The sequence below is a fragment of the Solanum lycopersicum genome, chromosome 3, assembly GCF_036512215.1.
Source record: "Solanum lycopersicum chromosome 3, SLM_r2.1".
In the NCBI taxonomy this organism is placed as follows: Eukaryota; Viridiplantae; Streptophyta; class Magnoliopsida; order Solanales; family Solanaceae; genus Solanum; species Solanum lycopersicum.
Genome location: NC_090802.1, coordinates 61,819,767 through 62,103,294, shown reverse-complemented (window position 1 = coordinate 62,103,294; position 283,528 = coordinate 61,819,767). Strand labels below are relative to the sequence as shown.

Genomic DNA, 283,528 nt, shown 5'->3' with positions numbered 1-283,528 from the left:
TTCTTCTGAGTTTATGCATCAGTATAATCGTGCATCTTAGTTTGTGAATATTTGCGGATTTGAATGTTGGGGTTTTTTTTTTGTTCTTCTTTCATCTCTTCTTCTTCTGAGTTTATGCATCAGTATAATCGTGCATCTTAGTTGGTGAATATTTGCGGATTTTTGAATGTTGGGGTGTTTTTGTTCTTCTTTCATCTCTTCTTCTTCTGAGTTTATGCATCAGTATAATCTTAACTGATGATTGCATCTCTGTCTGTGCATATGTGCGGATTTGAATGTTGGGGTCTTTTTTTTTCCTTCTTTCATCTCTTTTTCTTAGCCCATTCTGAGTTTATGCATCAGTATAATCTTAACTGATGATTGCATCTCTGATTGTGCATATCTGCGGATTTGAATGTTGGGTTTTTCTTTGTTCTTCTTTCATCTCTCTTTTTCTTAGCCCATTCTGAGTTTATGCATCAGTATAATCCAACTGATGATTGTATCGATTGGATCTATGATTTTTGACCCTTTCTTCCTCATGACTTTGTCCAAATTTTGGGTTGGATTTTGCAGTACTGACATTTTCTGTTTTTTTTTCCTCTCTCTCAATGTTTTCGAAGTCAAAAGGAAGATGGGTTTCTTTCTTCTTTCTTTTTGTCTCCTTTTTGGTGTGTTCATAAGTGTTTCTTGTTCTAATTGTGTGTTTTTCTGGATGTTGGATTTATTTTCATTCTAATTGTATGTATGATTTTCTAAGTCTGGATTCAACTTTAGACAAATGATTCCACCAGAGCATAATTGTTGCTAAATTTGAATCTGTAGTTGTGTTGTTGCCTCTTTATCAGATAATCTATTTTATGCTTGATTCCAAAATTTTTTATAATGTTCACAACTTGTTTATCATTCGGACTTTGAACTTCACAGTGTGTAATAGATTAACACGATACGAAGAATTGAGTTTTGTTTGATTAGAGAGTGCATGACATGTTCATAGAGAATAATGCATCCCTCTCGATACATCGAAGTACAATAAGCAACCTGTGTTTGAGTTTAAGAGGAAATAAAAGAAAATTAAGCATCATGGAATAGTTCTCTCTCCTTTTGTGACCTACTTTTCAGTGTCTTTCTCTATATTCCTTTCTCTGTTGTAACATAATGGTGTATTATTAGTGTTTTGGTATTAACTATCTCGTTTCGTATGCATATCATTCTGAACTCTGAATTTTTTCTTGTGTCCTAGGGTGGGGCAAAAAATGCAGTGTACAAGCTATCTCCCAGGATACCATCCAAAAGTTCTTAATGGTGGGAGCCTTGGTGGGAATTCATGGTCTATACAACACAATGATATCGCCTGGAACGGTGCCAGAGGGTTCTATGTTTCCTTGCCTCCATTTATGGCGGACCAGAACCTGGAATTAGTTCATCAAAAGGAAATATTGAAGCAGACAATGCTCAAGCATGAAGCAATATTTAGATATCAGGTATAGACACGAGCCTTTGATTTTACTCTTTGAAAGAGATCATGTCATCATCCAATCTACGTCTTTTGACTAAACACTTCAATTTGGTTTGCATGTAAAATAATTATGCCTATGAGTCCTCTCATGTTTGTTGAAGTGTCAGGTGATCTAGAATTAAACTGTGGGTACTAGGATCAAAATTCTTTTAGATTTTCTCCTTTTCTCTGTCTGATATTTTTTTCTTTATTGTTTAAGGTGGGGTTGGAAAGATATTGCAAACAATTGCAATGAGCTGTGGATCTTTTTAAATTATTGTGGTCTTGGGCGATAATAGTCTTTGGAATGCTTTAATCAGTTGGTGATTCTCTGAATGGATCAGAACCATATACAAGTCTAAAACATGTTTTCTTTCTCAGGTCAATGAACTACATCGGGTACATAGAAGACAAAGGGAGGTAATGGAGGAGATTAGGAGGAGAAAACTAGTGGAGGATCATTTACACTTGCAAGCATTAGAGTCGAAGTCTTTTGTGTCACAATTAAGGTCTGAAATTTCTCAGAAATCCAACTGCCAGATGGTTTTAGACCTCACAAGCATTGAGCCATCTACACTATGTGGAGAAACTTTTCAAGGTTCTTCAAATTCTATTGCTGGTCAGAGAGTGCCATCAAGTTCTGACTTATTGGCTGAACAAAATGTTACAAAAGAAAGGAAAATATCTTCTTCGAAGAGCGGTGCATCCAGGAAGAGAATGTTGGATCTTGAACTTCCAGCAGAAGAATACATGGATATTGAAGATGGAGAACAATTTGTAAGGGAAAGTTTTGTTCAAGGGCCCAATATTGTGATTTCAGAGCTTCAACCTCAGGATAGTTCAAAAGTCAACTTTGCCAATCCAGGAGATTCTTCAATTTCTAACTCAAGTCCTAGGGGTAGCTTTCTTTTGTTTGACCTGAATGAACCAATACAGCTTGATGAAACAGAGTATCCAAATTATGCACTTGAGTCTGTTAACATTCATGAGGGAATCAGCAACATGGATCAGGATCTATCTGGAACAGTGCATGCTGAATGCTCAACTCTGAAGAAAGAAGGTATTCTGAATATTCTCTAAATACAATATGTAAGCTGATAGGATGCTCTTAACATTTGTTTGCACACAATGACTGCTTTTGTATTTCTTCCATAAGATCCTTTATATGTTCTTTGTTTTGAGTCGCATGCTGATCCAATTAAATGTATCACTAAAATGTAGGTAGATTGAAATTCTCACTCATTTCATTTTTATTACCTGCAGCTACAGGGGGAGATATAAGCAACATGAATTCTTCTGATGAAGTTTCTTCTGTTGAGATGACACTTCCTCAATGTAATCAAACAGCAAGTTCATCTCCAGGATTTGTAGATAAGAGTAATAATGGAACCAGAACTGACAAATCATTGCTAGTTTCTTCTCGGAAAAAAATGGAGATACCCTTTGCAGTTCAAGCTCTTCCATGCTTTATTACTAGTTCATCACTCAGTAAGAGTCCTAACTCTTCTGTTGGGAATTCTAGTCTCACTGGAAAGAAGAGTGACCTGTACAACAGTAGTGCTTCTAGTCCAACTTCTGGCACATCAGGCTCATGCTTGATGAAATATGGTGATAATGAATCTACATCTGGAAAACCTGATGCTGTTAAGCTATCCAACATTTCAGATAGCATGAGTTTAATGAAGGGAATGGACTTGAATTGCGCACCTTCTGCCGATTTGTCTGACAACCAGTTTACCACTCCTACCTCCAATATTTCACATCTAAATCTCCCTGAAGGTGTAGAAAGAAAGATTTGTGGAACCGTTCTTCTTGATTGTATCCTGAGTCCTGATTCTGCAGTTGAATCTGGTAAATCTAGCAGGGATAGTCACTTTGTAGGTCCTGGAAGTGATATCAAGTTTCTGACAACTAATTCTTGCATTAACATGTCCTGCATCAAGGATGAAACTTTTTCATCTGGTCACAGTGAAGCAACAATGACTCCTGTTGACGGAAACTTGGAAGCTCCTATAGGCCCAGAAAACAAGGAAAGTTCTCCACCTAGAGGAGATTCTCTGGACAAAACAATTGGTAAATCTGTCCAGTGGTCTAAAATAGACCACATGAATGATCACGCTGGAAAAACCGATAGGGCTGCAGCAGAGATCCTGCTTTTTATTTCATCATCTCGGGGAAATTCAAAGATTGCCAAGGGTGGACCATCTGAAGCCTCTCATGACACTCTGGGCTTGCTTGCTGATATTGCAACTTCTTTGGCAAGTAATCATGAGAAAGCCATTGGAGAATTCACGAACCTCCATTGTCATCGCAGTACACTTATATCTGACAGGAGCAACTGCAATGAGATTTTGAAGCTCACACGCAAAGGGGGAAAAGAGAAGGAAGCAGTATGCAATACTATGCATAGTCGGACAAGGAGGAGCCAACCTAGGAGAGCAAACTATCGGAGGGTCCTTCAAACAGAAATACATCCTGCTGGTGCCTCTGTTTATCTGCATCAGTTTAATGGAGGTCTAGAGTCACCTGCAACTGCTGCATCAGAATCAGGTCCATCGAGGAAAACTCCACGCAGGGCTTGTTCGAGGAGTAGGAGATGGTCCCCCATTGCAATAAGAACAACATGCTCACTGTTGCAACCACATCCCAGCAATGACAAGCAGGGCATTTCAGAGGGAGACTGGAAAGGCTGGGGGTTAACAAAAGAGCGTCAAAACAGTCGAAGACCTCGTTCTATCTCCTCATTTAGCTGATTAGTTATTTTGAGAGTCAGTATTTTGGACTCATGAAAATATTATATGGTGCACAAAGTCGAATCATAGGAGTAGTTTTATTTTTGAGGCATTTCTGTTCTTGGAATTGTATGTACAGGTAGTAACCCGAATTCGTATAGCATACTTATTTTTTTTGGTAATGACAAAGATGACAACAATTTGTTGTTAGTTTGATAAACCTTTTCCATTTTTCATGAATTTACAGTAAATGTTCTTATAGATGCATACATATATCATTTACAGAATCATTTGTTTGTTTTTTCATAATATTCATGTCAAGATTGCTGCTAGTAAAAAGGAAAGAAAAACTAATGACTTAATCCAATTCAAATTTAAAAATGCCAATTTTCATTATGGTGGTATATTACAAAATAACTGAGTTAGGTTTTAGAGAATTAATAATCCAGATTTTAATATGCTTTTATTAATATATTATTTATTTTTGGTTGTTGGTCAATCTAAAAGGATTTCACTGAATATATTATTATTGTTATTTACTTTAATAAAAATATATTTTTGGGCATAAATCCGTTTGATATGAATGAAAGTATTTTTCAAAAAAAATAAATATCCAATTTAACTCTTGCTGAAACTATTCAATTTTTAAGAAATAAGATAATCTACTCGGGTCGGGCCGGGTCGGTGATAGTATTTGGTGGGAGAAAATCAGAAAAAATGGCGGCGAAACAGAAAAGAAAGCAGAAGGAGAAAAATACAGTAACGAAATGGGAGACGCAGAGCGGGAAGGAGGAGAGAAGAAGAAGAGCTTCGTGATACAGATTCCTTCCTATGAAGAAGTTATGGAGTGTTCTTCTCAGCCCAAAACGGCGTCGTCTTCATCTTCTCTCTTCAACCCTACGCCTTCTTTTTCTCAAGCATTCAAATTCGTCAAAAACTCCGAATTCTACTCCCCTCCGCCTCCTTCCTCCTCTCAATCCGCTACTCCCAGGTCTTGTTTGAATTTGTGAGTTTGACTTCGTAGCATTTGAAATTCTGATTGACTTATGAGTTTCTTTTTGATTATATAGACAGGTTAATAGTTCACATGTTACTGCTTCATCATCATCGTCGACGCCTACGCCCTCATCTTCAGCTAATCGAAATGCTATACTTGTTAGCAATAGACAGGTAAGATTCTTTTTCTTTGCTTTTATTTAATCAACATTACATTTGCGGAATAGCTCAAAATTGTCCATCTATTATGATACTCCTATTATTTTGATGTGTAATTAGCCTTCACCTTCACGGGAGCATGTAAATTTGCTTCGTGAATTTGGTTCATGTTGTTTTGCTAAGCTCGGTCTGCACCTATTGTATTCTCTGTCTTAATTTGAAGTTAAGAAATCCACAGTTAAAGAGATTGTACTAGCATCAGTATTGTGTCCTAGTCATATGCCTCTATAAACTGGTTGTAGGCCTTTTAGCACCTGAACAAAAAGACTAGTTGCACATATTGGGAAATAGTCGGATATATCAAACTGACATTCTTAGTTATCTGACCAAGCTATATGACAATGGACTACAACAACATACCATCACACAAATGAGTATCTGGGGAGAGTGGGGTGTACACAAACCTTATACCTATCTTTGTGGGAGTAGAGAAGTTGTTTCTGAAAGACTCTCGATTTACACAAATAAAAAGCTATGATGAAAATGTTGAAGAAAGAGAAGTACTAATTGTAAAGATATTGAAGATAACCGAAGTAAAGGAAATAATAGTAGTACATATGAGAACAGATTGATGCTCCAGACTAGAACACTGTTCTACCACTGTAAAGAGAAAAAACCATCTTCTGCGTACTAACTGTATACAATGGACTATGGATAGCAAATATATTTAGCTAGAAACTGAACAAACAAGAGATTCTTTGAACTTTTAACTTTTCCTATAATGAGTGAACCCAAGTTTCCAAAGTTAGCGGTGCAACTCTGAAATGAAGATTTTGCATATGCATATTCGCAGCAAGCTATTTTTAAGTTTTGTCTATTTATTCTGTTCTTTATATTCGGATGCAGAAGGGAAATCCGTTGCTAAAACATATCAGAAATGTGAGGTGGACTTTTGCAGATATTGTTTGTGACTACTTATTGGGCCCGAACACTTGTGCTCTTTATTTGAGGTTTGAAGGGCTTCCAATTTCAGTTCATCTTGCACACAATCTATTGGAAGAATCATATAGTTTCTGGCAATAGGTGCCTGTATTTGAATTCTTATAATGATTGCTGTCTTTTATGAATATTGGTTACTAAGCTTGACTTGGTAGATGATTTTGTAAAAATATAAATTTGAGATCTTTTTCCAGTAGTGCATTTGTACTACTGCTTGACATTCTACCCTTCTTTATTTTTCCTTCCATTTTCTGGTGTAGCCTCCGGTATCACCTGCTTCATCCAGACTACTTGTATTTTCGGATAAGGGAGTTGCAGAAGAACTTTAGACTCCGCATAATTTTGTGCCATGTTGATGTTGTAAGCCCTTTAATACTTTTTGACTTCTTCATATTTTCGTTTTGATGCTTTTACAATAACTTGACTCATGCTCATGGTTGTCTTTGGGTCCAGGAAGATGTTATGAAGCCTTTACTTGAAGTTACCAGAACTTCTCTCCTTCATGATTGCACTCTGTTGTGTGGATGGAGGTACCTCTTATGTTCGGTTATATTAATTTCATAATGTGGTATGCTTGCTTAGAAACATCTTGAAATTCCTCTGAGATGTTTCTGTTTTCTTCTATCATGACTCATCACTGTACATCATTATGCCCTGCCTTGTGTGGCTGTGCCGCAAAAAGATCAGTTAAAAAAAGACGCCTCTTGTTATTGTTGTTTCAGTTGAACATCTGTATAAGGCACTTTTAGGCAAACAACTAAATTGCTTAAATTTTTTAGTTTGGAAGAATGCGGACGGTACTTGGAGACGGTAAAGGTTTATGAAAATAAGCCCGCCGACCTCATTCAGGGCCAAATGGATGGGGACTACCTATCGCGGGTATGTGTATCAGTTGATTAAAATTTACAGTAAATTACTTTCTGATGCAGGATGACTCAATTATGTTGAGGAACTTGTCTGAAAAGAAAATAGTTGAAGAAGATTTTTTTCCCTCTAAGCTCTCTAATATGAGCACACTGAATTGTGGCTTATTGTTTCATTGTAGCTGAATCATGCTCTGACGGCAATACGACATGTTAACAAAACAGATGTTGTGACTCTTGGCTCAACATTTGGGGTAAGAGTAAAATTGCATTGAATTTTTGGGAACTAATTCTTTTTTTCAAGTCTTGCTAAGATATTGAGATATTGTGCAGTCTCTTTCTCATGTGATGGATGCATCTATGGAAGACCTTGCTCGTTGCCCTGGCATAGGAGAGCGCAAGGTATCCTTCTGTGTGATCCATGTTCTCTAATTTGTTGTTTCTTTCTCTTTCTTTTTGTTCTTTTCTGTATGTTGGTTGTATGATTTTTATGGTTTTGTTGGATTAGTTTTTCATTTGGGGCTATGAGAAGGTTGTTTGTTTTGTTGCTGGTTGTTGTATCAAATTATATTCAGGAAGCTCATGTTTTTCTAGCCATAGGCATCACTATGTTGTAAAAGCTACCAGCATCTGTGACGGCAAATAAGGCAATTTTGTCTCATCTCACTGCCTCTCTTGTTGTGTGCTTTATGACTGGAAGCAGTCTTATAGAGGATGTGGAGAAGCAAAAAGTCGATAACAACTATGCCTAAATCCCAAGTTTGTCGGGTTGGCTATAACAATCCTCACTATCCATTTTGCTCCATTTGAACCTATTTGTTCCTTATTAGAATCTGGAGTCGCTGCCACTAGAAGTTCTTAATATTTTCCATTGACATACCAATCTCTTACAAGAGCAAAGAAAATCAATTAGCTAGTTATTAAGATCCTACAGAGTGCTTCAATGTTATTGCCAGTTACTTCTTTGTTCAGTTTGATTTACTCATCGAACTTGTGATGGATCAGGTAAAACGCTTGTATGATGCTTTTCATGAACCTTTCAAGCGAGAAGTGCCAAAACGCCAATGCATTCCAGAAACTTCAGTCGCTAATGAATCTCATCCTGGCTCCAGCAACACAAAGGAAGATGAGAAAGAAATCGTGGATACAAGCAACAGTGCGAAGAAAGAACCCGAAGTGACTGTCAAGTCAGCACTTTCGGCTGCTTTTGCTAAGTACTCGCACAAAATTACAAGAAAGAAGAATAATAAATCACGAGAAGAGGAAGAAGGGAAATGCAGTACTAACGAAGAAGCTAAAACAGGAGACGTGAACGGCAGCAACAACTGCTGAATCTTGGTCTCTTCCTTTCAGGCTAACATTCCTAATTTTATATTCTCCCCATTTGTTTGATTTCATAGAAATTAATGGAAAACTCACAGAAGATAATTAGTGAGCAAATATTCAGAATTTTTTTAAAAAAAGTAGTATTTGAAAGTTGAAATTGTGCTTTGAACATGAAAATATAATTGGAGTTTTGCTAGTGAAAAATTAATAAATTATTATAGTTTAAATTTAGATATTTCAAAACTATATATAAAGTAGTGATGTAGCAAAAAGCTTGCAGTTTGCTTAACAATGAAAGCATCACTGAAGACTTCTACACAGTTTTCATCCATCTATGGTTTCCGCCGGGCTTATACAATCTCAGCTTCAGTCGATTTGCCAATGTGTGAAGTCCCTGACCAAAGGCACATGAATCGACAGAGAGCCTCCGGTAAACCAATCGACCAATTCTCGCTTATGAAATTGATTGATTCTTCCATTTCTTCAAATGGGTTTGCTCCTACTTCTCTTCTATTCCACGAGTTCTCTCGTTCCATTGATGTTAATTTATGTAATACACTTATCAGACGCTATACGGATTCAAAAAATCACTCGCGTGCAGTTTCCGTTTACGCCCAAATGCGTAAACTGAATATCCTTCCAGATTCCTCTACATTCCCGAGCGTTCTCAAGTCTGTTGCTCTGTTATGGTGTGGAGAAGTTGGGAAATCCATCCACTGTAATGCAATTCAGTTGGGTTTCACTTCTGATGTATATACAAACACTGCTCTGGTCCACATGTATGGCATATGTGGACAACCAGATGATGCTCATCAACTGTTTGATGAAATTCCTGACCGGAATGTAGTTACGTGGAATTCGTTGATCACGAGTTATACGCATAATAGGATGTTCAGAGAAGCAATTGATGTGTTCAGGGAGATGCTAGCTTCTGGGGTTACACCAGTTGAGGTCACTATGGTTGGAGTTTTATCAGCTTGTTCTCATTTAGGAGCTCTGGGTCAAGGGAAGTGGATCCATGATTATATTGTCAAGAATCGGTTGAGAGTGAATGTATATGTCGGTACTGCGTTAATTGATATGTATGCTAAATGTGGAGACATTGATGAGGCAAAAAAGGTTTTTGAAACTATGGGGTTAAAAAATATTTATACATGGAATGTATTGATTTCGGCATATGCCATGAATGGACAAGGTGAGGCTGCATTGCGGACTTTTGATAGGATGATTGAAAAAGACTTAAAGCCTGATCATGTTACTCTCCTTGGTGTTTTATGCGCTTGCTGTCACCAAGGTTTTGTGGAGGAAGGTAGAAGGCTGTTCTCAAGCATGATAAATCAGTTTGGATTGCAGCCAAAGATTGTGCATTATGGGTGTATGATTGATTTACTTGGACGTGGTGGGTTCTTGGATGAAGCTATGGAAATTATTCATTCTATGAAACTAAAGCCAGATGCAATAATATGGAGGACACTACTTGGTGCATGCAGATTTCATGGAAGAGAAGAACTTGGTGAATTTGCTTTCCATAAGCTTCTGGAGCTGGAACCAACGAATGGGGAAAACTACGTGTTAATATCAAATGTTCATACTCAAAAAAAGAAATGGACTGAAGTTGGAGAAGTCAGGGAGCTGATGGACAGCAGTGGTATTAAAAAGATTCCTGGATGCAGTTCAATTGAACTAGAAAATGCAGTTTATGAGTTTAAGGCATCTGATCCACTTAAAACAGGGAATGAAGAAATACATAAGATGTTGCAAGACATGAAAAATCAGTTGAAGTTAGCTGGTTATGTGCCTGAAACAGAGATAGCTCTGTATGATATTAATGAAGAGGAAAAGGAGCATAATCTGATATTCCACAGTGAAAAGCTTGCTCTGGCATTTGGGCTGCTACACTCATCTGAGCCTACATTAAGGATAATGAAGAATTTAAGGATTTGTCAGGACTGCCACCAATTCTTTAAGCTTGCTTCAGCAGTTTATAAAAGAAATATTGTTGTTAGAGATATAAAGCGCTTCCATCATTTCACTGGAGGTCTTTGTTCATGCAAAGATTATTGGTGATACCTAGTATATATATAGGTGATGATATAGGTGATGTTACGTCGTCTGACACAATAATGACACTTACAGCACTGAGACCGGCAAATTTTCACGGAGGATGTCATATCTCATTTGTATAATTAAAAGTATCAGCTTCTGTTTTTGACCTTCAGGAAAAAGTGATCTGAGAGGCCTCAGAATCTGCCATCGGACTTGGGTAGCTATTTCTTATTTTGATGGAAGGATTACTTGGAATATTTTCGTGTTCCCTGGTATACCAGACATAACCTAGCACGACATGGACAAAATCCAGATACAGTTTATGGTTTTTGATACTGCCGTGCAAAACCTTTTGAGGCGATTGTGAACTTCTATTCTGTTTGGGTAGTCATGCTGCCAATATCTTTACAGTTTCTGGAGTTGGCTTGTTACTAGAAACCTATCTTGTGAAAGTTTTAAGTCCGTGATATTTGAGAAATATTCTAGGTTCAACGGAGCTTTTTTCATTTTAGCTGTATGACTCTTCCAAAGGCCCTAAAGATTTCAGGAACTGCAGAATGTGTGCTTTGAAGGCTCTCAAGTGTTAATGCCCATTTTTCTTGGCAAATCTGATGTGCTGACAGTTTGTGTTATCCATGATCATAGATAGTTATGGCATATCTCAGTTAGACGACTAATTTTCAAGTTTGTAGTACAGTCTCTTGAGCATATAGGTGAGAAACATTTTGGCATGTCTCACATGTGGATTGTGCACTCTCAGAACAATTCTTCAGAAGTTCACCTTCTAGACAATAATGATGTTGATGTAGAGTATCTAAATCTCTGCTGGAAAATGTGTACTCCAAAGGTACATCGCGATACCCTAGTTTTTATTTTCACATATTTATTGCTTCTTTTGATAAAATCTTCAGCTAGAATTCTTGTATGACTGTTGAGGCAGAATATGTTATTGCCATCACAAATACATTGCTTCTTGACCTCTTCTTGGGCTAGCTTTGGCAACCTGGTTTGTTAGCCCATAAATCTGTCTGTGCCTATTATCCCTGGAATTATTAGCATCTCAGAGGAAGTCTTTCACTTGAGGAGCTATTTAACTGCAGGAACATCCTTTAGTTTCATGAAACCGTAGTATCGTGCCTCATTTTCATTTAATTTGGTGACAATGTACTGAGGATTGAAATTACAATGATGGTAATCAGAACATAAATGTGAGGTCTTATAAATGGATTTCACTTCATATATCATACAATAATTATTTGAGAATAGCCTTCAGCTATAATATTTAAATAAAGAAAACAAAATTTCTTTCCTGAATAGAAAGAAGAAAAAAAATCCACTCTGATAGAAGCTAGTAAATACTACATGGCTGGACAAATCTACTTCAGAAATAAATGAATTAAAATTGGTTGCACTCCATCTGTGTTTATGCTTTCAGATTCAAAAAGTCTCGGGACCAAGGTGAGCGAAGTGTGGACTTTGATAAGCTTCTTGTAGCATCTCACTGTCATCATATGAATCTCGATATGTATCCAAGTTCTTATCTGCATTTCTTAGTACTGACAGGCAGAGTTCTTTCCTCCATTCTTCTAAATGTGGGAATCCTATGTAGTCTGCATACTTGTCACAGTACTGCCAAAGAAAATCAGACAAACACAACATTTATTAGGTTTTCCTAGTGCTGTGGCTTAAATGCTCAAGTCAACTTGTGACAATTGGTTTTTGAGCAACTTCGATAACTTTACCTCAAAATTAGCTAGATCATGGGTATTATGCTTTGGAATGCCATCAATTTCTCTTGAACGATAAAATTCCTTGATGGATTGCATCATCTCATCCCATGAGGGGAGTGTTCTTTTCCCAGACAGCAGCTGGGCAATCCATTTTGCTTGTGACTCAAAGAAAGGAAATCCTATGAGCTACATTATGAAAATGAGAAGATCTATTAACTGACACTGCATCTTTCAAACATGGATACTGATCTATTCATGGTCAGTAATCCAAAACAATGATAGAAGCTGTTTTTCCAAGAATATAATTAGGACTAAATCTATTTCTTAAATTTAAAATTTAAGGCACAATGAATTATTGGTTGATTAATTGTTGTACAAATGTGTAGGGGTTAACAGTTGGGAAGTGGTTGTGGTTGGGTGGTAACTGGGAAATATCCATTACCGTTCATATTTAATTAGAGGTCTAAAGTTTGGGTAGGAGAATGACATTGCCTTTGGTAGGGGGCGTTTTACCCCAAAGTGGAAGTTCCTAGCATGAAACCCGATTAATCAGGTTCCGTAGTGGGACCATACACCGGGGAAACTAAAAAGAAAAAAAAGTCAGGAAGTGGTTACCTTTCTGGGTATGCCAACGAAGGAGAGAGATGGAGCAAGAGAAGGGGGGAAGGTGTGCTCATAAAGTGGGCCCACTCTATCATCATCAACTATTACCATTCCTTTGGTGTCAAGAAATGGAAAGGAGTAGGAGTACCTGTACAATGCCCAAAAAAAAAAAATTGGATTTGTCATTATTTGTTGCTGTAGCAAGATTGTTTTCACTTTAAGACAACACCATGTCTAAGAACTTCATAGTTCTGTCTCACTACTTCTGGTGAATTCAAAGTATATAAGTCAAATTATTTTTTAAACTTTTTACTACACTTCAAAAATTCTTTATATATATGTGTGTGTGTTTAAGTTACATAAGACAAAATGAGTATTGCAAAGGCAAGTGCATAGAGAGAGCATTTTACCCTGTACAGTATATGATAGTGTCTGCATCGATTGAAGTACCATCTACGAACAATACCCTCCCATCTTCATGTAATGAATCTATCTGCATTTTTCATTCTAGATTAGTTATACCATCAAATATGAAAAATGTCTTGGGGTTTTCATGTTTCAGTTAACCGCATGGTCAGTTTTTTGATTTAACAAACCTGTGGACAAAGATGTAAATTTTGGTGCTTGGATATAACTTTTGACAATCCTTCAGAAACATCAAGAGATTTGGCACTGAGATGGATCTCCTTTGCCACATCTACAAGCTCCATTCCTATATCTTGACCACTTAGTGAGTTTCCAACCACCACAACTACCTGCTAAGATAAAAATATTTAGCAAGTTGTACGGATAAAAGTTGAAGTTTGATTCAAAACAAAGTTAACACTTCTTTATGTGAAAACATAGATGATATAGTCATGTGGTCCACTGTTTATTTTTTTATTGGAACACATGAGATGCACTGGAGTTCCAATTATGACAGCTTGATATGTTATAGCTTATTAATTAACTATGTTTCTGGAGCTTGCAACACAATTATTTTTTTAAAATAGAAAAAGTAAAAAAGACATCTTGTTGATCATCATTCATGTCTATGATTGTTGAGTAAAAAAGATCCTGCCCGCCAAGGTCGGGTTAAGGTCTGGGTACACTCTACCCGTTGTTGTCTGTGATTGTAGAGATTTTTGCATTACCTCATTCCGAAAGGGTTCTGGAACCCTGTAAATGTGGCTATGCATCTGTTTTCTTCTCCATGCATCCATTCCTTATCAAACAGAACAGGTAAAAAAGCTTTTAGTGTCTTTATTATACTATTGGATAAAAAGAACAAAAGTAAATTACAGAGTCTGCATTATGTGTCTATGCAATTATATAATACATGTTGTAATTAACTTTGATAAGAAGGTCTTATGATTTTCTAATTCAACTTTACCTTGACATGACCTGACTATGAAGGTATTGATTTGATTGATAATGTTAGTTATGACTCTGGGATCTTTTTATTACACTACCAATGTAATTTAATCAACTCAGTAGAGCTTGCCATATTAAGCTTGTTATGATGATTGATGATCAGTTACCTGTTGTTTTAGATCAACTTAAACTTAATCTGATGATATTCATTATAATTCTATCAATGTACAAAACTCAAAACATATGGAGATTTTGACAGACCTTTAATGTTGGGCAACCTTGGTTGAGAGTAATGACCAGTTGCAACAACCACAGCATCAAAGACTTCCTCCACCCCTTCCTCAGCTTCCTTCTCTTTGCTCTTCACAATCCATCTCAAGTCCTTACCGAATTCGGGATAATTCAGCATCCCCACATACTCAACTCTAGTATTGAATCTTATCATCTCCCTTAGCCCAAAATATTCACAAAAATCTTGTAAATACAAGAGAAGCTCCTTATGGCCAGGAAATCTCCTTGGATCCCTCCCTTTCTTCACCACAAAAGGAAAATCAGTAAACCCCATGATCTCTCTTGGTGATGTGAGCCTTAATGATGCATAAATACTGCTATGTACTATTAGGATATTATTCCTTCCTAAAGGATCTTCATGTTCAACTTTAGGTTGATATAGCCATTGCCCTCCCACATCATGGTTTTGTTCAAAAACCACCACATTGTGCCCTTCATTTCTCAGCTCCCTAGCTGCCACCAACCCCGATGGTCCCGTACCGATTATGCACACATTCTTGGACAAATTTCTCTCAGAAACCATGGTTGATATGAGGAAAATCTCCTGGAAAGCAATGCAGTTCTTGGAAGTTAAAAATGATGGGATTGGGTGAGTTGGGGGGTTATGCTGAGAATGAGAAAAAATGAGACTGATTAGCTACTATATATACTATACTACTGCTATCTAAAATCATGGAGAGTTTGCAGGGAAGGAGACACATGTGACTAAGAGCGTGTTTGGTATTGCTACTAAGAACTGCTTATTTTTAGAAATACTTTTTTTAAAAGAAGTGCTTTTGAAAAAAAACAATGTGTTTGTTTAATTCATTTGAAAAATGTTTTTGATAAGCAAATTGTGTTTGAGTAATTTTAAAAAAAAAGTAATTTTGAGAATTAAATTATGAAAAAGGACAAAAATTAATGCACTTTTAATATTAAGATTATTTATAAAGAGAAATTTTTTAAAATATATTAATTTCTATTTTTATTGAAGTAAAGTATACATGTTCAAAATTTCATTCAATGTTACACATAGATAAAAAACTTAAGATTCTTTCACAAATTAATTCACCACAATAATGAACAAATATAATGGATATATCATCATATATTACTAAAAGCATGAACAAAAAAATTGAAAGTTGAATTACGGTTTTATTCTTTCTACAAATTAAATTATTATAAAATATTTAAATATTTAATTGTATAAATTTAATTAAATGTTAATGACTTTTAGACTTCCTAAAATTAATTCCTAATTAAATATCCAATTTATTAATATTTATCATCTATAATATGTATGTATATATATAATAGTTATAATTTTTTTTAAAAAAAATCTTTACCTAAATTTTTTTTCTTTCCCTCTTCTTATAACTTTTTCCTTAACCCCTCTCATGAATAATATAATTGATGTGGATAAAGTATTATCCTTTATGATAAATAACGAAATTTATGATTTAAAGGGTGCAAATCTACAAAATGGAGACGCACATTGATAATGTCCTCTTGATTATTATTAAAGAATGACTCTAGCTTCACAAATTTAATTCATTAATGCTTAATTACATGATAAAAACTTTAGTTAGCTCTTTTTACATGGTTTGCTAACTTTAATTTTTTTTTTCATATTCTTCATTTATTTATTGTTATTTTCTAATTACTTATTTAACTTTTATACTCTTAATATTCATAACTCTCATCTTTTCATATTCATAACCTCCAAATATTTAAACTAAAACTTTAAGATATCTTTTGATATTCCTTCTATTCTATTTATATAAATTCAACTTCTTTATCTCATTAAACCCCTATGAAGATTATTAGGCTATTATTTTTATTCTATAGTAAAAACAGATGATGAAGACTCTTGAATTTTGATAGGATATGAAAGGAGTCGATAAAAACTCAGAGAGTTATGTACTAATTTTGTACTTATATTTTCATCTATATACATCAATCTTATAAGAATAATGTCTATATTGTATTTTTACTTAAATATTCTATTTCTTTGTCTTTTTTTCACTCTTTTAGACTTCTTAATTTAGTTTTCTATAAATGTTTTATTGCTGTAAGTCTTTGAATTTTGTAATTGATACATTTTATTATTCATTATAATTATATATATATTTCCATGAGATTTTAGTCATTCTAACGTATCTATAAAAATTTAATGAAACACACGTGCGAAGCACGTCCTCAGAAACTAGTTAATAAATATGTATATATGATAGGGTTATTTTGGTCATTAAAAAATAATTTTATGCTTATGTTTCTTAAAAAGTAAAAATTGTTAGCGTCTTCCGAACGACGAAAAAATTGCTTCTGCTTCCATTCAAAAGTAGTTTTATTGATTTGTCTCAAAAAAAATTAAACTGTTTTTCTCTAAATAAGTATTCCTGATCTTCCAACAACAATGTTAAACATACTCTGAATAATATGTCTCCATGAATTCCCATTTTGGGAAGAAAACTCTTGTTCTCGAAATAGTCAACTCGTTTTGTTTGACTTTTTAGACGGTAAATATTTACTCTATCGAGTTTTTGTACCAAATCGAACTAAAACAACATTAATCACATGTTATAGCTTTGAATCGATAGCACTCAACTATGATTTGAGTGTGCGATAATTATGTACACGAGAAATACATATCTTTGATCTGAAGTTGTAAACACAACGTGTTCTTTTTAAGTTTTGCCTTTGCTTTTTAGTCATTAATTAAATTAAACAAGATTTCCACATAATGTATGTCAGGGGAACTTGACTTTAAGTAGAAGGCTCTCCATTTGGATAACTTTCATCCAAAGATGTATAAAGCTACCAACATAATTGGTCATTTGTATAGCTCTTAGCTGTGTTTTATGATATATAAAAAACTATTACTCCCTCCGTTTCAGATATTTTTATGTGACTATAAGTCATTTTATTAAGAATAGAATAAATATTTTATATAAAAATATGTTTTTTTTTGAAACGGACTAAAATGAAATAAATTATATGAATTGAGATTGAGAGTACTATATAATATATTATATTACGTGTATGGTTGCGTACCAATTTTTTTTTTAATTTATAATATATATATAATAATGAATTAATGCTATATAATATATGATGTGTGTGACTTGCGTCCCATTTTTTATTTTACAATAATAATGATGAATTATTGATACGTAATTATGAAAAGATTGAAACATCTCGTCAAAGAAGGTGATAGCCCTGTAGATGATGTGGGTGGGTTGCGCCCCACTTTTTTCTATATTAATGAATAATGATATTTTAATGGGTCATTTGGTAGATAATCGGATATGAGTTAGGCATGCAATAAGTGATAGATTATTTATTTATAAAATAAATATTGTGCTTGATTTGCTATTTAAAAAAGTTATGCATGCAATAAGTGATAAATTATTTCTTTATAAATAAGTGATAAATTATTTATTTATAAAATAAATATTGTGCTTGATTTGCTATTTAAAAAATTGCATAATTAAAATTTTGGTAGAATTTATATATTATTTTATGCATGACTGAAAATGAAATGAATATATACATACACAAATAATATGTAAATTCTCTGTAACTAATCTTTATACTTCTTAACACTGGTAAATTCTTTATCAGCTACCAAAGTATTCCTAAAGACTCGTTTAGTAGGTGACTTTGATTTGGTAGGACGGTTCAAACATTCCTTTTAGAGTCTTTCCCATTTATACTATAAAAAAATAATTAAGTAGTTGTCAACTAACACATTTCACTTATTATTATTATTATTATTATTATTATTAATAATAATAATAATATATAAAGTAAGAAAACTGTATTTGGGTCGTTTTCGACGAGAGTTCGGAGTTTAAAGGGTATAAAATATTAACAAAAAATATATAAAAGTTTATATTAACCAAAATGGAAAAATACACTGGAGCAACAGCGATTTCCTCCGCCTGAAAAAGCAAAATCGCTGCCTAGGCAGTTTGAATTTTTCATTTTTTTTAAAAAAATGAATCGTAAAAAAAATTATTTTTTTTTAAAAAAGCAGCGATTTCCTTGAAAAAGAAACACTGCAAATCGTTGTTGTTTCAGCGATTTTACCATTTTAGTTAACATAAAATCTTAAATATCGTTTTGAAATTTTTGTTAATATTTTATATCCTTTAGGCTCCAGACTCTTTTCAATGACGTAGATATATAGTGACTAGTGAGTTTGATTTGAAAGATATAGTAGACCAAAATAATATGTTATAATTTCCTAAAACCCCTCGAGCCATGGGATTTCATAATTCTAATGTGCCACTACCGCTATGCTGTCATTAACTATTCGCGTATTAGTAAATGTATGATTAGTTATTTATTTTTTATTTTGTATAAATCTAATACTTAAATTAACTCATTATTTCAGAAGTTTTTATGTTTAATTGTAAATTAGTATTAAATATTACATTCGATATGTTGAATTTTATACGTGTCAATTAAAATGCTACTTACGTTGATTTTAAATCATGAACAATTTACTTCTGTAACTAGTAATCAAAACAGTCCTCGAAGTGTCTATGAAAAGTTTGCAGTAACATAGAAAGTTAGTTTAATCAATGGTGGAGTTTTGGAGCTTCACTTGGAGATTCAAAATATGGAAAAAAGATAATTAAAGTACATGAATAAATTTTTGGATAATAAAATTAATCTTATTTATATAATGATTGTTTTTTCTGATGTAAAGATTCAAATGAAATCGTTGTAATTCAAATTTTTTTTCCAGTATTTGACTATAAGATTAATGAACAATCTTTTGATCTATGTGTCGCTCCATATTCAGTCATGTCTAATTAGAAGTTTCAAAATGTATTTTGACTAGTAGGGTTAATGAATGATCCTTTGATCTACGTGTCGCTCCAAATTCAGTCATGTCTGATTAGAAGTTTCGAAATGAACGGAGTTAGGGGGGAAAAGGGTAGTGAGGCTTAGATTGTGCTTTAGTTAAGCCTACAAAAGAAGAAAACCAAAAATAGATTGTTTCTCTTGTCATCATATCAACTTAATTATTACTTTCATGTTCACACCTCTTAATTATCATAATAAAGATATTAATAAAGTTTATAATTCCCTGTATTTAGACCAACAAGAGATAGAGATGCTTGACTTGGAGACTTGGAAAAATGGATTGAAGTATACATTTAAAAGGAATAATTTATGCTTAACTTGGTTAAAGTAATAAACTTCTTATGTATAATTACCTACATGTAGGCCAGACTATATTTTTAAGGCACTCATTGTCAGCTGTATTTGACTTGCTCACTAATTTTTTGACTTCCATTCTCCAACAATTTTCTCACACACACCCCACCCCCACCCCCACCCACACCCACGTACACATACATATATAATCATGGAAAGATTTTAAAATTAACTTTGCATAATTGACATGCATGGTACATGGTGGTTAATTTTAGAGATAATACAATACTTAAGCAAATAAATATGATAGTTAGATGCTAAACATAATTAGGCTATCATTGTGACTATATATAGCATTTGATTTCTCCTTTCTTGAAGCCAAGGGAACATCAATAATCATGACATAGTGTTACCAATTCACCATGCAAGTTCATCATTGAATATCAACCTTTTTTGTTTTTGTCCTCTTTAAACTAAAGTAAGATTAATGGAAAAAAAGGGGTACATTTTCATAACACTCATGACTTTCTAACTTTTTTTTTTCCATAGTTAATTTATGTTTTTATTTATTGAGAGATTCAATTATTTCAAATTTATTCGCATGTGATCTAATAAAGTGGAAGTGCTCTTAATTATCAAGATTTTTTTACTATTAGATTCAAATCGAGATCGATCTCTAATTAAAAATGAAATGAGTATATTCACCCTCACTACAATTAATGATAATCTTGAACTAGCATATAATTTTTGTGTAGTTTATAGTTGGTGATATAATTTTTTCTTATTCGGTGTCCGATCTCTAAATTGGAATCATATTAAATCAGGATTTGTGCTGGAAAGATAAAAACAATTCGATACATATGAAAACTTGAGTTCAAAATCTTTGATTAAGGATGAAGGGATACTTACAACTCCATTACCATTGTAATTGGTAGTGATAATTCTTGTTGGGGTGCAATTCAAGTATAATAGGACAAGCATGACTCATATTTTACAACTTAAATAAGTAGTACTACACAACTAGTAAATTATGAGTCACTTGCTTGAAAACTTTGGAGACAAACGCCATTGGTCAAAATGATGTGGAAAAGGCATTTACAGAGAACCATTTTTTTATATACTTTCAACACCAACTTTATATCATAAGGACCATCTTGTTGTTGAAACTTTAAAAGCAAGGTTTCAAAAAAAGAAAAAAAGTTGAAACGTCAAAAAATGTTTAAGTTTTATCATGCAAATATGCAATTATTAAAGTCACGAGCCTTGGAATTTAGTTTATTTTATACTGTACATTGTACAATAATGCTTGGCCTACTAGTTAGAAATTTTTCTTCAAGGAAATAATATAAGTAGTTTGCACAAATTTTGTAAATCTTTTCTTTCTTGTTTATAACGTGGGATGTTAGAATTGATTTTCTTTTAATTATTAACTTTTTTCTTTTTTAAAAACTCCTCTTAGGAGCTTGTTATTTTGCTTTCACTCGAATTCACAATCTCAAAATTGGAAGTAGAGGGTGTCTATCTGTTGAGCAACCCTTTCTTGTCGATCAAGCAATTGATTATTCTTTTAAAAATCTTCCTAGGTGCATTTCCTTTCTCTCTTCGTGACTCAAATTTAAAATTGGAGGATGGGGTGTGCTTATCACTTGAGCAACCCTCTCTTTTTCGTTATTGACTGAGCAAATTAATTACTCAATTTTCAAATATATCTACTTTTAAGGACTGCTATTTAAAATATAGCCAGCATTTGCAAAACTCCAATTCAAAGAGTGGAACCCTCTCTTTGTTGTTGACTGAGCAAATTAATTACTCAATTTTCAAAAATATCTACTTTTAAGGACTGCTATTTAAAATATAGCCAGCATTTGCAAAACTCCAATTTGAAGAGTGGAACTAAGATACATTTGCAAATTAAGCCAATTTTTTTTCCACCTAAACTCTAGCCTTACTGTCCATATAAATTTGCAAAATGATGATGAATTGTTTTTAACAAAATAGCTGATTCAAACACTTCGAAATATACATTTATCTGCAATTAATGACTAATGTCATCTCTCAAGCACCACTTTATTGAATCCACCCACTTTAGAATTATGAATTCTTCAAAATTAAAATAATTTGTATAAAATAATTTGCATTAATATTTTAACGGTTTTGCATATCTGTCTAGTGATGAATTATTTTATGCGCAAAAAATACGTTTGGAGACTCTTTAGGACCAATCGCAACCTATAATCTTGATAATTGTGATTTTTTTTATTATTATTGTTAGTATCAAAGTTTATCTATATGACTATATCTCATGCATTAATCACGCTTATTCTTATAAAAAAAAATTGTCTATGAATTTTAAAATCCCCCTCTATCTATCTATCTATCTTATTGTTTTTTCTCTCTTTTCTTTTTTCCTATCATTTTGTTTTCTTTCTTTGCAATTTTAGAAATTTTGTTCCCTCAAAAAATTACCAACTAATTGTTAAGAGTCCCTCTTTGGTTTTTCATTCCCAATTTATCAAGAAATAGGTATAATTTTCCACCAGAATTTTCTTTTTTGTTGGTGTTAAATGATTCTTGATTGTGTTCCTCAAAGATTGATCTCAAATTGAAGATGAAAATAATCCATGTTAATGAAATGTTCAATTCCTTTTGTCTGAATTTAGGTTTTGTTTTTGCTTCTTGACGTAATTTTTGAATTAATAACACAATCTAATTTTACAGCTCCAGGACGAACTCAATGTACCTTTTAAATTTAAATAACGATTTTCACTTTCCTTTATGCTGAATTTGTTGCAGAATAATGGAGATGATAATTGGAAATGTATGATTTAGGAAGTAAACATATTTATTAATTTTTTATCAAAGGATATTATGGATTGTTTTATCTATTGAAACGAAATGACATTTTCCTTTTTTTGGTGCTTCATACGTTTATATGCCACAACTTATTCATGTTACTAAAAATTTTTTGTCAAATATATATATATGTTCCATATCTTTACGTCTTTATAATCATATACAATTTGTTAGTTATATCTTAATAAAAGTTCATTAATTTGGATGCATTAATTTTTTAGGTAATAAGAATAACAGTGCATTTTGAGGAATATTCAGATGGAGGCAGAAGTGCAAACTGCATAATAGGTACTTTCTTTTCATCCTTGTTACATTGTTCTTTAAAATTGTTGTCCTACAAATGCACAATAGCATATATCCTTCGAATCATTTTTATAACGGTAGGGGTTTATATTTAACCTATGTTTCTCAGGCTCTCCCTAAAATGTCGTTGAACCCATGTCGGATCTTTCAAAACTGTCCTACCTTTGGAAGATTCGACAGGCACATGTCTAACATTTTTAAAGAGTCCGACCAACATAGATATCAATTATCGGGAACAAAATGGTTTATGTTTAATCATGATGGAAAACCATGAATGCCACCACATGCTTTTTAATTAGTATCAATTTTCTCACAGGTCCTTGTTTGTTTGTTTTTTTACACTAGGGTGCTGCATTTGTGAGGTCAAGGTTTCAAAGGGTCTCTTCTTCTGATAAGTTTTTCTAGGTAAGTGTTGAAATTTAACAGTTGTGAAAAACATAAAAGGAAACAAGCAATGTGAGATTCTTTACTAAACCTCTCTGTATCTCATGATATATCTGCAGTGATACTCTAGCTCAAAATGGGTGAGATGGTTGTTGGCATACCTGCACATCTGGAGAGAATTGAGCGTGATGCTCGCTTTTTGAGAAGGAACTCAACTGGCAGCTTTGGCTTTCAAATTGATAAATCCAAGGTCTTGTCACGTTACCTGAGTGATCCAAAAGGTTCTTGCCATGACGCTTGCAAAGGTGCTGAACGTGATGATCAAACAACAATAGCAAGGACTTCCCTGCTGAGTAGAATGGTAGTAGCATCAGAAAAAATACCAGAACCGGCTACAACTGTACAGGTGCAGATACGGAAGAAACCACTACGCTCGAGTAAGCTGCCTGTGAATTTCAAGAGGCGTACAACTGGTAAATCACAGAGACAGGAGATCCCGGCATACACCAAGAGATTAGCTGTTTCTGTAAAACAACGAAATGATTTGAAGATGAAGTCTTTGCAGGAAAATGCTAGTTCAATGTCCGGAATCTATAAGCTGAGGATAAGAGGATACAGCAACACTAGCATACCAGGGGGGTCATCAATTGCTCAAGATTCTCCGTTGGATGGTGCAACTGGCACACCAAACAAAGGAAGCAGGATGGACAAGAACACCGCGTCTTCAAAGTTGGGCAACAAGAGGGCTGTCGGGAAACCTGCAAACTTGGAGAAAATTGAGCATGAACTCAGTTATTTGAGAAGGAACTCAACTGGCAATTTAGGTATTGAAATGGGTGACTCCAAGGTCTTGCCACGTTATATGAGTGTTCCAACAGGTTCTTCTGACGATGGTAAAGATGGTGCGGAACTCAACTGTAAAACAAAGGTGAGGACTCACATGTCCAAAACATCTGTAACTTCATCAGGAGAAAATTCAAAATTGGCTACAACTGTGAATTGGCAGATACGGAAGAAACCACTACACATACACTCAACTAAACTACCTGCAAATTTCAGAAGGCTGAAAACTTCCCATGGAAAGGAAATGCAAGCATGCACCAAAACCTTAGCCTTTTCTGCAAGGCATCGAAGTGATTTGAAGCTGAAGCCTCTTGAAGAAAATGATTATTCTGTGTCAAGAAGCAACAAATTAAGCAGAAGAAGATACAGTGACAGTCTTATGACAGGGGTTTCACTAACACTTAAGGGGTCTATATTGGATGACGCAACCACCAAAACAAACACAGGAAGCAGGATGGATAACGACACTGCATCTTATGAGTTGAGCAAGAAAAAGGATGTTGGCATGCCAGTGAACCTGGACAAAATTGAGTCCGGAGTCCGCTATTTGAGAAGGAACTCAACTGGAAGCTCAGGTATTGAAATGGGTAAATCCAAGGTCTTGTCATGTTCTACGAGTGTTCCAACAGGTTCTCGCCAAGAAGTTTGCAAATACACAGTTGCAAGTGATCTTAAAAAGAAGGCGAGGACTCTCCAGCGCACAAGACCTGTAGCTGCATCAGGAGAAATCCCAGAAATGGCTAGAACTGTGAAGTTGCAGATGGGGAAGAAACCATTAAGCTCAAGCCAGCTACCAAATTTCAAGAGCCCGACAACCTTTCAAACCCAGGGAAAGAAAATCCCAGCATCCACCAAAATAGCTGTCGAAAAAGGATCCTCCGGGTTGAGCAAGAAGAAGGATGCCATAACTATTTCCCACTCTACAAGAATTTCCTTGAAGAGGGTATCAGGCAAAAAGTTAAATAACAGTTCCCCCGGAATGGTATCTCTTCCCAATAAAACAGGCAAAGTGATTAGTAAAGATGATCCAAACAAGGTGTCTCATATGAATAATTTGACTAGCCTTGCACGAATAAAGAAAATGCAACCTAGTCATGAAAGCTTTGCAAACAAGGCATCTCAACTTAGAAAATCAGCTAGTCTTAAACAAGGCAAGATGGAGCTAGGAAGTAACAGGAGTGTTCCAAGGGGGACATCAAAGACAAAAATCCTGACCATACAGATCTCTCTGGAAAACCGGAAGGCCAGAGTCTCGCCTTTAGATAGGCATGGCCCAATTAGAGGAAAAAAACCGTCGCCCCATCTCTCCCCATCATCTTCTCTACATTCTGATGGCACTAGCTCCAGAAACCTTGGCAACAGGAAATCCTCCCTATCATCAACTTCTGCATGTGAGTCTGTTAATGGTGATGCAATATTCAGCAGTTCCAAGAAAAGTGGAACCACAAGCCCAAACCAAGATATAAAAGCTGGAAGGGCTGCAATTTGCAGTCCTAAAAATCTCAAGTTCAGGAGAGGACAAATAATTGATTATCAGTCAGAGAAACTCAGTCCAAGAAGACTAAAATTCAGGCCACCTAAAATACTAGAGAACGGCGGAAATGGAAGTGCTCTTGTTAGAGGAAGAAGCTCTAGGAGATTTATTGCTTATGGAAAGTCAAATGCTGCTAAAGATGAAACTATGAGAGTTAATCTTCGACACCAATCTAAACGAGGCAAAAAAGAGGCTCCAATCTTGTTGAACAATGTGATCGAAGAGACTGCAACCAAGCTTGAGGAGACCAGGAGAAGCAAGGTCCAGGCTTTGGTGGGTGCTTTTGAAACTGTAATCTCCCTTCAGGATCCAACATCCTCACCGCCAATTACTTCCAGATGATAACTGTGTTCTATGACAGAAAGAAATATATATATATATATATATATCTATATTAATAGATAACTTGAGTTACGTAACTGAAGCAGTAGGTGCAGGATTTCAAGCACTACTCTTTCTAAATACATGTATACTACCTAACTGATTCTACATACTCCGTAAATGTCATTGTACAAGTGTAGTAGTGTAGTTGTAAGTTATTTTTGTAATGTGACATAACATATTACACTTCTGCACATTAATCATACTTGTGTATTCTGTGTCTATGACAATAGATCATAATTAAAACATCAATTGTTTGTCCTCTGTTGTTGCGGTTTAAAAGATAACACTCATCTAACAACAGAATTTTATAGATATCAATGAATACTAATATCGCGGTAGATAGTATCAATAATGTTTTCCTACTCTTTAAACATCCTCCTAGAGTTGAACAATCAAGGAATATGAACTAGATTTTTCACTACGATGTCTCTAATGTATAATCTTCAAAAAAGGGAATAGGCATTGAATTGTATCCAGATGAGCAATAACTACATAACACAACGAGGCGCATTATATAACCAAAACAAACGAGAACTAAAATAAGATGACAGAGAAACATGTTTTCCACCAGAGACTAATAAGAAGAAATTGCTAAACTTAATTATTCTGATTGATTTTGATGCAAAATATCAGTTCGACTAAATTTTCCAAAAAAAAATAAAATCAGCTCGAGTATAGCAAAAGAGAAAGATTTAAAACTTAATTATTCCAATCGAAGATTATTCTTTTGGTTTTTTTTTTTAATCCGATGCTCGGTAACCGCATTTGAGCTGGCTTCTCGAGTATTTTTCAGGATTTGAGCCCGAAAGCTCAGGTGAAGGAAGGACTAGTCTCATCTACTACAACACATGATGGTCTAATAGAGATTTGATTTCCTCTACCATTTGAGGTACTGTTGTATAGTAAAAAATAGAACAGGATATCACAATTCACATTGTTGAGTTCAAATTCTCCAAATTTCAGCAACAACTACCATACTTTTACTATCAAACTTGATCAACAAAAATAAAAATACTCGAAAAATTATCAAATTTCAGATCTAGACTTGCTCCAGTTTCACTACGCCCTCTTTCTACCATTCCAAAACTTACTTTGATTTCAAAAGAGATTAAGGTTTTCAGAGAGGAAGAAGACGAAAATTTTTACCAGTTATGACGAGAGGATTCCCGCGTCTGCAATGGAAGAGCAATTCCCTCAAACTTAGCGTGAGGAAGGAGAAATGGGAGAGATGATTACAACTTGGTAAATTTAATTTTCCTCAAAAATTTAAATAAATAACTAATTGAGCTATCATAATTTTTAAATAGTCCTCCATTTAAAAAAATGATAGAACTTTAATTTTCACGCGATATAAAATTTTTCTTTATTTCATATCAAATCAAATTATGTTATTTTTTATAAAACGAAAGAATACATAATTTCCAAATATATTTGGAAAAAATAATCAAAATAATCTTATATACGTTCTTACATAAGTGAAATAATTCTAATATATAAAAAATATATTTTGCATTATGATTACACGGAAATATTTATAACTTAAATTCAATATGCATTAGATCAGATATTTAGGTGACAGAAATCCATAAGATCACCTTACTAAAAATAATTATTTAATAAAATCATGTTGTTATTGTTTTGCATTGTTTTAATATATAAGATCAAACTTTGCATATATCTTTTAAAAGTAAGCTTATTATTATTTTGACAATACAATATATGACATAACATTTTATATACTTCCCAAAATTAATTACAAAATTATATTAACCCTATTCATTTGAACCTGGCCCAGCCCCATTGATCCTCCAATATATAGAGATAGTTTGGGTCACTAAATTTATAAAATGTTTTTAATGAAAAATAGTTTTTAAAAATTAGTTTTTTGATCTTTAGTGAGTAAATAAAAAAAAAAACTACAACAAAAAAAATTTATATTAATATGTAGAAAAATGCCAAAGTGGTGAGGCATAAGCTTAAAATGTCACTTAAAGTAATTTTTCCTCCCTACTCACATTTGGAAAGTTATTTTTCTTTAAGAAAAAACTTTTTTCAAAACTATTGAGTAACCAAGCATAGAAAAAAAAAGAGAGAGTAATCAAGCATGAAAAAATCAAAAAATAGTTTTCTCTATGCATAATGTACACATTTTCACCTTGAGTAAAGATTGTTTTAATTTTAAGATTTAGACGCATAAGTTTTTTATTGCATAATAATAACTTTTATTATCAACTAATCATAAAAAGAAATTGGAAGGACAATGATGTAGGGTGAGTCTAAGTGAATAGGATTATAGATTTGGATTAGTCAGGTCAAATTGTGGTTTACTTTCACGTAGACTAAGAAAAAGAAGATCTATTTAAACTAAATAAATCATGATTTTTATATTTTTTAAATTTTTTTAGAGAAATCCACAATATAATCTATGTGATGTCTTTTTTCTTCGGATGAGCACTCTCTAGTGAGCATTTTAGGATAACTTGCTCACTTTACAATAACTCGTTAATTACATTTTAAAAAATGTGAATATTGTCATATTTTGTTGACAAAATATAAATAAGATGACTTTTGAAGAGATTAGATAAAAACTGAATAACTGTCTTATTAAAATAAAATAAATGACTTATTTGTAATAACCATAGAAGGAAAAAAAATATGACATGAAGCCTTTTAGAAAAAAAAAATCTAAAATTTGAAAGAGATAAATCGTGCAATTATTCGTGGCATGGAATGTTAATTAAAACATTACAGAGATGAGTCGCTCTCAATAAGGATAGAATTTTCCTTTCAAAAATACAATTCAATCATTTGTATTAATTAATAATATAATTAGGTCCAGACTGTTGACAAAGATGCAAATGGTCCAAATTTAACAATGGCCTCAACTTCAACTTCATGATCATTTATTTTTTTAATTTTTTTTTTATGATCGTGATGTTGATGTCAGCTTTTATGCGCTTTAATTAATTCACTATTGACTAATGTCAACATATATCCTGCTTATGACAAGGCCCACAGGGGGTTGGATGGTCCGGGTTGGAGTTATGATCGAACATGACCCTTGTTTGATAGACTTAGTTAAGAAATAAAATTGTATCTTTGCTATCAGCTATGACTTTTGTTATGATGATAAGCGTTTGATCCTAACAAGTGGTATCAGAGTCAATGTTGTGGGTCCGATTTATGTTGGGAGGCAGATTCGTGAGTTTGATTCCCAAGAGCAATATTCTACATGAGGCAGGTGTTGGGAGTGGGATTCGTGGATTCGATTTCCAAGAGCAACATTTTGCATGAGATAGGTTTTGTGAGGGAAATTCGTGGGTTCGATTCTCAAGAGCAATATTTCGCATGAGACAGGTGTTTGAAGGGAAATTGTTAAATAATATCAACATTCTATCTATGACAAGGCTCACGAGGGACTACGTAGCTGAGGTCGGAGTCATGATCCCCTCCTTCATTTCTTGAATTTAATTTATCACCATTTCTTATTTCGAGATAGTCATATCAAGTCATCATGACAAGGTTGCTTCCTTTACGTAGAACCCACAAAAAATCTTTGTAATTAAAATTAGGATCAACACCTCTGGTCCTCCTTTTTATTATTACTTTTTTTTTTTGGGTCTTTTTACATAATACTATTACAGTTGAAACAAATACTCGACCGATAATATATTTTATATATAGGTTAAGGTTAGGGTTTACAGAAAATATGGCATTTTCTTTAGGATATCTAAATCGTGAACAAAGCAAATTTATCATTTCGTTTCAACGTAAATGACATGGATCATGTTTATTTATAAATCTTTTTCTCCTACGAAAAAAATTATAAATTTTTTATACTAGTATTTTACGATTCAATACTGAAGTGGAAAATAAAAAAAAATCTTCATATAGTTTTGATTTTGACTTATTGTAATTACCCTGACATGATTCAAAAGTCTCAAATCTCGTTCTCAAAATTAAATAGTATGCTCATTTCGTCCTAGTCATATCAAGTTGAAGATGCTAATGCAAAATTACGTACTCTCTCCATTCATTTGTACTTGTTCATTTTGAATTTTGCACGTCTCTTAAAAAAATAATTGATATGAATATCTTATATTATAATACTATTAAGCATTAAAAATGATTTGAAAAATAAATAGTTATATAAACAGTGGAAGTATTATGTTTAGAGTGGCGAAATCATAATTTTAATCTTATAAATTTTGAATTTTATAACGACGAATTCAAGTGTTAATAACAAAATATTAAACTTAATACATACACATTTTTTTAAAACTTCTTAATGTAAACACATTATGTGAGCAAATATTACTATTTGATAGAACATATATCCCAATATAGATAGTGGAACACATATATCATTATATTGGTATAGGAAAAGTACAAGTCTTTTAAAATATCTTTAAAAAGATGTATAGTTGACAACTCGAGTTACATGGGTAATTGTCAATAAACTAGTCAATCAAAAGTAAATGTTTTCATTATTTAAATTTGCAAAAAGAAAAAAAGGTCGAGGAGTCGTGGAGAAACTCTTCTGGTTATTAAAAATTGTGAAGACTCATTTCGTACATGTAATTTAGAGATCATTTCAAACGCAAAATGAGATAGATAAAAATATCATATTGATTGAGATAATTAGTCGCAACATTTTGATATAAATCATTTCAAAACTAATAAATATATATACATCCATAACCAAACACAAATTATTACTTGATAGGAAGAACTTCCATTCAGACCTGTCCTAGCTATGCAATTTTAAAATAATCAAGTGTAAAAAAAGCCAAAAGAAAAATAAATAAAATAATTTTATATTTTATCTCAATTATTATTCTTAAATCACCAACTAAACTAAACGTGAAATAAAATAATGCATAAGGAAGGGAGGAATGTGTTGATGTCTTGGTTGAAAGTGATCTTCACCAAACTCATTGAAGAATAGCTTCTTTTCTCACTTAACAAATTAATTTCAACTATAAACTTTGTGTCGGCATAGTATTAATTTCCGAAACATTTATTTGTTTTTTATCTATAATTCACTTACTAGTATTAGAATTCTCATTTACCTATTTGTTCGAGTATATCAAGTCTAATTGTCTCAACAAATTTCAACTATCATTTCATAAAAGCATTCCATAATTATATGGTGTTTCGTTTTTTGAAAGTCAAATAATTTAAGTTTAATCGAGAAATTATTTATGAAATTTTTAAATTTTTAAAAATGAAATATATATTTTTAAACTACGTAAAAAGTATTATAAGTCACAATGATTGTCAATTCAAAATTCTTACAAAGATATATAAAAAACTTACGATAAAAAATAGACTTGTGTGAATCTCAAAATTTGAAAAGTATCACATAAATTGAGACGGAATGAGTAATAATTTCTTCTTTATAAAATACAGGTTCTAGTATATATATTTTTGAGGAGCAATATACGTATTTTCATCTTATATCTAAAACCTTGCAATTCTTGGATATCTATAGAAAAAACAATATATAAGTACAAATTATAGAATTATTTTTAAAAAATAAAATAAAATAAAAATCGGTTTCTATTCTGTCTGGTTTTCCTGGTTCAACTTGCTGCCTGTGATCTGTGTAGATTGATTAGCTAATTGCTGCCGATACAAAGCTGCCATGTTGTTGAAGAACTCCATGTCCATCGACTGTTCGTCGTTGTAACAAAAAAGAAAAAGTAAAACAAAAGTATAGTACTAGTAAATTAACATGTAAAGATTTTTTTACACTAAACGTGTTATAACAGATTGTCTGTCTTATTTTTTACTCTATACGTTTTAATTGACGTACTAGTGTATAGAAGTTAAACTCAAATTTGAAACAAACATAAATTGCTTACTTGAGGTAGAAAAGCACTATAGGGGTTCGTAAAAGGAATGGAATTGGTGGTAGTACTAGTGGTGGCACTGGCAGGGCTAACAGAATTAGCCGGGGCTGCAGGCAGCGCGAAGGCTCCTGATGGGGTGAATGGAATATTGATGGGAGCTGTAGTCATTTGATTTGGATGAGTTGTGGCAGAGGCAGCAGCAGCGCGAGCTAAAGCAGTCATGTCAAACATTCCCATACCCATGCCAAGACCAACGCCAACGCCCATTCTTGCTAGTAACGACATTTGAATATGTTGATGCATTCCAAGAGGCATCATCATTTGTGGTGCCATGTTTCTTGGAGTACTACTCATCAATTGAACTTGTGCTTGTAGCTGCTTTAAGTAATCTATCACTTCATCAAGCATTGATGCTTTATCTGTCTGCAAAATTTCAGCATTAATCGTAGGCTCGTAACTGTTGTATCTGATCTTGTGCATGATGAATGAATGTTCATCATTTAGGGGAAAGTTGATTATTTTTGTTATGTTTCAACGTTGATAAAAAAACACACCTTACTTGCATTTGGTACCAATCTCTGTAGAGCTTTCATCCTTTGGTTAATTCTATCTCGACGTCTCTGTACCAAATAATAAAACAGTACAACACATGATATTAGTAACTACTCCACTAGCTAGCTAGTAATGTCAGAGCCAGGACTTTTACTAAAGGGATTACCGTATATATAAAGAAAATAAAAAAAAACTTGATACTCTATAATATATGTCAATATCTTCTTATCTGTTGAAAATGATATTCTTTGGCAGAGCTAAAATGCAAATTGTACCCGCTCTGACTGGTTATGAACAGCTGCTGCTCGGCTACGTCTTGATGAGTTGGACCTTTTTGTTTCATGTTCTTCCTCCTTGTTTTCCTGCTAAAATCAATTCAACATGACATATTTTCTAGACATATAGCTAGTCTAGTCTTATTTTCTATATGAAAGACAAAATCTTTAACTGATGTACCATGTGTTCTTTCGTATATGGGGGCATATACGTAGTTATAACACTATTTTAAAGCTGTTTGAAGAAAGAATACACTTACCGAGCCACCACCATGACAAGCAGAATCCTCATCACAAGCGGTTTTAGACTTGATGCTACGCGAAGACTCGTCAAAGGAAGGCCATGTAACCATGGTGGTATCATTCTCCCTATAGAAGGTAGCGCTGGCACTTGCACACGCGCTACCTTCTGCATACTCATGATCTTCAGCTCCACCATATTGAGGGTCAGATTCTGATGGTCTCATCCTCTTTTTTGCCAACACTGTTGCTCGAGGAGGCGCCATTTGTTGTGAACTCTCGCCCCATTTTCCTCCGCTATACAGCACCCCAGTTTTCAGATCCTGATCTTCATTTTGGGCATAATTTTGATGTATTGAAGTCTGATTCTTCGCGTGATATGTGGCTTGATGCACGATGGACTCTAATGTATCGCCGGTTCTTCCCAGTGTCTGTTTTGCTTGTGAAATGGAAAGGATCCCCCCTAGTCCATGCATTCCTAACTGCCCTTTTTCCCATGTCAGCTCTGCAACTTCTTCACACTTACTAGACCTGAAATTTTTCGATAAAATTAAGCATACAAAATCACCATCATCAGGTATTGCTCGTAATATTTTAAGAAGAGAATAAGTTCAAATTAAATAAAGTGATAAAAATTGAAATGGACTATATAACACACGTATCAAACCAGTAAAAGCGCAGCTCGCTCTTATATTGATCACGATAAGAAAAGCAGAACAAACATGATTCAAGAAAAGAGTCATACATGGGCAAAAGATGATTAATTTGAATCTGCTGGTTATGTAGGTGAGGATATTTGTTAGCTTCTTCGGCTTCTACGACATGTTCTTGTCTTTGATAACTTGGATTCCAAGTTGGTACCGTACAATGACTCATGATGATTAATATTATTATTGAGTAATCTATTCTTTTTCTCTGTTCCCGAATGTTGAACTCTCTGCTTCTTCTCAGTTTTATATACTAAAAACTTAATTATTCTTATTGCTTTCTGGTCCCCTTTTTGAATTGTCGCATTCAAATGACCAATTATATACTGAAACACACAACATGTGACACAGCAAGAAAGCCTGGATTTCAAATGGATATCTCTTCATATATGTGATTTCTTCTTACCTTCATTCCAATTAAGATTTTGTTGATGTTAGGTGGGGTTACAAGCACTCAATGCATTTACATTTCTAGTGTTTTACTGTTTTTGGACCTACATAAATAGTACTAGTACTATTCCTCCACCACAAGCTTTTAGAGGGCGGGAGCCATCGAATTTAATGTTGAACAACAACCTGCTAGGATGGGGCCTTAAAATTTGAGAGATGCCCTCAATCAGAGATAACATCGCATATTGTCACTCAATTATGAATTTTTCTGACAGAAAGTCGCTCAACTTTGTTTTTTTATACGTATGACTTTTGGGTTAAAAATCAAGTTGGTGCATAATGCAATCAAATCTGATCGCGTTATGCACCAACGTAAATAGATTTCATAAGTGCTATTGCATTTGTTGAATTCTTACTGCAGCAAGTAGATAATGAAAGTACTTTGATATGTTAAAGTTAAATCGCCTTAAACTTCCACGAGAGAAACATGTATATAGATGGAAAACTATTTTTGTTGAAGAGCTATGGTGGTTTGGGGGGACCCAAGTTTTTTTTTAAAGTTCGTTTTTGTTGGAACAAGAATGACAAAAATACGAAGTAATCCAAAATAAAACTTGTTTGGTTTAGAGGCACGCTAATATATTTTTTGAGATTGTTAATCTCTTCCACGAGTAAACTTAAACAATTAAAATAAAAATAAATATTGCCATTCACTTTTGTATTTTTCAAAACTTTTAACATGTGAATTTAATTTCTTTTAAAATTAATTGAAACACCAACTCCTACACATTTGATGTCAACTTTTCACCTGATATGCTTAATACCATAAAATTAAAAGACATTTTGATACATTATAATATCAAAAATAAGATAAGTAAATTGAAACGAATACATTGCGTGGATTTTGGCTGATTTGACCAGTGACCAAAAAATATATATCCAAATAAGTTGACTGTGGTATATTTTACTGAAGCTTCAATCATTTATATGTCATGTCCATTCCATACTTAGGTCCAATACATGGCCAGCTACAAGGGGGTGAAGCAACTAAAGCATGGGTTTTAGGTCCCAAAATATTGGAGACCCCATTTTTCAATTAATTTTTTTAGAATTTTGTGCACGATATTTATATTAGGATCTTTGACAAATTTAAATTCACGTCAAATAGTTGTTTTTTTCAAATACATATACGGAAAAACACTCCAAAGTGTAATTATTTTTATTTTAGGGACTTCATTGCAAAAAAAAAAGGATTTTGCGACGATTATATATCTAATATTTATTTCGTTTAAAAAAGAATTTTACTATTTCCTTTTTAGTTTGTTTAAAAAAGAATGACACCTTTTCTTTTTTGGAAGCACTTTTACTTTAATTTTTCACATGATATGTTTAAAACCACGAGATTAAAAGAGCATTTTGAGGGAGTAGACTAATAGTTATGCCTCGTCGCTCTCTTTGCTGATTTCCAAAGGATGTAAAAATCTCAGCATATAAAACTCACAACTTTTTTGCCAATATAATTGTGCTACACGTCCGAGCTAGCTTGTGCACAATTTATCTGATATGTAATTTTTACTCCAGTACAAATATCGAGTAATTCTAATCACCAAACTTCCCCAGATAGAAACGTGTAATTCCTTTACAAAGGCTGTTTTATATTACCTGTATTAAACCATTTGCCAGCTTAGACACCAGGAAGAAACAGAGACACTCTGTAAAAATTAAGTAGCACCCATGTGGCTAAAACTTGTCAAGTAAATTGGCAACATTTTGTGATCAAGTGCAAGGTTGGCTGATAATTTCATAGTTATGAATCCTGCCTACTTAGGTTGGTCCCCTGTCCCTACTACAATTGTTGATTCTGCAACATGTTCATGCATCACATATAAGTATCGTCTGAACGGATAAATTTTATAATGTTTTTTGGATACAAGATTGAATATTTCAACAATTTTGTGCGTGTGCTTAGATTTCGTCTTGTAAAGGGTATGTTTTTTCATTATGGTGGGCACTTCGTATTTAATTTTTTTTGTTTTCACATTTTCCAAGTCTTCAGAGTCATGTTTCTCGGATTCGTACGAGAAAGATTCTTCGGACTTAGTCTATGATCGAAATTTTAGAGACACATGACATTTTTCTTTTGTAATTATTTACACTTTTTTGACTTATGTGACATCCAAATATGTCCCTACGCACCTCAATTACATGGAGTCACGGAGTGTGCCACGTAAGACAAGAAATGTATAAAATTATATAAAAAAAAAATCCAGGGGTAATAGAACCTTAATTTACTGATTTAATTAAAATGTGTCTCTGAAATTTCGATCATAAACTAGGGGATACTTGTGCATTTCCCAGGCAAGCTGAGGAAAATCAACCCGAAATGGGCTTTCATTTCTTTCTCATCATCTTAAACCAGCCAAAAATTCTTATCTATGTTCATCCATAGTTTAATGAAAGATTTCATCACTCATCAATCACATTTTCTAAGGATTTTCTAATCACTTTTGTGAAATTACACTGAATATATTGTTATTGTCGCTTATGAAATTACATCATGAGCTAATGAACATCTTCAATAGGGCCTACATTAATGTCAACTCAAACCAATACATGCAGTAATTCACGTCCCAATAATCCAATAAATAAGCGTCCCAAGTGATGCTCACCAACTATACTTGTTTAACTCGTTTCATAAATCGCGTAATTAACAAAAATTCCAATAAAATTATGATCTAAAAACCTTAAAACGGTTAAAGATAGTTCAAATTTTTTGTCTTCGTCTCGAAAGAATAATGAAAGTATCCATCACCAAATAAGATTATTGGACTTGCTACGGTTACTTCTTGAGAAGCAAATTCAAATCAGTACTATTACTAAGTCTCATACTATACCCTTTTTGTCCATCTACCATTTTGTAATTTTGTGTTGGATCTTATTATACAATAAAGAAGTGTCTAAATTCTTAAAATATCCAACATTTTGTTTGACTTAGACTTGTTACGGGGGTCGTGAATAGACAAAAAAAATGGGACTAGATGTGGACTCTTGCATCCCTCATTAGAATACACATTCTATCAACTGAGAATGACAAGTTAAGAGCATTGGATGTAGTTAACAATTCAACCAAACGAATGCCAACGATCGATAATAGATTTATTTCGCGTGTCCGAATGGAAGCATAATAATAAAACTGTTTGCAGATTTTATAATTTCACTTGTCACAAACTTAGAATCTGCTGAGATTACATGTATCTGACGATTTGATCAGTGGCAGGGGAGTTGTAGTATTTATTAGGCAAAAATGGCTAAAACTGCAATAATTTTCCTGTTTATGAAATTAAAGTTGAAGCCTATCAAACCCGTCCAGTTGTTTGGGTTCAGCCCATTTAAAATTGGGCTCCAAACCAAGAAATTTCTCGGGCTCCTCTTATTTAATAGGGAAAATTGTATATAATAGCAAACTAATGACCTAAAATAAATGAAGTAGCTAGGGTCTGATTTAATTGTGCTTCATAGCAAACGTTTGCAAAAAATTGTCAGACGCCTCTCTCCCAAATATCTCGCTCGCCACTCTCCTCCAATCTCTCGCTCGTTTCCTCACTTTTTATACAAACACAAGTGTATAAAAATTATTTCTAATTGTATGAAGCAGAAAAATTGTATAAATACATATATTTTTGTTCCCCTCTCTCCCCTCTTCCAGATCTCGCTCGCCACTCTCCCAAATCTCACTCGCCACCCTCGCTTTTCTCACTTATACTAACATAAGTGAAATGTATAAATTGCGTTTCTGTTTGTATAAAGCGTGAGAAAATTATATATACACATGCAAGTACATATATTTTCGTCCTATACACTTATAATTATACAATAAAAATACTCCCCTGCCCAGTTTCTTTTGTCTTTCTCTCTTTCTCATTTTATACAATTTTCAAATTGTATCAAATTTATCTCTTTCTCGTTTTATACAATTCAATTCAATTGTATATTCCTTGTCAAGTCTCTTTTGTCTTTCTCTCTTTCTCATTTTATACAAATTCAAATTGTATATAATCGTTCTATACACTTATAATAATACATTTCGTTTTTATACAGTTCTCTGCCCAAGTGTCTTTCTCTTTCTTGTTTTATACACTTCTTTTTTTACAATTTGCTTCAACAGTATATGTATAGCGAATTATACAATTTCTATGTTTGCTATGGAGCGCAATTATGCAAACTTTGCTATAACAGACAAATATAAACTTTTTATTTGCTATATGCGAAAGTTGCTCTATTTAATACTAGTTCTCGTTTATACATAAAGGCTTGTTTTGTAATTTTATTTTTGTAAATGATACAAATTGGACCCATTAGATAAAATATTTACTTAAATTGGTCTTAACTTAATATATTTTATCGTGGTTGGATTCACGATCCAAACTATTTACCCGTCTGTATTTTATTTACGGACATCCTTAACACTAGAGTGTGTATATATATACTCTAATGGTATCAAAGAGTAGTTAAGTAGAATTTTTATTTACGCATTAGTAATTACAATATTTAAGTGTTCATTGATACCAATAGAGTGTGTGTGTATATATACATTGATGGTATGCATTAGTAGTTAAAAACAATAGATATGAAAGTATCCGCTTGTAAATATATAGTTTCTTATTTGGATACAAGTCATATGTTTCTTATTTTAAATTTCTCATCTGGTGTTCAATATTCACATTAGAGTCAGACTAAATTCGAATTCGCGTTGAAAAATCTCATATTAAAGTAAAACATTATTTAATAAAAGCGATTCCATTTCGAGAAACTCGAATTCGAAATCTTTGATTAACGAGCAAGGTATACAGTAACACATATTTGTCTTGTAATATAAGCCAATCCATTTCATGCCTTGCATATCCGTATAAAGTATTCGTAATTAATTGTTTTAATAGACTTTTGATGATTTTAATTCACAGTTAAAAATATTATTCGATGAGCATGAGATTTAATCATTGAGGTTTCTATGTGATTAACTTATAGATAAATGAGATTAAATGAATTTCAATTGAAAAAATTTAATTAAAACAGTTTAATACAATATTTAACTTAAATATCTAAATAGAAATATGATTGACAAATTTAAAAAGTAGCACAAAACACCACGCGACGCGGTTCAAATCAAGAAACAAGAATGGCGTCGCGCGGCTTTCACCTTCCTTTATAAAACCCCATAGTTTTCACTAATTCCTCTCATCCATTGAAGAAAATGAAGAATGGAGAAGAAGAAGAAATCACTGAAGAGCAAAGAAATCGGGCCGAAGCCAATCGTCTTGCTGCTTTGGCGAAGCGCAAAGACCGAATTTCTGAACCCAATAACAATTCTTGGAAGCTTTTCAAATGCAGAAAGCTCTCCGGTAATGTTTACTTTCATAAGCCTCAAACACCCGCTCCCGTTAACCCACCTCCTAAACCCTGCGCCCCTAGTCCTCCACCCCAAAGATTTAAGGCCAGGCTTGAAATCTGCTCGCCGGACTCGTTCTGTGTCACTCCCGTGCCCCTGCAAGGGTTTATTTATCCGGGTGAAAAGAATTGTTTAGAGAAACTCAGAGATTGCCTCTCATGTGTAAGAATTTTTTTCAAGATAGTATGTTAGTTTTAATTGTAATGAAATCATATGTTGGGTTGCAACTTATAGAATTTGTATGTCCGCTAGAGTTTCAAGAACTTGTATTGTGGGTTGCAAGAATCTCATGTGTAAGAACTTTTAGCAAGATAGTATGTTAGTTTTAGTCTATACAAATTTGTCTTCATTGGGGTTTCTCAAGATATTATATTAGTTTAGTCTATACATGTATGTCTTCATTGGGGATTATAGTAGTCTTTAATCATATGTTGGGTTGCAAGAATTTTAACTGATGGAAATTTTTATGTCCACAAGAGTTTCAAGACCTTATGTTGGGTTGCAAGAATCGCACGTGTAAGAACTTTTATCAAGATAGTATGTTAGTTTTAGTCTATACAAATTTGTCTTCATTGGGGTTTCTCAAGATAGTATCTTAGTTAGTCTATACATGTATGTCCTCGTTGGGGATTATAGTAGTCTGAAATCATACGTTGTGTTGCAAGAATTTCAACAGATAGAATTTTTATGTTGGGTTGCAAGAATCTTATGTGTACGAACTTTTATCAAGATAGTATGCTAGTTTTAGTCTATACAAAATTTGTCTTCATTGGGGTTTCTCAAGATCATATCTTAGTTTAGTCTATACACGTATGTCTTCATTGACGATTATAGTAGCACGAAATCATATGTTGTGTTGCAAGAATTTTAACTGATAGAATTTTAATGTCCGCAAGAATTTCAAGAACTTGTATGTTGGGTTACAACAATCTCATGTGTAAGATCTTTATCAAGATAGTAGGTTAGTTTTAGTCTAAACAAATATGTCTTCATTGGGGTTTCTCAAGATAGTATCTTAGTTTAGTCTATACATGTATGTCTTCATTGGGGATTATAGTAGTGAGAAATCATATGTTGGGTTGCAAGAATTTCAACGGATAGAATGAGTCTAGGTTAGTTTTTATGTCCTCAAGAATTTCAATAACTTGATTTTTTTCTTCTTCTGTTCATTTGACATCTAATGTATTTCAACATTTAATCTTTTGCGGTCTTAGATGTATATTTACTCCTTAAGTTAATGGATAAGAGGATGAGATTTTTGGCAATTGAAAGCATTGGCAAATTTCAGTAGGAGGGAATTTAATCCAATGCTTCCGTGTCGTAGATCAAGTAAATGGTGGATTAAGTAATTTTACGGGTAACTGTACCTTTTATCTTTTGGCAGTCACTGTTTTAGTTACTTGGTTGCCAAGATATTAATCCAAGAACTCAACCATGTTAGTTTTTCTGATCAGGTGTCGGTGTTGCATTGCACTCAAACAACTTCTGGGGGAAAGGCTTGTGTCTATCAATTTAGAGACTATGAAGCAGTTCTGAGGTCTCTAAAGAGCTCTAAAAGCATTGAATGTGAAGAGATCCCTTGGGGAACATTCAATGTAGTTGAGAGACTTTCTAATTCCTTAGCTGCAGGTCGATGGATACCTTGTAGGCCGGAGCATCTTCCCGATGAGAAGGTTGATGAGTTGATCAGTAAACTTCCTAAAAGATTGTTGGATACACTTCATCCTTTTCAGCTTGAGGGTGTTCGATTCGGATTGAGAAGGGGTGGTCGATGTCTCATTGCAGATGAAATGGGACTAGGGAAAACTCTCCAGGTAATGTTGCTGGAATGGATAGCTGAATATTTTAGTAGTAGCAGATTGAGAATCCTGCTATTTTAGCTTGGCTTCACCCTTCATCTTGCGCCCATGTAGTCTATCATGCGCTTGTTTAGAACGCTGTGAATAGTTTATATGGATCTTCTTCCTGTTGATGTATGTTTGAGGTAACTAGCTGTTTAGAAAGATGGCCAATCTTTGTCGGTAAGTGCACTTCTTTATGTATTTAACTCATTGTAGGCTAGATTTTTCTCCATTCAAGTACTTGATGAGAAACTACATTGTTAAGATAATTTGTTCAAGTTCTGATACTTGAGTTGGCTTGATTTGACTGGAATATATTTGGTAGAAGTTGCACTAAACTGAATATCACAAAGATGAAGGAAAAAAGTTATATGCTCTTAAATTGGAAGTTTATAGGAACGCTTAAGTATGGCTTTAGGCTGATACTAAAGATGAAGATTTCTGGTATGCGGTAAATTCTTCCTTGGAGCTCTTGGCACCAAAGACTGGGGTTGGGGTGCAACAGTAGTCAGGTGTTTTGTGGAGGTCAATGAACTCAATTGTCTATATTGGTGTTGATTCTATAATTCTTTTTCTTTTTTTATGTGTCTTCATGTGTGCGCGTCTCCCTGCGAGTTTTTGCCTCAATTTTTTTTTTCTGAAAATCAAATATTATCCTAAATTCTATACCTTTTTTTAGAGCTTACATTTTGTGCAAATAATTTTTGTTCTAATATTAACTCAAATTTTGTATTCAGGCCATCACCATTGCAAGTTCTTTCATGGATGAAGGTCCTATGCTCATTGTTTGCCCAGCTATTTTGAGATATCCATGGGCTGAAGAACTGGAGCGCTGGCTTCCTTGTTTACCTTCTGATATTCATCTGGGTACTGTTTTCAAGACTGTCCACCGCCAATAACATTGCTTTCCTTTATCTCCCTCTTTTTCTTTTTGAACAGTGATGCCTAGAGATGAAGCATAGTGAAGTCATAGTTATATGGTCTTTTTATTATAAAGCTGTTGTCATGTATATGTTGATTTGATGATCCTGAAATAGGTACTGTCAACATTGGTGTTTCAGCATATCATTTTTAGGGTTCATTAACTGTTCACGACTGCATTTGTGTCATTAACATTTATTTCTCATTTATCTTGTATTTTTCCTTCTAAGTCAAGTTCAGTTAGGCAAAAATTAAACTGATTGTGTTATCCAATTAGTTAACCTACTTTTTACTTTCATGAGGAGAATATGAGTTCTGATCTCATCCTTCTTTGAATGGTTTTGGACTTTTAATGAAGGGTAAACTTCTTGGGACTATTACTGAAACACTGAACCCTTGATCAGACTCTGTATTATGCATGAATAACTAATTATGGCAAAATTTACTGCAAGGTATGAAGTGACAGACCTCTTCCTGTGTAAAACAAATAAATCACTTGTTGATCTCATCCTAAAGAAATCGTAGAAGATAATTTTTTTATCATTAATATAATTGGATTGAAAAAACTTCTTTGTTGTCCTTGTATAATCAATTTCTCCCCCTTGTTTCTATGGAGTCCTTTATATCAAGTCTAATGGAAAACAGCTGCATGCTATTAAGTATATTTGAGTTCGATATAAACAAAACAACAAATATACTGTTGGTTTCCTTGGTTTAGAATTTATCGAAATGTATGAATTTCATTAATCTAGAGCTAGCATGACTAACTTGGCAGTCCTTATAGACTTTTTCTTGTTTTCTGCTTTAGTTCTGTCTTTCACTTTTTCATTTTTTCATCTAGTTTTTGGTCACCAAGATAACCCTGCACGTTTACCTAAATGTCCAAGAGTTGTGGTGACATCATTTACTATGCTTCGTCGTTTGAGGAAGAGCATGCTGGAACAAGAATGGGCCACCTTGGTTGTAGATGAATCACATAATTTGCATTGCACAAAGAAAGCAAGTGAAAATGAAGAGGTACAAAGCTCTTTCTGAGAAAAAATTGGAGAATCTTTAGATGACTAAGGTCAAGTTATTTTCTAAGTAACTAGTCAAGGTGTTTACTTCAATATTAATTTATAACTTTTGTTTAACTGTTTACTGATTGGGATAATACCAAGTGATGGTTGAGGTGAAAAATGTTAAACATTTGATTAGTGGCATTAGGAACCTTCCGACTAAATACTAAGTAGATAGAGTGTCCATGTCAAGTATGGGTGGAAGTCTGTGACTTGTCATCTTGGTTCTCTGTCAGATAATACATTTGCCAAAAAATAATAGTTCATGGAGGTTAGAGAAGAATATAGGTAAAGCGAACTTTTGAGAGAAAGGAAAATCTTGATTAAAGAAGGCGTGTGCTTTCTCTTCAATAACTGTTCCTTGATTTTATGAGGTATGATTCATGACATTGAAACTTTGGATTGAAATTGAAAAAAGTGTTTCTCTCAATAGTGCTTGAACATTAATTTCACTAGGAAAAATAGTTCAAGTTTAGTGAGTGAAAACGGTTATTTCACCTGAAAAACTCCTCAAACTGGTTCCTCAAACTGCTAAGTCCCCATTTAAAGTTGAAAGTGAAATAATGGATCAAACTGAGTACCAAACATTAATTCAAATCTTTGAAATACAGTGCATGTCCAAAGGAGAGCCTCATTTTTATGATTAGTTACTGTACATATGCAATAGCCTCCAGGACTTTGGTCTAGTGGTGAGACCGCACCACGTGATGTGTGGATTTACAGTAGAGAAGGGTAGAGGGGCAGACCTGTTATCCACTGAGTCTTGAACGCGTTCCACTAGTCCTTGTGATTTCTGTCATAAAAAATACCTATTATTATTTTACTGGACAAGCATAAGCTCTCTTTTGTTGTTTGACAGATAACAACTGTTCTTGATGTTGCGGCGAAGGCCAAGCATTTAATTCTATTATCCGGGACTCCTTCTTTGTCAAGGTTGTAGCATGTATTGATACTTCTTCTGATGCATGGCTTTTGAAGTTCAGTTATCCTTTAAAGGCAGTCTCAACTTGCTAGTGTACATTTAGTTTTCTGTTATGTCAATTTTTTCATGTATCAATTGCATTCTGATACTTGTTTCTTGATTTCCTAAATGCTCGCAGACCTTATGACATCTTTCATCAGATAAACATCGTATGGTGAGTTCCTTTTTTCTCCATTTTCTCGGAGTACCTTTTACTCTGTTGATCTTAAATGGTCATTAGTATTTTATTTTTTAATAGCCATTAATTCTCTTCTCATGCTTCTTTTATCTAGGCCCGGTTTACTTGGAAAGACTAAATATGACTTTGCAAAGACTTACTGCAACGTTAGACTTGTTCATGGCTGCCAAGGGAAGGTTTTTCAGGTGATTCTTGTTCCTTCACATATTGAATGAGAGGCTATCCTGCTGGAAAATGTTCATGGTTTGGTTCTCGCAGGATTTCTCAAAGGGGGTTCGCTTGGAAGAGTTAAATGTGTTACTGAAGCAAACTGTTATGGTATGACCTTGTAGCTCCTTGTGGCTTCAACTCATAGTATATTTCATGATGTACTTTTTTTGTCCTCATTATCCAACTCTCAGCTACTTCAGTAAGTACCATGGTGTCAAATCACTGATGTCATGTTGCTGTTGGTTGGTTTACTATCCACTATTTCATTTCGACAGACAGAAGATTGCTGTACATTGGAGTTCGATATTTAATGATGAGCCAGATAAGCTTATATATCTTCATTCTGAAACTAAATCCGCTCAATTGCACTTTTAATTGATAAAGCCCATATTTTCCAATAAATCAGGATCAGCTTTTGCTAAGACAACCAATAACAATTACCAAATTTAATTGAACCTTAAAATTCTCGTAATTCCCATATCTGTATCCCCTTTTTAAAACTGTTTGGAAAGGCTTTATTTAAGCTGAGGGCCTATTGTATATAGCCTTTCTCTATCTCTATGAGGTAGGGGACTAGGGGTTAGGTCTACATACACTATACCCTCCCTAGGTCCCAGTTTTGGGATTACACTGGGTGTGTTGTTGCTAAAATTCTCAATATATGTCCCCTCCCTCCAACAAGTAACCTATTGATTAATTTTTTGTCTCAACTTACACATACAATTATTTTCTGTAACATACTATACATGATGTACTTTCTGACATATATATTAGACTTTAAATAAGTAGTAATTGAGAAGGTTGCAGTTGAGGAATTGCGTTTTGACTCTCGTGATAGTGAGACAGGTCGTTATTTTTTCATGGAGTGGAGTAGCATGGAATCATGTACTGAAGCTCTTGCTATCTTATTACAGAGTGTTTTTCGCTGAGATAATGAGTATCTAGTTAGATAAACTGCATTATTAGAATTATGAATGCTGCACTGTTATTTCTTTTCTTTCATGCTCTACTTTTTTCCCTCCAGATGTTGAAGATTTAGCTCTTATTTTCCTTTTGCTATATTATCCAGATACGCCGTTTGAAGGAGCATGTGCTGTTGCAATTACCCCCCTTGCGACGCCAAATTATTAGTTTGACTTTAAAAAAATCAGATATTTCTCAGGCGGTGGCTACCATTGACTTGTTGAAAGGCAGAACATCTGGGAACAGTGGTGCTAAAGAGGCTGAAGGTGTAACCAGTGATGAGTTGTGTGCTAAAGATGTAGAAAAAGCTTTTGAAAATTTGAAGTTTGTTGCTGAAGATGTGCAAGGGGAAAGTCCTGAAAGAGTTGATGGTATGTTTTAAAATGTCCCTAGATTTTTCGGACTAGATTCTGTTGTTTGGTGCTATTCCTTGTTTGCTTTCATCCATTTTCCCAGTTGTTATGTTTTGTAGCAAATAGCAATAGTCAATATTACTTTTTAAGGATAATATTGTCTTTGGTCCCTCAATTACTGGTAAATTCTGATTTTGGTGGTCCTTGTGATATTAGGGATATATTATAGTTGGACTGTCATGACAGTGGGTAATCAAATAGTTGGATGGTTAATAATTCTAGAAATTTGTGGATATTCAGGGACTAAAACTGCTGGTAGCTCTACTTTTCATGGATCTGTTTGTTTCTTTAAAATGGGGAAGACTAAAGAGTGAAACACAATTTGTCACCAAAGCTAAAATGTGGATACATAGGCCACTTCTCCGATAAGGTCAAGTTTTATTTGTAAAGCACCAATGGTACAAGAATTACATACATAGGTCACTTTTGAATCATATCCAAAAAGAACAATAAACAAATAAGAAAATGAAAAGTAAGATAATTAGGTTCTTTTTGTGAATTTAAGGGCAAATTATGGTAGTGCTAAACTCATTGAAACTGATGTGGATTTTCAAAGTGGAGGAAATACACCTGGAAGAATGTCAAGATGAGACATCAGACATCACACTCTGTACCTATACCTTTTGACCGTAAAGTAATATCAAGACCTTAATTTCTCAAGGAATTGCAGCACTATTTGCAACAGGCAAAGGAATGAAAAGGTCAGGCTATTTTGACAAGCTTTTGAGTGTGATTCATGGATTAGTACTACATGGTTAAAGGACACTTCAGCATGTAATGTTTTACCCCTAGCTCTTTAAGTAGGTAGTCTGAAGAAGAATAATATTTGCATCTGAGGAATAGTCTTTTGTTTCGGATTTGCTATTGATGCACCTTTGAGTTCCTGGTTCGTATAGATGATTGCATGACTTTTGCAATGAACCATGTTTAATGTTGGCTTTCTACTTTTTAGTATATTGCTTATGTACGGTGATTTCCCCAATATCAATAAAATTATTTACCTTACAGAGGAATTTCCTTGAGGTTTGTATTTGTTGAAATGTTTTTAACATACTTGCACCTCTTTTTGTCTTCTTGTCAGATGATACTAGCTGTTCTATATCTTTAAGAGAGCTCTATGACGAAGCGCTTGGCATTGCAAAGTTGCCAGGATTCTATGAGTGGCTCTCTATACATCCAATTATTACTGAATTGGGTGGTGAAGAAATGATGGAAGCAAGCCACAGTTGTCATAAAATGATAATATTTGCTCATCACCATATAGTTCTTGATGGTGTACAGGTGAATCCCTTGTAATACATGTTAAAATAGTCACCACATTCATGGAAAAATTGCACACTTCTTTTTGCTGTATTAACAAAGTCATTAAACATCTCTTGGTTTGACTCGTTCCCATCATTGTCGTCTCTTGTGTAGGAGTTTCTTTGTCAGAAAGCTATTGATTATATTCGCATTGATGCAAATGCATTGCATGGTGATAGACAGTTGGCTATTCAATCATTCCAATCAGCAAATGAGGTTCATAAATCCTTCTCCAGATAATTTGGGATACATCAGTACTTGTCACGAGGCAGTCCAAACAAATTCCTTTACAATTTCATGAATGAAATAGATTTCATTGGATATAGATCATTTTCTTCCTTTTCTATTTTTGTGTTGATGGTTCTCTGGTTCTTCCATTAATTTAGATGTCCTTATGCAGTTGAAAGGAAGACAATTTTGCTGACTTGTTCTGATTTTGATAACCAGGTTAAGATTGCGCTTGTTGGAATACTCTCAGGGGGATCTGGACTTAACTTAACATCAGCACAACATGTCGTGTTCTTGGAGTTGCCAACGAAACCAGCTCACATGCAACAGGTGAATTCGTTAAACCCTGATCAACGTGTTGTATCAGTGAAGAAAATGATTAACTTAGAAGTCTAATCTACTTCTAGTTACCATTATCACAAAAAAAAAGTCTAATCAACTTCTTACTCTTTTTTTGTTTGCTCTCGCTCTATTCAATGGTGTCACTGTGAATGAACTGATCCATGATTTTGTAACATCCATTGAATCTCTTACTTTACTTTGTGCTGCACACTTGTCTAACTGGGAGATGATTTTTAATAAAATTGTACAAATATGTGTGAGGTGCCAGCACCAATGGCAATAGAATACTACAGATAAAACTTGAATTTCACTAAGCGGTTCTGACTAACATAGGCTGTTCTCAAGCATGAATACACAGTGCTCCTGCACATTAATGAAGCCAGATCATAAGCTTTTATATCGCCGAGGTTAACATGGTAATCCTTGGAAAGGTAGCCCTTAAAATTTTCAGCGTAGATTGGAAGCTGAAGTGTACTAATATTACACTTTTGTCATTAGTGAGTGTTCCTAACATAGGCTTCTTGCTTGGTTTCAATTTTCCTTGCTGGTGGTTATATGCTTTGGGTACCAACTATTCTCCATTATCAATGTCAACATTCACTCATTCAGTGTCCCATTCACTGGCCTGTCCATTTTTCTGCAACATCTTCTAAATGTTAAAAGAATTAGTTCTTATCTGATTGTTTGATGCTTATATGCAGTCTAAACATTTGTAGGCCGAATGCAGAGCTCATAGACAAGGGCAAACCAAGGGAGTAAATGTATATATTTTCATTGCAAAGGTGACTTTGTATTTAATATATATTATGCATTAATGTAAGAGGTTCACTTGGGAAATTATTTTTTGCTAATTTTACTTAATACCTTCTTTCCAGGATACTTCAGATGAGCTTCGATGGCAAAAACTTAATACAAGTTTGCGTCAAGTTTCATCTACAATGGATGGGAAGTATGATGCTTTACAGGCAATAGAGGTATTATTGGAGTACTCATTCATTTTTGCACATTGCATGGTTCTTTGCAATTAAAAATTTTTCTATTTAAGTTGAGCCTTGCGAATGCTAAATCCATGCGTTTTCTTTGCTTCAATTAAAAGGCCTACAATTTTAGTAGAAGATAATATTGATTCTACTCATTTCGAATATGACATAACTTGACTAATGTTTTTGCTGTTTATTACATTAGAAGTCTGAAGTAAAAATTGAAGTCCTATGATGAGAATTTACTTTGATATAACATCTCACTAAAGAAAAACTATCATGAAGACTCAGGTCTCCTTAAGAATATCATATGAATTTTCTATCGTTTGTGCTTCTTTAAATAGATTAAAGATCAAATCACATTCTGGTAAACTAGGTAATTTGCGATTGAAAGTTAAAGTTGTTGTAGTGGAACAATTATACAAACTTTGATCAAACAATAAGTTAAAATGGTTTGAAAAATAGAAGCTAATCAAATCTTCCAATTTTGGTAGTGAGTGGTGAATTTCTGAATCTATTGTGCGTGTGCTCTCCATTGGGTAGTGCAGTTAGGCTGTCTAGACAGACTTTTATAAACCAATTAAATTAAAATGTCATCCGATTCCTGAATGTTAGCGTGGTGGTTCTTCTTTACTATTTCTGGTTCCTGAGTAAGGTTTATGTTGATAATCATGCGGTCGGGTTAAACTTGCATTGTAGATTTATTAATCCGTGGAGATTACATATCCACTATAGGTATTTGGTCATAGTCTAGTCCCCTTTGAGGTTGCCCTTAATGATGTGTTCTTTGGTACCCTTATTTTAGCCTTAAATGGTATATGCAACTGACAACTATTTTGTGTAACTCTTGACATTATTGTTTGCTGTATCTCTTAAAAACTGATTGTAAGGTCTGTTACCTCCTGTTTGACTTTATTAGCATAACTTTGTCCTTGACTTTTGTCGTTTGGTATGAATATGTGATTTTTTGTTGACGGTAAGCTTGGTCTGGCAAATAGGTTAATGATATTTCTCATCTTGAGGAATTGGATGTCAGAGAAAAGATGAGTGAGCATTTAACAACTGAGAATGCTGGAAATGGTGAAGTTGTAGGAGAAAAAACATCTGTAGCTGAAGTTCATGGTCTTCATCTAGATTTAGATCCTTTTGAAGCTCATTGTGATACCTACAGGATTGATGATAAACAGGACGGAACTAGCTCACTCTCACCGAAATCAGACCTCCACAATATGGTAGGTATTGCATCGGGCAGGTGCCACATTATGTCTATACTACATTTAAAGCCCCCAATGCCCTAGAACATCTTCCTTCACACTCGCTTCATTTTTTAGCCCATGATTTCACCAGCTCTTTTTTATTTAGTTGGAAAAGATTTTTAAAATTTACTCCACTTAGGTTTAGCTTATGATTTTAAGTGATATTAGAGAGTCAATCCAAAAATTGCATGCTCTGTCGGAGCTTCAATTACATTTTTATGTGACCAATCTAGCTTTTTGGTTTATTCGACATGCTTCTTGTTTCTGATTTTGCTTGATCTGGCCTTCTTTTGCTTGTCTTGATTATGGGAAGCCCACTACTTCCACCATAGGGCATGAAGAATCTTGTTGCAGAGCTAAAGTTTCGGATGATGACTTTAGTTCTTCACATTGTACAGATGTTCATGAAGCTAAAGAACAGGACTTACCAGACAAGGTATTACCTGGATTTCTGTTCTTATATTATGAAAAATCGGAAAAGGGTCAAAATGCCCTTGAAGATGAACTATGTGAAATTGAACAATAATGCCCCTACCGTAGATTTTTAGACCAAATTATTAACGGAAGTTAGTTTTGTTCAATTTCACTTAGTTCAAGGGCATTTTGTAACCCTTTTCCGTTAAAAAATTAATCATACTTCTACGCTTTATTTCTGTGCCTACAACCCTACCCTCTTTCTTGTATTTTGGAGGGCTGTATGGACTCACACTTACTATGCTACTCGTGATTTGAGAATGTAGGGAAAAGCTGCATCCTCTGCAGTAGAAGTAAATGGAGAAATACTTGTAACAAACAGTTCTATCCAAGTAGAATCGCTCCGTTTTGAGGTAAAATTATATGGATTTTGTTTTAATTGGCTATGCCTATCTCCTTGTCACTTGTTTTCCCCTCCAATCCAGCTGAAATGTTGGGAAGGAGTGCAGGGATGAGGGTTTGGCTGTTAGCCAGAATGTTCCTAGTTGATGAATATACATATCAGCATAAAGCTCATTCTCTGTCATAAAGTGCTTGCTGCTTGATATTAATGGAACTCATGCACTGCCCTTGTTTAACATGTGGTTATAATCTTGGACTCCCTAAACTTTATTTGTTCCTTTGCATTCTTTTGAGATCATTCCTGCTCTTAAAAATGGTATCAAAAGTATAACAAATTGGTGTTGGCATAGACGAAGGGTTATATTTTGGATACCTAAGTTTTGTTTACGTCTTGAGGATGTTACTTTAGAAGAAGACCTAGCTATCCAATTAATTATACAGATTACAGATTGTGTAAGGTCAACTTCCCATCAAATGGTAATCATTATTTAGCTTTCTCCACATAGAAAAGAAAGAAGTAATGAATGCCAACTCAACCAGGATTCAAAGTCATGACACTTCAGACTAGTGGTTTCTTGACCAATAGCCTCCCCCCTAACGGAGAGGGTGGGTGGACGGGGATGTACATCTGCAGTTTTCGTTGTTGATGTTGAGTTAGTTTTGATTTGGTTGAGTGCTTGGACTTCTATGGTTTCAGGTCAGCCAATATACAGGAAGGATTCACCTGTACTCTTGTATTCCTGGAATTGATTCCAGGCCAAAACCACTTTTTAAGAATTTCCGTCCAGAGGAAGTTTCTCTAAAACTTCCCCCTCCCAAGGAAGTTGAGAAAACAGCTTATACAAATATCAATGAGGATATGAGTTGTCAGTATGCTCTAGCGGAATTCCTCAAACAATGGAGCAAGTTGAGTGCAGTTGAACGAAGGAAACTGATTGGAAAGCCCTTGCAACTTCCATTATGTGTTGAGTTATCCTATTTAAATGAAAACCTTAATCACGATAATGGGGTATGTTATTTGCTTTTCTTCTGTCTTTGAGTTTGTTCCCAAATCATTAGCCTTTCGTTAGTGACTTACCTTTGGTTATGTTTTAACTCTTTAGAATGTATTGGTGTTTTTCTTTCAGGGACTGCTGAAAGGCAGAAGTAAGAGGAGAACTACACCGTTGGATGAACTTAGCTATCCCTTACCCCCCAATGCTGTCTGGAGGAAGATCCATCTTTGTAACGGGAAAAGGAAACAAGAGAAAATGTACACACAGGGGTGGTCCGACAAGGACGAACCACTCTGCAAGCTCTGTCAAACTCCTTGCAGGTGAGTTCAAATGATTATTTTGGGTAAAAATGAGGATAATATTTGGGTCACAATGCTTTGTTGACTTTGTTTACAGGAATGCCAATGCTAAAACTCCAGACTACTTTGAAGATCTCTTCTGTAGCTTGAACTGCTGTGAGGAGTATCACCTTAGAACTAATAATAGATCAATTCGTAATGTATGTTTTCACTTATATTTTTACCTAAATGAGTTTTGCTCATGCAAGAAATCCTTTAGTTGTTGAACCTTGGTAATTATAGGCGCTTTTCAAAATTGAGCGTGGCATTTGCACAAACTGCCAACTAGACTGCCACAAACTTGTGGAGCGCATCAGAGCATTGTCAATTGAGAGTCGCGAAGAGTATATCGGCAAAGTTGCCCCAAATTTGGTAAAGCGTAAGAAATTGTAAGTATGCAAATTAGAAGAGCACTATGTTCATGCCAAGGTCTTATGTTTTTCCGCATTGATTTTCTTCTCGGTGTATATGTGGAGTTGTCTTAAGCCATAATTAAATATGTACGGACCATCTCAAGAAAGAGAAAGTAACATGCCTGTATCAGTTATGTTTAAGCACAATATGTAGCTCATGTGCACCAAGGAACTTTTCTGTTTTCCTGTACCCTTCTTTTAGTTAATTATTTGTTTTCCTCCTAGTACTAGCTTCATTTTCTTTCTTTTCTTTGTTCATGTCCTTCTTCAACTATGTTATTTCATTTTATCATTTCTGATGTTATTTTGTGTATTGAGTTTTTGGTGTAAAATTATGATGAATATGTTTTGGCTATTAAGAATGTACATGTTGGTTTTTGTCAGAGAGAAGGATCTATCATAATTCCTAGGTATATTGAAATAGTACCCCCTGTGATAGGGGCCCTATCCTAGAACATCCTGGCAATTTTTTTGAGAACAGGTAACTTGTATTATAAACAAAGGAATACTCAGGACTTATTCTAGTAATACTTGCAATCAGAAATACAAAAGTGTTGTTTTCCTTTGAACTCATTAAGAATTCTAAGATATTAGGGATATCCTCATCTTCATGAGGATATCCATGTTTACACCAAAAATAGAAAAGAGCTAAACAATTCAGCTTCATATTCTCCATAGAGCAGCTGTTCTTCTCGAAAAATCTCTGATTCCTTTCCAGCCAAATAGTCCACCAAATGTGGGCTGGGACAATCTTCCATCTCTCCCTGTGCCTTGACTGATTTCCATCCCAATTCCAACATGCCAAAGCTTTCCTTTATGTTTCCTGGCATAGACCGTCTGATGCTCCTTGTATTGATGGAAATCTGCCAAAGTTTCACCGTCTCCTTACAGTGTAAAAAGAGATGATTTATTGTCTCTGCCTCACATTAAAAAAAAAAAACATCTGGAGCACAAATGGAGGTCCTTCTTCATACGGTTATCCTGCGTGAGAACAACCTGTTTTGCTAAGAGCCAAGTAAAACAGGCCACCTTGAAGAGCACCTTTACTTTCCAGATCATTTTCCATGGGCAGTAGCTTGGTTGAGTGTGTGTTCTCTGTGAGTTTCTGTAAGCTGCTCCAACTGAGAATCTCCCCTGGTTATCTGGAGACTGGAGCCCATAACAGTTTGTTTTCACTGTTATTGAGTTCCTTGCATCCTTCCAGGATATTGAGAAATTCAACCGTGCTATTCACCTCTCAATCATTTAAAGATCTCCTTATCCTTAAAATCCAACCCTGAGCATCTCTCCTTTCCTGGCAATTTTACCCTCTGGTCCTTTATCTAAGATGTGTGGAGGTAGAAGTGGCAATTTTACAATTAGTCTTTAACAACATAAAAGATTCTAGTCTACTGATTGAGGAACTACATACCTTGATAGCGTATACTTCACTTTAAGAATTCCAGTCTACTGATTTAAGATGTGTGGAGCTTTTCAGAAGATATGCCTACATCCCCCACCCTCCTACTGCACGCGTATAATTAACTTCAATCCTATATGTTAAACTAAGGGAGCTTTGGGGAGTTAAATTACGTGAACAGTTTTCATTTGCTTAAACAGCCTCCCCCCCTCCACAAACATCACAACAGTGTTGGACAAACTAGAAAAATTGGAATGGGTGCAACGCAAATAACACAAAAGAACCAGCAGCTTTAGTTTGTTGTTCCTTAGTGGTCTATGTATTTGCTGGAATACCAGTTAATTGTTTGCATTTGGCAGATTTCAAAAGCTTGTTCAGGACCCTATTGATGGCAATGCATGGCATGCGGATCACATTATACCTGTATATAAAGGGGGAGGTAAATGACAAGAGAAACTCTTCCTTCTTGCAAAGTTTTTGTTCAAGGGTCATCCTCTTGGAAGTTTTTGATAGATTTACTCGGATGATCTCTGGTTCTCTCTACTCTCTTTTCTCATTTCTATTTTTGTGCAAGCAATTTTCCTTTCTCTTTCCCCTCGCCCTCTACCTTCCTCTTCCTACTTGGTCCCTTTTTTTTCTGACCCTGTTATGCATCATGTATCTACTTTTTCACTTGAAAATAATACTCCCATCTTCTTGTCTTTTGAAATTCTTGCAGGTGAATGTAGGCTAGAGAACATGAGGACATTATGTGTTGCTTGTCATGCTGATGTCACTGCTACTCAACATACAGAACGGCGTTTGACTAGACTTGTGGCAAAGAAGAAACTCAAAGCTGTCATGAGCAACCTTAAAACTGTTAATAAACCCAAGCAAAAAGTGGATGAACCAGAGGTGTGTATTTTTCTAGACTTCGCTATTTAATTAATTAATGTGTAGCTTTATTGAGATTGCTCTATTCTTCAATAGAATACTCACGTGATAAGGTAGTTTGTACACAAAAAGATCTCGGAAACTATAGTTGGGCTGGGGATAGTTTCAGATTTATTTCAGTGAGTAGGATGTATTTGCAAAATAATGATAATCCATATCAGTTTGGCCTATTGATGTGACAATCCTATTTGTGGCACACGGTTCTGGGTTATTGGCATCGTATGCTCTGTTACTATGAGATTAAAGTTCTCTTTTCTATTTTGCTATTTATTTCAGGGTTCATGTCATTCTGATGTTGAAGAGAACAAAGATGAGGATGAACTAATAGTGAATGTTCCAGGAAGTGCATATTCCTTTAGCACTGCAAGTCAAGAACGAGGAAATTCAGAACTGGAAACTAGTGCCAGTGATGTCTTGGATGAGGCGCAGCATAATGACGTGCTGCTCAAAGGACAGAGCTTACCTCAGTCTTGAGGAGAACTGAAAATATTTTGGGATGTTTATTTTGTTGAAGAAATAGGTATAGTGAGTGAGTTTCTGGATACTTACACCGGTCTATTGTATTTTGGGACTCATTTGTGGCAAATGTTCCGAGTGATTTGCTTATACATCATGCTGCTATGTTTTAATTTTTTTTATTTATATATTCAGTTTCTTGTAGTTAAGGGTTGAAGTACTGAAAACCTTGTTTGTCCACTACATAAAATCATTGATATGGTGTTTGAGACACCGTCCTGAAGTTTGATTACTTAAGCTGAGTTCTTATTTAGTATCATAAAACAACATATCCCGTGTAATTCAACTAGCGGAGGGAGGGTTTGGAAGATCCTGATCATGTCTCGAAAATCAACAATTAGATGAGTAAACTAAGTTGATGAAATTGGTTAGCAGACTTTACCCGTACAATTATAGGGTAGAGAGGTTGTTTTCTCATTAAACAACATATCCAGTGTAATCATTAAACAACATATCTAGTGTAATCCTACAAGTGGAGGGCGGGGGTTGGAACACTCATGTCATTAACCTCGTTAATCAGCAACTAGATGAATAAACTTAGTCAATGAAATCAGATACAAACGCTTAAGCCCGGAAGTTCCTCTCAAACTGTGATCACAACCAACATCTCAATCATTCCACTACTGCAAGAGGCTATTTCCGATAGATCCTCCGCCGAATGATTACTCTCATAAAAACCTATGTAATAAGTAGAGCAAATAACAAGACTGGATAGGAAGCAGAAACTACAAGCTAATGAATTGCAGAATCCTCAAGACTCCAACAAACTCCTTCAACTGGTTGATGATGATCAGAGATGCTTAACTTGTCACTATTTACACAACTCTTTTGTTTATATAATATATATGGAAAGTTCTGGTGGTAAATAAAGCTTTCTTAGGAAAAAAAAGAGAGTGGCTTTAGAATTTAGTAGTGCAGTAAGATATCACTAAAACCAAGCAACAGCTGCTGCAGTTGTCTTATTAGTGTTTAAAGGAACCTACATCTTCAATTTTAGCAGTTCCTAACGAATAACCAGTAGCATCTCACTGTAAAGAAGATTACAGTGTCATATACTGTGCTTATTTGACATTAAGCACTCAAAAAAAATAATGGATACAACTAAAAGCTATACAGTAAGTAAATTCATAATTCTCCATTCTCATTGCAGGTGACTGCAGCAAAAAACTGCTCTGCTTTATCAAGAACGTCAGTAGATAGTCTAGAGTGTAACATCCATGCGGTTGTGCTCTTTGGCACAGGTGAAATGCTTTTCAGACTCTTGCCTTCACAAGGCTTTACCACTTTGTTCTCTCTTAAGTTTCGGATCCTGGCAGTTCTAGCAGTCGGCAATGGACTACCTCTCTGGGGAAGGACCCGAGCACTGCGACTATTGCGGTTAGACTTAAGTGGGACATCAACTTGAAGGTTTTTAGATTCAGGACCCAGCTGAGCAGATGCACCAGTCTCATCTAGTGATGGATAATTAGGTGTGGTAAAAGAATTAGCAGAGGGAAGACTACTTCTACAAGCTTTCAGCAAAGCAAGGAGCATATCGGTGCTTAGTTCTTGCTGAATGACATCTTTGTTCTGTTCACATCCAAAGCAGGCAGCAACCATGGTACCCGCCAAGACTGGCATTAACTCTGGATCACTAAAGAACATAAAAGGAAGGTCGCATACCTGTTTTGCACAACCCGCAGTTAAATTTCTATATTTCAGGCAAAGTCTAAACGGAATGAAAGATATACGCACCTTGTGAAGAATAGTAGGGCTCTTTCCCCACCGAAGAACAGCTTGGTTTTCAGGATGGAATAGTGAAAAATAACCAAGAAGCGGTAATGATTCTAGCAGCAACAAACCAATCTGAAACAGGAAACACCCAAATGAAAAAGAATAAATAAATTAGTCCTGTACTTTGTCAACAAGGAAATAAACCATGTGAAAACATGAAGGCTAACAATTATAAATCGTTAACTGCTAATGCTACTCTCTAATAGGAAAATCGAATTACTCTCTAATAAGATGCTTGTAACCCAAGGAACATTCTCATTCTATTCCTGGAATCCAAAAAATGAAAAGTCGAACAAAACTGAAATACCTAAACATCAGATGGGACTTAATAACTCATTTGAATGAGGGGCTGGTGGTAATTAGGGCCAGTGCTATGATAGTGAGACAGCCAATAACCAAGATCCATTTCTGATGTATACCCTGTGTGCCCAAGATCTTTTATATGCTATGCGAGTGAAAATATCTTTCCAAGCTATTGTCCATAGAATTTCAAGATCTATCTTAATCAGAAAAGTTCAACTTCGGAGGGCTGTTTGACTGCAGACTTGCTGTTCTTATCATTCAGACTTCAGTCACGCCAGACAAGTTACAGAAGGTTCCAACTTCCAAACAAAATAAGGTCTATTCATTTCAACTAGTCACAATTTTTAGAAAACATATTTGATGATATAACCGAGAAGTTAGTTAATAGTGCTGGTCAATTCAGGCCTTGACAGAGTAAAAGCTTTCAAACCTTGTCTTGTCTTTTACTCAACGGTCACAATATGTTTTTAGGAACACCGAGATTTTCTTACATTAAACTATACTTAGTACCAGAGAAATATATATATATATATATATATATATATATATATATATATATATATAAAAGAAAAGTTAATGTTCCTAAGAAATGCACGACAATCATGGAACAATATACTGACAACTTTTCCTACAGTGCATCAGCTTAAGCAATACGAAAGTGTGAGTCTACAATCTCTTCCTAAATGAATTCTCTTGCACCCAAAGGTGTGGCCTAGTGGTCAATGAAGTGGGTTGAGCACCATGAGGTCTCTGGTTCAAACCCCATCAAAGACAACACCAAGTGATTTCTTCCATCTCTTCTAGCCTTGGTGGATAAAGTTGCCTGATACCTACAGTCGGTGGGAGGTGGGAGGTATCCCATGAATTAGTTGAGGCATGCACAAGCTGGTCTGGACACCACAGTTATCAAAAAACAAAAAAGGGACAATTTTTATCTTAAAATAAGGGAAATTGTGAGGATATTTTGATTGTATTTTCTTCCCTCAAACCAAAAGACAGTGGCTTTCCAAGCAGCATAAAGACTTACAGAACTTCTCTATGTTCATTGAATCATATGAGATGTTCAATCTGAATGCCAAACATGAAACCAAAAGCACCAGAAAGTCACCTGGTCAGTTGTTGTGCCCCATTTGCTTGTGCTATAAGAGAGAAGAAAACTCATCAAGTGAAAAAATTCCATTTTCAGATCTGGTCGGGCCTGTGTTCCAGCAAAGAGAATAAGGAGTTTTTTAGCATCTAAACTTTTAGAAGAGAAAGTTGGCACAAATAGTTGAAAATTAACTTACTAGCATTTTCTGGATAAAAGAAATGTCAATTAATGCTAAATTGTTCAACACCTTCAATACACCAGTTGCCACATCTTCAAAATTGGATGGAAGGACATAGGAGGCCTGCAAAGAAATACAATCAGATATGCAGTAGACACAGAGCTAAGCAGACTATGATCACAAGTAAATTCAAGCTTAGGTTTCAGCTTACTTTTTATAAAGCTAGAAGCAACCAACTTTATTGTTAACATATGAAGAGTTTCAAACAATTACTTCCTGGTCCTAAAATGACTCGATATTACATGCTTACGATAGAGAATTGATAAATAAGAACAAAAGTAGCAAACAAATATGACGTTCACGACATCCTAAATATAGACAAAGGCCAGTAAGACTAATGAACTTTTGAAATTGCACAAAACCTAAATCCTGCAGAAAACCTAAAAGCTAGACTTTACAAAGAAATTTAATGGTAACCAGAAAGTTTTACCTGCTGTTCAGAACATCTATTATTAGCCTGTAATAATACGGCCGTCAACATGGATGGAAGACAAACTAAGCCAGTCTCAGACACAGCTGAAAGAAGAAACTTCACTGCCGGCTTCATCATTGATTCATTTCCACCGATGTGACCTTTACCATTATCTTGATATTTCTTCTCGACTGTCTGAAGGTTATTGTACGTCCCGTTGCTTGCAGATTCCTGAAGTACATCTGCAGTTTCCAAGCTAACAGCAACTGAGTCAACATTGTCAGAGCTCAGATCATTTACAACTGCACCCTGATGCTCTTTTATTTTAGGAAATTCATCCAGGGGGCTATCCTCCGGTACATCCGACAAACCCAAGGCTACACCTCCATTTACTCCAGAAAATACCAATTTACCCTCAGTTCCGTAATTGCACAAAAAAGAAGAAGACTTCAAGTCAGCAGCTTCAACAAATTCAATGTCATTCTTTTCATTTTCATGAGTTGATACACCAGGAAAGTTCTCACATGTTAATGAAGACATATTTCTGAATCTGAATGTAAGAACTGCCAACAGATTTACACCAAGAAGAATTGATGAAGGGAAAGGAGAACCTTCTACAGGTGGTCTATCATAAAGTGCAAAAAGATCTCGTAACCGGTGAATAACTTGGTAAGCAATTACAAGCTCAATTAAACCATCTTGCAGTTGAAGGGAACGTTCATCAGTACTTGCATGGCCAATAATTGCTGCTGCTGTCCAAAGGAAACCATCCAGAACTTCAGACATTAACTCCAACCTTTCAGTTGATGCCTTAGATGTGACCAGGTTGGCAGAAGCAGAGCCATTTGATGAGGCTGCAATTTTGATGTAGGTTTCAAGAGCTGCCGCTAACATAGGGATGATGGGGGGCAGTAGATTTTGAGCAAGAAAATAAGACTTGTTTGCAGCAGCTGAAAGTACAACTTTCAGAAGCCTTAAAAGGTAGACTGTGACCTGGCAACTTTCTGGTTTTGATGTGTGAGATGCGGGAAGAGCAGAAGCAATAAAATCAACCAGACCAGCTTGACGAGAAGCCTGCAGCTCAGCATCCCTTCCCTCCAAAAACTAGTTACGACACAACGCCAGAAGCAGTTAGCAATAATAAATTCATGAAACAAAATTGAACTATTAAAGCCAAAATAGATTCAAGAACTTATTCTAGTGTACGTTGCAGTTCTTCACAGCAAGACGAAGTAACTATTTATCTTAATGCCACTGTATTTATCATCATGAACAAGAATGCAAATGAATAAACTTCACAAGTGTAATATATCACCTTAATTATTTCAGCTGTTATTATTCCAAAGCTCGCTGCTCCTTCTTTTCTTGCTTGGCGAAGTCTTTGAAGTTCTTGAAGCCACTTCGCAATTTTCGCCCTTGCAGTTGACACTGCAGTTCGATATACAAAACCTGCATTTTCTGTACTGATTGAAAGTTCAGGACAATCATACTTCAATGCCATAAGTCGTTGGCGGATTTTTTTGATCCTCCGCTTTAATGAATGCTGAGTAGTGATGTGGCCAGGAGCAAGCATAGAGCCTTCAGGAGTAGAGCCATTGTTTTCGTTATTATCCTCACAGTTATTGATCGACGTAGATCTACCTTGAACCTCCTTAGCCACAGAACGACGAAATAGTGGTGAAGACTGATCTCTGAAATCCATAGAAGCTCTTTCCCGTATTTGCTCCAGATAAATTTTACGACGCTGTTCACTTTCTCTGAGTCTTTCAGCTAACTTCTGGGCCAGGAGTTCAGCTTCCTCCTGTTGAGCTTTGGCTCGAACCTCCTTTCTCCGCATCTGTTCCATCGTCTTCGCTTCACGTGCGGCACTTGATGCTTTACGCTCCTCTTCCCTTCTTACTTGTGCCTCTTCCTTTTTCCTCTGTGTCTCTGCAAGGCGCTGCAACTTTTCTGCTTCAATTAGTTTCTTGCGTTCCAAGACAGCTTCTTCCCTTGCCATATCTTCTTTCTGTTTAGTTTTCAGCACTTGAAGTTTCTCAGCCCTCCTCAACTCAGAATCATGGAGTTTCTGGCGCAAGATGAGTTTTTTGTTCTCTTCATTGAGTGAAGTAATGAATCGAACTTCATTTACTTTAATGCTTTCATCACCTGCCCTTCTTACTACTTCAGCTAGGTGAGCTTCATGGCGGGATTCACTACGCTGGTGCCTAGCGTACATCACCTCTCGCAATTTCAGACTACGCACTGTTTGCCATTCACTTACACGGTTAAGCTTCTCAGATGTTCGCTGAAGTTTTTGAACTCTCTCATTCTCAAGTTCAGTTCTAATTCTCATTGCACGTGCATGTTTTTCTTCCGCTTCTTTTTTTAAGTCAATAGCTGACTTCTTCTTTTTCTCAGGAGACATGAGTTTATCGTGCAAAGTGCGTGCACGTTCTGCACTTCTTCTACTCAAGCCAGGTGAATATGAGAAGCGAGATGAAATTCGTTGTGGTGTGGAGAGTACATCTTCCCAGTTCCTCTTCTCCTTCCAAGCATCCATTGATCTCCAGGAGCTTCCATTTCGCTTTTCCTTGTCTCTTTCGTAATGTCTTTTCAAGTGATCTATAGACTTTAGATTTTTTTCATTGTCTCTCTTGTTCTTTCCATTGACAGATGTGGAAACCCCCTCCTTAAGAGGTAATCTAGATGCATGAGAAGCAGACTTGCCCGAGTCAATATGCCTCTTCTCTCTACTCAAATTTCCATGAGAAGGATTTAATGCATTACTCTGCTTCGTACTCTTCTCTAATAATTCATTTGAACAGCTTTTTTTGTCACCTTTCTCATTAAAGGTCTCTAAAACACTAATACTTCCACAATGATGATCATAACAATTAGGTTCCATTTTCTCCACAACTGTAGCTGACAAACTAGCCCTTTCATGTTGGATTTTTCGAAAAGCCTCCAGAGATGAAGCCAGTATTTCTGCCCTGTGCGGTGAAGTTGTCATCCGGCGGACCTGCATTCAGAAGAAAGACAGATTTTGTTAATTTGAAAACGGAGTAGATAATCAATGTATCCATGTGTCTTTGTGTGTATGATATGCATTGGTACTCCTAAAAGATGCTGCAGTTATCCAGGCCCACAGATGAAGCTACTTACCATATTGCTTTGAAAACCTTACCACAAACAATAGAAGAGATTGGAAAAGGTTGCTTGTTTAGAATATAGAAAATTTGAGAAATGGTCATAAGAGGTTTCTCACTTCATTCAGAATGAGAATATCTTGGATTTGGTGTAAGTTTCCTGTTTTAGCTTTTCATTCATAGCTTTCATTTCCCAAAAATACCTCATATTTCACTATGTGTCTTTTTCCCACAGAGTTTGTACGGATTATTAATGACATAAACGGCATGTCCTACGCAACACTACAGAAGGGAAGCAGCAAATTGTAAGCATCCAGAAACACTTGCACTCCCATCAGCAGTTGTTCCTGTAGTTCCCCAACATGAAACCACCACACATAATCCCAAGCAGATCAAGTTTAGTCTGTGTTCTGCTTCACCAATTACTGATTAGCAGAACAGAACTTCAGGATAGAGGCGAAGCACATATTCAATTTTATATGCAAAATAGATGGTTAACATCTATGCCAAGATTACATGTTCTTTTCTTTTAGCTGATTTCAGCCTTCTTAAAAAAGCTAGAAATTTCTCCACTTTCAGGCAGCGCACCTTGACGCACTTTTCGGGTATCTTCTTCCCCAGATATCAAAACCCGTGTATATTCATTTAAATGATGTCAACATTTCCAATTTTTTTTCGTCAAGTCCTCTGTTCACTCCTCTTAACCTAACTCTTTGCAAGTACATTATAATCCAACAGTTCTATATAAGTACTGAGAGTTGAGTTCCTAGTATTGGCATTCATCACTGTGCTCGTGTTTATAGCTAATTTCTTTTTTTGATGACGTATGGTATTTCTCTAGAGTGCTTTTACCTAATTTCATTGGAGTAGAATTCCGTATCTCAGGTTTTAAAGGGAGTAGTGGAGAATCTTACCCTCTGAATGAGAACCTCCAAAGTTATCTAGCTGTACTTATGTTGGCAATACTACATCTGTAATTTCATGTTATCCCTCAAGGTAAACAAAAGTTGGTCATTACTGAGACAGAGAATGCTTCAGCAAGAACAACAATCATGCAAGAATAATCTCACTTCCCCACAACAAATAAAGGAAATGTGTGAACAAAATCATTTATCCTCTAATAAGGTCCCGAAGAGGGTGCCCCTATCATGATTGTTCATCCAATATTATATAATGAAGTAATAGTAAATTATAAGGAAATATCAGAAGTATTTGAAAGACAGGATATTCCTCCATTTAAAGAATTGAAGGACTTCCCAGGCCCAAACTGTGCGTGCTGCAGAACCCAAAACAAGGTAAAGCAATTGTGAACTGTTCACTTAGCATCGATATATACCTTATGCGGTTATGCCAGGGGAGTTGGATTAATAATGACTGGTCAGCAGATATTTTAGATATGCTTGCATGTATTCATACTGCAGTTTTTCAACTTGCAAATGGCAGATATTTATTTGTTTATGTGATATTGTTTTAGGGTATCAATATGAAACATTGAAAGATGAGACCAGATAGAGTACTGACCTCCCATGAAAGAGCATGTGGTCTGCGATGGTTAGACTTCATGGTAAAAGGTGTTCCATCAGTAGCATGAGAACTGGATTTTTTCAGTCTCTCAAACTCTTCCACTCTTGAGCTCAATTCTTTAAAATCAGATGTGGCTTCTTCAAGAACAAGAATGGACTCTTTTGTTTGCTCCAGGTCACATTCCAGTTCACAGAGTAGGTAGAGTTCATCTACTGCCCGATTAAGATTCTCAAAGAGAAAGCACCATAGGCGTTGCCTGAATCTTTCTTTACTTTCACTACTGTCTTCAGTATCAATACTGCTCGAATTAGTTCTAGATAAATCCTCAATGATTGAATTAACTCGTTTGTTCCTAAACTCTTCATTAGAGGACGCCAGAAAGGACTGCTCAATGTTCCCTGATCCTCCTTTAGTAGGTGATAGTGACTCAGGATTCTGAGAAACCACCACTGTTTTTATATTCTGATCAAGACTAGACACTTCAGGGATTTCCATGCAAGCTTCTTCAGATTCGACATTGCACATAACTACGCCACTAGGCCCTTTTCTGGCAGAACATTTAACCTTTTCGCCAGGACTGTTGCAAGTGTCACCATTTGCAAGCTGGGTATAAGCAGCAGTAGCATTAATATCTTCTGAAGATAATTCCTTCATATTTGGAGACAAAGGATGAGAATCGAGAATTTGATGAGTTTCATCCTCAGTGGTTGCAACCAATCTATTTTGCTCTAGATCAGTTATAGAAGTGTGTGCAAAAGAATCATTTGTTTGATCAGTTCTTCTACTAAGTAGATCATGATTTTGAATGTCACCAAACTTAATTTCTGCTTGGACAGTACTTCCAAAATGAGAGGGTAGAGCTCTATCATCCAAGTCACCCCACTTGATTTTTGGTAGGACCTCATGGTTAATTCTTTGAGAATGTTCCCTATTGACTCCTTGATTCGAATCTGTGGAAAAACCTAAACTAACAGAAGTACTACAATGACCAACTACACATTTATCGTGCACAATCACTGCATCCTCCTTCGGGACTGACGTTCCACCATCATGTATAATACCAGGGCGATTTCCTTTTGAATGCCAAAGAGACGATTTAAGATCCTCATTTTTAACAGCCAATGAAGACTGACTGTCTGGATGACAAGTAGAAGTTCCTTGAGATGATCCTCCAACCCAACCATGCAGCGAAAACTTTGAACTGTTTCTGTTGTGCTTCTGCACAACAAGTTCACACATTGATTAACAAATAGACTAAATGATCCAAGACTATGAAACAAACCTAGCTAATTCACCATTTTCTTCACTAAATGGTCCAATAATATTATCCCCAATTCCAAGACAACCCACTAATCCAATTTCAGAAACATATTGAAAATGATTATCTCTTTCTCCAATTTCAGAAACATATTGAAAATGATTATCTCTTTCTCAAATAATTAAAATACAACTAATCCATCTACATGAATTCAAGATTTTAATCCAAAATAATACCTAAAACAACAGATTATCAGGCTGTACTTTCTTGATTTAGGCCCATAACACAGCTTAAACATGATTCTTGATGATTTCTGTTCTAATTAGTAAACCACATTTTTCTTAATCATCTTTCAGCTTAAAGATAAAAACTAAAATGATTCAATTTAGCAAAAAGTTCACACCTTTTTCACTTGCATCCATCCAGAACCTTCTTGATCATCCCCTCCTTCATTGCTCTCCATCCGAACCCCAAAATTACCTCCTTCAATAAATATAGCTGAAAAATTTGATTTTGATATAAATAAACAGTCAGGGAGAAAGAATTTTTCCAAAGAAGTTTTGTGGAAAACTCCAAAGAGCTAAACTTTTAAGGGCTATTTATCTTCCTTCTTCATTTTTTGAATTTCTAGGGTTTTTTTTAGGGTGAGTAGTGAGACCTCCATTAAAGAACCTAACTGCATAAGAGAATGTGTGAAACCAATTTTTTATTTGGAAGCATTGTTTCTGTGAGGAAGAAGATGGTGTTTTTCAGGACTTCTTTTTCACTAATATATCCTCTAATTTTGTCCATATTGACATTTATGTCCCTTTTTTTTTCCAAGTACATTGATAACTACCTAAAACGAGTAACTAATAGTCTGTTTGATCAAGTTTCGACAAATAATGAGTGTTATATTTGTTATGGTTGAGCATTTATATACACGATAGAGTGTTTATACTAAGATATTCTTGATAAATATTTCGAAATTTTTTTAACACGTGTTATCAAGTGTAGATTACGTTAAAACAGTTAATAGCATTGAATGTATTTCCTCATGTAATTATACATGTTTACATGAATTGAAACAAATAAAAAAATTTACGATTTTTGAGGCTAATATGTGTAATAAAATATATTTTTAATAGTTAACATATCTACGAAATGAGTTGGGAGAGCATATGCAGAAAACTTATCAAAAAATTTCAACTGAAAATATTAACAACAGATTATCATCTATTCACCTGAAATAAAGTATAGTTAAATTTAAATAAAATTCACATGTAAATTTAGAATAGTCGATGCTCTATTTTTCTTTAATCAAATCTTTTATATACTATCATATAAAAGATTTACAAACTTTTGGGGGAGGTGGTAATTTACTAAGTTAGGTGTACTAAAAAAGAAAACGTGTACTTATATACTATCATAAATTAATAGTTTAAGACTTTAAGTTGAGTTTAATAATTTTATCGAGTAATTTTTAAAAATAAAATTTAATATTTAATAAATGTTGAAATGGGAATTTTTTTTGAAAGATACAAATTTAAGACTCTTTTTTTTTTTATTGTTTTTAAATTAACCTTCGAGAAAATAGAAGTAATCAATAGCCTTATAAAATGATGTGTAATTATGGAAAAAACATTCAAACTTTAAATAATTTATTTATTTTGAAATACAAAAAATGTCAACAATTTACTTATTATGGAATAGACAGAATATAAATTTAGAACATATTCTAATTTAGAGTTTATATTTTGAATTCATAAAGTTTAGAATTTACTTGGACTTTATAAATAGGTGTAATGTAATAAATATGTTATAATTCAACTGGAATTTTATTTTTAGAGATAAAACCTTAGCCTCAATTTTAATATTTCATGTGAGATCTTGATTTTAATTTAACTATAGTAAATAATAATGACTAAAATTAGCCATGTCGGTGGTGTTTACAGATAAAAAGTAGCATATACTTTATTTGTGACCAAAATTAATAATAAGCAAAGTATTCAATTAATGCTTGAACTTCTTACTATAATTTTAATTTTATGCGTCTCAGACAACTTTAAAAATCTTTATTTATACACTTTTTTATATGATTTTTCACTGCTTGGTGCCTCATTAGTGATCAACAACTATTTTTCGCTAGGTATATATTTCTATTTTTTCTTATGTATTATTTTGCTTGGTTATTGAGTTTTTTGATTTTAAAAGAAAATAAAAATAAATCGAAGAATATACGTAAGTAAGAAACATGATTTTAGATAGAAAAATATGAAAATCAAAAATTAAAATAGAGAATTAGTAAGTAATCTATCCATATTTTTGAGTTCTCCTTGTTTATATTATTATTAATAAGTAATTATTATTATTTTTCATTTTTTCTGTGAGGTTTTTTTACTTGTTTGTTATATATTTTTGTTTTGTTTATTATTATTGTTTTTTCTCCATTTTTTTATATGATATATTCATTAGTGTATTTTTTTCCTTTTAATTATTTGAATATGTGTTATTTAAATAGATAATCTATTAGAAATTTAAAATCTATATTCCTCTCCAAATCATAATAGCCTAATTCTAATAGGTTCTTTCATTTAGTCCTATATTATATTATATTATATATATCAATAAATATCAATCAATAATTGACTACAAGCTAAGTGGTTTTGTTTGCACCTTGGTTTTACCAAAATCCATTTGATGTGTCTGTTGATAAGTATTTTGACCTTTTTACTTTACTATATATAATCTATAGCATGAATGTTATCACAATCTTTACCCAATTAGAATAACAGAATACAATATTTTTAATATTTGTTATGTTGAGTTTATCGAAAGTTAATTGACTAATTTTTAAAGATAAATTAGATCAATAATTTAATATTTTAAATAAAAAAATTAAATATTTTAAAACTATATGAAAAGTACTATAAATTATAATTTTTTATATATTAATATGATAAAAAAATATATTTTAAAATATTAATCAATTTTTTTTAAAGTATAACTAGGTACAAAGTAAAATAAAAGGATCATGATTGGTTGAACTACCAGTAGGCAGTAGTAGATGAAATTGGATCTAACGGCTGTTATTGACTGAATCAAATCTTTATAATATAAAAATTTACATAAAAACAGTTCGTATGGAAAAATACATTTAAAAAAAAAAAGATTTTTGGAATTTCATATCTTGAATTATAATCCTCAACAACAAATATTCCTTCTTTTTTCCTTTTTAGTTATCATAGTTTTTCTTTTTAAAAGTCAAATGGTAGGAATTTAATTAATATTTTTAAATATACTTTTCCATCGTATCAATATAGAAAAAAATTAAAATTTATATTTTTTTCGTATAATTTTTAAATATTTTAAAATAAGAAACGCAAAAAATCTAGCTAGCTTATTGGGTGTAAAGGCTTGACTTTAACCTGAAGACAACTTGGAATTCAACAAAAAATTAAAAAAAGAAAAAATTGGACAAAGGATCTATCCAACTCATCATATGTGGTAGTATTTAATTACTTCCTTCGTATTATAAATAATTACTCTATTTTCTTTTTTTAGTATGTTCTAAAAAAAAAAATTTTTTTGTTGAATTTTGATAACATTTCAATTTTTAATTTTTTACATGATATGTTTAAGATTGTAAAATTAAATTTTTTTCTTTTTTTTTTTAAACTCAGTTTCAAATCATTATTTTTAAAACGGAAGAAATATCTTTAATTTCTATTTCCGCCAATTATTTGTCTGCACTTTACACGAGCTACTGTTTCTGTACATATCTACCAAAAAAAACTGATGAATGAATGATGACTGTTAGTTGATTCTGACACTTCTCACCCAAAAAGATTCAATCTTTATCTGATCTCTCACAAATCTGAACCCAACCCATTTCATTTTACTCCCTATTCTTGTCATTTACCCGGTTTTTTTCTTGGAATTTGAGCTCAGATTAGTGTCATTATTAGTATTACTCATCTGGGTTGTGAGGTGAATTTCCATTGGTTCTTTATTCTTTAGATTTTAGTATAAGCTATGTTATTCGTATTCTTAAAAAAATGATGCCCCGTTTGTGTTGAATCTTTAATAAAGATATTATCTTTAGAGCATTTTCGAAGAGTTCGAGCAATATAGAAAATAAGGGTTTTTTTTTTTTGTTATGTTTGGATCTTGTTAGCTGAGTGTTTTTTGGTGAATTTGTGTATTATGTGTTGATGTGGACTTTACTTATACTGTTGGTGGAATATTAGTCTTAGACGTGAAGAAAAAGTTTTCTGAAAACTAATAACAAAAAAGTGTAAGTATTTAATTGGTTCTGAATTTATATATGCAGTGTTTAAATTAATTTCCAGTTTTGGAATTTTTCTCCATCATTACATTACTATTGTCCTTTATTGATAAGTTTCTTGATCTGGTTAAACTTGACTGGCTCAGAGTGGTAAAGACTCTTTTATATGTAAGCAAGAAAACAATTTGGTTTGCTTCCTCAATTTCTCATTCATATTTTCTTACTTATCTACCCGAGGGGTAAGATTTGTGTACACTCTACCTTCCTCAGACGGCACTTGTGAGACTACACGTATCGTTGTTGTGTTTTGTTAAATCTACATTTAGCTGTCAAAACACAGCACTTGAGTATGATGTTGTCCAATGAATGTTTACTATATTTGTACTCTTGTTAGAAAGAATAACTTACAATGAATGTTGCTATATTTGTAGTCTTGTTTAAAAGAATAACTTACTCTTTAAAAGTCTCTTAGCATTTATTTGGTTGCTTCCTCTTTGGCAGTATATGATTGATTAGGTTCAAAGAGCGGTGAATTCGTGGAGGTTAATCTTCTAATGAACTTCAGAACCTTGTTCTTAATTTTTGTGGCTCTATGCCCTGCACTTTCAGCACAAATTGTTAAACAAATAGTACTTACGATTGATGCATCTACGAAAGTTGCCTGGACAGATGCTAATTACATTTGTGCTACCATTGATTGGTGGCCTAAAGAGAAGTGTAACTACAAGCAATGTCCTTGGGGTTCAGCATCCATTCTAAATCTGGTAACTCATACTAGCTTGTTATTGATGGAATATGTTGTTCTTTAATATTAAAAAGTATAAATATCTTATCGAGTTTCTGATTAAGTCTGTGTTCATGAATGTGTTTTGATTTGTCAGGATTTAACTCATCCATATCTGGTGAATGCTATACGAGGTTTGCACGTACTATTATGCCATAATTTTCAACTTATTTTCCAAGTTGTTTATGTTATTACCATAATTTGGAAACTGAGACCCCAAGATGCTGTCATTTCACCTTAAGATATGATGAGCAAACTGAACTTCTTTCTCTATGTCTCTTTTATTGGTGATACAGCTTTCAAGGGTTTGAGATTACGGCTTGGAGGTTCTTTACAAGACCAAGTAATATATGGCGTTGGCAACTTGATATCTCCTTGCAGACCATTCACCCAGCATAAGGATGGGTTGTTTGGATTCTCTAAGGGATGCTTACCTATGCAGAGATGGGATGAGCTAAATAACCTTTTCAAGAAGACAGGGTAAGATAGGCACATTCTGTACTTCTCCTAATACATGTAACCGTGTCCTGGCTAATAATCTGGTCTGCTCCTAGGCTGCACGTTACGGATTGATTCTTTACTTATTTTTCTATTCTCTTCTTTCAATTTACCACTTTCAAGAGGAAACATTCGCCTCCAAGTTTGGTTTATGCTCAAATTTTTCCACTTTCATCTTTTTGAATGACTCTTTGGAGGTCTAAATTGATGGCATTCCACATCTAATCCATGACTCTTTCATGTCACTACTTCTGAATCCTAAATTTGCATCCATAAATTCGAGAAACTTAAAAATGTGGAATATTGTGCTTGAAATCTATATTTCTTTTTCTACTGAGGACTATGACTTATACCAAAAAAGTAAAGTAGAATAACTTTAGGACTGTTGAAAACTTCCCATGATTCTAAAGTTTCTCCGTTGAAGTTCATTCGAGTTTTACTGCATTTGCTGCAGAGCACTTGTGACTTTCGGCTTGAATGCACTGTATGGGAGACGACAGGCAAATAGGCATGCGTGGGTAGGAAATTGGGATTCCAGCAATGCCCTTAATTTCATAAAATACACCGTTGCCAAGGGCTACCACATACACTCGTGGGAATTTGGTAAATTTCTCTGGCATATTTCTTTCTTCTTGCAACTTGATGTAAATCTCTCTCCGTTCCTTAATCATGCTTTTTTCATTTTGTAGGAAATGAATTGAGTGGTAGCGGGATTGGTGCAAGAGTTGATGCTGCACAGTATGGAAAAGATGTTTTCCAGCTGCACAATCTCTTAAACCAAGCATATCAGAACACCCCCGAACGTCCTCTACTATTAGCACCAGGAGGATTCTATGATCCTGGGTGGTTCGGCAAGCTCCTTCAGGTTTCAGGGCGTGGCACTGTCAATGTCTTGACACATCATATTTATAATCTTGGCCCGGGTTAGCCAGTGCAAATCTTTTTCCCTTTAAGACTGAAGCTATATTAAAAGCCTCCTCGACTAAGAAAATCTAGTAGTTAGTATTGGAAAAATAAGCTTCAACTGGTGTAATCTTAGTACTTCATTTACATCCTTGAAAAATGACTGCACTATTGTTTAGTAGTTCAAAAGACTCGCAATAGAGCAATCGTTCTGTTTTATTCTTATGTAGTTTCTTTCTATTATCTAGATTCCGTAACTGCTGAATTTCTTTATGTTAATTAAACCAGAAGTGTTCTGTTTCAGGGTCCGATAGCAAGCTAGTGGATAAAATTTTAAATCCTGAATACCTGAGTAGAACAGAAGGCACATTCAGCAGTCTTACTCAAACCATTCTAAGAAATGGTCCTTGGGCTTCAGCTTGGGTTGGAGAATCTGGTGGAGCCTTCAACAGTGGAGGTCCTGATGTGTCTAACGCCTTCGTAGATAGCTTTTGGTAAAATTTCTTGCTTGATTTGACTTATAGTATTAGCGAACAGTCAAGTGAAACAATTCTAAAGACCTTATAATATGGAATATAGGTACTTAGATCAGCTTGGCATGGCAGCCAAGCATCATACTAAAGTATACTGCAGACAGACGCTTATAGGTGGAAATTATGGGCTTCTTGATACTGCTACGTTTATTCCAAATCCTGATTATTATAGGTGAGGTGTTTGACTACTTTATTCAAGTATGGCTTCACTCTATCATTAGAAGGAGCAGGCTGTTAATTTTCATTGTCATGTTTTTAAAGTCAGTGAGAATCTAAGAAAAGAAGTTTTGATCCTTCTGTTTTCAATTTGATACAGTGCACTTCTTTGGAATAGACTGATGGGAAAAGTAGTTCTTGGTGTTGTCAACAGCGCAGCACCACATTTGCGCACTTATGCCCACTGTACAAAAGATAGAGTATGTGTATATATCCTGATTCATTTATGCAATATGAGATGCGTCACTACGTTGGAAAATTGTCTTGATAACAAGTGCTTTATAGGTTCCCAAATGAAATTCTTGTGTTTAACTGCTTCCTTTGTTTTCTTTCTGTTGCGTAATCCATCATGTCAATATAACATATACTGTGGAGCCTCAGACACCAGAAATGCTCTTAGTTAGACCAACAAAGATGCAATTGCTCTAGTGTTTCTCTGATATTGTTTTGGATTCTGACACACAAGGACCATATACTATTTAGGTTTGTGAACCCTACAGGGGCAGTTATAACTAGAGCTAACTAGATATAGTACCTTTCACTCCTCCATTTGTAGGCCATGCAATAAGACTTAGTTGATTATGGACTTATCTGCACCAGGTGTATACACTAAACCAACTAATGAATGACTTGTGTTTTTCAAGTTCAGGTTTTCACTGTCAAGGTTAAATTATTTGTTTTTTTCTGAACACCGGGTCTGTTTGAGTTTTTATCCACGGACTCTGTCATTTGCCTTATTTCGAAAACCAACCTTCATATTCTTGCATATCAGAATTGCAGCCAATGTCTCAACTTATGCATTGCCACTTTTCGGTGGGGTTAGGCTTCGTGGGAGTCTAGGAGCACCATGTAGTTTCGGAAACAATCTCTCTACCTGCAAATATCAACCTTGTCTGGTGTCCCTTAGTCCACTGAACTCTCATTTTTTTCTTCTCATTTGTGTGTATGTGCTACTGTCTTCATACTACTAAAAAGACCAAAACCGCGTATCAACTCACTGGTGTTACCTTTCTTCAGGCAGGTGTGACTTTACTTCTGATAAATTTAAGCACTCAGATTCAGTACCAAGTCAACATCCACTCTACTGCAGAAACCAGCTTGCAAGTTGGTAAAAAAATGGATCACAACAAGAAGTCATTCGCGCGCAGTATTAAGCAAAGTGTTTCGTGGGTAGGAACCAAATCATCAGACATTACACTATCGCGAGAAGAATACCATCTAACGCCAGAAGGTCGCAACATTAGAAGCAGAACAATGCTCCTCAACGGGAAATTATTGCAACTCACAGAAACAGGAGACATTCCAAGCTTGTCTCCAGTCTTTACAAATCTCAACTCTCCATTATCTATTGAACCATTGTCCATCAAGTTCATTGTTTTTCCTAATTTTAATTCTCCCAGTTGTACATAGGACAGCTTCAAATACAAAATATAAATGTGGCTACAATAATACCAACCCCTTATAGCTGATTATAATTTTTACATGGAATAACTCATTATTCATTATAGAATCAAATATACCAGTTCAACTTATTCTTATGTCCATGAGATTCAAAATTTTATAGGAAAAATTACAAAAATTCCTCCTTTTAGTTTTACATGTTAGCATTATCCTCTATATGTTTTACAAATCTCCAAAATCTCTCTTTTTCGCACATCAGATTAGTGTATTGTGTATAAAAGGTATATTAGATTAGTATATAATGTATAAAATGTAATGTATATTATTTAACGATTAATATAGCTCGCGCATCAAATTAATGAATCAACACTTGTATTCTTGTATTCGTTTAAAAAATTTCTATAGTTATAAACATTTAAGGAATATATTATAATTTTATCATGAAAAATAATTGGTCATATTTAAGGGACCAAAGGTGGAATATTGAAAATATTTTTCTTTTTTTTGCTCTTAAAACCCCAGATTTTCTAGATAAACCTCAGCGCATCTTCACACAATCGTTCCCTGAATTGGAAAACCTCTCGGCGTTTTTTGTTTCTAAAGGAAAAATGGCGTCGCCGTCACGCGTGGAAGTCCTTACTCTTTTCCGGTCGCTTCTACGGACGGCGCGTGAGTTTCCCGATTACAACGTTAGGGAATACACTAAACGCCGAACAATCGATGGGTTTCGCCAGAACAAAGACCTGTCGGATCCATCTAAGGTCACCGCTGCTTTCTCCGATGGTAGGTCACAGCTCGAGGTTGCCAAGAGACAAGCCGTAGTTTACTCCCTCTACGCACCCAAGGTCAAAAGCGTTATGGAATTGAACCAGTAACACCATTGAATTTTCGTTCATTTTTAATCCCTTTTTTTTATATTTAGAACAAAAGAATAATTCTGTGAACGTTGAATAGTTCAGCAATGATGGATGTGAATCCCTTGAGTTATGAATGGTGTTTTGTAGAAACCCTAGGGTTTTGGTTCTTTTTTGTACAATTAAACGTTAATTGTGATGAATGTCACTGCACTGTGTATTGTTGATGTTCTTTAACTGATATTCCTCGGTTATGTATTTGAAAGAATCGATTTTTCATAAAGCTCCAGCCTTATTTTGAGTTGAATTGAATGCTTTCTATAGACAATATTTGGTAGATAGATTAGAGATTGTTGTTTTCATGTGCCCGGTGAATGCTTTTGTTAGCTTAGCACAATTTAATAAAAACAATATATGGTAGATAGATTAGAGATTGTTGTTTTCATGTGCCCGGTGAATACTTTTGTTAGCTTAGCACAATTTGATAAACACTATTTGGTAGATAGGAGATTATTGTTTTCGTGTACCCGGTGATTGGCTGGTTGCTGGACTATGCCCTTATGCATTGTTGGCTGGTGATCTATGATATGTACCCGGTGATTGGATGGTTGCTGGACTATGCCCTTATGCATTGTTGGCTGGTGATCTATGATATGTACCCGGTGATTGGATGGTTGCTGGACTATGCCCTTATGCATTGTTGGCTGGTGATCTATGATAAGTCTTGGTTTCTTGATTGCTTGTGTACATGGGATTTGGTTAAGTTCGTCAGGTTATTAACTGTGACTGTGAGAGTACCTTGATTCAGTTTTAGCTGATGTTGCACTTCTTTGCTGTATACGCATTGTAAGATTTTACAGTGTGTTCTGCAAAAGTTTGTAACTTCTGATATTATGAATTATGCGGGAACAGGAAACTGAATGTACAATAGTAACAAGACTTGCCTTGATGACTGAAGGCAAACTAGTGTAACCTTTAGGAGCTTTATCAAACCAGTGAGGGTAGCTTTATGAAGTACTTGAACCTAGAAATTCCAGTCTGCGATAATGTTGTTGAGGGTTTCGAGTATCAGTACCCTTGAAGAATTGAACCAAAGGTGAACTCAGTTATTTCGTGTGAGAGTTCTCTTTCTGTGATAGGACTATATGTAAGTCCTCACTTGGATTAAAGATGTTGGAGGAATAGCAATTGAAAGGGGAAAGCTAATTTCAACAGTTTTTGGAATGAAACCAAAACACACAGAAGGTTATGATATCTCTTATCTTTCTAAATTGATATTATGCTGACTAGAAAGTTAGGATTAGATATGCTTCCCTTCTCCTCCTTTTTTTGCTGAGTGTACTTCCTTTTTCCCATGCTCCCTCTCAAGCTTTCAGTCTCCTGTTTCCCTTTGCTCAAGGGAACCGCCGAAGGGAAGTCTCAACTCTGTATCCCTTTGCCTTTGCTTAGTTCTCTTCTTATCCGAATGTCTTTTCTTATTATTGTTTTCAAAACTGATGTGAAGGGATCTAACCATCTTACCTTTCCAATTTATGCTTAACTGGAGTTGCAGTCTTCTCATGTGTATGTTACTTTACTGAGGATAATCATTTCAACCATGATTACGCAAAGACCTTTATATCAATGGCTTTAGAGCTATTGCTGCCTAAACAAAATTTATGAAGGCATTCTTTATGAAAATTTCTTTTTTTCCTTACCAGCTTGTGCCTGTTACTGGTATTTTTGTTGCTTTATATCTCAAATGTGCATGAAATGGATACCGCGAAAGCTGATCTATGCGGGATCGCTTGAATCTTATGGCATTTGATCTTGAAAAGCAACAAGAGTACTTCCCAGTTCTGCTATTTGTGTTCAGATATGTCGCTGTTTGTCATCGTGGGAGCATTGTTCATCATTTCTCCCCTCATTGTGGGAACAAGCGCTTTTTATTGTATTAATGTCTTAAGTACGTTGCAACGTCAAAGATTTTGATAGTTTCTAAACTTCCTCTTGTCCAGAACAGGTCCAAAAAAAAGGTAATACTAACTGAGAAAGTAAAAAGCAAAATGGAATTTCAAAATGGATAACTGAGAAAGTAAAAAGCAAGTAAATTTCAGCAATTTGTTGATTTGCAAGCCGATCACCAGGTATACTAAAAAAAAAATCAGAAATAACAGATGAAAAAATTGGTATTATGAAGAAAATGAGCACGTTAACATCTAGTGCTAATACATGAGATAAATGCTAGGTCATTTGCCAAGTAAGCGGCGGCCACGCTGGTTAGCACCTTTAACTCGGAAGTTGAGCTCATCTACATCATCTTGAAAATGATCCAGGGATCTGTTCTGCCTGCAATATCCAACAACATATGCAGAAATTCTTAGAAGTGGTTAGAGGAATAATAACACACTACATTAAAGTACAATAAGAAGAGGAAAGGAGTAGGGGAAAAGAGCAAGGATTCTTATTGATCCTTTTAAAGAAAATTTCACTAGCTTGAACACTAACCTTTCGATTTCAGACCCCATGTCAATAGCCATATGTTTGAGCTCTCCCAACAGGTTACTGAGATCTGATAATGCGTCATCTTGCTTCGCATGCTCAACCTATCAACATTTCAAAATTGATTAACTCACTTTGCTTCTTTCCCTACCCCTCCAATCAGATCCACTCTTACATTCCACACGGAAACACGAATAGAACAACACTCTTTCCCAACACCACAGAGAAAAGCAGACCCACTCTTTCATTCAACTATGAAGTCCTCTTTCAAATGTAACACTCCCTTTTCCTCTAATTCCTTATAATTTAGCTAAGAGTTGAAGCTAGATAGCAGTAGGGTTTCTATAAATCATCAAATGTTGTTCTGCTTCAGAATCTAGAATTTGTATCCAAAAGAAATATTAACAGGACTTTCAACTCAAGAAACAAGTTCTCTAAGAATGAAGTCACTAGAAACAAATTCAACAACAACATAACCAGTATAGACAAGAGGGAGTTGCTTGGATGGGTAAGCACCCTCACTTCCAACCCTAAAATTGAGGGTTCAAGTCACTAAGGGAGCAACGAGGATGTAATCTCAAGGAGGGTAAGAAAAAATAAAAGATTTACCTAGTGTTGTCCCACAAATGGGGTCTTTGGAAAGGGTGAGGTGTATGCAAACCTAATCCCTACCTTTGTGGGGTAGGGAAGTTGTTTCCGATAAACCTTCGACTCAATAAAAAATTCAGACTCATAAAAAAAAAATTAGAATGAGGACATTCCCAATTTCCCAAAGATATGAAAATAGAAAATGGTCTCCAAATCCAGTCAAATTCTAAACCTAATCCCTACCTTTGTGGAGTAGGGAGGTTGTTCCCGACAATACCGACTCAACAAAAAATTCAGACTCATAAAAAAAAATTAGAATGAAGACATTCCCAATTTCCCATAGATATGAAAATAGAAATGGTCTCCAAATCCTAAACCTAATCCCTTCACCTTTGTGGAGTAAGGAGGCTGTTCCTGATAAACCTTCGACTCAACAAAAAATTCAGACTCATCAAAAATAATTAGAATGAGGACATCCCCAATTTCCCATTGTTATGAAAATAGAAAATGGTCTCCAAATCCAATCAAATCCTAAACCTATAACAAACCAACTGCTGCTAAATCAGCAGCCATGCAACAAAAGACAATGTTGATTCAATTGGTTATGTGAGGTGCGGTGTAGCTTTCTCTGACCCCCACCCCCATCGTCGGGTATTTCGCATATTCTAAGCTTTTACATTTAGACTTTTCAAAGTGCACAATTAACAGTCAAATTGTCAATGAAATATGTTAATATCAAACTTATCTGCCGTCCTCATTCAAATAAAGGGGAACTTAAATCCCTATTTTGTTTAGGGTCGTTTGCCAAAGGGAATGGACTGTTCAACAGGTTAGGGGGGGACACATTTTGGCAAACAGATTGTTCAACAGGTTAGGGGACACAAGGGGTCAGGACTTTTTGGGATTGAAATTCAGGAGGAATTTCCAGGATTGAGAGGTGACTGAGCTTCAGAGATTTGCTAACCTTACTTCATAAGCAAAACGAGTCAGTCAATAGACCCGATCAACTTGTTTTCTAAATTAGGACGCATAAGTGAGAGCAAGTTTATCTTCCTATCATGTAACATCCTAGAGACAGTATCAACCTCTGAACCAATTATATAAAGCAGTTCTTAATGCCAGTCACTATTTTGTCCCAAAGTATATCTTCCTATCATGCAACAGCTTAAAGCCAGTATCAATTCTCTAAACCATAATTCTGAATACCAGTCTCAGTTTTTTCAAGTAACATTGTATGTACCTCAACTTTCTGCAGTGCATTAGTAGGTTCCTGAGGTAGTGTTCGTGAACTTGAGCGTTCCTTGGGTGCAGAGTTCAACCCCAACTTTTCTCTCTGCTCCAGGTGGTTACCCCTTCTTTGAACTGGATCATCTGCCACAATAACAGATAATCAGCAGTTTCCTCAACAGCCACGACCTCCCCATACTTTTGATGCCTTCTTATCTTAATGTCCTGTTAGATTTTTCTTTCCCTGCTCACAAACACCAAAAGCATATATAATGAACAAGAACAAAATCTATTTAGTTACCTCTAGTAATTACTGGCCCTGTAATTGAGCGTGTCTTCTTAGGCTTCCAACTCTTAGAAAAGAAGCCTCCAAGAGTACCCAAAAGTTTTTCACTCTGTAATTAAATTTGAAGCTTTAGTTTCCAGATGATAAGTACAATAGCAAAAGGAAATATCAGAAATAAAATCTTCCAGATCAAGAAATGGTAACAAACAATTTTGTAGTTATGATATATGAGGCAAATGTAGATTAAGGAGGTGGAACGTCTTGAAGCAGACTAGTGAATGCAAACTTAAAACAAAATCTACATTGCCTGCTAAAAACTATAAAGTTTCATCTCCAAATGAACAAGGAAATAACCTACCATTCAGCATAAATTCCAACAATACTATGAACCATTCGATTAAATGACTGAAGAATGAAAATTTGCAGAAACAAGAACAGATGGGTATTAATAGTCCATGATGATATAACTGGTAATGCTAATCCACAACAAGTTCTTCTTTTGCAAACTAGAAAATGTAATAGACTTAAAAACCATACTCTGCTAAGGTCATGATCAATGTCAGCTGCAGTTAAGTGGGTTCTTGTAATTTGTTCACCCTGCTGATGTAATGTGATTACAGTTTTTGTGGCATCTTGTCTGATGTCTTCTGCAATCCTCAGGCAATTGTTAACAGATTTCGTTGTCTCTTCAGCCTTGTGTACTGCATAGTTTTCCAACTCCTGTACAGTTTGGTTCTCAAATCCTCCAGAGTCCCTGAACTCATTTTTGTATTTATTTCTTTCTGTTGAAGTCACGGAGTAAGCAGATGAATGAGTCTGTTTAATATCATCATCATCATCAAAAGTGTTTGTACTCAAATGTGGGGTAACTGGAGAAGGCTCTGACGAAGTTCTCCGAACAGGTTTTATAGTTTCTTTGTTGTCAGAATCAAAAGGATTTGAACTTGGATAACCACCGAATCCAGGATTCACAGAGTGATTCCTAGCATTCCTATGCAAGGGCGTCCGAGCAGGTTTTATAGTTTCCTTGTTGTCTGATTCATTGTCAGAATCAAAAGGATTTGAACTTGAATAACCACCGGATCCAGGATTCACAGAGTGATTCCTAGCATTCCTATGCAAGGGCGACTTCTTAAGCCCGAACATTTTCAAAAATTAAAAGGTAACCTTGCTTTGGTAGGAAATATTCAACTAATTAGGGAATGTACCTGGAGAAAGAAGCAACACAAAGCTATTAACAGTCTTACAACAGTTCAAATTAGTTATCAAGAATCAGTCATAACAAGAAAATTCACTCGACCATACTGCTGACAAGCATTGAAAGCCAAAGTTGGTGGAATCTACAAAAAAAAAAATTAAAAACCACGTACAAAAAATGCTCAGAATTGATGACAAGAACATTTAAGACTTAAATTCCAAGATTTAAGCACACAAACCAGTAGTTAGTAATGAACAAGAACAATACAGGATTCTCGCGAGGGCTTGCAGAAAGGGGATCCAAGACACCCACCAAAAACCATCCTACAACAACGATCTGAACATTTAAGAATATTATGTCCTGTTCTCAACTTCTACATTGTTCATCCCTTTTTTCTTTTTCGCGAAATCAAATGAAGGGTCAAGAAAATTCCCAATTCATCTGCCGTATTCCTTCTCAAAAACCCAGAAATCAAGCAAGACTAAAACAATAGAAAAGTGCAGATTGTATCATCAAAAACCGTCCTACAACAATGATCTTTACTGTTCATCTTTTTTCGACAAATCAAATGAAAAATCCCAATTAATCTACCGTATTCCTTCCTGCTAAATTCTCAAAACCCTCCAGAAATCAAGCAAGACAAACAATAGGATAAGTGCAGATTGTTTCACTTTAAGAGTAGAAAAGATAACCGCAAGTATTGATTTCGGAAAAGAAACTTCAGATATAAACCATAGCAACAAGAAACAAAGTAACAGAAGCAAATCAGTACAATAAGCTTAGCGATTTGAAGATACCCAGATGAATAAATACCTGCAAATGAAGCAACACAATGGATTAGGATTTTGCAGCACCGAGATTAACGCCCCTCTCTCAGAGAACCAATCCACTGAGAAAATCTAGAAAGAGAGAGGGGGCAGAGAGAGAAAGAGAGGAGCCTATTAAATTTGATAGTGAGAACACATTTAAAAACTTTAATCATTCTGTTCACTTTTGTGTTTCCTTTTTATTTAATAGTATAATATACTAATTTTTTTATTAAATTATTATTACATTGATTTCTTCTTAAATATATATTTTTTCTAAGAAAATATTAAATTAATATAATTTAAGTTAATTATAATTAATTAAATTAAATTTTGAAAACGCAACACGACGACAACTACAAATGGGACAGAACTCGTCTGTCTATCTGTACGTGAACTTTTTATAAATTTTTCTTTTTTTCAAAATAATTGATTGATTAAATTCAAGATGAATGTTTGAAGTTTTTTTTTAATGAGATAAATTACATTTTCAAAGTATATGATTCCACAAAAAGTAATAGTGAAAATTATGTCTTTAAATACTTTTCTAATTATGTTTGCATTGATTTTCAAAGTAAATGATTTTACAGTGAAAATTATGTCTTTTAATATTTTTCTTATTATATTTTTAAATAAATATAAAGAAATGGTATAGGACCGACTTTCGAATTTAGCCAAATTGGCAAATTGGACCGTTTCTTCTCCATATTACGTCAGACTAGAGTCACCTGACCCACTCCACGTCAACAAAAATTAATTAATTATTTATCATTTTTTTCATAATAATTTATTAAGAAATTAAAAAAAAAAAGTCTAAATAAATTCAGTAAATGATCAATTGATGATTTGTCTTCTTCCATACTCTTCAAAATCGATGCCAAATATCAACGGAAGTTATATCTTCCTCATCACTTTTGCCATTTTACTTGTTCCATTTATCATCATATTGAAGAAAAAATTCGTTTGCTGTGCCGAAGAATCGAATAATCCCGCCGACGGAACCACCACATGTCCGCCGGAAAATGGGACTGGTGAAGTAGCGATTCGTATTTGCGATGAATCAGTGAAAAACAGTGATTGTTCGATTTGTATTGCGGAGATTAAAATAGGAGAAATTTGTGCGATTCTTCATCCTTGTTGCCATGGATTTCATGTTGGTTGTGTTCGTCCTTGGTTAGAAGATAACGAGACGTGCCCTTTGTGCCGGACGACTGTTAATACTAACTTGTCACGTGTAATACGGTATCGACGAAATCTCGCTCCATGACTCAATTTCAGATTAATGGCTAGTGAGTGCTTCCAATTGAATCTCCTGTAAATAAGGTAAACAAACAAATTCTTTTTTGTATATATACAATGAAAATTTTGCTGAACTTATTACTAGTACATTGATGCAGTAGAACTGTTGCATCCAACTTCCGTTTAGCCATAAATTTTGAAATTGAAATTAAAAGTAATCCGAGCTTTTAAGAATCAGTTTAAGTTAAGTTACCCTTTTATCTCGAAAAAGAAAATAAGTTCCATCACGAAGGAAAAAAACAACACACAAACCGTACTCGAGCTTTGAATCAATGTCCCCATAAGCCAGGAGTATGCCCGTGTGTTTCAACGAGAATACTAAAAAAACATAATTTAGCTTCATGTAAGATAGTCAAAGTAAGATTGAACTATCGACATGATATGATATGTTTGCTCACTTTGCCTGCAAAGGTTATACTATGAGTTATTAAATGGTAGGATGAATAGAAAAATTCAATTGAACAGCATATTCCTAGAGGGCACAAGAAATTTGGTGTCTTTCTTCACGTTTATCGTCGGCTTTATACTCCATTTTTTTTTAATACTTTGTATATTTTGTATATTTTTCTAAAGATTCGTCATGCATTTGTTCTTGTCTTCAAGTGTGTGATTTATCGATTCACTTGCTCAATATCTAATCTTTTATGTCCCCAAAAGAATGTTATCTCTTTGTATTCACATATTTAACTTGTTATTTCCCACCAGCATATGTACCGATAACAAGGTGGAAATACTAAAACCTTTTGACTAATTTCCAACTACTTTCCAGAAAACAAGCTAACAGATCACGAATCCCTAATTCTTAGCTACTAAGTTTATCATCTCTAAATTACTAGATATATACTATGATATAACATTTCTTTTCTCACTAATATACAATGCACGAACAGTGCACTTCACATGCTAGAAAAAATAGTTCCAACAAAAATAAGATTCAAACAACTTTCATTTGATGACAAAGAAAGAATAAACAATTTGATATCACATCAGAGGCTGCATCACATAACTACTCTGTCCAATCTTGATACGAGCACTTCTTGGATAATCTTTAATACGTATCAAGACTTGCAATATGTTTACATACATTGGATTTAGACATTTAGGTATCGGAATAACGTAGAATATTTTAAATTTACAGCAACTTACCCATGTAATGCCACCAAGTGGGGTACACAAATCTTATACCTGCCTTGCGAGATGGAGATTTTTTTTTCAATATTTACTAATAGAATTTAGCATGATGGTATAGCTATCACTAAATTGCAGCATAATACAGCACAGTTAAATACTGTATATTGAAATCGAAGTTCAATAGCATTTATCAAACTCCTCTAAAAGAAATAAGAGTAGACTTGGACAAACAACTTGAAAACACACTCTCCACCATAATACATGCTTGAAATGAACACAATGTATATTGTCGTTGAGAAAGAAATTACATTTGAAGAAGTAGGGCTTAGGCCATACCTTCTTGAGAGTTTGGTTACACAATCAAACCAAACACATGAATGGCACAAAAGATCCTAAGCGAAAAAGGCACTAGCACAACTAGAGAGGTTCAAGGATAATCATAGCTCAAAGTATTTGCTTTACGCTTTTTGACATTTCCAGCTATCTATGTTGAAATGAACACGTTTATATCACTATCTACACTCCGCAGACATGTCTGAGCTTGGTGCTGAATGTACCAAGTTGTCCATCAACGAATGATTTCTCTGTTCTTTCTCAATCCTGATAACTCAATCTCCATAGGAACTACATTCGTCAGGAACATAGCAAGCCACAAATGCAAAGATAATTGTTCAATGCATGCAAGATGAAAATGCTGTGTCATGTATGTTGACATACAAATATAGCTTAAGTTACTTCACGAGAACTCACAGTTCTTTACTTTGACCTGCAAATTTCTCCATGTACATCGAGTTCTGGTGATTTTAGAACAGCCAATATTGTAAAGATCAAATATCCCTGTCAATAGAAGCATGATACAGCAAAAACAAAGGTATGACAAGAGTTTCTTCGTAATCATGTCATTGCTAAAGCTGTCAAAATCTAATCTTGATCAGTATTCAGCTTACAAAATCACAATCAAACACTTCTTTGCAACTACTAAAATCACAGGGCAACGGAAAAAACTTCCCAATCAACAAAGCTCTGTTTCAAATAGATCAGAAGTGCACCAAATATCTCCATCAATGGAACAGTGACAAAGCAAAAACAAAAGGTATGATAGATTTTCTTTGTACTCAACATTATTCGCTAAAACTTCCCCATAAAATCTGATCTTGATCAGTATTTAGCTTATAAATTCAACATCAAACACTTATTGCAACTACTTAAATCGAGTGTTTCAAATCAAAAGATTAGAACATTCAAAATTGGCAACTCTTATTCATCTTCATATCAATTACTCAATCTAGAGAATACAACAAGGATCAATCCAAGGGATGTAACAGCAACACAAGAGTAAGTAACACCTTGAGCACGAACAAACAACAAGTTCAATTGCTTAGCAGCCTGTAGAGTAAGAGTCAAAATCTGCAACCTAGATTGTTCTTCCATTTTCTTAAAGAAGTAAATCGGCTTCAGCGCTCTTCTCAACATGAATGCCAAGGAAAATGGCAACCCAAAAGCCAAGAAACTCTGTATCGAAATCTCAGGAATTGGGGAAGACTGAGTCTTGTAAGTAAGCCAAGCTCCTAAACCAAGATGAACAAGCCCAAGTACAGCAAATGCTTTACTCAAATTATACATTGTCTTAAGCATTTTCTCAAGCACTTCACGGGTCTCATTCGCAAGTGGCGTGACGTCACGTTCTACAGTTGGTCCTGTGATCTCCTGGTGCTTAAATTCAGGGTTTTCACTCGGATGCTCGCTAGGGCTTTTAGGGTTTCCACTACCCTCAGATGAAAAGTATCTGGGGTTCATCTTTAAAGGGTTTTGGCAATTCGTCAACGCTAATCCACGAACTTGAAATCTGAGATTCTCCGTATACTGAGAAGAATGAAATTGCTTTTGTATCATCCCAATAAATGGTGGATGATTTTGACTCTGGCTAAAAGGAGCTGATTTGACATACGAATTGAAGGGGGTTGAGAGTTTTGGGTTTATTTGGGAATCTCTGAGAAATGAAGGATTTCTAAGAAGTTTGTTTGTAAATCTGCGAGTCACTGTAGACGCCATAGCTGCAGAAGCAGAGAAAGAGAAGATCGGAGTCAATGGCAGCTTTGCTCAAGTTATGTTTGTATTTTGCATTTTTCGTATGGGCCGAACTGTTGCTTCTCTTCTGTGACCCAAGTTGGAGTCCAGTTTACACAGAGTTCACGCTTCGATGGGTCTAATGAAAAGGGATATCGATCTAATCTGATTATCTGTGTAAAGCCTAAAATATCAATAGAATAGGGCTCCTTATTTATGTATGGAATAGTTTTCACTTCGAAGAGAACAGGATTCCTTATTTATCTATTTAATAGTTTTTGATTCTCATCTTCGACGTGAAATAAAAAAGTCTAATAGCTCGTAAGGTTCAAACGGTATGATAAAATATACAAAACATATACACTAACCATATATAATATATATGTATATTTAATGAATGCGTTTACTGAAAGTTCAAACAGGTGGATTTAATGAGAGGGGATATCGATCTAATCCAATTAATTGTGTAAAGCCTATAGCATCAACAGAACAGAGCTCCTTATTTAACTATTAGTATTTTTCAGTTCGAAGAGAATAGGGCTCTTTATTTATCTATCAGTAGTTTTCAGTTCTCATCTTCGATGTAAAATAAAGTAGTTTGATAGCTCTTAGGTTCAGACGATATGATAAAATATACAAAATATACACACTAACTATATATATATATTATATATATATATATATATATATATATATATATATATATATATATATATATATATATATATATATATTTAATGATTCCGTTTACTGAAAGTTCATACTATGGTGGGTCTAATGAGAAGGGATATCGATCTAATCTGATCAATTATGTAAAGCCTATAACAACAACATAACAGGTTTTCTTATTTATCTATTGGTATTTTTCAGTTCGAAGAGAACAAGGGTCCTTATTTATCTATTAGTAGTTTTCCGTTCTCATCTTCGACGTGAAATAAAGTAGTTTGATAGCTCATAACTCGTAAGGTTAAGATGATATGCTGAAATATACAAAATATATACTAATTATATATAATGTATATGTACATTTAGTAGTTTTTCATGTCTATTTATGTTTTATCTAGTTCTTCTAAAGTATTTAACTTGTAGGCAAATTTGATAAATTTTGTATTTGTGTTGCTTCGCTCAAAACTAAATTTGGAAAATAATTAAAACTAATCAGTATATTATATTACTTTGATTTATATGAGATGTAAATGTTGTGATTACCATATTAAGCTATAGATATATGTTAATGTGAACTTTAGATATTCAGATATGAAATTAGATTTTGAAATTTAAATTTTCCCAAGTTTAACTTTAAATTTAAGCCTTTGAAGTACTTCATTCAAATCAAAATTAAATTAAATTAGAAGTTGAATTTGACTTCAACCCAATATGTCTAAAGTTTGAAATTTGATCGTCATAATTTCAATTTACTTCAATTTCAAAGATTTAAAATTAATTCTCAAATAGCTAAATACGAAATATTTTATAATTTTCGATTATGTTTCAAATAATAGTCTTCCAAGAGGTTATTTTCTCAACAAAGGTATGTGATCGATATTTCTCAATGTGATTTCGTACTGTTTGAACCCCCTCAATAGAATATATATAGAGAGAGATTTTAATCCTTTAAGCATAAAATTAGAAGTTGATTTAGTAATTTAAAATTTATCTCAAAGTTCTAATTTCAAACCGTACATGCTATTATTAATTTATTTTCGACTCCTTTACTAATAATCTTGAATCCAAATGAAAAAATTTCTTTTTTAATCATCATATAAAGTTCTATATCAAAGTGCCAAGTGCTAATTCCAAAGAATAGGAAAATCAATCAAAGCAACAGCCAAACAAATATATTTACACGTAATAATTAGCGACTTCAATTACGACTTTTTCGAACATTAATTTTTTTGTCACGCTCTGTTACCCACCAGTACACTTCATCTAGATTTCCAAACGTTAAAATGTGCGAAAATTTTATTCAAAAATATAAAATAAAAATTACATTTTAAATTACTTAATTATGTCTTTTAACAGCTCGATCATACTACGTCTCCAAACACGTAAAACCTTGTCAACTAAGGAATGTTGAACAAAATGCACGTCTAATTAGGTGTTCTAATTAAAGTGGACTAGGTAAATAAACAAAAAATATAGAATAATATTGTGGAGTGTAAGAACTGTAAAGATAAATATATAAAAAAAATATTCTTTTTGAATTATAGAGGTGGTCCAAATCTACTTAAGTCTTCCTTTTTCAGTTGCGTGATAACTGTTTGTGTGTAGCATTAAAAGATTATTGAAAAGCACTAGCATATTGTGAGACTAATAAGATGAGTTGTCAACTTGTCATGTTATTTGGTAGGTCACTAAATTAAACAAACAACTTTAATTTAAGCTCACTTGTAATGGACTATAACTTTTTATTTTATTTTATTTTTCATACTATATAGTCCCATATTCACTCATTTTCCCTTCAATCCCAAGATAAAATTATTACACTAGAACAAAAATTTACTCTTTCATGTTTAGCTCAAGATGAAGCTAAAATGTATTCAACAAAAGAATGCAAAATAGGAAAAAAAAAAAAAAAGGTTACATCTTGTACACATTGAATTACCATTCCCTAACTAAAATTTGTAAAAGAAATTCAACTAAAAAAAAAAAGAAAATAAGAGGTACTTAATATAGGTTGATAGTTCGGCGTAAAACTTACTAACTCTGGATTTAAGCTTAAATGAAACAGTGAAGATTCATATAGCCGATCCCAACTTGTTAGGGCACTGAGACGTAGTTATTGTCCAAATGTAAAGAATCAATGAATCTGTACACTTTGATGAAATTCCCCCAATGATTAGTTAGAAAGAAGGCCCAATAGTTGCTCATGTTTGTGTGTACTGTCAATCCACCATTGCTGAAACTCAATATGCTGTTGTTCATGAGTACTATCTTCTTCTTCAACAGGAGCAGGCAAATTTAGATCCAAGAAGTTTTTGATTTCTGGTGTTGGTTTTTCTACTTCAACAGTTTGATTGTGGTTATTTTTTTTGGCCTCGGCAATCAAATGGGATCTTTTATGACCACCTAATGCTTGTCCTGATGGGAAAATCTTGTAACAAATTGGACACTCATGCATCTTTAGTTGCTTCTTGGATCCACAATTTTGCCCAAATTCAGTCTCGTTATCGCCGGTTTTGATTTGTTTAGCAAGATCGATATGAGTGGCAGCACAAGTTTGATCACCTTTAGAATTTTTGTGGCTTGCTCTGTGACCACCAAGTGCTTGATAAGAGTGGAAGCTCTTGTTACAAGTAGTACACTCAAATTTTATTTTTGGATCAGAGATAACAACTCTGTTTTCATTCTCCATTTTCATCTTCTTCTTTTTCTCATCATCTAAAACCTCTGTTCTGTTCCTTTTTTGACCATTTGTTACAGACTTAGAACTCTCACCTTGTTCTGTTTTTTTCCCATTTTTGACTTTTTTGATCAGCTCTGATTTGGTCAAAAACTGTGAGTTGTTATCAGAACATTGATCAGTGACATGATTGTTACCAACCCAATTGCTTACATCTCTTGATAGCATAATCAAACTCATAGCAATCTCTTCTTGTTCGTGCTCAATTTCAGATACACAAGGGGAGGAGCCATTAGCAGCAACAGTTAAAGAAGAGGAAGTTGCAGCAGGGGCCATGTTATACCTTTTTCTAGATGATCTCTTCTTCTTATTTGTTGCTGCTGCTGCTGCCGCCGCCGCCGCCGCTGCTGCTTCGGTATCAGATTCACTAACACTGTTCCAAGAATCTTCTTCTACTGAAGATGATGACGAGTGACACTTCATATGCCCAAATAAAGCTTTCCAAGACTGAAAGCTTTTGCCACATTCCTTACAAACTTTAGGAAGCAAAGTATCCACCAAATCTTGAGAAAATTTCGAAGTCTTCTTCGGATTGTTTCTAAGCACATAACTAATATCTTGATTTCCCATATCCAAATTAACATCGCGATTGCTATTATTGGTGGTGGAATTGCTAACGATATAAGCTGGAAGCTTCTTTCTTGATGTCTCCCCATCTGTTGTATTAACCATATGAGACCTCATATGACCTCCTAAAGATCTACCACAATGAAAACTCTTATTGCAAAATTTGCAAACGTGTTTCATTAGTACTTCATGATCTTCATACCCCATTGAATCAAATCGAAAAATCTTAATAATCAAATCAGATAATTATAATCAAGAAACACAATGAAGTAACAAAAGTCCAACTTTTATACCTCCTACTAAAATATGAAAAAGAATATCAAAATTGAAAGTATTTGTTTGAGAAATTAAAGAAAAGAGTATAGTTTATGAAAATGGGAGGAGAAATCCATGCATGGAAGCAAAGATAAAAAGAAGTGGTAAAGAGGAAAAGATAGTACTAGTAGTAGTAGCAGCACGTGTACTCAACTGACAATTCTACGCCAACTCAAATCCAACGGTTGAGATTTATTTGTTTGTGAAAAAATTGTGATGAGCTGACCTTTTCTTTTTTTAGCTTAGCTTAGCTTAGATAGAAAAATAAAATAATTATTATAATACAACTCCTCTCAAATAACTATTCTTTCCTTTGTCTTTGCTATTAAAGAAGCTCACAACGCTAAAATATTGCAGTAAATTTTAAGCTGAAGCTTCCACTCTTTGGCTGTTATTCTTGTACACTATGTACTATTACTTCTTTTGTTTTTCAACCTACACTTTCCCAATTTATTCAAACGAGTTTAACATGACACAAAATTTAAATTTTTTTAAAGAATTTATGATTGAGATATTCCTTAATTATTTGTGTGACTATAAACTATTTTATTAAAAGCAAAAAAATAATAATATATTTTCAATTACAAAAATGTGATATTTTTCGTTAAAACGAAAAAGAAATGAATGTCGTATGAATGTGGATAATATGAGTTTAAAATTAAAGGGTTTTGTGTTATGAGTCACCTAGATGATAATCAGTGGTAGATCTAGAGAACAATTTGTGAATTGAGGGAGATTTAATAGCTTCTCTTTAGATTCTGGATATTTAGGTACTGCAAATTCAATTATTATTATATATAAATTTGATCAGGTCAGTATAGAAACTTATAAACTTCAAATCACGAATTCTAGTATGACGGTAATTATATATAATTGGTATTGTAACTCTTTAAATAATACTTTACGTCGAATTAAAAAGTCAATGATACATATAATAGAGTTGATAATAGTTTTGAAGGTCTATGAGTCCCAACCCTAAAGTCTAAAAAGATTTAGATTGAGTAGGACTAAAATTTAGTACAAAGGATGCAAGTTCACTACACCTCACAAAAAGCATATGCGCGATTTTCTTTTCTGTTATAAAACAAAGTTTGATGATTTTTTGATATAAAAATTATTATTAGATCAATAATCGTATATCTTTTTGAGCACAGTAGTAAAAAAAACTAGGAAAATGTAGCTGGCTAAGTGAAAAACTTTTCTTGAATTTAGCTTCAATTAGTATATTTGATTAGTACTATGATTATGATATATATATATATATAAAGCTAAGCTAAGTTGCCGGCCTAAATTAGCAGATGGAGCCGGCTCTTCATAGCACTAACCGCAACGTGAATATGTCTTTGTTATTATTAAGTAGACAAAGTAATCACATTTTTGGCCTATTAATATGAAAGTTCCTCACCTTTTGTGCTTGTTTTAGCCGGCATTATTAGTGCAACTTTAGCTGTGAATTAAGTTGGTTTTACATATTAATTAAATGTTTTAATTTGTGTGTGTTTACGAGGAACACAAAAGACCATACTCTTTTATTTGTTTAAAGATCAAAACATGCATGTGCTTGCACATTAGTTTGTGCCTAACTTTGGCTTGTGAAGCTACTACATGCACTTGTGATGATTATTGTGTGAGGCAAAAATGTCTTGTGATTGGCCAAAGAATCTTGGATTTTAAAAGCCTAGATTTCTAAGTTTTTCTGGATTGAATAACGTAGGTCAGTAGCAGAGTCAGAATTTTCATTAAGGAGGTCCAAAAATATGAAGAAGTACATAAATGAAGTAATCGGAAAGAGTTCAATATCTACTTTATATACATATATAAAAATAATATATAATTCTAACCATATATATAAACAATGTATTTATCCATCGAAGGAGATTCAAATGAACTCCTCACCCCATATAGCTTCGACCCTATTGATAGGTCTTAGCATTGGCTAATTAGATAGATATTTTGAGTCTGAATTCGATCCTTAATGATAGTCTTTGTGTGATGATGCAAAAATAATTAATCGAATCAGTAAACTTCGATTAATATGTTGTTCTAGTGATGAGAACAATATTAGAGTTGCCAATTACTTTACTGTCCAAAGAAAGTTATAAAGTTCTATCATATATTGAGTGTGGTAATTATGTATGAAGCATGCTAAATAAAAAAAACAATAATATATTCCCACTGTTTTCCCAATTTCCTCTAAGCTGACTTACTAGGTGTCTGGTGAGAAAGCTGCTCAACCACTTCACCTTAATTAAGGTGTTACACCAAACCAATTGGTATCAAGTGATGATTCCACATATTTGATATCCTTAGATCATATAGGTAATTTTTTTTACTATATAAAGTCTGGTGTCTAGATTAATTTCATAAATATCTATACAGAGAAATTATTTTTTGTGTGTGTTAAATTATTAAACTCAAAGACCTTTGTAATTTTCAGCTAAATCGCCTCATCAACAACCACCAACTCCATAATTTTGACAAAGAGATCCAAAATTTTGGCCTACAACTAATCACTTACTTTGATGAGCTTCTACCATGTGGCTCAATTTATTACATACTAGTACTTGACTAACTAGCACTAATGGACCAAAGGATTAGGTCATCCACATCCACATTAAGATCTTTATTATATTTTTTTGTTGTAAGAAATGAAAAAAGCTAGTCTACTAATTAGAAGACAATTGGTGAAAATGATGAAACACATAAAGACATTTGTATATGATATGTTATTATAAATTGCTCAAAAGTGACTTCACTTGAGAGTGAAGAAGTCTTTAATTAGGTATTTTGTTTTACCAAAAGTGGATGCTACATATTGACAACCAACACTCTTACAAGTAAAGTTTGGCCACTCCTTGTCTGTCTTCTACCCCATAATATGCCCATTATATATAAACATTTTGATGCCCCTACTTTGCCTTTATGCTTGATCATGCCCTTTCACTAAATTTTTTGCAATAGTGAATCTTTCAATTACTAGCTAGAAGCAAAGCTAGGTACTAGCATCCACAATTCCCTATATCTTATATATTAAGACAATGTATATAATTTTATACAGTCAGTATATAGAATTTATTCGCTCTTGATATTTATATTTAATATATTGATCAATACTATAGATTGATTGGTCAGATTAAGTGATTAACCAATCAAAAATTGACTTCAGTCATTATGAGTTAACCAGAAGCAAAATTAAGCTAATTAACTATGGTTAAGTGATATTGGTTAATGGAAGTAAGTGTTATGCATTCATCATTGGGTTTTTTTTCAATACGAGGGTATGTTAATATTTTAAAATTATATGATATGTATTATTTTATGTTCATTTAAATATTTATTTTTTAATATTTTAAATAACTGACTTCGCAGCAGAACGCCAGATAAGTCTTCCAAACAACATATTTTTTTTGTCTTTTCTTTGTTACAAAAATGTATTGTACAAGGCTCTAAATTTCAGCAACTAATTCCCTTTTTTGTCATACATTGTGAATCCAAAATTGCAATTCACAATTTCATAGATTTTTCCATTAATAAGGTTTAATTTTTCTAACCGTAATTTGTCGTAATACCTAAGTAAGCTCTTCTGTTGTAACGCAAATTACACTTTTAGAATTTCCTAATTGGGTACGTAATTAACTCTTTTTTCTTTTCCATGTAAACACAAATTTATTTATTCTTAATTTAGGGTTCATTGCATTTTGGTCCCTCGATTTTTGATAAATTCTAATATCAATTCAGTGATATCTAACTAAATGTGTTTTATCTTCGATTAAATCAAAATGTATAAATTTTGATCCTTTTACTTGTAAACATTCACAAATTCACCATAATTACTAACTGTGTCGAAGCCATATATTATAAAGATTCGATAAGTATAATCTATTATTGATAAAATAATAAATATTTATCGTACAATAATTCAATATGCACGTAAATTAATCCGAACACTACTGTTATAAAAAGTGTGACTCTAGCGACAGATCCCTTTTACCTCAAGTCAAAGCAAGATCTACCAAAGCCTTTTGTTAATTTGGAGGCTTGTTGAGGAGCTTCACTTATTCACAAGCAAAACCAAGTCTTATAATTTCTTATTCGAGGTTCGGTATTCATTTTGGAGTCTGAATAATTTTGATTTGTGATGAGATATTTTATTTTATTAAATAAAAGATTTTTAATCAAAAGTAACTTTAACATTTAGAATTCAAACTCAAAAATGTTTCTAATTAAGATTGAAGAAATACTTTACTGTGTGACGGACTAGTATTACTAGTAAAAGTAAAGTTAATCCTTAAGCTTAATTGGTCCACTTTGTGTGAATATGAGATCTGGAGAGCTAGGTGACATATACAGTTTCCATGATTAAAGATATATTAGAATATAAGTAAAGTTCATTAATGATAAGCACGTCAACCCTTTTAATTAATTAAAAATATAGAATTAACAAGAATATTAGTTAGTATTTGCTGGTGGTTAGGCTCTTGAGAGTTCATGTTGAACTGTATCTCTAAGTTGAGAGTAGTTAGATAGACAGTAACTTGTTATTTCCATAGTTTAACATTTGTCCTGATTTTATTTTTTTTTTAAGTTTTTATAACGACGTTCAAATTAATATACAATAATAATTGATGGAAACTGTTAGTTTCGTCTTCAAACTATTGACAGCCTTAAAAAAATATCTTCTAACTCTACTTAAAAAATTAATTAAACTTAAATAAAGTGGAAGAGAATCACGTGAAATTTGAAATTCTACTTCTAATTCTTGTTTTTCCAAAAAAAGGAAAAAAACTACAATGATATCCCATTTGCAATTAGTCATGAGCAAACTAACTACTCGATACATATATTGGTGAAAGATATTAAATATTGAGTACATAGTTAATTATTATCGTCCAATAAACCCCAGTTTAGAATATAAAAAATTGTATCGAATAGATTCTCAGCTCAAAAAAATAACTTGTATTTTAATAATACATATGTGTGTCTCACGTAAGCAAGTAAATCCATATATAAATGGAGCTACTAGTAACCCATACACAGCTAATTCTTCTTTTTGTTTTTTATTTTTTATTTTATTTATTTATTTATTGTATGTAGTTATAAAAAATGCTAATAATGATAAAGGGTGCATGTGTTACTTTTTATATATATACAGATAGATAATGGTTCATTCATGGCAACTTCTCTTCTCTTCTCACCAGCAATGCTTAGGGAATACTCATATCATATAGTACTATAAAATCCCAACTGAAGTTATTTGTGTGGGACCTATCTTTTTTTTTTCCACTCGGTGTCCAGTATTCACATTAAAGTCTAATTAAATTCGAATCCAAATTGGAACGTCCCACATTGAAGATGAATCGCTCTAACAGAAACGACTCTATATCCAAGAGAATTCAACCACGAGAACTTTTGATTAAGAATGAAAGAATATTTATCGCTCTATCACAACCTGATTGGTTGTGGGACCTATGCTTAACCTGTTCCTTTGGATGGATATCATGCAAGAATTAGTTAGGGTAGAGCACTCTGCCACTACTTTGACTTCATAATTTTGTTAATCAAAAGACTTCTTCACTTTTATTCACCCCCCACCCCCCAAGGGTACTTGCTACCTGTACTTTGATACTAATTGCTATTTCCCCTTTCTATGTAAAAAAAAGCCCATGTGGGGTGCCAGAATTAAAGATTGTTTCTTTCATGTCTGAACATTGTCATGATCTAAATTACTGCATAACAATGGAATGTATTGAAAAGTGCAATATTGCCTTCTTCTTTTTTTAGATCTAAGAATGTATACAAATTTTTGGCCTAATAATCCTTGTAATAATCGATTCAACCTCTGATAAAAAAATTATACATTCATCATATTTCATCTCTTCAACAATTTAGGTTTAACTTTGAGCAACTTGCCCGCACAACTACTTTTTTGAGAATAGAGACTATAATATAGTGATAGATGCATTAACAATATTATCTTTTAATATCTCTCCCTACGAGCTTCAACCCTTTTTTTTTTGGTTCCTTTGATCATTCAACTTAAAACCTTAAAATTGGAAGTGAGGTGACGTGTTCTTACAATCCGAACAACTCCCTCTTTATCACGTCAAATGGAAAGTAGAATTTTAAACAATATTTCACTGGGATGAAAAGGTTGAGATGTAGCAGAGAGTCAAATAGCCCTTGTATATTCTAATGCACCCATAAGCAATAAAAAGCACACGCAGATCCTGCTGGAATTACCCACTGTCTCCGGCTGCATCTAAGGGCTAAAAAAATCTACATGGCCCACAGTTGTATCTAAGAGTGGGATGTGTATTATGTCATAACAGGTGCAAGTGTTTTCTACTAATATATATATATATATGTATATATATATATACTGAAAATTCAGAAAGTATGGAGTAGATTCACATTCCCATAGTAAAAGAAGTGATGAGCACAACCAGTACCTGCTAAGGCCTTGAGCTTCCTCTTTACATGACTTGACTTGAAGTGATTGAGGCCATCAAGTCAATCAAGGAGTTAACACTTCACTATCAATGCAACAAGCCCTTCTAAGTCGAATAATACGCCGAAAAAGGAAGTATCTTGAAGTATCAGGCCAAAAGGAAAACTGGCATGATGCCTAATCAGTCAGACTTCTGGTACAAATACATATAACAAATTGAATAGTGAACAATGTTCAACAATGGTAATAACAACCAATTGAGTTTCGCAGGCTGCGAAATAGAAAGAGGATGATGTACAAGGGGAACAACAAACAAAAAGAGAGGATATTCTGTACAAAACTAAACTTCAATAATTTAAACGGATCTTTATCCTCCTTTTTTGAAATATGGATCAATTGACCATATAGCTTAAACTTTACAAATATTATTTTAAGAAACCAGTCAGTCAAAAGCTTCCTAGGAATCTGGTGCTAAGACAACAAAATAGTGGCTACTGTACAGCTCCAAAAGTTTAGCATCCATCAGCTTATGTAACACCACCATTGCAATGCAATTTCTTACATCTTGGGTTAAAAAAAAATACTCCCACTACTATGACTATACAAGGAAAACTGGAACGTGCTAATGAAACATTACCAGATGATTCCACCACACAGCCCAGCTACTGCGGCATGAACGTAAAATGTGTCAAAACTTAGCTAAACCCTTGAATAAAAGAATCACATTCCCTTTTTTTTTTTTGTTGAAAGAGAAACTAGAGTTAGACTAAAGCATAACCTCTAACCATCTCGGCTCTTATATATCCAGGCTCCATCACCAAAGACTTCTTCAATCATAGTGGGTGTTGGAACCAAACCAACTTCATTTCTGGCACAGTTCAAGTACCCACCATCCCACTCTTTGCCATTACACGACTCCAACAGACTATCATGCTTGGTGCCACTGCCCATTCCAGCAATATCACTTGCCCAATGGTTATCATTGTTAGTCTTCCCTAGTGATGATTCTGAAGTAACCCCAGCTGCATCAGTTGTACAGGACTCAACCACTTTACTTGATAGTCCTTGGTCTTGAGGCTGCATGCCAACTTTAAAACTGTTGTTACTATCAAAAAACTTACTAGGACATGATTCCTGCACATCAGTGAAGACCTTCCTGCTACCGAAATTTACAGGCTTATAATCTTCACATATTGCTTCATGCGCATCCTCATCATATGTTCGTCTATCGCGCTCCTCATGGATCATATTGTAGCTGAGACCATTATGATGTGCTGGAGATTCAACCACAGAGTCCTCATCTTCATCTGTCATTTTAGCTGCCTCGTCAGCATCATCAACTGCGTCATGCCACTCATCATTATCACTGTCTATGTTCAGTGGATCAAATCTGTTCTGCTCGGCACGTTTTCGCAAAATAAAGACATTAAAATAATAGCTGACAAGTTCTTCCCTACGCCGTGAAGGAAACTCAACTGCAAGATGGTTCCAAAAATTATTGCCTAACGAGGCAGGATTGGACAATACAACCTCATGAAATAGTTCCTCTTCCTCTTCACTCCATTTTTCTGCCACTACCTCTCCCATGTCACAAAACCCCAACCTAACAAATGTCTCCTCGCCAAGGGCTAGCTTTAGTTTTTCCCTTGCTTCGATGACATCTAGTTGAACACATCTTATGGAATCTTTATCTTCACAAGAACATTCAACTCTTCTCTCTCCAATATTCTCGACCTGGTCTGCAAGTAGCTCCATTTTAGGCATCGGAATGATAGTCCTTCCAGCAAGTTTATTTTCATTGGCTTGAGATGGAGAACTCACAGTTTCATGTATACCTTCTATGCACGGTTTATCCTTATTACTATATGGTGTCCATTCTGGTAACTCTGCCTGGAAATCTGGTCCAATAGGAACCATCTTTTGAGGATTACTCGAAAGAGAGGAATATATCTCCCTGTGATGAGCAGCAGCTCTGAACAAATGATCAAAATAGTAATATTCAGGAGACGTCAATCTGTGAAAAGGAGCCTCAGGCCTGTTGTCTTCCTCACTGGTGCTACTGGTGGGCCAGGAAGAGTTTGAAGCAGATCCATGAGTGCCCATCTCAGTTTCCTTCTCAGAAGAAAAAAGAACTTCAGCCACAACGTGACTATCAAATTTCTTGTTTGCATCAGGGAAGATTTTCGAAGAGTTGTCCTCATCACCACCTACAAAAATCCATAGATAACAGACAGTTGATCAGAGCATGGAGCAAAAATATTCACTTAAGATCCAAAATCTACTCTTACAAGACCATAAAGTAAGGTGTCAAGGAAACCACTCTAAAGTTAAAAATACTTGGCAGGTCTTACAGCGCACTGCACTCCACCAATGACTTGAAGCATTTCAACAATGGTACATAACAAAATAACTTCTTGTTACCTGAAGCATAAGCATCCACAGCTACTGATTCACGAGAAAGTTCCAAAACCGAATCTAGCTGACAACTGGGTTCATGCCTTGGTTGTTTAGATGAAACCTCATACAGATCCTCTTCACCAAAAGGTCTTTTTTGCACCATAATTAGCTGCAAGGAACTACAAAATATGAGATATTTACACATAAAACGAGAAAAGTTCAAATATAAAAAGCAGAGGAGGAATCCCACTGAATCAAACACACAAAAACTGTAAAGACGAGCACTACAGTCCACAGCTCTACAATCTCAGCCGAATAATTTTTGAATCATGTATAACTGCATTGTCTAGCTGAAAAGAAATATATATATTAACATAAACACCACATCAACTCTCAATGAACAGAAAAACCAACACAGGCATTTCGATATACAAGCTTAATAATAGCATGTCATAGCAGCCAGAAGAAGCGCCCTATTCGACTATGGACTCGGAACTACACAACAACCCCCTTACATGAAAATTGAAGTATTAACATACACGCTTGGCCATCTCATCACAACATATAAATACAAGACTATATTAACAGCATATAAACCTGCCAAAAGAGGCTAATTAAGGTTCTAGTTCCTAATTAATGACACGCGGCAGGGATAAAACAGTGACGACCCTGAAATAAGTTTTATCATCATAGCCCTAAATAACAGAAAACTGAAAAAGAGACCCATAAGTTCTGACTAATTACATGTAACAACAAAATTGACAAATTAGGGTACCATGAATAGAACTCAAAATTGGGGTAGCGAATTATTCAATTTGAACAACTCGACGACAGGGATACGAATTCGGGTAAAATAATTTCACTTTATTGGAAAATTGAGGGGTAAATAATAAGAAAATGCAAATTCTATCGAAAACCCTAACCCTAGATCCCCAAATCAGATTCAACTCTTCAATCAACAGCAGAATAATCAAACTCAACTAAAAATTGCTTCACATAAATCAAATTCAACACGAAAGAAACAAGAAACCCCAAATCCACAAACCAATTATATCGAAAGAAGATCAACCCAGTTTTTCTTTCACAAACAAACAGAGAAATCAAGGAAAGAAAAAACAAAATAAAGATACAACAACCGATAAATTTCACAAAAGAAGCGACGAATCGAACAGATCTAAAAGATACAGAAAGAGATCTAAACCCTAAAATCGAAATTCCATTTACCTAATGGATATAGCCGAAAGAGGTATCAATAGAAAGGGGGGAGAACGAATTAGATGAATCGGAGATTGATTTGAAGTTTCCGATGAGAAATCGAGGTCAAGAAGAAGATGGAATAGAATTGGGGAAAAGTCGTTGAAGATAAAAAGGTGAAGGTAGAGCCCTAATGGGTTGCGGAAATCTGTTATCGGGCGGGTCTGAAATTAGTAACGCGGGGAGGTCCAAAAAAAAGTTGCGCCAAATGTAATTTGTTAGCCTAATTGGTTTACAAATTAATTGGTCAGTCACGTGGTGATATACATTGAAATATCACGTGCTCGAAAAAAATAATAATTTATGGTTGTTTTATTAGAAAATAATTTTATCACTTTTTTTTAATCCCAAAAAATTATCCTATATTAATTTAAAAATATGTCCAAAAGGAAAGTTCAACATCAAGCTGTGAAGAGTTTTCTTTTATTTTTATGAAATCCAGACAATAAAGAAATTGAGAACTATAATAAAATAAAATAAATCTCTTAAAATCATAAATTTACACCTATACGCTTTTGTTCTGACTTTTTGTAAGAAAAAAATTTGATTTGCATTTAAAATTTATATAAGATATCGTAAACAAAGTTACTATATGTAAGTAGAAGATAACATATACTGATAAATCATATACCCAGTAAATCAATGTCCTCACAAAGAAGTGAGGAGAACAGAAGTGAGAAGATAACCATCTTTGCTCTAGTACATCCAAGCTCCATCACTAAAAATTTATATTATAGTGTGTGTTGATACCAAATCAACTTCATTTCTGGCACAGGTAAAGTACCCAACGTTTCATTTTTTGCCATTACATGACTCTAATAGACTATCATGTTTGGTGCCACTTCCCATACTAGCAATATCGTTTTAACGATGGTTATCATTGTTGTTCTTTTTTAATGATGATTCTGAATTAACCCCAGCTGCACCAGTGGTACAGGAGCCACCTTGAACTTCTTGCTCAAACACTTTATTTGATAGTACTTGGTCTTGCACACTACATACCAAGTTTATAATTGGTGTTACTATCAAATACCTTACCAGGACATGATTCCTGCACATCAGTGAAAACCTTTCTACTACCAAAATTTACAGGCTTACAATCTTCCCATATTGCTTCACTCACATCCTCATCATATATTCGTCTACCATGCTCCTCATGAAATTAAACATATTGTAGCTGAAATCATTGTGATATGCTGGAGACTCAACCACAGAATCCTCATCTTTATCCATCATTTTAACTCCATCACCAGCATTACCAACTGCATCATGCCACTCATCATTATCACTGTCTATATTTAGCGGATCAAATATGTTCTGCTCAACACATTTTCGCAAAATAAAGACATTAAAACATGAAGCAAGAGGTGTGACAACTACATAAATGTCATAATAAGGTGGCTTAAAAGCACAACTTGATAAATTCCAATCAAAGGAAGTAGCAAGATCAGAACTAAAGGCACATTAAATAGAACAGAGAAACCAGGTAACATATAGAGTTTAATCAATCACTCACACTCCGCATGCTCTTGATTATGTCAGGCAAGCTGGTCAACATGTTTGCTGAGACAGACAGACGCTCAAGTTTCACCAACTACCCCGCTAAATACAGGTTGTTTGTGTAGTTATAGCAGAGAGCCTGGCTCATATAAGAAAAAAAAGAATTCACCTAACATAAGTGATCTAAAATATATAAACTTACATTCATCATGCAAGTTTGTGATTCGATTCCCATCAAATGTTGTCATTTTCAAAGACTAGAGCAATCCCAGATTCATGGGAAGGCACTCAATAATGTTATCAGCTAAAATCTGAATATAGATAATAAGAAATACAAGTTTTTTGCTCTTAGTATTAGATTATAAACTTAAGAAATATGTTCATTATTAATATAGTAAAAAACTAATGATATCATTATGAGTAATAAACAATAAAAATTCGATAGAAGTCCTTAGAAAAACTACAAAGTATTATTCAATAAGAAACGTAACAGGACAAGTAGAAGAGTTATTATTATGGTCCATAGTTAGATTTTAGGATGTGGTTCTCCCTCATTTATAACAGCTATTTTCTATGCTTTATATTTCAAAATTTATGGTGCAAGATTTAGAAGTGGCTAATCAAGTAATCACCAAGAGTTTTCTTCCCCTAAAACAAACATTTTTTTCGTGTCTTGCTACATTTATAATTTAATCTACCCACCTTAGATCCCAATCAAATAACTAGAGTTTGTTACCTCTAAGCCAAGAAAATGATGTGATTCTCCCAACTTCTTGATATCAAATCCTCTTCTTGAAGTCTTGCAACTTCCTCATCATTGTTTCCTGTTATTATCATGTCATCAACGTACAAGAGAACAACCACATGCAAATCTTCTTGTTCCTTAACAAACAAGATAGGATCTGAATGTGATGTGGTATAGCCACAAAAATATAGATATTGAGCAATTTTTTCATACCATGCTCGTGGAGCTTGCTTGAATCCATGAAGTGTTTTTTACTTGAAGCATCAGATCCTTCATGATTTGTTACTGTTGGGTATCATCTTCGAATAGGTGTAGGAGTCTCTACTAATTGGTATGTTCGACTAATCGTGATCTTTCATTTGCTTGCTCGTACTCTGATTAGATGATCTTGTTACTTGTTTGTTTTATTTTGAATGATTTTAAAGATCTATTAAAGAATTATTGTTTGGGTCTTCTGTTTGTTAATACTAGTTATAGTTATGAACTTTCTTCCCTCTTTGCATTTTCGAGATGAGCCACGGAGACTCATACTTCCATTCCTGAGTCAACCTCTATCAAAGTCATGAAACAAAGCTAACAATATTGGGTTAAAAGCCAAACAAAGTGGCAGCAGGCTAACTAACAGAGTTACCCTAGTTCAAAAGAAGCTGAAATAATAATCTTTTGGGTCCAAAACCAATTATACTGTGGCAGTAATTTTCACAAAGGGCTGAAAAATTGAAATTTTGGGACTTAAAAATCCAATTTAAGCACAGCAGTAGCAGCGGGAAGCAACCACTTCTTTACTTTATTTAGTTCTTTACTTCATTTGTGAATATACGATGAAAATTTATTTTAAATAAATTAATTTTTTTTTTAAAAATTATGATCATTATTTAGTTAAATGAGTTTAATGAATTAATTAGTTTATTATTTTTTGAAAAAAAGACTTTAATGACATGACATGTCAACTAGAAGAGAGTGTCTTTTGAAGTGTCAAAGTATATGTGAAAAAAAATAGTGATATTTTGATTTAGACATAAATGATATTTCAAGACAAATCACTTAAATTTGGTGACTATTTCGAAAATTGACTCTAAGTAAATATATAAATTAAATAAGTTAAAAATTATTATTGTTACTTATATTTTTGAATAATTTAATAAATAAATCAAATAATATTACAAATTATTATTATTAAATCTAGACAATTAACTAAGCTTATATATTAATTTATACACATAAATATCTATTATAACAAATCAAGGTACAAAATGTTAACCTTCTATCAAATAAGTTTAAAGATTTCATTCCTAAGTTAAATTTTGATATTACCAATGATAAAAAAATATTTGTAATTATGTTTATCAACCTAGCAGTTCCCTAATATATATACTATTCCTTCCGTTCATTATTGTCTGTCATGGTTTAATTTTTAGAGTTAAATTATAAAATATTTAATTAACATTTTATGATGTATTTTTTCATTATATTAATATGTAAAAAAAATATAATATATAATACTTTTTATATAATTTTAAAATATCTAATTTTTTAATTAAAAATATTAAATTAATGTAATCTATTTTATTTCAAATTAATTTTCAATAAACACAATATGACAAACATAGGGAGTAGTACATATTTAGTAGTAATACGAGAAGTAATAGGAGTGGGATACCCATAACAAAACTAGGGTTTCCAATTGTAGTTCGAATTGGAAATTCTGTTCACCAAATCTAGGGATTTCCCGTTATGTAAGGCGGCTGCCGGCTGGGATCGGAACGGTTGAGATAGATTTTCCGATGGCGCCAAAGATGCCTGATTGGTCGGAATTTCCATCTGAACTGTTGGTTTCCATAGGTAGATGTTTGAATCTTATTGAAGACTACCTAAATTTTGGCTCTGTTTGCAAATCCTGGCACTCTGTAGCCACCAAGAACAATTTTAACAATGACTTAACTAGAGCTCCTTGGTTGATGCTAGCGGAGGAAGAGGATAATGAGGTTAGGAAATTCTTCAGCCTCTATAATGGCATGATTTTGAACAAGAGAATGCCCAAAGCTAGCAGAAAACGGTGTTTGGAGTCTATGGGATGGCTTATCACGGTAGGAGAAGAGGGTGAAATTCGTCTGCTACATCCCTTCTCTGGTGTTCACATTGAATTGCCTCATGTAAATACAACAGAAGACTACTACAATCATGAGATTGAACCAGTGACTTGCTTTATCGGTAAGGCAGTTTTATCAGCTAGTCCTTCTAACACATCCGACTACATTCTCATGGTCATCGACGGTAACTTCTGGGACCTCAGATTCTGGAGACCTGGAGATATTAGATGGACTAAAATTAAATTTGAAGGAAGCAATTACTTTTCTTTTACTGATATAATATTATTTAATGACCAAATTTATTCTGTGGATCAATCGAGCTGTCTCTTAGTTTGTGATGTCGCTGAAGTTGTTGGCCCTCAACTCACTAAATGCCATACCTTAGCTCAGATACCAACTGAACCTCAGGATACGCCAGATCACTTGTACATTTTAGAATCACTAGGATCATTATTTGTAATTGCGCGATATGGTGTTCAACTTAGGTTAGTCCAAGATGATAGCGACAGGATTCCGTTAACGCTCTTACCAGAAGGAGATACAAGCGAGGATGGGCTTTGGGAGAATATAACATATGGGACAACAAATTTTCGAGTTTTCCAGTTTGATTCAGCTGCTGTCAAATTGATAGAAACCAGGGAATTAGGGGACGCAGCTTTTTTTGTAGGTGCTAATGCTTCTATTTCAGTCCAAGCTTCTCAATGTACAGGAATCAAGCCCAATCATATTTATTTTACAGACGATTTTTATGAATCATACCTCTCCTACGATGAAGGAGGAGGCTTGGACATGGGGGTGTTCAACTTAGCCGATGGCAGCATCCAGCCGCACTACAGAGGTGTTTCCCTTAGTCGTTTTTGTCCTCCAATTTGGGTAACACCAACTCCTTATTGAGTCATACATACTCATCCTTTATTTATTCTGTTATGTTAGGTTACTTTTTAAGCTTTTAATTTAAGTAATTAGTGTTATTTACTTTCAAAACTGGTTGATGTACCTTTCTTATTGGACAAAATATAATCCAATTAGTTGTTATACTTCCTTGAGTATGTGAACTCAGTGAGTGACTTAGAAGAGAGTATTATTTGTGGGATTCAGGTGGAGTGTTGGGCGTGATTAGAGCGTGAAAATACAACTATAGGAGAAGTCCATAGTTGAACATGTTTACTTTCCTTTGGGAACTTAGCTAATCTATGCAGTTTACATAATGAACGCAAAAAGAAATCATTCATGCCCAAGTCTATGAATGGTTGTTAGTTTTCTTTCATTTGTATGAAGCCTAAATGTCTGAGTCAGCCTACTAGTTATTTGTATTCCCAGAATTTTGTTTCTAGCAAAGCTAGTAAGTGTGAGTTTTTGTTATTCTTCATCCTGAATCAGCTTGTTTGAATGTCGTTGCATCTGTTCACTTTTGTTTATATCTAGTTTTAACTTTTAAGCATCAGAATCTTCATGGTTTGTTACTGTTGGGTATGTGTAGGAGTCTCTACTAATTGGTATGTTGGACTAATCGTGATCTTTAATTTGCTTGCTCATACTCTGATTAAATGTTCTAGCTACTTTGTTTTATTTTGAATGATCTATTAAAGAATTATTGTTTGGGTCTTATTTTTGTTAATATTAGTTATAGCTATGGACTGTCTTCCCTCTTTGCATTTTCGAGATTAGCCATGGAGGCTCATACTTCCATTCTTGAGTCATCCTCCATCAAAGTCATGAAAGGAAAGCTAACAATATTGGGTTAAAAGCCAAATCAATAGCAGCAGGCTAACTAACAGAGTTACCCTTAGTTCAAAAGAAGCTGAAATATTAATGATTGATTAAATATGCAAAATTTGGGGTTCATTTAATGCAAATGATACTGCAATAGTCTTATTTTTCAACGGAGTTCTGCATTTCTGAAAATAATAATGGAGCTCTGTAGATACTTATGTGCATGTTATTAAGGACTGATAATTTTATGTTACAAAAGGTTTGCACATATAACAAGTTTTGAGTAAATATATACATAGCTTTTACAAAAAGAAAAGAAACAAGTGATATAGACCATGTACAATTATTCTAACACATCATACATACATTGCCCAGTTTGTCCAAGTTAACAATTCCATTCCTGAGCAAATTCTTCGCAGTCAGCAGCAATAACTGTTCATTGAAATCAATCAATTTTAACGCGTCACATTTCCACCCAACTGCAACAAACAAAATTGGCCAGCAGTTGATCAAAATGCATCACCTGATCGTTTGAAACTAATTCTGGCACAAATGAACTGGCAGATATATCTATCAGACTCGGAAACTTGCCAGACGACATAATTCTGCCGCGAAGGACACAGTCTATAACAATTATGGTGCAGCACTTTTTTAGATTGAGCATGCTTTCCACAATGGATACCATCACTGGCAGCCATGTAAGTCTATACTGTTATACAAGCATTGGTTGGGGCGTAAATGATAGTAGGAGCAATATGGTAGGGAAGCTTATCAATGCCAACATGCATATCAACCAGAGACATGAGCATAAGCCTATAACTGTCATACAAACATTGATTGAGGCATATATGATAGCTGAGGCAATATGGTAATTAGTAAGGAGGCAAAATCAACGGCAACATGCATATCAAGCAATGCCATGAGCATTTGACAACAATGAAGTAAGTGAATTTAGATAGGGGTTATTTGCATAAACGTGTATTATGGGATAAGTTTCCTTCGAAAAACAGGAGTGAAAGGGCTTACAAAATTTACAGCTGTATTGGTATATCACAGATCAACACCCTCATCAAGCCCTTTAGAACTAATTATCACATTTGAATCAATTTGTTTGTCGAACTTCATTTTACGCCTGGCTTCAAATTCTTGAAATCCTTCCATCTGAATGGAAAAAGGTCAGTCGGAGATCCACATAAGTGACCTTTTAAGGATGCACAGAGGTGAGCACAATAGTGACTTACTTGTTGAAATTGGTCCATAGTGATGGGATTGCCATGTAGGGCTATGTTCTGCAAGCCCTTGCATTCTCTTAATAAATTTGAAGGCATCTGTAAAAATGAGAACGAACAAATCAATAGCTAAAATATGGCTGTAAAATAAGCAGATAAACAAGGAGAAGGTGAACTCCAGGAATAGCACATTAAAGACAAGAAACAAAACTTTGGCAAATATCTATATTTGACACAATGACTATTTCATATCAAGTCCAAGACATGAGGATGTTTAATTTAAGGAAACGCCTTTTTGTGCATGTTTTAAGGTTGATGAAGAGTTATATAACATATTTATACACGAATCAGTTGAATAGCCTTTGTGTGTGTGTGAGAGAGAGAGTGCGCGCGCGCGTGTGTGAGTGAGAGTGTTCGAAGAAAATATCAGTCTAACAAAGTAAATATTGCTTTTTGTTACACTATGTGAGACAGACCGTACAACTTAGATCCACTGATGCTGAGCATGCCTTTACATATGTACATGACTCTGTGTGTGTGTGAATGAGAGAGAGACAGACAGACAGAAAGAGACAGCGACATAAGTTTGGAAATTACCTGATTGAGATTATTATTGTTCAAACAGAGTGATTTTAGCTGAATGAGATTGCAAACTGAACCAGGAAGCTCTTCAATGGAGTTATCTGTAACAGAAACTTCCAATCATGAGCCTTAGGAGAAACAGAGCTCATCACTTCAATAAAGGCATTAAAGTCAGTAAAAGTACCAACAGTGAATTGGAGAAAAGTAGAAAAATGATATTGTATATCACCTCAAAAAAGTATTCCACAAAGACTAGTCATCTCACATGTAAGAGTTGCTAATGTTCAATTTGATATGCATACAAAGCTACGACACCCAGGAGACCAAAGGAAAAGGAGAGACAGAAAAAATCACAAGAATCATGAGCTAAGAATGAAGGTACCATTTGCTTGCAGTTCTTCCAATGAGCAGCAACTTCCAATTGATTCAGGAAGAAACTTTAACTTGTTGTTTGAAACATTCAACAAAACCAACTGCATCGCCAAAAGATATTATCAATTCGTCTGCTCAAAACTTACCAGTGAAAAGGAACTGCTAAGATGCCTGTCTAATCAGTACTAGCTTCCTTCAACTGCATCCCCGTAAATACTAGAACTCACAAGTAGCTGATAATCTTTTTATAATAACATGTACAAGTGTAAAACAGTTCCAGAATCAACAGAACCATTGAACTTGATTCAGAACCCCCAAAACACAAGAACAAGAATTTGAATAATAACATATAATGCAAGTCTATACAGTATTTTTATCTGTTTAGCAGTGACGACAAAAAAGATAACAGGAAACAAATTAACACATGAAGCAAGAGGTGTGAAAACTAAATAAATGTCACAATAAGGTGGCTTAATAGCACAACTTGACAAATTGGTTGGGATTTCTTTCATATTTACAGAATAATTCTCCAATCAAAGGCATTGGCAAGATCAAAACTAAAATAATTCTTTTGTTAGCTAAACACCTTTACAGTAAAAATATTTTAATGAACAATAAAACTATGTAGGAGTAAAATCTTTATAGGCACATTAAATAGAACAGAGAAAGCAGGTAACATATAGAATTTAATCAATCACTCACACTCCGCAAGCTCCCGATTGTGTCAGGCAAGCTGGTCAAAAGGTTTGCTGAGACAGACAGACGCTCAAGTTTCACCAACTGCCCCACTGAATACAGAAAGTTTGTGTAGTTAGAACAGAGAGCCTGGCTCATATTAAAAAAAAAAAAGGAATCCACCTAACATGAGTGATCTAACATATATAGACTTACACTCATCAGGCAAGTTTGTGATTCGATTCCCATCAAATGTTGCCACTTTCAAAGACTGGAGCAATCCCAGATTCATGGGAAGGCGCTCAATAATGTTATTGGCTAAAATCTGAATACAGATAATTAGAGATACAAGTTTTTTGCTCTTAGTATTAGATTATAAACTTAAGAAATATGTTCACCATTAATACAGTAAAAAACTAATGATATCATTATGAGTAATAAACAAGAAAAATCCGATAAAAGTCCTTAGAATAACTACAAAGAATTATTCAACAAGAAAAGTAACTGGACAAGTAGAAGAGTTATTATTATGGTCCATTGCAAAGTCCTAGATCAGTACTACAAAGTGCTTAGTGGGGTATCTATAGCCTTGGCCTCTCCCAACCTAATAGTTAGCTTTAAGGGTGTGGTTCTCCCTCGTTTATAACAGTTATTTTCTATGCTTTATATTCCAAAATTTATGGTGCAAGATTTAGGAGTGGCTAATCAAGTAATCACCAAGAATTTTCTTCCCCTTCAACAGACATTTTTCCGTGTCTTGCTACATTTATAGTTTAATCTACCCTCCTTAGTCCCAATCAAGAACAAAAACAGATAACTATATAGTATTACTGCTGCCTATTCCAGATCCTACAATTACATTTTCAGGTATATTGCTCTCTTCTTCTCTGTGCCCTTTACAAGAGCTCATATTAAGTTGTTTTCTTTTCAGGGAGGATCATTTTTCCGTTGTATTTGCTCAACATTAGTATCAACGGTATCCCACTTATCGAAATCTTTATGACAGAATGAAGAATTGTTTTTCTTCTATTTCTATTGACATTGCCTTCTGTAGAAACTTTTTCTACCCTAGTAAATTTTCTCCTATAAACAACAACAAATAACACTATAAATGTTTGCTCCATTTCTACTCCCTAAATCATTTTCATTATCTTTATATGCATTTTGGCTGCGAGATTATGAGTTTGATACCTTCTCGACAGCTAGCATTTATAATATGATCTGACGCCAATAGCAGTAAAGTTTTCTTTCCAAATAGAATACAATTTTTTCTAATAAATGAGGCCCTAATACATTAACGGACAGCAGAAAAAAAAGAGAGGAAGAGTAGGATGCAGTACTTACAAGACGTTGTAAGTTGGTTAATTTGTTGATCTCCATTGGAATTTCAACTATCACAACAGAAGAGTGAGAATTAGCTTCCAGGAAAACAACCTTTTTTAAGAAAATAAGATAAATATACAAAAACAATCTTCTAATAGAATTTGTCTTTATACTCTGAAGCTATAAGAAGACAGATTAGGAGCTCAAGAAGCTGGAGAACAATACCCATTTTATTGTGTGTTAAGTCGAGGGTACGTACAGATTTTTCCAGGTCAAAAACTTCATCAGGAAATGTCTGTTCAAAAAAAGGCTAGTCAGGAAATCACAAATATGTGGCCTTTCCAATGGACTCAATATGTTGCCTTATTTAACTCTTTTAGCATTTCATCATAGTAAGTAGCATCCATCAAAACAAACAAACAAGCAAAAAGTAACTCCTCTGACAATTATTTGTTTCAAATCGGGAAGGAGGGAGTAGTTAAATACCATCTCGCCTCTACTTCCCACAAAATGCATTTTTTCACTTTAACCACATAAGAAACAACAAAAAGATTTGCATGGGATGATCTACTCCATAAAGATGCTTGATTACATTTCATTATCCTAGTTAACTTAAAGCATCTCTTGGTGTATAAACTACAAACTCATGCCTATAGAGTCCAAGCTTCGTGTCAAGCTCTATTATACCTAGCAATGTTCATTTATTGTCATGGTGTTTGACTAGATAAAAGAATTAAGAAGTTAAAAGACTTGAGTAATAGTGTCATGTACGACTAAAAACAAGAACATACCCAGCATAATCCCACAAGAGTGATTCTACCTTTGTGGGGTAGAGAGGTTCTTTTAAATAGACGCTTAGCTCAAAAGAATGTACGACTAAAAGTTACTTAAGATTAGTCTTATAGAGAACTCATCACTTCATACTTCAAATTTTGAATAGTTTAATGAATTTGATCTAAATAGAAATTGTTATTTAAGAGAACATTTTTGGTATGCTAATCAAATAAGCCTGAAAATTCAATGAAAATCAGAATTAGTGAAACGAGAGGTCACACATAATTGATCATGAGATAAACATTGTCAGATTGCAATTAAAAAATTTTACATGTCAAATTAAACTATTGCAGAAACACGAAGAATAAAAGGAAATGCCTTCAATTTGGAGTCGCGTAAAGCAACGATTCCAGTGGACCGCCATCGCGAAATTGTGACAGCATCAGCGGTCTTGCTGCTGCTGCACCCCATTATTATCGATAATTTAAACTGATGGATTTTCCTCCAACTTCTCAGAGTTATCGGAGAAGTTGGTGATATCGATAAATAAGATGAGAAAGGTCTTCAATGAAAAGGCGTCGGAGACCTTTTTTTGTAGATTGGATATCCCCGAAGGGACACCGAAGGCGTTGACGGCGACTACCGTCGAGAGAAGAGAAAAAAAATCCCGACGACTTTTGAACGGAAAAGCGCGTTTGCTTTTGATTTGAGGTGGGGTTTCGATTCTATTTCCGTTTTTCTTGTGGTCAGATATAGAAAAGTAAATATATTATAATAAACAAATATTTATCAGTTATAATAATAATATTATTTTTTAATTAATTTATAATATAAGTTTAATACATATTATAAAGAATAATTTATTATTTACCTATAATACAAGTTTTAATAATGGATAATATATTTATCACACATTTTAAAACACTTATAATATAATGTGATAATATTTTTACCAAACAAACATAATATATTTCAAAAACAATTATAATTCACTTTAATTACATATTACAGATTTATCGCAATATTGCTATAAATGGTTATAAACAAAAAGTATATCTAAAATCAATAATTATTTTTTAAATTGTATTAATTTATTTAATTTTTTCTATAAATATTACTTCCTCAGTTTCAAAAAATTTGGCCTAGTTTGATCACTAACGAAGTTTAAGAAAATAAAAATAACTTTTTAATCTTGTGATTCTAATTTAAAGTTATATCAAATGTATCAAAATACTCTTTAATTTTTGTGATTCTAATTTAAAGTTTTGTCAAATGTACCAAAATACTCTTTGATCTTGTAATGTCACGTGAAAAATTAAAATTAAAATGCTACAAAAAAAGTAAAGAATCATATTTTAAAATAAATTATTTTTTAAACGGACGGAGTATACAATTTTGCCTTTTCTTGATCTTGTACCAGGTGACTATAATTTACACATTTTTCTTATGTGTCTTTTTAATTAATTATAATTTTTTATAAAGATAAATAAGTTGCTATATTTTATTATAATATAAATTTTGACAAATTAATCAAATCATAATTAATTTATATTTATTTTAAATAGTTTCAAAAAGATGATTTTAAAAAGTTGATATAAGAATGAAGGTGTAATATCCAAATTCAAAGGAAAAAATGAAACCTTTTAGAGAATGATAGATATAATTAAGTATTTAAGAGCAAATTACAGATATCACATGTTTTTAAGGTAAAATTATAATTTATCCCTTAAAAGTTTATAAATATAAAGATATCTTAAAATAGATACAATAATATAATCACTGATACATTAATCTAATGTGCGAAATATATTAATCGTTAAATAAGATACATTACATTTTATACATAATACACTAATCTAATGTACATTTTATACATAATACACTAATTTAATGTGCGAAATATATTAATTTGATATGCGAGATACATAAATATAATGCGTGAAAATAAAGAATTTGAAAATTTATAAAACTTATAAAAGATAATGATATTAAATAAACTAAAAGACGAAATTTTCGTAATTAATCCAATATTAAACTAATAAACTTTCCTTAACACAGTGGTGGGCAACATATCATGAGTACGTCATTATAAGCTCACTATAAGTTTAGATTTATTTTTAACTAGTGTATTTAGCCGCGCTTCGCGCGGTTATGAAAATGATTAAAATAAAATTACATATTAATATTAATAATTACTTTAATAAAAAGAATTTTTTTTAATCACATAATTTTATAGAAGAGAAACTATGAAAAATATTTAGATTAAATATGAAATTTATTAAGAAATCAATATATGTGAACTTCGAAAAGTTAAATATTAAAAATAAATTTTATAGAGAAAAAGGGAAGGTAATAAGAATTGGGTGATATTAGAACTACTTAAATGTAAACTTGTGATCATTTTTTTCTTTTTTATTGAGATTTTCTTAGTATAATTTATATATATTTATGTAAACTTTACATCTAATCGTTCTTTTATGCTTATTTGTGATTTTATAAATTATATTCTTAGTATAATTTTTCGGTAATGTATAACTCAGATTACTATTAATAGTTAGTATTCATGACTATATAGTTAGCCAACACTATTATAAATCATTATCCACAATTACTATTACTTGTCCTCGTCATGACCCAATCATCACATGTTTTAATTATTTTTATTGTACAATATTAGATTAATTTAATATTTGTATTAATGACTTTTTAATAATTAAATTTTAAATAAAGAAAAGTTTAAAAATCTTAATTAGTTAAATTTCATACTTATTATTATTATTAATATTGTTATTATTATCATTATACTTAGGTTTAGATATCCAATTATTTTTGGGACAACTTATATTGAAAAAAAATATAAAATTTAAAAATAACATAAAAGAGAACAAAAGAGAGAATTAACTACGAAAAAAAGATTTAAAAAAATGACACATACACAATTTCTATTTCTTTTAATTTTATTTGGCTTAAACACAAAATATTAAATAATATTTTTCACATTTTAAATAAATATTACATTTAACATAATAAATTTCTAAGAATAAAAAGTCACAGTAATTAAGAGGTAATATGACTTTGAACTTTTGTAATATAATAAGAGTAATATTTGTACATTATTACACTAATAAAGAACATTAATTATAGAAAATGAAATATAAACAAATTAGAGTTATTGAGACAAATATTTTATTATAAGTAAATAGATAGGTAGGAAAGCAACTAAATTTTTAAAATTATAAATTAATCATAATTTTGAAATAACTTTAGAACTCCCAAAAAATAACAAACATGAAAATATAAAGACTTATTAATAAACAACTTGAAATATTCTAAGAAAAACAACAAAAATGAAAAATTTAAGAATTGTAATTTTACATATTAATAAATAATTTATTTTTGATAAAATTATGTGTAATTTAAAAATAATAAATTAACTTTACATTTTTATGATTTATCATTTTTGTTAATAAAAATTGTTTCACCGGATTATGAAAGTATATGTTCACATATTTTTTTAAGTAGCATATCGATTTCTACTTCTATATTTTAAAATATTATAAATCACAAACACAATAAACTAATATCATCAATAAAAAAAGTGAGAGATGAATTTACCTAAACAAATAATTATTTTGAAGAGTGTTATCATTATATACAGTTAAATTATCTATAAATCATATAGAGGTTTAAGGAGAATAAATTAGATGTTTTTTTTTAAAAAAAAAAACTCAGATTTCTATCTTCGTGAACATAAACAAATAATATTAATATATGTTTCAACAAAGAAAGAGTTGTAATTATATTAGACATATCAAATAATTTTTCCTTGTAAACTCAAATTATGCAAGAATGTCTAACCATTTTCATTATAGATATATCTTCTATAATCGGCAAATCTAATTAAATAAGTTAAAAAATTATCTACCAAAAAACAAAAAAGATAAAGAATAAGGAGAAAATTACATTTAAACACATATAATCATTTTTTGACAAAACATAAATAATTCAAAAAGAAATAATATAATAGAAACATTACTTCTTAAGGACCTAAAAAAATAAAGAATAATCACTATATAGCTCAAAATCCATTAATCTCTATCTCTTAATGTTTTCATTTCATCCTATGTATAAGAGTCAAGAAAAATAATAACAAATAAATTATTAGTCCTAAAATGAATCTCAAAGATAACAAATTAAAATATTACATCTCATAAAGGATAAGAAAAAATTACATTTAATCATAAATTCTGCTACATAATCATTTTGAACAAATAATCAATATATATAACTCAAAATCCATTAATCTTCATTGCTTGATGTTATCATTTCATCCGATAAACAAGAGTCAAGAAAAATAATAACAAATACATTATTAGTCATAAAATAAATTTCAAAGATAACAAAACAAAATAATTTATGTAGAAGAAATAAAAATACGATGACATATTAGCCTTACTTGCTAATTAAAAGTAATATATGAAATAATATTTAAAAAAACAATGCACCTCAAAGCTTACAAATATTGTAACATTCCTTCCACTAATTCCCTACCCAAAGATGACTACAAAATAACACACAATTTTAGTGTAATTTTTTAGTGTTAATGTAACCTTTCACATTAAATAATTAGAAGTTATGAATATGAAAGGTTTAAGAGGTTATGAATATGAAAGGTTTGAGGGTTATGAATATTATTAATACTAATTTAAGAATAAAATTTATATAATTAAAGAGGTATAAATTTATTAAAAAAAATAATTAAAAAAATAAAGAAAAAATATCAAGTAAGAGAAGAAAATAAGAAAAAATGATGGAGGTCATAGAGAGGTGCCACATCACCTCCTCTATGATCATCATTTATATTCATATATAGATTTACAAAAAATATAAGCCTAATATAGCCCGTTTCTCTCTCACATAAAAATACAAACTACTTACTGCCTATTATTCTTTTACTTTAATCCTCAACCTACATATCTTCATGAATCAAGTATAAATAAATTGGAGATGTATTCTATCTTGTCGAATTACCTTCGTAGTTCTTCTTCGCCCGACCCCCATCTCATAACATCTCGAGCGTCTCACATTTTTTTGGTGTATCCATGCATATGTATCTATCCACACACCATCTCTTCATACATCCAAATAATCTCAGTCTTAATTTTCTTATCTTGTGTGCCACCTAAATAATTTATGTAAAAAAAACTTTTTAAAATATGGAGAAAATAACATAATAAGTTCTTCATGTTTGAGGCAGATTCAAAAAAACATCCTTTCAATATTTTTTTATATTTATAAGTGACTTTAATTCTTGAAGTTAGTCAAAAATCACTATTTTTGATTTCTAGCAAATGCAATTACTCTTCTTGATATTTAATGAAAACATGTAATTCTTTCTGTCTCAATTTATGTGGTACCAACAAGATTCAATCAAACTTTTTTATGTTATTTAAAAGTTTTTAGTAGTCAATTTTATGATATAATACTTTTTATGTCATTTTCAAATAAGATATGTCACACCTTCTATCTCAATTTACGTGACACTTATAGACAAGAGTCAATCAACTTTTTTTTATGCCTTTTAAATTGTTAATTATTGTTGTTTACAATACTTCTCAGTCATTTCAAATATTTACTTTACTAGTGAAATTATTCGCGCTTCGCGCGATTATATGAAATATTTATAAGATAATAATATGAAATATATAATATTTACGTTAGTATCGAATATATAGATAATATTTATATTTCTTTTCGTCTGTGATATCATAAACTTTTGTAAAACATATAATATATATTTGTTTGTTTTGTATATGTATATATTAGAACAAAATATTCACCGTGATGAAGTAAATGAAATAAGGGATAATATGTTGAAATAACAATATATTGTATTAGGTTGAAAATATTTTAGATGTTTTAATTTTCTCTATCTTTTTTTGGAGTAGTGATGTTCTATCCAAACTCTGGTTTCGTCAAAACAATATTGTTTTCTTTTATTTTATTATTACATTTGCTTATTATAATTTTTTAAACATTAATTCAATACTTATAAGATTTACGAAAAATGAAGCATATAAAGTCATGATTCATATTTAGTATTAAACTTTACAAGTAAGATGAAGAGACATGAGTTATAAATAATTTAAATGTATAATTTTATTAGCCACTAAATGTATTACTAATTATGTATTGATTTTATTTGTAAAATAAAAAAACAAAAAAAAGGTGTGAAAATACAAAAAATGAACAGAGAAAATATAATAATTGGTGATTACATAAAAATTATAAATGCATTTCAAAGCAAAAAGAACGACGACAAATTGTTACATACGCAAACAATGACATCATGAAAATAATAATATATTTTTCAATTACTTTTTATAATTTATAATAAAAGTGAAACTAATCATCATAAATTTTGTTGTTGTTAAAATTAAATAATTATATTTATTTTTTTCATAAGAAAGAGAAAATAGAATAGTAAAGGATCAAATGATTAGCATTGACAATATAATACATTTAGCTAAATTATTTACATAAATTAAAATTTTAAAAACTCTAGCGAAAGTAACTAAGTTGCTAATAAATTTCAAAGTGAAAAAATAATCTCTAATTATGCTTCATTTTTTTTCCTTGTACCATCTTCCTTTGCAAAGAGATCCGCCGTCATGTTTTTATCCATATGTCAAACTCTTCATATATGCAACCAACTGAATAAAAAAAAAGCATATACGAATTAAAAATAATTATGTCAAAAGAAAGAACGAAATATAAACCATATTTAATATATTTATATATTATCTTTTCAATAGTAATAACAATAGTAAATAATAATTATTTCTTGAAATCTAACAAATATTATAATCAAACTATATTATATATGGAAAACTAACTATTAGAAAGAGTAATTGCATACGAACAAAACATTGTTAAGAATTAAAGAGATTTTTTCAATCATACTTATTTGATAAATTATAATACAAACATAAAAATATATATTAAGAAAGCATGTCTAAGTACATATAAATAAAAAGAAAGACTTAAGAATGAAATATACCTTACCTTCATATATTTTTTTTTTGTTACATGTTAGCTAATTCACAAACAAGTATTATGAAGAAGAGAAATTATAACTTTGTATGTGAATCTTCATGAAAATAAATATGAATCTATATAGACAAAATAAAGGAAATGAAAAAATAAGGACTTAAGAATAATATATTTATTAACTTCATGTATTATTTTTTTTGTTACATGTTAATTTCCTTCACAAATCAAATACGAATTTATATAGACAAAAATAAAGAAGGTAAAAAATAAAAATTTCAATGAAGTATTTCTTACCTTTATGTACTTTTTTTTTTTGTTACAAATCAAACTTATATGATGAAAAAAAAAAGAATAATTGTGATGTGAATCTTCATGAAACTAATATAAATTTATAGGCAAAATAAAGGAATTTCATAAGACATATAAACTTATAAATTTAAATTGGAGGTTATGATTATAAATTATGAGAGTCATGAATATTATTAAAAGTAAAAATTAAAGAGGGGCAAGTCATGGGTAGTAACTCGTAGTGAATAAATTCAAAGATATAAATAAAAATACTTAAAATGTAAAAAAAAAATAAAAAAATTATGATTTCATGATTAGAAGTGAGATAAACAAATAGAAAAGAAATATAGAGAGTTTTTTTTTATATTATAAATGTTCATACATTAATAAAGTATTTATTTGTATATATTTGTATAAATGAAGTAATATATTTTTATAATAAAATAATTAATTTAAATTAGAAAAGTTAAAAATAAATAAATTATGTTTCTCTTTTAATTATAAGAGAGATAAATAAATAAAAAATAGGAAGAGTTTTTGTTATAAATGACCCACCATTAATAAAATATTTATTTGTAATAAATTTAAATAGCTTTTTATGATATACAATAATTTTTTTTTTTAAAAAAAAGATGAAAAAAGCTAAATGCAAATGGAGGCCATATAGAGGTGCCACATCACCTTCTCAATGGTCCTCATTTATATATATATATATTGATTTGTCTCACATAGATAAATTTGCAAGTCAATCAAAATTTTAATTGACTATATAATTTTTATATTATTCATAATTGTGATTTATAATATTTTTCTACGTAATTTTTAAATATATAAATTATTAAAAATCTTTTTAAATATTTAAGTGACTAAAATGCCGCTTAATAATATTTGCTTTCGACAAAATAAATTGCTCAAAAGGATGAAGGATCATTAATCTGCCAAAAGCATGAATAATTATTTTCCTTAGTTTCTCATAAAAAGTAAATCACAGAGTTTTTGGGCGACCAAGCTACATTAATCCCCATTCGGAGTTTCAAAATTTACATGCCAAAACCCTTCTACCGGTTCCTTGACGGAGCAGAGATTCCGTTGGCCCGCCAATTTTAAACGTCGCCGGATTTTTCGACTCTTTCGTTGAACTTGATTTCTAATCTCCGGTGAATTTCTGGCAATTTATTGGTAATTTCCCTGTCCTTCTATGTCGCTAGAGCTATATTTCCCTTTCCCATCATGAATGGACAAAACCCTAGTTCACTTGTTTCTTATATGCTATTTTACGAGATAACTTCTGGATTTGTTTTACATGTGTGATGGCTTTACAATGTTATAGTGAACTCAACACGGTTCAAATTAGTTCAATCTCTTCCTTTCTGAATATCTACTTCAAGAAAAATCATGAAAGATGAATGTTTATCATCGTACTATGATGTTCAATTCTTCATAAGAAATTTATATTATTTAAAGTAATTGACCAAATCTTTCTAGCTATATCAGATAATGGGTTTCAGTGCCGCCAATTCAATAGTGTTTACGTGTAAATTGCGCTGACAGAGGTTTGATTTTCCAGTTTACAGTGTTTAGTGTTAATGTATTAATGAACTTGTAAGTATGTTAGTTTTATCAGGTAGTAGTTTATAGTCTTTATTGTCTACTAATCCAGGTTGGTTATTCTAGTGGGGCTATAGCTTAGCTAGTTGCAAAGACCTTCTGGATTATGAGATTTGACTACTTGAAATGGTAAATTAGAAATTTTGTTTTTGATTCTACCACCTCTTATTATTATTGAACTCGATTAGTTTGTTTTCCCTCTCCTTGAGATAGGGGGTTTGAAAAATGGAGTTGACATTTATTATCGAGTTAGTCTCTCGTTGAGGAGATATTTGATTTTTTAAACACACGGTTTAAACTACCTTATGGGTCTTCTGTGGTGGTGTTCTACACTCAATTAGTATATTTTTGAAGGTCCGTCCTTGATTTGTTGGCTTCACTTTACTGGTGTTTTCCTGACTTTTTTTCATGACAGACAATTAACCACTACTTATGATTTATGGCATTCTGATTGAATTTTAATGCATAAAATATTGTCTGTAGTATTTCAACCTGAAAAGGTTGATTTATTCGGATAAGGAATGCAACTAAGTATGGTTGCAAATGGGTGGTTGGGTAGAGTTTGTGTGAGTTAAAAATGGGTCACAGCCCAATCCATCCATATTTGTTGGTCAAAAGGGGTTGGGTGACTAATGGGTTGACCCGTTTTATACATATATGAGAAATCATTTTATTTTTAATGAGGAATATGTCACCCAAATAAGAGAGGTATGAACTATGATTATATAGCAGAACTCAGAAAAAGAACTTACGCCAAAAGCAATTGAAATAACTCAAATTACCTTTGGGATTGTACGGGTGCAATTTAAGATCAAAATACTCTTTCCAGCATGTTATGTCGAGGATCCATGATGAGAGGTAGGAACTCTAGCAATGTTGATGTGAAGATGCTTATTAGTAAATCTAACTTCCATTCTTGTGTCTGTTGTTGCTTAATGCAGTAAAAAATGGGGTCTGAATTAAGGATGTGGGTTTCAGACAAATTGATGTCTCTCCTGGGGTACTCACAGTCCACAGTTGTCTCTTATGTTCTTAATCTGGGTACGTCTTTTTCTTACATTTTAATAAACAATTGTTGTGGCAACATTGTTCATAACATCAATTTTCATGCAGCTAAGAAAGCTTCATCAGCTGCCAATCTAACAAGTCAGCTTGTAGATGATATGGGTATGTCATCCTCTAGTGAAACAAGAGTTTTTGCTCAAGAGATTTTTGAGAGAGTTGAACAAAAGAAGACAGGGCCAAATGTTAGTTTCTCTTTGCAATTTCAGTTATTTCATAGGGTCAGACTAGCAAGCATTCTTTTGGGTAAAACATTGTGCTTTATCTTGTGACACTTGGTGCCTCTTGTTCACCAGCTATATTTACAACAAGAAAGGGAGGCTGCTATGTTGGCGAGGAAACAAAAGACGTATTCACTTTTGGAGGCTGATGATGAAGATGACAATATTGTCGGTGTGGAAAGTAGTTCCGTTCCTTCTCAGACTAGGAAAGAGGATACCCGTATAAAGAAGTTCAGGAAGAGGGTTGAGACCCATGGAGACGAAGATGATGAGGCATAGTGCTTATACTCTTCTTCTTCTTGATAGAATTCAGTTTTATTTCTGATGGTAAGCTGCTGTAATATTGAATCTTGTTTTAACAAGTTGCTTTGTTTTGACTGAATATGATGGTGCAGGTAGTTAAGGATGAGGAGGATGATAGACGGGTTCGGAGACGAACATCCCAGGACCAAGATGACAGTGACAACTCTGAGGTACGACATATGGTGTATTCTTTTGACTTTCTTGCTTGTTCACCTTTCTCTGTACTCAGAAATCCCGATCCACTTGACGTCAACTGCATGTCTTTCGGTTGCAGTCGGAAGAAGAAATACTTCGGGACCAAAGAGAGAGGGAGGAGTTAGAACGACATATCAGAGAGCGAGATGCTGCCGGGACTAGAAAGGTGAGCAATCTTAACTTTGTTTGAACCTCTGTGTGCTTAGATACCAGGCGGTGCTTCTATGATTTGAATTCGCTGTCAGTTTGTTTTCGGTGGATTGGTAGATAAATCTATTTGTTCTTGAGCGTTTTCGAGTTGTAAAATTGACGCGCGAATGCACTCTCGACATTAGAGATTGGTCCCTTACAATTACAAATAAAGTGGGGTTGTCTTGTGGATTTAACTAATTTTAAGCATCTTAAACCAGCAACAACAAACACACATGACAGAACAACTATGCCTCAATGCTAACAAATTTGGATCAGCTGTATGAACCCTCACTGGCCATGCTCCCCAATTTAATTCATCTCAGTCCAACCTATGTGAGGATTCATCATGCATTGACTAGTTTGACCATTTTTACAACATACCACAACCCTTGTCCTTTTCCCGGGCTTGGGACTGGCGATGTAAGCATCTGAAGCCAGCAATGCAATTGTAGATAAAGTTTTTTTATTTGAACGCCTTTGTTTCTTTTAATTGTAGAAGTGTAGAGCTGTGGCATATATTCACTACTACTAGGTATTTCTGTGTTTTATTTGCTGTCATATTCATCGTCTTCTAATAGGTTGCCAGTCTGAGCATCACATGCTTTAATTGTGTTTTCTTTTGAATCTTTGCGGTACCTTCTTGGTACTAGCCTTAGTAAACACTTCATCTCAAAAAAAATAAAAGGAAGAAGCTTTGATTTGTTTTTTGCGTTGATATCGCTAATTCTTTGAAGGCCTCTCTTGATTAGTTGGACTTCTCATTTTTAAAGCGGTAAAATGGAGGCACGTATGCAGCCGTATTTTCTGTGTTATTTTACTATTATACATCATTTGTGATTGGTTTAGTTGGAATATCACACCCCTTTTTGTATTTCTGCTTTCACATATTTACTTGAAATCACCTGATATGATTTCGTTTGTGTCTATTAATGAAGGTCAGACTTGTTTCTTGTATGCCAACATTAACTTCTCGTCTTTGTTATAATGTGGTATTTTGTCTTCAATAACAGTTGGCAGAGCCAAAATTAACAAGGAAGGAGGAAGGTACCTTATTGTAGTTACAATTCTTGCTGTATATTTATTTGTTTATTTTTCCTGTTTTTCAGTAGAAAGAACAGTTTATGCAAATGAGCTCACACACTCATAATTAATAAATGACAGAAGAAGCAATCAGGAGGGCTGATGCATTGGAGCAAGATGACATTGGATCTTTAAGGTTAATGACCATAGAATCTGGTTCAGTATTCTATTATTATCTTGTATCTCACCAAAAATTTTTTCGCTTTAATAACCACGTAGATCCATCCTTAACTTGGAATACCTCTTCTTTTGTGGTTCTTTTACTTGTCTATTTTATTCAAAGAAAGTAACTGAGGTGTATTTGAGTAGTTAACATCCAAAAAAGAAAAGAAGAAGAAAGAAATGGGAGGTAGATTAAATAGGTCTTGTAGTTCCAATGTTGTTGATCTTGGGAAAACATAATTTTGCTTGATGGGGGATATGATAATAATGGATTTAAATTGGAGCCTTTTGACTTTCTTGGCTTAGAGCTTGGATATCAATTTTTTGGTTATTTAAATATTTCACTCTTAAAGAAAAACCAAACAATAGATAGATCTGTATATCAGTTAAATTTTAATTCAGGCATATCTGCAGACAATTGACAAGTACATGCAGATTAAGAACTCGGTTTACGAAAGTCATTCGTCAAATCATCCTGACTGTTTAGTTTGCATCAAAAGTATTGATGGAACAGTAATTTTTTAAAAATATGGAGTGCGTCTGTCCGAATAATCTCATACTTCTTTCATTCTAAACAAGTTAAAGAAGATTTAATGGCGTTGCACTTCAAGCAACTTTCTTTCTTTTTATCTTCTGCACTCTCCAACTCGTGATGTTTCATCTGTTGTCCTTTATTCTTCATAAAAACAAAGAATTAAAGATATTTTCTTCTACTGTCCACCAATGAATCGTTGAACATCAAGATATGGGAGTTCCTATTGAATTTCCAATGCATCCGGTGGGGGTTTGTGTCCTCAGTGTGACACGTGCCTGACAACACCTGTTCATGACAATCCCATCTCCTCTTTTAAGTTCTTGCATGTCAGAGTTGAGAGGAGAGATAGTACTATGGACAGAAAAAGACACATCGTTGCGTTTTGTACTAGAGAACTATTTTCCTATTCATCAGTTCTAGGGTTGGTTAGGTATATAAATGAGGAGCACTTGGTGTTAATGCAGAACAAGGTCTTGTTGAAAATAGACCGATATTATGTTATTGATTGAATAACTCTCACATATTATTTGATCCAGGAAAGTTTCAAGGCGAGAATACTTGAAGAAAAGGGAGCAGAAGAAGCTAGAGGAACTCCGGTATTTACATGATTGTACATTATAGCTCACATCTTCACTTATTATATGGAAGTAATTTACATTGTTCTATGTGATATGATGTAAAAATATTTCATTCTGGTTACTGGTCAATGTCTAACCACATTTGTGGTTTTCCAGAGACGATTTAGAAGATGAACAATACTTGTTTGAGGGAGTGAAGCTGACAGAAGCAGAGGAACGTGAGCTAAGGCAAGGAAATACACTTTCCCCCCTTGTTTTGATGCCCATTCCGGACATATTCTTAATTTGAGATTTTGTTTGTACTGATTTCTTCTTGCAATTGATTATATAGTGAATTCACTCCGTGGCACTTGTATATTTCAAGCCTTGTTTGTTGCTACTTGGAGATTGCATGCTGTGAAGAGCATCTACTGTTTTGGTATTGAATCCTAAAGTGAATCCTAAAGTGCCTCGTGTTTGTCATTCTCTTCTAGGAGCTTATATATGGATGGGTATACATGCTTATCTTTCCTGCTTCAGTGGAAGTCCTAATTCTAGTTAACATGAAATCATCTAGTGTTTTTCATCATTTGTCTGTTTGGTTATGAAATACATATTCCTGTGATCATTCAGAGAGATAAAATTTCATCGTTCCGTTATCATATGAAGATTCTGATGATTACTTACTGAATTCTTGTGAACGTGGAGTTAGTGCCTTTCTGCATTTTTTTTTTGTGTCCATTCTTTATAATAGGTTCTGGTTGAATGTGGGATTGCTTTGTATATGCATGTTGTTGTGTACTCAGAACCTGTACATTTGCAGATATAAGAAGGAAATATATGAACTTGTTAAGAAACGATCAGAAGATACCGGTGACATGGACGAGGTATTTAATATTCTGAATATTTTATCGTTCCAAGAACATGTCTCATTACATTCGTTATTTTATTGTCTCTGTCGTTTATTGCTTGTCATAGTCGCTAGTATCTCCGTTGCTTTCCCTCCCCCACAACATACATACAGAAAAGTAAAAAAGAAAAATGAGGTCTAGATATCACTGTATCTTTGTCTATTGTTTTCTATATGAGTTATTTAGTGCTTTGATCCAATAAAGGCTACATCTGGGTACTTCTACCTAAAGGATGAGCTTTCCTTGCGCTAATCTTCCTTTATGAAAGACTTCTCTTTATCCCATAACAATATTGTTTCCTTATATATTCTCTCAAGGCTTGATAATAATTTTGTGAACTTGAGGAATAGCCTTTTATCCATTCCTTAATGCTTTTTGATGCACCCAAGAGGTTTTATATGTATAGATGATTCAATGTCATTTATAGGAAATTATATCTTTTTTATCGTTTTCTGCTTTTACTGTTTTAGTGTACTTCTTGTATTCAGATTTTTTCCGTCCTTTGTAAATAAAATTTGTTACTTAATGAAAAAAAACCTCTCTTAAAGCTTAAGTCCAGTTAAATTCAGAACTTCGAATGAAAAAGCTTAACTTGTGGATTTGTTGTCTAAATTATATGTTTCTTTCATAGTTAAAATAATGAATGATTTTACCTTTTCTCGAAGGCCTCCTTAAAAGTATCAAGAATCGGAAAAGAAAACCTCAAATGTTTGTTTTCACTCTTTCCTTCTCCGAATATATTAAAAGATATTGGTTATTTTTTTTTTTTTGGGGGGGGGGGAGGGGGGACTGTAATTTGAATTTTATGAACTATTGTAAGCCCTATATTATTATTTATACGTGGTTTATTTTCGTATCCAATGTTTACTGTACCAAATAATTCATAAGATAAGTCCAAATCATAGCTAGTGGCTGAGAGGAATTTGATTAAGGGGATCAAAAAAGTTTAAAAATTGTCACATTTTGGATATGAACCTATGTCAAGGGGATTCAACAACTTAATATATACATAAAAGAACTGTTTTAACCTTATTGCATTGGTTAAATTTTTCGGTTAAGGGATTCATTATAACCCCTTTTACAAAAGGTAGCTATGTCGCTAATCATGTCGAGTTGAGTTTGATTCTTTGTTACTAGTGCCACCAATCTGAAAAATATGTGAACCAATTGTAAATATTAGAAATAGGGGATATAAAATAAGTTGATTCTGAGAGACGGAATATGAACTCTATGCCTTTCTCCAGTTTCTGTCAGTTCTCATATGAAGATCCCTTATAGTTGCTTGTTTTAAATACAGTATAGGATACCTGATGCTTATGATCTTGAAGGTGGTGTAAATCAGGAAAAGAGGTTTTCGGTGGCTTCGCAGCGATACAGGTTAGTTATATTGACAAAGATAGTTCTAACAGTTGCTCTAGCATAGAGTTGTGCAAAGTGTGTTTTGATTTTAGAGAGTCAATTTTTATTACTTGAGAAGTTTATATGGTCTTCTATTTTGTTTTGACATTTCCAGGGATCCAGATGCTGCTGAAAAGATGAATCCTTTTGCTGAACAAGAGGCATGGGAGGAACATCAGATTGGTAATAGCTAATTCACCTTCGTTGAAGTTTTTATGAACTCAGAAGTTTTCGAGTCTCTAAATTTGGAATCTTCATCACAACACAGGGAAGGCGAACCTTAAATTTGGGTCAAAAGATAGAAAGTCAAGATCTGATGACTACCAGTAAGCTCTAGCTTCTCTCTCTCCTCTCTCTCTCTCTCTCTCCCCTTTTCCATGTATGCGTACAATGTAAATGCATGTAGGATGGTATGGAAAATTTGCACGGTATGGAAAATTTGCTTCTGTGCTTTTCAGATAGTGTATTTTGCTATATGTAGGAATGAGGATCTGAGGTTAAGATGTTTATACCTAAATCTTAATATTTAAAACCTAAGAGCTACTTTGGTGCAGATTTGTGTTTGAAGACCAAATTGAGTTCATAAAGGCAGCCGTAATGGATGGTGTTAATGTATGCCTGCTTATTCAACCCTGTTGACGTGTTGTTATGCTAAATCTTCTCTTGATAATTTCTTGATCGTTGTTTTAAGATTTATCGTTGGTTTGTGTTCAGGTTGACCAAGAGCCTTCCACTGATTCAATAGAGAAAACTATGGCTAATTCAGCATTTGAAAAACTCCAGGTATTGATTTATCAGCATCATGCTATGCAATAAAATCAGCACAATTAATTCTATGGTTTTCCACTACTTTGTTTTATAGTTTCTCTCATATGCATGAGACTGCTAACATTGAACTTCGTTTGTATTATTCGAATATATAAGTACACATCAGTGTCACTGCTTTATAAATCAATATGTGGTTGAAGAAGAGGAGTTGAAGTGTAGATATGGATAAAATGGAAGACACAAGGGCGTCAAGTCTAACTAAAAAGGGACATTTAGGCCTAACATCAGCCTACTACAGCGACCAATGCTGGTCTCTCCTTTCCTTCCCGCCTAAACCGTTTTCTAATCTCTTTGGCTTATTTTAGAGGTCTTGCGGGTCTTTCTTTTCCTTTTACTATGATGGGTTGTGCTTTGGGCTTCAAACTAGCAATGTATATCTGTGTGTTAAATCAAGTGATCATGAAATTTATGCTTTCTGTGTTCTTCTTTCATATAATATATCATGGACTATCCTTATAAAAAAAGTATATCATGGACATTGGACAGTATCATCTCCCCGCTACTCACCCACTAAAAATGAGGTTCTGTAATTAAGTTATTATTTTACTTTTGGAAGAAAAAGCACGAATCTACTCTACATATGTGCATGTGTGTAGATTATATGTATAGCCTTTTGAGTGTTTCGCCTAGTTTCTTTTCGTGCTTTGCGAGGTGGGAGTTTACTGAGGGATTTACATTGATCATATTGAGTTATAAATTTAAATTTATATTGCCAAAATGGGTGATTCTCTTTGTAGAATTCGTTGGATTGGAATTGAATACGAAGGCCTGCATCTATAAAGTTCTGCCTCATCTGTTAGAATCATTCGCTTTTGCTCTCTGGCTTTTGCAAGTTATCATGACCTCTTATTTTTTATTGAGACCAATTTTGCTAAATAGACCTTCCATTTTTATGTTTGATTTGTTGAATTTCATTTATACTAATCGTCTTTCATGGATACATTTTAGGAGGATAGGAAGACCCTACCAATGTATCCCTACAGGGATGATTTGCTCCAAGCTGTTAATGATCATCAGGTTGGGTTGATCGGTTGCTTGCATATGTTTTTACTTTTCTTTGTGGGTTTGAGGCTAGTTATAATGCCCTTTCCACTTTGTTTGCTGTGTTTTACATTTTATAAAAATTGGGTGCTGGTTGCACCGTTGCAGGTTCTTGTTATTGTTGGAGAGACGGGCTCCGGGAAGACCACCCAGATACCGCAGTATCTGCATGAGGCGGGATATACCAAACGTGGGAAGGTATGGATCTCTCTTATATAGAGTAGAGTATGTACCACACCCTTCAAAATTGAAATTGATGTTTTCTTTTTTAGAGGCAGAGACTTTTCTGATATGACATTTGCTAGCATACAAAGGGATGTGGTTGGAACTAAAAGAGAATGTCACGTAATTAGTGGAGGGGGGATATGCTACCTGACAGCTTCTATTTGATAAGAATGTACGGATTATTCGCATAAGCACCAAGAAAGTGCTAATGCTACAAAAGTTCAGAGGACTTATCCTTTTAGTTCTAGGAGTCCAAGAAGTCCACCACTTAGGTAAAATCATCTACACTTATTAATTTACCCCAATGAAGCTTTAATCAATAAGCACCTAAGATCGACATAGTGTATTGTTTTTGTATTCAATTCCAATCATCCTTTCTCTCTTCTAACGCGGATGATTTGTGCACCGGGCTGCCCTTTGTTGTCTCTCTCTGGACTGTGCAGAGTAATCAGAAAGGTGTTCTCCAGAGAGCTTATATATGCTTCCTAACTCTTTATTCCTAGCCTCTATATAGAATCCTTGATGTCTGTTTATTGCCCATTCTACTCCAAAAAGATCAAGGAAGAAGTCCAAAAATCCCACCAATTAGTCTATCATTTCTGTCTCCAGACTGCCAGGAGTACATAAACGTTTCGTACAGAAAGTTCTTATATGCTTCCTAGGAGGAGTTACAATTGGTCTCGCTCACCTGTCTTTTTTCTTGTTGAGAAAACCTCCTTGACTCTATTTATGCTAAATGTTGAGGACTTCTCAATTATTCTGGCTTTTGTTGTTTGGCTTTCTGCTGTTTTAGGTTTGGTTGTGGGTCTTGTTTCTGCAATTCTTGACAGTTATCTCTCTTCTTCTGGTCAAAGATGTTTGAAATGTTTCAATGTAGTTTTTATGAATTATTAAGGGCAGTCATATATCTTGTGTATAATTTGGATTGCCTGCCACTATATTGGTAATTTTACAGGAAGAGTTTCTTAATCAAGGCCTTGACCTTTGTAGTATGAGTTTTTTTCAAGTATCCTGCATTATTTATTTTAACTTCTGTTGATTCTGTGAAGACTTTTCCATGGTTAGGGCTTGTAAAATCTGTTTTATTGTCACTTTAAATGTTTGTGTTTTCTACCTTTCGAGATGTTTTAGCTCATCTTACTTTTGGGGATCTGTTGCGTGTTCCTTCGGTGTCTCTTTCATGTTCAGTGGTTATAACATGGAAGGATGATTGTCTCTGCCCTAACTAAAGGTGTGGTAGAATGAGCCTCCTAGACAGGCTTCCCCTATTGCCCTTGCAGCAAGCGAGGAACCCCAAGAAGGGGAATATAGAAGGCAGAATATCTGTCTATCCCAGGGTCATGTTTCTCAGGAGATGAACATATGGGTCCTAGGGACTTTTCTGCCTGTAATCTTGTAATGTTCGACAGCTAGGTCCTCTGCCAATTTCTTTATATTTTTAATAACGTAACAGTTTTTGAACTTGAGCCATAAGTTTGTTGTGATTTTTTTGGTAGTGATCTTATTTTCTAGGCAATGTTATCTCCTTTATGTTGAAGCCATCAAACGCCTGTTCTTAGCGATGTAGTAATGGGATCAGATATATTGTCTATAGTCTCTGAAAATAATATTTGCTTCTCATAGATTGGATGTACTCAACCTCGTCGAGTTGCTGCAATGAGTGTGGCTGCACGTGTTTCTCAAGAAATGGGAGTCAAACTTGGCCATGAGGTATGCTTTAGATGATACGTTTGTTTTTTTTATTAGTTAGAGATGGTATATTCACCCTTCTGTAGCAATATGTTAAAGCTGTCTTGCTCAAATGATATTTGTATCTTATAACTTGGAGATATTTTTTGTCAATCCTTACTTCAGCTGCCCAATATGTAATGATTTAATCCATCACATTCAGGTTGGCTACTCTATTCGGTTTGAAGACTGCACCTCTGAGAAAACGATTCTGAAATATATGACTGACGGGATGCTGTTACGAGAATTCCTTGGTGAGCCTGATCTAGCAAGTTATAGGTTTGTGCTGTACTAAATGATCTTGTCCTTACTTAACTCTCAAACCTTTTGAACTCTCTAAACAAGTGCCTGGCTTTTCAGTGTCATCATGGTCGACGAGGCACATGAAAGAACACTTTCAACGGACATTTTGTTTGGCTTGGTTAAGGCAAGTTTTCCCTAGTTTAGTTTTTAAATCTTTTTTGAATTTGTAGCCTTTCGATTAGTATGATGGCTAACTCATAATATAATTGGGAGTTACCCTTTGTTTAGAAACTGGGAAGCAACCGAAATTGCTAACTCTGTCCTTGTTTGTTTGTTAAAGTAGCTAGCTTGCGTATTGAATTCGTCCTAATTTCTCTACGTTTCAGGAATGAAACATGGAGGAAATTTAATTAAAAAATCTCTTTGTAGAAAGGCTTTTCCATGGGGCTCCCCAATATTCTCACTTAGATGCTCCAGGGAAGGAAAAGGAATTTTTTCTCAACATTCTCATAGGAAACAGGCATCATAAACTGTTCTCTCTTATATTTCCTTCCCTAGTCAAACAAATGATTAATAATTTTATACTTTTTCTTTCTCATTTTTTATGGTGGCTGGTGGGTTCTACGGATTAGTGAACTAGGATGGAGTGTACAAATTTGCATTAGTCTCTTGGGCCTTCAATTGCAACGCATAATGTGGTGTGAAACTGCATCCCATGGTCCTCGTGTTGCTAACAATCTAACTTCCTTTATAACAGGATATTTCTCGATTTCGGCCTGATCTGAAGTTGCTAATATCAAGTGCTACTCTGGATGCAGAGAAGTTCAGTGATTATTTTGACTGTGCTCCAATTTTTAAAATTCCTGGAAGGCGGTTTCCAGTTGAGATACACTATACGAAAGCTCCAGAGGCTGATTACTTGGACGCTGCAGTAGTCACCGCTCTTCAGATCCATGTAACTCAACCCCCAGGTGATGGTGACATATTAATCTTTTTGACTGGGCAGGAGGAGATTGAAACAGCAGAGGAGATCATTAAGCACCGGATAAAAGGCCTGGGGACAAAAATTGCTGAGCTGATAATTTGCCCAATATATGCAAATTTGCCAACAGAATTACAAGCCAAGATATTTGAGCCCACTCCTGAAGGTGCTCGTAAGGTTGTCCTGGCTACAAATATTGCTGAAACATCATTGACAATTGATGGGATTAAGTATGTTATTGATCCGGGTTTTTCTAAGATGAAGTCTTACAACCCTCGGACGGGAATGGAGTCATTATTGGTTGCTCCTATATCAAAGGCATCTGCGAACCAACGTGCTGGTCGATCTGGAAGAACAGGTCCTGGAAAATGCTTTCGGTTATACACTGCATATAATTACATGAATGATTTGGAAGATAACACAGTTCCAGAAATACAAAGGACCAACCTTGCAAATGTGGTGCTCTCTCTCAAGAGCCTTGGGATTCATGACTTGCTAAATTTTGACTTTATGGATCCCCCACCAGCAGAAGCTCTACTCAAAGCACTGGAGTTGCTTTTTGCCCTTAGTGCACTTAACAAGCTTGGCGAGTTGACTAAAGTTGGTAGAAGAATGGCTGAGTTTCCTCTAGATCCCATGCTGTCCAAGATGATTGTTGCCTCTGACAAGTACAAGTGCTCTGATGAAATAATAAGTATTGCTGCCATGCTTTCTGTGGGGAATTCAATCTTTTATCGTCCAAAGGACAAACAAGTCCATGCAGATAATGCACGGATGAATTTTCATGTGGGTAATGTGGGGGATCATATCGCGCTGCTAAAGGTTAGGTTCTTAATGATAACAACCTTGTTCTGGCACATCATATTCCTGGTCAGTATAGGTTTTTCTAGCCGCATGATAATGTGTTTTGCATGTCTGCTTCACATTTTTATCTTTCCTTGATCAATGATCAATCCTGTCTTTGAAGGACATCCACATATAGACCAAGTAGAAACAAGTGTATATGGCAGACTTGTATCCAAAAGGAAGTTTTACGGGTTGGAGGTAGACATGACAAATCTTTTGAGTTGAAAGGTTAACCAGAATAAAGAAAAATTTTATATGATAAGGTGAAAATAAGTGCTACCATTTGGAGGGTACATCTGTAGGATGTTAAGGAAAATACTGTCTTTGTCGGAATGGTAAATAATTGATATGTCATGAGAATACACTATCATTATTTAGCTATTTGAAAATTTAGCTTGCCATCTTTAATGAACAAAAGGAATACAGAGGTGCTGCTTGGTGCATGTTAAAAAGGTGATCTTCTTTGTTGTTTTCCAGGTTTACAGTTCCTGGAGGGAAACAAACTTTTCAACTCAGTGGTGCTATGAAAATTATATCCAGGTTTGTATGAAGCTCTGTTTTTATGCTGAGATAGTCTTTTCTTTTTCTTGTTAGAAAAAAGGCATCTAATGGCTGAGTAAAACACATGCAGATCATTTTCAAATTCTTGTTCTACGTTTAGATAGCCTCTTCTTTTCCTTGTTGGAGGAAGCCATCTAGACCAATAAAATGCTTATTGAGTTGAGCTATGACTTATGATTCTGGTGCTACAAGATATTTTAGTGAAACCATGCTTTGTTTGAAAATTCTACTGTCATTTAGTATTTTTCTGTTCTCTAGAAATTTATATTATTGCATTGAGACAGGCTTAAATGGAGAGACATAGACAATGAGGATTCACATAGCTAACTCCGAATTTCTTGGGACTTGGGCATAGTTATTGTTGTATCATAGACAATACTACTGGAAGGAACTGTTCCTGACTGTACTGTCCCTTTTATACTAAAGGGGTTTGCGGGGAGGATTTTAGCTTTGAAGTATGACTGAAGTTGATTCTTCATTACTACCTATAATGCTTAATGAAACTGTTTTTTTAACTTTGCAGGTCAGAAGCATGAAGAGAGCAAGGGACATCCGAGATCAATTGGAAGGCCTGCTAGAAAGGGTGGAAATTGAATTGACTTCAAATGATAATGACTATGAAGCTATAAAGAAGGCTATAACATCAGGATTTTTCCCCCACTCTGCAAAACTACAGAAGAATGGATCTTATCGAACTATTAAACACCCCCAGACAGTTAATGTTCACCCCAGCTCAGGTTTAGCACAGGTAAAGGGTTTTGTTTACTATGAAAATGGAAAAATAAATATAAAAAGAAGATCCTGCAAGTTACTAGATGCTCTAAATTTCCTGGCAGAGACAACAAACTCTCTTGCTGTTTTTGATAAAATAAAGGACATTTTGAGTGCACAAGTTATCATCTTATCATTATTTTTTTGGCGTCATCACTTTACTTGACCCAAGATATGGTATTCTTGTTGGCAACTTAACAGTTGAGATGCTAACACAATTTAAGATAAGTGATTGTAGATCAACCACCTATTGAGCTTATCTGGTGGCACATCATGGTTTCCTTCCAAGGATTGACTAGTCTTCGGATGATCATCCCTGAGATTTGATTGTTCCAAGAAGTTTGAATAATTCGATTTATTACTCAACCTATCAATGAGATCTTATCTGCCCTATCCCTCCCATTTCAATTCTTCCAGTTCTCTTTTGATGAGGTAAATAGTTCTATTATTAATGGAAAAGCACCTGTACACTAGCATATACCAAAAGGCAAAGAATCCACAACGTAATATGATCCTCTACTATAACATCAAATCATCTCGACTAATTGGGATCTCATGAGTGCACCAAGAACCGGGATCAAATGTACATACTTTGTACTCTGTCCCGTCGAAAGCTCTCAACCTCCACACACTCACATACACACACAGAGAACCTACATGGTGCTAGTGGGGCAACATTCCAGGCTCTTAAAGTTGTCTTCCTCCTCCTAAATTTTCAGATGGAGAGTGCCTCTTTTTTTGTACCCTTCATCACACAGTACTACTTTATCTCAAAATCTCACACCACAAACAATTTTAGGGGGTATACATATTCATGTGAACATTTACACTGACATGCATTTTTTTTTTTTAAAGACCATTTGCCTCCTTCGTTGACAAGTAAAATAGCTTCCTTCTAGTAAGTATAGAGGACTCGAATTTTCCCCTCACCAACAGCTTGTGATATAGTGCATCTAGTGAAAGCAAAGCATATCTTACCCCCTCCCATCTCCATGAGTGGATTCTACTTCCACCCCCTACGATGAAGGTTATGTTATTCATGTTGTTTGACTGTATCAACCAGCCAATGAGGTCTTATCTTCCCCGGCCTTCCCATTTCAATCCTTATGTGCTTTCAAATCCTTGCTCATATTTATTTTGCTTTGTATATTTCTTTTTTTGAGAAAGTTTTGCTTTGTATATTTATGTTGACAAGAAATGAAACGTGAACTTGATGATATTAGCAACTTCATTGCGCTTGCACATTGTAGGTGCTTCCCAGATGGGTTGTTTACCATGAGCTGGTCCTGACAACTAAGGAGTACATGCGGCAGGTGGTCCATCTTTTTCCTCTTATTTTTTTGTTTCTTATCAGTTTTAGTGTTACTCTAGCTGTAATGATTCACAGAGATTTTAATTGGGGATTGTCCTGGCAGGTTACTGAACTTAAACCAGACTGGCTTGTGGAAATAGCTCCTCACTACTATCAGTTAAAAGATGTCGAAGACTGTAAGTTCTCTTACTCTCCTTTACGGCTGCAGGTGTTTTAGTTTGTTATTTTCAGTTTCTGTATGTCTGGCTGCTTTATTGGTGCCTCACGGCACACTGCTATGCTATAGATTCCCACATATTTTTTGTGAAACCAGATTTGGGTGAAGTTCAGATTGAAGTTTCAACATGTGTTCGACCGTAGATTTGGAATCGTGTCACTTTTTTAAAAAATATATAATATGGAACATGATTTATATCCACAAGTTTGGCACAAAATCATCATTCTATAATGAACTAGATAATACATTATCCAAAAGTAATATCGCAAATTACAGTCATGTCTGCACCACAACAAAGAGCATCTGTTATAGTTAGCTTCAGCGTTTCACGCATTAGAGTAAACATGACCAAATTAAAATAACAATTAGCTCAATTTATCATTGAACTTGATTTTTTTTTCGGTCATATGTTGCGAAAGCTGGGGTTTATGCAAGTAAGCAACTGTCGGTGAAAAACTTTTTTTGGCTTTTCAAAGTCATTGTAACTGGTTTTTACAGCTGCTTAGGAGTAGACATCAATTTCAGGAGTGCCTTTAAACTAGGGGAAAGGGTAGATAGAGTAAATTGGAGTCATAAATAGATGGGGTTTTTTTAATTTAAAAAAAAAATAATAATTTTGGGGTAAGTTTTGAAATGTTAAAAGAATTCAACAACTAGATTTTGGTCCCAAAACAAGTTTTTTGTAGGACTTGGTTTTTTAACTAAAATTTTCCCCAAAACTAAACAAATTCTATGGCCAAACAGATTTTGCCAAAAAAATCCCAAAAGGTGCTTGCAATATCTATGATCAATCGGGTCCTAAGAGTTACCTTCCCATCTCATTGTTGAGGGACCTGCAACCTAACCTGGACGCTGGGTTTAAGCAAGGGACTAGTTATAGACATTTTCGTTTTCAATAAAATATTTGTTGTTTCCACTGGGAGAGTGTTAAACTGCACTTGTTTAAATGATAAAAAACAACTTTTGCAGAAACATCTTGCTTTTGGCAGTCAAATGCCTAATTGCCTACCTACTAGAATGATATCTTATGAGCTGTGACTAGTTTCATTTATCAAGAGAATTAATAGCTTATGACAATTAGAATCTAGAGAACTAGATCTAGTAAGCCTTGCTGAACTAGAGTCATTTGAAGGAGTTAGTCATTGGAAATTTAAAATGCTTACGTGCTTGGTGCATATTGGGGATTAAAATATTCAAAGGATAATCCTAGAAAGTTTAAATTCTTATCAGGGACATCCTCTTGAACCAAAATATCTAATGTTGAGGCAATTAATTATAATATTTTATTTTGAGGTTTGGCAGTTGGATTTGACTTTAAGAAAAAAAAATATGACTGTTGTTCCATTTGTTGATTTTAATAACCGATTATTGTTGCTCGATGTTTGTATGCCATATGCAGCTAGCTCGAAGAAAATGCCTCGTGGAACTGGGCGTGCATCTTAGGACCAATAGCCCCCAATTTTTTTTTTGGCAAAGAGCAGTTTCAAGAGAATGGTTTATGTTAAGACATGGATATTATTTGCCCATCATACTGTGAAGGTGGAAGGATTTTGCTATCTGAAGAACTCCATGGACAATAACTGATACAATTAGATAGTTGTATATACAATTTTGTAGATTCTACATTTATGTAGAATAACGGCTGTGATTCTCTATTCGTGCCTCTTTCTGATTACATTATGTTGCACAAACTTGTCTAATTAATGAACTACGCGTTTTTACTAACTAACTACTCGGTGTGCTAGTTATATTGTGGTTAAGCCACTTGTTTATCCAAGATGACCCTGTGATGAGCTAGTTATATAATTGAATTATGCATCTTTTAGCTTATCTGATTTGACTCAACAAGTTGTCAGAAGTGATTAGCTTCTCTTTTGATCTTTCTTGCACCCAATGTTTTGGTAAAGAAAAGATAGATTATATGAGTTAAAAAACATATCAAGAAGTAATGCCTAAGTAAATCACAACATTTGTTTCTTATTATTGTACTATATGGAGATTTATATTATAAGCTGGGAAAACAACCATTTATAATGAAAGAGAAGTAATCGAGAGAAACATATTCTCAAGCATGCTTAATAGGAATAAGAAGTATATGGCCTGACTGGGGGAAAAAAGAATAATTGAAAGAATTGGATCTTCCTCTCATTTCTAGTGCTTAAACCAGGGGAATATAGGAAGTTGAAGTTTCTTATGCCACTGCTGGCATATCCTTGAGCCATGCATCCAAAGGTTTCCCAATGGTGTAGACGATGAACCCGATTTCTCTGAGCTTTGATGCATCAACAACGTTCCTACCATCAAACACAAATGCAGGTTTTTGCATGTTGTCATAAATCCTCTTGAAATCAAGTGTTTTGAACTCATCCCACTCAGTGAGAATGCAGAGACCGTGGGCGTCTTTTGTTGCCTCGTGAGCACCGGACACCACGTTAACTTGCTTCAATCCATAAGGAATCACTGGCTGGAGGTGAGTTGGATGGTCCCAGACAAACTTTTCCATTGAAAGATCCCTTTGTATTTGTTCCTGAGTGACCTGTGGATCATATATGCTCAAGTGAGCATTGTCTCCCAACAAGCCTTTGCAGACATCAATTGCAGGAGTTTCCCTAGTGTCACCTGTGTCTTTTTTGAAGGCAAATCCAAGAATGGCAATTTTCTTACCAGAAACTGTGTTAAACATGGAGGAGACCATACGGTTAACAAAACGACTCTTTTGATAGTCATTCACCTTGATCACTTGCTTCCAGTAATTGGCAACTTCTGGGAGGCCATTGCATTCACATATGTAAACTAAGTTGAGGATATCCTTCTGGAAACATGAACCCCCAAAACCAACACTGGCGTTGAGGAATTTGGGTCCAATTCGGCTGTCCTTACCAACAGCATTGGACACCTGTGTAACATCAGCACCGGTAGCTTCACAAAGGGCTGACATAGCATTAACTGATGAAATCCTCTGAGCCAAGAAGGCATTGGCAGCGAGCTTCGAGAGCTCAGCTGACCAGAGATTGGTGCAGATGATTCTGTCTTCAGGGACCCAATGCGCATAAACTTTTTTGAGGGTCTGGATTGCCTTTTGCCCTTCAGGGGTATCTCTTCCTCCAATTAGAACACGGTCTGGATGAAAAAGATCCTGAATTGCGGTTCCCTCAGCAAGAAATTCTGGATTCGAAAGGATCTGAAAGTTAATTCCCTTACAGTTATGAGTGAGGATCTTCTCGATTGCCTCAGCTGTTTTAACCGGAACAGTTGATTTCTCCACTACAATCTTATCATTCTTGGATACATCAGCTATCATACGAGCAGCACTCTCCCAGTATGTAAGGTCTGCAGCTTTTCCAGCTCCAAGTCCTCGAGTCTTTGTTGGGGTGTTAACCGACACAAAGATGATGTCTGCTTCAGAGACATGTTTCTCTACTTCAGTGCTGAAGAAAAGGTTCTTTCCTCTACACTGCTTCACCACATCATCAAGTCCAGGCTCATAGATAGGCAACTCATCGCTATTCCATGCTGCGATTCGGGCAACAGAGATATCAACAACAGCCACTTCAATTGAGGGGCATTTGAGGGCAATGACTGCCATAGTTGGTCCACCAACATATCCAGCTCCAATGCAACAGATCTTCACCATCTTTTCCTCTAGTATGAAACCTGGAAAAACAGGAAAGAACTATATTCAGGACTGATAAAAGTGGCGATATACTCCATCCTATTTATAACCAAAACAGAATGTATTCTCCGTGTGGTCTGATGTAACCATAGCCTGTAAAGAAACAAGAAATCCATCCAGTAAAGAGCTGTATGAGTGCTGTCTAGATGTCATCACTAGACTTGAACATGCATTAGTAAAATGAAAAGTGAAGTGCATCTATTAGAGGAATCATATTCCAAGGAACATCCTTTTCATTTATCCAATTAACAACCAACATATTCTCCCAGTGTCCTAATCAGTCTCCAGAATATGAATCCATATATAAATCCTCTGAATAAAATATAAAAAGAGAACTAGATAGACTTCCATATATCTTTTTTCTCATGCCCCGGTAAAACGGTCGCGTCTACATACTCAAGATGTGTCATTTTAACTATTACAAAGCTGATACTATATATTAGGAGTTCTGCAAATAGTTTAGCCTCGCAAGCATCATCAAATGCACAAATATGTAGTATCAAAGCAAATGTTACCACCAGCAGTTGACACAAAAACAAAAATGATGACATGATCTTATTAGAAATGCACAAGAATACACAACAGCAACAACATAACATAACCAGTGTAATCGCACAGTGGGGTCCGAGCCTATGAAGAGGATAGATTACACGCAAACCTTATCCCTACCTTAGGAAGCACAAGAATAGACAAAGAAAATGCTGAAAATGGATGACAAAGAAAGGAGAAAACTAAGACAGTGTAAAACATAAAAACTGAACTAGAAATCTTGCAAGGAGAAACAAAACAAGAACTATAGACCAAGAAAAGTTACCTCAACAGGACTTCCCACTAACTTTTTTAGAAAAGTGGAAAATTATCACAAGAAAGAAAGATATGTCTTGACACTGAAATATCAATCAAAAGGGACTCAGTGATGGTTCAAAGAAATGGAAAGGACCACTTTATATAATGGGCAAAGAGACCAAGGGTGTGCCAATGGACTCTCAAAAACTAAGTAAAGTGCCATATGTAAGATTTTAAAGTCTGATTTGGAATGTTTAACACGTTTTCAAGAGGGACCTTTCAGTAACTAACAAGGAAAATTCCACCATCTCTGTCTTTTTACCTCTAGTAAATAAACCAAAGACTTTAACACTTTGGACTTATTTCTCACAACAACCCCTCAATCAAGGTTCAATTTGAACTTTTACCAACTTTTTCTACAATACTTCTATCAAAATTACAATGGAATAGATTAGAAAAGGGTTGACGAGAGCAAGTTTCTCAGATGATAAGCACCTCTCGTTTGAAGATTGTGAGTTAGAGTTACGGAGCAAAAGGGGTGAGAGCTCCCACAAAGGGAGTAAAAAAATAAATTGGAAAGGGGTTTAAAAAAAGAACATTAAGTATGCTTACACGGTATCGTCACCCTACTTATCAAATTTCACTAGATATGATATTGTTATTTATAAAAGGTGAAAACTAAAATATGAGTTGTTTTTTCCATTTCATAGGGGCAGGTGAAAGGGAATTATCAATAAATTAAAATTTAAATAGCCAATCAATTAAGCTTCCGATAAAAAAAAATTATATTTTTCACAAATTTGATCTTTTTACTCAATTCAAGAATGGATTTTGAACAAAACCCAAGTAGGATATGTTCAAAAAAGTATTTTAAAAAACGTCTTTGGTTTTCCATCACAAAATTAAAAAAAAAAAAAAAAAAGTCCATTTAACAAAAGAAAGAAAAACACATTTTTGTTTAATCTTTCCCTATAAACTCAATTTTCAAGAATGGATTTTGAACAAATCCCAAGTAAAACAAGCTGTAAAAAAACAAAAAAAAAAAAAAAATTTCCTTATTTTGTGGATCCAAATTAATTAAAAGCATGAAAAAACAGAGGCAAGCAGGTGTAATTTTCATGTGGAAATTACATTGTAACCGAACAAGAAAATTGTTTTTTTTGACTGACACAGTAACTAAACAAAGTTCATGAAAATGGTTGTTCAGAAGAGGCATTTGAGTGTGATTAAAGAAAGATTAAGAGCATGTATTAAGCATGATTGAGCAAAAAGAATTATTTTTTTTTATAAAATAAAAAGAAAATCAAAAACTTGCTTTGAAGGCAACAGAACCTGAGATCAAACGTGCTGGTACCTGAAAAATTGACGTCAAAAAATAAAAAGTTGCTGCAGAAGCTTTAACTTCACTACAAAATAAACTAATTTTGCTTCTTCATTTTCTTTTGAGAGGTCTCAAATATTTTATATAAGAGTTACTGTTTGATTTTGATTATAACTCTTTAAAATAGAGAACGTTTTGGTTTGAAAATTTTAACTAAAGACAAAAATAAGATTCATGATAATATCAAAGGTATAACTTAATTTCTACTGGAGATAGATAAAGATATTTTGATTATAAATTTTTGTTAAATGAGTAGCATATAAAAGAAAAAAGGAAAAAAGAAAAAAACACATTCAAAATAGGATTCGTGTAAAAATTTATCATAATATTTCACAAGTTATATTTCGTGTTCATGTCCTTAGAGAACTTATGTTATGTTATGTATAAGTTTGATTTCTAAGAATAAAGATTAAAAATTAAACTTTTTAAAGGATATAAGTTAAAATTTAACCTGTTTAAAGGACAATGCGAAATTAAATATTTCGACTTTTTAATAAGATCCAAAAAGGAAGGGCAAAATATTATATGTACTTACAAAAAAGAATATTAATAGGTAAATCTTCCCTCTCCTTCTTGATTAGTAAAACATGAAAATTGAAAATGTTTCATATCAAGTATTATTAATATTAATTAACATTATGAATAAATGCTAAAAATGATTTATATTTCATAAGATAAATAATCATCCCATTAGAAAGTATTTAGACAGTGAAATTACGCTAATTAAAGTAATGAGTAATGGTGTACCTAGAGATATTACAATTGCACCTTCAAATGCATCTAATTGGTAATATATTTTTCTAGATGAATATACTCTTAATAAGATGAATGCATAAAAGTAAGAACTACTAATGCAAAATTAAAAATCTGATGACATTAATGATTAATGTATACTTTTTATTTGATACGAAGTCTAATTAAAAAGTAAAGAAAATTTTTCTTTTTTTGTAGTCTAAAACTAAAGCATATAGAATATATCAAAATATTTTTATTTAGGCTCTTGATAAGTATAATTAGAATCGTGAAAATCAAATATTTTAGTTCTTCGTGATCTATGAACCATATTATTACTATTTTATATTCTTATAAGTGCCAAAAAACAACTCAAAAGATTGGTATTTTTTAAAATTTTACGTTTACTATGCATTTGGCTTAAAATAAAATAATTTTAATTGGTCCGAAATTTTTAACAGGTACTTATTTATTTTATCTACCATGATATAGAAAACTAAATTCAAATTATTTGTTTTTTCATTGTTGTGTTTCTAATTTCTATTCTAATCATCAAGCTTTACTTTTTCTTTTCTTTTTTACAAAATATTTATGGCGTGATGAATTATTAATAAATATTCTTTCTTGGGTTGAGTTATTCATCATAAGGAGTTGGTATAGTTGAGTATGTTGTTAAAAAATGCACCAATTATTCTACTTCTACTAATTAAAAATAAAAATAATTTGGTGTACGAAATATTTAGCATTGATCTGGTTCAAAAAGAGTCATGCATTCTAAAAAGGGAAAAAAAATTTATAAACAGTTATCTAATATAAATATTAATAATTATTTTCATGATACAGATCAATAACCTATAAATAGACAATTTTAGTGGTACTTCGAGTTTCAAAAATAAAAGAAAAGATTGATCCATGAATTAGGTCAAATATATAGAAGGAGAAGTACAAGAAACGGCTGCATGTGCTAATTGCTTTACAAACAAGCCATGGCATGATCATGGCCCTTGCCGTCCTATCTTCCAATGAGAATTCTTTTTTACATATAACAGATTGAACTTACTATCTAATTTCTTGCCCGGTGTGTATAAATTATGAAAAAATTCAACAAAAAACATTTGTAAATTTTTCGATTTTAGTGTACCAAAAAAATAATTCCTATTTATCTTTAACAAAAAAGTGAAGTTTAAGTAAAACGAATAATCAATTTCAGAAATGACGTAATCTAAATAGAAAGAATAATCAATATGAAAAATGACTTTTGTTAAATCCTTCCTTCATATCAATTAAACAAGTGTATTGACTTCACTTTGTTTGATTAAGTCAAATCGTTATCATAAAATTGGTCGAATCGACTATAATGTCACTTTTGGGTATTTTATTGTTAAAATTGAACTATGCTCAGTTTTGACTCCTTCCACATGTTAAGAGAATGTTACGATACCGATCACTTGATATTTGTTATGATCATATGCAGAGTACTACGTTAACGTTGCATTGTTTATTAAATTTAAACTAAAGAGAAAACAATTGTGTACAGTACATTTGAATTCAGTGATGTAGTACAATAATTTCTCGTGGTTAAAACAAGAAAAATTGCTCAAAATGAGAAAAATAGCTCAGAAATGGGACTGATGCAGAGGAAACAAAGATAAGAACCGCGAAAATCAAATCATAACATTCGTCTCTTCACTCGTACGCTGACTAGTGCTTTCTTTTATACAAACAACTGAACAAGCATTCTAATTTCCATATACAGTATATTTTACACGTGAAAAGAAATAACATGCAAAAAAAAAAGAGACGGTGTGTGTGTGTGTGAAGACATGGGTTTTATACAAAACTTTGACTTACTGCTGCAAACTAACAAATCACTGTTTTGATGTCTAAGAAAGTCTGATGGCCATTTCTTGAAGAAGTGCCCGCTTCTGTGAAGCGTCGATCACTTGATTGGATTCGGCATTCTCAAGCACATCAGCAATTATTGCTGCTGCATGACCTAGAGGTTCCTCTGCTGCCCTCTTCAGCATGAAGACCTGTAGTTCAGCAGAAAGGACATACTTCAGATACTGTAGCAGTTGCGATAAATTGGACGAGAACGTTGTCAACTCTTGGCTAAAAAGAAACAAGAATATGCAAATGTGATGGGATCAACCTGTCCATGATGAGTAATTGTCAATGTACATGGTTGCTGATACCAAGGTTCACCATCTATTTGAACAGGAAATGCAGCAAAAAGATGAATTTTGATCAACTGACCCTGTGCAAGCCTCCGAGCTTTGGAAAGCCCCACCTGTTTGCACGAGCAGTAACCCTATCACAAAGATGAAACTAAAAGGCAGCGGAAGATCGAATAGACAAAGCACGCCAGGTTGGCATCTAATTTGGCGATACAAGAAGCAAATTGCTGTGTTATTGAATTAACATCTATACATAAACCAAGAGACGGACACATTTAACCAGGATTTAATTCATTCTTCAAAAATAAAGAGACAAAAAAAGTGCTTTACCCTTAAACATCTGCAAACAACTGCCTAAGCGGAAGCTAGTTCAACACACTAGAAAGTTCCCTCAAGAACCATGTAAATTATTTGTGCCAAGTTAATGTGTGTAAAATTGTTTTCCTACATACCTGAAGCTTCCCAAGATGCCACGTTCCAGAAATGCTAACAACCTCCAGCATCTTATCATGCATGGATTGAGGATCAAAATTGTCATAGTGTTCATCTTCATTCTGCCACAAGTCTACTCCACCCATGTAGCTTCCAATATTGGCTACAAGAACACCTTCTGCATCCTAGAGATCAAGTCAAAAAGTCACTAACTCATCATTAAAGATATATGATCTTTAAGTTACTTAAGTAGTTTCAAGACTGCAATAATTTGCTAAACATCTCCAAGACGAAAACACTGAATCATCACCAAATTTCCAATATAAACTTTATCACTTCTCCATGATGGAAGATTTATTAGTAGTATTTTCAGGTTAGTTGATTAATACTTCCGCATCTTTTATGAACTACGAAATTTGGAAAAATATGAACTGAAGGGAGTCACATATCAAATGACTAAAAAAAACCAAGCATTCATAATTCAAATGTATTTTCCACAAGGACAGTTCAGCCTTTTGACACCACCTCAGGAACTTCAATCTCAACACCATCAACCTCCACCCTGACTTGCCACGGAAAATCTGCAAATGTCCAATCCATGATACTCCTGGCACCTTCTCTGGCATAAAGAACTTTGTTCATGAACTGCAACATTGTTGCAAAGAATTTCAGTCACGAATGCATATGAAAAAAATAATTACATGGAGTACAACTCAGTAATATATGGCCAAGAATTCCATACAAATGCCACAAACAAGACCAATACACAAATGATGCAGTTCACTACATAAAAAAGAAAATAAGAAAACTATCATAGTCAGCAGAACTTAACGTAACAAAATGGCATACGCAAAACCACATTATTAGCCAGTACAGGCCGTGATTACCCAGTTCAGTATACACACTAACAGGATGGACTTAGCTTGCTATAATACACTTGGTGTAGAATTTATTTCATCTTCATGGAGGAAGGTGGATTTGTCTTGCTATTTAACTTTTTCCAGTATATCCTTACTAATTTTAATGTTGCACAAAGGAAAGCAGACCGGATGTTCTGCACTTCATCTTAGTTCACCTGGCTTATATTTTTCACATGATTCACATTATCAACTACACCCATTCCAAATTTAACCCAATCAAATGATCGGCTGCTGCTAATATATATCGGGGTAAAACAAAATATTGTTCTGGGGTATATCCAGGCTCACATCTTTGTTGAAAGAATCTCTTCTGTAATTACTTTACATAAGGATTCAGAAAATACCTGATCACCACCTAGATACCAACACAGGCAAATTGTTGGAACTCCAAAGTGGCACTTTCTTCTCTCCTTATCCCTCAGAAAGGAGAAAAAGAAATCAAGATAGAAAGCATTCTCTAGAATTTCTCTTAGTACCCATAAAACTGATGATAGAACTAGAATAGATATGCACAGTTTGAGGATAGTTACATTATGGGCCTTCCTCTCAATCCTTAAATAACCAATTTCTGTCTGAGGCAAGGTTTGAGACCATGATGTGCACCTAAACCCACCCAACACTCCCTGCTCTTACTGCTAGATCAAATCCCTGGGGACGATAACAACAGGATGACCAATATAAAAAATGGAGTCTATCCAGCAGAAGCATGAAAAGTTGAACTGGTCATCACGGTGATCCTTTTCATAGAACATGTCTACTCATTCTAACATGCTTTAGAGATAGCAGAGCATACAGAAACATATATATCACCAACCCCCTCAAAGGGATTGATAGTAAGAGTGCAACGACAGAAGATTTGAAGCTATCAATGTGATTTTCAATAACCCTTTATACTCGGTCATAAGTATCTTCAAAAATCAATGAGTATCACAAGCATGCACATATGCACATAATCCTGACATAGCCAGAGTGTCATATAATGTCAACACACTAAACCAAACGGGGAAGCTTTACAGTTGGCACCATAATACATGAACAGGGAATGTGCACACAGAATTCAAGGCTATAAATTAGAAACATCAAGCTGCAGTTAACCAGTCTGCATCTGAAGTACGCTAGGACTAAGATAATGTGCAGTAGATGTGTCATATCTCGTCTAGACAGAGACCAAAAACACTTGATATGACAAAAAAACATCCACCCTAATAATGACGAAAACATCTAGGTCTGAGATATTATGGTAGCTACGTTCCACAAAACCAGATTCTTCTTTGAAGAATTCTTCTTAACCAAGAAAACTCCAATAAGTATAGATCTACTTGCCTTATTTGAAGATAATGTAATAGAGAACCTTAGTAACCAGGCTGACTCCATGAAATATAATTGGAAGAGATGACTGTTACAAGCATACAAATCTATCCACAGTAATTCCATATGTGAACAGTTAAATGACTTTCATTTCCACATACAACAGAGGCAACTTATATCAGGAAGAAATATGGTGAAACTGCCAAGAAACTGGGTCACGAAACCACCTCAACAGGAACTCAGAACGCCCTGAAACTATAGCATAAACCTAAGACTACAGTAAAGTTGAAAGGGAAACTAATGTGTTCCTTTCTCCATAACCCACACTAATTTTATCATGATGTTGTATGAAGATACGTGAAGGTTTATCATCACTAGATCGACTGTCATAACACAAGTTTGAGGCTACAGAAGATTCTCTATCAAACCAAATTTGACAACCCAAATTTGTGTTCAGATACTCTTGTGGAACATAACTTATGGTTTACGTGGCAACTAGTTTGTTTGTTTTGTGCAAACCAAAATCAATTTTCTTATGATGGTACACATATAAATTCATCATCAGACACATCGACCACCCAAGCAATTGTTGAAAACCATAGACCTATTTCTTTATCGAACCAAAATCCACAAACCCAACTATCATGCTTCACATGATCTTATGGAACATAATCTGCATACCTGATTGTAGAACTTCTCAGGATTTTCTTCCCTCATATTATGGATTTCTAATGCAACCTTTGCATCACAACCAACCCCTGGAACATCAATTGGGGACACTCATCAAATTTTGCAAGGAAATAATAATAGAGAATAAAATTGTAGTGAGATACTGATCATAATATTCTCCAATGATACAAATTTAATATATTGTTTGCCACTTAGAGAAGATCAGTCACCATACCAAGATAGTTGTTCAAGAACTTCGAGGGTTCAAGCAGCTTTCCCTGCTGATTTACTATAGAAACTTTCCATCGATCAAGGATAGTTACTGCTGCTTGTTCTATATCATGCAAAAGTGTGCAAAGACCACCTTGTCTCTCAACTGACCCTAAACCACCTCCCCAGGAAAGAACTCGAGCCAAATCATTTCCCGTCCCCGCGGGGAGTATTGCCACCGGTGGAGGAGAAACATAGTTTTGTTTATCTATGGTATTCAAAACCCAGCCAACAGTCCCATCACCTCCACAGACAAGAATCCGGAAGTGTGGCACTTTTCTGAAAAGATGCAGACCAACTTCCGGTCCTTCGGTTGAACTCAACTCAAAGACCTAAACAGCACATAAACGGAAAATCACAGATCAAAACACAGGCTCACTGGAAAATATTCATGAATCTACTTAGAAGCTAAAACACATAAGAGGTATTTAAACAGAAAAGACAAGTTGTATCTTTAATGATGCTCTCAATGCATTATCAAGTCGCATAAAAAGGAAATTAGCAAGCTGGACACACCGAAACCTGGTTTGACAGTAATGTGAACATATAATGCCATATTTGTTCCTTTTCCTGACAAGATCTACCTCCATTCCCCACAAGACCAAGAAAAGAGTGAACTTTGATTTGCACCTATACTAGTAGTATGAAAAAGTATCTTATGCAGAAAAGTTGACAAGTTGTATCCTTAATGACGTTCTTAAGGCATTATCAAGTCGCACAAAAAGGAAATTAGCAAGCTGGACACACCAAAACCTGGTAAAAAGTAATGTAATCATATAATACCATATTTGTTCCTTTTCCTAACAAGATCTACCTCCATTCAACACAAGACCAAGAAAAGAGTTCGCTTTGATTTACACTATATTAGTAGTACGAAAAACATATTTTATGCAGAAAAGTGGTTTTCTTAGTTATATGTTTAGATAAGTCAATCTTTAATAATGTAGATTGTTAGGTGGCACACAATTTACAATAGTACATAGAAATGTGTGGAACACTTTGTAAAGCATGGGGAGAAAAAGCAGACTGCGCATGAAATAAGACCCATGGGATTTTTTCCAGCAGCTACAAGCTCTCTAAGCCATTTTAAAGACAGAAGAATCAAATAATAACCTATGGTGATAACATTCCCAAAAATGTAATTGTTGAGCTGATTGACACATCTCTACACATGGATAGGATAGCAAGTAGTTCATAAGATGGATGCTAAAAGAACAGTGACTAGATAAGGAGCTTCACCTCACCTGAACTGGATTTAATAGAAGGTTCAACCGCTGCCTAAGTGAATCTCCTCGTTGAGCTCCACTTTTCTTGTTTATAAAAACTAGCAGAGGTCTGGCATCTGGAGGCAAATCAGTCAATTCATATTTCTGCCCTATTAATTGAGATTCATCCTTCTGATTAATGGATGAACTCCTCTTGAAGCTGGGTATAGATATCAACTTTTTAACACCACCGTCTTGCTGCTGATCCGCACCCTCTATATTTACACCACTATTGCAGTTTTCATCTATATTACCATTACCATTCACTTGATGAGAATCAGCAGTGCATTCAGTAGTTGTGTCCCCAACACCACCACCATTGCTTGTCTCTGCAGAGGTCAAATTCTCATGTTTTTCTTTACTGTGCTTGTATTTCTTGCTTTGACTTATTATACTAGCGCGGACTGAAGAAGCAATTTCATTGGCACCTTGTGTGATAGAACTCAGCAGTCCTCCCCTGTTCAACTCTTTCACATAAAGCGGCGATAGAATAAGCCTTCTGAAAGGGCCCAGGTCACATATATCACCTGTTTCATTGAACATATTGGCATGACAATCAACATGAACTAGGCGCTGACACCACAAGCAACACCATATAGGGGATCCACCAAGAAATGAACTTGGTTCTTCACAGTAGCTGCAGAAATAAGATTCATCAGGTTGATCAGCTACCTCTGTCCAGCGCACAGCCCACTGATGTACCACATGCGGATATCCAAACATAGATGCACATTTACAATCCTTGTGAGCGCTCGATGAGCAACTCAGATGAGCTGCTGCACCACATATGCTGCAACGATTAAAAAATCTTTCTGAAGCAACAATTGGACCAAGAGTCTGAGATGGAGAAATGGACTTCAAACAGACACAGCATTTTAAACTTTTCCCTCGAGAAACAGTCTCCAAAGCCCAAGTATGAGGAGCTGCAGGGACCTTATTCCTTGTTTTGGGGTTTTTCTTTGACCTGGCTATGGCTTTCATCCAACTACCATTTATGTTCCTTCTCCACTGGAAAGCTGTGTAAAATATAGTTAAAATTCCTACTAAACCAGCAATTAAACAGGAGAGAATAAATAGAGGGGATTCTGCCATCTCAGAAGGATTTTTGCTGATCCAGCTAAGAAGTGGAAACTCTGATTCTCTGTAATCTTCCATTATGGAATTCTATATTTCCATACTCTATACACAATTACACATATGCTAGTATAAATACAAACCTAGATGAGCATCAGGCTACGAATAATAGCATCATGCACCTCCTTAACACTACCACAATCTAAAGACATGCTGATGTTAGTATCCTATGTCGAGTTTCATTTTTCCCCAATTATGCCGAACATATTAACTTGCTATTAAGTATAACGACAACACTTGGAAACCTTTGTCCAGAGATGATGATACTTCAATTCAACACATCCTCGGAATCCTGCTTAAGTTCATTTCGACCCCTGAAGGGCCCTAAACCTTTGAATCAACACAACAAGAAACAAAAAATAACCTGCCAAAGAAAAGAGGAACATTTATACCAGACAGTACCCGCAAATATTCCAGTAAACCTTAAGCTGAGATCATGTAACATTAGCATAATATTGACCAAGGTAAAAACTGAACATGAAATTCATTTACCAAATATTAACCAGGAAGTAAAACTGCTCCCAAGGGTTTAGCCTAGTAAATTGGACTGAAAACCATGAGTTCTATGTTCAAATCTAGCATAGACAAAAACAGGTGATTTCTCCCTATGTCTCCTACCGTTTTATTCATTTTTTACGAGTTATGACCGTAGTCGACTAAATACCCAGAGATATCTTGTGTAATCAATCGAGTTAGCGTCCAAACACCAAAAATACAAGCGGAAAAATACCGCATAGACTATTACAAGTAATATTTTGCACAAGAGATTGCACTTCACAACTATTATACCGCATTGAAGCAAAACGCTGGACTTGCTTCTCGAGCTAATTGGTTGATCTGAGAAAAAGCAGATTGGTGTAGCGAATCGGTAAAACCATTTCCGACGAAATTTCTTAGAAATAATTGCAAATTAAACCAAAAAAAAAAGTAGTTACACTGATATATAATGAACGAACCGACAATCAGGAAATGGCTCAAAACGAAGAAAGTAACGTGATCATATATAACTCCATAGTTCGTCAATAACATGTCAATCAATTCAGCAAAACCATAACAAATTGGTAGTTAACAACCTCTTACCGTATTAATTAACAACAATTTGAAAGAGAATTGAATTAGCGTCGTGCTCTGTTTGTTCCTCTGAACGGAATCGTAGCTGCAAAACCCTAGGCGTTTGAAGGAAAAATGGAGAATCAGAGTTCGAATAACGTTTGCTAATAATCAAATGCAGAAGTTAGTCCTCCTATTAATTTTGATTCGGTTATTAATTAAGTGTTAGGCAACCAACGGCTTAATTATGATTTTTTTATTACTATACAATTTTCTAGAGTGTCCTTACGTATATTCGTAATAATCCCACATCTAGAGCAGGGGCCGATGCATCGTAGATCCGCAGGGCTACACGTGGATTTTATCAGAGTGTGTCGACACTGGAAGGCCTATAAATCGAACTGGGCCCTTGCTATGCGGATTCATACTGAGGCAACACGTTGGGGACACGGTGCTGTGCTCACATGACCTACTGCCCATTGCCTTCTTTTTTTCTTTTCTTTTCTTGTCGTTGTCTAATTAAATCTTCAATTTCAATAATTAAATTTTCAATTTCAATAAAACCAGTGATGTTACAAAAAAATAGAAAGATATTTCGATTAACAAAATAAGGTTTGGACAAGTATACAATTTTGCTCGTGGTTCGATCCTAAAGTTTTACTAAATAAATTATGGGATAAGTTATTTTAAATTTGATAATCAAATTAGACATTAAAGTTTATGCCTGAAATATTTTTTAAATTCAGGACTATTTCTTTTAGTCTCTCGTATCAAAACATTTCTAACGGGTTATTTAGTTGGAAATAAACTATTAACTATATCGAAATATATAATTTCTATAAATTATATTATGATAAATTATCACACCAGCATGTATATGAAATAACTTAGAACTACAAGGCATTAATAGTAAAACAAATAATCTCATTACCGCTTAATACACCCTCCGCTCAACAATAGTTATTCGCATTTTATCCTAAAATTATTATAAAATCAAAAGGCAGTAAAAGTGAAATGGAACAGGGGAAGGTTGTGAGCATTACGACACCTTCAGTAGACTCAAATATCACTAGGGCTTAAAATTACATATTGAACTCACGTAAGCAGCCCCCCGCTGCATAGTTCATAGGCGTTTGTGCGGAACTTTGGACGTATAACCTCTAATGCTTCCACCAAATAACCTATTCTTGGCTATTAGAAAAAACTTAACCTCTACTTTGGACGTTTGTGCAGAACTTTGGACGTATAACCTCTACTATCGTTTGCAATGAAAACAATACAACAAGCTGTATCGTTCTACAGAAAAACCTATGCAACAAGAGTTGTCACTTTGACAGTTTGAGAAGCTTCATCACAACAGTTTGAATATTAACTTAAAATGATAGATGCTCTCCATAGGATAGTATCGGGTAAATGATATTTAACCTTCGAGGAAATCTTTCACTTAACATAAGTTTAATAATGCAAAATTGAAGAAAGTGGTGACCATAAATGCATGAAGAGGTGGATAAGCAAATAAGAGTGAGTTATTAATACTTTATAATAAAAGACTCAACGCAAACACAGAAAAAGAAAAGTAGCAACACTCAGAGATAAAGGAAGCAAAAGTAATTTAAGTATTTTAAAGGACAAAATTAGCATACTGATGCAAAAGAATCCCAGATTGAAAAATAAAAGGGCAAAACATGCAGACAAAGATTCAACAATACCCTACACCTCTAATAGGTCCAAGCTGAAATTATAAGTTGACAACAACTCATGTACTAGTAAAAACGCCTCCTTTTTCATATCTTAATTTGCAGCCGAAATTCGTCCAGCAACCTGATCAAGATCTCTTTGCCCATTGGATGTGATTCTCCTCCCACTGGGTTAAAGGAAATAACAGAGATAAATCAGAACACTATAAGTAACACAAAACACAATTAACAAACAATGTGACAAATGTGACACTTGATATTCGTTACGAAGAACCCTTAGAACAATACTTCCGCTTACATTTATTTATCAGGACATATACAAGAACATAAATACAACACATTACCATGAATAAAGCAATTCTTAAATAACTAGACAATTCTACAAAAAAGACATATAATACTGAGACACCAAATCTGTGGAGTTCTTTCTAACCAAAAGAAATACATGCCTACAGCACCACCAAAAAACAAGAAAGATGCAATTCAATTGTGAAAAAAATACATACCCCTTTGGATCAAAGTCAATGATGTTCATAGTCTGCAATTGCTGAAGGATGTGGCGTGCAACTGAACCACTGCTCTTGCAGAAATGACGGGGACGGCTGCCATTCCTCTGGTTTCCACCATAAATACGACGGAATCCTCCCACCCCAATACCTCCTCTTAAATAGATCTTTCTAGCCATAGAGGCTGTCCATTAAAATTCAAATCAAGAGTGAGGAAGAGTCAGTAAACCAAATTTCAAATTCACATGAATCCCTTCTTCAAATAGGGAGATGTAAGAACATACCTGCCCTGATGTAGTACCAATCAGGGTCATACGGAGCAAGCTCCTTCAATTTTCCAGTTTTAACGATATCTGTCCATTCTGGCAGCTCCAACTACATATATGAAATTAAATAATAAGATCACTATGATATTTATTCACATCAAAACTGGCATTCAGCAGGAAGTCTAGTCCATAAACATAACAACCAAACATTAAATGGGGCACAAAATACACGGTCTACCCTACAAAAAAAGGGCAGACACACTCTTCTTTCTGAAGACAATGTATCACTTACTACTGGAATATAAAGAAATATTTGCTCTTACATGGGAGAATGCAGCTAGGATTTCAACATTGTGGATTCTACCTCACAAATTCAAGTACTAATTACTAAATTCTAAATATAAGTGTATATAATCAATGAATTCCTCATCACAAATACACATTGAGCAAAAGCTAATGTGTTCTGCTGAGAACGTCCATATCTATGCTTTTACATCAGCCTCTAGCTTACATAAAAGGCAATCTCATTCTATCACCTTGATACTACACAGGCAGCCAAACAAGATATAAACTGAGTGTATGCCTTCAAACAAAACACAGCACCGGTTCAAGTACAAATCAGACAAATTTTATTACTTACAACAAGTAATTACAGTACTTAAACAGAAATCAACACATTGTTATCCATAATTCTAGAGAGCTTAGTTATATTATTCTGCTAGCCCGTTCATATATATGATTTTACATCAGTCTCTACCGTAGATAAAAGGCAATCTCATTCTATCACCCTAAGACTACACATTCTAAGGCAACCAAACAAGATATAAACAGACCGTATGCCTTAAAACAAAACGCAGCAGCAGATTCAAGTAAAATCAGATACATTTTGTGTACTTATCACAAGTCTTACAGTGCAAAAACAAAAATCAACATACTATTCCAATGATTCTATAGAGCCTAGGTGATATTATTACTTAATGTATAGAATGAACAACCACCTGACTCCCCAAAATCCTACAGTTCAACCACCATATCAAGGGACATTCTAGCCCGAAGTATAAGCATTTCACATATAAAACATAGCGAACGCAATGCAATATAAATCATCGACTTCAAGACATTAAGCTAACACAAAAATTGCACACATATACAAGTACATCATGCCCGCTGTATTCCCGGAGAAGAAAACATACCTTGCCGGAGCGCTTCAGATGTGCGGCGTACGCCTTGACGAACTCATGTGGTGAAACGTCCTTCACATTTCTCGCCGGCTCCATTTTTTCGCTTCGCTACCCTTCTCCTTGCGGCGGCTTGCGCGACTCTCTGCTCTCAGCAAGGGTTTGTTGGTAAGATGGAATCACGAACTAGGGTTTACATATTTATAGGAACTAGATAGATGGGTAAAGGCCCATTTACAAAGCCCAACGTTGGAATCTTAAGCGTTTATTTGGTGTTCAGTTTATTTTTTTAAAAAAATAAAATATGTCAATATTTTTAGGACAAATGACATAAATAACATACTTTTAGGACTAAATGACTATTTGTCCCTTATAAGTTTTTAATGACCAAAATTTCTCAAAAATATACAAAAACACGAATACATAATAGGGCTGATACAATAAAAAAGTAGCGGATACATTATATATTTTTTGTCACATTTTTGTATCCGCTTCATTTTTTATTACATTTTTGTATCCGCCTTGTTTTTACACTTTTGTATCCGCCTCATTTTTTATCATATTTTTGTATCCGCCTCACTTTTTGTCATATTTTTGTATCCGTCTCATTTTTACATTTTTGTTTTCATCTGATTTTTTATCACATTTTTTGTATCTGCCTTATTTTTTGTCACATTTTTCCATGCGCCTCTATTCTTGTCAGATTTTTGTATCCGCCTCATTTAACTTAACATAAGAAATTTTAGGTAATTTTAAAATTAATAGGAGATAAGGGTAATAAGTTAACTTAAGAAAGGAATTTTTGTCATTTTCCCATATTTTTAGCTAAGCCCAATAGAAAATAATGGAAATCACTTAACAATTCTTTTATTATAGAATATATTTTGGATTTATCAAACGCAAAAAATTATATTTATATGATATAGCTATAATTCATGATTTCACTCCATAACAAATTTTATGTTTGCTATGAAGCATGAGATTTGTATAAAAGACGCAAGCAGCTTTGATTTGTATAAAATTGCAGACATTTGATTTGTATAGATTTTAGTGATTGTACAAATCGAGTGTCTGTATCTGTGAAAACTACATTCGCATATGTATATATTTATGTTTGTATATCTACATAAAATTTGAATTTATATATAATTGAATCGAAAATAAAATATTTATATATTAAAACTCTTTCCATGGACTTATACAACACAAATTATACATGGTATATGAAATTAAATAATGATTTATAACTTATTTAGATTAAAAAGATTTTGTGCTTTTATTAGGAGTGAGCGTGGTAGAGTATTGAAAACTTAGTATATGTATTTTTTATTCATAAAATCATGCTATTATTATTATATCAATTTAATTTAATGTGATTTAATATTTTTAAATTTAATTATATTATTTTGTGGAACGATCTCTTTTCCATTTTCTCCTTTGCTACGTAGTCTATGCCCCTTTTTCTTCCTAAGACAGAGAAAAAAAATTAAAAGACAAATTTGATTAATCAAGTCGCAACACAATTAACTTGGTTTAGAGTTCTTCAAGTTTCACGAGTCAAAAAGGATAAGACCATCATATGAATGGGCTTTAGAATTACCAACTTAACCTATTACTCATCATAGTTATAGCTTGTTATAATTTTTATTCGCGACTAACATTATACATTAATTACGTGAGCTGACTCGAATTTGTATAATTAGCTATATTTATACGTATATAATTCACCATAATATACAAACACATATGTATAATATACAATTATCTAATCAATATACATGTATAATTCACCTCTCTCCCACTCACTGCACCCTCTCGTTCACATCTCTTCTTTCTCTCCTAATTTCGCTCACATCTCTCCTTCCTCTCTCAATCTCGCTCGTCATATATACATATAATATACAATTATCTAATCGATATATGTATACAGTTCACCTCTGTCTCACTCTCTAGCCTCTCTCACTCTCCTCTCTCCTCCCTCTCCCAATCTCGCTCGCCTGTCTCATCTCTCTTACAATCTCGATTGTCATATATACAAATACATATATATAATATACAATTATCTAACCGATATACATATACAATTCATCTTTCTTCCACTCTTTGTCCTCTCTTGCTCGCCTCCCTCCTCCCTTTAACATGTAGCTAATGTAATAATCTAACTATATATATGGAGAGTAATTAGGCTATTTGTGAATGTTCCTTTTTATTTACGTGATACGAAAAAAATTCAAAAGATAATTAATTTTTTTTATAATTCTCTTTGTATTGATTATGTTATACAAATAAAATTTCAAAAGTCAATCAATTTTTTTATTACTCTCTTTGTATTGATTCATGTAACAAGAATGAAATTTTAAATGTCAATCATTTTTTTTCACAAGTTATCTTTTATATTTTTGTTATTAATTATTATAATTTACGACATATTTTACACTCTATGTCTCTATGTGATATAGATGAAATTTGAGAGTTAACTAAAACTTTTTATATGTTTTAAAATATTTTAAGCTATTAATTTTTATGATTTATATTAGTTTTTGCACAATTTTTTAATTTATAGAAAGTAAGAAAAGACAAAATTTTAAAGTAGGAAACCTTGAAATTACCAAATTACCCCGACATACAAGAAGGAAACTATTGTTTTCCTTGTGCATTTTATCTTTTTATATGTCCGTTTGTATGTTTGCCTTATTTAATTTTTTTTTTAGTTTTTTTCCTTTGGCCATGAAATAAATGTAATCAACTTGCATTCAATTTATAAAATTAGGACGAGATAATTGTTTTTAAAAAATTACAAGTAAAATCTTATTAAATTAATACATGGTAAATTAATAATCTTTCCAAGATTATTTTTTTCACGGATTTTAATTTGGAGCAATGGAAAAATCACACATTTCAATAAGATTATAAGACAATATATTTTTAAGAGATCGCTAGATAAATATATGGTTCCACTAATATTATAAATTAATATTTCCTTTAAAATACAAATAAATCTAAGACATTATAATAAAATATGATCCTATAGTGTGTGTTTTCGTTAAATTTTAATTCTAAAACGTTATTGTATCCAAAAGTTTCAATCTTATCTTAGCGAACTGCACCATGAAAACTTTTATCATTCCAACATCACAACGTTGAATCTCAAAACTTTAAATTAATAAATATTAATTTACCAATTAAACAATAATATTTTATGATCCACATATATTAATTTAATGAGATTTTAGTAATCTTAGGATTAAGCAATATATAGAAACTAGAGTGAAGGGAGGAAATGAAAATGAATATTTTTTTAATAGAGGAGTACCGAAAAGAAAACAAATATATCAAGAAAAAAAAAGGAAAGAAAAGATTCCATATAATATGGTGGAAATTTAGGTTTAAATTGAAACAATGATTCATTTAATTTGTTTCATATTTAGTTTCTCAAAGTTATATATATAACAATAATAAATCATTTAAATGGTAAGAATAATTACTTAAAGATTTTTTAAAAAGAGGAAAGAATTTGGTAAAAAAAGATTATCAATTATATTGATCGTAATGTAAATAAATTAACGTACAAGGGAAAAAGTAATGTAAATAAATTAACGTAGAAGGGAAAAAAAAACGTATAAAGAAAAGATGAGACAGAAAATGTAAAGAAATAAACTATAATGCGAATATTTGAATTTGACCATTTTTTATTGTATTTTGGTTTTCTATTATTCTATTTTTTACTTCATTCTAATTGATGAAATATGTATACGTTTTCATACTAATAAGAATATGAGTATTAGCGTCTATTAAATTTCAAAAATAATACTTCGCAACATTGGTACTATATGGTACTTTTTCAATTCAAATTTATGTTTTATTATTTGTTTTTTGAGTTAAATTATGTAAGTTTTTAAATGTATTTTTTCCATTATATATTGTTGACGATGAGAATAATTGTAATTATAATTTTTTTTGTTGTATAATTTGTTAATTTAACTTGAAAAATGAGTTAAATAAATAGAAAAATATCATGTAACTTAATTTTCCAAATGGTAACTCCATTATATCCAATCACAATATTATCCATTCTCATTAATGTAATTACTCAATTTTAGCTGAATATTATGGCTATAAATTGTATATCCACAACAAAGCCATTATTCAAATTAAATCAAAATTTAGAGAAAAATAGTTTTAGCTAAAATGGCTAAACACCAAAGTTTCTTCATCTTGTTCATCACATTTTATATTATACTTTTAGTTGAAGCATATGAATCTAACGAAGGAAGTTTGCAAGCCCATGGATGGAAACATGCACGCGCTACATTTTATGGTGACATGAGTGGTGGTGAAACTATGCGTAAGTTATAATTATGCTTTAATTTTTCGTTCGTTGTTCAGACACTTAACATAGGATTGAAACAGTGATCAAGCTAGAAATTTTATTCGTTTTAAAAATTATTTGATATTATATATTAGGGTGTTAAAAATAAATTGGTAACCTGTCTAGAATTTTAAGGGTTGAGCTCAAGATAATTTAAAGAGAATCCTCAAATGAGCCTAATTCAATCTCCAACTTCAATCCATTTTAAATTTTTTTATTAAGATATCTTCTTATATTAAGTGATGAATTATTATCTATTTAACATCTTTTAGGATTTATTTATCCATTTGTTACTTTTATACAAAAAATTCTTGAGCGGAAATTCAAATTATGATTATAAAAGTTAAATATCAATATGTTAAATCATAGAGATTAGGTCAAGACTCAACCCATTTCTAGCCTATTTGAGCTCGAAGTAAAATTGGACAGATCAGAACCCAATTGGTTTTCTATTTCAATATCTCCAATTTTAATCAAACCCGCCTATTTGACATAGTTATTTAATGATGATATTAATTTGAATAGTGTATTGCAGAAGGAGCTTGTGGTTATGGAGACTTATTCAAGCAAGGGTATGGCCTGGAAACAGCGGCACTCAGCACAGCACTCTTTAACAATGGAGCTACCTGTGGAGCTTGCTTTCAAATAATGTGTGTGAATGATCGTAAAGCATGCCATCCAGGCCGAATCATAACTATAACAGCCACTAATTTCTGCCCTCCAAATTACACAAAAACTCAAGACATTTGGTGCAATCCTCCACAACATCACTTTGATCTGTCATTGCCTCTGTTCTTACAGATTGCAGAGTACAAAGCAGGGGTTGTACCAGTCGTTTACAGAAGGGTCTCTTGCCAGAAAAAAGGAGGTCTAAAGTTTGAGATCAAAGGGAATCCTAATTGGATTATTGTTCTTGTTTTCAATGTGGGTGGTGTTGGTGATGTTGTTAATGTCAAAATCAAAGGATCTAAGACGGGATGGGTGCCGATGAGGCGGAATTGGGGACAAAGATGGGATGTTTCTGAGCCTTTGCTAGGACAGAGCTTGTCTTTCCAAGTACAAACTAGCGATGGCAAATGGGTTCAATCTGATAATGTTGCTCCTCGTGATTGGCAATTTGGACAAATGTTCGAAGCAAACCATAATTTTTGGTGATTTTGGAAAATTTTTTTATTTAAAGAAGTGTTTTTTTTTTCCGAATAAAATTTTGTTATCTTTGAGTGAACATTGGAAATTATGATCATTTTGTTACTGTGTTTTTTTCTCTCCTAATAATATACTACAGTTGATCTGCGTGAGAAGAAAGATGATAATGAACTTAAAAAAGAACATAATGTAGCATTTATAAAGGGAAAAAATGAAATATATATATTGATTTAACAATATTGAACTTTGAAAATAAACTTTTATATGTGTCCACATGATATATTTATTGTATAATTATAAACAATAATGTCTCTACGTGGCACATTAAATAGTATAGGGGGTAAAAAAGAAATAAGATGTTTTCTATGAAATTTGATATCGTAACAAACAATTTTAAGTCAAAATTTCCCTTTAAAAACCTTAAAAAATATGGAGCAAAGGTAATAAATCTCTATCACCAGCTTCTTCTTTTTTTTTTTTTTTTTGAGTTTTTATCCAGTACCTATGTTTTTATCCGTATTAAAATTTCATTCAACATTATTTAACTCTAAATACTTTTTTTTTGGTTGAATATATTTGCGTTTAGGAGATTATGAAAACTAATGCAATTACCAATATTTTTTTAGTAGTTTGATGCCAAGAAATTATAGTGGGAAAATATGTTTGTTTTTTGTTTTGTTTAGGATAATAATAACTTTATAAAATGAGCATTCATGCGAAGCAAAGAATGGGCCAATTTACTAAATATTAGAGGAATTTCACTTTTAAAAATCAAGGCTTAAGTTTGTATGGATAGATATTTCACTTTAGAAAAGTTCAGGGGTAATAGAATCCTCATAAAGAATAAGTGTGTAGTTGAGAATTTGGTGATAGCTTGGAGGGACTTTTGACTATTTCCTCTTTTCTATTTGCTCAGGTTTTTAGAATCCCCCTATTTTCTCACATAAATAGATTTTAATTAATCAAATTTAAGAAAGAGAAAGATACATTTTTGTAATTGTAATTTACACCCCATAATTGTTTCCTCACATTAAGGCTATAATAGTTGCAGACATAGTTTACAATTTCTAAATCCAGAACTAATTGCTTTTCATCCGCCAAAATTTTAAATTATGCAACTTTTATTTTCTTATTCAATTATTCATTAAAAAAAATAAAATAATAAGATAATTTTATTTTCCATTTAAATATATGAAAGTCAAATAAATTTTATATCTTTTTAAAAGTAGTTTTATTTACAATGCAATTATACCTTATAATGATTTAGTGGACTGTCTCTTTTGTGTTTTATTTATTTAGTAAACATCTCCATTAATTACATCAAAAGACCCAAGACAATACAGTAACAAATCACTAAATTTCGACTTATTCTACTTTTCTCAGTAAACTACAAGACATATGAAGTAATTAACTGTCCGATTCTTCTAGAAAAATAAAATTGATGTAGATTTGCTTACTTAGAACTTACCTAAGCACAAAGGCAAATACTAATTAATTGGGAAAAAAATGTTTTTAGCTAAAATGGCCAAACATCAAAGTTTATTCATTTTTTTTTATCACATTTGTTGCTATTTCTTTTTTTAGCTGAAACATTTGAAAGTAAAAAAGTTGAAGGAAATTTTGATGAATAGGGATGGAAAAATGCACGATCAACATTTTATGGTGACATGGGGTAATGAAACCATGCATAAGTAATACTTGTACCTTGATTCAGTATATATGTTGGTGAGACACTGTCTTGATATCGAGATCTGTGACGAAGTTAGAAATTTTATTTTTTAAAAATATTTGAAAATATATATATATATATATATATATATATATATTACAACGAGATTCGAGATATTTTGCAACATATAGACCAAAAATGATTTTTCCATCACGTTTCGCATACCGTAGGGTTCCTCTATCCAGATTTAGGATGAACAATCTAAGCAAGCTACACTAACAAAAGAAAATTATTTGATTTTCATTTATTTTTACTTTTTCTTTTGTATACACCCTAAATTATAATATAAATGAATTTCTAGCACTTCTTTTATTGGTCCAAATGAATAAAATTTTCAAAGGCCAAAGATGTGTTGTTTTTCATAACGTGTGAGTAAAGGTCCTTTGAGAACAATTTCTCTACCTTCACGAAATAAGGGTAAGGTATGCATAACAGTACCCTCTCGGAACCTAGCTTGTGGTTTTTCATAACATAGATATTAACTTTTGTAACAAAGTTATTTGAATGCTATATTGCAGAAGGAGCTTGTGGTTATGGAGACTTATTCAAGCAAGGGTATGGCCTGGAAACAGCGGCACTCAGCACAGCACTCTTTAACAATGGATCTACCTGTGGAGCTTGCTTTCAAATAAAGTGTATCAATGCTCCTAAAGCATGCCATCCAGACCAAATCATAACTATAACTGCCACCAATTTCTGCCCTCCAAATTACACAAAAACTACAGATGTTTGGTGTAATCAATCCTCCACAACAACACTTTGATCTTACAATGCCTATGTTTATAAAGATTGCAGAGAAAAAAAGCAGGGGTTGTACCAGTTGTTTATAGAAGAGTTACTTGCCAGGAAAAAGGAGGTCTAAAGTTCGAGATCAAAGGGAATTCAAATTGGATTATTGTTCTTGTTTTCAATGTGGGAGGTGTTGGAAATGTTGTTAATGTTAAGATCAAAGGATCTAAGACGGGATGGGTGCCAATGAAGCGGAATTGGGGACAAAATTGGCAGGCTAATGTGCAGTTGGGAGGACAAAGCTTGTCTTTCCAAGTACAAACTAGCGATGGCAAAATGGTTCGATCTGATAATGTTGGAATATGAGAAGCTTTTAATTTCTAATCAATATAATTTATGATCTTTTATAAAAGTGTTTTGTCTCCGAATAAATTCTCTATTTCTGAGTGACATTGAGCAAGGAAGGAACAAAAAAAAGAAGCCAAAAGTGTAGTTTAGCAGTAAAATGAACCAAGAGAACTATAAGGTCTCGTGTTCAAATTAAGCAATCAGTACTTGAACTGGTGGAGGTAGCAGTTGCAAGAGCTGGCCTGGACACGTTTAAAAAATTAAGGAACTGAAAAGGTCACTGATAACAAATACACAAATAGTAACTAGGGACACATATCTGGAACAAAAAAAGAAGCCAAAGGTGTGGTCCAGAGGTAAATGAAGCACAAGAAAACAAATTCACATCATCTTGGTATCACAGAGATATAGGAAAACCACTTTCCTGTCTTAATTACTATACCATCTATGGATCTTCATATAACCTTAGTCGTTCAGTAATACAAGCTCCTGAATTTCAATCTGTTTGTTGTTTCGTAATACTGCAAATTAGAAGCTTTAGACTAGGCTAATTCTTCATAACTGAGGCAAAAACTAGCGGCAAAACACAAAAAGAATCATCACAGACCCTTTTTAGTAGGAATTAGAGATAAACTTCACCTCTTATTGCCAAATGCTTGAGCATGACTTTTGGCAAGAATAACCATCAGAGCACCAATTCCAGCAGCCATCCCAGCTCCAAAGCAGAAAGAAGGCATGTGAACAATTGATCTTCCTTTGTTTTGCATGAGTTCCCAATGCAGTTGAACATCATCTGCGTGCCATAAGCTCATGTGTACAGCCAGTGTCATTTTCAGATCAGAATCAAGTGGTGTGCTTAGAACTTGTAAGCACACTGGACAAGAAGCTTTCAAAGTCGTTCCTTCTTCCATTATAGCGACTCTTCCAGCAACTGCCATCGCCTTATCTCGCAATGGCTTTCCAAAGGGCCTAGAAATCTACACAAGGATTTTAGCTTTAGAAGAAGATAAATTGCAAGATTTGCTAATAAGCATGACTTAGTGGCAAGTCGAATTTCAATTGAAGTAACTGGCTTACCATTATAAGCCTACAGAGCCGCTGCCAAGACTTCATCAGCTGACTCCTCATCTTATAGGACCGACTACTGTGAATAGTCAAAATGAAAGAAGTTCTCTGCAATGATGTTTCAGGAAAAGAAATAAATCAAAATAAAGTATCAGGAAAGTTCAACACGCGTTTCCTGGGCTGTTAAATACTAACCAGGTGGTGAGGTTTAGTGGTCAATGAAGTGGATAGCGAACCGCGAGTTCTCACGTCTAAATACTAGTGGAAGCGAAAACATTAGGCTATATCTTCTATGGTAGAGCATAAGATACTCCGTGGAATCAGTTGAAGCACACAAAAGTTTGGCTCGGGCAATGCGGTTATAAAAGAAAAAAATATTAGCCAGATTCATGATTCTAGTTCTGTAAATGATTTTTTACCTAGTTAAACAAAACCTCAATGAATCCTAGACAAAACGATAATCTAAAGTCTAAACCTATGTTTCAGCAGTTTCACGCTTAGATAAGGTTAAGAAGGATTTCGAATAATTTATTCAATATCTGAAGAAATATCCACCAAAAAAATTGAAACAACAATAACATACCCGATGTGTAATCCCACAACCACAAGCACGGTCTAGAAATGTACCACTGGCTTTGTGAGGTAAAAGGTCGGGATCCCATCTGTATAGATCAAGGCCTTATCACGAACCAGATTTGAACTGGCGCTTTCCAGATGCACATTGGGCCTAGTGCCCAGGTGGTTTGGCTAGTGGGCCAAGAAATATTAAATGGTGACGTAGGCAAGGTTTCCGAGGAATACAAATAACCTCTGATATTTTTCAGCTTTGGCGAGCATCTGGATAACTAATGAATTACAACTCTATGTACATCAATTGGGGCTTTGGTCTTTGCAGCGTTAATGCTTTTTGCTGGTTGGTCTCATTATCATAAAGTGGCGCCAAAATTGACTTGCTTTCAAGATGTAGAATCTATCCGGCTACTAGGACTTGAGTCTCTTTCTTGAGCGGGGCATCAGAAAAGAAGGGGCGCAACACTTTATTCTCTTCTACCATTCTTTGTTTACTTCTGACCTTCCCGAACTCCTACGGGGGAGTCAGATCTTGGAGTAAGCTCCCTTCCATGGGCCATCAACTCAAGAGCTGAGCCTTATGTCCCCATCAACATTCCTATTCATCTTACCTTGTCTTGGGCACAAGCAATGGACTTATTATCCTATATATAATATGCACTCTAAAGATTAAGAGCATAGAGGGTCTCACTTCCATTGATTCAACTGGAATTGATTCTCAGGATCGAGCCCTTATTAGAGGCGTGCCTACCGACACCTGTCAAAGTCTTCGGCTTGCACAACGTCTCCTTCCATACGTCTCCAGAGGTTTTTGCGATAGAAACTCGACACGACACAACGACGCATTACCAAACCAGGCAAAAAAATAAGAATGTAAAAATTGGAGCATTGAGTAAAATTAAACTAAAGGAAATTATACATTGCTCTTTCACTAATCTACTTCACGATTCTTCTGATAGCAAACCAACTCCAACTTAAAAGTCATTTTTTTTCTCCATGTTTTTCTCTTTTCCTAACAAAATTCTTACAGGTCCATTGATGCTTCAGATTCAATGAACAACACTTTATTAAGCCAAAACGAGCGATTAAACTACAAAACCCACATTAGCATTATCATGAGCAACTGTAGAGCAACCTATTTAAAAGCAGGAATAGAACAATTTATCTCATTACTTGTTATAAAATTAAACGCAAAATATTCAAATACAACTGCAGAATCTACAATGCACTCATCGATTTCTAAGCTAGTTCAAAGGAATGCACATATATGTACTATCATCTGATTAGGGCTTAAAAGAATTCCGACAGAAGGGTACCGTGCTGAAGCAGCTTCGCCGGAAAAACCTCGCCGACGATCTTGGAAGAGGAGAATTCTTCGGAAAAGTAAAAATTGGTAAAGTTGTCTTTTGTGGTGAAGGAAGAAATTAAGAGGGAAAATTCCACTTATGTAATATGCCATAGATTAGAGATAATTAATAAACATATTCTTAACTAAAGTCAAAACATTTGATAACTATGATCTTTAACTAGACATTAAATTTGTAAAAGACTCAAAAAATAAATGTATATTTATCTTACATGACATCGTGTATGAAACTTTTGTGTTCTACTTGTATTATGCTATGTAGAATATGTGTGTCTACTTGTTCCATCTTATACAAGATTAAGAGTCACTTATGCACACTAAAGTTGGAGGGTATAGTTTTCCGTTGAAGTCAAGTTAAGAGGATGTTTATGCATCATGCCTAAATAAAATAGAGAAACTTTCGCATATAGCCACTTAAAAAATAACTTAATTATGTTTCATAGCTATAATTTGCTAACTACAATTTATAGCTATTTGTTATAGGGAGGAGAGTGGCGAGCGAGATGGGAGAGGGAGGAGAGAGGCGAGCGAGAAAGGGAAAAGATTTGAAGAGCGGTGAATAATATGTGTATATTGATTAGATAAGTATATTATACATATGTATTCATATATTCTAGCGAGAGAGATAGGGAGAGGAAGAAGAGAGGCGAACGAGCTTGGGAAAGGAAGGAGAGAAACGAGCGAGAGAGAACAAATTTTTTATAATTCGCATCTCGTTCGTATAATTCGTAGGTACATTTGTATAATACACGCGTTTTTGTATTATTGAGTAATATAAACATGGAATTATACAAATATAATAAAACTCGAAATAATGAATTGATACAAACATATGAACTTTAAACAATTATACAAATTACATTATATAAATTATATTATACAAAATACAAAAACTACATGTTTATATAAACTTAAAAAAGTTATAAACAAAAAATTGAATGTATATGATGACAAAACTGAAAAATTAAAGGAAATCATCGTCATATACAAATACAAACAATCCTATACAAATACAAATCAAACATAGAATTGTTAGTTGTGAATTATACAAATGTGGCGAATTATACATATACAAACGTGATTGATCATACAAACTCGAAATCAGCCCACGTAATTAACGAATAATGTTAATCGTGGGTGATAATTATAGCGAACTATAGCTTTAATTAGTAATTAAATAATATAAGTTTATTTAAGCGTGTAACTTTTCCAATAAAGGGGCGTAATAAATTAATCGACCCTAAAAAAGTAATAGATAGGGTGGGCATGTTATGTACACTACAGTATTTGAAAGTTTACATATGGTAATTTTGGTATTCGATTTTTAAAACATCATATCATTATCATACTATTTTAATTGAGTATGATTCGGTATTGAAGTTCGATTTTGATATTTTGGAGTATAGTAAATCGATAATCATAATTTGTTCAATTTAGACTAATATATACTTTGTATTACGATTTTGACAATTAAAAAAGATCTCAATTATATCGCGCTAATAAATTACACATGCCGAAATATATAAAATATATATCTAATAAAGTAGAAATAACTTCCATTGTTAATCAATTACATTTGAATCAAAATAGTGTTGTCAAAATTTTAACTTCTAAACATTTTATTGTAATACTAGGCTGTATATTTGTTAGTATTTTAATAATACATATGTTATTTATCTAACTATACTTTGAAATGATATTCGATATTTTGATATGTTATTTTCAAATATCAAATACCAAAAAAAGTTAAAATGTAGACCATATACCACAACAAATACCATAATATCAAAGTATCAATACTAAAATTTTAATATAATATAATATCTCGATATATACCATATTATGCACTCATCTACTTATGAACTCATAAGTATATTATTATTTTTTTACAAAGAATTTTCGTATAATTTTTATGATCAAACAATAATTTCAAAGTAAAACAAAAATTACCTACCAAAATACTTGTAAATATTACTGATGAGTGATATTTATTAATTTTCAAAATACTTTTCCATAATACAACTCCTAACTTCCCCTTCATTTTATATATGTCACTTAAGTTTTTTTACTTATACTAAAAAAATACACTTGTAAATTTTTATTATTATGATTTAAGCAAGCTCTAAAAAGGATTATTATAAAATCTGAGGGGCAATTTAACAACGAGGAACTTGTCACTGAGAGCATGTTTGACTTTAACTTTAAAAAATTACTTTCGTTTATTTTTGCTCTGTCATTTATTTCTAAAATAAATTTTATTTTTATTTGTTATCTTCAACATAGCAAAATAAATAATAATATTTTTTTCATGTAGTACTCTCAACATTAAATACTTATTTATCAAAACTTAATTATTAAATATCATTCAATAAAGATAGATAAAATACTTATATTAATAATTATTTATTTAATAAATATGTCAAGTCAAATAGATTCAATTAAAAATAAAAAAAAAAAGAAAAATTTTAACTGTAATTTTTAAAAAGTGACATATCAATAACATTTAAATTAAAAAATGAAAAATAGGAAAACACCACTTTTAACTTTTGATAATATTAAGACAACTTTTTTTGCCTTCCATTTAATTATATGAAAGTCAAATGAATTTTAAGTTTCTTTTTTTTATTTTTATTTTTTTATTTTTTAAACACACTATATTCACTATGAAACTATACATTATGGTGCGCTCTCTCTCTTTTAATTTAATTTTATTTATTTAGTAATAAACATCTCTATTAATTACACTAAATACCCAAGACTATACGGTAACAAATCACTAAATTTCTTCTTATCCTACTTTTCTCAGTACTTAATGAAGCAATTAACCCTCCAATTCTTTTAGCAAAATTAAACTGATGCAGATTTGCTTCCTTAAAACTCCTATATTAGCACTTAAATGCAAATACTAATTAATTGTGAAGAATCACAATTAATTTAATTCAATTTAAAAAAATTAACTCCTTTGCATCCAATTTACCATATGACTATAAATTGTATGTCCACAACAAAGCTATTATCCTAAACAAATCAACTAGTGAGTTCAAACTAATGCAGAGAAAAATTGTTTTTAGCTAAAATGGCAAAACACCAAAGTTTTTTCATTTTGTTTACTACATTTGTTGTTATTTTTTTAGTAGAAACATATGAAAGTAAAATGGTTGAAGAAAATTTGGCTGCCCAAGGATGGATAAATGCTCGTGCTACATTTTATGGTGACAATAACGGTGGTGGAACTATGCGTAAGATCTACCTTAATTTTTTACTTATATTGGCGAGACATTTATCGTGGTGTTAAAATATTAATAAAATTATGAATTTTATTTTTTGAAAAAATATTTAAAATTGATATTTGATTAAAGTTATTTGCCACAACATTATATTAAAATATGTTACAACACGATATCTCATGTAGCAAACATATAGGCCATAATTGAATTAATTTCCCATCACATTTCGCGTACTAACAAAAAGAAAATTATTTTATTTTCATTTAGTTGTTCTTTTTCTTTTTCTTTTGTACACCCTTAACTTTCATATAAATAAATTTCTCGTACATTTTTTTAATGATTCAAGATGAAAAATAGATTTAAAGCCTAATATATATATATATATATATATATATATATATATATATATATATATATATATATTTTCATAATGTGTGAGCCTAGAGCCATTTAAAAACAATTTTTCTATTTTCACGAACAATGTCAGAGTAAGTGTGTCCAAAAATAATGGAGTGTGACTATCAAAATAAAATAATAAAAATATTGTGATATGGTGTTCAAACCCAAAACTCCATTATTTAAATGGACACTAACTACCACTGCGCGAAGGTAGCATTACTTTTGTCAAGGTTGTCCAAATTTAAATATATATCTTTTAAATGAAGAATTTGACATATATATACAATGTAATTTTCTGACGAACAGCGACCAATTAGACACCATGTGGCTACGCCATTGTCCATGAGATAAAAATATGGTCTGTATATACTCTATTCTTTTCAAACCTCACTTGTGAAAATAGATTACTGTTGATGATTATTTTTCATAACATAAACATTAACATTTGTAACAAATTTTTTTTCTTTTTTTGATTACCATATTGCAGAGGGAGCTTGTGGTTATGGAGACTTGTTTAAGCAAGGGTATGGCCTTGAAACTGCGGCACTCAGCACAGCACTGTTTAACAAAGGATCTACCTGTGGAGCTTGCTTTCAAATAATGTGTGTCAATGCTCCTAATAATGCATGCCATTCAGGCCAAGTCATAACTGTAACTGCCACCAATTTATGCCCTCCAGATTCAAAAAAAACTAGTCAAAGTTGGTGCAATCCTCCACAACAACACTTTGATCTTACAATGCCTATGTTTATAAAGATTGCAGAGTACAAAGCAGGGGTTGTACCAGTTGTTTACAGAAGAGTTACTTGCCAGAAAAAAGGAGGTCTCAAGTTCGAGATCAAAGGGAATTCAAATTGGATTATTGTTCTTGTTTTCAACGTGGGAGGTGTTGGAGATGTTGTTAATGTCAAGATCAAAGGATCTAAGACGGGATGGGTGCCAATGAAGCGGAATTGGGGACAAAATTGGCAGGCTAATGTGCAGTTGGGAGGACAAAGCTTGTCTTTCCAAGTACAAACTAGCGATGGCAAATTGGTTCAATCTGATAATGTTGCTCCTGCTAACTGGCAATTTGGTCAGACATTTGAAGCAAAGAATATTTTTTAGGGATTATGTATTTTTGAAAATTCAGTAGTTTTTAATCACTCTAGTATATGATCTATTCTGTAAGTTTTTTGTTTTCCAAATAAAATCTCTATTTATTTTATTTTTCAGATCATTCGTTAAACTTTTTTTTTATAAAGACAAGCCTATGAAATGAATTTTTTTATTTTTTATTTTTAGATATTTACTAAGCAATTATAAGTTATGATGTTTTGGTTTACTTCCTCTACAAATAATCTGATTATGTTAAATTCACAATTAATTACATTAAAGACCCAAGACTACTAAAATTTCCATTTATCCTACTTTTCACATTAAACCAGTAGTCAAATGAAGCAATTAATTCCCCCAATCCTTTTAGCAAAAACTGAAACTGAAATTTACTACACAGTGAATATTTTGGCCATATAAGCATGTATGTCCATAACAAAAGTATTATTCAAAGCAAATCACCAAGAGAGTTAAAATCTAGTTTAGAGAAAAAATAGTTTTAAGCAAAAATGGCTAAACACCAAATTTGTTTCATTTTGTTTATCACATTTATTGTTATTTTTTTGGTTGCAGCGTTTGAAAGTAAAGAGGTAGAAAGAAATTTGGATGAACAGGGATGGAATAATGCCCGTGCTACATTTTATGGTGACATGAGTGGTAACGAAACCATGCGTAAGTTATTTTTCTTTTGTACACCCTCCGATCTAATATAAACAAATTCCAGACACTTTCATAACAAAGATATTAACATTTGTAACAAATTTATTCGAATTACTAATATTGCAGAAGGAGCTTGTGGTTATGGAGACTTATTCAAGCAAGGGTATGGCCTGGAAACAGCGGCATTAAGCACAGCGCTGTTTAACAATGGAGCTACCTGTGGAGCTTGCTTTCAAATAAAGTGTGTCAATGCTCCTAAAGCATGTCATCCAGACCAAATCATAACTATAACTGCCACCAATTTCTGCCCTCCAAATTACACAAAAACTCATGACATTTGGTGCAATCCACCACAACAACACTTTGATCTGTCATTGCCTATGTTCTTAAAGATTGCAGAGTACAAAGCAGGGGTTGTACCAGTTGTTTATAGAAGAGTTACTTGCCAGAAAAAAGGAGGTCTAAAGTTTGAGATCAAAGGGAATCCTAACTGGATTCTTGTTCTTGTTTTCAATGTGGGAGGTGTTGGAGATGTTGTTAATGTCAAGATCAAAGGATCTAAGATTCAATGGCTACCAATGTCGCGGAATTGGGGACAAAATTGGCAGACTTCTGTGCAGTTGGGAGGACAAAGCTTGTCTTTCCAAGTACAAACTAGCGATGGCAAATGGGTTCAATCTGATAATGTTGTTCCTGATAATTGGCAATTTGGTCAGACATTTGAAGCCAAGAATAATTTTTAATCATCATGTAATTTCGAAAATGAGTAGCTTTTTGTTTCTGATCAATATAATTTATGATCTTTTCTCCAAGTTTTTTGTTTCCAAATAAATTCTCTGTTTTTGAGTGGACAATGAACAAAGAATTGAGGAAAAAAATACAAAAAAAGATTCTTTTAGTCGAAATTAGACATAAATTTTACCAGCAGCAAGATGACATGTGAATAATAGATAATTACTCATTTAATGTCGTTAAATAAATATGACTGCTGGATTCTGTGAGGCTGCCATTTATGAATGCTCTAAGAATTAACAGAAAGAATGAAGAGATGAAGAAGAAGAATGGTTGAAAGAAGATATTAGATGCTGCCAATCTGGATGACTGAATCTATATTCAATTGGAGAGTTAATATCTCGATCGCTCAACTAATAGTTTTTTCCTTGTTAATAACATTAAAGATACTCAACTAAGGATGAAAAAAAATTAAATTTATAAAAAGAAGTTCAGTCACTTTCTTTTTTGAACTTTTTTTTTATAACTACTATTTATTAGTTGAGACTTCTGCTTCCCTTATTTTTGTTCTCTTTTTACTATAACACCAAAGAAAAGGTAACTAAAACTGAATATACCAAATCAATACTAGTTTCGTTATATAATTATTGTATATTATGATACTCAAATGCTATAAATCATATATTAACTGATATTATAAAAGAGTGAAAATTTCATATCTTCAAGAAAAACACAAAGCATTTTATGTTATCAATCTAGCATATATCATTTATAGACATGATATCATAGATGATAAATTCATTCTTGTAAAAAAACACTGTTCAATTTTATATGATACCCACGCAATTTATATAGTGTGCGACTAATTTATTCCTTATTAAAATATACTACTCAGTCATAATACCAACATAATGCCATATACTTATTGGATATCATAAAAGAATTATATTTCACTTTGCCTCTACAAATAATTTGATTATGTTAAATTTCCAATTAATTACATGAAAGACTCAAAACTATAGAGTAACAAACCATAAAATTTCCATTTATCCTACTTTACTCATTAAACAATTGGTCAAATAAGTTATTAACTCCCCCAATTCTATAGGCAAAAAATTATTTATTTCATAGTGAATACTTGGCTATAAGTATGTCAATGGAAAATCTAGTAATCAAAGCAAATCACCAAGAGAGCTAAAAACTAGTTTAGAGAAAAAATAGTTTAAGTTAAATGGCTAAACACCAAAGTCTCTTCATTTTGTTCATCACGTTTGTTGTTTTTTTTCTAGTTGATGCATTTGAAAGTAAAGAGGTAGAAGGAAATTTGGATGAACAGGTATGGAATAATGCACGTGCTACATTTTATGGTGACATGGGGGGTGGTCAAACGATGCGTAAGTTATATTTGTACCTTAATTCCTTATGTATGTTATCGGGATACCAATGTGATCAAGCTAGAAATTATAATTTTTTAAAAATTAAAAATCACTCTTTTATTATATATGGTTATAACACTCTTTATTTTTTTCTTTCTAATTTAAAAAATAAAATAAATTTCTGAAAATATAATATTTTTTTCCTCTAAAATAAACGTTCTCTTAATGGTTGTGTCGAATTCCCAAAAAAGATATTTATTTTGGAATAGAGGGAGTATTAATATAGACTTTTTTTTTGTTGAATTTAAGTAGGGAATATAGTCAATGGATACATATAATCAGGGAATACAACGGATTCATATAATTGAATTTTAATTTATTTGAGACTTAGACATAATTACTATTATTATGGTTAAAATATATTTACCATTCAAACAAGAAACTTTGAAAGTACAAGTTAAAACTTGTTTAGTTGGTGAAATGCCTTTTTATCTCCATTGATAATAATAGGCTAATGGTACATACATTGTTAGTCACCTTATACTATTGATAAATATATCATGAAATTAGTTGAGGTTGGCAAAAGCAGTACGAACATAAAAATAATAATAATAGGCTAATGGTTTGTGTTCACTCACGAGTAATTGAAAAAAAAAACTATGAACCATCTCAAAGGTTGGGAATAGTTATTTTTGGAGAAATATGATGTTATAGAAGCATTTCACCTACGCATAAAAAACTTCAAAGTTTTTATAAAGTATGCATACACTCTATCCTCTCCAGACTTCACTTGTGAAATTTCCTTGGATATGTTATTGTTGATGATTTTTCATATCATAGATATTAACATTGGTAAAAAATTTATTTGAATACTATATTGCAGAGGGAGCTTGTGGTTATGGAGACACAATCAAACAAGGGTATGGCCTAGAAACAACAGCACTAAGCACAGCACTCTTTAACAAAGGATCTACCTGTGGAGCTTGCTATCAAATAAAGTGTGTCAATGCTCCTAAAGCATGCCATCCAGACCAAGTCATAATTGTTACTGCCACCAATTTATGCCCTCCAAATTCCAAAAAAACTAATGACGATTGGTGCAATCCACCACAAAAACACTTTGATCTGACAATGCCTATGTTCATAAAGATTGCAGAGCAAACAGCAGGGGTTGTACCAGTTGTTTACAGAAGAGTCACTTGCCAGAAAAAAGGAGGTCTCAAGTTTGAGATCGCCGGGAATCCCAATTGGATTCTTGTTCTTGTTTTCAACGTGGGAGGTGTTGGAGATGTTGTCAATGTCAAAATCAAAGGATCTAAGACTCAATGGATACCAATGTCGCGGAATTGGGGACAAAATTGGCAGGCTAATGTGCAGTTGGGAGGACAAAGCTTGTCTTTCCAAGTACAAACTAGCGATGGCAAATGGGTTCAATCTGATAATGTTGCTCCGGATAACTGGCAATATGGTCAGACATTTGAAGCCAAGAATAATTTTTAATCATCATGTATTTTCGAAAATGAGTAGCTTTTAGTTTCTAATCAATATAATTTATGATCTTTTCTCTAAGTTTTTTTCCCGAATAAATTCTTTATATTTGAGTTGATATTATTGAGCAAGGAAGGAACAAAAAAAGAAGCCAAAGGTGTGGTCTAGCAGTAAATGAAGCACGAGAACTATGAGGTCTCATGTTCAAATTTCAGCAAAACCTAGAACAATAAGCAATCAGTACTTGAGTTGGTGGCGGTAGCAGGTGCAAGAGCTGGCCCAGACATGCTTAAAAGAGTAAGGAACTAAAAAGGTCATTAATAAAAAATACTCCAAATAGTAACTAGGGACACATATCTGGAACAAAATTCATATCACCTTGGTATCTTGAAGAAACAGGAAACCACTTTTCTGTCTCTAACGACTATATCATCTATGGATCTTCATATAACCTAAGTCATTCAGTAATACGAGCATATGACATTCAGCCACTTGAATTTTCTATCTATTTAAGCTTTCCTAATACTTCGAAAAAGCAGCTTTAGACTAGGCTAATTCTTCATAACTGAGGCAAAACCAGCGGCAAAGTACAATAAGAATCATCACAGATACTTTTTAGTCGTAGTTAGAGATAAACATTACCTCTTATTGCCAAATGCTTGAGCATGACTTTTGGCAAGAATAACCATCAGAGCACCAATTCCAGCAGCCATCCCAGCTCCAAAGCAAAAAGAAGGCATGTGAACGATTGATCTTCCTTTGTTTTGCATCAGTTCCCAATGCAATTGAACATCATCTGCGTGACATAAGCTCATGTGTACAGCCAGTGTCATTTTTAGATCAGAATTAAGTGGTGTGCTTAGAACTTGTAAGCACACTGGACAAGAAGCTTTCAAAGTTGTTCCTTCTTCCATTATAGCGACTCTTCCAGCAACTGCTATCGCCTTATCTCGCAGTGGATTTCCAAAGGGCCTAGATATCTACACAAGGATTTTAGCTTCAGAAGAAGATAAATTGCAAGATTGCTAATAAACATGACTTAGTGGCAGGTCAAATTTCAATTGAACTGGCTTACCATTATAAGCCTACAGAGCCGCTGCCACGACTTCATCAGCTGCCTCCTCATCTTCTAGGACTGAACTACAGTGAATAATTAAAACGAAAGTTGTTCTCTGCAATGATATTTCAGGAAAAGAAGTAATGCATCACGAAGGATCAATAGTATTTCATGGGCTGTTAAATATTAGCCCGATGGTGAGGTATAGTGGTTAATGAAGTGGATACAGCACCACGAGGTCTCACTTCTAAATACTAGCAGAGGCGAAAACATTAGGTTATATCTTCTATGGTCGAAGCAGATAGCATCCGTGGAATTAGTCGAGGCACACAAAAGCTTGACTCAGTCACCAAGGTTACAAAAGAAAACAATATTAGCCCAATTCATGATTCTGGTTCTGCTAAACGATTTTTTACCTAGTTAAACACAAACCTCAATGAATCCTAGACACAACAGATAATCCGAACCTTCGTTCATGCTTAGATAAGGTTAAGAAGGATTTCAAATAATTTATTCATTATCCTAAGAACTATCAACCAAAACAATTGAAACATCAACAACATACACCTACTGTAATCCCGCGACCACAAGTGGAGTCTGGAAAGTTAAGATGTATGCAAACGTTATCCCCTACTTTTGTTAGGTATAGAGGTTGTGCCTGATATTGTGAGGTAGAGAAGCTGTCTCCCATAGATTGTATAACTAACGAAATATTATACATTGCTCTTTCACTAAACTACTTTACGATTCTTCTGACAGCGACCCAACTCTAACTTAACACTTTGTTTGGATCATTGTTACTCATTGTTTCATAATGTATTGTATTGTATTCTATTGTAGTGTATTGTATAATAGATATAATGTTTGGATATTGTTTGCTAATTGTTGGTTTAATTGTATTGTAATTTATAAATTTACTAAAATATTATTCTAGGATAGGAGATTTGATTAGATTTAAATAATAAAGGTTAAGGGTAAAATAGTATTTTTGAAATATTATGTAAAGATATAATTATAAAAGAAATTAAGTAACAATGGAAACACACCAAATTGGTTGTTCCATAAAATAGGGTTTCATTATTACGGGCAACGAAATTTAACAATACAGGTGCAATTAACTATCAAAACAAATATAGTAGGCATAGTAACGATACAATATAATGGATAACCAGTGAAATATTTTGTTAGTCTTTTCCTAACAAAATACTTACGGGCCGCCTATTGATGCTTCATGGAAATACTCTAAATTACGACAAAAAACGAGTGATTCCACTGTAAAAATTCACATCAGCACTACAACGAACAACGGTACTGCAACCGATTTAAGCAGGAACAGAGCAATGCAATTTCTCCGTTGCTTGGAGTAAAAAAGAAAATGCAAAATTTTCAAATACAGTTGGAGAGTCTGCAGTACACCTATCAATTTCTTAGCAAGTTCAAAGTAATGCACATATATTTACTATTGTCTGTGTTAGAGATAAAAAAGAAGGGCACCGTACTGTAGCAACTTCGCCGGAAAAATCTCGCCGACGATCTTTAAATTTACCGTATTTGTATAAAGAGGAGAATTGGCAAAGTTGTCTTGGTGGCGAAGGATGGTCGATCACTTTTTGACTTATGTAATATGGCATATATATAAAAATAAATAAAAAAGTTATAGATTTCTTGACCTTAAAATATTTTTATGTTTAATTATTTTTATTTTTTTGAAAGTTATCTTTGAATAATGTTTATGTTTAATTATTTTTATTTTTTGAAAGTATCTTTGAATAATGTTTTATGATTGGATGTACAAAAATACAATTTAAAAAGTGAAACGTGAATAGAGTAATACATTATATTATTCTCTCTGTTTATTTAATTGTCATAACTTATCTTTTTAGAGTCCAACTATAAAAATTTGACAAATATTTTATGATGTACAATTTATTGGATTTTTTTGTATAATTTTTAAATATAAATTTTTGTTTAAGTATCAAATTAATCTAATTTAACTTTAAAAATAGTTGAACGGAGGAGTAATTTACATTTAATTGGTAAATATTTCTCCTGTGATAAACTAAACATTGCATTAGTTACGTGTGAATTAATTTTTAGAACTCTTTCTGCAAAACAATGTACAATTTGATGCAATTATTTTCTCCAATTAAACCACAACATAAGGTTTACATTAGTAGAGTCATGAACATTTCACATTGGTAAATTTACACAGTAAAATTTTATATGAACTTCCTTACTAACCGATTAAACTAGATTTTAACCCATACAAACATGGCCTGATTAAACGCCCATTTATGGACTGGTGGCAAGTAGTTATTCCAAAACCTGCTTTGGGGAGTTGAATCATAATTCATACATTACCAACGCACCAACAGTCACTTCTAAAAATATGCAGTCATACAGCAACCTAATTTCTAGTAAATCAAACAGTTAATAGCCTTATAAAAACAGATCACTGAATTCACATTGCTTGAATGCAAAATGAGCACAATACTCTCCAGGAGAGTCATTTTAAGTAAAATAGGGATAGAGATTGACCTAAAATGCTCAATATCTCAAGTCATATATACGCCTTTGGCGTTCTGTAAGCAACCACACACAACATAATGTTTAGTCAAACCTGTCGAAAATTTCTTCACATTCATACCATGTAAATTTCAAAGCCTGGCTTGATGCGAGACCATTCCCTGCCTGAAGCAGGTGTGATGACCAGAGAAGTCATTGATGTTGCTAACAACTGTTAAGGGGTTCTACTGGTATAAACAAATCCTTTCTTTGCAGGGTACACCGGGGTGGGGTGGGGGTGGGGGTCCAAGTATCAAAAAGGTACAAACAGGCAACAGAAACAACTTTACAAAAAGCTGACATTCATATTTACCTAGTAAAATAAGCCTAGGCATCATATATTTTCTGCGAACTTCAAGTACACTATAACCTGACCTTAAACAATTACCGTTACATTCACAACACTGAACTAACTACATATGGACATCTCTTTATCGCTAACTATGGAGAGAGACACATGGAATGAACAAAATTTCTTGACAATTGGCATAATTGGCCAACATGCAAAATTGGACTGCCTATATTGCATTCGAGGTAGCAATTTAGAGACGGTTCTTTCTGCAATTGCGTCTTTATGTGGCTCTATTTCTGCTGCTGCTAGTGCCAGTACATAATAAGCAACAAAACTTCCAAGGGATGTGGAGCTAGTGGATTGATGACGAGAATGCAGAATAAATATTAACTAAATTAATGATCATAGTGAATGAAATTGTACCCTATCAGAAGGACTTTGAGGCATTGGGAGCGCAGTTCCGTATCTTTGCAGAAAAGGTTTATGGCTAGTGCAGCAGCATCTGTTGAAGATGGACTCAACACCAATGGATTGCCCCCGGCCATGAAACTTTGCAAATCGATGGAAGACTGAGAACTTCTCCAGATCTTGTCCTTCCACTATCATGTCTAATAGTGGTGCACTCTTGTCCAAACTGCACCATTGTGCCAGCAAAATCAGAACCATGTGAATTGACAAGTGTCCTAGTCAGTAACACATCAAAGATAAAAGGGAAAATACCCAAGTACCCCCTCAACCTATGCTCGAAATCCCAGAGACACACTTATACTATTATACTAAGGTCCTATTACCCCTGAACTTATTTTATATGTAATTTTCTACCCCTTTTTAGCCTACGTGGCACTAGTTCGAAAAAAAAGTCAACCATCGTTGGGCCCACAAGATAGTGCCACGTAAGCTAAAAAGGGGTAAAAAATTATTAATAAAATTAGTTCAGGGGGTAATAGGACCTTAGTATAGTATAAGTGTGTCTCTGAGATTTCGGGCATAGGTTGAGGGGGTACTTGGGCATTATCCCAAGATAAAATTTAAACTACTTGTATTAGTAGGAAGCAGATATAACTCCACTCAACAATTTAAAATTACGACAAAGAGAACGTGATAATGATTCCGAGAAATTCTTCCCGACAGTCACGTAGCACCTCAATAATCACACTCATGGATTAAATGCCTCGAGGGATTGTGATCAAACATAAAATAATTCATAAATTCTGACTTAATTTCATTTGGTACCATTGACCACAAGCAATAATTCTATTTCTCCTGCGATAAACTATACATTGCACAACTAACATTGCATTAGTTGCGCATGAACTAATTTTTCAAACTCTTCCTGCAAAACATTGTGCAATTTAATGCTAGATTTAAGCCAATTATTTAAACACATTCTCTGCAATTAACCAACTTAAAGTAAAATTCTAAACGAGCTTCCTTATTAACTGTTTAAAACAAAATTTTAAACCATACAAACATGGCCTGTCCAACTTGTTGAAGTGACCCACCCATTTCAACCCAGCCATTTAAAAATGGACCTGTGCCAAGTAGTTATTCCAAAACCTGCTATTTGGGCAAGAATCGTTACATTACCAAGGCACCAACACACATCTAAAAAAATGTTGTCATGCAGCAACCTGATTTCTGGTAAATCAAACATTGAATAACGTTATGAACAGTTCACGTTACGTAAAATGGAGATAAAGATTGATATGAGCAAAATACTCTCCAGGAGTGTTAATTTAAGTAAAATGGAGATAGAGATTGACCTAAAATGCTCGATATCTCAAAGTCATTTTATACGCCTTGGCGTTCTGTAAGCAACCACGTGCAACATAATGTCAAGTCAAACGTGTCAAAAATCTCTTCCCATTCATACCATGTAAATTCCAAAGCCTGGCTTGATGTGTGATCATTCCTAGCCTGAAGCAGGAGTGACCAGAGAAAACCCAGGCATTGACGTTGCTAACGGCTATTACGGGATTCTACTGGTATAAAGAAATCCTTTCTTTGCAGGGTCCGCAGGAGAGGGGGATTCCAAGTATCAAAAAGGTACAAACAGGCATCACAAACATTTTCGCAAAGCTGACATTCATATTTACCTACTAAGATAAGCCTAGGCATAATATATTTACCTAGAAGATGTGAAATTCAAGTACACTACAGCCTGACCTTAAACAATTTCCGTTACATTCACTACACTGAACTAACTACATATGGGCATCTCTCTATCTCTAACTATGGAGAGAGACACATGGAACGAACAACATTTCTTGACAATTGGCATAATTGGCCTACATGCAATATGGACTGCCTGTATTGAATTCCAGGTAGCAATTTAGAGACGGTTCTTTTTGCAATTGTCTCTTTATGTGGCTCTATTTTTGCTGCTGCTAGTGCCAGTACATAATTAGCATCAAAACTCCAAGGGATGTGGAGCTAGTGGATTGATGACGAGAATGCAGAAAAAATATTAACTGAATCAATGATCATAGTGAAAGACATTGTACCCTATCAGGAAGATTTTGAGGCATTGGGAGTGCAGTTACATATCTTTGCAGAAAAATGGCTACGGTAGCAGCATCTGTTGAAGATGACTCAACACCACTGGATTGCCCCCGACCATGAAACTTTACAAATCGATAGAAGACTGAGAACTTCTCCAGATTTTGTCCTTATACTATCATGTCTAATAGTGGTGCACTCTTGTCCAAACTGCACCATAGTGGCAGCAAAATCAGAACCATGTGAATTGACAAGTTTCCTAGTCAGTAACACATCAAAGATAAAATGAACTACTTATATTAATAGAAAGCATTTATGGAAGCAGATATAAGGACAACGGCAGAGTTACTGATTAAAAAAATAGCAGTGTTGAATTTCTCAGAACAGACTAAATAACTTCGTGCACATGCTGTGATTGAAGAAGTGCAGGGCAAGCAAATATGCACTACTCTCAGGAAGATTTCATTTAAATTAGCACTATTTCTTCATTCATGAAATGGGAAATAGCAGCAATGATGATTAAAAGACCTGTTACAAAGAAATTGGCATAATTTAACTACAGATCTCTCAATTGAATTCAAGTATTTGAGACTTTTTGCATTGAAATAATAATGACTTTAAATATTAATACTTTGATATTTACCAATATCCACTAATATATGTATCGTTTTTTTTCATAATCATTCGATGAAAAAAGTGATACTACCTCCATTTCAAAATAAGTGAATTGTGAAGTCTTTTTTCTTAGTTCAAAATAAGTGACTTGTTCAAAGTTCAAGAGACTTGTTTGAAATTTTTTCCATTTTTGCCACTGAGTTACATCCTCTAGGTAATGATTACAAGAGAGTTAACTGCTCATATTTATGATTTACTTTGAATTATTTCAAGAATAGTTTGAAAATAACCAAAAGAGCAAAAGTGGAAAGTGATATTTATTTATGTCCTAAACTTTTTTTCTTAATGGGTATACCATTCAAAAATTCACTTATTCTGCATTGGAAGGAGTAATATTAAGACAAGCCTACTTCCTCACTCTCTTTTTTATTTTACTCTATTGATTACATTAAAGACTCAAACTACATGGTAACAAATCACTAAATTTCGACTAATCCTACTTATCTCATTTAACTACAAGACAAATGGAAGTAATTAACTCTCAAATTCTTTTGGCAAAATAAAATTGATGCAGATTTGCTTACTTACAACTTATATAAGCACTTAAATGCAAATACTAATTAATTGGGAAGAATGGCATGTAATTTAATTAACTTTCCAAAAATAAACTCCATGATATCCAATTACAATATTTATTTTCATTAATGTAATTTCCCTTTTTTCTAAGGGACTTAATTTTGAGTTCCATCTTAAGAGAATATTATGGCTATAAATTGTATGTCCAAAGCAAATCAACCAGCGAGTTGAAACTAGTTTAGAGAGAAAAAAAAGTTATAGCTAAAATGGCCAAACACCAAATTTTCTTCATTTTATTTATCACGTTTGTTGCTATTTTTTTAGCAGAAACATATGAAAGTAAAGAGGTTGAAGGAAATTTGGATGCCCAGGGATGGAAAAATGCACGTGCTACATTTTATGGTGACATGGGGGGTAATGAAACCATGCGTAAGTTTTCATTGTACCTTAGTTCCTTATGTATGTTGTTGAGATAGTTATCATAGTGTCGAGACTCCAGACAGAGAAGCTAGAAATTATATTTTTTGAGAAAATATTTGAGATTGAATATTTATATATGCATATATACAGATTTTCTATTAAAGTTGTTCAATTGACTACCTTTCCTTCTATGTGGCGACAACATGATGTTAAGATATGTTACAACGCGATGTTGAGATATGTTGCAACATATAAGACAAAAAATGAATTTTCCATCACATTTCGCCTACTGTAGGCTTCCTCTATCCAGATTTAGGATTGACAATCTAATTAAACTCACTAACTAAGTAAATTATTTTATTTTCATTTACGTTTTCTTTTATACACCCTTCATTTTAATATAAATAAATTTCTAGCACTTTTTTTATGGTCCAAAATGAAAAAAATTTCAAAGGCCAAAGATGTATTTTTTCCATAATGTGTGAGTCAAGGGTACTTTGGAAATAATCTCTCTACCTTCACAAGATAAGGTAAGATCTACGTGCATTCTACCCTCCCAGAAACCCGCTTGTGGGATTCCACCGGGTATGTTGTTGTTGATGATGCTTTTTCATAACATAGATATTAACGTTATAACAAATTTATTTGAATACTATATTGCAGAAGGAGCTTGTGGTTATGGAAACTTATTCAAGCAAGGGTATGGCCTGGAAACAGCGGCACTAAGCACAGCACTCTTTAACAATGGATCTACCTGTGGAGCTTGCTTTCAAATAAAGTGTGTCAATGCTCCTAAAGCATGCCATCCAGACCAAGTCATAACTATAACTGCCACCAATTTCTGCCCTCCAAATTACACAAAAACTCATGACGTTTGGTGCAATCCTCCACAACAACACTTTGATCTGTCATTGCCTATGTTCTTAAAGATTGCCGAGTACAAAGCAGGGGTTGTCCCTGTTGTTTACAGAAGAGTCACTTGCCAGAAAAAAGGAGGTCTCAAGTTTGAAATCAAAGGGAATTCTAATTGGATTCTTGTTCTTGTTTTCAATGTGGGAGGTGTTGGAGATGTTGTCAGTGTCAAAATCAAAGGATCTAAGACTGGATGGGCACAGATGTCACGGAATTGGGGACAAAATTGGCAGATTTCTCAGCAGTTAGCAGGACAAAGCTTGTCTTTCCAAGTACAAACTAGCGATGGCAAATGGGTTCAATCTGATAATGTTGCTCCTGCTAACTGGCGATTTGGTCAGACATTTGAAGCGAAGAATAATTTTTAGCAATTGTATTTTGGAAAATGAGTAGTTTTCAATAAATATAATTTATGATCTTTTCTAGAAGATTTTTTGTTTTCGAATAAGTTCTCTATTTTTGAGTGGCCATTGAACAAGGAAGGAACATAAGAAGAAGCTAAAGGTGTGGTCTAGCGGTAAATGAAGCACGAGAACAAAATTCACATCATCTTGGTATGACAGAGAAATAGGAAAACTACTTTTCTGACTCTAACTACTATATCATCTATGGATCTTCATACAACCCTAGTCGTTCAGTAAATACGAACTCATAATATTCAGCCACTTGAAATTTCTACCGATTTGAGCTTTCCTAATACTTTGAAATAACAGCTTTAGACTAGGCTAATTGATCAGAGCCGAGGTAAAAACTAGCAGCATAACACAAAAAGAAACATCACAGACCGTTTTTAAGTCAGAATTAGAGATAAATGTCACCTCTTATTGCCAAATGCTTGAGCATGACTCCTGGCAATACTAACCATCAGAGCACCAATTCCAGCAGCCATCCCAGCTCCAAAGCAGAAGGAAGGCATATTAACAATTGATCCTCCTTTGTTTTGCATCGTTTCCCAATGCAATTGAACATCATCTGAGTGCCACAAGCTCAGGTGTACAGCCAGTGTCATTTTCAGATCAGAATCAAGAGGTGTGCTAAGAACTTGAAAACGCACTGGACAAGAAGTTTTCAAAGCTATTCCATTATAGCAACTCTTCCAGCAACTGCCATCGCCTTATCCCGCAATGGCTTTTCGAAGGGCCTAAAAATCTACACAAGGATTGAAGCTTCAGAAGAAGATAAATTACAAGGTTCGCTATTAAGCATGTCTTAGTGGAAGGTCAAATTTCAATTGAAGTAACCGGCTTTACCATTATAAGTGTACAGAACAGCTGCCACGACGTCATCAGCTGCCTCCTCATCTTCTAGGACTGGCTACTGTGAATAATCAAAATGAAAGTAGTTCTCTTCAATGATATTTCAGGAAAAGAATAAATCAAAGTTATCACGAAAGATCAATACGTGTTTCCTGGGCTGTTAAATATTAGCTCGATAGTGAATCTAGTGGCTAATAAAGTGGATTGAGAACCACAAGTTCTCACATCTAAATACTAGTGTAGGCGAAAACATTAGGCTCTATCTTCTATGGTATAAGCATAATGTACCCCGTGGAATTGGTCAAGGTGTGCACAAGCTTGGCCTGGACACCACCATTATAGAACAAAGCTCTATCTTCTATGGTATAAGCATAATGTACCCCGTGGAATTGGTCAAGGTGTGCACAAGCTTGGCCTGGACACCACCATTATAGAACAAAACAATATTAGCCTGATTCTAGTTCTGATAAATGAATTTTTACCTGGTTAAACACAAAACTCAGAGAATCCTTGACAGAATGATAATCTAAACCTATGTTTCACGCTTAAATAAGGTTAATAAGGTTTTCAAGTATCATCATCCTAAGAAATATCAACCAAAACAATTACAAATATTATACATTTTTCTTTCACTAAACTACTTGGTGATTCTTCTGACCCAACTCAAACTTAAAAGACAATTTTCTCCATATTTTTCTCTTTTTTCTTAAAAATTCTTACAGGTCCATGTTTCAAATTCAATGAATTATACACTATATTAAGCCAAAACGAGAGAATCAACCATAAAAACCCACATTAGCACTACATTGAGCAACAGTACTGCAACCTTTAAGCAGGAATAGAGCAATTTCTCCGGTACTTTATGTAAAAATAAAGGCAAATTTTTCACTACTGTGTGTAAGAAGGATACCGTGCTGAAGCAACTTCGCCGGAAAAATCTCGCCGACGATCTTTGAATTTACCGTATTTGTATAATGGAAATTAATTTGTTGAAAGACGAGAATTGGGGAAGTTGTCCTGGTGGCGATGGTCAATCACTTTTTTGACTCATGTAATATGCCATAAATAAAAATAAGTAAACAGTTTCTCCCTCGGTATAAAAAAATAATTCCTTTTTAATTTATATCAAAAAGAATAACATTTTTCATTTTTTGATAACACTTTAATTTTAATTTTTCACGTGACATTTTTAAAATCACAAAATTAAAAGACATTTTGATACATTTGACATAACTTTAATTTAGAACCACAAAATAAAAAAAAAATCTTTCAAAATAGGTCATTCTTTTTGAAACGGAGAAAGTATAAATTTATTGATCCTAAAATAATTTTATTTTTGAATACTTAAGAAACTTTGGAATAATGTTTATAATGGAAGGTATATAAGTATAATTTTAAAAGTGAAAGTGAATCGGAAAACATGTAATAAACTATTTCTCAAATGTAAAATACAATTCAGATTTAATTTAAAATTTTCGTGATCAAACATTTCAAATAAAGTGAAGAAAAAAATTATTATTTTAATTCAAACGAAATCCAGAAAAGGATTATTAAAAGATTCAAATGACAATATAACAACAAAGAACTTGCCTCTTGGTAAAGGAGGCTTAAATAAAATCTCACCATTAGTGAAAACAAAAGTCCTTAAAAGGTGATAATCCCATATCCCAATATAATCTCACAAATAAATTTCGAAGAAGATAATGTATAGGCAAACCTTATTCATGCCAAGTAGTCATTATTTCTGATAAACCGTTTGCAATTTAATTTTTCATTTTCAAGGTAGTGAACAATTACTTCATAACAAGTTGTCACTAGTTCTGCGTGGCTTTCATTTGTCCGCATGCAAATAAATATTTAGTAGCGCCTACAATCTTACAAAGAAAGGAATCCTTCATAAAATTGATCGAAAATCCGATAATGAAAGGACACCGGTCAACAATTCAAAAGTACGACGAAAATAACGCAATAATAATTCAGAGTAACTCTTCCTAACGAAGTCAATTAGGACCTCAATAATCACATCATGGGTTAAATGCCTCGAGGGATTGTTATCAAACATAACATTTCATAAATTCTGACCTAATTTCATTTGGTACCATCGACCATAAGCAACAATTATATTTCTGCTGCGATAAACTATACGACACATTAGTTGCACATGAACTAGTTTTTCAAACTCTTCCTGCAAAACATTGTGCAATTTGATGTTGGATTCAAGCACAATTATTTAAACACATTCTCTGCAAATAACCAACTTAAAGTAAAAGATTAAACGAACTTCCTTATTAACCGTTTAAAACAAGATTTTAAATCATACAAACATGGCCCGACCAACTTGTTGAAGTGACCCGCCCATTTAAAAATGGACTGGTGCAAAGTAGTTATGCCAAAACCTGCTGTTTGGGAGATGAATCATTACATTACCAAGGCACCAACACACGCATCTAAAAAGATGCTGTCATGCAGCAACCTGATTTCTGGTAAATCAAACAGTTAATAACGTTATGAACAGTTCACGTTAAGTAAAATGGAGATAGAGATTGAGATGAGCACAATACTCTCCAAGAGTGTCATTTCAAGTAAAATGGAGATAGAGATTGACCTAAAATGCTCGATATCTCGAGTAATTTTGTACGCCTTTGGCGTTCTGTAAGCAACCATGCGCAACATAATGTTAAGTCATACCTGCCAAAAATCTCTTCCCATTCATACCATGTAAATTCCAAAGACTGGTTTGATGTGTGACCATTCCTAGCCTGAAGCAGGAGTGACCAGAGAAAAACCCAGGCATTGATGTTGCTAACGGCTGTTGAGGGATTCTACTGGTATAAAGAAATCCTTTCTTTGCAGGGTCCGCAGGAGAGGAGGATTCCAAGTATCAAAAAGGTACAAACAGGCAACAGAAACAACTTCACAAAGCTGACATTCATATTTACCTACTACGATAAAGCCTAGGCATAATATATTTACCTAGAAGATGTGAAATTCAAGTACACTGTAACCTGACCTTAAACAATTATCATTACATTCACAACACTGAACTAACTACATATGGACATCTCTCTATCTCTAACTATGGAGAGAGACACATGGGAACGAACAACATTTCTTGACAATCGACATAATTGGCCTACATGCAAAAATTGAACTGCCTATATTGCATTCGAGGTAGCAATTTAGAGACATTTCTTTCTGCAATGGCATCTTTATGTGGCTCTATTTCTGCTGCTGCTAGTGCCAGTACATAATTAGCAACAAAACTTCCAAGGGATGTGGAGCTAGTGGATTGATGACGAGAATGCGGAAAAAATATGAACTAAATCAATGATCATAGTGAAAGACATTGTACCCTATCAGGGAGATTTTGAGGCATTGGGAACGCAGTTACGTATCTTTGCAGAAAAGGTTTATGGCTATGTGCAGAAGCATCTGTTGAAGATGACTCAGCACCACCGGATTGCCCCCGACCATGAAACCTTGCAAATCGATAGAAGACTGAGAACTTCTCCAGCTCTTGTCCTTCAACTATCACATCTAATAGAGACGCTCTCTTGTCCAAACTGCACCATATAGTGGCAGCACAATCAGAGCTATGTGAATTGACAAGTGTCCTAATCAGTAACACATCAAAGATAAAATGAACTACTTATATTAATAGGAAGCATTTATAGAAAGCAGATATAAGGACAGCAGCAGAGTTACTGATTAAAAAAGAAAGGCAGTGTTAATTTTCTCAGAACAGACTAGATAGCTTCATGCACATGGTGTAATTGAAGAAGTGTAGGGCAAAGCAAATATGCACTCTCGAAGATTTTGTCCTAATTAGCCCAATTTTCTTCATTTGGTGAAGTGAGAAAAGGCGGATTTGATCATAAAAAGAACTTTTACCCACATCTTTCAATTTTCGAAGATGCGCTAAATCATTAGAGAAGATGTGATTTCCAAGTCTAAGTAAACCTCCATGTGTCCTTGTCCTTTTGAATTTAGATCTAGTTGATAATCTATATCTATATCTATGTATATTTTTTATACTAAAGGCATGAATCCAAACTTGAAAAGTTAAATTACTTAAATGTCCCTCTAATCTAAAAAACCTAACACACTTGCTATAACAAAAGAAAAAAAAACTACGGCAACAAACTCTTCCGACCATATTTCGTACTCTTTTGAACAAACAACCATTCAAACCCAAAACTATTGAAGTTAATCGTTTTGCCAAGAATTCCTAGGTTGGACTGATCATATAAAAAAATTTGCATGTCAAACATATAAAGGAAATTACAAAAACTGAATGTGGTAGAAAACAATGCTATACTTCAATCTTAATGATGTCCCTCTTCCAGAGAAGCTTTGTTTGATTTCTCCAGATTTCACAAGCCCAACATCAAAAATATTGGACCTTGAATATTTTCACAAATTATATGAACCAGATTAAGATTTGAGCAAGGCGGAGAGAAAGCTACAGTATATAAGTTGCACGACAATTGTTGATTAGAGATATGGGTTGCAAGTCTTCGCCTTGTTTTTTCCTCACATTCTGCTTTAATTTGATCATTTTCCCTGTTTTTTCACTGTGCTACATATTATTCTTCTTAGATTTGTGCAACATTTAATAAATATTGGTTACGGGATGATCCCTAAGCAACTTATTAACATGTACAACATGATCTCAGTTTTTAACCAATTAAGATGTCAGCTTTGCTCATCATTACAAATGTTTAAAGATGGACGTTAAACTTCAAAGATGTTATAGCGTCACTCCTATGTATATTTTTCTATATATATGTATGTATATATGAATTACCTTTTCAATTGCTTTTTTTCTATTTTGTTTATCACTTTTCTCAAGTATTTCAATCATTCCATGAATGATACTAGTTGTACTCTCTCCGTCCCAATTTAAGTGTCTTAAATTGATTGGGTACAAAGTTTAAGAAACAAAAGGAGACTTTTGAATTGTGGTCTTAAATTAAATGGGTGGGTATTCCTTTAAATATTGTGGAGAACTTGCTTGCTAGAATGTTGGAATAGGAAAACTTACTAAATATAGAAAGAGATATACTTTTAGGGACGTAACAAAAACAAAAGTAAGACACTGAAATTGGGAAAGAGGGAGAAAGTATTTATTATTATTGATTATTTTTGTTTCATGGGAAGCAACTTTGTACTTTATAGACGTGTATTTGTGTGATCGGGTTAGAGGTCATCAATTATCTTCCTCATTTGATTTTTGTAAAATTGTCCTTTTTAGTTTGTGCTTAGTTCAATATTTAGTTCACTAATATTTAGTCAAGTGTATCGGTTTATATATTGGATGTCCAAAACTAAATGAATAGCTGAGATTGATATCATGTTATAATTAAGCTTTTCGACGCATTGGGTTTGCATAGAAACGGGGGTTATCCTGTGCACACCCAATGGATAGTGGTTGCGGATTTCCCTTGTCATAAAAATGAGTTTTCAGTCATTAGTTGTGCCTCTTCGACACCTCTCCCTAGAAACTCCAAGCATTTTTTCTCCCATGGTGACTCGAACTTAAGACCTTCGAATTAAAAGTAGGGATGCTTACCATCTGAGCAACTAGCGGGATTTACCCAATGCGCACTTAAAGGATAGCAGATGTGGGTTTCCCTTTTCATAAAAATTAAAATTAAAATTAAGCTTTGAGTCATTGGTTGTGCCTCTTTGGCAATTTTGTTTAGCCCTCCCTAGGAACTCCCACCCTTTTGCTCTCTTAGTGACTCGAACTCACAACCTTCAAGTTGAAAGTGAAGGTTGCTTACCATACGAGCAACTCACTTTTGTCTGCCTCTTTAACATTAATTATCAAATTTATTGAATAGGTGCTACATGTCTTTGCTTCTTTATTAGTTGAGTTGAAAAGCATTACTCTATAAAGTATTGCCAAAGAAATAAATTCAAAGTTACAAGTTCAACAAGGTAAATTTCCTATATTCATATATCTACTCGATTAGAAGATTAATCGTGTGACTTTTAATGCCTTCTATTTTAAGAAAATATATAATGTATTGATAGAAGTTTTGGTTAGAGAAGTTGAAGTGTTTACACATGTGTCTGTTATTAATCATTGAAAATTGCAAAATGTGTCTGTCATTAAGCTTTGATTGTTTATCTTCATAGATTTAGACAATATCCAATTATAATAATCTCAACCAAGTCTCCATACGACAATCACCTTAATCGTCGATAAAAACTTGTACTTTGATTTCGAGGTGTATTATTTACTCAAAAAAAATTAATTATATAGATATTATTTTACACTAGGATGAACTACATGGCTAGGGCATACGCAAGTGGCGAGAAACTAAGAGATTTTAATGCACAAAGTCTCTTAGCTAAATGGGATGGTGTGCGATTTTTTAGCCTTTAAAAATTGCTTTCTCACTAGACAAAGTAGTCATTTAACTATTTCTCAAATATATAGAACTTATAAAATAATTTTGTTAACAAACTTTTCCTTATTTGAACTATATAAGCAATTCTAATATTACAACCTAAGTTGCTTGGACCAAGTGCAGGTGTCTGATACAGGTGCGGGTCTAGAGGTTGGATCTTTCATGTTTAAATTTTCAAGATTCGGGGATATGGATCCATATATGGATACGGGTGCGGGGATTTGCCTTAAAATAATTAAAATATCTAAAAACAGAGCTATTAAACCTAGAGCTATTAAACCTAGATTATGAAATATTATGTGGAGAACTTGAGGAGAATCTCGGAAAAGAAGTGACGTAGAAATTTTTATATAAAAGGTATTACATTTTCTTCAAATTCACCTTAGCTTTTGTATTAATTAAACAAATCATTAAAATTGTCTAGACTTTCCCCATCGATTTTGGTCAAAGTACTCCAAGTCAGTCACCCATGTCGTGTCGACACAGGAACACCACCATAAGTAGACAGTCCGAGCAACTTAGTTTACTACTAACTAAAGTATTACTCACCAAACCTTTCCATATTTAAACCACTATATACAAAGTTAAAATCAGTCAAAATAAGATTGATGAATACCAAAGCAAATCCACTAACAAAAGAAATAGATCTCAAGAAAAATGCAAATACTAATCTAATTTACAAAAAACATAATACCCAACACGACCACCCCCACCACACCACCACACCCCGAGAAAAAAAGACTATCCTACCCGAGCTGAAAACGATTCACTTCACAATATTGTTAATTAATTTTATAGCTAAACTACGACTCAGCCACTTCAATTTGAAAGCAATTTGCTCCTACAATTGAAAAAATACAGTATTTTACATTTCTTAGAATTTCTTAATGTATTTCTATGATGATTACTTCTTTCAAATACTTCATTTCAGGAAACAAGGGATTACAACACAACTATTTATTCAATTTTCTGTAGTATATGTTGCTTGTGTTAATATACTTGGTACACTTATTTTCCTAAAAAATTAACTTGTGAAAAATATTACTCCTTTCGTTTTAATTTGTTTGTCTTGTTTTAATAACTCCACAATTTTAACTTTCCGAATTGGCAGACCACAAAATTCAAGGATAAATTCTTTAGTTTAACACCACAAGATTCAAAACTCTACTCTACACTCCTAAAATATGTCAAATCACAACAAGACAAACAAATTAAAATAGAGGGAGTGCACTCATACAACTTTAATTTATTCACTATTATTTATTGGTTAAGATATTTAACATAGTAATTATTTGTTCATTTGTTATTGCTATTGAGATTTTGGGTTATTTATATATGCAATAAATAAAATTTAAAAAATTGTATTGATTGGGTTATTTATATACACAATAAAAAGAATTTTAAAAAATTGTATTGATTGGTACCTACCTCTCGCTATGAGGCAGAGGCTTGTCGCCTTTCGCCGTCCAAAACACTAATTGAGAGGAGTCCTTATTTTTTTGTCATAGAAATACATAATATAAAAAGTGACACCAAAATAATTCAAAGTTGGAAACTAAATTTTGTGGCACAACTCTACTAGGTTTATGAGTCTTCATTCTATATTATAAAAGTATAACCGATCTAATTTGTTATAATTTGCTTATTTTAGTGAAAAATGAGAATTAAATTGAAAGAGATATAACATGGGAAACTAGAAAGATCACAGTTTTTGTAAGCTTTAATTCTTATTTATAATTTAAACAAACATTTTAAAATTATGCATTATATATATTAAAAGATTGTTATTGATGAACTTGCCGAGAGTCTTTCAAAAATCATCTCTCTACCTCCATGAGGTAGTGGTACGGTATGCATACACTCTACCCTCCCCAAACCCACTCACTGGGATTCCACTGGGTAAGTTGTGGTATATTAAAAGATTGTTAGAGTTACATACAAATTTTACAACAATCGCTAGGCTACACGGGTGAGGCACTTAAACACTATATTAAAAACACAAAATCTCTAAATGAATTGTTGTTCGCCTTTTTTACCCCTTGCAAATAGGGTTCACAATGAATGAATTTGTAACTGAATTATTTTTCAAATTCTTGGGACTTTGAAGTTGAACTAAAAAATTCCTATTAATAATCTTTCTTCATTGATCTATATAGAAAGTCCTACTATTTAGGATTTAAAACTAATAAAGATTTTACCTTATATAAACTTTATTCGTATTTGAATGTTTTTACAAGGTGTAGTAACCATTAATCACTATTAACGTTATTCAAAGTTTTTATTACACTCTCTTAGTTCTCAGAGAACTCGGGAGAATTAGAATTTCTAAGAACTAACAAATCTACTTTTCAATATCTAATTCATCATTGTTTCACATAACATCATCAATTTTTCCTCTTTTATAAATATTTCTCTATTTGGTTGCTAATTGTTTTAGTTTTCAAATTTAGAAGTTCATTAATTGATAGTAGAATTACACATACACACAACATAACCAGTGTAGTCCACAAAGTGTGATCTAGAGAGGGTGTATGGAGGTTGTTTACACTAGACACTTGGCTCATGGAAAAACAGTCCAATCGACTGGAGAAAAAGCAATGGAAACGAAAGCGTAACAAAGTATTCTTAATAGTAATAACTACAGCAAAATAATCCGATAATTGGAAGCATAATAGAGCGTGTACCCAAAGACCAGTAAAGCTGAAATCAAACTAGACTTCAGCATTTTGTGCAGTTCTGCTTTAACCAGGCAGACTATTTCTAATCATATTACAGACACCTCCAAATAAAGAGGTAAAAATGAGAAACAATCAGAGTAAATAAAACGACCAAGCTCAAATGTAATCAACTTCTAAAATATCTCGTGAATACTGAACTTATCTTCTATTTGAACCTATTCAAATGCCACAAGGAAAGACATCCTGATTTCTTACATGGCTTGATTCCTTCAACTATTTTTCTTTCCCTCCCACCACTACCAAAAAATAATGAATAGTTGTGCATGTAGTACATACGAATAATTTTAGTGATGGAAGTTGCTTTTATTAGCATAAAATGAACCACGTACCTCACAAAGTTACTTTCTAACTTCCTAGCTTTTCCCATCAACTCATCCATAGCTCTGCCGAAGTGATGTCTATCATTTCTCTCAGATGCCTTGCACTTGTCAGGAAGACTAGTAATACATCAAACAAATTATTAGGACCTCAGCAACCAATTTGTAGATGCAAATTAATCAATCTCAAGTAATAACTAGAGCATCAACAAAAAAAAACAGCTGAAATGTGGATGTCTCAAGGCTGGGAACTTCTTATAAGGAGAATATTGAATGATAGGGGGGTAGCTAGGTTGACTGAATTCAGTAAGCAGATGGAAGACTTTAAAGGTTTACAGAGGGGGTGGTTACATTGTGGTGGCAGGCATAACAGTGGCAGTTACAAGGACACTGCAGCGCACAAGATCATGAATCAATCTTCCCAGCAGCTTATTAATTGGCCATGGAAGTACATTTGCAAAATCAAGATACCCTATAAAGCAGCTTTACTTGGTTGCTAGCAAAAGAGGCTGTCTTGACCCAAGATAATCTCATAAAGGAAGGAATTTTACTTTGTTCAAGCCTCAAGGTGCTATCTATGTGGGGAAGAAGCTGTAACAGTTAGACCCTTATTCTTACACTGCAGGATAACAACTGTGATTGTTACCATGGAAACATGTTTGGAAATCAAAACACCCTATAAAGTAACTTGTTTTACTTGGCTGCTAGCAAAAGAGTCTCTCTTCACCCAAGATAATCTCATAAAGAGAGGAATTTCACTTCATTCAAGCTTCAAGTTGCTATGCATGCGGGGAATAAGTAGAACTTACTGTTCTTTGCCATCATGAGGCATATTGGTATCAGCGTTCAAGCAAGAGACCATGCTGCATGCATCCCCCAATGCCAATCTGGAAATGGAGTAAGCCACACTCTCATACTCCGATTTAGCATCAGCAAATAGAATTGCTGCGGGCGGAGGATAAAATAGTTGCTGCATAAGCTGAGTGGTCAACATAAGCCTTCTTCTAGCCTTAAGCCTTGGTGGCCCATCATCAAAAGAATCAATTTCTTTAACCTGTAATCAGAAGAATGTAGGATGTCAGAAATGAAATGCCAACCAAATACCAAATAAGATGATTATTAGAAGACAAATCAAAACACCTTTTCAGTAAGCCTATTAACTGCTTTGGCCCACTCTATATCCGATAGGCTGCCAAATTGAAAATTAAATGCATCAACAAACATGATGTTGGAATAACATAATAACCAAAGTGAAAACAAAAGATGGAATAACAGAAGCAGCCAAATAGCTTCAAGGCAAAAGGATCTATCAAAGTTGTTGCACAATAACAACCTGATTGTCTGATCGCTCCATAAATCCAGAGAAATTTCTTTGTACCAAGGAGTGAATTCATATGTAGACCGTTTCCGCTTTTTGGGCTTCATGATTGGATTCTTCTGATCAACACTCATGGACAACACTTGAAGAGAAGAAAAATGTTCAGTTCCAGCAGAGTTGGCGACTGATCTTTGCCCAAAATTACCAATTTGACTTTTATCAGCAGTTGCATGGATTACATGCTGAATAGAGTTAAAAGCATACAAACCACTGGTATACTTCGCAGGAGTGAAAGGTTGCTCTGCTGTCTTCATGGCAGCAGCTCTGTGTACATCATACATCTGTAACATCTGCCCGTTTTTGAAGCTTCCACACTGATCGAACCATGATGGTGCCATATGTGGACTAATCTGAGTTTGCTCAGGCATAATAGAACTAGTATTGCTGTTATGAGAGCCAATCTGAGATTCATCCTGTCTAAATGCAACATCGTGAGGAGTCACCCTTCCTCCATGTTGAAATGATAAACTTCCCTGCAAATCATCTGGCCCAGCATAATTTAGCATTCTAGAATCAGCAGACGGAACTTGCTGAGTAGCTGCACTGCTGTCTGGTACCATCATTCTTTTAAAGTTCATCTTGCTTGGGTCAGTCTCCATGTTTTTCATGGTCCACATTTGGTTTAGTAAGGAATAACTTTGATTAGGAAAGCTATTTGGTTTCAGTGATCGGCCAAAGGCTTCAATATCTCTCTGCATAGAGGTAGATTCATGGAGATTCTTGACAATAGATTCTCTACCCTGTGAATCATCCATCTCCTGCACTAAGTTAACATTTACCGTAGGTACTGGCTCAGAAATGTTCTCCTTTTCTCCCAGTTCTTCCCCCTCGACAGAATGCAGAGGATTCCCTGAACCACTACCAAGCTGAGACATGAAAGTCCCTCCTTTATTGGCATCTGGATCACCTTGCCTCTCTGGAGCAGATAATGATGACTCCGTAATATTCGTCTGATTCAGCTGGGAAATATGAGAAGCATCCTTGCTATACTGACTACTAAAAAGGTGCGGTGGTGGTGGAAAGTTGGTCCGCATATTAGTTAACTTCTTGGAAGATGAATCCTGCAGAGATATCCCAGGCATTAAAAAAGATGGGGAAGCTGGCACTGGCTCCTTGGATGAAGGTCGATTAATGGAGACGCTTCCATGGGGTCCATTGGCACTACTTAACTGAGACTTTCCTGTAGAGAGCGCAGGGCTATACGGTATATTGCCAGCCCCGTCAGACAATGGTCCTCTGCCACAATCTCCTCTTTCTGTTGAATGGGAAGCATGTTCATCAAAAGATACACCAATCGACTGATTGGTTGAATCTTCCCCACTAGCCCTAACCATGTGGGGATTTTGAATCGGATTTCTCAAGTAGGTATGACCAGAAGCTGATTCGAATGCTGAAGAGAAGTTCCCAGACATGGTATGCGTATCAGTTTCTTTAATTGTAGAAGTGTTACGCTGCGACTCTTGCTGTAAGAGATCAGAAGGGGAAGGCGAGGGTTGAGTCTGATGGGGACGGAGCATCTGACCCCGACTTTTCTCTCTAACCTCGGCAACAGAATGGTTTGCATGTGAAGACTTAACTGCTTCATTAGGGCCTTGAGATGACAAGAGATGGGTTTGGACTGAGATCTGCTGTGATGGAGGGCCAAGTTGAAGACCAAAACCTTGAGAGGCAGAAGACTGACCTCGCCAGAGGTGTCCAGCAGATCCATCCGAATTTTCGGCTTCAGGAACATCAGACGATGCTTTATGTTCATAACTGTTGAAGTGAGCCGTAGAACCACGCTCTCTCGATGGGTCCATCTTCTGAAGAAGTTGTAGCATGTCTGGGCTGCAATGAGAAAACCAGTCAAAGCATCAGATCTATACATCCTGAATTAAAAGATTACAGATGAATGCTCCAAAGAACCATATAAAGTTATAGCAGATAACTTATTTAATCTATTACTGTGTACCTAGGAAATTAACAAAGCATGTGCATGGGCAATATCTGAGTCAAAATTGCAAAAATAGTGTTTGAAATTCAAGTTGAAAAAAGGTTTATGGAAGTTGGAATTCTGTTTGGACATAAATTTCATTTAGAAAGAGAAAATTTCTCAAACTTAAAAGGTGAAACATCACTTGAAAAAACAACTTAAAATACTACTTATTTCATGTAAGTTCAAAAAATATTCCAATTGAAACCCAAAACTTCTAGCCAAACTTCAACTTGGATATAACTATTTCAGTATTTGAGTACTGAAAAAAATATATCCTGCCAGACGGGCCTTTCTAAGTTATGAGAACAGAATTGACAACCTAGATTTTGGAGCCGTATTTGGAGGAAGCCCGATAGATCTATTTATCAGTGTAGACATATTGGATGCACCGCCAGGAAAGCCACCACCAGAGTGCACCCCATAGCCTTTTCTGTCAGTCAGCTCATCAGATGCACGCACCTGTATATTAGGAGACATTCTCCTTTAATTACTCACCAAAGGTTTATAGAAATTAACATAATTATATTATAATCTATCAGAAATAGCACCTTTGCCAAATCGGTCTCAATATTAGGAACCTGAGCCAACGGAGACTGTCCATAGTGGGCCACATCCTTATCGACGTTTCCTATAGGATGATGCTGAAACTTGTTAGCCCACGAATTTCTCCGGCCAACCTCATTAGACAACTTGTGCTTCCCAGTAGGCAAAAACCTTGAATCCCTAGCATCTGACATTACATTTTCCCTAACATCACCAGTAGAAGAATGAGGGGATAAGTTAGAGCGATGGCTGTCATTTGAGTTCTCCTGTTTATCGCTGTTCTCCATCTCATGCATTTTACCCTCTTTGTCGTCAATATCCCGAGATGAGTGCAAAAGCTGGTTGTCCTCAGAAACATGATGCTGTAAGACCTCCCCTTTGTTAACACTAGATTTTACAAACTGATCAGCGTTCTTCCAATAACTAGATTGATGATTATTTTTGAAGAACTGACTGGTTTCCTTGCCACTCGTCATGGTACTTGAGTTAGGTATTGCAGCAGAATTATGCAAGCCAAAGACCTCAGAATTTGCCTGGGGACTACCCACAGATGATTCGGTGGGCGCCATAGTAACTGTAGTATTACTGCCAGGATTAGAATTCCATCCTGCACCCCTACAAACAATTTCACCCTGAATGAACTTCTGATTGTAATCTACTGCATCTCCAGAGGGTATTGCTGATTCAAGAACACTCCAACCAGCTGATTTATGGTATTGTTCCGTAGCTCCACCAAATTCGGGTGCCAAATTACTAGAAATATGTTTTGAAGTCATTTCCCTGTCAAGATTTGAAGTCTTCTCAACCATCTGGCAACCTTCAGCACCCAACATTTGTGATTGACCTAACTTAGACCACTTATTTTCGTCTGATGACTGTGCAAGTCTCTGAGAAGAATCTGATTGCAGACTCTTGCCTGGCTCAAAGGGAAACCTCTGTCCCTGAACATTGTGATAGCTATTTCTCATATTGGGGCTACCAGAGGAATGAACAGAAACAGAATTCAACGATGAGGCTTGGGGCAAGTTGTCTTCAGCATAAGTTGCTTTATGACTCTCACTGTTGTATGTCAAGTTGGGACTCCCGGAAGGAATTTCAGTACCATGAATATTTAAACCAGTCCACTGCTCCGGTAGACCAACATCACTGCTAGAAGTTTCTGCAACAGCAGACTGCATGAGAGCACTCCAAGTACCACCTTGGATAGATGGAGTTCCATCAAGCAATTCAGCACCATCAAAAGGATTACCACCTTCACCACTCATAGGGCTCTTGCCAAAGGCGGCCCATATGTTATCATCTGAACCAAATAAAATTCGTTCTTCTGTAGGATCTAATCCAACTTCATTCTGTGAGGGAGAAGCTCCCTTTGCTGCTTCCTCTTGTGCGGTTTCTGGAGAAACAGCTATATCCAAACTGCCACGAAATTCGTGTAGAGCTGATGCATTTTGCATGCTATCAACTTGCTGAAGGTTTTCCACATCCATTGGACTAGATAGAGCATGGCTTGGAGCATCTCCAAATACATTATCAACTTGGAGTCTCTGTCTAGAGAGGAAAATCCCGTCCTGTCCACTGACATGATCTGCTAATGGAGTATATTGATTAACTGGAAATGAACTATTAAAAGTTGGCATTTGCTGCACTGGTTGCTTATCTGTCACCCCTTGTGAAAATTGGTTTAGAGATGGTCTTGAACTAGAAACAGGAAATCCATATAGAGATTGATCAATCTGTTGAGGAATCAAACCCATTAAGTGTTGTGCTTGGCCATTATTGGTGGGAATGAGTCCACTGGAGGACCCTTGAAGTACTAGAGAACCACGCTGTGACCAGTTTGTGTTGCCAAGCTCATTTGCCCAGGATTGATTTAATGCACCAGAGTTCGCAGTGCCATTAACTAATGCAGAGGAATGGACATCAGATGCTACCTTAGGACAGGTAGAAACTTGATTCAACGTATTTTGTTGCCTTGCTTCCAGTTGAATTTGTTGTTGTCTCTGAAGTTCTTGCTGCATCTTCATGAACATAACCTGCTGTTGAAATTGCTGCATGTCGTTAATCCCAGACTGCTGGCGCTGCAAAGAATGCAGCATGTTTGATTGCTGATGAGAGATTTGCTGACCACCAAAAAGATTGCCACTGATAGGACTATCCGAAGGTTCTGATCTAACAGATACTCCTGTCTGCTGCTCAGGACCCAACCATTGCTGTGACTCAAAAATGGATGAACCTCCTGAGGCTATATTACGTTGATCAGAACTAGTATCCACAGAAGGAAAGTTTGTTTCATCCTGCCTTGTCTGGTAAAACTGATTACCATACATGTAGCCATTCAAATTTGGCTGCTGGCTCTGTGACTGACTTTTACCAAACTCGGGCCTCGGAATTGGCTGTGTAAAATTTAAACCATGCTGCCCATTGAATGGATAACTGATTATTCCTCTCCCAGCGTCTGCATGCAGGAAAAGTAAAAGATCAAACACGGCCATTCAGCAAGCAAATAATAATTCAGAGAGCACACTACATGTTAAATTACCAGAGTTCTGCAAATTGTAATTTTTTGTGTTGGAACTCAGCACACCTATTTGTCTCTGACTTCCAGCCCACATATTGCCCCTTGAAGTTGGCCAGTTGATGTCTGCTACCGGAGAATTGTGTTGTACTTGTGACAAGCTGTCTTGTGCAAAAAAATTGTGAACACTATCTCCAAATTCATTGCCAGGCATAGATGATTCTCCACAACCTCTGACTGTAAAATTTTGCAACTGAATCTTCTAATACTTGGCATTACAATCAATGTACTACTCAGAACATATACATAGTCACTTTGGATAACTATTTTGAGCTGTCTGTCTTGAAACTCCTGCAAGAAGATCATTCAAGTTTCAATTAAGAGTTGCAAAAGCATGTTGTAAGTGCCACATTGTCAGGTTCTTCGGGATATTACTTCAGATGAAAAGGTGATCCGATGTAAGAATGGACCATTAGCATTGATGAACTACTTCCATGCATAAGCTCTATAAACTACAAGAAGATATCATAAGGAATAAGTGGAGGTACTGAAGCTCAACACTAACAGTCCGCACAAATCAAAGAAACGACCTAAACGGATGAAAAAGAGGAACATGATATTAACAAAAGAAAGAATAATTGGAAACGATCCAAGATTGGATCAATATAAAGCATTTAAACGAGACTACCAAAAGCACGAAACGTGACTCCATTTGCACTTATGTGAGTTATTCAGAGAGCAACAAATAGAAGTGTCTTTGAAGGGATAGAAATGAATTTTATAAGATTAGGAAGTGGCATTTTACCCCTTATTTGTTTTTGGTGCACCAAGAAGTTCTTTATATTGACAACTGGGTGTTGTTCTTGGAGAACCATATTCCTATGTAGGTCTCTACGTTTTGGTATACCTCATGTAGCTTTTTATGCCCAACTTTTCAAAAAAAAAAAAAGATGCAAGTCGCACACATACAGAGGAAAAAATAGAAGGCTGCCTGAAAGAGCAGACCATATCTAATGCAAACATTCAAATGCATAGTCTCTTAGTGTAATAAAAAATGATGACTGAAGATGTTAAAAGAGGAGGATGTAACCCTATACATGGAGCAATATTGTCCTAATAACCTACATCCTCTAGAAATCAATAAATGGATAATAAAGTGAAAAACAGAGCACAATGAAGCAAATACGGTTTAGACATTATTGGTCTACTTACATAGTTGGTATTTGATATAGTGTATTTAATCAGTTAAGAATTCTATGTCATCGTATGGTCGAGTGCGACGATGAGAATCTCTAATTTTAAAGACACAACAATTTGTCCTATCATATGATCCATTGAGAATCAGAATTGAACGAGCTTGAAGGGGTAAGTGGTTACTATTGATTAGTATAGTCAAACCAACAAGTCTGAGATTAAGGCATAATAATAATTGTCTGTTGCATCTTCGAGATAGATTTTGCCTGCCAAAGACTAGAAACCCTTCCAGACATGGTCAAAGGCAGGCCATCAGGATTGAAAGGATAAATTCTCTCAATATGGCTGTACTGGAAACCAAATTTGGACCTAACATACAAATCAATTCTTACTTTCCTTTGGAGTTAGATCTACAATTCCATACAATGGAAGGACTAGCATGTTGAGCTTTACCCTGACTAGCTTAGTAAAGAATGCATTTCTGCACATGATCTCAAAATGTCCCTATGCAAACTAGTGGCATACATCAGGACACCTCCAGAACACATCACAGGTCAAGTTGAAAATCCTCATTATTAATAAATTTGTGATGCTTGTTCTTATTTAACATGGTCATGTGGTCCCAGAAAAATTTAATGACTTAACACTACAAAATTATTGCTCATGTGACCACTTTACTTTGCATTATACGGAAGTCAAACCCCTAATCACAATTAGAACATCACACCATACAGCTACCATACAGCTCTTATCATAAGGTGCTACCCTCTCATCAAGACCCTACGATTCACTCATTGTTGCCCTTCCAACAATCTTCACTTCTGCAACAACTCATTTCTACTGCAGAACATTTAGATCACCTTCTTAATCTGTGAAAAGTTTACCGGGGATAAACCTATTTGAATTTATAATGCTAAACGGTAATTGCAACTTATTCCATATTGTGGTGGTTGAGTAGCTTAATTTTTTTATTTGGCCCTATTGACACTTGAGCCACCATAGTAATATGATTTGTTAAACTAGAATTGAATGGAAGAACTATCAGCAAGAGGCAATCCGCCATCCCAACTACTCACGCTAACAATAAAGTTCAGGATCCACCACATATGATCTTAAGTAGAAGAAAGAGCAAGGTCTTTATTCCACTAGATCCGAGATACCACAAAACAACTATCATCCTAAACTAGCTGACAGATATCTCATTTAGGGGATCAAAAATGAATGACTTGAAGCCACCAAAGGATCATATGAAGGCGAAAATTTGAAGATGACGGCAAATGCAAATCTGGTTGCTGATTTGCAGATGTGGTGCTTCGTGAGGAACTATCTATTTTCATGTTTATTCTTGGGATTTAGGGAAGGAAACACAAAACTTAAAGAGAAAATGTCCATATTAACAAAAAGTTAAAAACAAAATCAACACAAATCAAAGGAAGAAGCAGCGAAGTCACAAGTTCATAAGGAAGACAATGTTGTGAGGTTCATGTTTTAACAGCTGCTAAACTAAATCAAGCACTCAATCAGATAGTAGATTCCAATGTGATCTTAAGTTGGACACTAAGGAGGAGATGTTAGGATCAAGTCCTTACCATCATGCCAAAAGTTTTAGGTTATAGCAAAGGTGCAACATTATTTCTTAAATAAGTCCACCAGAAAAGCGTCATGTTTGATCATAACTCCGACCCGGGCCACCCAACCCCTTGTGGGCCTTGCCATAGGCAGGATGTTGACATTACCCAACAATCCCCCTCCCAACACCTGCCTCATGCAGAAAGTTGCTCGTGGAAATCGAATCCATGACCTTGGCCCTGATATCACTTGATAGGATCAAGCAATTACCATCATACCAAAAGTTATAGCTTATAGCAAAAGTACAAGTTTATTTCTTAACTAAGTCCACCAAGCAAGCGCCATGTTCGATCATGACACTGACCCGGGCCACCCAACCCCTCGTAGGCCTTGCCATAAGGCAGGATGTAGGCTTTACCCAACAAAAGGGAGTGCGAGAGTTGGCACTTTCATGGAAAATTTCCAATAGCTTTTAGTAGGGTTGACAAAAACTTGGTACATACTCATGGAACTTTCTTGTTTACTTTGGAAACTTCTGAAAACATACTAGCATGAACAACAGGTTGCTCTTCTTTACACCCAAAGCACCGGGGTGTGTCCTAGCAGTCAATAGGGTGGAAGGAAACCATTGGAGACAGCAAAAACCCCATCAGAGACGAAAAACTGAAGGTGATTTTATTCAGTCCCCCTATTCCTCGATGGACAGAGCTACCTGGTACAGTGTTGGTGGTAGCAAGTACACCGTGGAATATTCATGATGTGTGCAATATGGCCCAAACACCACCGTTGTAGAAAATTGTTTTAACTTCTGTAAAAGATACTCTACTTTGTCATATCCCTGTATATAGGGCTTTCCTTTTACAGAAGTGCCTTTTGATCCTTAATTCAATAAACTTGGCAGTAGTTCACTTGTAATCTATTCCAAGTGACAAAAACGACAAGAGTCCACATTTCTATTGTCACCTGAGTATCTTTACATAGCCAGAATACATACTTCTAGTTTCCGTTGGGGAACTTGATAGAAAATTAACACATAAACGAATAAAATAGCCGAGTCAATTCGACAATCATATTCAAAGGAGACAGCAACGTTTGGTGGAAACATTAGCGAACAGTTTTTAGCACCTTTTGTTCTTTGAAATGGTAAGTATTATGGATGTCAAAGTATCACAGAATTTTCTGAAAAAGCAACTATCTTCAAGCTATCAAAGAAGTTCCAAAGATGGATCTCATACTTGATTCCCACTTAAACCTACAGATTAGTGCTAATCATACACTCACATTACACTCATTTGGAACAACCTTGCTCATCACCGTCTGCACAGATATCATATAAGAATTCTAAATTGTAGGTTAGAGAATCGAATTATAAAAAGACATCATTTTTAAACAACTGTATGTGTTATCTGAAAATACTCAGTTAGCATCATAGTACACAGATTTACTCAATCAAGAATAAAGCTGATGAAAAAAGCTGACTAATTCACTGAGCTCGGGCCGGAAAAAGACAAGAACCAGAAAAAATCGAGTCCAATTAAAAACAGTGCATTTTCACTGATATGGAGAAAATTAGGGCTCGTCATGAGATATGGAAGAAAATTGTTAAGAAAACTTACCTAAATGTCGAGGCTGATATCAATGGAGCTCGGAAATCGGCCGTTCGGTTATCGGAATTCTAGGGTTTTGAATCGGCGATAGATATTGCGGTGCTGTTAGAGAGAAAGAGCGAAAGAGAAATGGAAGAGCCCGTAGAGAGATAAAGTAATCGAAATAAGATTTTAACTGAAATAGTCCCTAAACTTTAAGAGATAGTTTAACTGGGTCCTTGAATATTTACATTGAGCATAATGTATACTTCAAGTTTACCATTTTACTGCACTTTGGTCCTTCATTAACTGCCAAAGCCAAACGGTAGTTGATATGCTTAACGGAAAGTAGGTCACGTGCATGGTTAAAATGTACCTCGTGGCAATGTTTGTCTCAATATTATTTATTTATTATTAAAAATAAAATAAAATATGTGTTATACTTACGATTAAATAAGTATAAATTTTTATATACGGAATTATCAGTTGCGGACGCAGTATTATAATTATTATAATTAAAGGTGTCAAGAATTTTAATAACTAGAATCGACAATCTCAAAGAATTTTCACAACACTTTAACCACTAAACTAAATATTTAATTTGTATGAACAGATTTTAATGCTTATATATGTATTTACTAAACCAAAATTTTAACCTCTGTATACAATGAAATTATCTGACGAACGAGTGTCGGTTGACACCCCTTGAGTGAAGATGGTATGCCCGGAATGAGAGGATGAATCTTGCAACTTTTTGAATAGTTCAAAGATGTTATTTGTTCACTTATATAATACAATGATATGCTTTAGGTTTTGATCAATCTCCACGAATAATTTTAGCCAAAAACTCCCCCAGAATGACATAGATACGATAAGTTGATTAGATTTTCTACTAACATATATTGAAAGTTTAATTTTTTATTGATTTTATATTTTTGATTAGTAAATCAAAAGTCATATTTTCGTATTTTTATTTTAAGACCTTTGATTTAATTTTTAGCATTTTAGCTTTAAAATAAGTGTTTCTAAACATTGTTATATGATTCAAACACTTTAAAAATATCTATAAATTATCGTAAATTACAAACACTTAAATTAAGTCAATCCAAATGAACTTTGATCTAAAAAAATAGCCAATGTACTCATATCAATTTATGGAATCAACCTTGACTAGTATTAAATTTATATTATGCAAAATGATTCAAGGTCCTCTATGGTAATCTAATTTACAGATTTTTGTTGTCGATATTAACAAATATATTTGTAATTTCACTTTGATATTTCTTAAAATTTTCATAAAAAATCAAAGTTACATTCAACATTTTACTTAAATCGTTATGTTAGCTTTGATAAAAACATTATTAAAATTTATTATTATTATTTGCTCAAAAAATTCAAACTGATTAAATTGTGGTTAAATTTGAGCATTAAATGTTTGTAATAAGATTAAGACTTTCTTATAGCTATGTTCATATGGTAGACTTCCATCAATTGTAATCTTTAATCTCTTAATTCTAACATGTGTATTCTATGTTTAATGAAACAACTAAATACCTTTGTTCTAGCTTTTTTTTATTTTAATATCCTAATGCTACTTGATGAGGGAGAGACTTGAATATTCTATCCAGTTTATTAATATTTTCTTAGTTGATGATAATTTATATTACTAAGGATTGGTGTGAGAGATAAGAATAAATAGTTTTAGGATAAAAAAATAGTTTTGAATTAAATTTTGGTTTCTTGTTTGGTTATTATGTTTGAGATAACTTATTCCACCATTTAAACCACGGTGATGGATAAGTTATCACATATATATGGTGGTATAAGTTATCCCAAAATAATTAATTCTAGAATAACTTGTTTCCGACGGAACGAGATTATTTTAACTTATAAATTTGAAACTTTACCATCTGGACCACTTAGAATACCTCATTCACCGCGTAATGTATTCTAAGAAATTTCAATCATAACAAACTCTCTCTCATGTATCTTCAGTCAAATATTGAGGTCATTTGTCAATTAGTGTTATAAAATTATTATGCGAAATTAATTGTTTTCAATATTTTTTTCAGAAAAACATATAGAAATTTCTTTGATAAATGATTATAATTTGATTCAATAGGGAAAATACATAGTATAAGATAAATTATAAGCATTTCCAATAAACAATGGATAAAGAATTCTATAAGTACAATAGATATTATATTTACATTTGATATATTTTTTTCAAAATTTGAAATTTATGCACCAGCAATACAGGTCAAACATACACATGCATTAATCTTGATGCTAAAGAAATAGTTAGACTATTACTGGATATTATAAACATAATTAATGGTTGCAAAAAAAATTTCAAATCAATTGACTATTAGGAGATATGAAAAATTATGACTAATTTAATAGCTAGTTATTTAGACACACTTTATATAATAACGTAACTATTAAGACATACATGTGCTGCTAAGTTGACGTCAAAAAATCAAAAAATAAGGATATAAATCATCATTTTCTTAAATCAATGTATATAAAAGTATTTGAAGTGTAAGAACCAAGTTATAGGCCAAGGAAAGACTTAACATAAAAGTTTGAGTTAGAGGTTCATCGTGAAATGGTATTTTAAAACAGTTTCATATAGTGTCTATCTTCGAACAAGCATCTCTCAATCTATAAGTAGTAATAAAAAATTATAACATAGCAAATTGAAGGTTTATGAGTTCGATTTAAGAGTTTCCTTCGATCAAATACAAAAAAAAATAAAAAAAATATGAGGCTTCGAGGCGATTCCTAGTCAGTGCCGGCTCTTACACATATTTTTTAGGCCACACTGCCATATTGGGGGCCTCAAATTTCTATAAAATAAAAAGTTATGTTTAATTTTTTTATAAAAGAGAATTAAGTATTCATAATAAAAGTGTATATATATATATATAATTTTTCTTTGCTAATACTCAATTTTTTAAAATCTTTTTAACTTCTTATGCGGTCTATTTCTTCAAGTCTTTGATAGTTAGAGTAATATTTTGTCAAAAAATATGAATTAATAGCTGAAAGTGTTTTTTAAAGTAAATTATAAATATTCTTTTATTTTTTCGTAATTTTTATATTAAAGTAGGATAATCAAGTTATCAACTTTTTGAATCAGATTTTATAATTCTAATTCTCATTTTTATTTAAAATTTATCAACTTATTACTTATAAAACTATATTCTCGATTCATACAATAATTTTCTCAATAAAATGATGTTTTCAATTTGAATTGATAAAGTCTTGCTTAAAAAATAATATTTTAAAAAAGTTTTTGAAAAATCACTTAGAGAAAAGATATTAAGTAATAATTTACATTTAAAAATTTAAAATAAATAAATAAATACAGATAATTTTTAGAAAAAATTTAAGCCTCTAATTAAAATTTCACTTTAGGCCTCGAATTATGTTGAGCCGCCCTGATTCCTAGCTATAAAGTTTGTAGAGGTTGTGTTACATGTTTCCTCATTTTTGCTTGTGGATTGAGAGATTCTTTGAGGAGAATGAGTCTCGTTTATACTGTGTATTATTGTTATTTTGAGGTAATTTTTCAGTACTCTTCACATTTAGTTGAGTGAATTAAAGTGATAGTTAAGCTATGTAATCTAAGGCATACGATTAGACGAACGAAAAATCATATTTAAATTGTTATATGAAGTTAGGCTTCTTTAAGGGGTTTATTGAATGTTGTTGTGGCCGAAAGGTTGGGGAATGATTTGTATAGTAATTTTGATGTGACGTACATTTTTTTCTCAACAACAGGCATTGTGAGACATGACGTTGTATGTACTCTATTTTATGAGTACGCAGTATTTTAATTGTAAATGTCTTGTTGATATCTAGAATGGTTATGTACCGATAGATCATTTGATATTAAATAAAGAGTTAATCTTCGTAAAGTTGGTGTTGATAAGCTAATAAAAAAAGTTAAACCATGAAAGTAACGTAAGAGTTGTCGAATCTTTGTTCATAACCGTCTTTCATCTACTTATAGTAATTGAATTTAAAGTATATTATCCGAAAGTAACAAGGGTCTTGAATTATTTTCCATGTAAAGTATGCAAATAATCTATTTGGTAAATTAAATATAAATGTTGTGATTAAAGGGAGCTTGATGACATTTTCTGAAGTTGTATGCAAATGGACCTTTAACAATGCCTCCTGATTGCATTATAATTAGGGAAACTTACATAAATGTGCTATAATAAAAAAATATTTGTCATTTATAGCAGTAATATTTTTTTTTCACTTGATCGCTTTTAATTTATTTATAATATAATTTTAATACATATTACAAAGAACAATTTATTATTCACATATAATACAAGTTTTAATGATGGATAATACATTTATCACACATTTTAATACACTTATAATACAATGTGATCATTTTTTACCAAACAAACACAATATATTTCAAAAACAATTACAATTCAAATATATTGCATAAATAACTCACTTTTAATAAATATTACAGATTTATCATGGTATTGCTATAAATGGTAATAAACAAAAAAATATCGCTAAAATCAGTAATTATTTTTTAAAATGTATTGATTTATGTAATTTTTCCTTATATGTATTAAAGTGAAATATTTATGTAATATATCTGAATTATAATTTTATTTGAAATATATTGTGTTTGTTTGGTAAAAAATAGTCACATTATATTATAAGTGTATTAAAATGTGTGATAAATGTATTATATATCATTAAAACTTGTATTGTATGTGAATAATAAACTGTTCTTTGTAATATGTATTAAACTTGTATTATAAACTAAATAAAAGTGATCAAGTGAAAAAAAAATATTATTACTATAAATGGTAAATATTTTTAAATTATAGCACTTTTATGTAAGTTTCCCTTTGTTGTATTATATTCGATGCCTCACTTATTGCATTGAATCATTTGAGTCCAGAACGATGTTTGTGAGATAAAGAGACTTTTGTCCCATAAATTTTGAGTTAGTGTAAATGATGCTAAGAAATATCCTTGAGTACGAGTTATAATGTCCATTGAGGTCTACAGGTTTCAATATGACTATTATTATCTTTTATTTAATGTCGTTGTACGAACGTCCCATTATTGTGGATACTGCATTTCATATTGCAGGTTCAAATAGAGGTTTAGATGAACCCGTATAGTATGTAGTGTCACATTCTGCATTTTATTGGTAAGTTTCACCTCTTCAGGAGTTCCTAAGTCTATGGCATAAAATTATAATTTATATGTATGTGATAGATAGATCAGGAGCTCCTAAGTCTATGGCGTAAAATTATAATTTATATGTATGTGATAGGTAGATCGAGCCTCTGTCTCAACTATATGAGACATAAAATACTTTTTAAAGGCTTGTAGACATGTCGTATGTGTATATGTTTTGAGTGTTCATATCGACCTTACGGTTAACTTACATTCTTTGTTTTGGCCCTTTCGACTTTTGTTTAAGTCATGTTAGGCTGATTTTCAAGCATATTTGCCTGCCCAACCTTCATTATTAGTTGGGCATATGTGCTCATATGTTGGCCTTATTGGCCCAAGTAATTTAAGAGTATAATTATATCAGTTCTTTTTTGGTATGCTTGATCAGGTGAGGCACCGGGTACTCATTGCACCTCTCTAGAATTGGGGCGTGATACTTTAGTTTGTAATGTTATGTGTTTTATTAGATTATGATGCCTTCAGATACATTCAATTATATTTATCTCAGATTCATATGGTCAAATTTAGGTTTTATTTGTTGTAGATATAATATATTAAAATGGATTCACATGTATTGAGATACATAACATATCTCCATCATCTCTTCCGCCTCTCTACTATGTATCTGGTATCCTAAATACATACGAATTGACTCAAATTCATACATATACATGCATTTAGTGTGATTTACATGTATTTGAGATATATACGAATCTCGCTTGCCTCCCTCCCTCACCTCTCTCCCTAATTTTATATTAAGTGCAAGATCACGTAAGAAACTCTTAATCAGTAATAAGATATATAATTTTATTAAAAAATAGATAATACTAATAAATTTTATTAATCAGTATTTTTTCTCACATACCTTTTTGGCTAATATAATATGAATACTATCTTTCTTATTAAAAAAGATGTGAACTTTTATTGATAAGAATACGCTCTTAAAAATCATGTTCCTCGTACTAGTAAATTTATTAAAAATATTAATTTTTAAAATCTAAATATATGAATGTTTGACTTTATTTTACTCTAAAAAAAATTACGTTATTAAAATAATTTTGTTCTTGTAAAAGTCATTATAATTTTTATACATAATAAAGCATGAACGAGTAAATCACAATTATTCAGACAATCATTAAAATTATGAATGATTTATACATCATGCTATATTTGATTTAATTGAAAACTGAATTTTCTTTAACACATATAGTTTAGAACATAATTATGAACAATTCTATAGTTTTCTGAATTATATTTAATGGTAATAGTTTTAAAGAAGGATAAAATGAGCAAGATTGAAAGAGACATAGTAAAGAGGCAAGCAAGTTGTACATCAAATACAACTTGTACCTCAACTGAATTTGAGATATATTATTACAAATATAAATATACATAATTTTCTATCAACCTTTCCAAGTTTGGCTCATCTATCTCTCTTAATCTCTCAAACATATACACATTTAGCTTTGAAATTAAAATATAAATATACAGATGAATGTTGTATCACACCCTAAAATAAATAGACAAATACAATCTTTATCAATATTATGTGATACAAAAACGAAAAAATATTGACATTATATTTGAGTATTGTATCACATCCTTAATATAAATATATCATTCTTATACACAAATACAATTTACTAATAGTCGTATTTAAAATATTCGTTTACAAAATACCCTCCAAAGAAAAAGATTTTGAAAACTAGTTGTTTTGGTGGAATTATAAATTGAAAGAAAATACCACATAAAATTAAGGGCAACTTTCACATATAACAAAGAAAAAAATCACATTTGTATGCTATAGCAAAGTTTACATAATTGCGCTCCATAACAAACATATAACTGTATAATTCGCTATACACATACAATTGTATAATTCAATGGCCTAAATTGTATAATTCGCTTGTCTCGCTATACATATACAATTGTATGATTCGCTGGCCTAAATTGTATAATTCGCTGGCCTGTTTCGCTACAATTGTATAATTCACTATCCCTTTTCAGTGCAATTGTATAATTCGCTGCAATAGTTGTATAAAATTTGCTTTGCATACAATTGAATCGAAGTAAAATGTATGTATATTGTATAATTATAAGTGTATAGGAAGAAAATATATGTTTTTCTCTCGCTTTATACAAAAACAGAAATACAATTTATACACTTTTGTTGTATAAAGCGAGAGAAAATTATATTTCACTACAATTGTATAATTTACAATTGTATAATTTGTTGGCCCTTTTCGCTGCAATATTTGTATAAAAGTTGCATTTGTCTACAATTGAATTGAAGTAAAATGTTTGTAAATTGTATAATTAAGTGTATAACACAAAGATATATGTTTTTGCATGTCTATATACAATTTTCTCTCGCTTTATACAAAACAGAAACACAATTATACACTTCTGTGTATAAAGCGAGAGAGGCGAGCAGAGGGAGAGTGGCGAGCGAGATTTTTGGGAGAGAGGTGACTGACAAACTTTGGCTAATGTTTGCTATGGAGCACAATTAAATTAAACCACAGCTACTCAATTTATTTTAGGTTATTAATTTGCTATTATATATAAGGGCAACTTTCACATATAGCAAACAAAAAATTCATATTTGTATGCTATAACAAACTTTGCATAACTGCGCTCCATAGCAAACATAAAACTGTATAATTTGCTATACATATACAATTGTATAATTCGCTGGCCTAAATTGTATAATTCGCTGGCCTATTTATCTGCAGTTGTATAATTTGTTTTGCATACAGTTGAATCGAATTAAAATGTATGTATATTGCATAATTATAGGTGTATAGCAAGAAGATATATGTTTTTCTCTCTTTATACAAAAACAGAAACACAATATATACACTTCTGTTGTATAAAGCTAGAGAAAATTGTATTTCATTGCAATTGTATAATTCGAAATTGTATAATTCGTTGGCCTTTTTCTCTGCAATATTTGAAGTAAAATATTTGTAAATTGTATAATTAAGTGTATAACACAAAGATATACATTTTTGCATGTGTATATACAATTTTCTCTCGCTTTATACAAAACAGAAACAAAATTATACACTTCTGTGTATAAAGCGAGAGAGACGAGCGAGATTTTTGGGAGAGAGACGCTGACAAATTTTAGCTAATGTTTGCTATGGAGCACAATTAAATCAAACCCTAGCTATTCCATTTAATTTAGGTTATTAATTTGCTATTATATACAATTTTCCCTATATATAATTATCTCTAAAATTAATGTATATATTATTTTTGTAATGCATTTTACTAAACGATCGGTAAGGACATTTATGACTTCTCCTTAAAAGAACTAAAGCCCAAAATAAGTTTGAAAACATTTTTGACTTTGTTGTGAATAAATCCAACTCAGATTACAAACAGGGACCCACAGTTTGTTTCGCTCGCAGACAATTTCCATCACCGCTTAAGATGCTACGTGTGAAAAGTACGCAATGGGTCACCGCTTGTAACAAATATAAAAAAGACAAGCAAATAAAAATTGGAAAACCTAATTATTTTATATTTTCTTAAATTTATCATTGGTTTGTCATGTTTTATCTGTGACTGTCAGTCAGTTTAGGGAAACCTTTTAATACAGGTGTGATATTACTCAGCTTCACACAGTTTGTGAGAGGCGTTACAAAACAGTGTTCAGAAACTCAAGGGAAAAAGGCTAAAAAAGCAGCGAGTTGAAGAGAGAAAGCAAAGAGGAGCCATGGTGGGTGAAGAGAAGAAGAGGCATCAGATGATGCAAAACCTGTTCGGTGACCAATCGGAAGAGGAGGAGGAAGAAGAAGAGGAGGTCGAATCCGAACATGAATCCAATCGTCAGCCTTCGGTTCGATTTTTTTCTTTTTTTTAATCTGAATTTCGATGTTTTTTGCTTAATCGAGTTGTTTTCTTGTTGAATTTTTAGTCGGTGAATGAATGCTATATGTTTTTGTTTGATTTTCTGCGGAATTTTTGAACTTGGCCCTAATTGGTTGGTGATATATCAGATATGTTTATTGGTTCTAAGGGTACAAGAATGATTTTAGAAGGGCTTTACTCCAATTTAGTACTAATGTGAAGGAAAAAAAATCAAGAAAAGGAATCTTGAATAATCTGTTTGATCTTTTTTATTTTAATCTGAATTTCGATGTTTTTGATTAATCGAGTTGTTTTCTTGTTGAGTTTTTAGTCGGTGAATGAATGTTATATTTTTTTGTTTGATTTTCTGCTGATTTTTTTGAACTTGGCCCTAATTGGTTATATATAAGGTATGTTTATTGGTTCTAAGGGTACAAGAATGATTTTGAAGGGATAAATGAACAGGTTTAGTGCAATTTAGTACTGCTGTATGAAGGGAAAAAAATCAAGGAAAGGAATCTTGAATAATCTTGAATATGTGTAGCCAGTTCTGTGGTTTGAACGAACTTACTTGTTCTATGGCATGTTAGCTGAATGAATGATGAAAGAGACACTATTTATAGTATTACCTTTGAATTTCCTATTGAATGAATTTGTAAAAGTTGAATCCTATTTGGAAAACAAGAATTAGGGGATGCTTTTCCTATAATTGTCGGTATATACATTTTGTACCGATGGTTGGAATCGTGGATGATAATCTCTGATGCGCAGTCTTATTGCTTATTGGTGTTATTTATAGATGTAGCGTATGAAGATTTACTGGGCCATAGTACTGTAGTTTTCTTTGATTGTTTCAGCCCTCTACTTGAGGACATTACTTGAAGTGATCTAACATGCTCTCATGTGTTTATGTCTTGGTCAAACAAAATAAAAGCTTCATAATTCCAGTCAATGTTACCTTTGCTTCTTGGAATTGGAATTCACATTTTTCATTCTTCTCTGTGTTTGGTTACATAACATTTGGACTTTGAAACTGTTCCTTGCTACTTCTTTCTGCTTCAGGATGACGGGGATGGAGGCTTGGATCCCGAAGGCGAAGGAGAAGTTGATATTGAAGGTGAAGGTGAAGGTGAAGGTGAAGGTGAAGGTGAAGGTGATGATGATGGTGAAGGTGAAGGTGAAGGTGAAGGAGATGGTGATGTTGAAGGTGAAGTAGAAGGGCAAGGGGAAGCTGAGATGGAGAGTGAAGGTGAAATGCAAGAAGTTGATCCTGGGCATGGAGAGAGTGAGGGTGAAAGAGATCAGAGTTCTCAGGAAATAGAGGTTGGTGATCAGAGGGCACAAAGTGAAGGAAGAGAGTCAGAGAGTGATGAAAAAGAAGAATATGGTCAAAGAGTAGTGACTAGTAGGAGGCGGGATGTAATTGACAGTGAGTCAGAAAGATCTGAGGAAAACCACTACGGTGACAATGAAGACGAGGAAGTAAATCAAGCAAGAAGTCCAAGGTATTGCTGTTCCTTCCTGTCTCTACTATCTCCCCCCTTCCTCCTGATGTTTTTGCTCAGGGAGAATGTAGATTTATGTTATGGTATTCTCATAATCAGCTCATGAGTCCTATTGCAACTGCTAATTGCTGATTCTGCTAGGGTTTATTTATTGTAAAATCTTCATATCATTTGATATCAATTAGCATGTGGACAATAGCATAAAACATATTATAAAAGGTTTGGTTGCATAAGTTGGTTGGTGGAATTTCGATTTCTCATCTTGGAAAATGGAATTCTTCTCTATGTTGTTTTTTAGCATCCAATTTTTTTTTATCACAGTGATCTTCTGTTTTGCAGTAGATCTCCTGGGGAAGAGAAAGATGAGGCCCACTTATCCTCTGCTCCGGAGATTCGTGATGTGTTTGGGGATTCAGAGGATGAAGAAGAGGCTGATTATGTCGTTCGGAATAAAATTGATGAGGAGCAAAATGTTTGTACAAGTGCTACACATTTCAACTTTAGTAGTTGTTTGGTTCACTTAGGGATTTAAAATATTTTTCATTGCAGTTAATGGATGAAGAAACTAGCTACGGCAAATTGCAGCAAGAAGATATAATACCTGAAGATGATGGTGGATACGAGTCTGAAGAAGAGCATGTGGAATCTAAAATTAAGGAAAAACCAGTTGGGCCCCCATTAGAGCTGGAGATCCCATTGCGTCCACCACCAACTTATTCAGATAACGTCAGTACTCTTTCTTGTTTCTACTGATGTAATTCCGCAATATTTTCGTGTCACCCCCCCTCCTGCTTAGTTTGCAGCTGAGTTGTCCAATTTCTAACATGGATTCTTTAAATCCAAGGTATTATGTCTTATCCGCTGTGAAAACCTTGGATAGATTTTAAGCTTCTATTGGAGAAACTTCTAATCAGGCTAAACTGTGTCCAGTTATTTCTTTTTATAACTAGCAAATTCAATTGGTCCACAAGATGCTATTGCTCATGTGGAGTTGTGATATATTTAAAACTTCATTCATGTTTGTCATTATCGTTCCGCCTTTTTATCAACCCGAACCTTAATGATTGAAAAATATCATTTGGTGCTTATTCCTGAACTTTTTACTTGTTCACTTTCTTATGATGCAGATGAGCATGATCAAGGTTTCTAACATAATGGGCATTGATCCCAAGCCCTTTGATCCAGAGACATACGTTGAAGAAGATGCTTTCGTGACTGATGAATCTGGATCCAAGAAGCGCCTCAGCTTAGTTAACAACATTGTTCGATGGAGGAAAGTTAGGAAGCCTGATGGCACGACAACTGTAAGTGAATTATATTTCTCCAAAAAGAAAACTGCAAGTGAATTTTGAATAAACTCATTTATACATATATGCTTGGGGATGGATCATAAAATCATCTCATCTTGATTCATCAGTGTAAGTTGAGCTCTATGGCTCAACAACTGTATGTGAATTTTACACTTGTTTATGTTGCGTGCTTGATTCATCAGTATAAGTTGAGCTATACGGCATGGGTTGTCTGATGATGCTAGGAGACTTTCTTATTTTACAAGAAATGGAACTTTTGTTGTTCTGAAGTACTAATTCCACATAATAATTAAAATTATCAAAATGTTAATGGATGGATAAATTCGAGAGTGTGTCCTAGTGGTCAAAGAAGTGGGTTCTGAAAGGGGTTCTCGGGTTCAAAATCTCAATCCCAACTGAAGCATGATCTTTTTGCGGTTCACAACTGTCCAAGCCCCGGGGGAAGAGTTATGAGTAGCAAGTACTCGTGGAATCTGTCAAGGTGCTTGCAAGCTGACTAAGAATCACAGTTATAATGTGACAAGCACAAAAGGGAAAAAAGAAGAAACAAAAGGCATAAGGTAACATCAAATGAACATGAAATCAAGAAAACGAGGAGGTACAATAATAGGTTATGTGTCTAGTCTTTCTTACAAAAACCTAATAGGTTATCTTGAATTTAATGTATTCGGTGGCTGGTCAAATAGTGTTGATGTCTATGTTGGAGCTAAAGCTTTCAACGCTGGACTATGAAATGACAAGTAAAATCCTCCTCCAGCAAAAAAAGAGTAAGGATTATGTCTTAAAGGAAACATTGTGTTTTGGTCATAGAGACTGACATAGAAAGTAGAAACAGATACTTGCATGTCTATATAACTCTACAAGGTGGACTGCTTGTTAGTTATTTATCATTGATCATACTTAAATAACACTTTAATATTTATGTGAGTTTGGATTCACAGATCAAGAAAATTTCTGATTCATTTAGCATTTCTTGCTACTGACTGAATGGATGTTTCTGTATGTAGGTAGAAAGCAATGCTCGCTTTGTGGAATGGTCTGATGGCAGTGTGCAATTAATGATCGGAAATGAAGTTCTGGACATATCTACCCAAGATGCGCAGCAAGATCATTCACACCTGTTTCTTAGACATGGAAAGGTGAATCTCATGTCTATTGTCATATATGATGCAAAATCCTAGTTACTTTGGCTGAGAAATTTCTTGGAAAATAGTGGTCCTATCTTCAAATCAGCAGACAATTTTTTTTTTTTAACAAACAATTATTTATCCAGAACAGTACTTTAGGTAGTGCTGTAACCATATTTACCAAATGGACTCTAGAATGCTTCTATCTCTGTCTATAATGAATCAAGTACATCAATAATAGACACAGAATCATTAAGAGTATAACTGGTTACACCTAAAACAGATCAGCAAGATAAATTTAAGCTTGATCTTCTGCACTTCATTTTCTACACCTTCATAGCATCTGTTGTTCCTCTCCTTCCACATTGTCAACCACATGCATGCTGGGATGAGTTTCCACCTACACCTATTTTTAGCTATAATCCTACTTCATCCCAGCTTCTGAGAAGTTCAGAAACCTTGCCTGGCATGACCCATGTTAGGCTTTAAAGGTTCAAAATAATACTCCATAACCTGCCTGCGACTTGCAATGAAGAAATAAGTTGTTGACTTTCTCGGCAGTCTCCTTGCACAAATCTCCTTGAACACATGTGAATTCCCCTCTTAATCTGTCCCTACATTGTGCTTATCTTTCCTTGCCACCTGAAGACTCCTTTCCCTTCAACTTTTCAGACAGTTTGCCAGTTTCCTCCCTCAACCTGTGATCTTTATTCCTTTTACAAAAGTTAGGCTGCATGTCTCCCTCTTATTATTGAATACTATTAAATTTTTCTTATCTCAATACCTATAGTCTATGTACTTTATGAAACATTTATTGCATTGTGATCCTTAGCATAAACACCCAACTCGCAGGGAATACTACAATCACAAGGGAGAATTTTAAACAAGATGAGGTTTATGCCTTCATCATTGACATCAAACTCGCACCGTTTATTGACTGCCCTTGTTGATTCACGTCATAAGAAAGTTTACAAAGTGAAGAACTGTTTCACCGACATTGACCCTGAGAGGGAGAAAGAGCAAAAGGAGAAGGTAAAATTGATGAGTAATGGATTTTATTTTGCTCTTGGTACGTTGTAGCTGATAAGTTGACTCTGACTTTCTTTTTGTCTATGAAGGCTGAAAGCCAAACAATCAGGGCAGGTGTACTCCTCAATCGGAAAAAGGAGAAGGTCAGCCGAAAATACATGCCTACGTTACGTAGGGAGCGCCAACTCTCTCCTGGTTTCTTGGAGGATGGGCCTGAGGAGGTTAGATATATATTTTTTCATTTGTCATGCATATTGTAGGAAAGCGTTATTCAGTGGCATGATATATTGAAACCTCCTGATTCCTGCTTGCTCTGAAGTGGGTGAATTATCTGTTAAACACGTTTTAATGTTTATTTAAGTGTTGCCTTGTGGAAGACATTAGTTGAACTACTCAGCATTTCATAAGAAAAAGTTGCCACTCTGATCTTTCCTATCTGCCTATTGGAATTTTCTCCCATCATCAGGAAGAGGATACTGATTACTATGACTCTCGACGGTCTGCTGCTCGCCGTCGCTTTGATGAAGACTTAGAAATGGAAGCTCAAGCTGAGAAACGAATCATTAATGCAAAGAAGGTGCAGAAGTCAAGTGGAATCAAAGAAATTTCTTGTTATTTTTTGCTACTTTATCGGCTAACATGAAGATTCTCCCCTTTGTCAGAAAGATATTCCTAGGCAAACATCATTGTCTGCTCCAAAGCATTCTCGACGCCCTGTTGATTTTGATGACAGCGAGAAGGAGGAGTCTGAGTATGAAACCGAAGAGGAAGAAGAGGAGGAAGAGAGGTCTCCACCACGTAGAAGGGCTGTCCAGGAGGAGCCGGAATATGAAGAAGAGCAAGAGCGTGATCAGGGTGAGGAGGAAGAAGCATATGATGAAGAGTCGGAACAGGAGGAGGTAGGAAGCTGTTCTTCATATTCTAGTAATAAACCATCTGAATCTTCTTGATCATGTGTTGCATTTAATTAATAGGTAACTGTGAGAAGCTTAAACTTTTACTGGGAAATTCCTTACTTTTGTTTGGTATTTCTTAATCTGCCTGTTTTAAACTCTTGTCCCAGTACTGTTGTAAACTTTCTAGACACATAGGCCTTCTCATATTGGTTAGTGAGATGGTTCAACAAGATTTGTTTAGTGCTCGACTCTGCATGCCATATTCCTGGGAATACGTGTCAGATGTTCTCTGCCAGTAATTTGTTTGAGAATAATTTTATAAACATGTTGGTCAGGGTAAGGCTTCCTCAGCTGGACTTTCTGAGTAAGACCTTAATGATTGCTAAATATGTTGGTGAGACTTTCAAGACCAAATGGGCTGCTTGCCGTATGACCATATCCCTTTCCCTTACATTTTTGCCGCAACTTGGTGGCACTACAAGCTATCAACTGCTATATCTGGTTTTTCTGTGGTTCTGGCTGTGTAATAGTTTGGAGATAGGATTGTTCGAAATGTGAAACCTGTTATGTCGTATTAAATTAAATATCTAAGAGCATGACAAAAGCTACAAAGCTGTCAGCTTGGATTTCAAAAGGATAGTTACCTTATCTAGCTTATTCATCTAGTGTTCAAATCTTTGAAAATACTAATATTTTTATAAGAACTGATTTAATGATGATAAGTGCATTTAGTATAAAAACACTTATTCAAGTGTTAAATTTTTTGAAAAGGCAATTTTTGTTGGTAGAGTCTTTGGAAGAAATTCTCGTTGTCAATTCGAGTTTTTGTTCCTAAAACTTAGAAAATATTTCTGATGAACAAACTTGCCTTGCAATTTAACCTATGAACTTCTGGTTGAAGTTTATTTTTCTGACAAACAATAGAATCACAGTAGATTCCAGGGGTATCTTTCCGTCTGTCCTAGCCTTAGTGAGTAAAGTAACTCGATACATGTATTGATTGGAGTTAGCTGGTAATCGGTGAATTATTCGTGACATGCACAAGTTGGCTCGGATGTTACTTTTAATGTTAAAAGAAAACTAACTGCATCAAACTTCTGATTAAGTGTTTGTATACACACTATACGTCTCCAAGATGCAGCGCCTCCCAAAATGGGGCATTACAATTATATCATTGATCGCTTTGGTATTTATTGTTCGTCGATCCCTTTAGGTTAGAAAAAGATGTATATATATACTTGTGTGTGGGGACTAATTCTACCAACGTGACTTGTTGGTCCGAAACCATATAAAGATGATTTTGGTATGTGAACAACCACAAGAACAACAAAAATCTTGTGAGATCTCACAAGTGGGGTCTAGGGAAGGTGGGCTGTACGCGGAGGCGCATGCCTTATTCCCATGCCTTTGCAAGGTGGAGAGGTCGTTTTCGATAGACCTTGGTTGTACGTGGACAACTAGTTTTGAAAAACTTTGACTATTATGAATCCTCTTAACAAGGCTTGAAGGGACGAGATTGATATAAAAGACTTATGCAGCCAACTCGAAATTAGTTTGAATCGAGGCTTAAATGTGTAGAATTGGTATGTAGAGCTATTATCGACTAAGAAGATTTACATCAAAGATGCACCGTAAAAGATTCCAACTGTTCACTCTACCTTATTGGACTTATGATTTTAATGGAAAAAAGATCAACTTTTGAAGCAATTATGCAGCTTGATACTTAATAATTGTTTCTTTGCTGCTGTAGCAATTTTGGCGGTCATTATTTCATGGAAATGTGGGGTACATTACCATATGGTCTCAAGACAAATGGTTTGATTCATTGACCGTGGATGTGGCTAGAAAGAGAAATTAAATCACGAGGTTTAGTTAAAGTAATAGGCGGACATAATCCATATATCAACATTTCTCATGAAGAGAACTCTTTCTGAACACTAAAATTTCATGCAAAGGTTATGTTAAATAATAAGCTCAGAAGAGGACAATACAAAGAAAACATGAACAAAATGCAGTATTAGTAGTTTCCGCCTAGGTCTCATTTCAATTGCAGCAAAAAATGGTTCTCTAGTGCTTTAGAGTTGAAAATAAAGTGCCCTACATCGCATTAGCAAAATATTTTTTTTGAATGTATATTAGTTGCCTGAGTTATTCGATAACAATAAATGTCCTTGCATGAGCAAAATAATTTTTTTAATGCATTTAAGTTGCCTAAGTTATTCGACAACAATAAATGTCCTCTTGATGGAAATTGAAACTGTTATTCCTTTTTTTTGGCAATATCGTTTTATTGGTTAATGATTGGCTTATTTATACTCAAGAGAAGAAGAATATTGGATGATGAGTGCGATCCGTATAATCACTTACGAGATATGGATATCTCATTAGGTGTTTTGTGTTCCTGGTGTTTCATTTTCTTACGCTCGCTTGTAGCATGCATCGAGGCCCTAAGGGCTGTTCTTAAGCAATGCAACTCTTTCTAAAATTACATGCTTTTGATGCATGGTCACATTTTCCTATGCTGGTTGAATTTATATTCATGAAAAAGTAATTGGCTTTTGTAGGACTAGTAGAGATCAAATTATAATAGCATGCGTATAGAAATTGATGGGTTTCCACTCCATACTTCTAGGTTTTGAAATGCTAGATGACACAATAGTACAACAAGAACATACCTAGTGTAATCCCACAAGTGGGCCTAGAGAGGGTGTAGCGTACGCAAACCTTGTACCGATACAAAGGCTGTTTACGTTGGACCCTCGACAAGAATGACACAATAGTAAACAAGAGTAAACCATTGCGGGTGCCGGCAGGTGCAAATTTCCATTTTGGAGAAGTTAGTGAGGTCGTCATATGCAATGGGTAGTTATTTGAGGAGATAAATCAGAATGGCTTATACATAATATACGAGTTAAATTTTTTTCTATCTATTAAGAAAAAAATGTGAAGACTGAAAATAAATGGATGAAATGAGGGTGTTACGTGAAGGCTATATTGATTTTTGAAATAGTTGAGCTCATATTTTTTTGACATGGCTACTTGAGTTCACTGCTTACTTTTAATGTATTGCAACTTCGTCCTTGTTGTATGGATTTTCAAAATGTTTTAGGTATTTAGGTAGTTTGATGCTGAGTCGCTCAGACTCTTCACTTTTGGTGTCACATCCGTGTCGCACGACATGGGTGTGGGTGTGGGTGTCGTGTCGGATTTGGTCAATCGATTTTAGGTACTTCGACCAAAATCGATGGGGAAAGTTTGGATAGTTTTAATGATTTCTATAATCAATACAAAAGCTAAGATGACATTGAAAAAGATTGAATACCTTTTATACATAAAATTCAATATCATTCCTCTTCCTTTAATCATCTTCCATAATTCTCTTCTAGTTTTCCACATAATATCTCATATTTAGGTTTTATAACTCTACTCTTTGGATATTTTAATTATTTTTAGGCAGATCCCCATTCCCACACTCGTATCCATACATGGATCCATACCCCGAATCTTGAAGGATCCGGCCTCTAGATCCACACCCTATCGGACACCCGCACCCGAGTTCAGCAACTTAGGTTTAATGTGTGGTTATGCAATTTTCTCTCTAGTTTTCTTTGTTTAAATAAAATGAAAAATGCGTCAAGTTCGGTGTATACGAAAAGTTCTTGAAGTGAAAGGCACCCTCCCTTGGAGCTCCCACTTTTTTTTTTTGGCTCACATGGTGACTCGAGCCCACAACCTTAGAGTTGGAGGTGGAAGGTGCTTAATAGCTCATCACTCTTGTCGTAGAACTCCAAGTTCAATGTAGTCCTTCTTCAACAATAATATAGAATTTGAAGTGCTATTTTAAATTGCCGAAATTTAACTTTTGTCCTTATCTACCACATATCTTACACTGCTTGCCACCCTCTTCAACTTCCAAATCATTGATTGCATACCTAAGCAAATGATTGCTATTATAGGCAGTCCCCAGTCCCACCAGCACATAAATTGGCCCAATCTCTACTCTTCCCTCTTCCCAAATAGTTTCTGTATGATTAGCGAAGTTTTCTTCAATGAATTTTATCTTTAAGTAAGAGTCCAGATGAAGATGCGTGTCCAGTGCTTCGTGCTCCTATTTACATGCTGAGACAGCATTAGCAACATCAAATGATGAGAAAAAGGGGACACTTCGGTACACAAACATAATGGTAGAGAAAATGGAATCTAACTTCAAAACAAACAAGATAATTTGGAATCTAACTGTTCACTAGCTTCAGGGGCATAAGGTGTACTATGCTTGAAAGAGAAGGTCAGGCTCTAGTAAGCTGGAACAATGAGGGTAATGGCAGATAGACAAAAACAGATGGAGAATTGTCTCAGCAGTGATATGATGGACCATTTGGAATTTAAGATGTTTTGAAGTATCAGTAGCCCTTTACATAGGATTAAAGTGAACTGCATTAAATCACTTCATGCTATTGGTGTAGTTCTGAGCATATAGATGATCCTGTAGACATTATAGACATCTTAGGATCCTCCTAAGATGAAATAGGACCTCGAGATAGTTTTTCTTTTTATATTTGCTAAGCCTAGTCTACTCATTAGTATGTAGCTCCATGTTGTAAATTTTTGGGATCCCAGCCTTAGTGCTGAAGATTTATATACAAACTTGTTACCTTCGTAAAAAAAAAAGAACGATATCTTTTCAGCAAGTCAGTGAATCTGTAGATTTTACTGGAAGGTGGAAATTATTTATGGCACTGATCTTGAAAAATTTTCTGCCTTCTGTATCTTTCACTCTCCTCCTGTGCATTCTTTCTTTAATTTCTATTCTAAAGTTTGATTCTTCTGAGTACATGATCATGACCACCATATTTGGTAGTCAGTCCTGTTTGGAGTCATCAAATGCAATAATCAGGGGATCTCCCTTTAAAATTTAATCTTTCAATGACGGTATACATGTTTCAATCTAGTTTCTAATTTGGTTGACAACAAGTAGTTCAAATAGGATTATACCTTGCAAACAATCTGAGTCTTAAAAAACCACACCTCAGCAGGAGGCAGGCTACGCACTTTTATGGTGTCTGGTTTCTAGAGGGAAGACTGGAAGGTAGCATAGATTACAGGGAAATGATTCTACAATTTCAAACCTTCGGAACCAGAATGTCCCCCGTTAACATGCTATGTCCTACCTGCACTAAAGTTGATCTATCACAGAAATATTCTTTCTACCCGTACCTTCTAGTGCTTTTTAGAGTTCTCTATTATGGTTAAAAGAATTGTTCTGCACTGGTTAACACTTCTTTGCATGCTAAATCATTAACTTGGGATTCCGGTTCCATGCAATTTGATGAATTGACTTATCTGAAATTTGATTGTTAAAGTCATTTACTCCATTTCTCTTGCTTTCTTCCTTCTTTTTTGTGGTTTAAATTTCATCAGGAGCCGAAGCAAAATTTAAGGGAACCAGCATCGAGTCACAAGCGGAAAGGGATTGAGTCAGATGAAGAATCTCCTCCTAGGAAGATTCCAGCTGCTCATCGCAGAATGGCAATTGTTTATGACAGCGATGAGGATTAAAATCTAATGGCGTGGAACTTAGACAAGTGAGTGTTGGATGTGAACTAATTTAAGCTCCCTCTATGCCATATTTCTTCTGTGATTTATGTCAAGGCTTCTCTTTTATGAATGTATGACATGCGGAGTTGTATTTCTGTCTTGCATATATACATGTCTCTGCTCTGGAGATCTTTTTTGCCCCATCATCTTTTGTCTTCAACTCTACTGAATCTCAAGTTTATTGCATTCGTTGAAAGATTAATTGCTGAACGACCTGTTTTTCTTGTAAATTGATTATACTAGAGTTTATGCGTAGTTGCTGGTGTTTGGCTGTAGCAATTGAACTAGGTCAAGTGCATGGATTTTTAGTGAGATTTGCAGACTAGTTGCAATTATTGTTTTCCATCCAAAGGTATACAATTTTTAGCTGGAAAACTTTTTGTTATTTACTCCCTTTGTTTCAGTTTGTTTTGTCTTACTTCCCTTATTAGTGCCTCTTTCTCTTGGCAACTCTTTAATTCCAACTTTCCACATGAAATGTTTAAAACCACAATGTTAAAGGATATTTTGGTACATTCTACATATCTTTAGTTTAGGACCACAAGTTTCATGAGTCTTCTTCACTTTCTAAACTCCATAGTCAAGTCAAAAACAACCAAAGAAATTGAAACTGAGGGAGGAAAAAGTTTGTGGCTGCACGTTCTCTGTGTTAGAGTAGTAGTATTGAAATTACCATCAGTTAATGAATCGTCATAGTGGTTCTAGTATAACTAAATGGTTATATCTGTATGTATACTATCTAGAGTTACAAATGATGGTTCATTCTCAAAAAGAAAGAGTTAGGAGTGTTGGTGAGGTCCGTACTTTTCTTTGAGATGTATGAGCATCTTTTATACTTCTAATTTGCTATGGAACTTATCTGTAAAGACTTATTTTTCTAGTTTTCACAAAGCTGCATGCACACTAGATTTTTTTTGGACTGAAGTTTGAAATGTGAACAACCTTTCTTGCTTCAGGTTTGCATTTGCCTAGCAAATTTGCACAGGAGATTGTCATAGGATGGAATGGGACGTTCGAAAGCCTGGGATTTGAAAAGAGGCATCAAGAGCCTGAATGTTGTTCAGTTATACATCACCGACCAACCTTAGATTTATACTTTCAGATATCTTTCTCATACTGAATTTGGCAATGAGCCTAGCAGAACTGGTGTTACCTTTTTCTTCCCTTTCGTATGAATTGTTGTTTAAGATGGATAGCCTGGGTTTTTTTAAGCAGTGACCTATTTATGTATAAATGAAACTTGAAACTTAGTACAGCTTGCTGTCGTCTTTTCTTTACTTGTTTGACAGTCTTTTCTGTTCTTGTAGTTTAATTTCTGAAAAAAGTTCCCGCAGAGATCATGTGGAACTGATTCTTTATAATCGGGTAAGTCTTGATTTTATTCTGGCTTCAAAGAACCACTGGATGGTTGAGGTATCCAAGCGTCTAGAGGATACCTTCAATGTGGGTGCTCTTGCTTGATGCTTCGCTCTCTCTGTTTTAATCAAGTTTTTGTTGAGCCATTTTGTGATTATATTCCAATTGTTTATTGTTAGTGATGTGATTGCTTGATGTTGTCCCTCATTCTGTTTCCTCTACTTGATGGAACAACCCAGAAATCTGTTAAATTCAACTGATCTTTCAAAACTGTCTCCCTGGTGAACGTTGATCGTAATTGTAACGGTCCTAAGGTAGGGAAATCTCTTGCCTGGTAAATCTCTACCTGCACCAAAAGTGCAACAATCTTGGCATCATCTCAGAGAGAGGCTCAATGAAATAGATATATCGACGAAGATGCAAATTACCTATGTCCAGATTGATATAACCTATGAGCTTCACTATTCCATCAAAGGTTTTAGTGTTCAATCATTTCAGAGTCAAACTTTCAGACACTTGAAATTGAAGTTGAGAATTGCTTATGTGAAGTTTCCAAATTTCTAATATACGTCTTAGAAGTTAGGCTTGACAATTTAGATTTATTTATGATCTTTTTGGTCAAATTATTACATTAATTTATTTTGAAAGTACTTTTGGTAATAAATACCAAATAGTATGTTTATGGCAAATTAAATGAATACACACTTTTGAGCATATTTTTTTTTAAATATGTACTTTTAACCTTCCAAAAATTTGACCAAAATGTTCCTATTAATTTATAGAAAATTGAGTAGTCATATTAATGTCCTTTTAGCTTTTCGTATTGGGTTCATACTTCATAGTACTAGTAAAATCTGTGATCAGATTTTTTATTTTTTTATTTTTCAATATACGATTCTAAAGGAAGACTATTTTATGCACACCTTTACATTAAATTAAAGTAAAAGATTAATTTATAAAAAAATGAGTAGACATATTAATGTCCTTTTAGATTTTGTATGGGTTCATACTTCATAATACTAGTAAAATCTGTGATCAGATTCTCTTTCTTTATTTTTTCAATATACAATTCTAAAGAAGGACTATTTTATGCACACGCTTACATTAAATTAAATTAAAAGAATACAATAATGGTAAGTTTTTGCCTTTCAGTTTCATAAGATTATCATATCGGTCCTCTCTGTTTTTCCTAATCCACTAATCATGTATTATAAGTTCAAGCAATCTTAAAACAATTTACTTTAATTGAAAACTAATCACACCATGTACTTTTTATTTTATTTTATAATACACCATGTATTATAATCTTTATTTCCATGTAAATGTCTTTATACATATGTCATTGCGTCAACTTAGTAAATTATTTAGCCTTACTTAAACGACGTAATTTTTTTAGTGATTTAATGCTGAGTCAAATATTCTAATTTTTTGGTTGCTATACAACGAGTGGCTATAAATTTACGTTTAAATAATATTTGGTTATTTACTACTCATTAGAGTATCAAAAATTCTGGTCAAAATCTTTAGACCTATTTGGTAAGATGCATAAAATCCAACTTCATACCTTCCAATCATTTTCTAAGTTTTATAACCATACTTTATATATATATAATAAAAAAATTAATTCAATATTTAAATTTATTCATATAAAGAAAGAAAATCTTCTAATGATTGAAATACATATATATATATATTATAATCCATAATTACATAAAAATGTATAAATAATTATAAATTATACATTTTAATTTTTTTATTTTTTATATTTTCTCATCAAACAAATATCATTTAGATCGAATAAGTCGATAGAAAATAAAATATCATTACATAGATTAAGATTGAGATTGAGACGGAGGAAATTAATAATTTAAATATGTGACATTTTTCATTTTTCTACAAATGAAAAAAAATATTATTTTCCATCATCTTAGCTCCTCTTGATTTTTTTCCTTTTGCAAAAATAATTATTTTTTAAAATAATAAAATAAAAATTCTTTCGCGATAAGTATGGGACCCAAAGTGAATTATGCAAAATATGGGTGTTAAAAACATCTATATCCCAGGATCAGTCTAGTAGTCACCAGATACACAAATCATACGTTGCCACGTGCAGTCATGGAGTAAAAAATATTTCGAGTAAGTTCCAGGCATTTCTTTTTTCTTTTTCTTTTTTTGGGTTGTTTTTATTCTGGTAAGTTCTAGGCTCATCGTTTAAACTTCGAGAACTCTCTATTTTCCTCAACATAAACACCTCTCTCCGTTCTCACTTCTCAACCGAAAAAAACTACAGAAGAAGAAACACTCGAAACTCGAAATCACGCATTTGATTCTATCCCAAGAACAAATCAAAAGGAATTCTCTTGTTATCTGTTAAAAGGTACGCTTACATGTCCCTTCGATTTTCAGTTTTTTGTTTTTTCGAGTTGTGGAAATGATCTCTTTTAATTATAGTTGTTGTTATGTTATTCTACGGGTTCGAGATGTGGAAATAATCTTTGTAAAGTTGTTAATGTTATTTAGGGGTTTGAGTTGTGGAAATAAATCTCTTATAACTAATGGATATTTTTCAAAATAAGTGCATTGAGATTTTTTTTTTAAAATTGTGGGCGTTTTTGGTTATTTCATGAGAATTCATGCATTGTTGATCGGTTTTATGGTTTTGATGGAACTAGTTTTTTTTTTTTTTTTTGGTGATTGAGTTGGTTTGGAGAAATTAGCCGGTTTTGTTATTGGTCATTGTTAAAATTTTAAAAATTTTGTTGGGTTTAGTTGATATAATGAGTAAGTTGGTTTGTTGTGATTATTTTCGGTTGGGTTTTCGTAGTTTTGCTTTGTAGATTGGTTTTATGGTTTCTCATTGTGGTGTTTGTGTTGTTGCAGTTTATTGAAAGACAGTAATTCATCATGAATCCTGAAAAATTTACTCACAAGACAAATGAGGCTATTGCTGAGGCACATGAACTGGCTGTATCAGCAGGGCATGCTCAGTTGACACCTCTGCATATGGCTTTGGCTTTATTATCTGATCACAGTGGTATATTCTGGCAAGCAATTGTCAATGCTGCTGGTAGTGAAGAGACTGCCAATGGTGTTGAAAGAGTGTTCAATCAAGCTAAGAAGAAAATTCCTTCTCAGTCACCAGCACCTGATCAAGTTCCAGCAAGTACTTCGCTTATTAAGGTGCTACGACGAGCACAGTCGTTGCAGAAGTCTCGTGGTGACAGCCATTTGGCGGTTGATCTGTTGATTTTAGGCCTTCTGGAAGATTCCCAAATTGCAGATCTTTTGAAAGATTCTGGTCTTAGTGCAGCAAGAGTGAAATCAGAAGTTGAGAAACTTAGAGGAAAAGATGGAAAGAAAGTGGAAAGTGCTACAGGGGATACTACATTTCAAGCACTTAAGACCTATGGTCGTGATCTTGTGGAACAGGCAGGAAAACTTGATCCTGTGATTGGTAGGGATGAAGAAATTCGAAGAGTAATTCGGATTCTTTCGAGGAGGACAAAGAACAATCCGGTGCTTATTGGTGAGCCTGGTGTTGGTAAAACAGCTGTAGTTGAAGGGCTAGCACAAAGGATAGTTCGAGGGGATGTTCCAAGCAATTTGGCTGATGTTAGGCTTATAGCATTGGATATGGGAGCACTCATTGCTGGAGCAAAGTACAGAGGTGAATTTGAAGAGAGATTGAAGGCTGTTCTGAAGGAAGTGGAAGATGCAGAAGGGAAAGTAATTCTCTTCATTGATGAGATCCACTTGGTTTTAGGTGCTGGTAGGACTGAAGGATCAATGGATGCTGCCAATTTGTTCAAACCGATGCTTGCTCGGGGCCAATTAAGGTGCATTGGTGCAACAACCCTGGAAGAGTACAGGAAGTATGTGGAGAAAGATGCTGCATTCGAAAGGCGTTTCCAGCAGGTATATGTCGCTGAGCCTAGCGTTCCCGACACTATAAGTATCCTTCGAGGGTTGAAGGAGAAGTATGAAGGCCATCATGGTGTCAAGATTCAGGATAGGGCTCTCGTTATTGCAGCCCAGCTTTCAGCTCGATACATTACAGGTATGAATTTTTGTTGATTCACCATTATGTCACTAGTTATTGTTAGATATATTGGATACAAAGATAACTAATCTGTAAATTCTTACTTCAGGTCGACATTTGCCTGATAAGGCTATTGACTTAGTTGATGAGGCTTGTGCAAATGTGAGGGTGCAACTTGATAGCCAGCCAGAAGAAATTGATAATCTTGAAAGGAAGAGGATTCAGCTAGAAGTTGAACATCATGCTCTTGAAAAGGAAAAAGACAAGGCTAGCAAGGCTCGACTTGTTGAAGTAAGTGTTATATCCCAGTAATGCTTTAACCTATTATTCTCAGAACTTGTGTAGAGAATGTGTAGCAATAACATAAATTACTTTTCAGGTGAGGAAAGAGCTCGATGACTTGAGGGACAAACTCCAACCTTTGATGATGAGGTATAAGAAAGAGAAGGAACGGGTTGATGAGCTTCGAAGGCTTAAGCAAAAGCGCGATGAACTTACATATGCTTTACAAGAAGCTGAAAGGAGATATGATCTTGCTAGAGCAGCAGATCTTAGATACGGTGCCATCCAAGAAGTAGAATCTGCAATAGCAAATCTTGAGAGTAGCACAGATGAGAGTACAATGTTGACAGAGACTGTCGGACCCGATCAGATTGCGGAAGTAGTTAGTCGCTGGACTGGAATTCCTGTCTCTAGGCTTGGCCAGAATGAGAAGGAGAAATTGATTGGTCTTGCTGATAGATTGCACCTAAGAGTTGTCGGGCAAGATCAAGCTGTTAAAGCTGTTGCTGAGGCTGTGTTGAGGTCTAGAGCTGGATTAGGAAGGCCACAGCAACCAACTGGTTCATTCCTTTTCTTGGGGCCAACTGGTGTTGGAAAGACTGAACTTGCTAAAGCTCTTGCTGAGCAGCTATTTGATGATGACAAATTGATGGTCAGAATTGACATGTCCGAATACATGGAACAACATTCTGTTGCCCGGTTGATTGGTGCTCCACCAGGGTAAGGACCCTTAACCATTAATGTATAATAGAATTAATCCCAGTTTACTAGTAAACCATATCAGGGGTAATGCTAAATATGTTTATGTGTCTGCAGTTATGTTGGACATGAGGAAGGAGGGCAACTTACGGAAGCTGTAAGGAGGCGCCCTTACAGTGTTGTGCTATTTGACGAAGTGGAAAAAGCTCACCCTGCAGTGTTTAATGCCTTGCTTCAAGTGTTGGATGATGGAAGATTAACTGATGGTCAAGGTCGTACTGTTGATTTCACCAACACTGTGATCATTATGACCTCAAATTTGGGAGCAGAGTATCTCTTGTCAGGATTAAGTGGCAAGTGTACCATGGAGAAGGCCCGTGAAATGGTCATGCAGGAGGTATGTTAGAACGCCCAACATTTGCTGCAAAAGGATTATTTACATTGTTAGTTATAACAACAGGTTCTCATACATCTTCTTTCGTGACAGGTGAGGAAGCAATTTAAGCCCGAGTTACTCAACAGGCTCGATGAGATTGTGGTGTTCGATCCTTTATCACACGAGCAGTTGAGGCAAGTCTGCCGTCACCAACTGAAAGATGTGGCAAGCCGTTTAGCTGAGAGGGGTATTGCTTTGGGTGTTACAGAGGCCGCCTTAGATGTCATACTTGCTCAGAGTTATGATCCGGTAAGTACTAATATCCAGTAATTTAAGTCGAAGATCCTTTTTCATCGGTGTGATGAATGTTGTTGTACTAACTTTTATTATCAATGGTGTTCAGGTGTATGGTGCAAGGCCTATTAGGAGGTGGTTGGAGAAGAAAGTTGTAACGGAGTTATCAAAGATGCTTGTGAAGGAGGAGATTGATGAGAATTCGACCGTGTACATAGATGCTGGACGTGGCGGAAAAGATCTAACATATAGGGTGGAGAATAATGGAGGGCTTGTGAATGCTGCTACTGGTCAAAAATCTGATGTACTGATTCAGCTACCTAATGGGCCAAGGAATGATGCTGCTCAAGCAGTGAAGAAAATGAGGATTGAAGAAATAGATGACGAAGATGATGAAATGGCAGATTAAAGAGAGGTTGAAAATAACACCATGAAAGTTGAAGATATATGAATTATTACTTTTTGTTTAAAATACCCTGTATAGGGTTAGTCCAATTTTACATCATTAAGAAGTGAACGTTCACAAGTTCTCTGTTGATTTTGTTGTGTTGTTTCTTTATGCAGCTTGAAAATGTCTAAATAGTAAATTGTATTTCTCTGATTTTCTGAAAAATAATCTTTTCTCCATCTTTGTGTTCTGATTTTCTTCAAATTTGAGCGGAAAAAGTTCAAAATCAACTCAATATTGTAACAATGATTAACAATTTGTGTGAATTGACCGATTCTAGTTGTGTTGTATTCATTGCTTTTAAATATTCTTTTAGGATTTGGAATACTAATTTAGATTTAGAGTTGGTTTGTTTGGATAGTTTAAAAGCTGTTTGAATTAATTTTTCGAAAGTTAAAAGTTAGGTGAGGAATGTTATTTTTTGCCCTTTAGTTCTTTTATTATTATTATTATTGTTGTTGTTGTTATTATTATTAAATTATTATTATTATCATTATCATTATAATTATTATAATTATTATTATTATATTATTAATAGTAGTAATAATAATAAAAATCTGTGAAGATATAGAAATATGTGAACAATATGTAATATTATTACTTATGGATGTAAAATATAAATTAATTTTGTTTTAATTTTTTTTAAGGATAAGAAAATCTCAAATTAATTAAATTTTTATATGTTAATAACTTTAAGGTTTTTCAGACATTTTGATTAAAAAAGTCTTTATTAGCATTTATTTATCAAATACATCAATAACTTTTTTTTTGCAACTGTATCACTTTTATCAAAACACATAATTATTTATTTTATAAATAAATTTCAGTACTTTAAAAAATATATTTTAAAAGTTATTCTTTTTAAGTCAATTCAAACGAACTTTTAAGCTTGTAAAATTATAAAACAAGACTTGGAAATGGATCGAGGTGGACTTTCCTTTTGTTTCTTTCACTTTTCTTAGTCTAAGAGTATGAGAAAACACTTTTCCTTTTTCGCTTTCTTTCTACTTCTCTGCTCCGGTTGTTTTGCTTCCGACTTCATTTTCATGCCCCCTCCGATTAATCTGTCCACCCAATGAATAGATCCATCGGCCTATTTGGGCTTTCCTACTGACTATAGTCCAGCCCAATAAATAGATAGATCCACGTGTCTTATTGTATGGCACCCGGCCCAAATAGAAGGGAATTAAATTGCAGAATAACCTAGTAAATATGAAAGTGATATATTGTATCAGTTTTTTAAAACACTCTTCAGGGACTTGTCTTAGGGCTCGGCTTGGGGTAAGGCTCTAGCAAAATGCCTCGAGACTCAAGTGTGGGACTTAGTACTACAATACTTACGCCCTAAGCGCCGATTGTACGTCCTATGCATGCCCAATGCCCAACGCTTGGGACTCGCTTAACTGATCTTATACAAAATTGTGTTAAAATCTTTAATTAATATTGTTGATCCTCATAATTCTTGAATAAATGAATGATATGCAACCTTTTAATTTATAAAGATAACAAGATTGAGAGTAACTCAAACAACAAATGCAGTATCACAAATTTACTATTTGGTAACACTATGAAGGCAATTATATATTACGTAACATTTCTCTTTAAATATATGTAGCGAAATTTACTTTTTCACTTATCATTGGTCTTGGTTTTGTCATATGTCTCAAAATTATCATATTTTATTTAACTATTAAAAGGTAATTTTATTTTTATTCATGAAAGTGTGATGTTTATCCTGTAGTACTTGTAAGCTTATTGATTATTTTCTTTTAGGGTTGGAGAGGGAGGGGTAAATGATCGATTTTTTTGTTATTAAAAAGTTAAGATATTAGATTTTTTATATTTATTAGTCATGTTTTATTATTATTGGTGTAATTATTTATGTAATGATGTTTCTCAAATAGTAGTTCTAATACTTTTTTCTTATTATAGATTATCAACACTTATCCCAAATAAAAATCATAATATAATTTCTATATATTATAATTTTTTCATAAAAAATTATTTATAAAATTATTGAAAGAAAGTTGATTAATAATAGAACTATAAAGTTTAATATACATGAGACTATAAATGTCTCGCCTCACAACCCTACCTTTTAAAACACTGTATTATAACTATAGTACCCCTATTGTAATGAAATCTTACTTCACAATACCTCATGTGGTGGGATGAGAGGGAGTCTGAAGGAAAAGAACATCACAAATTGTATAACTTATCAATTTTACCAAATGAGCAAATATAATTTATAAATAAGATATCAGAATATCTTAATACGCTGATTAAATTAATTTATAAATAAACTTTTTTCATTACAAATTTCCAAATACATGTAATAATATTAATAGAGATTCATTAGTCTACCATAGTAATAGCTAAATACGTATTTAATATAATTATTTTATATGATATTGCAATAATCTCTTCGTGTTGTTTTATGAATATTTTTTGCAAAATTAAAATATAATTTCTAGTTACATATACAACTGTTAAATTAAATAAATAATAATTTCAAATTAGGGCATTATAGGCGGCTCAATATTATTGCACCGGTTTGCCTGTCTGCTGTGTTTGTTTCAAAATATCACAAAATAGTCAATTGTAGGTAGAATTTGTGGTTCATACGAATTGCACTATTTTTAATATTTTAGTCTCCAAGAAAAATTAAACACATCCACTCTGCTCTTTTCGTAATAGAGACTCGTAATAAAACAATTAATTGATATTTTATTGGTATGAGAATTAATTTTGAACGTTGTAATTCTTTTTTCATTTTGTCCTTTTCCTACTCTCAATTTTATAATCTCTACGTTTTTTTAGTTTGTTTATAAAAAAAATGACATTCTCTTTTTATTTCTTAAACTTCATTTCAAGTTTATTTTTGAAACGGTGGGAGTAATTTTTTTTGAAAAAATCTTGTCAAATGGAATATATTTTAGGAAAAATGCACAACTACTCTCTATACTATGACCAAAATTCAACGTCTTAACTAAAATATGATACTATTACGCCCTGAACTTTTTTTATAATTTTATACATCTTTTGTCTTACGTGACACATTCCGTGACTCTACGCAGTTGAAGGGGTAAGAGATATTTGTATGTCACGTAAGTAAAAAAAGTACACGAAATTTTATATATATATATACACACACATATATATAATTCAGTGTTAATACAATCTTAAAATAGTTAAGGTGTATCTCTGATATTTCAATCATAATCTAAGGGATAACATTTTTCCTAAGTTTTATACAGAGATAATAAGGTAATTATAATTTTTTGCATCGAAATTATATACTTTTATTTTATCATTTAACGCTTTACTGCTAATTAAATAGTCATAAAAGCCATAAAATGTAAATTTTAATTGTTTTTTATATAAAAATAAAATAAAATTCCTCCCTAAGTAAATCCATAGTGATTGTGATTTATCAATTCTTTTTTCTTTTCCTCCCACTATTTTATTATTTTTAAATGACCATTTGTTTAAATAATTTAAAAAAATAAAAAAAATCCACTAGAAATTATACTTTTGAGCAGTTGTGGCTGTTTGGTCATTAATGTGATCGTATTATATTTTTTAGATTATTGTAAAATAAAATTGCGTATATTTAATGCAAATCGAAAATCATATAGTTATAAATATGTCATGAGCTGAAATACCTAGGGATATTTCTTTACTATTTATTTCCCAAAATATATTTACTTTGTTAGATGTAATGTGGCATGGTTGACATTGTTTCGTGTTTCATTAGTCACCAAGCAATGCAACTGATTACATGATTTATAAACATCCATATTTTCTTTGTACTTATTAGAGAATAATTTATTCATTTTTGACTTTATATTATATATTTATTATTAGAAATATATTATTCGTGAAGACGTATTTATATCTAAATCAAAATTTATTATTTGTAGTAATCATCATTTTTTCTCCTTATCAATTATTCTGTATATACTCTTACTTTTCAGCTAATAACTAAAGGATCTCTATTCGTTATAACTATGTCATGTTTAAATTTATTCGTATTATGTATTTATACTAAATTAAATGTATGATATGTTTTTGTATACATACTTGTGTTACATAATCAATGATATAAATATTTTTCACTTCCTAAATCAATGTTTAGTTAATGAATATTATAAACACTCGGTTTTGTCACAAGATTTGTTCAAAGTAATAAATTCGACTTTCCAATTTAACGATCACTTCAGTATCTCAAAAGATAATATAACCTAATTTAGCCAATACAATAATGTGGCAAAAATTAAATATTCATTGGCGTCAGTGCAATTTGGCGATGTTAAAATTACTAAAATTCACTTGTGCCCGATGTTTAAATTTACGGAATAGTTTAATTATTATATTTTAGAATTTACAATTTTGGAAAATATAAATTTAAATCTACTTAATTACGTCTTCAATTTCATATTTAATTTAATTTGATATTTTTTCATGGAATAAACATATGAAAATTCTTTCTAATAATGAATAACCGTTAATTTGATCATGACACATTCACTATATAAAAAACAATCATTAACAGTAATTAATTCTTAATTATCGTTAAATATGTATTTTTAGAGACAATTAAATACTTTTTGTATTTGTTTTAAAAGTCTTTAGCAGCATTGATTCTAATTAACACCGTTAAAAACTTTAACACTCTTTATTAGTATCAATATTTATTGCCGCTAAAAATAATTTTTTTAGTGATTTATCCTCTTCAGTGAGATAATTATGCACTTTTTTTATAATTTTGCGACTGAAATAGGATTCCGTTAAAATAAAATAATATATAAATAAATTATAATTACGCACTTAACAATATCAAAATAATATAATTGAGACATTTAGTTTTGTTCCCCTAAATTGAAGATTGGGGAAGGAAAATGAAAAGAGGATTATAAGATTGCAAAATTGTGATAATCAATCAACTTACCTACCAATAATTTTCCAATGTTTGAATATGAGAATACACATCGAATAAGTTTTATGCTAAATTTAAGTTACTATGACATGGTCCCACTCTCTCTTTATTTCCACTCTATTTATACTTTGTGTGTTAGCCACTAATATTATTATCCAACTTTTCCTTCTAAAAATTTACACTCCCACCAAATGGCTATATTTTTCTTAATACTATACACTATTATTTCCTCTATTATTCTACATTTCTCTCTTAGTTTATTTTTTCGTAAACGTTACCCAGTGCCACTACCACCCGGTCCAAAACCATGGCCTATAATCGGAAACATAATCCAATTAGGTCCGAAGCCGCACCAGTCCACTGCATCAATGGCCCGAACTTACGGGCCATTGATGCACCTTCGCATGGGGTTCGTGGACGTGGTGGTTGCAGCCTCAGCTTCGGTGGCGGCTCAATTTTTGAAAAATCATGACGCTAACTTCTCGAGCCGCCCACCGAACTCTGGGGCGAAACACATGGCTTATAATTACCATGACCTTGTTTTCGCACCTTACGGACCACGGTGGCGTATGCTAAGGAAAATTTGTTCTGTTCATCTTTTTTCAACTAAAGCTTTAGATGACTTCCGCCATGTCCGACAGGTTTTTTTTTATAACTTTTTTTTTTCACTTTTGATTTTTTATAACTTAATTTAAATACTCTATTATTACTTCATATAGATAGATAAAGAAAAAGTATTCCCACCATAATTTAAAAGCCTCATGCCTTAGGCCTGCTTTTACAGGGTTTATGTTGCTTTGTGCTAAGTATCTTCGTCTATTTTTAATTATCATAATTTTCTTTTTAAGTTTAAATAATAATAATTTTGATACATATTTTATAATGTTATCATATTAATATGTAAAATAATGAAAATTATTATTCTTTTTATATAGTTTTCAAAATATTTTATTTGCTTTGTTTAAATAATCAAATTAATATAATTAAATTAAATTTTAAAAATTGATCAAATTAACTTTTGAAAAACACGACACAACGATTAAAATGGAGTATAATAAAAAGAGAAAGTCCAATGTTTCTAGCACAACTTGAAAATGATGAAAGGTTTATGAAAACTACTTTATTTTATTATCAAAACCTTCTAGACTCTTTCTTTTAGTTTATTGAAAAAATACTATTATCAGATTGGGTCCACCATAAGAGATTAGATTATATGAATCCATAAACCAATTAATTATTAATTAATTAGTACTCATCCTAAAACCCTAGTATATAAGATTAAAATCCATATGTGATTAGTATTGATTCATATTCATAATTGCAACAATAAACAATTGACCCAATAATTAATACAAATTAAATTTATTGTACATGAAGTAAGTTATATTTTTGAATGTATGCCTATAGGGATTTTCACTATTGCAATAACTATGATTTAAAAATAATTACATTATTTTAAGTCTCAATGGATAACTCTAAGGTTGTATACTTCTTTTGACTAATAATATTGAAGTATTTATATTTACTATTGTTGTATTGTGTAGAAAAGTCACTTGTAACGTCACATCACCCAAAAAACTATTAAAATTTTAAGATTAAATTGACAAGAAAAATATAGGTCATTCTCCATACTTCTCTAGAAAAAAACTAAAAGAATGACATACACTAAAGAAATGGACAAATTTTAAAAGAAAAATTTTGTTGATAGAGACAACAAAGAAATATAAATAGGGAAAATCATTACATGGAAAAAGTATTTACTCATACTTTAAAAAAAAAAAAAAACTAATAGCCTGTAAATCGTATAGAAGATGTAAATTATATTAGGTAAATTTTATGTGACAGATTTAAATAAGAAAGACAAGTGAATCGAAGAACAATGTGTAAAAAATATTCATAGGAGTATTTTATTCAATTCAATAATTAATCATACTTCTTTATTAGTGTCTTATTTCAACAGGAAATATGAATACAAGATTAAGAAGAACTATATATTTGAATAGTTTTTAAATAGTTTACATTATTATCAAAATATGTTTTTTTTAGGTCACGAGAATTATTGTACATTATATTGATTTTTTTCAATGAGCTCAAACCCCAATGTCAATGACCAGCAAAAAAGTGCAATGATTTTTCAACACTAATTAAAGCTATATATATGTAACGTCATTGATATAGATTTGAGTCCAATAATATTGGATATGTTTTTGTTGCGTAAATCTAAGTAAAACTTAAGTATTAGGGATATAAATGTAATACATTTTTTAAATAGTTTACACTATTATCCAAATAATATAATTGAGTCATTTAGTTTTGTTCCCCTAAATTGAAGATTGGGGAAGGAAAATGAAAAGAGGATTATAAGATTGCAAAATTGTGATAATCAATTAACTTACCTACCAAAAATTTATCAATGTTTGATTATGAGAATACGCATTAAATAAGTTTTACGCTAAATTTAAGTTACTATTACATGGTCCCGCTCTCTCTTTATTTCCACTCTATTTACACTTTATGCGTTAGCCACTAATATTACTAATTTATAAATTTAATTGATTTAATCTTTAAATATTATTGAAGTCATTTAATATTTAAAATTATAGATCCAATATATATATATATATATATAAGATTTAAATTTATAGCTTTATTTAAAGATGTGCACTTAATCATTATCGAATTGTATAATACTTTGAATGTAGATTCACACATATATAATTACTTTTAAAGAAATTAGAACACCATTGTACATGATTTTGAAATAAAAATATAGATTCACATGAATTCGGTGATCCCTCCAATGTACCCAACTATATTTTGTACAATATTGTTTAATGTCCTTATTTTTTTGTTAGCTTTTTATTATTACTTGATCAAAGTATTGTATGCGAATATTTACTCAATTTATTGAACTTGTCTTTATATGTAATTTTAATTGAGATATTTTCTTCATTAATACTTTTTTTTAGGGTTTAGAAGAATTATCACAAATGTTTTTTTTTTTGACAACAGAATTATCAAAAATGTTAACTTGTCATTTATTTGGCTTCTGCAGGAAGAAGTCAGAACACTTACACGCGCCTTAGCGAATGCTGGTCAAAATCCAATCAAACTAGGGCAGCTGTTGAACGTGTGCACCACGAATGCACTTGCGCGTGTGATGCTCGGGAAGCGGGTATTCGCCGACGGTACTAACGGCATGGATCCTCAAGCGGAGGAGTTCAAGTTAATGGTGGTGGAGATGATGGTTCTCGCCGGCGTTTTCAACATCGGCGATTTTATTCCGGCGCTTGATTGGATGGACATTCAAGGCGTAGCTGAAAAAATGAAGAAGCTCCACGCGCGTTTCGACGCGTTCTTAACCACGATCCTCGAAGAACACAAGGAAAAGCGAGTTGGAGAATCGAAGGAACAGGGGGATTTGTTGAATACGTTGATCTCTTTGAAAAATGAAGAAGACGATAATGGCGGAAAACTTACTGATACAGAAATTAAAGCTTTACTTTTGGTACGCCTCTTACAACTATCTCTTTTATTTCAAGTAAAAATAATATCAATTTTTAGTATATTCGACAAGTAAAAGTGAACAAAATAATAAATGCGAAAAATAGTCATTTTTCATAATGTTCATAATTGTTTGGCTTGAAAGTTGAAACAGTGTTTTAATTTAAGAAGTTAATTTTAATTTGTCCTCGCATTTTAATGGCATGAGTTCTTGAAGTTTAAAGACTTATCAGTTCAAACTTCATGATTTTTTCACTTTTTTCAAAGCCTCGACTTGGACTGTTGTTATAAAGGGTTGTTGAGATGAGTGGTGCTGAAAGCCACATGTATCCTAAATCTTTGATGGAGACAGTGAACTTGTTAGATTTAGGCACCTAGAAAAAGCGAGCTTTATTAAATGGTCCAGCGGGGCCTGGATGCATTTGTTGTGCCTGCTTTTATATTTGAGTGATTTAGTATTTGTGATGGTGATCTCCATGAATACTTGTTTCCCTCATTTATTTTTTGAGCATATTTGTTGGACATTTTTCTTGCTATTTGTTAGTAATTGTAGTAGTGCTCTTGTTTTAACACTCCCGCCAATGTTTAGCATCTGGTGCGTAAGCAATTTTGATTTTGGGGACACCAACATCGAGTGATACGGACCTTGCTATGATACATGTAAAATTAGATTTTAGGCCTAACATACAATCCAAGAGGATTGTCCAAGTCTTATAAGGAGTTCACCCATCTCATTAACAGACTTTTGTCATTCTTTAACAAGTTAATATTTGATTTAATACATAAATAAGACCCTTAACTTAGTGTCAATTAACAATTATGATTCTTAAATTTAGATTTGCACCTTGCATGGAAATCTCGTGTCCTACGTGTATCATGTCATGTAAAACACATGTGTCTACTTGTTCAATTTTACAAATGTTTAAGTGTCTGCTTGTGCACATCCAAAATTAAGAGTCATAGTTACCAACTGACGAGTTAAGGGTCATATTTATATATTATGCTTTTATATTTTATTATCATCTATTGTTTCTCGTACGTCCTATACTTTTTATTTGACTGTTTTAGATTGTTTTTTCTTGAATCGAGAGTGTAAAAGAAAACAGACTATCTACCTTCTTGGTACAGAGCTAAGGTTTGTTTTGTTAATTTTTGTATAAAACTTTATTTAAAAGTGAAAAGACAATTTCAATGTCAAATATCACTGGCTTCATATTTTGGTGAATTACTACAGAACTTATTTATAGCTGGGACAGACACATCCTCTAGCACAGTAGAATGGGCCATTGCAGAGCTTATTCGTAACCCGAAAATACTGGCCCAGGCCCAACAGGAGATCGACAAAGTAGTTGGAAAGAACCGGCTCGTTATGGAATCTGACCTGGCCCAATTGACTTATTTGGAAGCCATAGTCAAGGAAATCTTTAGGCTTCATCCATCAACACCCCTCTCCCTCCCTAGAATTGCATCCGAGAGCTGTGAGATCAATGGCTACTTCATTCCAAAAGGCTCGACACTTCTCGTCAACGTTTGGGCCATTGCTCGTGATCCAAACCAATGGGCTGATCCAATAGAGTTCAGGCCCGAAAGATTCTTGCCCGGAGGTGAAAAGCCCAAAGTTGATGTAAAAGGAAATGACTTTGAAGTAATTCCGTTTGGTGCTGGTCGAAGAATATGCCCCGGAATGAGTTTGGGTATCCGCATGGTCCAGTTGATGACTGCAACTTTGATCCATTCGTTTAACTGGGCTTTGCCCACTGGACAATTGCCAGATAAGTTAAATATGGAGGAAGCATTTGGGCTGACTTTACAACGGGCTGATCCATTAGTGGTCCACCCGATCCCACGGTTAGAAGCCCAAGTATACGGTGGGTGAACAGCCGAATAAGCAGATGACACATGGCATGTGTGCTGAATGTAAAAGAAAGTCTATTTTGTATAAGCTTCTAATTTAGTAGTACTAGTTTGTATTGAAAGAGCAACGCTCATCAGAATATGTTGTTGTGTACTACTTTTTAACGTCATAGTTAATAAAGATTTTCTTTTTTCCATTGAACACAATGGTGAATTTAGTAATTGTCGCTCTGCTTTTCAATTTTCTCATGTTTGATTGGGACAAAAATTTTGAAAAAAGTTTTATAAATTAACTCATTTTCCTCAAAATTAAGGAAAATGACTTTCCTTACAAAATTAAGAAAAAACATTTTTCAAAACTCTCTTCTAGACTCTCCTCTGTTTTCAAATAACATTTTTTTAAATTATTGATGTAATGATATTTCTCAAATAGTAAGTAGAATATTTTTTTTCTTCATTATTAATACTTATCTCAAATAAAAATCATAATATAATTTCTATATATTATAGGTTATTTATAAAAAATTATTTATAAAATCATGGAAAGATTTACTTTTACTTATTTTATTAGTAATAAGATTATAAAATTGAATATATATATATATATATATATATATCTTATTTTATTAGTAATAAGATTATAAAATTGAATATATATATATATATATATATATATATATATATATATAAGATTAAGTCTCACCATGTATTACAGAACGTCTCACCTCACGCTCCATCTTTAATTTTAAAACACTGATCTGGAGGATAAATAATTGAAATTGAGAGTAGAATATGATTTTTAAAAAGTAAAACATAGAAGTAATTGGCACCACCAAAATTTCTATCAATGGAAAACAATGTAATTTACAAATATCAGTTTTTTTTTTTATTACAAGTTGCTAGTGCTATAACCTTACAGTGAAAAGGAGGTGGTTTGGGAGTGGGAGTGGGCAAATGCACTAGACCCCAACCTTTTTCTTTTTTTTTTTTTGAAAAAAAGGTAATGCCACCAAAAGGGGGCCACACCATCTTATTCCTCATTATTATCACTGTATCATCTTTGTTGTATTTTTGTGTGTGAAAATCCTGTCAATTTACCCAACACAGAGAGCACTCTTTAGTACTTACTCTTTCACACTCACACAACATACAACGTACATTACTGTTTTTTTTTTTTTAATCTTCTCTCCCTCTGCACCATTCTTCATCCCAGCTTCTGTTATCCTCATCTTATCATGTCTGCTTTTGTGTTTTCGCTCCTCATTTTGGCCATGGCCGGCCACTCAAGTAAGTTTTTTTTTTTCAGCCTGTAAAGCTAATTTGTGCTTCTCTTGCTGAAAACTGCATCTGGTGTTATAATCAGTTACGGATCCATAATGTCGAAGTTAATATTTCAATGAACCCAGTAGCTTTTGCTTAGACATGTTAAATAAATTCTCTGAATATTTATATATATTAGACTGTAAACACGACTAATATTGTATATATTCACTTGAAATTGTCATGAAAACTCATAAAATTTGAATACTAGATCCGTCTCTAGACCTTGTTATTCTTTCTATGTTTGCAGAATTGTTTCGTTTTTGAGCTGCAACTTCTTACCTTCTCACTTAAAAAATATGACCTTGTTTTTTTTTTCTCCTGGAAATCATGTTTAGCCATGAGTTAAATTTGAAGTAGAATTCTGAAATTTGAACAACACACTCTTCAAATCACTTTTAGAAATTCTAAAACAATTTTAGTTGTCAAACACAATTTCGCTGGCTTGTGCATAAATTAAACTACAATAAATGAGGTCTAAATTTCATCAATGCTCACTTAAACTCACTTTTTGTTCTTATATCTCTTTGGAATTGTAGATGCTGCATGGTGCGCTTGCAAAGGATTGAGTGATGCAGTTTTGCAAAAGACACTGGACTATGCTTGTGGAGCCGGGGCGGATTGCACCCCGCTTCATACAAACGGGCCTTGCTTTAACCCGAATACCGTAAGAGCTCACTGCAATTTTGCTGTCAACAGCTATTTCCAGAGGAAGGGCCAAGCTACCGGATCATGTGATTTTTCTGGCACCGCCACTGTCACTGCTACTGACCCCAGTAAGCAACAATGCAATCCCTCTTTACAAAAAATAAATAAATAATAATCAGTGAAGTTACATTGTTTCCTACACTCTGTAGGACCTCCAGTACACAGGACTAGTACGGAGTAATAGTACCTCGCTCTCATTTTATGTGACTTAATTTTAATCTAGCATAATAATTAAGATTTTTTTTAAAAAACTTGTGATCTAAACTAATTTTTTGATATTTGTGTAGTATCTTTTAAAATTTATTGTTGACAATTTTTTTAATAGGCTAAAAAGGAAAAAATTGTAAATTGAATCCTATTATTTTGTGGTGATAAATGTTTCTCATCTTCTTTTTGGATCTTACTCTATACAGGCACAGCTGGCTGTGTTTATCCTGCTACTGCAAGGTAAGCCTTTTTTTTTCTAAAAAAGATGAACAGTTACCATTTTTGTTTTACAAGTCATCTGTAACTTTGGCCAATCCTTCTGTTTTGTCTAATTTTGTTACTGGTTGCCTGTTATTCCTTCATATTCATTTTCCTCCTATAAAGTTGGGGTAGGGGGTTGGACATGTGAAATGTGAGAGAATTATGAGATGGGTAATTGAACCTTTACTAATAAGATAAAATTTAATTTAAGCTAAATCAATGATCTATTTAATTTTTTTATGTCATTTTTAGGTATTGTCCACGTGAAAGGTAGTTATTATCTTAAAAAATAAGGCAATATTACGTAGTGATGGAGCAAAAAAAATTTTCGGATGAAATTCAAAAAATGAAAAAATTTATATCAATAAAATTCAATAAATAGTAAATAAATATTAAAATATTAACTTATCTACACACTATATAATATAATATTTACTCGTTATATAATGTGCTATAACATGTTAAAATATAAGAAACTCTCTCCACGTAAAACTCTTTTGAATGTTGAAATTTCAGAGATCTTAAAATAGCTATCAGTAGCACTTATTGCTCTCTTGACTTATTTAATGCTCAGTTATTACCTTACCAGTAGAGGGTGAAGTTGAAATCATGCTACACATGATAAAAATAATTTATATATAAATTATTGAATTTCCTTGACATATGATTTTTTTTTTTAAGTGTAGTAACATATAGTTTCTTCTATAAATTTACTTTAAGGATTCAAAAATTGTTTTTGTTCCTATGTTCAAATCTTACGTGTGATACTATAGCATATTTTGAATTATCAAGAATAGAAGCATCTTGATGATGTCTAAATTCCAATTCATTAATTTTCCTGGACTTTGTTTTCTTTTTCTCCTATTTTTATCTTTTTGTGAGTCTCGATAAAGTGCAGTATTATAAAGCATGTTTTCATCTTTCATAATTACTATAGTACATATTTTTGAATCGCTTGTATATAAGCCAAATTAATTTGCAATCACCGTCTAATTTGTTTTCTTTTTCACTTTTGATCTAATCTATATTAGCTCTTTTTGTCTTTAATCTTGAAAAGTGTATTGCATTCGCATCATCACTCTTTTGACTGATTGACAAAATTATTGCTTCTACTATTTATTGGAGCTTTCTTTTCTTTTTCACTCTTTTGCTAGCTTTTTCACAATGCTCCAATTATTGAACATCCAAATATTCACATCTTTTTGCACACGTCAGTTAAAAAAATTATGGAATACTAAGTACGCGGTTGCTCATAAATTCGAAATATATTTTTACTTTATTTGAAATTTATAAAGCTATATTTAATTACATTTTTAAAAAAAGAGAGAAAAATTAGATTTTAAAAGTTTATGAATAAACACTGATTTTGAATAATTAAATATCGTCTATGCAGTTAATATAATGAATACGTTTGGTGTGATGGACGAAAGAAACTAATCCTGCTATCTATTTTTATTTATTATTACCCCTGAGAGATAAATAACACTTGTAGTACCTGAAAAATACAAGTGGTCAAAAGTTGGTGGGGGTGGGGTTATAAATGTCATGATCAGACACTCTGGCCACTAGATAGTGTGTGGTCTTTGTCCTCATTGAAGAGTAACAAATTGATGTTTGCTGGCAAAGTAGTATTTACCAAATGAGTGATTGAAAACTGTAAAGGCCTTCTATTAGATAAGTGTGATGTTCTTCTTATTTTTTTTGCTTAATACATCGATAACCCTTGAACTTGCTAGTAAATTTCATTATACACTCTGAAGTAAGATTTACTTCAATTGAGCATCTGAATCATAATAAAGTGTTTTCATTAGATAGTTTCGATTGAAATATTGAAAATATGTTTGACGTGTATAAAGTTTTCGACTAAAGTCCCTTGCATAATGTTATAGTGATTGATTGAACTAAAGAGGTAAAATTTGCTGGCTTACTCTGCTTTAAAATCTAAACTACACATTCCATTTAGTGCATCTTTTACTTCTATTTACCTCTTGACAAGTTAGTATCTCTCTTTAGTGGCACCACTCCGACGACTACGGGCTCCACCACACAAACACCATCCACAACCACAACCAACACAGGGGGATCTCCTTATGTGACAAATCCAGGTGTATTAGGAGGCGTCAACAACGGCTTAGGCCCGTCGGGCGCTGGCATGAACACAGATATAAGCCATGGTGGGATTTTACTGCAACAAGGCAACCTGTTTTTCTCTATGACCATTACTATTATTATTTCTTCACTTGCATTATTTTGAGCTAAATAAGAGAAGAAGTTCCAGTGTTTGTGTACTATTAAGGTTAGTAGTTGGGACATGTTAAAATTGTATGAGCAGAAATGGGCATATGCCTATATATGCATGTTGATGCTATTACTATAATTGTTGGAATTTGTTTTTCCATCCCATCTATTTTGCATGTCTAAAGATAGTTTTTTGAGTTCCGTCCTTGTGTTAAATGATTATTTTTAATTTACTGAACTCACTTTGTGTAAATTTTAGTTCCCATTGAGGGGTTCTAGTCGTAGTTTTACACCTTAAGATTCTTGCGGATTTTTCAGTTAAAAAATTATGTGTTTTATTTTTTATGCTCTTTCAACACCAAGTTCGGCTACAGGTAATGGGTAAAAACACCCATTAAATCATTTTCACTATAATGTTTTTTTTTTAATCCACGACTTTAAAGTTGGAGATAGAGAGTGCTTACCATTGAAGCATTCCTAATTTAGTGTCTTTGAGTGTCTTGTGTGTAGAGCTGTCAAAATGGGCTAACCCCCTAACGAGCTAGAGAGTTAAATGGGTTGGAGCGGGCTGACCCTTTTAATTAAAGGGTCAATAAAATAGCAGTTTAATCCAACCATAAGCGGCCACAAGTTGGAACAGGTTGATCCTTCAATCAAAAAAGAAATAATATTACTCATTTAGAAAGAGTATCGAATGTTGACGTCTATAAATACGATGTCAATTCATATAAAAATTCATTTATAAATCTCGTACTTCGGTGAATACTTACAAAAATACATAATAATTAATGTAATATTTAGCGATAAGTGTTGATCATTCCACCATTTTCCCACAAAAAAACTAGTTGATTTAAAAGATTTATAGCAACATAAGGCAACCTAAATACTCAACAAATCTAAATTACTAAATATTACATGACCCATTAATTAAAGTTTTACGGCCGCGCTTCCCTTTCTTCTTCCTCTTTCACCATCGATCACATTTGAATTAACATGTGACATTGTTTCCTTAAGAAGTTCATTTTTCATTTATAATTCACCATACAAGATGATACTGCAAAAGACTTGATTTTTCTTTTTTCAAAATATTTATTGATAAAATCTTGACAAATAATACACTATTAAAAATATATATATAAATATCTTTTAAAATTAATAGCCCAAGGGCTGGCCACTAAGACTTGCGGGCTGGGCCTACGAGGCCAATGGACCAAATGGGGTGGGCTAAAACGCCTCATTTCTAAATGGGCCAAAAAAATTAAGCCTAATCCCATTTATTTCAAGGATTGGATTGGACTGGCCTCGAGGGTCAAGTCCATTTTAACGGCTCTGTGTGTAAATCAACAATACCATATTAAGAAGAAAGCATACATAATCACCACTTTCAGTTAGAAAGATTATCAATGAACAAAAAACATATTTAAACTATAGTGACATTCTACTATCCCAAGTTAGTTGAATCAAGATATATATCCAATTTTAAAAAATGTGATGATGGCACTCAGCTATTCAAGTCAGTTGAATCAAGACGCATAACGATCCAGTTTATACTAGGAAGCTGAACCAAACAAATCCAACAATTGCATAATTATTAAAGATAACATCAAAAAACATTGTGACAACAAAATAATCTCACAAGAACTGATAATGGGTTGTCATGAGCAAAACGAAAACTCTACAATTATCGAGATAAAAGTTATTCTATAGAGCATATATATATAGGATAAAAAGAGATAAAACAAATGTAAAGTCAATAATTGTAAATTATAAGCAAATTATATAAAAAGTAAATAATTAATTGTAATTTGTTATCTAGGGTATACAATCAAAACAGTCAAAGGCAAACATGCAAACACTGTTTTGTGATTTGACTAGGTTGATATATATATAATTTAAGCACCTAAATGACTTTTATATAACAATAATTTGACTTTTAACGTACATAGCAATATGGACTACATACTATAGCTTGCCGAGTTATAAGAACTATATATGGACTACATACTATAGCTTGTCAAAAATTATAGAAAAAATATATCGACTATGCAATATATCTTATCTATAAACAAAATACACACTAGAAATTGCCGAAACAAGTATATATTAATTATTCAATATCGATTATTATAAAATTATCTATAAACATTATTAATTCAACTATGAAATAATTTTAATATTTTAAATCTTTACATATATAATTCACTTGAAATGATTTTTATTTTTTTCTCAAAAGAGAAGAAAACAACAAGCAGCAAGAAGACGAAAACACGCCAAATTTTGTAAAATAAAAGTACCTGTTATAAATAATTTGTATTATACTGAATGTCTAATTATATGGAGTATAAAAATTTTCTTTCGTTATAAATAAGATTTATGAAAAATCTCTGAATAAATAAGACCTTTCTACTTTATTCTTTTTCTAAATTTATATCGTTTGATAACAGTACCATTAATATTAGTTTTTTTTTTTTTTTGTAATATAAATGACTTACATTTGCAAGTTATTATTTTTTGGTTAAAAAAGTTAACCTAATGAACATTCGATTTAATTCGGCCTCCTTTATTAATTTTTATAAAAACCTTTTCGGATCTTTTTTTTTGGTCGGCGTGCCGCCGTGGAGTTCTCACCGTCCGATGCAAAAGGAATTACGTATACACAGCATTCATCAGGCTCACATGGTATAACTATTTGTTTATTTTTTCCCGTTGCTAATTCTTATGTGATTCTTTCTTTTTTATTTATAAATTCATGGCGAAGACTGAATTCTTGTTAGGATGATGATTAGCGTGGCGATTAAGCGTTTTTTAGTAATTTTTCTGAAAGATGTGTTTCATTTAACGGATGAAATTTCGGATTTCTGATTCTCGGATGTTTTTGAAATGGGAAATGAGCAAATGGAAAATAAAAAAGATTTCCTGTGTATATAGTTTGTATAGTGTCTGAAAATGTCTGAAAGTATTGTTAGTTTTTAATTTTTTTTTGGTGTGTGTGTTGGGGGGTGGGGGTTATGACTTGAAAAGTCAATTTGCTAGAGTGTGTATGTGTATATAGTTTGTATAGTGTCTGAAAATGTCTGAAAGTATTGTTAGTTTTTAATTTTTTTTTGGTGTGTGTGTTGGGGGGTGGGGGTTATGACTTGAAAAGTCAATTTGCTAGAGTGTGTATGTGTATATAATTTAGATATATACGGCACGATGAAATCGTTGGCTTAATTGGTAGAGTTGTTGTCACGTGACACAGAGGTTACGGGTTCGAGTGGTGGAAAGAACTTCTTATAGCCCATAGGACTCTATGCATACAGAAACTTATCGCACTCGGCTGTGCTTTGTCCAAGGAATTTCATTATCTTATAAAACAGTGAGCAATTCATTAAGTAGAAAATTAAGATATAAAATCGATAACGTCATAAAAAAGCCATGGAAGGCTACATTAGAAATTTTACCAAATCAAACATGACATGAGTATAGTGTTTGTACAACTTCTAAGTTACACATGAGTCTAGGCCTTGATTATACCCAAAAATATACAAAATGTCACTTCATAAGCAAATGCACCTTAATGATAAATAGGGTTCACCACAAACCAACAGAACGATTGGAATGCCTAGCAAGGATCAGTGTCATCCTAAGTATCCATACGTGCATTATAAAAAGATGCAGTTCTTGGACAAAAGAGAAGTGATACATGTGAAATAGTACTTACATGATGAGGTGAACTATTTGGTACCTTTGACCAGCTCGCTAAATGATTTGCTATGGTTAGCAGTCTTTGATGGTTAAAATATTTATCTTTCAAAAGTTGTTACATTATCAGATGTAAGAGATGACATGTCACACATACTGTGAGTAGGCAGTATTAACTTCTAAAGTTCTCAACTCTCAAGTAAGTTTCTCTAGTATGTTTTCCTTCTATAATAAGCGTGAATTCAGTACAAGTGCTATAATAATATCTTGTACATCATTAAGGGACAAATTAAGAGTAAACCTTGATTTTCTCAACATATTGTTCTTTTCCTTCATCAACAATATGGTACTAAAGTTCAGGATTTGATTTGTCAAACAATCTATCAACTATAGTGATCTATGATGTAAATCATTGTCCCATAACTATTAGCAACTTCAATTATTCTCCATTAGGCAATAGTAATCAATACACTGTTGTTTGTTTGGTGCTTTTTCCTAATTATTTTGAGTGTAGTTCAATTGTCACAAGTCCTACAATCGGTTGTCTTTGTTGTTCTGAAAACCCCCCTTTTCTTGTCCAAAAGAAGATGTAGGGGAGAATGTTAGCCCCGCCATTAGTTTTCTACCGATGTTCGGGTTTTTTGAAGACAAATTTGTTGTGCACAATGGTTACCTACATAGAATAAGTATACAGATAAAGGGTATTCTGACAAAAGAGAAGCAGATCGAATATCTTATTATGTATTTACAATGGCAGGAGGAAAATTAGCATTGTACCCTGGCTTTTACTATCCATTACCTCCTTAAGGGTTTCTTAAGGAGGAGTACTGGAGTATTTCTGTCTAGATGAGATGTAACCAAAAAACATTCTAGGAAATAATTTATTTGGATAACACATGGAATGCAATCAATGCATTTGATATGCGTCTGCTGCAAAATGGGGATTTGTTTCATATAAAATCATGTGAGCTTAATAAAGATTGCTGGTTATAATATACCTTTGTGTAATAAATGACATATTGGAACTGATTTTTACACTGTTATTAGTGCAAAAATAATGACATGCCCCAGTATGTTCTGTCTCTCTCTCTCTATTTTAACATGAAAGTGCAGTTAGGCGAGCTGAAAGTCATGAATCTCTGGTCCATACTTGCTTCATCACCTAGTGTCATATCTATATGTTCTTTTAAGCCTCAAACATTGTCCCAATCAGAAATCCCTTCTTTTTTGGTTGACTTGCCATTTCTAAGGGATAAGTTGATCTTTTAACACAAGGGGATGCTCCTCTTTAAGAAAATTACTAGTTAGATTATCAGCTATGCTTCCCTTTTATGGAATGTTAAGTAGGGATGAGAAGTGGAATAGAACTTTAAAAGCCTAAATGGAAGTGATGTTAACTCTTAGGGAGAATAAGGACCTCTTCAAGTTTTCTAATCTAGCTGGCATTCTTGACTATCGTATCCTAATGGTATTGGATATCGGGTTCCACCTAAATGATACATTGCTTCTTTCATTAGCTTGTTCTGGCATTTAATTTTCTTAGATAGTACCTGTATACATAGTCCTAAATTCTGCTTGTCTCTTCCTTTCAGATATTGTGTGCTGTGCGATTGTGAGGATGCACTATTGGATTGGTGGTTTTAAAATTGTGATATTGGCAATGGGGTAAGTATTCATTTAGAAAATGAGGCTCACGAGGGATACAAGTTACATGCCTCAGCAAAGATATACTGTGCAACCAAAGAAACATAGCAAGTTTATCTACTTTTGCTTGACCCAAAATAGCCCAATGTTTTTTCACCTCCTACGTGTCTTTTCTACCCCATTTTCTTCAAACCCATTTTTTTGCCTACTTTTGAAGTTCATAGAATTTGAAGCTTCAGTAGATATGTCTGATGTGTAGTTAAACAGTTATGCAGTTTCTTTTATATTTGCTTGATTGTGTTTATGTATCTAATTAGTCAATTCTTATGGGCAGCTGCGGACATTTTTCTGTGGATGGACAAGAAAACTAATGCAGTGTGCTTGGGTTTGCCACTTCACTTTGGGTGCTTTCTTAGTTGCTTCAGAACCATTTGCTTACACTTGTTTGCCATATACTGATCCTTTAGTCCTTTCCCTTTGGTCTAATGCATCCACCTTCATCAACAGGTAAGTATACTCTTTAACTTCCTTATTAATTTGTCTACCTTAGGATAAACCTTGAAATATATGCACCAGATCTCCACCCGAAATTCCAGATGTCATTCTGCCTGAATACATTGTCCTGGGTGTTGCTGCTGCACTCAGGACTGAAATAAACAAAGCTCTTGAAAATAATTTCTATTGCTGCTACACTCAGTCCTGTTGCTGCTGCACTCAGGACTGTATGTTATCATGTCTTTCTTGTTGATATTATCTTCCGAAATAATTCCTGCTACGCCATACATATCTGTAAAGCTTTCATCGCTAAATTTATTTATTTTTACTTCCATCCAATTAATGTAGTCTATTTTTTTGTCGGGTGGTTCTACCATTCTAGAGCGTAGGAGTGTATGTTATCATGTCTTTCTTAGATGCTTTGGAGCTCACGTTTGGGATATTCAATAATTGTATTCGGGTTCATCTTCCTTCTAGATTTAGATGTAAGGTATAGGAGTTTTAGAGGCTTTTACCTAATGCTCTTGAATATGAACTAGTTTAGCGTGAGGTTATTTGGGCAAAGTCTATTCAACAATCGTTGTTCGGATACATAAGCCATGATTGTATTTCCTTGCAAGTGAGAGGGAAAGGTCAGTATCTGCCTTATATATCTATCCGTAAATAGACAAGGGTTTCAAAGTCTTGCCTAGAATATTTTTAATAGAAATTGATTTGCTTTTACTATTTTATGTGGGTTTGAAATATATATTTTTCTAGTGAAGTTTATGTGTATCAAAGATTTCGTGATGAGAATGTTTATAAATGACGTTGAGCTGCTTATACTTTTCATCTTATTCTTGTATCAAGGTTGTGAATGCAAGTATAAGCAGTTTAACATCATTTATAAGTGTTTTCATCACCAAATCTTTGTTACGCATGAACTTTACTAGTGTAGTATATATCTCAAAGCCTACATATAATGGAAAATGCAAATCAATTTCTATTAAAAACATTTTGGGCAAGGGTGCACTTCAACTTTGCAGCCCTTACCTCTTTACGGATGAATATTTAAGGTAGAAGCGAACTTTCTCTCCTTGTTCCAATGAAATACAATCCTATATCTTCTTTATCCGAACAATGGTTGTTAAATAGACTAGCCCAGATATTCCCACGCGAAACTAGTTCAAATTTAAGAATATGAAGCAATAACCCTAAGAACTCATACACCTTACGTCTAACTCTAGAAGGAGGACGAGCATGGATACAATTATTGAGCATCCTAAGTGCGAATTCCAGTGCAAATGAGATGTCAAAACTTCCCTTGAAATACAAAGAGATGGACTATTAATTACAGAGAAGTTGTATTCTTGTTGAATATTGCCTATCCCTCCCTTAAATTTAAGTAAGATTATCAATATTTTTATGTAGTTTGTAGAATTATCGAAGGTGTTACTCTTATACCTTAACCACTAGAGGAGACCATCTCCTCTGGAAACAACATTTTGTTGTGAACCAAAAAAGTATTATAAATTTATTCGTACTCATCAATAAAGAGATTACAAAGATGGGGAGGTTAATCAATTAGTTGACTACTAGCAAAGGTGAGTTGAATTTTAATTAGTAATAAATGTACACGATGAAGTGTATAACGTACTTCCAGGAATGAGCTAGAGTAGGATCAAAAGTGGGTTCATCATTCCACTCGCTCTCACCGCATTGGGACTTTTATGCTCTAGTATGGTAGAATTACAAGGACCTAACAAGCATGTTACATCAATTGGATGGAAGTACAGGAGTAAATAAAATTTGCTAGAAAAGATTTTGAACTTTTTATACTTGTATCCAGTTTTTGTTAAGGATTGTGGATAGAAGTATAAATAGCTCAACATCATTTATAAACATTCTCATTTTCAAATCTTTGCTACGCATGAACTTCACTAGAGCAATATATATTTCAGATTTACATATAGTGGAAAATGCAAATCAATTTCTAGTAAAAACATTTCGGGCAAGGGCACACTTCTACTTTGCAACCCTTCCCCCTTTTTGAATGGTTATTTAAAGTAGAAACTAACATTTCTCTCCCACTTGCAAAGAAATAGTCTTATATGTTCTTACCCGAACAATGGTTGTTGAATAGACTAGCCCAAATATCCCCCACGCGGAACTAGTTCAAATTTAAGAGTATGAGGCAATATCCCTAAGAACTCATACACCTTATGTCTTACTCTATAAAGAGAATGGGCGTGGATAAAATTATTAAGCATCCTAAGTGCAAACATTAGAACATTTGATGTGTCAAAACTTCCTCTTAAATACAAAGGGAAAACTATTATCTATAGAAAAGAGAATGCTGCCCGTTACTCAAATTAAAGTAAGATCATCAATATATATGTAGTTTGTAGAATAATAAAAGGTCTTACTCCAATACCATTACCACTAGGCCATATTCTCGGGGAACAACATTATGTTGTTAAACAAAAAAGTATTATAAATTTATTTGTACTTATCAGTAGGGAAATTACAAAGAAGAGCAAGTTAATCATTTAGCTGACCACTAGCAAAGATGAGCTGAATATTAATTAGTAATAAATGTACATGATGAAGTGTATAGCTTACTTGTAGGAATGAGCAAGTGTTGGATCACAAGGGTGTCGTAAGTGGGTTCATCATTCCACTCGGGTTTATCATTTCACTCTATATCATAGTATTATGGACTATTTTCTGTTTTCAGTTATGGGAAACAAGAAATTATGGGTAAGTCGGTTATATGGGAGCCATACATTATTTATTTTCTAAAAATTTCAGTTAAGTAACTTAATGAGATGTAGAGTAGTTGAAGATGTATGTTTTACTTGAATTTGCACCACTCAACAGCCTTACAAGTTCTTTCCTATGCAATTATTAGTCTTTCTCTTTTTTGCATTTTAGGGGAAGTTTTGAGATCCTAGATGTTTTCGAACTTGCACATCAGATTTTCAATAATCGTATCTAGGTTCATCCTCCTTCTAGCGTTAGATGTAAGATGTAGAAATTTTTAGGAATTTTGCCTAATACTATTGAGTATGAAGTAGTTTCGCATAAGGTTATTTGGGCAAAATTTATTCAACAATCATTGTCTGGATAAAGAAGACATAAAACTATATTTTCTTGCAAGTGAGAGAGAAAGATTAGCTTCTACCTTATATATCTATTCGAAAATGGATAGAGTTGCAAAGTATAACTGCACCCTTGCCCAGGAATATTTTTAGTAGAAATTGATTTGCATTTCTCATTTTATGTAGGTAGGTCTAAGATATATATATTGCTCTAGTGAAATTTATGTGTATCAAATATTTGGTGATGAAAATGCTTGTAAATGATGTTGAACTGCTTATACTTCCATCCAGTTCCTGTATTAGGGTTGTGGATGCAAGTATAAACAACTCAACATCATTTATAAGCATTCTCATCACCAAATCTTTGCTACACATGAATTTCACAAAAACAATATATATCTCAGTCCTACATATAATGGAAAATGCAAATCAATTTCTAGTAAAAACATTCTTGGGCAAAGACACACTTCTACTTTGCAAACCTTACCCCTTTACAGATGGATAATTTAAGTAGAAGCTAACATATATCTCCCACTTGCAAAGAAATATTGTCCTATATCTTCTTGAACCAAACGATGATTGTTGAATACATCTTACCTTTAATTCAAGAAGGAGGATGGGCGTGGATACAATTATTGAGCATCCTAAGTGCAAATTCCAGAGCACCTGAAATGTCAAAACTTCCGTGAAAATACAAAGAGAAAGACTTGTTAATTATAGAGAAGAGAACTTGTATTCTTGTTTAATGATGAAAGTCCCTCAAATTAAAGTAAGATTATCAATATATATGTAGTTTGTAGAATAATCAAAGGTGTTACTCCTATATCTTAACCACTAGCCATCTCCTTTGGGACCAACATTATGCTGATAACCAAAAGTATTATAAATTTATTCCTACTTATCAATAGGAAGATTACAAAGAAGATGAGCATTTCTCAATCAAGTTTGTTGAGAAAGCTGGGTTTAGCATGGCTGAGTTAAATATCCTTAATGCTGAATACAACATTTACCAGTTCTCAAAAAAAAAGAAGAGATGGAGCATTTCTCAATCAAGTAAATTTACGTGAAGCTCCGTCAGAAGATTTGTGTGTAACAACTTGGGATCACCTAGATGTATCTTTATCTCGAGACGAGACTAGGGACAGAATGCCGAAATGGGGAATGGTTGTGGATCCTAGCTGTCCTTTCAGAACTCTCCATCTTTTTTTTTGCTTGTACAGTTTCTGCTCATATCCAAGAAGTTCATGCTAGAGGTAGAAGACATGCTAATTGGTTAGAGACTCGCAATTTCTGTGTATGTGTTGTACTCTCTGAGGTAGTTACCTCTGATGCAAAGGGCTCACTGACCATACTTCAGTTTTTTTATTCTTTTCCTGTACTCCAATGTTCATTGGGGTTAGTAAAATTGTTTATTTATAGGGAAAAAAAGGTTCACAAAGGATTCAAAAATGCTTAAGATACATTCAAATTTTTTGTGTAACACTATAGCATACTAATTTGAATTCTCTCGTATGAATTTTCATAGTCTGTTTTCTTTTTTCCTATTTTTCTCTTTTGTGCGTCTCGATAAAGTGCAACATTATAAAACATGTTTTCATTCAAATCTTATGTGTGACACTATAGCATTCTAATTTGTTTTCTTTTTTCACTTTTGATCTAATCTAAATTAGCTCTTTTTGTCTTCAATCTTGGAAAGTGTATTGCATTAGCATCATCACGCTTTGATTGATTGACAAACTTATTGCTTCAAGTGTTTATTGGGGATTTTCTTTTTCACTATTTTGCTAGCTTTTTGATAATGCAGCAATTATTGAACATCCAAATATTCACATCTTTTTCGCACACGGCAGTAAAAAAATCAAATATTTTGGAATACTAAAGTAGGTATTTGGTCATTGATTTGAAATATATTTTTACTTTATTTGAAATTTAAGAAGTTAAGTTTAGTTATATTTTTAACAAAAGAGAGAAAAAAGTCAGATTTTGAAAGTTTATAACTAATAACACTGATTTTGAATAAAATGAATATTTTCATGATCAAACAACTCCAGAGTTAATATATATCGGATATGTTTGGTGTGTGATTGATGAAAGAAACGAATCCTGGTATATTTTTAGTATCCCTTTAAAGGTAAATAGCACTTGTAGTACCTGAAAAATCCCTTAGTTGTTGGGACTTGTGTTTAAATTGTACGAGCAGAAATGGGCATATGCCTATATATGCCTGTGATGGTATTACTATAATTGTTTCCATCTATTTTTATGTCTAAAGATAGTTTTTTAGTCCAGTCCTTGTAAACTCACTGTGTAAATTTTAGTTCTCATTGAGGGGTTTAGGTTGTCGTTTTTACACCTTTAAATCCTTGTGGATTTTTCAGTTAAAAAAATTATGTGTTTTGCTTTTTATGCTCTTTGAACACTAAGTTTGCTCCAGGTGATCGGTGAAAACAACCACCAAATCATTTTCATCATTCAATGTCTTTTGAATTCACAACTTCAAAGTTGGAGACGGAGAATGCGTACCATTCAAGCAACTCCTCATCTCGTGCCTACGAGTGTGTTGTGTGTAAAACAACAATACCATACTAAGAAGGAAGCATATATAATGACTACTTCCAGTTAGATTATGAATGAACATGTTTAAATTATGATGGCATCCAACTATCCCAAGTTAGTTGAATCAAGACGTATATACAATTTTTTTTAAATGTGACGACACTCAGCTATCTAAGTCAGTTAAGCCAAGACGCATGCTGACCCAATTTATACTAGGAAGCTAAAACATACAAATCCAATAGTTGAGTTTGTAATAAAGATAAAGTCGAATAGCAATGTGAAAGCAAAATAATCTCCCAAAAACTGGTAATAGATTGTTATAAGGAAAACTAAAAAGGAACAGTACAAATACGTCAAGTACTACAGATAAAAACAATAAGCTAGAAAGGTACAAATAGGTAGCAACAGTAACGGTTTCTGTTGAATATCTAAATCAAAGTTATTGATGAAACTAGTTGTTGAGACCACAGTGTCCAACATTCACACATTTTCTCCAGCTATCATGTCTATCTCCATATCAATCACTTCGTCGCTGCCCCCTTCGGCACATCCATCTGTGTTTTGTCCGATGCGGTAAAATAATCCCCACAGAAAGTACTCGTTGTTCCATTCTGCAAGAATATCTCAAGGTGAAAGATAACTCTACAATATTTATCTCCTAGAGAGCATAATCATATAAACATAACCTAAAGTTTCAATAAATAAGAAAACAATGTAGAGATTAACTATAGTCGTACTTTGACAATCATTGTGCAGGGTTGTGGATGCAAGTACAAGCAACTCAACATCATTTATCATCATTCTCATCACATAGTCTCTATTACGTATGAACTCCACCAGAGAGGTATATATCCCAGACCTACGTATAATAGGAAATTCAATTCAGACTCTAGTAAAAATATTCTTTGGCAAGGGTGCACTTCTACTTTGCAACCCTTACCCCTTTACAACTAGTTGGTTAAAGCAAAAACTAACCTTTCTCTCTCACTTGAAAGGAAATATAGTCCTATGTCTTCTTTACCTGGACAATAATTATTGAATAGCTTTGTCCAAATGTCCTCGCGCGGAACAAGTTCAAATTTTAGTGTATGAGGCAATAGCGCTAATAAATCATACACCTTACGTTTGACTCTAGAAGGAGAATGAGCTTGGATGAAATCATTGAGGTCACTTTGAACAAATTCTGAAGCACTTGAGATTTCAAAACTTCCCCTGAAATACAAAAAGAAAGAGAAAGACTATTAATTAAAAAAAAAAAAAAAGAGAACATGTTTTCTGATTGAATGCTCCCCACTTACTGAAATAACTGAACATCATATATATCCATACTTATCAATAGGGAACTTAAAAAAAGAGAAAGAAAGAGAGAGAGAGAGAGTTTGATTAGGTTACTGTCAGCAATGATGGGTCATCCAAAAACAAAGATGAATTGAATTTCAGTTAGTAATAAATGTACATGATGAAGGGTACTTACTTCCAGGAATGAGCTAGAGCAGGATCACAAGGGTGTGTCATAGGTGGATTCATCATTCCACTCGTTTTCACAGCATTGAAAGTCTTATGCTCTAGAATGGTAACTCTCTCAGGACCTAACAAGCAGGCTACATCAACTAGATGAAAGTATAATAGCATATGATAGAAAATGAAACTTCTAATGAATATAGACAAAGAAAAAGAATATATTTGAATAAGTAATGAATACAAGAAATGTTAGTGAATTAACCTTTAGATGATTCAATTTGTTTTATGCTTGGTTCTATTTCTTTGAAATTTAGATAACTGTGAGGTTTCTTATATCCTGTTGACCCTAAAGAATACTGCAGTGTTCTCTTCTTAGGAAAAATATCTAAAATCTGAGTTCTAGGTTTGCTTGAATTCCCTCGAGTTTCAGTAGTCTTGGATTTAGTTGACATAACTCTTGAAGAGACGGAATTCAATAGGCCAATTGCTTCATCAACAGGTATATACTTTGTTTTCCTGATTTGTTCCTCTTTTTTCCAGTTCTCACCAAGAAACTTGCTACGTTTCTTTGGTGGAAGAGTGCTTTGACAAATATTTGCAGAGGCATGTAACTCTGATCCCTCAGAGTTCTCATTGTTTTGTTTTTTGAGGCATTTTTCACAACACCAATTATCTGGTGCATCTTTATAACAGTCTACCCGGGAATCCCTGAAAGGAAGAGAAATGACAGAATTAATATGTGTGCATAAAAAACACAAACAATATATAATAAAACTAAATGCCACAACATGCTTGAAAGCATATCTAAAAATAAAGAGAGAACTTACTCGTGCATGACAACATCTTTGTAGTCATGGCCGGTTACTGTTGCAATTTGACAACTTACATCACCGCAAACTTTACAAATCTTTTCCTGCAAGTTACAGAAAACACAAGAAATTTAAAAATTGACCTACTCATAATCCAACTTAAGTGAAGCTCATACTGGCCTCTAGTTTTGGCGATGAACAAGTATCTAGATGCTATGAAAGGGCGCTATTGAACTTCTTTTGTTGCACCAGAATTTTGAATGAGGGGGCAAAATGTGATCAGGTATACATATTCAACTCATTAGCCATTTATTTATTTTGTTATTAACATCCTTTCCTGTATCTTCTGTTGGACTCGAAATGAAATTTATCAGAATAACATAAACAACCTGTTATAGAGCATAAATCTTGATCACATGAACAGTCTATAGGTATAACAAATACTTCCTCTATTTTAATTTATTTGATTCATTACTCCTCCTTATGTCCCAATTTCTATGGAACTTTTCGCTTCGCGGAAAAGTCGAACAATCTAAATTTTACCATAACTTTTTATATATCCTTTAAATATTTTAAGTTGACCAATATTGTGACTTAAACTACTATTTATGTAGTTTGTTAATATAAATTGACATTCACCGTGAAATATCTTTAAATTTCTTAAAAGAAATAAATATATATTCATAAACTACGTAAAAAATAGCATAAGTTATGATGATCGTCAATTTTAAATATTTTAAAGATATATGAAAAAAATTATGATGAAAGTGAAACTTGTATAACTCTTGAAATTCTAAAGGTGCCACGTAATTGGAATGGATGGAATATTATTTTTATAAAAATAATAAATAAATATTTATTTATTTAAAGTCCCAACTCTTTAATTTCTATGTGTATTTTTGTAGTGTTAGCCGTAATATCGTTTGTTACTTTATGAGGCTTTAGTTGATGCTCCAATGTGGGCTTCAGACACCGGTTGGAAATTAAAAAAAAAAGATTAAAGCAAAACAACTGGAAATCGGACGAGTAAATACAAAGAATAGTATAATATATTCTTTCGTCCAATCTATATGGTACATTTTAAATTTTGAGACTCAAATGTTTCTTCATGACCTTTTTTTTCTTTTCTTTCAAAAATTATGAATTATAAATTATTTTTGTAAAAAAAATAAAAAATAAAAATTTCATGTCAAAATTATTCTGTAAAAATAATTTCTTAAAATTTAACTGCATCACATGTAGTTAGAACTTAGTAAACAAAAATATTAGGGTTTACCTTATGGGGGCGTTGTCCCTTTTGCCTCTGATCGTGAGTGGCCATTTGCGCTTCACAACAGCACACCAACAATGAGAAAACAATCAGAATAGGTCCCACACGTCACATAATTTTTTGGTAATAAATTAATTTCAAATTAAAAAAAATAAAAATCATAGAAGGTAATTTTTGCACATTTCTCGCACATTCCTTCAAAAAGTACACTAGATTACTAGGAGGAGCTCTTTTCTCGTACTCATTAATATTCTCTCTCTCTCTCACCCCCCCCCCCCTCCCACATATATAATAATAAAGGTATATACATATGAAATTTAGTTAAAATAAAGATTAATAACACATAAATGAAGAAAAATATAGACGTCATGCCTTAAAAGTTGAAGCTCTAATCTCAAAACGCCTAAATCTAAATATATTATAGGGAATAGTCTCTTGAGGTGTATATATAGGTGAAAGTGTGTGTATTGTGTATAGAGAAAGGATAAAAAAGAAAAACAACAAAATCTAAAGTTAATGCAGATAATGTAAAAAGTAAATAATAAATTACATTTTGTCACTTAGCAATATAAATGTCAAACAGTCAAGTCAAGTAAAGAAAAAATGACTTGTTATTTGACTAGTTTGATTTAATGTTGGGAAAAATTCCTGACCACTCTTGATTATTTTTTTGTATTAAAAAATTGAATCAAACAAAACTTATATATATATATATATATATATATATGATTTAGATAGATAGAATTTCACTTAAAATAACAATAAAGATCTACGCATATATATAGAATTTACTTAAAATGAAGATTTAGAGCACATAAATAAAGAAAAAGATAGATATCATACCTTAAAAGTTGAAGTTCTAATCTCAACACGCCCAAATCTAGTGCATTATAATGAATATTTCTTTTTGAGTTTTATGTGTGCGTCTATAAATATATATAGTATTCATGTATTTTGTGGAGAGAAAAGGATAGTAACAATAATAATAAATGTAGATACAGTGCAGATAATACAAAAAGTAAATAATTAATTGCATTATGTCGTTTAGCGATAGGCATGTCAAACAGTCAAGTGAAAACTGAAGAAAAAAATTGATTTGTGATTTGTCTACATTAATTTAAGGTTGAAAAAATGCCTTGTCCACTCTTGGCTATTTTTTGTATTAAAAAAATAAAATAAATCAAACTAAACTCAAATCAAACTCACATAAAATATATATAATACTATATCTCTCTCTTACACACGTGCACACGCACACAAACCCACAATATAGAGAGAGAGAGAATATTTACTTAAAATAAAGATTAAGAACACATAAATAAAGAGAGAGAAAAGAAGATACCGTAAAAGTTGTAGCTCTAATCTCAACATACTCAAATCAAGTATATTATAATAAATAATCTCTCATATATATGGTACATTTTAAATTTGAGACTCAAATGTTCCTTCATGACCTTTTTTTCTGTCTTTTAAATATTATACATTATAATTTATTATTACTTATAAATTCTTTTTGTATAATTTTAAATATGTAATTCATTTATTAAAAAATAAAAATCTTATGTCAAAGTTGAATCAATTTTATTGAAAAATAATTTCTTAAAAATTTAACTACATCACATGTTTTAAAAACTTACTAAAAAAGAAAATTAGAGTTTACCTTATGGGGGTGTTGTCCCTTTTGCCTTTGATCAACATACTCAAATCAGTAGGAGGAGATCCTTTCTCGTACTCATTAATACTCTCTCTCTCTCACACACATGCATATATATAACAATAAAGATATATACATATGGAATTTAGTTAAAATAAAGATTAAGAACACATAAATGAAGAAAAATATAGATGTCATACCTTAAGAGTTGAAGTTCTAATCTTAAAACGCCTAAATAAAGTGTATTATAAGGAATAGTCTCTTGAGGTGTATATATAGGTGAAAGTGTGTGTATTGTATATAGAAAAAATGATTAAAAAAAAAAAGAGAACAACAAAATGTATAGTCGGATAGTATAAAAAGTAAATAATTAATTGCATTATGTCGTTTAGCTGTAGACATGTCAAATAGTCAAGTCAAAATTGAAGAAAAAATTGATTTGTGATTTGTCTACGTTAATTTAAGATTGAAAAAAATCTTTGACCACTCTTGACTATTTTTTGTATTAAAAAATAAAATAAATCAAAATAAAGTCAAATCAAACCAACATAATACGTATACAATACTCTATCTCTCTCACACAAACACGTGCGTGCACGCAGGCAGCACACACACCCACACTCACAATATAAATATATAGAGAGATATAATTTACTTTAAATAACGATTAGGAACACATAAACAAAGAAAAAAGATCAAGACCATACCTTAAAAGTTGTATTAAAAATATAAAATAAATCAAACTGAAGTCAAATCAAATCGGCATAATACATATATAATACCCTATCTCTCCCACACACACGTGCGCGTGCGCACACAGCACGCACGCCCACACTCACTATATCAATATATAGAGAGAGATAATTTACTTAAAATAAACATTAAAAACACATAAACAAAGAAAAAAGATAAAGATCATACCTTAAAAGTTGTAGTTAAAATAAAGATTAAGAACACATAAATGAAGAAAAAGATAGAAGTCATACCTTAAAACTTGAATCCTTAATGTCAACACGCCTAAATCAAGTTTATTACAATAAATAATCTCTCCAAGTGTGTGTGAATATCACTGTGTGTACGCACGCGTATTTTGTAAAAAAATTAATTGTATTAGGTCGTTTGGCAATATAAATGTCAATTACTAAAGTCAAATCGAAGAAGAAAAAAAAAACTGATTGTGCTTTAACTAGGTTGATTTAATTAATGTTGAGAAAAATTTCGTCCACTCTTCATTATTTTTTGTTTTAACAAAAAATTAAATTAAACTAAACTCAAATCAAATCGATATAATGCATATATAGTACACTTTCTCTCACACACACAAACACATTGTGTGTATTGTGTATAGAGAAAAGAATAAAAAGAGGGGAAAATGTAGAACTAGTAATCATAAAGTATTAGCACATTATATAAATATTAAATAATTAATTGTAATATGTCATCTACCGTATACAAGTCAAACGGTCAAGGCAAGCTGAAGAAAAACACTTTGTTATTTGACTAGATTGATTAGTGTTGACAAAGTTCATCGGTCACTCTTGATTATTTTTTTATTAACAAAACATTATTTTTATATATATAATTTAAGCATCTAGACAACTCCTATAACAATAGTTTAACTTTTCACCTATATAGCAATAGAGTTTTTACAAAACAAAAGAAACATATCCAATAGAATAAAATAAATGAATTAAAAAAGAAAACAATACAAATTCCAATTGATAAATAAGATCGCATTCCTTAAATTTCTTCCATTTTGTTGTTTACCTTCCGCAATCTCCCAATAATTAATTAATGTTGCTCTCTTATAACCTTAAAACAAGTATTGTAACTGAAATGGAACTCTCTATCTTCTTTGATAATTGTTTCAATGATTTAATATAAGAATATATCATTTTTAATTTAACACGATAAAAGATGGGGTGTAACGAATATGTATCTTTTTTTTTATGAGTTTGATTGCTAAAATATATAGTTTGATTTTATTTGTTTTAAGATTTTTTGTTGTTTTTGTTGCTTGGATTTATATGTAAATTGATGTATTAACCATTAATTTTTTTGCTTGAATAAGAGCCTGTTTGGCTCAGCTTAAAAGCTGGTCAAACTGACTTAAAAGCTGGTTTTTGACTTATTTAGTTGTTTGACAATCCTCAAAATAACTTATTTTAAGTTAAAAAAAAAACTTATTTTAAGCCAAAAGTTAAAAGTTGGGGTAGGGGTGCTTTTTTTCCCACCTTATAAGCTGTTTTAAGTTGACCACATTTTTACCTTTTTACCCTTGATATTTTTATACAATCTCCAAATTACCCAAATAACCCTAATATCTCTTTCTTCTATTTTCCCCTTTTCACATGTGGACGATAGACAATTACTATTACTAATAAATGAAAATAAAATAAATCTTAAATCTTTCAAGTGATCTATTCAAATTATATATTATTAAAATATAAAATAAGTTGCACATATAACTTAAATAAAAATTTATATTCCTCTTATAAATAATTTGTGATAATAAAGAAATTGTGAATGATAGACTACTATTATTACCTATGGATGAAACTAAAATAAAATCTTAAATCTTTCTTTGATCTATTCAAATTATATATCTTTAAAATCTATAATAAGTTTATATTCCTCTTATAAATAATTTGTGATGAAAAATAAATATGCGAATGATAGTAAAATATAATTATATATGACTGTAAAATATAAATTAATTAACTTTTATTATGTTAAAGACTTTTAAGGGTGTTTCAGACATTTGATTTAAAAAGCTGTTTATCAGCACTTATTTGTCAAACACATCAACAACTTTTTTTTTTAACTTCAGCACTTTTATCCAAACGCTGCTTATTTTAAAAATAAGTTTCAGCACTTTCAAAAGTACTTTTTTAAAGCTGCTTTTACTAAGCCCATCCAAACGGGGCCTAAAGAAACTCAATGCATCCCGACTAAGTTCTCACAAACGTGCACTTTCCTTGTGCATCAAAATGCTTCACCAATATGAATAGGTTTTACATAATGATAGGTTGGTTATATACTCTAATGCGTCTTCCTTCTTCGAGCCTTTTGGTATGTATTACCCCCTAACCATAGATCACATCCATAAGATAAGAAACTCAATTTCATACTGCTGCTGAGTCGAAAAAAATTCAATAGTATTTGTATCAAATCAATAAGGATTGTTTAGTGGTAGAAATCATATTAATTAGATGATACATTTTCATTCTCAATATATTATTAGCATCCAAATCTAAAATCATAATTTTTAAAAAAGAGAGGAGAAACTACATAAATGGGCTAACTACATATTCATATCCTAATTCAAAATAATTCAAGAAATACTTATTTTCTTAGTTTCTTTTACAATTTATACCTCTCATTCATTAAGGTTGATAATTTTTATATAACCGATATTAAATCAGTATATATAAATATATAGTTATAGTATTATTATGGTTTCATCTTCGTTCATTAGTCAATGATACTATATATGTACAATATACTATAACTTGTCAAAAGTTATAAAAAAAATACAATAACTATACAATATATCTTATGTATATATGAGCTACACACAAACTATACGTTAGAATATACTCAAAAAATTGAATAATTACTTAATTATACATATAATATATAATAATTATTCACTTTCAAACAACTTAAAATCACCTCTTATTATTTCAAATATTAAATGTGAAATCTTCTTAGTATTTTAAATCATTAGAAATATAATTCGCCCGAAATAATTTACACATCAAAAGTGAAAGAGGAGGAGCAACAAGAAGCAGAAGAAGACAAAAACACGCCAAAATTTGTAAATTAAAAGTAGCATTAATATATTCGTTGTCTTAACCTAATTCGGCCTCCATTTTTCTAAATGGAAAAAGTAAATATCGTGTACGCCGTACAGGACTTCTTCGGATTTTTTTTTTGTGTTCGGCGCGCCGCCGTTGCCCTCCGGTGCAAAAGGGATTACGTATACACAGCATTCATCGGCCTCTCATGGTATAACTATTTGTTTTTTTTCTTTCTCATAGCTAATGTTTATGTGATTCTGTTTTTTTTTTTTAAAGTTTATGTTAAAGAGTTCATTCTTTTCAGGATGATGACTAGCGTAAAGTGTTGGGATTAAGCGTTTTTTAGTATTTTTTCTGAAGGATGTGTTTCATTTAATGGATGAAAAGCTCGAATTTCTGATTCTCGGATTTTTATGAAATGGGAAATGAGTAAATGGAAATTAAAAATTTCCTGGGTTTATCATTTGTATAGTTGTGGCTGAAAATGGGTAAAAGAATTGTTTTTTTTTGGGGGGGGGTTATGACTTGCAAAAGTCAATTTGATAGAGGTTTATATGTGTAATCTAGATATATCCATGTTTGGCGTAATTGGTAAAGTTGTTGTCACGTGACATAGAGGTTACGGGTTCGAGCGGTAGAAACAACTTCTTATAGTCCATAGGACTCCACGCATACAGAAACTTAGTGCACTCGGGTGTGTTTTGTCAAAGGAATTTCAGTGCTTAGAAAAAATCCTCTGTATTAACACATTCTGTATGTATTACACAAGTTTCGATCCCTGACAACATGCCCCTCACTACACTTCAATAAGTATCTTCCTTCAGTCTCCCAACACTTCATAGTCTTACTGTATCAGTGGTATTATTGATCGAGCCTTGCAATTCTTGCTCATCACTTACAGAATTCAATAGAAATTGGAACTTATGATTGCTTTAAGTCTTACTGTATGAGTGGTATTCTTGCTCAAGCCTTGCAATTCTTGCTTATCACTTACGGAATTCAATAGAAATGGAAACTTATGATTGCTTTAAGCTCAATTGCACGATCAAAGTGTAGAATGAACATTTAACTTCTTAAATTTCATGATAGGTACGTAGAATTGAAAGATAATAAATCTCATAAAATTGTGAGCAATTCATTAAGTGAAAACTTAAAATATAAAAATCGATAACGTCATAAAAGAAGCAATGGAAGGCTACATTAGAAATTTTACTAAATAAAACATGACATGAGTATGGTGTTTGTACAACTTCTAAGTCACACACAGGTCTAGGCCTTGACTATACCCAAAAATATACAAAATGTCACTTCATAAGCAAATATGCCTCAATGATAAATAGGGTTCTCCCAAACCAACAGAATGAGTGGAGTGTCTAGCAAACATCAGTGCCATCCTGAGAATCCAAACATGCATCACAAAAAGATGCAGTTCTTGGACAAAAGAGAAGTGAATAAGTGAGTAAATGTGAAATAGTACTTACAATCTTACATGATGAGGTGAAATATTTGGTAGCTTTGACCAGCTTGCTAAATGAATTGCTATGGTTAGCAGTCTTTGATGGATAAGATATTCATCTTTCAAAAGTTGTTATATTTTAGATGTAAGATGTAAGGGATGGCATGTTGCACATACTGCGAATAGGCAGTATTAACTTCTAAAGTTCTCAACTCTCATGTAAGTTTGTCTAGTATGTTTTCCTTTTATAAGAAGCTTGAATTCAGTACAAGTGCTATCATAATATCTTCTACATCGTCTAGATTCAAGGGACAGATTAAGAGTAAACCTTGATTTTCTCAAAATATTGTTCTTTTCCTTCATCAACAATATGGCACTACAGTTCTGGATTTGATTGTCAAACAATGTATAGTGATCTATGATGTAAATCATTGTTCCATAACTATTAGCAACTTCAATTTTATCTCCATTAGGAAATAGTAATCAATACACTGCTGTTCGTTTGGTGCTTTTTCCTAATTATTTTGGGTGTAGTTCAATTGTCCCAATTCCTACAATTGGTTGTCTTTGTTGTTCTGAAACCCCCGTTTCCTGGCGAAAAAAAGATGTAGGGGAGAATGTTAATAAATGAGAGCCTTGACGCTAGTTTTTTACCGATGTTGGTATCTTTGAAGACAAATCCGTTGTGCACAATGGTTACCTACATAGAATGAGTATACAGATAAACAATATTCTGACAAAAGAGAAGCATATCAAATTTCTTATTATGTATTTACAATAGCAGGAAGAAAATTAGCATTATACCCTGGTCTTTTACTATCCATTACCTCCTTAAAATGTTTCTTAAGGATGGCTACTGTGTTATTTCCGTCTAGACGAGATGTAACCAGAGAACATTCTAGGAAATAATTTGTTCGGAGGATACCTGAAATGCAATCAATGCATTTGATATGATCTGTTACAAATATAAGCATGTGAGGTTAACAAAGATGAAAACATGATTTTGCTGGTTATGATTTACCTGTGTAATTAATGATATTTTGCAACTGATTTTTACACTGTTATTAGTACAAAAATGTTGACGTGCACCATTATGTTCTGTCTCTCTCTCTCTATAATTTTAACATGAAAGTGCAGTCTGGCGATCTGAAAGCCATGACTCTCTGGTCCATACTTGCTTCATCACCTAGTGTCATATCTAATATGTACTTGTAAACCTCAAACATTGTCCCGATCCCAAATCCCTTCTTTTTTAGTTGACTTGCCATTTCTAAGGGATAAGTTGATCTTTTAACACAAGGGGTTGCTCCTCGTTAAGGAAATTGCTAGTGAAATATCAGCTATGCTTCCCTTTTATGGAATGTTAAGTAGGGATGAGAAGTGGAATAGAACTTTAAAAGGCCTAAATGGAAGTGATATTAACTCTTAGGGAGAATAAGGACCTCTTCATGTTTTCTAATCCAGCTGGCATTCTTGACTACCGGATCCTAATGGTATTGGATATTGGGTTCCGCCTAGATGATACATTGATTCTTTCAATAGTATGATTTGACATTTAGTCCTAAATTCTGCTTTTCTCTTCCTTTCAGATATTGTGTGCTGCGCTGTTGTGAGGATGCACTAGTGGATTGGTGGTTGTAAAATTGTGATATTGGCAAGGGGGTAAGTATTCATCTAGAATATGAGTCTCATGAGGGATACACGTTACATGCCTCTGCAAAGATATATTGTGCAACCAAGAATCATAGCAAGTTTATCTACTTTTGCTTGACCCAAAATACCCAAATGTTGTTCACCTCCTACGTGTCTTTTACCCCATTTTCTTCAAACCCATTTTTTTGCCAACTTTTGAAGTTCATAGAATTTGAAGCTTCAGTAGATGTGTCTGATGTGTACTTAAACTGCTACGCAGTGTCTTCTACATTTGCTTGATTGTGTTTATGTATCTAATTACTCAATTCTTATGGGCAGCTGTGGACATTTTTCGGAGGGACAAGAAAATTACTGCCAGTGTGCTTGGGTTTGCCACTTCACTTTGGGTGCTTTTTTAGTTGCATCAGAACCATTTGCTTACGTTTGTTTGCCATATACTGATCCTTGCATTGGCAGTCCTTTTCCTTTGGTCCGATGCATCCACCTTCATCAACAAGTAAGTATACTCTTTAACTTCCTTAGTAATTTGTCTATCCAGATATACCTTAGGATTCACCTTGAAATATATGCACCAGATCTCCACCCCAAATTCCAGATGTCATTCTGCCTGAAGACATTGTCCTGGGTGTTGCTGCTGCAGTCAGGACTGAAATAGACAAAGGTCTTGAAAATAATTTCTGTTGCTGCTGTACTCAGGACTGTATGTTATCATGTCCTTCTTGTTAATATTATCTTCCAAAATAATTTCTGCTACACCATGATATCTGTAAAGCTTTCATTGCTAAATTTATTTAATTTTTACTTCCATCCAATTAATGTAGTCTATTTTTTTTGTCCGGGTGGTTTTACGGAGTCCCGATGCCCAAAATGAGATAAAATAATGAATGCACATTGATTACTAACATAGGTTAACATAGGGCAAACTGAGCTCCAAATATGTTCAAATTCAACTCATCTCAAATTTCTAATGCTAGCCTTTTGAATGACCCATATTTGCGAGTAGTTAGTTGTGTCATTATTCTTTTATATGTAATTTCCCTATTGATAAGTAAAGAAACATATATGATACTTTTTAGTTGATAACATAGTTTTGGTTCTCGAAGCAGTGTTAAAGAAAGCGAGATGCGAGCCTTCTACGCTTCACAGACTAGAATGAGTATGTGAGCGCTTCATTGCTTAAAGCGTGAAGCGGAACCTTATCGCTTTTTTTCGCTTCACGCCTCTCAAAACACAGTCTTTAAGGGATGACCTAGTTGATAAGGCATAGGAGTTACAAATTGGAGATTCCAGGTTTGAATCCCAGCTGCAACACATGGTGCACCCATCTAGTCTAGTCTTGGTGGGCAGCACTACGTTATCAATATGTGCCATGGACTCCAATACTTGCTTTGTTTCCATTTTTGTAGTATGGTGTTGAATAATTCTCTCAGGTTACCTTGTGACTTCTTTGGTGCGAGGAAGTTAGACTTTTGCATATTAGTTTAATAATTTCCCTTGTGGGATGGACAAATTGACCAAATAATTAGTTAGGGTGCATGCAAGCTCTAGGGACACCATTAGTATCACTTAAAAAATGAACTGGGCACTGTAGAATATATGTCCAACTATGGAGAAGAGTTCTAGTCATACATAGTTGTGAGTTGTGACATAATGATAAATAATGCTAGTGAGACAATAAATAACTTGATCCCCATTATGTATAAATTCCTTGATGACTTAAAGTTACTATCACTATAGATAAATGTATTATGTCACCTTATGTTTCAAGTATAGGAAATAAGTACATGTAGGTAAGTAGGTTATATGGGAGCTATGCATTGTTTATTTTTTAAATATTTCAGTTTTGCGACTCAATGATATGTAGTGTGCAAAACAATTTTTACCTCCATGTGGAACTTTCTTTGAATGTTCTTTTCTAAGAAATTGCTTCATGGTTGTTTCATGTATCTTTGAAACTCGAATGTCTTTTGTTATACGTTAAAAAGCAAAAGTTTCCTTAAATTATTCTACATATTACATATATATTATAGATGGTTTTTACTTGAAGAATTTGCACTACTCAACAAGATTGCAAGTTCTATTCTCTACATTTATTAGTCTTTCTGTTCTTTGCATTTTAGGGGAAGTTTTGACATCTTAGATGCTTTGGAACTCACACATGAGATATTCAATAATTGTATCTGGGTTCAACCTCTTTTCAGAGTTAGATGTAAAGTATATGAGTTTTCTAAGCTATTGTCTAATACTATTGAATATGAACTAGTTTTACATGAGTTTATTTGGGCAAAGTCTATTCAACAATCGTTGTCCGGATAAAGAAGACATATGGCTGTATATCCTTGCAAGTGAGAGAGAAAAGTTGGTTTTTGGCTTATATATCTATTCGAAATTGGATAGGGTTGCAAAGTATAAGTGCACCCTTGCCTAGGAATTTTTTAATAGAAATTGATTTGCATTTACTATTTTATGTAGGTTTGAAATATATATATTTCTAATGAAGTTTATGTGTATCAAAGATTTGGTGATGAGAATGTTTAACATCATTTATAAGCGTTCTCATTACTAGATCTTTGTTACGCATGAACTTCACTGGAGCAGTATTTATCTCAAGACCGACATATAATGGAAAATGCAAATAAATTTCTAGTTAAAACATTCTCGGGCAATGGCGGATTTCAACTTTGCAATCCTTGCCTCTTTACGAATGTATATTTAAGGTAGAAGCTAACCTCTATCTATCTCCCAGTTGGAATGAATACAATCTTGTATCTTCTTTACCCGAACAATGGTTGTTGAATAGACTAGCTCAGATATTTCAGAGCAGAACTAGTTCAAATTTAAGAGTATGAGGCAATAATTCTAGGAGCTCATACACCTTACGTCTAACTTTGAAAGGAGGATGCGCTTGGATGCAATTATTGAGCATCCTAAGTGCAAATTCCAGAGCACATGAGATATGAAAACTTCCCCTGAAATACAAAGAGATTGACTATTAATTACAAAAAAGTTGTATTCTTTTTGAATGCTGCCAGTCCCTCCCTCAAATTTAAGTAAGATCATCAATATTTTTATGTAGCTTGTAGAATTATCAAAGGTGTTACTCTTATACCTTAGCCACTAGACCATCTCCTTGGGAAACAACATTTTGTTGTGAACCAAAAATGTATTATAAATTTATTTGTACTTGTCAATAAAGAGATTACAAAGATTGGGAGGTTAGTACTTTGTCAAAAATAAAAGAAGATGATGAGGTTCGTAAGTGAGCTGACTACTGGCAAAGGTGAGCTTAATTTGAGTTAGTAATAAGTGTACTTGATAAAGTGTATAACATACTTCCAGGAATGAGCTTGGAGTAGGAGCAAAAGTGGGTTCATCATTCCACTCACTTTCACGACATTGGGACTCCTATGCTCTAAATGTTTTTTTGCTAAGAAATTGCTTCATGGCTCTTTCTTTTATTTTTTGAAACAAGATTGCAAGTTGTATTCTCTACAATTATTAGTCTTTCTGTTCTTTGCATTTTAGGGGAAGTTTTGACATCTTAGATGCTTTGGAACTCACACATGAGATATTCAATAATTGTATCTGGGTTCAACCTCTTTTCAGAGTTAGATGTAAAGTATATGAGTTTTCTAGGCTATTGTCTAATACTATTGAATATGAACTAGTTTTGCATGAGTTTATTTGGGCAAAGTCTATTCAACAATCTTTGTCCGGATAAAGAAGACATATGACTGTATCTCCTTGCAAGTGAGAGAGAAAAGTTGGTTTTTGGCTTATATATCTATTCGAAATTGGATAGGGTTGCAAAGTATAAGTGCACCCTTGCCTAGGAATTTTTTAATAGAAATTGATTTGCATTTACTATTTTATGTAGGTTTGAGATATATATATTTCTAATGAAGTTTATGTGTATCAAAGATTTGGTGATGAGAATGTTTAACATCATTTATAAGCGTTCTCATTACTAGATCTTTGTTACGCATGAACTTCACTAGAGTAGTATTTATCTCAAGACCGACATATAATGGAAAATGCAAATAAATTTCTAGTTAAAACATTCTCGGGCAATGGCGGATTTCAACTTTGCAATCCTTGCCTCTTTACGAATGTATATTTAAGGTAGAAGCTTACCTCTATCTATCTCCCAGTTGGAATGAATACAATCTTGTATCTTCTTTACCCGAACAATGGTTGTTGAATAGACTAGCTCAGATATTTCAGAGCAGAACTAGTTCAAATTTAAGAGTATGAGGCAATAATTCTAGGAGCTCATACACCTTACGTCTAACTTTGAAAGGAGGATGCGCTTGGATGCAATTATTGAGCATCCTAAGTGCAAATTCCAGAGCACATGAGATATGAAAACTTCCCCTGAAATACAAAGAGATTGACTATTAATTACAAAAAAGTTGTATTCTTTTTGAATGCTGCCAGTCCCTCCCTCAAATTTAAGTAAGATCATCAATATTTTTATGTAGCTTGTAGAATTATCAGAGGTGTTACTCTTATACCTTAGCCACTAGACCATCTCCTTGGGAAACAACATTTTGTTGTGAACCAAAAAAGTATTATAAATTTATTCGTACTTGTCAATAAAGAGATTACAAAGATTGGGAGGTTTAGTACTTTGTCAAAAATAAAAGAAGATGATGAGGTTCATAAGTCAGCTGACTACTGGCAAAGGTGAGCTTAATTTGAGTTAGTAATAAGTGTACTTGATAAAGTGTATAACATACTTCCAGGAATGAGCTTGGAGTAGGAGCGAAAGTGGGTTCATCATTCCACTCGCTTTGGAGGCATTGGGACTCCTATGCTCTAGAATGGTAGAACTACAAGGACCTAACAAGCAGGCTACATCCATTGGATGGAAGTACATGAGTAAATAAAATTTGCTAGAAAAGATTTGCAAATGTTGATGGTCTAAGGAGATCATTATTTCGAAAGACAAATATCAACTCTAGATATATCAATGACATTATTAGACTATGATAGAAAATCAATTTTTGGATGAATGAAGGTAAAAGAATAGTATATATTTGAACAAATGATGAATACAAGAAATGTTGGTGAAAATTCACCTTTAGATGATTATACTTGTTTTATGCTCGGTTCAGTTTTCTGTCTTTTGGGAAATTGTGAGGTTTCATATATATATATGAACAAAAAACATATTCATTCTTTTGTTTATTTTTTTTTTTAGGAAACTCATGCCCCAACAAAAAATGTGTAAAATCAAAATGAATATATGTATACATGGTTAAGCTAATCAAGTAAGGTAATTTTTTAAAAAAAAAATTGAAATTGAGGGTTTAAATTATATCCAAACAAAATATATTCAAATTCTAAATATTTTTTAGAAAAAATACTACTCCAACTTTCAAATAAAGTAATTTTTTTATTTAATAACTAAACACCTACGTAATTTCACTAAATTTCCAGCATTTATGTACATTGTATAAAATGTGAATTTTGTATATATAGTATATACCCCGCAATATTTTACTTAAGAAAATCTCTAAATAGTTGGATCTAATATATTTGAAATGATTTTTTTACATAATCTTTCTACTGTATGAATGTTTCAAAACTTATGTTTTGGTGTAGGTCAATTTACTTGATGATGCAAAAAATATACTCTAAACTAACAACACACGAAATTTAAATTCAAGATTCATTTCCTATCCATTTCCTTATTCTTTGTAGGTACTTTTTATCTTTTTGTCGTGGCCAAGATGTGAGCAAATTAATAAAATATTTTTTTTTTGGTTCAATCAGTTTCTTAACAAAAGTAGGCTGAAGGATGATTCTTGTTATTTTTTGGATAATATAAGGATATTTTTTGCTCAGTTAGATAATATAAAGATGTACGTTAGATTTGAGTCATAGTTTAGTTAAAAACTCTAAGAAATATCATGTCAGATTTTAGAGAATCTTAATGCTACCAAATATGTCGAGAAAGCTGGGTTTAGCATGGCTGAGTTAAATGAGATGGAGCATCTGTGTAATAGCTTGGGTCACCTAGATGTATCTTATTCTTGAGACTGGCTGCACTAAACAAACTGCACACTAGGGATAGATTGCTGAAATGGGGAATGGTTGTGGATCCTATCTGTCCTTTCAGAACTCTCATCTTTTTTTTTTGCTTGTACAGTCTCTGCTCACATATGGCAAAAACTCCTCATATGCTACAGATAAGAGCAGTAGAGTTGAAGTTTACAGGATGATACTTGCAGCCACTATTTACCGTCTGTGGAGGGAAAGGAACATGAGAGTCTTCCAGCATCAACAAAAAACCAGTAGAGCTACTCACTAAGCTGATTATCCGACAAGTTCATGCTAGATGTAGTAGACATCTTAGGTGGCTAGTTGATTAGAGACTCGTAATTTCTACCCTACTTAGAAGGACAGGAATATTCCGTGTACGTGCCGTACTCTATGCAGTAGTTACCTCTGATGCTGTGAGGTTAGGAAAGGCTTGTAGCTTGCTGAAGTGATGCAGCATCACTCAGTTTTTTTCTTTTCCTGTATTCCAATGTTCATTTTGGTTTATAAAATTGTTTGGTTACAGGGTTCACAAAGAACATATAGATGTGGTACAAGGTGATGAAGCAAGAATGGATATCAGAGTCATGGCTTTCAGCTCGCTTAACTGATCGTCCACCCTTTAATGCTAAAAAAGCATAGAGAGAACTTACCAATGCACGTCAACATCTTTGCAGCAATGGCAGGTAATAATGCTATTTAGAAACTTATATCATCGCACAGTTCGTATAGAAAACAAAAGAAATCTAGAAGACCAGTTTTCTTCCTGCCATTATAAATAAATGATGAACAATTTGATTTGCTTCTCTTTTGCATAATCAAAATATTGTTCATCTGTATACTTTTTTTTCTATATAAATTTGTTGTTTTGTTCTTTAATCTTATACCATTAGACAATTTACCCAATTATTAATACCCTCCCAAACATCTTCTTTTGGATTTGAAAGGAGATTTTAGAGAGACAACCTATCATAGAGCATAAACTGTTGATAGTGCAGTATGGCTTGAGTAAAATAAAACCCCAATCGTAGTGCTATGTATTGATGTTAAATTATTAGTGGAGTGTTTCGTATAAAACTAAGTAATAGTAGATATTTAAAACTACTCTGATTGGTCCATATTTGCCTTTTCTTAAAGTGTTAAACACCTTTTAGAAATAATTATGATGTCCGGACGAACTTGGATAACTTTGTTCAATCTCTATTTTTAAGAAAGATTAAATCGTATAATAATATAAAATAGTAATATAATAATAATTAAAAAAAATAATTATGATGTCCGGATGAACTTGGATAACTCTGTTCAATGTCCATTTTTAAGAAAGATTAAATCAAATAATAATATAAAATAGTAATAATAATAAATTTTTTTTAAAAAAAACGCATGCTTAACCCAATCTAATTATCCCAAAAAGAATGGCATTTTTTGCCATAGAAAAAGAGACCAAGGAAGAGGCATTGATCGCATGAACATTGCTGCAGTTAAAACAAATACTTCAGCCATTTTAATTTTTTTGATTTATTATTATTGTTAGCTCCTTAAAAATGTTATTTATTTTGTTTATTTTTACTACTTTTAAATTTTAATAAGTATTATGATACTTTCAATACTATCGGCTTTTTCTTCTTTCTTTTACTTTTTTTAGACTCTCCATCACCTGTCAAAATTAGACAAACAGCAATTGTAACCTGGAAATTGTATATCATACTCTTCCATCTCAATTCATATAACATCTTTTTTTTCATGTCTTTTTCAAATTGGTAATGTTAACAACATACCGTCGAATCTCACGAGTAGGATTTTGGGAGGGTAGAGTGTATACAAATTTTATCACATTCATAAAACAGAGAGATTATTTTCAAAAGATCCTTGTATCGAGTGCAGTAAATTCAAGTACAAAGTATAAGAAACAGTGTTTAAAACATACAATTAGGACGGTCAATGGTGAACTAACAAACATGGTGCAGTAATTGAAACATAGTAAACAATCGATGATACAATTTATAAAAACATAAAATTTCTTGTCAAGATCAATCAAAAACTTGTTAAAAAAAAACTTTTAAAATTCATCTGTGCCATGCTGTTGGAACTTACTCTCTCTGTCTATAATTACTTGTTCACTTTGGAATTGATACACCTATTAAGAAAATAATACTCCGTTTGTTTAATTATGATTTTCAATTCTATATATTTTATTTCAAATTTTGATTTGTAAAATTTTGTATATATATATATATATATATATATATATATATTATTTTATTTTATTTTATTTATAGCTAAAAATATTATTTATAATCTGCTTTGTTAATATATTTTAAGTTAGTTTCTAGTTTTCAATGTTTATCTATTTTATTTCAAATTTGGACTTGTAAATATTTTATTTTGTGTTAAGATCTGAAGTTATAATTATATTGTTATAGTTTTTCAAATTCGAAGTTAACAATGTACTTTGTAAATTATTTTTGTATTCAATTTGCATCTAGCCTTTAATTTTATTAGTTTAGCATAATGAATGTTGATATTTTAAAAAAATATTTCGTACTCATGTGAATTTGACAGTCTTTTCAAAAAATTTCATTCTCTTAACATTTTTTTAAGTTTAGTTTATCACATAGGTAAGTGAAAAACTGTTTATCGCTTTTCAAATACGTATAGTTATAAAAAAACGTAAAAATCGGAAAAAAAAAACTCGAAAGAACCGACTAAAACCGAAAAGAAAAATCGACTTTATATGGTTTGATTTGGTTTTTAAATTTGATAAAATGACATAATTGGTTTAGATTTTTTTAAATAAAAAATCAAATCGAACTGACCTATGTACACCCCTAAAGGAAAGGAGTCTTTCTCGTTCCGCTCCTCCATTTTTTCATAATTGTACGTTTGTTAGCATATTGTTTGCATAATTTCACTTGTACATATTGTTACTGCCATTAAACTTATGGCAATAACGCAGTAGGTCCCAAAAAGTGACTCATATTTTGCCATTTAGGTCTAAATGTGAGGAAGTTCTGTATATTGTATGTTAGTATAAAATTGCTTTATATATTGGTAAGAAGTCAATATCAAAAAAAATTTGTTACGAGGAAAAAGTTAATGGGTGGGATGTGTTTATTGGAAGGTGAATATGTATTATTATTTTCAAAATGAAGAAGAGTCTAAAATGTTTCGAATTAGTAGAAAATTATTTTTCGATCACCTTTCAGTACCTAAACATCAATTTTTTGGCTCAAAAATATTTTTGATACACGTCACAAAATTTGAGTAAAAAATTAATGCAACTTAGTTAATGTTTGTTTGGTCTAAATACGGTCTCATTCTCTCTACCTTCTCTTATCAGTGATTATGTTATGAGTTTTCTAGTTTCGATGTCTTATTTAATTAAATATTTGTTAGTGAAATTAAAAAGTGAAATAGTTTGATAGATTCTTATACTTTTATAAGTTTGTATTGTGAATCATTCAATTTACTCGATTGTCAATTGAACTCTTAAACTTACTCAAACATAATTTAATAAACTCCTATGACATTGACCAGACCTATGTGTCATTAGATGTCTAAGTTGGAAAAAGTCTGTAACTAAACGTCTATTAAATCAAGTGAGGAGCATTTCTACTTTAAAAGATATTAATTCCTTCGTTTAAAAAAGAATGATCCTATTTTCTTTTTAATATGTTTTCTTAAGAAAAATAACCACTTTCCGTTTTTTGTAACACTTTAACTTTCCACATGACATGTTTAATATCACAAAATTAAAGGGCATTTTGGTACATTTGACATAACTTTAATTTAGAAGGGATAATGCTATATAATAACAAATTAATAACCTAAAATAAGTGGAGTAGCTACAGTTTGATTTAATTGTGCTCCATAGCAAACGTTAGCCAAAGTTTATCAGTTGCCTCTCTCTCAAAAATCTCGCTCGCCACTCTCCCATTCTTGATCGCCACTCTCCCTCTGCTCGCCTCTCTCGCTTTATACACAGAAGTGTATAAATTGTGTTTCTATTTGTATAAAGCGAGAGAAAATTATATATACACATGAAAATACATATATCTTCATGTTATACACTTAATCATACAATTTACAAACATTTTACTTCAATTCAATTGTAGACAAATGCAAATTTTATACAAAATTGCAGCGAGAAAGACCAATGAATTATACAATTGCGAATTATACCATTGCAGTGAAATATAATGTTCTCTCGCTTTATACAACAGAAGTGCATAAATTGTGTTTCTGTTTTTATTTAAAGCGAGAGAAAAACATATATAATCTTCCTATACATTTATAATTATACAATATACATACATTTTACTTCGATTCAATTTTATGCAAAGTAAATTTTATACAAATATTGCAACGAAATAGACAGCGAATTATACAACTGCGCATTATACAATTGCAAATAAATAGGATAGCGAATTATACAATTTAGGCTAGCGAATCATACAATTGTATATGTATAGAGAGACCAGCGAATTATACAATTTAGACCAGCAAATTATACAATTGTATATGTATATCGAATTATACAATTATATGTTTGTTATGTAGCGCAATTATGTAAACTTTGCTATAACATACAAATATAAATTTTTTATTTGATATATATAAAAATTGCTCAATTTAGAATCATAAGATTAAAAAAGTCTCTCTTTTTTTAAACTTCATTTAAAGTCCAATTAGGTCTTTTTTTTTTTTTAATATGAGGGAGTAAAATTATAAAAAATAATAATTTTTTAAACCATTAATAAAAAATATTGTCTTCTTCATTCCTTACTCTTTCAGTCATATCCTTCCTTGCCAACCCTTTATCTTTCTTTTCACAATCTATCTTCATCTATTTAGATGATCTTGACACCTTCTTGAGTCTACTAATTTATCGATGGTGTTCGCCGGACACCACTGATACTCAGTACAGGGAAAGAGAAAGACGCGTCTAGTCAACAGAGAGGAGAAAGAGGTAGGTGAGGGTGCGATGATCTAATCATGGTGACAAAGATGGTAATGGTGTGCGGCGGAGAGATGAAGGCGAAAATGGTGATGGTGCTCGATTAGATCTGATCTGATGGCTTAATTAGATTGTTGTTTTTGTGGAGGTTGGAGGAGGAAATAATAATGG

The 283,528-nt window shown here is 33.3% G+C and overlaps 32 protein-coding genes, 2 long non-coding RNA genes and 1 pseudogene across 83 annotated transcripts in view; 20 read left to right on the top strand and 15 right to left on the bottom strand.

The window, feature by feature from the left end:
* LOC101257550 (uncharacterized) overlaps positions 1-4,429 on the top strand; it is a 5,234-nt gene extending 805 nt beyond the window's left edge. For 2 of the 4 annotated variants that reach the window (XM_004235928.5, XM_004235929.4), the window contains exons 2-4: positions 1,223-1,463; positions 1,859-2,537; positions 2,741-4,429. In XM_004235928.5, coding sequence (XP_004235976.1) covers positions 1,223-1,463; positions 1,859-2,537; positions 2,741-4,230 — 2,410 coding nt within the window. In that variant the 3' untranslated portion in view covers positions 4,231-4,429. Of the gene's footprint in view, positions 1-1,222; positions 1,464-1,697; positions 2,538-2,740 lie in introns of all 4 variants that reach the window. The other 2 variants (XM_026030121.2, XM_069295568.1) reach the window with 1 other exon arrangement.
* A 330-nt stretch (positions 4,430-4,759) lies between these two features.
* LOC101261110 (DNA excision repair protein ERCC-1) lies at positions 4,760-8,783 on the top strand. 2 transcript variants are annotated; one of them, XM_004235941.5, is made up of 9 exons: positions 4,760-5,200; positions 5,280-5,379; positions 6,271-6,374; positions 6,624-6,723; positions 6,817-6,893; positions 7,143-7,242; positions 7,409-7,480; positions 7,560-7,628; positions 8,232-8,783. In XM_004235941.5, exons 1-9 carry the CDS (start codon positions 4,977-4,979, stop codon positions 8,556-8,558), a joined length of 1,173 nt encoding a protein of 390 aa, XP_004235989.1. In that variant the 5' UTR covers positions 4,760-4,976; the 3' UTR covers positions 8,559-8,783. The 2 variants fall into 2 exon arrangements, with proteins under 2 accessions (XP_004235989.1, XP_010318827.1); XM_010320525.4 differs by lacking the exon at positions 6,271-6,374.
* A 60-nt stretch (positions 8,784-8,843) lies between these two features.
* LOC101263201 (pentatricopeptide repeat-containing protein At1g08070, chloroplastic-like) lies at positions 8,844-10,619 on the top strand. Its single transcript, XM_019212691.1, has one exon. The coding sequence runs from the start codon at positions 8,844-8,846 to the stop codon at positions 10,617-10,619; it is 1,776 nt and encodes a 591-aa protein (XP_019068236.1).
* A 1,171-nt stretch (positions 10,620-11,790) lies between these two features.
* Positions 11,791-27,311, bottom strand: LOC101259731 (flavin-containing monooxygenase FMO GS-OX-like 9). Of its 19 annotated transcripts, none has more exons than XM_069295577.1 (13): positions 27,174-27,303; positions 24,313-24,438; positions 24,121-24,219; positions 23,899-24,024; positions 23,692-23,790; positions 23,428-23,612; positions 14,546-15,119; positions 14,065-14,135; positions 13,528-13,686; positions 13,342-13,424; positions 12,944-13,079; positions 12,341-12,514; positions 11,791-12,227 (listed from the first exon to the last, which is right to left on the bottom strand). In XM_069295577.1, exons 7-13 carry the CDS (start codon positions 15,096-15,098, stop codon positions 12,036-12,038), a joined length of 1,368 nt encoding a protein of 455 aa, XP_069151678.1. In that variant the 5' UTR covers positions 15,099-15,119; positions 23,428-23,612; positions 23,692-23,790; positions 23,899-24,024; positions 24,121-24,219; positions 24,313-24,438; positions 27,174-27,303; the 3' UTR covers positions 11,791-12,035. The 19 variants fall into 19 exon arrangements, with proteins under 19 accessions (XP_069151678.1, XP_069151679.1, XP_069151682.1 ...); XM_069295578.1 differs by having other exon boundaries at positions 23,428-23,615; positions 23,698-23,790; XM_069295581.1 differs by having other exon boundaries at positions 23,428-23,615; positions 23,698-23,790; positions 24,121-24,181.
* Positions 27,312-31,397: 4,086 nt separating this feature from the next.
* On the bottom strand, positions 31,398-34,055 carry LOC101263505 (transcription factor UNE10). Its single transcript, XM_004236437.5, has 6 exons — positions 33,695-34,055; positions 32,970-33,480; positions 32,710-32,796; positions 32,437-32,502; positions 31,895-32,305; positions 31,398-31,703 (listed from the first exon to the last, which is right to left on the bottom strand). The coding sequence occupies exons 1-6, from the start codon at positions 33,823-33,825 to the stop codon at positions 31,590-31,592; spliced, it is 1,320 nt and encodes a 439-aa protein (XP_004236485.1). The 5' UTR covers positions 33,826-34,055; the 3' UTR covers positions 31,398-31,589.
* Positions 34,056-39,152: 5,097 nt separating this feature from the next.
* Positions 39,153-55,808, top strand: LOC101263803 (uncharacterized). Its single transcript, XM_010320531.4, has 24 exons — positions 39,153-39,654; positions 40,947-41,306; positions 42,071-42,200; positions 43,096-43,271; positions 44,172-44,245; positions 44,413-44,448; positions 44,567-44,657; positions 44,731-44,790; positions 45,752-46,016; positions 47,140-47,339; positions 47,475-47,576; positions 47,808-47,918; positions 48,647-48,712; positions 48,806-48,904; positions 49,909-50,142; positions 50,480-50,602; positions 50,907-50,993; positions 51,680-51,991; positions 52,110-52,297; positions 52,374-52,476; positions 52,559-52,704; positions 54,487-54,566; positions 54,846-55,021; positions 55,337-55,808. The coding sequence occupies exons 1-24, from the start codon at positions 39,298-39,300 to the stop codon at positions 55,532-55,534; spliced, it is 3,774 nt and encodes a 1,257-aa protein (XP_010318833.1). The 5' UTR covers positions 39,153-39,297; the 3' UTR covers positions 55,535-55,808.
* A 666-nt stretch (positions 55,809-56,474) lies between these two features.
* On the bottom strand, positions 56,475-66,077 carry LOC101264110 (uncharacterized). The gene is made up of 8 exons (XM_004236439.5): positions 65,706-66,077; positions 64,042-65,262; positions 60,708-62,393; positions 59,411-60,496; positions 58,939-59,043; positions 58,761-58,850; positions 57,311-57,421; positions 56,475-57,238 (listed from the first exon to the last, which is right to left on the bottom strand). Exons 1-8 carry the CDS (start codon positions 65,763-65,765, stop codon positions 56,702-56,704), a joined length of 4,896 nt encoding a protein of 1,631 aa, XP_004236487.1. The 5' UTR covers positions 65,766-66,077; the 3' UTR covers positions 56,475-56,701.
* Positions 66,078-68,825: 2,748 nt separating this feature from the next.
* Positions 68,826-74,035, top strand: LOC101258638 (heparanase-like protein 1). Of its 2 annotated transcripts, none has more exons than XM_004235932.5 (10): positions 68,826-69,271; positions 70,071-70,333; positions 70,451-70,487; positions 70,650-70,833; positions 71,306-71,454; positions 71,541-71,774; positions 72,059-72,248; positions 72,334-72,459; positions 72,604-72,703; positions 73,521-74,035. In XM_004235932.5, the coding sequence occupies exons 2-10, from the start codon at positions 70,124-70,126 to the stop codon at positions 73,911-73,913; spliced, it is 1,623 nt and encodes a 540-aa protein (XP_004235980.1). In that variant the 5' UTR covers positions 68,826-69,271; positions 70,071-70,123; the 3' UTR covers positions 73,914-74,035. The 2 variants fall into 2 exon arrangements, with proteins under 2 accessions (XP_004235980.1, XP_010318835.1); XM_010320533.4 differs by lacking the exon at positions 68,826-69,271 and adding an exon at positions 69,274-69,578.
* A 324-nt stretch (positions 74,036-74,359) lies between these two features.
* On the top strand, positions 74,360-75,041 carry LOC101253174 (uncharacterized). Its single transcript, XM_004235997.4, has one exon. It carries the CDS (start codon positions 74,513-74,515, stop codon positions 74,777-74,779), a length of 267 nt encoding a protein of 88 aa, XP_004236045.1. The 5' UTR covers positions 74,360-74,512; the 3' UTR covers positions 74,780-75,041.
* A 1,768-nt stretch (positions 75,042-76,809) lies between these two features.
* On the bottom strand, positions 76,810-81,713 carry LOC101265526 (SNAP25 homologous protein SNAP33). Of its 2 annotated transcripts, XM_069295330.1 has the most exons (7): positions 81,352-81,522; positions 80,646-80,680; positions 79,878-80,548; positions 79,356-79,449; positions 79,068-79,198; positions 77,246-77,343; positions 76,810-77,086 (listed from the first exon to the last, which is right to left on the bottom strand). In XM_069295330.1, exons 3-7 carry the CDS (start codon positions 80,484-80,486, stop codon positions 76,987-76,989), a joined length of 1,032 nt encoding a protein of 343 aa, XP_069151431.1. In that variant the 5' UTR covers positions 80,487-80,548; positions 80,646-80,680; positions 81,352-81,522; the 3' UTR covers positions 76,810-76,986. The 2 variants fall into 2 exon arrangements, with proteins under 2 accessions (XP_069151431.1, XP_004236003.1); XM_004235955.5 differs by lacking the exon at positions 80,646-80,680 and having other exon boundaries at positions 81,352-81,713.
* A 3,066-nt stretch (positions 81,714-84,779) lies between these two features.
* Positions 84,780-86,141, bottom strand: LOC101246814 (uncharacterized). The gene has a single exon (XM_004235977.5). It carries the CDS (start codon positions 85,824-85,826, stop codon positions 85,047-85,049), a length of 780 nt encoding a protein of 259 aa, XP_004236025.1. The 5' UTR covers positions 85,827-86,141; the 3' UTR covers positions 84,780-85,046.
* A 2,181-nt stretch (positions 86,142-88,322) lies between these two features.
* On the bottom strand, positions 88,323-90,223 carry LOC101264713 (zinc finger protein ZAT1-like). Its single transcript, XM_004236441.4, has one exon. It carries the CDS (start codon positions 90,016-90,018, stop codon positions 88,681-88,683), a length of 1,338 nt encoding a protein of 445 aa, XP_004236489.1. The 5' UTR covers positions 90,019-90,223; the 3' UTR covers positions 88,323-88,680.
* Positions 90,224-96,902: 6,679 nt separating this feature from the next.
* LOC101262606 (uncharacterized) lies at positions 96,903-100,470 on the bottom strand. 2 transcript variants are annotated; one of them, XM_010320536.3, is made up of 3 exons: positions 100,196-100,470; positions 98,996-99,140; positions 96,903-98,781 (listed from the first exon to the last, which is right to left on the bottom strand). In XM_010320536.3, exons 2-3 carry the CDS (start codon positions 99,132-99,134, stop codon positions 97,355-97,357), a joined length of 1,566 nt encoding a protein of 521 aa, XP_010318838.1. In that variant the 5' UTR covers positions 99,135-99,140; positions 100,196-100,470; the 3' UTR covers positions 96,903-97,354. The 2 variants fall into 2 exon arrangements, with proteins under 2 accessions (XP_010318838.1, XP_069151430.1); XM_069295329.1 differs by lacking the exon at positions 100,196-100,470 and adding an exon at positions 99,222-100,193.
* A 3,553-nt stretch (positions 100,471-104,023) lies between these two features.
* On the top strand, positions 104,024-105,597 carry LOC101245342 (F-box protein At2g26160). Its single transcript, XM_004235972.5, has one exon. It carries the CDS (start codon positions 104,255-104,257, stop codon positions 105,452-105,454), a length of 1,200 nt encoding a protein of 399 aa, XP_004236020.1. The 5' UTR covers positions 104,024-104,254; the 3' UTR covers positions 105,455-105,597.
* Positions 105,598-106,481: 884 nt separating this feature from the next.
* On the bottom strand, positions 106,482-111,993 carry LOC101265219 (plant intracellular Ras-group-related LRR protein 7). 2 transcript variants are annotated; one of them, XM_026030112.2, is made up of 10 exons: positions 111,607-111,993; positions 110,680-110,749; positions 110,476-110,522; positions 109,348-109,456; positions 109,159-109,244; positions 108,467-108,557; positions 108,100-108,185; positions 107,515-107,601; positions 107,300-107,434; positions 106,482-107,092 (listed from the first exon to the last, which is right to left on the bottom strand). In XM_026030112.2, exons 1-9 carry the CDS (start codon positions 111,697-111,699, stop codon positions 107,324-107,326), a joined length of 780 nt encoding a protein of 259 aa, XP_025885897.1. In that variant the 5' UTR covers positions 111,700-111,993; the 3' UTR covers positions 106,482-107,092; positions 107,300-107,323. The 2 variants fall into 2 exon arrangements, with proteins under 2 accessions (XP_025885897.1, XP_004236002.1); XM_004235954.5 differs by having other exon boundaries at positions 106,482-106,752.
* Positions 111,994-119,455: 7,462 nt separating this feature from the next.
* LOC101265017 (pre-mRNA-splicing factor ATP-dependent RNA helicase DEAH1-like) lies at positions 119,456-137,353 on the top strand. Of its 4 annotated transcripts, none has more exons than XM_069295325.1 (28): positions 119,576-119,748; positions 121,119-121,218; positions 121,291-121,424; positions 121,536-121,733; positions 121,856-121,933; positions 122,038-122,124; positions 123,161-123,194; positions 123,312-123,366; positions 124,464-124,523; positions 124,662-124,733; positions 124,837-124,996; positions 125,308-125,371; positions 126,693-126,772; positions 126,909-126,976; positions 127,062-127,119; positions 127,348-127,405; positions 127,508-127,576; positions 128,570-128,638; positions 128,771-128,860; positions 130,511-130,597; positions 130,779-130,894; positions 130,976-131,042; positions 131,616-132,662; positions 133,164-133,226; positions 133,771-133,995; positions 135,269-135,331; positions 135,434-135,506; positions 136,947-137,353. In XM_069295325.1, the coding sequence occupies exons 11-28, from the start codon at positions 124,989-124,991 to the stop codon at positions 136,988-136,990; spliced, it is 2,349 nt and encodes a 782-aa protein (XP_069151426.1). In that variant the 5' UTR covers positions 119,576-119,748; positions 121,119-121,218; positions 121,291-121,424; positions 121,536-121,733; positions 121,856-121,933; positions 122,038-122,124; positions 123,161-123,194; positions 123,312-123,366; positions 124,464-124,523; positions 124,662-124,733; positions 124,837-124,988; the 3' UTR covers positions 136,991-137,353. The 4 variants fall into 4 exon arrangements, with proteins under 4 accessions (XP_004236490.1, XP_010318840.1, XP_069151426.1 ...); XM_069295326.1 differs by having other exon boundaries at positions 121,536-121,787; XM_004236442.5 differs by lacking the exon at positions 124,837-124,996 and having other exon boundaries at positions 119,456-119,748.
* A 151-nt stretch (positions 137,354-137,504) lies between these two features.
* LOC101261402 (UDP-glucose 6-dehydrogenase 1-like) lies at positions 137,505-141,478 on the bottom strand. Of its 4 annotated transcripts, none has more exons than XM_026030111.2 (2): positions 141,361-141,478; positions 137,505-139,201 (listed from the first exon to the last, which is right to left on the bottom strand). In XM_026030111.2, exon 2 carries the CDS (start codon positions 139,179-139,181, stop codon positions 137,739-137,741), a length of 1,443 nt encoding a protein of 480 aa, XP_025885896.1. In that variant the 5' UTR covers positions 139,182-139,201; positions 141,361-141,478; the 3' UTR covers positions 137,505-137,738. The 4 variants fall into 4 exon arrangements, with proteins under 4 accessions (XP_025885896.1, XP_069151428.1, XP_004235990.1 ...); XM_069295327.1 differs by having other exon boundaries at positions 141,339-141,433; XM_004235942.5 differs by lacking the exon at positions 141,361-141,478 and adding an exon at positions 140,035-140,224.
* Positions 141,479-143,768: 2,290 nt separating this feature from the next.
* On the bottom strand, positions 143,769-151,678 carry LOC101256961 (diacylglycerol kinase 1-like). 4 transcript variants are annotated; one of them, XM_010320540.4, is made up of 9 exons: positions 151,375-151,625; positions 150,378-150,658; positions 149,140-150,176; positions 147,861-148,227; positions 147,638-147,714; positions 145,254-145,373; positions 144,749-144,913; positions 144,272-144,409; positions 143,769-144,152 (listed from the first exon to the last, which is right to left on the bottom strand). In XM_010320540.4, exons 3-9 carry the CDS (start codon positions 150,139-150,141, stop codon positions 144,003-144,005), a joined length of 2,019 nt encoding a protein of 672 aa, XP_010318842.1. In that variant the 5' UTR covers positions 150,142-150,176; positions 150,378-150,658; positions 151,375-151,625; the 3' UTR covers positions 143,769-144,002. The 4 variants fall into 4 exon arrangements, with proteins under 4 accessions (XP_010318842.1, XP_025885894.1, XP_004235974.1 ...); XM_026030109.2 differs by having other exon boundaries at positions 150,540-150,658; XM_004235926.5 differs by having other exon boundaries at positions 149,140-150,658; positions 151,375-151,678.
* A 1,259-nt stretch (positions 151,679-152,937) lies between these two features.
* On the bottom strand, positions 152,938-155,229 carry LOC101249905 (small ribosomal subunit protein eS19x). Its single transcript, XM_004235988.5, has 4 exons — positions 155,007-155,229; positions 153,832-153,922; positions 153,548-153,731; positions 152,938-153,208 (listed from the first exon to the last, which is right to left on the bottom strand). Exons 1-4 carry the CDS (start codon positions 155,088-155,090, stop codon positions 153,136-153,138), a joined length of 432 nt encoding a protein of 143 aa, XP_004236036.1. The 5' UTR covers positions 155,091-155,229; the 3' UTR covers positions 152,938-153,135.
* A 3,928-nt stretch (positions 155,230-159,157) lies between these two features.
* On the top strand, positions 159,158-160,810 carry LOC101265324 (expansin-A23-like). The gene is made up of 2 exons (XM_019212690.3): positions 159,158-159,336; positions 159,896-160,810. The coding sequence occupies exons 1-2, from the start codon at positions 159,180-159,182 to the stop codon at positions 160,513-160,515; spliced, it is 777 nt and encodes a 258-aa protein (XP_019068235.1). The 5' UTR covers positions 159,158-159,179; the 3' UTR covers positions 160,516-160,810.
* Positions 160,811-162,027: 1,217 nt separating this feature from the next.
* Positions 162,028-163,330, top strand: LOC104646643 (expansin-A23-like; annotated as a pseudogene).
* Positions 163,331-163,632: 302 nt separating this feature from the next.
* On the bottom strand, positions 163,633-166,440 carry LOC101251369 (uncharacterized). 3 transcript variants are annotated; one of them, XM_004235993.5, is made up of 3 exons: positions 166,264-166,440; positions 164,390-164,485; positions 163,633-164,289 (listed from the first exon to the last, which is right to left on the bottom strand). In XM_004235993.5, the coding sequence occupies exons 2-3, from the start codon at positions 164,438-164,440 to the stop codon at positions 163,948-163,950; spliced, it is 393 nt and encodes a 130-aa protein (XP_004236041.1). In that variant the 5' UTR covers positions 164,441-164,485; positions 166,264-166,440; the 3' UTR covers positions 163,633-163,947. The 3 variants fall into 3 exon arrangements, with proteins under 3 accessions (XP_004236041.1, XP_010318845.1, XP_010318846.1); XM_010320543.4 differs by having other exon boundaries at positions 164,961-166,405; XM_010320544.4 differs by having other exon boundaries at positions 164,573-166,365.
* A 2,493-nt stretch (positions 166,441-168,933) lies between these two features.
* On the top strand, positions 168,934-171,153 carry LOC101265911 (expansin-A23-like). The gene is made up of 2 exons (XM_019213071.3): positions 168,934-169,552; positions 170,427-171,153. Exons 1-2 carry the CDS (start codon positions 169,390-169,392, stop codon positions 171,044-171,046), a joined length of 783 nt encoding a protein of 260 aa, XP_019068616.2. The 5' UTR covers positions 168,934-169,389; the 3' UTR covers positions 171,047-171,153.
* LOC109119862 (uncharacterized) lies at positions 170,480-186,572 on the bottom strand. 7 transcript variants are annotated; one of them, XM_069295320.1, is made up of 7 exons: positions 186,393-186,572; positions 185,477-185,543; positions 185,045-185,375; positions 181,709-181,913; positions 179,628-179,838; positions 176,366-176,462; positions 171,202-176,270 (listed from the first exon to the last, which is right to left on the bottom strand). In XM_069295320.1, the coding sequence occupies exons 6-7, from the start codon at positions 176,414-176,416 to the stop codon at positions 175,929-175,931; spliced, it is 393 nt and encodes a 130-aa protein (XP_069151421.1). In that variant the 5' UTR covers positions 176,417-176,462; positions 179,628-179,838; positions 181,709-181,913; positions 185,045-185,375; positions 185,477-185,543; positions 186,393-186,572; the 3' UTR covers positions 171,202-175,928. The 7 variants fall into 7 exon arrangements, 6 of the variants coding, with proteins under 6 accessions (XP_025885893.2, XP_069151421.1, XP_069151422.1 ...); XM_069295321.1 differs by having other exon boundaries at positions 175,589-176,270; positions 176,366-176,430; XM_069295322.1 differs by having other exon boundaries at positions 175,589-176,270; positions 176,366-176,425.
* LOC101266209 (expansin-A23-like) lies at positions 171,575-172,506 on the top strand. Its single transcript, XM_004236445.5, has 2 exons — positions 171,575-171,706; positions 171,821-172,506. The coding sequence occupies exons 1-2, from the start codon at positions 171,685-171,687 to the stop codon at positions 172,435-172,437; spliced, it is 639 nt and encodes a 212-aa protein (XP_004236493.2). The 5' UTR covers positions 171,575-171,684; the 3' UTR covers positions 172,438-172,506.
* On the top strand, positions 173,738-175,371 carry LOC101266502 (expansin-A23-like). Its single transcript, XM_010320545.4, has 2 exons — positions 173,738-173,820; positions 174,686-175,371. The coding sequence occupies exons 1-2, from the start codon at positions 173,799-173,801 to the stop codon at positions 175,300-175,302; spliced, it is 639 nt and encodes a 212-aa protein (XP_010318847.2). The 5' UTR covers positions 173,738-173,798; the 3' UTR covers positions 175,303-175,371.
* Positions 182,745-184,869, top strand: LOC101267396 (expansin-A23-like). The gene has a single exon (XM_019213070.3). The coding sequence runs from the start codon at positions 183,902-183,904 to the stop codon at positions 184,592-184,594; it is 693 nt and encodes a 230-aa protein (XP_019068615.1). The 5' UTR covers positions 182,745-183,901; the 3' UTR covers positions 184,595-184,869.
* Positions 186,573-188,395: 1,823 nt separating the features above from the next.
* On the bottom strand, positions 188,396-205,949 carry LOC101267696 (uncharacterized). 4 transcript variants are annotated; one of them, XM_026030106.2, is made up of 10 exons: positions 205,747-205,888; positions 201,803-201,879; positions 201,392-201,718; positions 198,858-201,307; positions 198,629-198,768; positions 196,290-198,161; positions 196,097-196,145; positions 195,766-196,010; positions 194,969-195,076; positions 188,396-189,075 (listed from the first exon to the last, which is right to left on the bottom strand). In XM_026030106.2, exons 3-10 carry the CDS (start codon positions 201,579-201,581, stop codon positions 188,814-188,816), a joined length of 5,316 nt encoding a protein of 1,771 aa, XP_025885891.2. In that variant the 5' UTR covers positions 201,582-201,718; positions 201,803-201,879; positions 205,747-205,888; the 3' UTR covers positions 188,396-188,813. The 4 variants fall into 4 exon arrangements, with proteins under 4 accessions (XP_025885891.2, XP_069151419.1, XP_004236497.2 ...); XM_069295318.1 differs by having other exon boundaries at positions 188,396-189,045; XM_004236449.5 differs by lacking the exon at positions 201,803-201,879 and having other exon boundaries at positions 188,396-189,045; positions 205,747-205,949.
* Positions 205,950-214,557: 8,608 nt separating this feature from the next.
* On the top strand, positions 214,558-227,520 carry LOC101254888 (protein LEO1 homolog). 2 transcript variants are annotated; one of them, XM_010320547.4, is made up of 12 exons: positions 214,558-214,792; positions 215,866-216,308; positions 216,651-216,780; positions 216,858-217,034; positions 217,436-217,612; positions 218,626-218,757; positions 219,598-219,777; positions 219,864-219,995; positions 220,241-220,351; positions 220,437-220,673; positions 226,089-226,252; positions 227,222-227,520. In XM_010320547.4, exons 1-11 carry the CDS (start codon positions 214,670-214,672, stop codon positions 226,224-226,226), a joined length of 1,980 nt encoding a protein of 659 aa, XP_010318849.1. In that variant the 5' UTR covers positions 214,558-214,669; the 3' UTR covers positions 226,227-226,252; positions 227,222-227,520. The 2 variants fall into 2 exon arrangements, with proteins under 2 accessions (XP_010318849.1, XP_004235967.1); XM_004235919.5 differs by having other exon boundaries at positions 216,648-216,780.
* Positions 227,521-229,707: 2,187 nt separating this feature from the next.
* On the top strand, positions 229,708-233,938 carry LOC101254583 (chaperone protein ClpB1). Its single transcript, XM_004235918.5, has 7 exons — positions 229,708-229,998; positions 230,502-231,678; positions 231,770-231,951; positions 232,040-232,662; positions 232,759-233,038; positions 233,129-233,326; positions 233,421-233,938. The coding sequence occupies exons 2-7, from the start codon at positions 230,526-230,528 to the stop codon at positions 233,718-233,720; spliced, it is 2,736 nt and encodes a 911-aa protein (XP_004235966.1). The 5' UTR covers positions 229,708-229,998; positions 230,502-230,525; the 3' UTR covers positions 233,721-233,938.
* Positions 233,939-238,867: 4,929 nt separating this feature from the next.
* On the top strand, positions 238,868-244,186 carry F3'H (flavonoid 3'-monooxygenase). The gene is given in 3 exon segments (NM_001302915.2): positions 238,868-239,339; positions 241,754-242,206; positions 243,437-244,186. Coding segments are annotated over 3 exon segments (1,545 nt in total). The 5' UTR covers positions 238,868-238,889; the 3' UTR covers positions 244,079-244,186.
* Positions 244,187-245,133: 947 nt separating this feature from the next.
* LOC101245933 (beta-1,3-glucanase family protein) lies at positions 245,134-248,991 on the top strand. The gene is made up of 4 exons (NM_001346436.1): positions 245,134-245,343; positions 245,916-246,152; positions 246,498-246,531; positions 248,566-248,991. The coding sequence occupies exons 1-4, from the start codon at positions 245,292-245,294 to the stop codon at positions 248,804-248,806; spliced, it is 564 nt and encodes a 187-aa protein (NP_001333365.1). The 5' UTR covers positions 245,134-245,291; the 3' UTR covers positions 248,807-248,991.
* A 2,234-nt stretch (positions 248,992-251,225) lies between these two features.
* On the top strand, positions 251,226-261,971 carry LOC104646592 (uncharacterized). 2 transcript variants are annotated; one of them, XR_740712.4, is made up of 5 exons: positions 251,226-251,469; positions 254,067-254,139; positions 254,453-254,625; positions 260,128-260,878; positions 261,006-261,971. It is a non-coding gene; the product is annotated as an uncharacterized lncRNA (long non-coding RNA). The 2 variants fall into 2 exon arrangements; XR_003246110.2 differs by lacking the exons at positions 260,128-260,878; positions 261,006-261,971 and having other exon boundaries at positions 254,453-259,209.
* LOC104646591 (PHD finger-containing protein 1-like) lies at positions 260,529-265,237 on the bottom strand. The gene is made up of 8 exons (XM_019213069.3): positions 264,633-265,237; positions 263,796-263,845; positions 262,538-262,623; positions 261,973-262,418; positions 261,724-261,838; positions 261,225-261,461; positions 260,987-261,108; positions 260,529-260,860 (listed from the first exon to the last, which is right to left on the bottom strand). The coding sequence occupies exons 2-8, from the start codon at positions 263,838-263,840 to the stop codon at positions 260,730-260,732; spliced, it is 1,182 nt and encodes a 393-aa protein (XP_019068614.2). The 5' UTR covers positions 263,841-263,845; positions 264,633-265,237; the 3' UTR covers positions 260,529-260,729.
* Positions 265,238-269,314: 4,077 nt separating this feature from the next.
* Positions 269,315-279,279, top strand: LOC101267982 (uncharacterized). 2 transcript variants are annotated; one of them, XR_011220121.1, is made up of 7 exons: positions 269,315-269,454; positions 272,292-272,364; positions 272,674-272,722; positions 272,812-272,851; positions 272,931-273,016; positions 278,510-278,821; positions 278,927-279,279. It is a non-coding gene; the product is annotated as an uncharacterized lncRNA (long non-coding RNA). The 2 variants fall into 2 exon arrangements; XR_011220120.1 differs by having other exon boundaries at positions 272,931-273,055.
* The last annotated feature ends 4,249 nt before the right edge of the window (positions 279,280-283,528 follow it).

Bases quoted from the DNA above. Each gene is read 5' to 3' on its own strand.
- LOC101265911 (XM_019213071.3), top strand. From the start codon at position 169,390: ATGGCAAAACACCAAAGTTTTTTCATTTTGTTTACTACATTTGTTGTT. The intron at 169,553-170,426 runs GTAAGATCTACC...ACCATATTGCAG, and splicing joins TAACGGTGGTGGAACTATGC to AGGGAGCTTGTGGTTATGGA.
- LOC101263201 (XM_019212691.1), top strand. From the start codon at position 8,844: ATGAAAGCATCACTGAAGACTTCTACACAGTTTTCATCCATCTATGGT.
- LOC101264110 (XM_004236439.5), bottom strand. From the start codon at position 65,765: ATGGAGAGCAATGAAGGAGGGGATGATCAAGAAGGTTCTGGATGGATG. The intron at 60,497-60,707 runs GTGATATATTAC...TGTCGTAACTAG, and splicing joins TAACAGCTGAAATAATTAAG to TTTTTGGAGGGAAGGGATGC. The intron at 57,239-57,310 runs GTGCGTATATCT...TGTGCAAAACAG, and splicing joins GCCCTACTATTCTTCACAAG to GTATGCGACCTTCCTTTTAT.
- LOC101267696 (XM_026030105.2), bottom strand. From the start codon at position 201,581: ATGCCTGGCAATGAATTTGGAGATAGTGTTCACAATTTTTTTGCACAA. The intron at 198,769-198,857 runs GTGCTATTTCTG...CCTAATATACAG, and splicing joins TTGAGACCGATTTGGCAAAG to GTGCGTGCATCTGATGAGCT. The intron at 189,076-194,968 runs GTACGTGGTTCA...CAATTCACATAG, and splicing joins TTAGAAAGTAACTTTGTGAG to CTCTGATTGTGCTGCCACTA.
- LOC101258638 (XM_004235932.5), top strand. From the start codon at position 70,124: ATGAACTTCAGAACCTTGTTCTTAATTTTTGTGGCTCTATGCCCTGCA. The intron at 70,488-70,649 runs GTTTGCACGTAC...TTGGTGATACAG, and splicing joins TCTGGTGAATGCTATACGAG to CTTTCAAGGGTTTGAGATTA. The intron at 72,460-72,603 runs GTGAGGTGTTTG...AATTTGATACAG, and splicing joins CCAAATCCTGATTATTATAG to TGCACTTCTTTGGAATAGAC.
- LOC101254888 (XM_004235919.5), top strand. From the start codon at position 214,670: ATGGTGGGTGAAGAGAAGAAGAGGCATCAGATGATGCAAAACCTGTTC. The intron at 216,309-216,647 runs GTATTGCTGTTC...TCTGTTTTGCAG, and splicing joins AATCAAGCAAGAAGTCCAAG to TAGATCTCCTGGGGAAGAGA. The intron at 220,352-220,436 runs GTGCAGAAGTCA...CCCCTTTGTCAG, and splicing joins GAATCATTAATGCAAAGAAG to AAAGATATTCCTAGGCAAAC.
- LOC101267396 (XM_019213070.3), top strand. From the start codon at position 183,902: ATGTTGTTGTTGATGATGCTTTTTCATAACATAGATATTAACGTTATA.
- LOC101254583 (XM_004235918.5), top strand. From the start codon at position 230,526: ATGAATCCTGAAAAATTTACTCACAAGACAAATGAGGCTATTGCTGAG. The intron at 231,679-231,769 runs GTATGAATTTTT...TTCTTACTTCAG, and splicing joins TTCAGCTCGATACATTACAG to GTCGACATTTGCCTGATAAG. The intron at 233,327-233,420 runs GTAAGTACTAAT...AATGGTGTTCAG, and splicing joins TTGCTCAGAGTTATGATCCG to GTGTATGGTGCAAGGCCTAT.
- LOC101263803 (XM_010320531.4), top strand. From the start codon at position 39,298: ATGAAGAATGGAGAAGAAGAAGAAATCACTGAAGAGCAAAGAAATCGG. The intron at 47,340-47,474 runs GTGAATCCCTTG...TCTCTTGTGTAG, and splicing joins TAGTTCTTGATGGTGTACAG to GAGTTTCTTTGTCAGAAAGC. The intron at 47,919-48,646 runs GTGAATTCGTTA...AAACATTTGTAG, and splicing joins AACCAGCTCACATGCAACAG to GCCGAATGCAGAGCTCATAG.
- LOC101262606 (XM_010320536.3), bottom strand. From the start codon at position 99,134: ATGGTGCAAAAAAGACCTTTTGGTGAAGAGGATCTGTATGAGGTTTCA. The intron at 98,782-98,995 runs GTAACAAGAAGT...GGATTTTTGTAG, and splicing joins TGTGGATGCTTATGCTTCAG to GTGGTGATGAGGACAACTCT.
- LOC101265324 (XM_019212690.3), top strand. From the start codon at position 159,180: ATGGCTAAACACCAAAGTTTCTTCATCTTGTTCATCACATTTTATATT. The intron at 159,337-159,895 runs GTAAGTTATAAT...AGTGTATTGCAG, and splicing joins GAGTGGTGGTGAAACTATGC to AAGGAGCTTGTGGTTATGGA.
- LOC101261402 (XM_026030111.2), bottom strand. From the start codon at position 139,181: ATGGTGAAGATCTGTTGCATTGGAGCTGGATATGTTGGTGGACCAACT.
- LOC101265017 (XM_004236442.5), top strand. From the start codon at position 121,125: ATGGGGTCTGAATTAAGGATGTGGGTTTCAGACAAATTGATGTCTCTC. The intron at 121,425-121,535 runs GTTAGTTTCTCT...CTTGTTCACCAG, and splicing joins AAAAGAAGACAGGGCCAAAT to CTATATTTACAACAAGAAAG. The intron at 130,598-130,778 runs GTATGCTTTAGA...CATCACATTCAG, and splicing joins GAGTCAAACTTGGCCATGAG to GTTGGCTACTCTATTCGGTT.
- LOC101265526 (XM_004235955.5), bottom strand. From the start codon at position 80,486: ATGTTCGGGCTTAAGAAGTCGCCCTTGCATAGGAATGCTAGGAATCAC. The intron at 79,199-79,355 runs GTAACTAAATAG...TTATTGTGGCAG, and splicing joins AGGGCCAGTAATTACTAGAG to ATGATCCAGTTCAAAGAAGG. The intron at 77,087-77,245 runs GTTAGTGTTCAA...TGGATATTGCAG, and splicing joins ATGGGGTCTGAAATCGAAAG to GCAGAACAGATCCCTGGATC.
- LOC101249905 (XM_004235988.5), bottom strand. From the start codon at position 155,090: ATGGAGCCGGCGAGAAATGTGAAGGACGTTTCACCACATGAGTTCGTC. The intron at 153,923-155,006 runs GTATGTTTTCTT...TCATATATGTAG, and splicing joins ATCTGAAGCGCTCCGGCAAG to TTGGAGCTGCCAGAATGGAC. The intron at 153,732-153,831 runs GTATGTTCTTAC...TTTAATGGACAG, and splicing joins TTGGTACTACATCAGGGCAG to CCTCTATGGCTAGAAAGATC.
- LOC101259731 (XM_026030118.2), bottom strand. From the start codon at position 23,637: ATGCTACTACCATTCTACTCAGCAGGGAAGTCCTTGCTATTGTTGTTT. The intron at 12,515-12,943 runs GTAACCACTTCC...TTCATAATGTAG, and splicing joins TCGTTGGCATACCCAGAAAG to CTCATAGGATTTCCTTTCTT. The intron at 12,228-12,340 runs GTAAAGTTATCG...TTTCTTTGGCAG, and splicing joins ATGATCTAGCTAATTTTGAG to TACTGTGACAAGTATGCAGA.
- LOC101265219 (XM_026030112.2), bottom strand. From the start codon at position 111,699: ATGGGGTGCAGCAGCAGCAAGACCGCTGATGCTGTCACAATTTCGCGA. The intron at 110,523-110,679 runs GTATTGTTCTCC...CTGTTGTGATAG, and splicing joins CTTAACACACAATAAAATGG to TTGAAATTCCAATGGAGATC. The intron at 107,602-108,099 runs GTAATTTCCAAA...TCATTTTTACAG, and splicing joins ACAATAATAATCTCAATCAG to ATGCCTTCAAATTTATTAAG.
- LOC101253174 (XM_004235997.4), top strand. From the start codon at position 74,513: ATGGCGTCGCCGTCACGCGTGGAAGTCCTTACTCTTTTCCGGTCGCTT.
- LOC104646591 (XM_019213069.3), bottom strand. From the start codon at position 263,840: ATGGCCACTCACGATCAGAGGCAAAAGGGACAACGCCCCCATAAG. The intron at 261,839-261,972 runs GTTAATTCACTA...CCTGCTTGTTAG, and splicing joins ACAAATTGAATCATCTAAAG to GTCCTGAGAGAGTTACCATT. The intron at 261,462-261,723 runs GTAAGTACCCTT...TTTGTATTTCAG, and splicing joins GCTCTAGCTCATTCCTGGAA to GGGAAGTTTTGAAATCTCAA.
- LOC101261110 (XM_004235941.5), top strand. From the start codon at position 4,977: ATGGGAGACGCAGAGCGGGAAGGAGGAGAGAAGAAGAAGAGCTTCGTG. The intron at 7,243-7,408 runs GTATGTGTATCA...GTTTCATTGTAG, and splicing joins ATGGGGACTACCTATCGCGG to CTGAATCATGCTCTGACGGC. The intron at 7,629-8,231 runs GTATCCTTCTGT...GTGATGGATCAG, and splicing joins CTGGCATAGGAGAGCGCAAG to GTAAAACGCTTGTATGATGC.
- LOC101266502 (XM_010320545.4), top strand. From the start codon at position 173,799: ATGGGGGGTGGTCAAACGATGC. The intron at 173,821-174,685 runs GTAAGTTATATT...ACTATATTGCAG, and splicing joins GGGGGGTGGTCAAACGATGC to AGGGAGCTTGTGGTTATGGA.
- LOC109119862 (XM_026030108.2), bottom strand. From the start codon at position 176,416: ATGAGGAGGCAGCTGATGAAGTCGTGGCAGCGGCTCTGTAGGCTTATA. The intron at 176,271-176,365 runs GTAAGCCAGTTC...ATCCTTGTGTAG, and splicing joins GGCTCTGTAGGCTTATAATG to ATATCTAGGCCCTTTGGAAA.
- LOC101263505 (XM_004236437.5), bottom strand. From the start codon at position 33,825: ATGAGTCATTGTACGGTACCAACTTGGAATCCAAGTTATCAAAGACAA. The intron at 33,481-33,694 runs GTATGACTCTTT...GAAAAATTTCAG, and splicing joins ATTAATCATCTTTTGCCCAT to GTCTAGTAAGTGTGAAGAAG. The intron at 31,704-31,894 runs GTAAGCAATTTA...AACGACGAACAG, and splicing joins ATAGTGCTTTTCTACCTCAA to TCGATGGACATGGAGTTCTT.
- LOC101246814 (XM_004235977.5), bottom strand. From the start codon at position 85,826: ATGGCGTCTACAGTGACTCGCAGATTTACAAACAAACTTCTTAGAAAT.
- LOC101245342 (XM_004235972.5), top strand. From the start codon at position 104,255: ATGGCGCCAAAGATGCCTGATTGGTCGGAATTTCCATCTGAACTGTTG.
- LOC101264713 (XM_004236441.4), bottom strand. From the start codon at position 90,018: ATGGGGTATGAAGATCATGAAGTACTAATGAAACACGTTTGCAAATTT.
- LOC101251369 (XM_004235993.5), bottom strand. From the start codon at position 164,440: ATGAGGAGTCAGCTGATGAAGTCTTGGCAGCGGCTCTGTAGGCTTATA. The intron at 164,290-164,389 runs GTAAGCCAGTTA...ATCCTTGTGTAG, and splicing joins GGCTCTGTAGGCTTATAATG to ATTTCTAGGCCCTTTGGAAA.
- LOC101245933 (NM_001346436.1), top strand. From the start codon at position 245,292: ATGTCTGCTTTTGTGTTTTCGCTCCTCATTTTGGCCATGGCCGGCCAC. The intron at 245,344-245,915 runs GTAAGTTTTTTT...TTGGAATTGTAG, and splicing joins GGCCATGGCCGGCCACTCAA to ATGCTGCATGGTGCGCTTGC. The intron at 246,532-248,565 runs GTAAGCCTTTTT...ATCTCTCTTTAG, and splicing joins GTTTATCCTGCTACTGCAAG to TGGCACCACTCCGACGACTA.
- LOC101256961 (XM_004235926.5), bottom strand. From the start codon at position 150,315: ATGGAAGATTACAGAGAATCAGAGTTTCCACTTCTTAGCTGGATCAGC. The intron at 147,715-147,860 runs GTATGGTGACTG...TTGATGTTCCAG, and splicing joins GTTCTTGAACAACTATCTTG to GGGTTGGTTGTGATGCAAAG. The intron at 144,914-145,253 runs GTGGTGTCAAAA...CTTGATCTCTAG, and splicing joins TTGAGATTGAAGTTCCTGAG to GATGCAGAAGGTGTTCTTGT.
- LOC101266209 (XM_004236445.5), top strand. From the start codon at position 171,685: ATGAGTGGTAACGAAACCATGC. The intron at 171,707-171,820 runs GTAAGTTATTTT...CTAATATTGCAG, and splicing joins GAGTGGTAACGAAACCATGC to AAGGAGCTTGTGGTTATGGA.